The 251,832-nt window shown below is 41.5% G+C and overlaps 4 protein-coding genes and 1 pseudogene across 10 annotated transcripts; 2 read left to right on the plus strand and 3 right to left on the minus strand.

Moving 5' to 3' along the window:
• Positions 1–20,636: 20,636 nt before the first annotated feature.
• Positions 20,637–27,601, minus strand: AHSG (alpha 2-HS glycoprotein; the record flags this gene model as incomplete). The annotated part of the gene is made up of 7 exons (XM_081302230.1): positions 20,637–20,939; positions 21,603–21,686; positions 22,789–22,890; positions 24,095–24,258; positions 24,615–24,699; positions 25,078–25,188; positions 27,392–27,601. The coding sequence occupies 7 exons, from the start codon at positions 27,599–27,601 to the stop codon at positions 20,637–20,639; spliced, it is 1,059 nt and encodes a 352-aa protein (XP_081158356.1).
• Positions 27,602–56,000: 28,399 nt separating this feature from the next.
• Positions 56,001–70,654, minus strand: DNAJB11 (DnaJ heat shock protein family (Hsp40) member B11). The gene is made up of 10 exons (XM_081301653.1): positions 70,375–70,654; positions 67,918–68,074; positions 64,517–64,614; positions 62,781–62,913; positions 60,179–60,321; positions 59,606–59,688; positions 58,882–58,939; positions 57,720–57,831; positions 57,132–57,288; positions 56,001–56,521 (listed from the first exon to the last, which is right to left on the minus strand). Exons 1-10 carry the CDS (start codon positions 70,440–70,442, stop codon positions 56,457–56,459), a joined length of 1,074 nt encoding a protein of 357 aa, XP_081157779.1. The 5' UTR covers positions 70,443–70,654; the 3' UTR covers positions 56,001–56,456.
• A 2,714-nt stretch (positions 70,655–73,368) lies between these two features.
• Positions 73,369–99,571, plus strand: TBCCD1 (TBCC domain containing 1). 6 transcript variants are annotated; one of them, XM_081300625.1, is made up of 10 exons: positions 73,401–73,525; positions 73,692–74,260; positions 75,846–76,224; positions 84,514–84,669; positions 89,042–89,408; positions 91,687–91,873; positions 92,011–92,144; positions 92,244–92,508; positions 94,608–94,757; positions 98,788–99,571. In XM_081300625.1, exons 3-9 carry the CDS (start codon positions 75,889–75,891, stop codon positions 94,735–94,737), a joined length of 1,575 nt encoding a protein of 524 aa, XP_081156751.1. In that variant the 5' UTR covers positions 73,401–73,525; positions 73,692–74,260; positions 75,846–75,888; the 3' UTR covers positions 94,738–94,757; positions 98,788–99,571. The 6 variants fall into 6 exon arrangements, with proteins under 6 accessions (XP_081156750.1, XP_081156751.1, XP_081156752.1 ...); XM_081300626.1 differs by having other exon boundaries at positions 92,394–92,508; positions 98,788–99,563; XM_081300624.1 differs by having other exon boundaries at positions 73,369–73,508; positions 73,676–74,260; positions 92,011–92,508; positions 98,788–99,552.
• Positions 99,572–99,959: 388 nt separating this feature from the next.
• Positions 99,960–107,038, plus strand: CRYGS (crystallin gamma S). Its single transcript, XM_081300627.1, is given in 4 exon segments — positions 99,960–101,053; positions 101,055–101,126; positions 105,957–106,199; positions 106,550–107,038. Coding segments are annotated over 4 exon segments (654 nt in total). The 5' UTR covers positions 99,960–100,987; the 3' UTR covers positions 106,823–107,038.
• A 15,827-nt stretch (positions 107,039–122,865) lies between these two features.
• Positions 122,866–233,391, minus strand: LOC308653393 (splicing factor 3B subunit 4-like; annotated as a pseudogene). Its single transcript has 6 exons — positions 233,211–233,391; positions 219,988–220,046; positions 194,875–196,087; positions 136,896–137,060; positions 132,771–133,098; positions 122,866–123,012 (listed from the first exon to the last, which is right to left on the minus strand). The product of its transcript is annotated as a splicing factor 3B subunit 4-like (transcript).
• Between the last annotated feature and the right edge of the window lie 18,441 nt (positions 233,392–251,832).

Below are 251,832 nucleotides of genomic sequence, written 5' to 3' on the forward strand. Positions count from 1 at the left end.
TGGTTATTTTAAGCTAAAGACTGTATTTAAATGGAAAAAGGCTAATGAGATTTCAAAAGTTCTCACATAATACTCAGACTATTCTTCCTTCTATGGAGCTAATGGAAGCAAATTCGTAAGGGGCTAAAATCTACTACTGAGAGAAAGATAATGATGGGCAGGTAGGCTGGAACACTGGCCAGATACTGGTTGGGACTCTTGCCTTCCTCCTTCAGCTTGTTTGGGGTCAAGGAAGGTTCTACTTATTGAGGCTGTATGAAAGACAATTTTTTTAAAAACATTTACTTTCAAACACACACACACACACACACACACACACACACACACCAGCTGTAATTTATCACGAAAAAAATAAAAGATCCATGACAAAAGAGAGCTTCTAGATTAGGTTATCTCCAAAAGCTTTCCTGGAAACCAAGTCATGAAAGGAATAGCACCCACACCCTACCTGCCTTCTCCACCTCCCTGTCTTGCCCAAGGGTTCTGTTCAAATTGGTTTAGGAACCGTTGCCTCCATCTGTGTGCAGTCTTGGAGAGTATCCACACATAGAAAATATTAAAGGCTCTCAAAATCTTTGGGGAGATGAAAACCATTTAAGCCACATTTTCCTACACTTACTGGACTATGAGAAAGCTGTTAATAACACCTGTAACTAACCCACAAGTATATTCTGGGAATTTACATACTAGTAGGTTAGGATAGCTGTCTGTGAGGGTTTTTTGATGAAATGAAAATTTTGACTGGAAGTGGAGATCTTCTAAATAGATTGAAAGAAATGTCCCTCTGGTCTGAACCGAAACACACGTGTAGTAAGCCATGGCTGACAGAGTAAACGAAATATAAGCAAAACATTTAATAGTTCTAAAGCAGCTATGTTTACTTAAATCTTTGCTTGCACATTAAACAAATATAAATACTTGTGTTGCTGGCTGTATCAATGTGGTTGGTTATTGTAATAAAATTTAAATTTCATTAAAAATGTGAACGAAGGGTCTGGGATTGTGGCTTAGTGGTAGAGCACTTGCCTAGCATGTATGAGGCACTGGGTTTGATTCTCAGCACCACATATAACTAAATAAATAAAAATGAAAGTCCTCAATAACTCAGAAAAAAAAATTTTTAATGTGAATGGAAACAAGTTTTTTTTTTTCCTCATTAGATAGCTGTGCTCATAGACAGGGAAATCATAATATCTGGGTCACTAACTGGGTGGTAGCACATAAGTTCACTGAAAACTACTCTTAAAGATAATTTAATAAATCCAACCGGCATATTTTCCAGATGAGAAAACTGAGGTTTAGGAAGATAGAGTGCCTAAAAAAAAAAAAAGTCGTAAGTAAATTAATGGCAGTACAGAACCTTCTAGTTTAGAATTCTTTTCATTGGGCCAAAATGATAGCAATGGCCTAATTGTAGTTCAATTACGTATTGAATGAACTTGGGAAGCCACTTACTTGCTGTAAGCCTCCATAGCTAAATCTGTCAAATGAGTGAATCTTAACACCTGCCTCAGAAATCATCCACATGGAAGACCAGACCAGAGCTTGGCTTGCAGTGCCAGCTCTTGACAATCACGATAGCTCTCTATAATTCAGCAAGCACTTACTGAGTATCCCGAAAATGCTTTCAGGAATTGAAGGTAAGACCAATCTGATTTGAAAATGGCTCCCAAAGTTCATTTCTGATGCAACAGTGTTGAGAGGTGGGACCCTCAAAAGGAGGGTCTGCCCTCACGAATGGCCTCGTGGCAGGATCACAGGAGTGGGTTTATTATGAAAGCGAGGTCGGCCTCTTCTTGCCCCCTTTCTCCTTGGCCCTCCTGCCTTACCCCATGGGACAACATGGCAAGAAGGAAGGCCCTCTCCAGCCCTGGGCACCTTGACCTTGGATTCCCAGCCTCCAGAGCTGCAAGAAACAAATCTGTTCTTTATATGTTCCCAGGAATGCTGTTATACCAACACAAAATGGACAAAGACTAATAAAAATTGATAAGGTACAGTCCTAACTAATTTCTGGAAATAAACAAGAACTTTTTTTTTTTATTGGTTGTTCAAAACATTACAAAACTCATGACCTATCATCTTCCATACATTTGATTCAAGTGGGTTATAAACTCCCCTTTTTTACCCCAAATACAAATGCCAAATGTCTTCTTTGATATAAAGAGAGCAACTAAGATCAGAACAGGGAAGAAGAGCATGAGGAAAAGATTAACATTAAACAGGGACGAGTGGGGTGGGAGAAAGGGAGAAACAAGAACTTTTTGAGGATTGATTTACAGAATGCAGATCTAAGGATCTCTATTCTTTACAGGTGGACTATCGGCATGGCTTTTCAAATGAGAACAATATGAGGAGAATGTACACAGAAACCAGAAATGGGTATTGTTAAAAAATTCGAATTGAGAGTCCATTAGACTGGAGAGGCTCTGGCACTTTAAATTCCTACAGGAACAAATCAAAGCCCAAAGTAAACAGAAACCTGAAACTTGAAACCGAACCAACCAGAAACTACCAACTAACCTTTAGCTAGGAACTTTCCACGTACTCCTCCAGGCAAAATTGTTTTCCTTGTCTTGCTTCTGCAGAAACTTTATGAAAAGTTTCCCCATCCTGTTATTCCTGGCAAAGTGTCAGCTGTTGTGGTCCAGCGCTACCCTGAATGCTCAAATAAACTCTAAAAATTTAAAGATGCTCAGGTTTTTCTGTTTGTCAGGATAGAAAAAGACGTTGCAATTCTGGGATAAAACAGAGTTAATTTTGCAATCAGTACACAAACGTTCTTTGAGCTGTTTCAGCAGGTAGGTCTGAGGCAGGAGGAAATGAACCAGCCCCATAGGTGAAGGCCACTAGTGCAACTACAGTGAAAGGCAAGATGAAAACAAACAGATTAAAAGGGACCCAATGCTGACCCCATGGTCAGGTGGACTTCAACACAGATCCTGGATCAATCTGATTTGTGTGAGGTGAGCTTTAGTGGCAAAACCTTTTGGAAGCCCAGTTCCTCCTCTGTGAAGTCAGGTTAAAGCAGTTTCTTAGAGCCCCTTCAGTGCCAATGTGAAGATGGCACATAACTTCATCCTGTCCCGAGAAGATGCCACTCCTCAGGTCCATCAAGATGGACCTGTTCACCACATCCCAGAGATCTGGGTTTCAAAGTAGTACCAACAACCTGAGCCCAGTCCCTTCTAGTGTGCAGAGTATGGGAGTCATGGGACACAACAGGATAAAGAGCATAGTCTTTGGAGACAGCAAGTCCTGGGTTTAAGTTCTACCACCACCACTGTGTGGTAAAGGGTCTGAGACACCACGGGCATGCCATCTGATTTAGTTTCCTTTTCTGAAAAACAATGATGCTCTCAGAGTATGCACAAATGTGTAGAAAGAGGACAACATATTTCCTCTTTCCCTAGAAGCCCTGGCCAGGTACACATATATTTGGTTCCTACCACATGTGGGGACACTTTAGTATCAGCATAGAATTGTAGTTTCAGCAGAGGAGTGAGGAGTGAGGCTTTGAAGACAGATCAGCCTGGGTTTGAAGTTTGATTATGGTTCAGGGTAACTGTTGAATCCAGCACCATCTAGTAGAAATACAACATAAATCACATTAATTCTATCATTTCTAGTAGCTGCATTAAAAAGTGGAAAGAGGGGCTGGGGTTGTGGCTCAGTGGTAGAGAGAGTACTTGCCTAGCATGTGTGAGGCACTGGGTTCAATCCTCCGCACCACATAAAAATAAATAAATAAAGGTATTGTGTCCATCTACAACTTAAAAAAAATTTAAAGTTGAAAGAAATAAAGCTAATTTTAATAATATTTTGTTTAACCCAATCTGTCCAAAATACTATTTCATATGTGTGATTAATATACAAAAATTGTGAGACAGTTTACATTCTTTGTTTCGCACCACAACATGCTTCTGTGTAGACTAGCCATATTGAAGGTGTTCAAGAATCAGATGTAGCCACTTTCTTAGACAGCCCAGGACTAGCCCATGGAGCCTCAGATTCCTCTGGTGTAAAAGGGAAGGCAGCAGGGGTATCCATCTCCAAGGTGTGATAAGAACTGATCACAGGAGTTGTAATGTGTTTAGCAAGAGCCTGGAGCATATGACACCCAGGAACAATGATCACTGTCAGTACCTCTGAAACCTCACCTTATCCCACCCAGCACGGATTCCCATGTGACTGTGCCAGTGGCCTTTTCCCAATCCAGCAAAAGGGAAGTGGTCACACCTGAATGGATTTATCACCAGGTGAGAGTCAGGTTAGAAGAAACAGGCAATTGTCCTTGAGTGAAGAGGAGGCTCTAGAGGGCATCCTGACCACCTGCCTTCTGACACTGGAGTGATTCAGGGCAGCAATTTAGGATTGTTGACTTTAGAAAAGGGAGAAGTCAGATAGTTGAGGTTTTGCTTGGGGCAGAGCGGGGAGATGTACAGTACAAGCTGATCTCTAATCTAGGAGATTAGATCTTGGGGGAAGTTACAGGCACCTAAGAGGGTAGGATGTATACTCAAGCAAATTATTCAGCAACCACGGCACTAAAATATTAGGCTAGTGTTTTCCTGGCTAAAAATATCCCTGTAATGAGTCTGTTTATCTTTCTCTGTGTCCTTTCCCCTCTTTATCTTTTCTCCTTCCACAAACACAGAATGAACAACAGCTGAGGCCCAGCATGATACATAACACTGAGAAGTCCTCAGTATATGCCCAGCCCTGAACTAAATATTTTGTGTCCCTTCTCTCATTTAAGCCCACGATCAACCAGGGCTATAGAGACCACTCTTATTCTCACTGAACAAATGAGAAAATGGAGGAACCTCTGTTACATAACTTGCCCAAGGTCTCAGAGCCAAGGTTTTCATTTGAGGTCTATGTCTTCAGAGAGGCAGGCACAGTTCTTGCCCTTAAGAAATGGATAAAAATGGAATGGAAAGCAACAGAGGAAAAACTCGTTCCTCTGGGGCAGTCAAGACAGGTTTCCTGGATGAGGTCACATTCAATCTGGGGCTTGAAGAATAAATAGGAATATGCTAGGATGGGCAAGGAGAGGAGGAGGATGGTAAGAGAAAGAAATGTCCTCAGCACCTAAGAGGACATTTGCTTCCTGTGTCTTCCTGTGTTCCCCAACCCTCCCAGCTGACCCTTCTATAAACTGGATGTTTATTGTTCCCAACCCACCCAGTAGCCTCAGGTCAACTTCGAATAGTCTGTCGCCTACTACTTCCCTAAGTACCCTATATTTAGAACTTCCCTCTCTCCTACTTTGATCAATTACGTTTAGGCAATGAAAAATTTCAGAATATCTAGAGCACATTTTTCAGTATCAGATATACTCTTTAGGCAAATCTGCCTGATAGCATCAAAAGTGTGATTTCCTGCAAGAATCTCTATTTCCTGCACAGATTCCGGGTGCGACCAACTTGGGTTCAATTCCAGCTCAGCACTCAACAGCCATACCAAGGATGAGTTTCCCACCTTATCTGAGGCCACAGTTCTTCCACAGGATGGGAGGATCAGGTAATGCCCATCTGGCACACCCTTTATCAAAGAGACTCTAAAAGATAAGAAAGGGAGGATCTCCAATCCACATCCCATACTCACAGTTTTGTTGGTCGATGACAAGACATGTTAAGAATTCTTAGTCAAAGTCCTCTCTGGGTAGTGGTACCTGAGAGGCAGGGCCTCAGCCTTGAAGGTCTTGCAGTTGGTCCTTCCTAAGGACCTAGAGTTACTCAGGCCTGCAGTCTGACTCTCTGCACAAGTAACTGAAGTAAAAACCTGAAGGTTGTTTGTTAATTTCCACTGGAGAGGGATGCCCATCCTAGCATTTCCTCAGCAGGCTGGACAACACTGACAAGTTCTTTTTCTCTGATCATCCTTTAATACTCTGCAAACTGCACCGTCATTTCTGAACTCCTGGGAACAAAACAGTGCTTACTGGATTCCAGATCCAGGTGCACATCCTGAATCCTGAATTGGAGGCGGGGTCCCAGGTACAAAGACTAAACTTCAATTAGGTTCAGTGTCTTCCTGAGGAGCCACCCAGCACTTTGTTCAGACCTGGAATTTCCCAATTTACTTCACCAGCACCTTTACAAGCCAACTCAGAGGGTGCAGCGCATTTCCAGAAATGCTGATGCAGGTTCCGGTCAATCAGCTGTCCACACACTAATCAAAGATGGCACTGACTGCCTATGACAGCATGCCAGGCACTGTGCTACCTGCCAGGTGCTTACACCTCCTCCCCCACCCCCAGGTGAGGCTTTGTTGGAGGTATCTTGACTCCATTTGACAGTTGTCACCCCAAAGCATGTGTCCTTTCTAATACCCCACATATGTCAATATCTGCCAAGTGAACAGAACCAGGATCTGACCACAACATATGTTCTCATGGAGGGCCTCAGGTCTGACACACTTTCTCTCAGTGGAAGCTCAGCTTTGATTCAGCTGAGCTGGAATATTGGGAGCTAAGAAGATTCAGATGACGAAATGAAAGCATATGGTTGCAGGTAAAATTGAAGGGATCAAGGGAAAGGTATGTGCAATGGAGATCCCACCAAATTCCGTTGCAGGGAGGGATATCTAGCAATATTGAAAATAAAATTCTGAATATAAATAAAAGACAAAATAAATTACTCCAAATTACCAGTACTATTCCAATACCATTTTATGCATAGTTTTGACTTTTGAAATCATGATATTGTTTTACATTTTTGGAACAATAAAATTCACTCAACAAAGCTGAGAGGAGAGGATACTAAAATTAAATACAAACAGAAACAAATGAGCCTCTTCCAAATGAATACTAAACACAGTGAAAGGGGAAAACAACCCCTTTGCACATAGTTCTATGACTTATATCATCAGTTAAAAGGGGGTGATGCAAAAAACTCTTGTTTTTCCATAGCAGATTGGATATAGCAATTCTTACAACTACAATATTGAGACAATTATATCACTGCTCAAGAACCGGATACTCATTGTGAGAGAGTGAGAATGAGGGAAGACAGAGAAACTCTGGGTTCTTGGATTGGTACTAAAGATGGAAGAATGAATTCATAATTTGTCATAAAGCCATATGAAATTAGTATTCTTTTCAACTGTATCTATTGAGAAAGTTTATAATCAATGAGCCCACCTGTTGCCCAGAACTTGGTTTCTAAATCCTACCCTTGAGGATTTCTTGAAGAAATGGTTGATTTCAGAGAAACAGAGAGTACAAGTGGACCGTGTACAGAAAGTAAGGAAATATTCAACGAATAAAGTCATATAAAAATAAACCACTTGAAGGAAATCCATTTCTAAATTGTGGACAATCTAAGCATCCAAATACAATGATAGTAGTGAATTATAATCCACTCAACAAAATAATGACCAATGGGTCTGTACTGATACTGCGTAAGGATGAAGGAAACTTTTTGCTTACAATGAAATGCCATTTGCTAAATACAGAAGAAATGATGGATTAGAAAGTCACCATTTTGCAACCATCATTGTAATAAGTAATCCAGACAGGAATCTTCAATGTATGTTAAAACTATTGAGTGAAATTTGATATGGAATAGGTTATCTGCATAGTTTCCAACTATTTCCTCACAGACTACTTATTGATTATAAAGAGAGAAATTATATGTATATATAATTATATGCAATTATAGTTATATATCAAAGAAACCTGGAAAACACACCTTGACTAAATGATCAAAACTAATATCATTGTTATTGGGACAAACAGATATCAAGTGCTTGCTGATGTGATGTCCTGAGAAGGACATGTCCTCATTTCTGTGGTATGTGGAGGGGGAAGTGGTGGTGTTTGAAGGACATTCTACAAAACAACCAGTATTGACTTAGGGGTTACAAGTAACTTTTAGTGAAATAACAAATGCAGACTCTGCAAATAATAAATCTGGCTTAGAATGAATGCACACACACAAACTCATGTACACAAACATGAACAAGGATGTGTGTGTGTGTGTGTGTGTGTGTGTGTGTGTTTATACTCTGCTATGGGAGTGCACAAGAGAGGTAGCTAACCCTCTCATCCTGCTGGAATTGCACTGGAGACAGGGGGAAAGATTATCTAACTCCAGGATGAAACTCCTGAAGTATGCCTATTGTTGGTAATTACCAGCTGAACTTGGCAATTCCTTTTGGTGCTGTTAGTTATGAATAGAAAGAGTGAAGGCAAGGAGAGAGGGGAAGGGGGACAAGAAGACAAAGTGAGTTAGTGGAGAAGTGAGAGAGTGGAGACTTGTATCCTGAACCTGAAGGAAGTGGGTGAACTTTACATTCTCTGCCTTTCCCCACCACTGATTAGTAGTTTCCAGTTCATAGGAACTGAAAAACGATATTTTTGAAGTTGGTTTTATTTTTTTAGAGGTGAGCTTTTTTTTTTAATTGTTAATAAGCCTTAAAAACTATTCTTTCCAGATTATAAAAAGTTAGTTAAAACTGTTTAATAGGAACAATCTTGGGCAAGCAGAAATAGCTTTGATTTGGGAGATGACAGCAACATATGACTGAGAGAATCCACAGGGACTGGGCAGTCTGGGCCTCCTTCAGCCTCTGCCCTAAAACGCTGCTGCCTGATGTCCTGCTGTCCATGATATAAGACACCTTAGATCTCCACCAGGCTACAACTGTACTTTAAAAATAGTTTTTCTTCTTCAGTGTAGTGGAAATACCATGCAAGCAGTCACTGCAGAACCTGCTCAGCACAGGTGCAGAATAGCTTTGGTGCTCTCTGGGTTTGTCCAGACATTCTGAATGTCATCCATGTAGTTATTGAAATCTATCTGAGCATTTTGTAGGACCAGCTGTCCAGGGGTGAGGCCAAGATCCTCTGCGCCTCGGGCCAGTCCTCACAGTAGCCATGGTTTGGGTCTCTGCATCGCCACCTGTTCTGCTTTTCATAAATGTGGATCATGGACGCCACATAGTCCATCGAAAACCCGGTATTTCATTAAACTCCTAGAACTTGGAGATTATAATCATCACAAATTCTTTCTTTTTTTTTAGTTGTATATGGACACACTATCTTTATTTATTTTTATGTGGTGAAGATTGAACCCAGTGCCTCACACGTGCTAGGCAAGCACTCTTCCACTGAGTCACAATCCCAGCCCAACGGATTCTTTAAAAGAACAAGGGTGCAGGGGCTGGAGTTGTAGCTCAGTGGTAGAGCACTTTCCTAGCACGTGTGAGGCATTGGATTGGATCCTCAGCACATATAAAATAAATAAATAAAATAAAGGCATTGTGTCCATCTACAACTAAGAAAGATATTTAAAAAAAAAAAGAACAGGATGGAGGTGAGAAGAGAGAGATGGTGAAATTCTATGCAGGAAGATGCTCAAAGGTTGAGAAATTGTCCCCCAAACTTTTCTGAGAACTAGTTTGCTCATCCTGAAAATAAGAATAAGAAAATCTCCCTCCAGAGGTTGGTGATACTGGAAAATTTGAGGCACTAGGCATTTTCTCCCTGTCCCCCTTCCTGCCTATATGTAGTATGACATATATCATAGAATTGTAGGGTTAGAGGTTGAAGGGGCCTTAAAGAGTTTGTGGGCCAAACACCACTTCCTTGAAATTATGTAGTCAAAGTCTTGAAAAATTATATAAACTGCCTGAGACCACACATCCACCCAGGAATTGAACCCAAGACTCCTCAACTACTGTGTTCTTAGTGAGAGTGTAGTGTTTGTTCTTTTCACTGTGGATCATGGAACTAATGGATAAATACATAATTATCCATTAATTGCAGGGTGAATCAATATCCTCCCAAGCAGCTTTGATCTGCAGCCAGTTCACACTGAGTTCCTGGCCTCGAGTGGGTTTACATCAGAGGACAATGACCTCAGGAACTGGTTTGTTTTCTGCCTTCTTAGGACTGACACTGGCCTAAGAGGGGGGCAGTCCTGGGGGGAGGCCTCTGCTGTGTGCTGTCATGGACAAGGTAGAGCTTAGAGTTGGGCACACCTGTTGGATGGCATCTGTCCCCCTGCTGTGTGACTTCAGGTATAGGTATAATTTATTTTCTCTGGCACTCAGTTTCCTCATCAATAAAAACATAGACAAAATTCATATTTACAGGATTAAATGAGATCATGCATGTGATACATGCCTAGCCAATAGTAAATCTTAATGATTGGTGATTTTTCTTTTGGCCCAGAGATATTTATTCCTGTGAATAAAAAGTTTGGATTACTTACAGTGGGTTCTGCAAGCCCTCCTGTGAGTGGAGGGCTTGCAGAACCACTGTAAGTAATTCAAACTTTTTTTTCTCATTAAAAGAAGGCTACTAAAGTGATTTAAGTGTATTATAGAAAAATAAAAAAGAAAGCAAATAAGAAGATAAAATTATCCTATTATACTGTTAATAGTTGATAGATATCCTTTATGAATATATCACACACATTTCTATATATAAAAGTAATAAAGAACTATACATACTATATTGTATCTTGCTTTTGAAATCCAACAACATTATGGACATCTAACGTATAAATAAACCCATTTCTACAACTTAATTTTAAATTACTACACAGTAGTCCACTGACAGCCAAATGTTCAAACCAATTGTCTTTGTGACTTGTTTAGATTGCTTCCAATTTTCTGCTTTTAAAAACAATGCTGCAATTAACATCCTTGTAGGTAAATCTTTGTTTGATTATCATTGTTTGATTAGTATAAATGCCTCAAAATGGAATTATTGGCCAAAGGAAATTTCTAATGTTAAAACTTCTGATATGATTTGCCACACTTTTCTCCAGAAATATTATAACAATAGAATTCACACTAGCAGGATGTGAACCACCAGGACATGTCCTGCATCTGAATGTCCCAAACACAGTAAACAGAAACCTTTCTCTTAAAGGGGCAGGGAAGGGCTGTGAAGTTTGAGTTAGTGGGATCCTCCGTAGGTCTGGATTTTGGTAGGTAAAAGGAAGTTCCTCCACTCTAGTGAAGTCCTAAGTTCTTCTCCAGTGAATGAGGTTTCTCATCCATGTCAGGCACTATGCTAGATGCGAGAATAGAGAAATAAGAAGCATATCCTATGCCCTTGGAAGCAGAAGATTGCATTAAAATTTCGAGTCAACCACAAATGTAAACCTAAGGGTTAGGTCTGCCCTAAACCAGACCTGGGAAAATAAAGGGGCCAAAGGAATGAGCAAGGATTTCGTGGAGGCCGTGGCCTCTAAGACAGGCTTCCAAGAGCAATTAGGAGTTACTCTCATGAAGAACCAGAGAAGAGGAGAGCGATCACACATTCAATGCCTGGAAGTGGGAGCAAGCAGATTCAGGATAACTATACCCAGGAGCCTAGGAGTCTATAACCCAGAATCCAAACCCAGAACTGTGCTTAAAAGGAAGGAAGGAAGGAAGGAAGGAAGGAAGGAAGGAAGGAAGGAAGGAAGGAAGGAAGGAAGGAAGGTTGGTTTGATAATGAGTGCCTATATTTCCATTGTATCAACTGAAGAATCATTTGCTCCAGTGGCTTAGAGAGGATCACAGACACCACAGAGATGCAAATGACCAGTCAGTGACAACAGAGAGGACAGGCTACCTTATGAGAACAGGGCAGTGCTTTTAGTTTAAATGAAACTTCTCCGTGTGTTGGGTATACCTGGTTTGTAATGAATAATTCGTGATAATTATCAGCCCTTTCTATGTTTTAACAGGTAACAATATAATTTTTCAAGTGTTCTTTTTAAGTTAGGATATCAAAATTTTGAGCTGAGTGTGGTGTAATACTTGTAATCCCAGTGACTTGAGAGGCTGAGACAGGAAGATTGCAAATCTGAGGCTAGCCTCAGCCATTCAGCAATATCCTCAGCAACTTGGGGAGACCCTGTCTCAAAATAAAAAATTAAACAAATTAGGGGTTTGTGGGTATGTGGCTCAATAGTAAAGGATCCCTGGGGTTCAACCTCAGTATCCTCCACCCTGCAAAACCAAAACTTTAGAAATATTCATTTTGAATGAACCAGGCCCCAAATTTCATGAGTAAATGTTTTTCTACACTAGTTTTATGACTTGAGATTGTGTGTGTATTTGGTGTGTGTGCGGGGGGTGGTGGAGAGAAAGAGATGAGAAGAGGGAGGGTGAAGGAATGACAAGATACAGAGCCAGGGTGGTAGGCAGCAGGAATCTGAGGGTCTTCTGTGATAGAATGAATTGCATTGCCTCCTAAATGTCTTGGTGAGTCACTAAGGTTTTTGAGGACTTGGTCTCCAGAAAGATAATTCCACTCAGCAGAGATAAAAGGCCCCAGCTTCTCATCACCAAGATCAGAAGTAACCAGAACAGACATGGTGTCATCCATCCCGTGGGTTTCCAGCTCATGCTGTGGCTTCCCACCTGCTGTCAATTCCCCTACTTCATATCCATCTTCTCTTCCTGAAAGTCTGCCCCATGGAGTTTGGGCTGCATCATTGGATATGGAAACAGCTTTACAGGAACTGTTTATCTAGCACCCACAATTGCATAAGCCAATTCCTTTTAATATCTCCCACTGGTTCTGCTAAATCTGACTGAATCTTGACTGATACAGTTGTGAATGGAGGAGACCTGCTGAAGTGATGGCGGAAATAAAGAGGAAGGAATGGATCTGAGACACATTGAGGATGCAGGAAATCAAGAGCTGGTGAACAATCCAAATGACGGCAGGGTGGAGGTTGTGGCTTAGTGGTGGAGCTCTTGCCTAGCGTGCATGGGCTACTAGGTTTGATCCCTAGCACTATATAGGAATAAACAAATAAAATAAAGGCACTTTGTCCATCTACAACTAAATATATATATGTGTGTATTTTTAAAAAAAAATGGCGGCAAAGAGGAGGGCAGGGTGGGAAATGACCCTGAAGGTGGAGGCTCTACAGCTGGGTTGGGGAGTTATGCTACCATTGCAGGAGTGGAGCAGGCTTAGGAAGGAGGGGGATGGGGGCTTTCATTTGAGACTTCAGTTTGAAGGGCCTAAGGTATCTCTCAGTGAAGATTTACAATTGGTGTTGGCTAGATGGACCGGAAGCTTAAAGAGAATGAGTATCAGCAGCAGCAGGCAAAGGCAGAGGCTGGAGCATGGGAGAAGCTGAGCTTCCTGTGGGAGAGCTGGTAAGGTGATGAGAATGAGGCAGAACTCTAGGCAAAGTAGTATTTAGAGAGGAAGCAGAGGGAGGTGAGCCTAAAGAGTCTGAAACTGAAAGACTGTGGAGCAGAAAGCCACGCTCCTTAGACCAGGAAGGATTGGATTGAAGAAGGAAGGGGTGGTCACAGAGAGAGAAGCCATGGGGAGCTTGATCTGCAAAAGAGAAAGGCTAAAATCTACCTATTACCATTAGCATCTGCGAGATCCGTAGTGATCTTTGTCAGCAGCAGTTTCAGAGGACTGTTGGGACCAGAAGCCAGAGAGCAGTGAAAAAAAATGAATGTGAGTTCATGATCTTGATAAGCGTGTAGATCATGGTTTTTAAAAGCTTGGCTGTAAACAGAAGGAAAGCAACACATGAAAGAGGAATATAGAGTCAAGGAAGGACCTTTGAAAATATAGATAAAAGAGATAAAAGCATGTTTATACACTGAGGTTGTAGGGCCATCACAGGGAAGATTAGAGATCCAGCAGGAAAAAAAGGGAAAATGTAGGGAATATTATCACTGAGTTGAAGTTACAGGAGTGGGAAAGATTGCCATTGGGAGCCTATAAAATGAGAAGAACAAGGTGAAATTGCAGTGCCTCTAACTCTAAATGTCAGGAAGCTCTAAAGAAAGAGTTCCAAATTGGAGATTGACAATGACATTAAACATTGCAGAGAGCTTACCTAATATGAGAAGGAAAACAAGTCAATGGATCAATGGTTTTGGCAATAAGGTCAATAGTTACCTTTCCAGAGCCATCTAATTATATTGCTATAAATATGAACCAAAGCATAACAGAGTGAGATGTGATAACTAGAATAACTCAGGAAATTGTAAGTTTGGGGAGGAAATGATAATGCCAAGCAACGTTTGTAAAGGTTCCCTGAGATGGGCATGCTTGTATTTCAGCAGAAAAAAGAAAAAAAGATTGGCAGAAACTCTTCTTAGAAAGTAATTTGGTGATATATATCAAGAGTTATAAAGTAGTATTATTCTGGAGTCTTGGTTCTATTTCTGAGGCTCTACCTTTTACACATAATAATATTTATCTATTTTTTCAATATTTATTTTTTAGTTATAGTTGGACACAATACCTTTATTTTATTCATTTATTTTTATGTGGTGCTGAGGATTGAACCCAGGGTCTTGCACATGCAAGGCAAGCGCTCTACCGCTGAGCCACAACCCCAGCCCACATAATATTTATTGTTGTGCCACTTAAAACTGTGAAAAAGAGATAACCAGCTAAACAATAAGAGAACGGCTCAATAAACTATGGTATGTCTACTTGCTAGAATACATACTAGCTACCACAAATGATGTTTATGATAGTAATACAGAAAATGTTCATGTTATAAGGTCACATTGCAAAACAGGACAGACTTTGGAAACTACAGTAAAATTATACTGGGTGTTGTTTTTGTTTTTGGTACTAGGGATCAAACCCAGAGGTGCTTTACCACTGAGCTACATCCTAGCACTTTTAATTTTATTTATTTATTTTTTAAAGTTTTGACTTTTAATTTCTTAATCTTTACAGAAAAACACCAGAACATATTTTTCACTTCTGGTGATATAGCTGTATGATCCTGTTTTCTATAGAGTCAATCTGTTTCAAAAAGGCTCTACAGCAGAGCTCCTTACATGGTACATTTCAAGAAAGTGGCATTGACATTACTAGAGGTTTCCAATAAGCAAATTTGTCACGATCTATATGATTCTAAGTATAAATATAAATGTTTCATTTTTCTAAACAGTCTGGGCCCTAGTTTACTGTTTTTGTTAATGACATCAAGAGGCCACTTGGAGTGATTGACCTGTGCCATCTAAGACAGTGTGAGCTCACTCTGTGATGTTCACACAACTAGGAAATTCCATAACTATGCATTTCTCAGAACATATCACCCTTTTTATGGGAGGAGAAAGACTATCTGTGAGCTGCAGACAAGGAGGTAAGGATGGATGACTTTGGAAATACACTGGAGGGAATTCTTAGATGAGAGTATTTATTTCACTTGGCACCGGAGATGTTTGACTTGTTGAGGGTTGAGAAATGGGAGTATGATCTGAGATTTGAGAGGGGCAAGCATGGATTAGCCATTGTGGAGACTAGGAGATGAAATGATGGTGGGCAGCTCTGTGGTCTCATCTAAGGATGGAGAGCAACTTTTGTGAGGGCATCATGAGCCAAGCATGGGACTACAAATTTGTTGCAACCACTCTGGGAAAGCAGTTTTGAGGTTCCTCAGAAAACAAAATTCAAATGAAATCACCATTTGACCCAGTTATCCCACTCCATAGTATATACCCCAAAAACTTAAAATCAGCAAACTACAGTGATGCAGTCACATCAATGTTTATAGATGCTCAGTTTACAATAGCTAAACTATGGAACCAACTTAGGTGCCCTTCAACAGATGAATGGATAAAGAATTGTGGTATATATACACATGGAATATTACTCAGCCCATAAAGAAGAATGAAATTATGGCATTTGCTGGTAAATGAATGGAACTGGAGACTCTCATGCTAAGTGAAATAAACCAATCCCAAAAAACTAAAGGCTTAATGTTCTCTCTAATATGTGGATGCTAACCACAATAAGTGGGGGGAGGGAAAAATAGAAGTTCATTGGATTAGACAAAAGGGAATTAAGGGAAGGAAGTAGGTGTGAGGGGTATGAGAATAGGAGAGATAGTAGAATGAATTGGACATAACCTTCCTGTGTTAATATGTGAATACACGACCAATGTAACTCCACATCATGTACATCCACAATGGGAAGTTATACTCCATGTATGTATGATATGTCAAAATACATTGTACAGATAGATATACATTAAGTATACCGAAAAGGAAGAATAAGAAGAAAGAGCCAATGAGAAGCCCCTCAGTCAGAACTACAGCCTGGAAACAGAAATAGAAAGTGCAATTGGAGATGGGCCCTGAAAAGGCAGGCAGTCCCGAAGACAGAAGTCAGAGGGTTGGGGTGTATCACTGAAACAACGGAGGCAGGGTTGGGGTCTGAGAACAAGGAAGTGAAACCAGGAGGTGTCCCATAACTTGAATGACAGAGACAGATTGATGTTCTCAGTGAGGCTGAAAAACAGGCTGAGCTGATGAAGTGAATCAGGGCTGCACAATAAGATGGCTGAGGGCAGAGAGAGGGTGAGGCAAGGTCTGCCACCCAGGAAGAGGATAATGGCACCAGGAGGGTGTGACTGTGGGAACCAAAGGGTGGTGGAGATGAAGCAGGGGCAATACGGCAAGCTAGGGAGAGATTCGGATGTTGGATGGGTGGGCCACTGGCAGGGTGTTGAAGGTGACTGGGGCAGGCGAGGAGAAACACCAAAGCCACTGGTGAATGTGGGAGGGTCCCTGGGGAGTCAGATCAACTGGGACAAGGATGGATAGGGGCAGCCCAATGGTGGGGAAGAGCAAACACCTCCCAGATAGAGGTAAAAGAAACCCCTGAACGCCAGTGCGGAGACAGGAGACTCTCAACACCAGTGCCTGGTCCTCAGAGACAAGGTGCAGAGGAAACCACACCGTCCACTGCAGAGGGTGGTGATGGAGGTGGGGGTGTCATTCCAAAAAACGTGTGTGTGTGTGTGTGTGCAGTGCTAGAAATCAAACCCAGGGCTTGCACATGCTAGACAAATGCTCCATCACCGAGCTACATCCCCAGCCCTTTTAAAAATGTTTTATTTTGAGATAGGATCTTGCCAAATTGCTGAGTCTGGCCTCAAACTTGCCATCCTCCTGCTTCAGGCTCCTAAGTAGCTGAGATTACAGGTGTACCATACCCAGCAATAACAAAAAAAAATTTTTTAAATATTTTTTTAGTTGTCAATGGATCTTTATCTTTTTACTTATTTATATGTGGTGCTGAGGATCGAACCCAGTCCCTCACAAAAGCAAGGCAAGCACTCTGCCACTGAGCTACAGACCCAGCCCCAGCAAAAGAAAAAAAAATTGAGACTTTCTAAATACAAGACAATATCTTAGTTGGGTAGAAGAAGAAGAGAATGAGTTATAATGGTAGAAGCATACCACTTTAACCTGCTTTTTCATCTCAAAATATAAATGTTTTTCTATATGAATTGTTACTTTTTTTATAACATGGTTTTAAATTTCTACAAATAATCCATGGAATGGATGTAGCATAATTTAGTTAGCCAGACATGTATAAAGAAAATTTATGTTTATAATTTTTGCTCTTTTAAATAATGCCATGCTGAACACTATAAACACCCTTATCTTTGGCAAGCACACACACACACACACACACACACACACACACACACACATGCTAATAAAACAGCATTGCATTTCATATATTCCTAGTGGTCCTTGGAGCCTTGTGGCTTTGGGGTCCAAGTGCAGGGTGGGGGACGGGATGCAGGTGGAAAGAATTTCATCTGCTTATATCAACAATGTTTTATAAAAATGAGTATTTGGGAAATTGATGTTAAGAGTGCTATATAGGTTACATATATAATCTCATTTATTATTAAGGATTAAAAATATAACTTACCTGCTGCCCTGTCCAGCACAGGCAACTGAACCAAAGTTACTCGTGTGAATTTGGGGTGACATGAAAAGACCACACAGACATGGAATACCTTTTTATAAGCTTCAGGACGGCTTCCCTGGTTCCGGCCCTCAGGCTCCCACAAGGGAGGCAAGAGAAAGTCATAAGAGGCTGATAGAGACGGGGGCACACGTTCTGGAGCTGGCTTTTAATGGGGACTCTGTTTCTTGGAACATTCTATCTGAAAAGGGCAAGCAGTAGGATTACATAGGAACAGGTGAGTATAACTCAACCCCACCAGGTAATGCCTACTCCTGGAGGCACGCCTCATTATCCAAGCGGAGGTAAGGCCCAAGTTATTGTGGGAGCGATAATTATTCAGTATCTCTTGCTCAGGACTTGAGGGCGTGTATTTCCAGAGCAGCTCCCGACATTTACCTGTGTTTACTGCAATTCTAATTCCTAGGTGACTGTTATGAAGGAAAAGGAGAGCGATGCAGGGATGGAGGGCAATTTGGATGAGTCGTGGACCAGCTGAGATGTGGACATACATATTGAAACGAACAAGACATATATTGTGTGGGTTATATTGTATGAAATTCTGAACCATACAAATTTAAAATAGTAAGAAACTAAAATAGCCACAGAATCTCATATGATATGCAAAATTTGAAACAAGTTGATGATATTATGAAAATACAGGGCAGCCTTAAAGAAAAAAAAAAGTGCTGTAAGGGCCATAGATTTAAGAACTTCATCACTTATCTTCTAAACCTTATGCTTATGACTGGGAAGAAATTATCCTAAAATAATACACATTTTTGATAATGCTCAGTCGTTAGCTGTGCATCATTTAGAGAAAATAAAGCACATAGGAAGCTGTTCTTGGTGAATTCAGATGAGGAAATTCTGGAGATATTTGGAAATGCAATGCTGGAATTCAAGAGAGCCGTCCAGCCTTGAGTCATGAAGCCGGAAGTTGTCTGTGCATGGCTGTCAGTTTAAATCATGAGAAGGGATAAACTTGTGAAATGGAGAGTACAGATTTAAGAGGTGGAAATCATAATCTTCTGAAGCTACTAAATTTGATCACAGGAAGAGATAGTAGTGAGGCAGGGCCCTTCCTGAGAACCCAGAACGTGTCAGGACATTTCCATGCATATATTTTGTAGCATCTCATGTAATCCTCCCAATATCTCTATGCCAGACTGTTGAATACACCTGGTTGTGCAATGAGGGCAGAAAGAGGAGGTAGGCATAGCAGCTCAGCCCAGGTTTTGCAGGTCTCTCCAACTTCACTGCTTCCTTGAGAGGCATGGGATAATTGCATGGGTGAGACAGGCAGAAAAATCAACAGGCACAAATATTAAGATAGAGTGGAGAGAAGTTGAGGTAAGTCAAATGAAATGAACCAGTGTTCCCTGCCCAGCTAACTGGTTCCATCCTCCCAGTTAGCAAAGCCACAAATGCTGGAGTTGTCATTTTTCATCTCTTTCTCATATCTATATCAAATCCATTCGTAGGCCCTGGAGTGCCACCTCCAAATTACATCCTCTCTTTATCACATCTGCGGCCCACTGCCTAAGACCAAACTTTCACCAAAATTTGCTCAATTAGTTACTTCTTGCCCTCTGGCTACTCCTGCTCAGCTACAAACACTTTCCATACAGCTACACAGGTGCCAATGGAACTTGATAAATCACTAAACACTGATTGTTGGGAGTTTATTGTTAGAAATGTCTTGTTCGTTTCAGAATGCTTTCCATCCCTGTCCTCTGTCCTCTAAATGTCAGTAGTGTCCCAAGTGAATGCCTCTACTCACTTCCAAATGTCTCCCCAGGGGATGATGCGGTTCTGTTCCACCCCACCTCATCCCATCCCCAGATTGAGAACCATGGAACCTCTGGTTCAGTGTGGCCACTCAACTGGCTGCTGGCCTCACCCTTTAAAATTCTATCTGGAAGGGCCCATCACAGAGGAGGTTCAGAACAACCTAAAATTGATGGACAAAAATTGAAATTGTGTAGGCATTACTCTTTAATGGGGACTGTTTATTCTCTCATGCCATTGAGCACTTAGATAATGTCTACAGATTCACTTGCCCAGGGACCCCTTCTCTAAATATACTATACACCAGAGCTTTAACTTGGATTCTTAAAACAGACTGGCTAGAAAGCTGCATTATAGACTGAGTGTGTACTAAGAAGATATTTAAAACATAAATAGTGAACAAATCTAATTAAAATGGGATTCCTGTGCTATTCCTGTACTAGTTACAATACCTCCTTACCTGAGTATTGGAGAAAACCAGTGGTTGATTTATCTGTACAAAGTTCAGGCACTTGGCTTCCTTTAGCAAGATTTCTCTTCTGAATAAAAGGAATTGTTTTTTCCTAAGAAAATGGTCATATCCTAGGGTTGGGAGCAGATCCTAGTCTCACTTTTCCCTGTATTTGGCACCAAGATATGTTGTTTTCTTTTTCTATTCTTAAGTAGATTTTGGTGAGGGACACTTGTGTGGTTCTTGGGATAACAGACCCCATACATAAGCAGACCTAGGATGAAGTAGGCAATAATCATGACCATATTTCAGTTTAGAACCTTCTATATTAAGAAAGGTCCTTCAGGCATTTTTATTAATAGTCAGATACAAGTTTGACAAGAGCACCTTTCAAAGTCACAGTTCCTACTGTTTTTATGAGGTCAACCAGAAGGCAGAGAACTTAATGGTAGTGGTTTATCATGAAGACAAAGACAATCAAGTTGTCAGCCTATGCCTCTCACCCTCTCTGCTTCTATCCCCTGAGGCACGAAGAGAGGCTGGAATTCAAGATTTGATGTTGATCTAAACACATGTGGCACTTGCTTTGACAACAGAAAAGGCCCACCCATGCCAGACCTGGACAAAATGGTGGCTAAGTTCTCTGTGTCAAACCTTCCCATTTCTACTGTGTCTAGCCTAAATCTTGAAGTGTCTGATCCTGCCTGGGCATGGGCGGACCAATGGACCAGCAGCACCAGCAACACCAGGCTGTGTTTTCCCTGGGTGAAACACTTCCCCTGAGGCTGACTCCACTGAGGCCACACCTGAGAAGGCATAGCGAAGGTCGTAATGTACCCGGTGTGACGGGGGTCCTCTGGGGGGTGACACCACCATAGGTCCAACCACCTGGGATGCTGCAGGCTGACCAGCCGGAAGGGATGCAGGTGTAGCTTGTTCCACGACAGCGTCAGGGGTTGCTACATTGGCGTCTGGTTGGGGCTGTATGACCACAGGGTGGAGAGAGGACCATTTCCTGAGGTTAGCTTGCTTCTTCCTCCCAGATAAAGCCACCCACAGGTCTGGGTGGCACCCCCAACCCAATTTATTCACAGTAAGAATTTTCATTTGTAAGGAATTTCACAAACAAAACAAAACAACCCCCCCCCTGCCGCCACAAACGTGCATATGTGCAAAGGATTCTCATCAGGTTTACAGGGGAGAGACAACTAGCCTATGGGGGCCCCAGTTTCACCAGGATTGTTTTGGTGGACAGTGGACTTCTGCACACATGTCCCATAAGTAAAATCACTCCACCTACAGCTAATTCGAAGTCTTTTCACCTACGCCTTCAGCTACTGGGAGCTGTCAGACAGACCTATCACCTGTTGTCCACAATTAAGAAACCCAACTCCACCTCCCATACATGAACAAATGGCCTTGTCAACTACACACTAGTGTGGTTCTGCCCTGCAGCCACGGGTGCATGGGAGGGAAAGACATGGATGAATTATCTTTCCAAGTGTTGATGATTCCATGTACCATATTACATTGTGAAGTTTAGGAAGACAGGACAACAAATGCCTTGTCATTACTAACACGCTGCATGCAGGTTAAGGGGGTCTCTGTATTCTGAAGATGTAAGAATATTCATGAAGTTGTTACCTGCGTCTGGAACAGAGTGCAGGTCACTGCAACCTCTTCTCCACCAACCTTCTCGTTGAGCGTTGCCTTACAAAAGCCATATTGCTGCCCATAGAGAGAGGGGAGTCATTTTAATGGATATTTTAAAAATGGACTACTTTTTAATTTTTGTATATGTTCTTTTTATATATACATGACAGTAGAGTATATTTTGATAAAGTGATCATATTACGGATTGTCTCAAAAATGTATAATTGTCACTAATATTCATAATTATTACAATATATAGAAAAATGTTTATACTGAAAAAAAATGGATTTCTTCCCTGGTTTCACTGGCTCTGAACTACACTGAGGCAAAGAAACTTAAAATTTTAATTTCGTTAAAAAATCTTCCTAAAGTTTAAAGATTCTGTATATGACACATATATTCCTATATATATATATATATATATATATATATATATATATATATACATATACTCTTATATATATAATGCAGAAAATAAAGAAATGTTATGAGAGAGAGAAATCACCCAAAATCCCACACATAAATAGTCTGACCCAGCAAGAACTACTGTTAATATTGATGTATTTCTTTCTAATTTTAGATTCTATTAAACACAACTTAAAAGCTGAGATCATTTTGATTCTACCATTTATGACCTAAAATAATAGCATTTTTTCATATCATTAATTATCCTGAATAATTTCTATTTATTAATGTGCCATGTATTATTCAGTGGCACCCTTCTATTGGACACGGAGATTTTTCCTCCTTTTCAGTCATTTTTATCTATGATAAACCATTATTTATATGTATACATTTATATACAACCTCTGATGATTTCTTTAGATTAAATTCGTACAAGTGGACATTACTAACTCAAAGACTTGAAAGTTTTCACACAAATGGTACAACTAGGAAATCTACACATCACACTTCCAACAGCTGGGTGTAACTTGTCTTCATTAGGAGACGGCTTCTGTCTTTCTCCTAACTTCATGTGCCTCCAGTGAATGAGATGATTTTGTGACAGCTCTTAAGGGCAGAGGTGAGACCCCAGAGAAAGATCAGGCATGATCCAGGCCCACATTTTGCATAGCCATTTTCTTTTTGCAGCCCCAAGATATAAGTTACATAAGATGTTCTGTCCTATAATCAGCTTTGCCTGGGTAGCAGCAACCTCAAGTTCTGGCCCACTCACCTTTTCTGCCAGCAGGTTGCATTTGGCTGGATCTGTGACTTCTTTAGCAACACAGTCAGTGGCAGCCACTGCAAACTCCACATAGGTAGAAACTGGGAGAGGCTGATAAGAATAAATCAAAATGCACTTGAGGCAATATGACTTGAAATGAAAAGGGCAGGGAGAGAGAGGCTGGAGAGAAATAATAAGAGTCATGGCAACAGGACAACTTCAGGGAACACCATTCACATAGACCGTATTTTGTGGCCCTGGAAATAAGCCCATGCATAGTTGATGGGACAATTGTTGCAGACGGTGCTCTAAAGTGTTTGTACTACAGAGGTAGGGGTTGGGTCTTCCCTGAAAGAGGAGCAGGTGTTTGTTGCCCATCATTTAGGACAAAGGTGAGTTTTCAGACAGGAACAGGAAGTCAGAAGGCCTCACTCAGACCGCTTGAGTGGAAACCCTGCCTCCCCCTGGCCCTCACTCTTGGGGCTGCACTAAGGTTTGAGTTATTCCAAGATGGGTTGGGAAGGTGAAGAGATAACAGCCTCTCCCACTTATAAAGTGGGATCAAGTGAAAAATTTTAGATGAAAGCATGGAAGATACTGCTTGTGTTTTTCCTTTTTATAGTACTTGAAGTCTATGGACACTTACAATAATAACATGTCTGTTATTTGGTGTAGTCTGGGATGAAAATGTTCCAAGAATCACATATTATGGTTAACAGAATCACCACATAAAGTATTTTTAAGTATGCCATAGCTGGTATACAAATTACCAGATTTCTTAAATATTAGAATCCGGTTCCTTCAAATATGCTAAACCATCTGTAGTACAATTGTGTTGTTTTTTTTTTGGGGGGGGGGTATTTTTTGTGGCGATTCTAAAAGATTTTTAGAATCTTACCATTATATGCCTATAAGTATAAGTAGGCTCCTGCCTTTGTAAATATTAATTGCTAGACTGTTGCTAATGGTGGTGATGCGTGGTAAACCTGTGGATTTACAGTGAGTGTGTCTGGATAATATGGGAACCTTCATCTCTTGAACATGGAAGCTGGTTTTAGCTAGAACGAGAGAAGATGCATTGTGCCTACCTGCAGCGTCTGGCTGCTTCATGCTAGAGGGTCTCAGGCTGGTGGAGGCGAGGTTTGGGGGTCCTCATGACATTCCCAGTCCTCATACCTCAAGGACACCTTTTTTGCCTCTTTCCAGCCAACACACTCCTTCCCTTCTGGCTGCTGTCCTTGCACCTGTCCTTTCCTCACTCCTACTTCACCACAAGTGCCACCAAACTGCCCAATCTGTCGAACAGTCTGTTTACCACAAGTTGAGCGCGGGAAATTTCCAATATTTGGTAATAGGAGCCGTTATGCTGCGCGTTGAAGGCGGCCAGAGCGGCTTCTGCAGCGTGCACCACCCTGGTGTCGTTAAGCTGGGCCAGCAGAGGGCAGTTCGGACACACCTTGCGCACGTCTTCCGCGGAGTCTGCGCAGAGAAGGGAAGGTCTCCTAATTTTCCAGGGCATTTGCTCCAGCTCCACAAACTTAGAAAGGGGTAATATATGCTGCAATGGCTTTTAGGCTTTATCTCTGCTTCTAGGGATAAACCTCCCAGTGGCTTGTGTCATGCTGAAATTTCCGCAGGAATCCCTGTCACTAAGGGACAATTTTCACCTCCAATGAGAACAGATCCTTAAACCGTCTTTAAATCTCAGGACCCAGGAAGTTTGGCTTCTCCTTTTCTTAACCAACCAAGTCACCGAAACTACTTAGGATCAAAACTATTCAGATTCCTTCCCCTCTCTACAAGGTAAAAATAATAAGAAAAAGAAGCATTCGTACCTGGGGTGGAATCACATTTTGCAAATATTACGGAGAACTTGCCATCCAGTTTCAGCACATGGACCTTACAGTCTCCTTCCACAGCCTGGTGAAATAAACCCAGAGTGAGGGCCCAGGAGCACTGCTGGCCTTCACTGTCACCGAGGAGGAAGGGATTCCTCTGCCCCTACCCCCCCCCCCGCCCCCAACGCCTTGGTTGTCTATGGTAATCCTCAAAAAGTCATCTTCACGGGGGTGATTTTGAAACACTGTACTCTCAGCTTTCAGGGAGGGCTACATCAAGGAGGCTAAATTGTAAAAATCAATGACATGGAAGGTGACGTTCAATGCCAGTTTTAGAAACTGCATACTGGCTGGATGAGAAGGTAGGCTGGGAAGCCGCATAGAATGGGACCTGCTCTTTTCTGAACTGTGGTGGAACTGAATGAGGTATCACAACAGTCACCATAAGAAGGGTACTCACATGCTGGGCCACCTGCCTCACGGAGCAGTTTGCCAAAGGGGTCGGGTCCAGAGCATGGCAGGTGGTCTCCAACGTGTCTATTTCAAGTTCATACACCTCTCCGACGGGCCGCTGTGGAGACAGAATGACGCCTTGGTTGTCTATGGCCCATAGACCATATTGCGCCAGCCAAAATGAGAGCCCCCCCGCCATTGGCTTTGGGCCCTCCCCCACTTTTGGAGAGGGGAAGGAGAAGTTATTCTTACTGCCAGTCTCAACTCCAGTTAGCCCTCAATTGGCCTGGGGACAGGACCATACTGTTTTTCTGTTCTTCCTCCATTAACTGGGCAAGAGGAATGGGCTTGGACAAGGGATGGAGTCACGGTTCTCACTTTGAGCTCTGTTTGGAAACTAAAACTGAGTTATGGTACTTATTTTTTAAATTAAAAAAGTTCACCTTTCCAGCAGTGCTTTGAAAGTTTTGGATTTCCTTAGTCAAGATGCAAAGTAAGGTGGCATAGATGATAGCTTACTGTTTTCTCTTTATTATCTTTCTCCCTCCCTATGCTTCGTTTTCCCTTCCCTTTCATCATCTACTTTCCCTCCTTTCCCCATTTTCTTTTCCTTCTTCAAGATTTTCGTTGCTGTAGTCCTTGGATTTTCCTTGGTCTCTTGGCTAGTAGATGTCTGGGTGCACAGATGCTGCTCTCTGGTTCCCCTGCTGGTGATGAGAGGGAAGAGCCAATCTGAGAGGAGGAAGCTGTCCTATCACCAGCCTATACACCTAAATCTTTGGAGTTGTTCTTGTCATTTCACCTGATTATGTATTTTTTCTTTAAAGCCTGGAAAAATCTAAAAGACCTGGAAAATCTCTTCCCTGCTCTATTTGCCTCTTATTTCAGCTCTGCCTGACTTGCTAATCACTGGAACCTCAGAATCTTCTCCCCTAAAGGATGCTCTGCATTTTATGATATGAAGGTGTGTCCAAAGTAACTTCCTGAAATGATTCAGAACTACAGTGACTAGGACCCAGGTAGACTTAGAACCCTCAAGCTCTGTCATTAGTGAAAATCATAATGTCCATCCATTGCTTTTTCCCTCAAATGTGCATGCTGTGTTCTTGTTTCCCCTGTATTGGTCAGAGTCTCCTCTGAGTCTTCATTATACTTTAATATGGATGCAGAACTTTTAAAATCTCCCTGGGGAAATCATGATTTCAAATATTTTCTCCTTTTTTGAAATCGGGTATCCGTTATCAGTGCAGACATCTTGATGTTTACCTTGTTTTTTTTCCTAGATTGTAAATCTTCTACGGCCACAGACTGTTTTTCTGACTTTTATGTCAGGTTAAACCATATCAAATTGCCATTTTTATATATAACAAGCAGCTAAGTACTGGCAATTTTAAAGGTTCAACTGAATATCTCCCATAGCACCTGACACTGGTTCTTGCTCAAGGAAGGTTTGAAATAATGTTTGCTGGAAGAATTACCTTAATCAGATGTGAAATCTGGTTTCAAAACAGACAGTACACAGATACCCTTTTCCCACCTCTCCAAATCATTCAACTGATCTCCAAGGTGTATTTTCTGGCCTGCTCTTTATTGTCACTGGCTCCAGGCTGTGTTGGTTTCTTGCCGGACATAGGGAGCAGTGAATCCTGTTTATGCCAAGACTTCTCTCTTTGGGATGTGAATAACTCTTTCTGGGAGGCAGCTTGTAAAGAGGAAGGAACCTAGATATGAACCAAATCCCGGTCTGAATGCATATTAATTATATGACCTTGACCAAAAATTGACAACACGTCACTCAGAACCTTCATTTCCTCTTATATAAGACAAGGTCAGTGCATCTACCATAAAGCACTGGAGGGGGAAAGGAGGCAGTTAAGGAGGTGAGCTATGTGAAAGGGCTGGCATATCGTAATAACATCTGTCAAATGCTAGTGTCATTCATTCAGAGACAAACAGAAACCAAGAAAGGTAAATTGACTTTTAGTCAATGATAACTTGGAAAATTGGAGCCAATCTCTTGGGCCCTAGTTTTTGTAGCAGGTCCCACTTTTCAACTGTCATCTGCAAAATATCCTTCAAAGCTTTTTCTTATCCTCCATCCCACTTCAACCCCCCACCCAGCAGCTTCCTTGAGATCCATGACTGTGGAACTGAACGTCTCCTCTCTTGTCTTCCATCTGCCTCTTCCTTTTTACTGCTGGGAAGAAACAAGAGTTTCCCCACTGCAGCTGCATTTGTGCTGGGAGATGCTGGTCTTTTGAGGTACCAGGTTGGGCTGCACACATAGGTTCTTTCAACTTGTTCACAGCAGGTTCACTTACCCTAAACCACACCTTCACTTTGTCGATCTGGTTCAAGATCTGCTTGTATCCCTGAAGAAGGAATTGATTGATGTGATCCACAGCTGCCAGGGCTGCTTGCTCTGTTTCTGGGTCATCGCAATTTGGTTCCCTATAGCCCAGTGGACCATGTGGAGCTGAGTGGCAGCCCCAGAGCTGAGCAAGGCAAAGGAGCAGGATGAAGGACTTCATGGTTGCCCCAGAGAGGCCCTGGCCAGTGGGCAGATGGCTGGAGGCTTCAGGACAACCCAGGTACTCTGCTTAGAAAGCCAGACCCACAGAGGGGCGGAGGGCTTTATTTATCTGTTGGAGCCTACTGAAGGAGTTGCATAAGGACGTGGGACGATTTCAGTTCTGGTTCCAAATAACCCCTGCAAACACCAGCCTTGGAAAAGCAAACAAGTTAGGACATCACTGGTCCCCAAGAGATCTGCCAAAGTCAATGCTTTTGTGGGGGAGATGCTCCAAAGTCTGCTTGGAACTCGGTGACAGCAGCAGAGAAAGTAGGCAGCTGAGGGAATGAGGTGGACACAACCAGCCCCAGAGGGCAGTGGGGTTGGCACTAGAGGAAGTGTCCTCTACAGGATCTGAGCATGCCATGGGGACCTCAAGCAAGGAGAAGGGATATTCAGTAATTTGATAAAATCCTCTAATGTTGGAGGATTATCTCCCTTAAGAGGGATCCTAGAGAGAGAACAAGACCCACAGATTCAGCAAAGGGACAGATGAGCTTTTGGGAGAAAAGACGGAAGAAAGAAAAGAAGGAAGAAAGCATGAGATTTTTGTTTCAAGTAGAAGACAGAGATGACAGGAGGGGGCCCCTAAGGCAGGGAGGGATATGGCCAATGGAGCAATGTAGAGTTCCCTATTCCCTTCATCCTCCTTTCTCCAGACCTCACTGGCAGGACCCTGCCAGTAACAGAAAGGACAGGCACTGACTTGCCTCTCCTGGGTGGCTGAATATGATTGGCACCCACAGCTGCATGATCCCAGCAGTACACGAGTGCAGCAGAGCACGGTTGTGACCTAACAACCACTCATTTGATAAAGTTCTGGATGTGAGTCCACATGCTGAGACACCCAGAGCTAGGAACACAAATGCCCATTTGGCACCCTTTGCAGCCTTAGCAGAATAATAGTATGTCTTTGTGGCCAGAACCCAGGGCCACAGTGTTGATTCCAAGTACTGCTTTTTAAGTGGCCCCTGACAATCCTAGGTGTGACCCCCAGGGAGGATGGACATGATGGCAAGAGGGAATTATCATATAGGGACTTGGTATAACCTGGAGCCAAGAAAACCAAACATAGAAACCAACATGTTCTTCAAATATTTTGAGGTCATCATTATGTATGGGTGGATTTGTTCTGTGATTTGATATTGCTTTGAGGGGAGAAAATGGTTAACAAGAAGAAGAAAAGAAAGGACCAAATAAAGGGAAATTTAATAATATTGATTTGCAAGGGTAAGGATTTGGGGTAAAGGAAGTAGAGGGTGGTGACAGGGCAGAGAAGACAGCTGTGAAGCACCATTTTGCATTCACTTCTAGCCACACACACTCATTCAGAATCATAATGCAGAGGCTGGAAATGAGGTACTGGCTCTTAGAGGCAAGGGGAACAGGTTCCTGTCATCCAGTGAGGCCAACTTCCCATCAGCCTATACCTGTGTTATTGGGCTATGTTTTTCTTTAAAAGATACCAACTATGGTCATTACTGAATATTTGAAAACCATGAAAACACTCAGTGAGTTCACATTCAATAAGTCATACAGACATGTATGTATGTGTAACTATTTTTCACAACTCAATTGAATTTCTGACTCTGAGCCCTTTTTTGTGTGAAAATTTAAACTAGTCACTTCCAGGTAACCTGATTTCCCAGACACTTGGATTGAAACTCGGTCCCATTTAGGATTGCTTGCCCTCCTCCTCTGTCCCACATTGGGGGTTAAAAAAAAAGTATGCCTGAGTAGGAAGGGATGCATTAAGCACAAGCCCCTAAGAGCAGAAGGGCTATCCACCTTTGCCTCTGCTGTAAGAGCCTGTGTTGGCTTCTGCGAAGTGACCTGACTCAGGTCAGACATGTCTACCTGACAGGTCCACCTATGGAGCTAGTGTCCTGCTTGTCCCCTTCTAATCCATAGCAAGACAGTCTTCCCTGAAGCCAATGATTGGGGATTCCCATTTCAGTTGTGAGAACCTTTCAAGACCAGGCCTTCTCTCCGCTAGGTGCCACCCACTTCTAGAAGCCTGGGAATATTTGGCCGCTGTGCCCACACAGGTGTAGGGGGCTTCATTCAGCTCATCCTGCTGGGACAAACCATGCAGTCATGGTCTCTCCAGCACCCTGAAGTCAGCCTGCCCCTGGGAGGGGAGGGGGCTTCTTCCTACAATGTAATATCTCCCTACTCAAACTCCCCGCTGCTCCAAACACAAGGAAGCTTGGGTCTCCTCTGCCCTGGGATTCCCACAGTTGTCTGGGGTGGTTCTATTGCCATCCCAACCTGAGGGTTCCAGGGGAAAAGGAAAAGTTCTCTATGATCCTACATCCTGTCTGATTCTTTCTGTCTCATGCACGGAACATTTCCAATCCATTTGTTCTTGAATCTTCCTTTGGTGACAATTTCTAAAGCATTAAGTATTCTAGTTGATACTAGAAAAATAAGGCAATTAAGAGCCATTAATATCTCATTTGTTATTCTAAATATCTAAATATCTAAACACACATAAAAAGGAATACAAAAATCATTCTCTGTCTCATCATCCGGAGATGAACAGTGTTCATGCTTTGGTGTACTTCCATCTTGTGTTCTTTTATGCGAAATATTATTTTAATATGATTTAGATCATAGTGCATGTACACATTTTTAGTTTTACTTTATTATTTTTAATTTGATCATAACTTGAATATTTCCCCATATTATTAAATAGAGTTAAAACATGCTTATAATGACTATTATTCTGTTGTATATCTATATCATCATTTATTTAACCATTCTCTTATTGGTGATATTTAGTGTATCTTAATTGATCACTATCATATAGAAAGCCTTAGGAATTGCTGGCATTCTAGTGGGTTCTTTTTTTCTTTTCTTTTTTTTCAGGCTAGATTCTAGAAGCAAAATTATTGATTCAAATGATTTGGGCATTGTTAAAGTTCTTGATTTCTATGATTACATTGCATATCAGAAAGGTCATTATATCCCTGCCACTTAAATAGTGTATCTTCTCTCTTTTTGTTCTCTCTTTCCTCTGCTGTCTTTGACTATCCTATTGCAGGAACTGTGCCTGTGCTGGGAACTTCCTATGTAAAGGTTCAGGTAAAGACTGCCCAGTTGCTACGGCAATGCCCTGCTTAAAGGAGGTTCTGTGTTAGGCACAGGACTATCAGTCTTGATCCTGAGTTCAGACACCAGCTGCCAGGGGCAGAGAATTATGAGCACAAGTTTATCATGATAATTGGCTGTTAGTCTTTGACCTTCCATCCTTTCAGTTTCCTTAGAAATGTTGCCATTTACTTACTGGAAATAAAGAAGAAAACAGATGATATTTTGATATGTCTTCCAAGATAACTGCAGCATTGGTGCCCAAGGGAGGCTACCAGTATTTTGCTGTGCCCGATGACACCAGATTCAAACTGTAAGATTTTCACATGCTGAATGCACATTCCCATGAGTGATCCTGGGTCAATTTCATTCAATTGGCTGCCACTTCTTTTAATGCCAATGGCTGATGGGCATTTACTTCATTTTCTGGTCATTTGCTTCATTCACTATGTTAATTACTCACCTGTGTCTTTTTTCAATGAGGCTCATATCACTGCAGTATAATAGTATCTTTGGCATTCACATTATGGCACAACGTGCTAAAGGTGGTTCAGGGAAGCAGGCCCAAAGGTCTAGGGAACAGAAGAAGACCAACCATCTCCAGGAGATGGCAGCAAGGTGCTAGGCAGTGCCACGGATGGCAGGAATCTTGCTGAGGATGCCACAAGGGGCTTCTGAATTTGTCAAAGGAGCTCTTCACCAGATGTCACCAGGATAGGTGATGCATTTGAACTACTCCAAGGCACAGCTCAGTGTTTATAATTGTCAATCAGGAGCTAGGTCAAGAAGGATCACCATAAACTCAGGGGCAGAATTTTCAGAGGTAGTTCCATTGGTGGCCCTACCAGTGGACACAGATCCAGGAGGAGAAAGAGCTAGAAAAGAGTGAAACATCAAGTCAGGCAAGATGAGAGATGAGAGCTAAATACACATCTCTCACAAAACAGAACACAAAAATGAACATGTCAGCAAAAGCCAGAAGAATGCTTGGCGTCTACAGGGAGGGAATAGCAGAGGTTGGCATAGATCACTGGGCGGGATTCCTGGATCTGCCTTCCTGGTACTTAAAGGACCTCGGCCCTGAGAAGCCTGATTTAATTTCTGATAAGCCTGATGTTTCTTCATTCGCATGATTTATTGAGCATCTACTATGTGAAGTTGGGTGCCTGGATACAGAGTGATGAGAAGACATCTTTTGTTCCAGCAATTTCTGATCAGAACTATCAGTTATTATACAAAATTATCATAGAGTTATTAAATGAATTATAATAGAATTATAATTATAATCTGGAGACAGATTGGGATTTATTTTTCCAATAAAACATCCATCAATGGAATACAAATGACCCTTGTCCAAGAATCCATCGAGTTTCTGGAGTGATAACTTAGCACTGATTGCCCTGGAAGTCATTACCCATTAATCTGGAAGAACCCTTTGTATTCAGTGCCAAATGTCCACAGTTGGAAGACATGGGCCTGACCACTGCAAAGCAAAAACATCAAGTGACTGACCAGGAGGTGACTGCTCCCTGGGGGGTGGAAAGCCTCTGCAAGGCTTCCCTGAACTTTGTCCCCAGAGCCATGATCTGACTCTGCCAGCCTAAACCCTGAAAGGAAGCTGCATTTGAGGCCATAAAGAGAACAGTACAGCCAGACTAGACAGGGGCCAGAGAGGGCAGAGCTGCAAGGTTGGAGGAGGCCTCCCCCTTGGGGTCGCTTCCCGTTGGGTTCTGTGCCTTCAGTTCTAGGCCTCTCCTTTGCTGCACCCTAGTCCTGGCCCTGGGGAGGAGGCATGATATGAACTCAGAATATTTTTTTAAAAGTTTACACTTGAGGGGCTGGGGATGTGGCTCAAGCGGTAACGCACTCGCCTGGCATGCACAGGGCACTGGGTTCAATTCTCAGCACCACATAAAAATAAAATAAAGATGTTGTGTCCACCAAAAAACTGAAAAATAAATATTAAAAAATTTTCTCTCTCTCTTCTCTCTCCTCTCTCTCTTAAAAAAAAAAAAAGTTTACACTTGATGGAGACTTCCTCCTTTTTCAAGGGACGTTGTTGATGTTGCTACTGTTGTTTTATCATTTGGGCTGTGAAGTGGGCCCCCAAGAACACAGTGAGCTTTGGGAATGGATTTACATTAGCCCATATGACATAACAGGAGGTCTTCTATTCTCCTTTGTCTGGAAGATGACTTTCCACTGCATACTGTTCAGCGTGGCCTTGACATCTGTTCAGAAGTTCTGTCCCAAAAAATAAAGAATCACTTTGGGAACAAAGACGTGGGGAGAGTTGGACTTTCTGGTGCTCAGGAAACCAGCAGCAGCCCTGCTCATGTTATCAACTCCTACCCAGTAAAAGCACATGAGTTACAGTTTCTCACCCTCCCTCCTCTACCAAGGAGAAAACAGGGGCTCAGATAGTTTCTGGAACTGACCACAATGTGTACCAAGCAAGTGGTGGAGCCCAGTCCCTTTGTTTCTCTGTTAAACAAAAAAGAAACAGAACCTGTGGGGACAAGTGCATGGAGTACTGCATACATGGCATATGTTAAGGGCATCTGAGTGGCAAACCACTCCCTCGTGCTAGGTGTGTGAGTGGCAAACCGCTTACCCCATAGGCACAGTCCTGGGCTTGAGGCCATGTGTTGCAGTCCCTGCGCTTGCTCCATGGCCCACTCCTCGATTGGTGGCTGCAATGACAGCAGAAATTGCATTGGTGGCTGCCTGTAATCTGCTTAGCTACTGCCTGAGTATATATACATGGTAACTGCGCCATAAAATCAGACCTGCTTCTTGCTTGGTCTCCAGAGGTCTTTTTATTTAAAAAAAATTTATTATTTAGTTTTCGGTGGACACAACATCTTTATTTTATTTTTATGTGGTGCTGAGGATCGAACCCAGTGCTCCGCGCATGCCAGGTGAGCGCGCTACCACTTAAGCCACATCCCCAGCCTCTCCAGAGGTCTTGATTAGCAACTCCACAGCCACATTCTCCTCTACCCTGTTCCGTGGACCTCCTCGCTGGACGAGAGACAGAGAGAGCCCATGTAAGAACCCAAAGAAAGTTGGAGAGGTTGATTTCTGGACGCGGCCTAAAAGCCAACATATTATTATTCTTAACAATTGAAAACGTGACAGTTTGGAGGGGGGAAAAAAGAACTAAAGGAGTCACAAAATAGATTGATAACAATGAAAAGAATTAAAAAGTTGAGTTTTCCCACATAACTTCAGTTGGTAGAAAATATTTGTATTTGGAAATCAATTTTTCAGAAAATTCTTGTTGACTTTAGGGATGACTCGGATAGTACTGAAGTTATATCAACTAAGGTTTAGAAGGTAAATAAAGATAAATTATTACACAACTCCCAGTTAGATGTTTTTCAGGGAAATGCTAACCAATGCAGAAACTCACATCTAACTCACCCGCTGGTCTCGGTCTTCACTTTTTGATATCTTTAAAGCCAGATGAGCAAGTGGCACTCTTCAGACAGAGGGAAGATGAGAGGTGAAACCATCTTCTAATGAGCTGCATGATGTGTGTGCTGGGGCCTTGGACACAAAAATTTTCAGAAAATCCACAGCCTTACCCTCAAAGGCTTTCCGGAGGCCACAAGGGTCAAGTGACTCAGGACACCTCATTAAGTTTGGGCACTTCCATCTCCATCATGTGGCTTATTGGGGTTGAAATGGGCCCTATGGACATTTAAGATTCTGAGGATCCACTTATTGACATGCAGTGAGTATTCTCTGGACATACACTCATTAACTTCAAACCCGTCTCTTGGACCCTTATGCTACTCTAAGCGCAAAGAGAAACAGATGAAAGGAATGATTCTTGTCTTCCAGGTGCTCTGTCGGATCTGACTCCATAGCACTATGATAGTTATCATGAGCAAACAAGAGAAGTATAGCCTGCATCATTTCCAGAGGAGCACAACCTGGGAGTGGGAAGGATTCCCAGAGGACAGCAGTGTTAATGTCACATTGAATCTCGTATCCCCTGTACCTACCTCTTGCCCAGTAAAGTCAGTCTCATACATGATTGCCCACTGAGGGGCTCCACACCAGCCTCCTGCACAAAGCAGAGACTCCCTCAATGTTTCCTGGCAGTTTGAGAACATTCCGATACAGAAACCTCTCTTCCCACTGCGGCAGCCCATCCCATTGCTTGATCACTCTAGTGACAAGGCAGCTTTTCCTTCTACACCTACCTGCCTTGTAACCTAACCAACAAGCCCATATTTGGCCCTCAGAAATGACACAGATGAAATCAACTCCACAGGACTGGGGTATAGCTCAGTGGTACAGCACTTTTCTAGCATGCACAAGACTATTTAATATTTGTTTATTTATTTATTTTTGCAGCACTGTCTGCAAAAATAAATAAATAAATAAATAAATAAATAAATAAATAAATAAATGTCAGCTACACAGTCTAAATCCTGAGTCTCTACATTGGGATCTAGAGACATCCATTTTATATATTGCTCCCCTTCTCTGTTCTCCATTGTCCCCATTTCTTCAGTTACTGCTAAAGTGAGTTTGTTTCGAGAGGACTCTATCATCCTATTGAATAGGCAAGACTGGCACCAATGGTTAAACCATAGGATAAACATTTTGTGATTAGGAGTCAATTAGTTCTCCACCTACCTGAGTGGGTGCATGTAGACGATTGAACAATTATGGATGGAAGAGGAATTTTCCTGGTTTCCAGAGGCTTCTCTGAATCCTCAAAAGGATTAACAATGAGACCAACGCAAAGGCCACTTTTCTCCATAGAGTCTCTTAATCAGTCTTCTTGAATGTGGAGACAGAAAAATACTGTCACTAATGGAAGACCTGTAAGAGAGGTCTTCCTGAACTCACCCTGAACCTGGGAAGGCTCTCGGCTGGTAGCATTTCTTCACTATTTATTACCTGATATCTTTTTGTCTGTTTGCTTGTTTTAGTATTGGGGATTGAACCCAGGGATGCTTAACCACTGAGTCACATCACCGGCCCTTTTTATTTTGAGACAAGGTCTCACTAAGTTGCTTAGGGCTTCACTGAGTAGCTGAGACTGGCCTCAAACTTGCAATCCTCCTGCCGCAGCCTCCTGAGTGAGCGTCTAAGGTTACAGGTGTGCGCCACCACATTCAGAGCCTGGTATCTTGAATACACTTAGGGAAGTCATTGTGTCTGGCATTCTTGTTAGGATATTGGAAGGCAACAGAACATTAGAGAGCAACAATTTGAAATCCAGAGGGTGCAGATCACAGGGCAGGCCAGGTAACATGGGCAATTTTCTCTGTCTGCTCTGGGATTGTGCAACAGGCAGCCAAATCATTTGGTGGGTTAAGCAGTTAAGCAACACATTGAGTCTCCCAGACTCAAATTCTGATGGAGACTGAGGCAGTGGGAGGACAGATATGGGCAGGAAGGTAAGGGTGAGTAAGACAGAGGTGGGGGTGTGGCAACAGTTTAGTTCTCCTAAGAGCCCTCCACCTGGAGTCAAGACAGACTCAAGTCCATACCCTGGTGACGCTATTTACCAATTAAGTGACATAGCTAGAGATTGAACTCAGCATTAAGTTTCTTTATCTTTTAAATATGGGCAATTAAATCTGACTAATAGAGATATGGTGAGCATTCAAAGAGCTAACATTTGCAAAATGCTCAGGATAGGGCCTGGCATAGGGTAATCCATCAATAAATGGAAATTCTTAATATCCCTAATAATACACTAGTACTCAGAGCACAAAGAGGTAGTGGGGGTAATACTAAAGACTAAAACATGGCCTTTTCTTTGAAGCCATACACACACACACACACACACACACACACACACACACACACATTCACACACGCAATATAGCCTAATGGCCAAGGGTAAGGGCTCCTTGGCTTATCCCTGCACAAGTTACTTAGTGTCTCTGAATCTCATTTTACTCATCTATAAAAGGAATAATCCTAGCAGTCCATACTTCTAAGTATTATTAAGGGAATAAAATAAAATAGTACACTTAACATTGCTGGCATCAGGCAAGCACCTATATTACCAGAAGGAATACAACGGGTGAGAGAGTGCTAGGTACCACATTTTTTTTTTTGGCATTAATATGCTGTCTAAGAGAGGGCCATATGTATGCAACTTCTGGTAAAGGAACCAGAGAGAGAAAGTGGTATTATAGGAAAACAACTAATAGAGCTTTCTTTCCTTGTGCTACAAGAAAGAGTGGGCAATCCACAGGAGTCCACAAGGCAGGACTTAAAGATGAGGGCAGTAAGCATAGGTCAGAGTGACTGATAGGGGCTCAGGATGCACAGCATATAGCTAAGTTCCCAGTGAGGTGGAGAACCAGGCATGTAGGTGATGGAGCCCTGGAACAAGACTCAGGAAGGGAGGAGAGCAGCTCAGGGATTCCCCCAGGAGGGATTCAAATGGGCATTTGAACAATTGAGCTCGCTTGATGGGACTTACAGTTTTCCCTTAGAAGCCACAGATGTAATCATCAGGGCTGCTTTACCAGCAGTGTGTCCTGCACAAGAAGTATGGAGCCCTGTACTTAGTGGAATGCTTGGATGTGACTGTTTTGAAATTCCTAATAATCCTTTTTAGCAAGGAACTCTGGGTTTTTATTTTGCATTGTGCCATGAAAATTGTATAGCTGGTCCTATTAACCATAAGTAGTAGTAGCAAGTTTTGTGGGCATTCACAGAAGTGTGAGAATAATTTCTAGCTGTGAGAATCATTTCTGAGCAGGAGGAAAGGAAAGAAAGATGAAGGGACATTATGAGTTTGACCTTGTAGGACAGACAGTATTCAGGCAGGTGGAAATGAGAGCATGGCTATCTGGTTGGAAGGACTATGTTGGCAAAGTCAAGAGATAGAGAAGTCTGGGCTGTGCTTAGAGAATGGTAAGAGATGATGTGAACTTGGAGTTGCTGTTCTGAACTGCTCACATCTGGCTCTTCCAAGGAAGCACCATTCTCAGCTGGCCTTTCTAGGGGGAGAGTTTTTCTCAAGATCTTTCTTAGTCCTTTCCTCCAGGAGTCATCTGCAAAGGTACCTGTCCAAAGAACAAGTTAAATCTAGCCATGGCATCCAAAGACATCTCAAAGCACATGTTGGGGACAGGGGCAAATCTGAAAAACAATCATATAGAAGTTTTTAGAAGATGGTTATTGAAAATAAAAATATTTAAATATGTCAAATACAGTTTAAGGAAAATGCAAAGAATCCCTATTGTTGAATAAAAGGAAAGGAGGGGGGATAGGAGTGGGAAAGACAGAAGAATGAATCAGACATAACTCTCCTGTGTTCATACATGAATACATGACCAGTGAAATTCCACATCATGTACAACCACAAGAATGGGAAGTTATATTCTATGTATGTATAATATGTCAAAATACACACTACTGTCATATATAACAAAAAAGAACACTTTTTAAATAAGGCAATGTGACTTACTTTTTATCATTTTATTTATTTATATGTGATGCTGAGAATCAAACCTAGTGCTTCACACATGCTAAGAAAGTGCTCTACCACTGAGTCACAATCCTGGCCTCAAAAATAACAAATTTTAAAAATTAAACTTAAAAAAAAAGAATCCTGGAATGGGATTGTGGCTCGGTAGTCAAGCGCTTGCCCAGCATGTGTGAGGCATTGGGTTCAAATCTCAGCACTATATATAAATAAATGAATAAAAAAAAGCTCATCAACAACTAAAAATACATATAAAATTTTTAAAAAAGAAAGAATCCCCATCTTCTAACTCGCTATCTCTGTGTCTTTTATATCATGGCTTCTGTGTAGGGATTTGCATAGCAGGCAAGTGGTGAAAGTGGAATTTTGACCAAGGTCCAAATCCTCTATTCCTTTTTGACATGACCTCACTTCATTCCAGAGTGATGGATTTCCTGAAAAATGGCCCAGAAAATAGTGCAAGTATTAAGACTCATAAAAGTATCCAAAAGTCATTCCATGGTGACAAAGATGAGAAATAACATAAAACGAAAAAGGTAGTTTTTCTTTTCAAAATCTCACAATTTCTATCCTAAACTTTACTATCGTGAATTTTTCATTTAGACTTTCATTTCTATTAACCTGATATGAATGTCACTGTCTCTGGTAATACAGCATGTTATAAATGACATGTTGTTATATACTTCGTTGTGTTTTCCTTTGGTTTGCACCAATATTGAACTTCGCCACCAGATCATGAGCTTTTGACTTGTACCATGCCTTCTGAAGGTTGAGCACCCTTTCCTAATTAAGTGGGACAGAGCTGCACAGATAACTGGTATGTTTTGTGTAGTCTCCTCCTAAGCTGTGCAGTTATTGGTCTGGGGACTGGTGATAGAGACAGAAGGAGTGGGGAAACCTTCTGGGGGCAGAATCCATCTCCTTGGAATACAGTCAGGACTAACAGGCCTGACCTGGTACCAGAGCCTCCATGGCCAACTTGGAAGAACAGAATAGTGTCTGTCACTTGGATATTTCTCCTGGCACAAATATCTGAGTTCCATTACTAGTAAGAACAGAAGAGGCGCTGTCCTAGAGTAGCTCAGGAAGTTTCAGCATCTCTGTGTTGCTTCTTTATACAATTTGTAACAAAGAGGTATTCTCCTACAGTCTGCACAGAACACAATATGACCCTGGGTGCTCCATGGCCTCAGCTAACACAAGAGAGGGCAAGGTTCACTACTCAGGGTGGTGTCCAGGACAAGGGCTAGAAGTGCCCAAGGGTAGTCCAGCCTGGGCAACTTAGCAAGACCCTGTTTCAAAATAAAAATTTAAAATGGATGGGGGTGTAATTTAGTGTTTCAGCATTTGCCTATCTAGCATGCACAAGGTCCTTGGGTTCAATCTCCGGTATGAAAAAGAAAGAGGAGGATGAAGTGGAGGAGGAAGAGGGGGGGGAGGAGGAGGAGGAGGAGGAAGAGGAGGAGGAAGAGGAGGAAAGTGGTACTCAGGAACAGGCAGAGGTGCCCAGAGGCAGGCGGCCACATTCAGGGGAAGGCATTATGTCTAGTTGCAGGAAGGATTGCCCTAAAGAAGAAAGTGGTGCTCAAGGGCAGGCTGAAGTGTCCTGGGGTAAGAAGCAGTATCCAGGGCTAGCAGAATTATCCAGGATTGGGATACCTTGAAGGAAGCAGTGCCTGGGACAGGCTGCAGGCTGTAAGGACAGGCAGCTGTGTCCAAGAACTTGAAAGGATGTCTAGAGGCAGAAGGCAGTGCCCTGGGACAAGGAGAATGGTGCTCTTCTAGGGACTACAGCACTTGGTCATTCTTGGAAAACAAAGTTCACTCATTATAAATAGCTATATACAGCTTGTTTTGAGAAGTGAGCAGAGAATATGACATTTAATTAAAGAAATTTGGAGACATTCTGGTGAGGAAAGAATAGGAAATGGTCACAGAGGAAAATCTGAACAGAGACTGCCTGACATGAGGAATTGTAGAGGGTGGCAGTATTATCTCTTCATAGAAAATCCAAAATCAACAGTTCAAGGTTGATTTACTTTATGATGCAATAAAATGTAAGTCCAAAGTCAGTTTGCTATTCATGTGTCCTCTGTCCTCAAGCTCAAACATAAATCAGGGAAAAGCTATTAACCAGAAAATCTCAACAGGAAATGGGAGGGTACCTGGTGACGTGGAGTGGATGGAGGCTTAGGTTGCCCAGTTTCAGTCAGTACTTGTCTCCTTTATTTTGAAAGATTGATGTGTTCTCAGTCTAACAAGGAAAGCCATGTGGTTGCCACTTCACGACTTCAATAGCCCTCCCCTCTCCACCCCCAGTCAGGTTACCCTGAGCCCCAACTATGAGCAGAAATTTAGATCCAGCGGCTTCTATAAACCTCACTTCTACCTCTGCTCTGCCACTCTGGTGATGTCTCTGATGTTCCAAGACAAGTCTCCCTCCATGAGGGTAGCAGTCATGATCCCAAGGAGGAGACCACTTCCACTCCCTCCACCCCTGTTCCATGCACACTTGTGCGCTCCACTATAGGGTGGCCTGTTTTGTGAAAGGGTAGATCCAGTAGTTAGCCTGCTACTCTGGAAATGGGGCCATAACCATGGCAACTATCAGACCTAGATTTTTTTGCAAATTGCAAAAACTGTCTCCTTTGCTTTTGTTTTTTCCTCAGTAAAGGCATTTTGTTAATTATTTATGTATGTGTGGTTTAAAGTTTATGCCATCTTTCCACTAAGATAAATTTAAACCTTGGGGAAAGTCATCTTTCAGAGCTCTTGTGTCAAGTTTACAGCAGCCATAACTTACCTGATTCCCCAAGTGGTACAGGGAGTACTTTTGGTGGTATGAGTGGCAGTAGTCAAGGTGGCAATGACATTGTCAAAGAGGACGTGTATGAAGGATGAGGGAGAAGGTGCTGGAGGCCATGATCCAAGAGTAGAGAAAAGTGGCTGAACACAGGACCCAGCGTGCCATTAAAAACCATCTTCCCATTGCCCTGTACTGGCTGGGCTGGGCATCCTGGGTTCCCCAGTGCCTCCTAAAGTTCATGTACATAACAGTTGCTTAGTAAGTGTTTCAGGCAACAATAAAGTATATTGTTTTCATCTTATATTTTCCATTACAAAAAACCTTCAACTGCCTCTATTTTTTTTAAAGACCAGCTTAAAACTTCAAAGTCTGTACACAATGGACATCACTCTTTCCCCTGAAGAGAATTTTGGCCACTTCCTCTCTATTCCTGAGACTATGGGTTTTTCACCTGCTAATAAGAGTACAAAGAACAAATGCCAAATGTCTTCTTTGATATAAGGAGAGTAACTAAGAACAGAGTAGGGACGAAGAGCATGAGAAGAAGATTAACATTAAACAGGGATGAGAGGTGGGAGGGAAAGGGAGAGAGAAGGGAAATTGCATGGAAATGGAAGGAGACCCTCAGGGTTATACAAAATTACATACAAGAGGAAGTGAGGGGTAAGGGAAAAATAATACAAGGGGGAGAAATGAATTACAGTAGAGGGGGTAGAGAGAGAAGAGGGGAGGGGAGGGGAGGGGAGGGGGGATAGCAGAGGATAGGAAAGGCAGCAGAATACAACAGACACTAGTATGGCAATATGTAAATCAATGGAAGTGTAACTGATGTGATTCTGCAATCTGTATACGGGGTAAAAATGGGAGTTCATAACCCACTTGAATCAAAGTGTGAAATATGATATATCAAGAACTATGTAATGTTTTGAACAACCAACAATAAAAATTAAAAAAAAAATTAAAAAAAGAGTACAAAGAGACCCTACCTGGATCAGAAGGAGGGACAGGCATGCACAGCCATGGGTACCAATTAGAAAAGGGAACTCTGATCACACTAGAATAATCTGAAAACCAGTCTAGCAGTCAGTGGAAGTTTCCATACTTCACTCTATTTGGTAGAATGTACAGCAGCCATGCCCCACCCCTACTATGGTAGATAGCGCCCTCTTGTGGAAGTTGGTGTTCATGGATTTGTAGAAACTAGTTCCCTGCTCTCTTTCACACTCAGCACAATGTGACTCCTCTGTTGCTGTTCTGATGTCCCCCAATCTCAGCTGCGGTTTGTATGGTTGGAGTAAATTGCATTTTCCAAAATGGCCACAGCAATATTTGCAGATATACATACTCTTTCAGGACCTTAAAGATTCTTCTGTGAAAATGGCAAGTCTGGTTAATCCTAGTGACTCATGAGGCTGGGGCAGGACGATCGAAAGTTCCAGGGCAGTTTGGGCAGCTTAGCAAAACTCTGTCTTAAAATTTAAAAAGTATAAAGTGGTGGGGGTGTCATACAGTGGTAAAGCACCCCTGGGTTCAATCTCCAGCACCATTATCACAGGGTCAAGTCTAATTCCCCTCCCTTGGAATATGGGTGAAACTTACCACTATCTCTATGCACAGAAATGCAGTGGAGAGGACGCTGCAGGACTTCTAAGGTTAGGTCATAAAAAGAATTAAAGCTTCTACCTTGCTCTCTCTTCCATTTAGGACATGTGTCTTGGGAGCCCTGAGCCAATATGTGAGAAGCTATTATGAAGCCTCCATTTTGCACAGAGACCAGGATCCCAGGAGCCACACCAGTTCCAGTTCCAGTTGCTTGAGTTCTCTCAGAATCAGCTGCCAGACATGTGAGAAAAGAGCCTTTAAAGGATTCCAGTCCCCAGTGCTTGAGCTGTCCCAGCTGCCACCAAGTGGAGAAAAGGTGCTGTCTCCAAGCCCAGTCCATATTGTGGATTTGAGGGGAGAAAATGTTGCTGTATTAAGCCACTAAGTGTTAGAGTAATTTGTTACACGGCAATAGTAATGGCAACGTCACCCATACAGTATTATCAGGCTCTTGCTTCTTTTAAGATTTTGGCTTCTCTTCTGTAGCTGTTGCTGAGCCGAATTAGAAGAAGGTCCCTGTTTCCATCAATGTCAAAATACCTTTATCAAACCATTAAACCCACAAAACATGGAGGCATTTTAAACTGACAATATGAAGCCTTCCTGCTTCTTATAAAAGCCTGATGGTTAGATTTTTTTTATTCATCTGACTCTAGTTATGGTTACTCTGCCTACAAAATTTAGTACAAGTTCCCCTGTGACTGTGTTGGGGGCATCAATTCAAGTGACAACTTGACAGTGTTGCTGTCAAGTTTCCCCATGAATGCTGCAGCTAAAGGTGCACCCCAACTCTGTCCCTCCAGATTAAGTTCCTTTGCCAGCCTGAAACATTGTACAAGAGTCAAAAGCTTGTCTGATGGACTTCACCATGCCTCTGTCCTAAGGCTCTTTGGAGGACTAAGCATGAAAGAGTTGTAAACACTCTGTGACTTACACTGTGGTAGGAACCTGGCATTCCAGCTCTTCCTGAGATACCACCAATCAAAGAATTAAGCAGATCAGGACTGAGCCCAGCTCTGTTCTGTGCCAGCCGAGGTTGTTTCTCTTCCAGGTTGACATTGATCCATTCATTAATAAACAGCATGTTCAACCACAATTAGATAGGTATGAATGCACACATATCCTCTATTTTGTCTCCAGGGATATCACAAGATGGATCTTCAAAGACCTTACTGAAAACCTTGTCTATTTCATTTCCTATTCTCCCAGTTAAATGGCCTAGCTTGCCCAAGAGGCAGAAGATTTAATTATGTGACTTTTTTCTAATTACCTATTCTAGAACCCCACACTGTTTTTCACAACTGTTAATAGTTCCCAGGAGCCATTATTTGTTTTAAATTTAGTTTTATTGTGTTTACTTTTGGCAAACTCTAGCTCCAAATCAAAATTCAGCCCATTGGAATCTGTCTTCTCTACATTAGGATTAAGGGAAGCTAAGAGAGGAGAGCAGAAAGACTAAACGTGCATTTTTGACTTGAGTTTGCGCTGAAATTGTTTTTGTTTTAATTAATAGCTTGACTTTTAGTGGCAATAATCAGAAAATAACTAAGAAATTTGAAATCCTGGGGCCTATTTTACAACTTTCATACTAACAATTTAGCGCCATCTAGAGACAAACATTATTTATTGCCAGGTGAGGAAATAAAATCATAAATCTTCAAGGGTCAGCAACATAGAGGTACTAATTGCTCCTTTTAGCCTGTCTTTCCCAAGAAAGAGCTATTCCACTTGCAAGTTAATCATTCCACAAACTATTAAATTTTTCAAGATGGAGTAATTGAGGCACAGTTAGTGGTAGAACTGGAATTTGAATGTAGTGCACCTGATTCTTGAGCATATACAAGGTTTTAACCACTAAGATAATATAGAAACAAAATGGGAAGTTTCATATATATCAAAAGGAATGACACTTGAAATATCACTGGTAGAATGGCATCAGTATGAGGAAAAGGAAGACTAAGAGGGAAGAGGTGATTGATTATAAGAAACAAATAACACAATCCAGAATACTGACAGAATATAGAGAGGATTACTAAACATGTATGCAATTTTAAGGTGTTGTGGAGAAGAGAGATTGAAAGACTGGAGATGGGCAGTTTCTCCAGAAGGTAAGATACTGACAGCCAGCCAATGTAGGCATCATTTTTAATGATGTGAAAATGCTGATCCTTAGTACCAGTATGGGTTCACTACAAAAAGTAGGGTCAGCCCTCCCCCATTTCTTGACAGACCTGTCAGCATATCCCTGGGGACATGATAAATAAATACAGCTAGATGCAAAATTAGTTGTTTTCATGGAGGTCCATATGTCCTCACCAGAATGTTCTGATGATTGTCAACTTGGAGAGAATCTGAGTGGCAAAATCCATGACTTGGCTTCAATTTTTTTTGGTGGGGGCAGACATAACCCCCAGTGAGACTCTAGGGCAGCCATATCAAGATTGAATCTGGGATTGAACTCAGCCCTATTTTGTATTTAATTTAGAGAAAAGGTCTCACTGAGTTGCTTAGCTTCACTATTGCTGAGGCTGGCTTTGAACTCAATGAGATCCTCCTGCCTCAGCCTCCCAAGTCACTGGGATTGGCTTCAATTCTTTGGCAGCACTTTTATTCACTGTTTGGGCAAAAAAAATCTCATGTCTCAGTCAATACGGTGTACAGATTTCAAGTGGAGAGGTACAGACAAAATTTTGGATGACTAAACTGCAGGATCCCCAAACAGTGTAACAGTCTGGGTCACTGGGCTGACTTGAATGAAAGATGACTGAATAGGAATGAATATGAGGCTCTTCATCCCAAAGAATCTGTCATCTTCTCCCAGGCTGAGGAGTGACTGGGCAGCCTGGGCAAGACTTTCCCCCATTCCCCTACCCCAGAAACACAGATTTATTCAGAGAAGCAGTTACATATCCAAGGGAAAATATGGGCTATCTCAGGGGAAAGACATCTTTTGGGGTAAAGTAAAAAGTACCCATTCAAGGGAGAATGACCAGTTATCTTGAGAATGAGAAACTTTTGGGGTAAAGCAAAGAATATTCATTCAGGGGAGAATGTAGGCCACCTCCAGAAGCAGACACAGCCCCCAGTGAGACTCTAGGGCAGCCATATCAGGAAAAATTTAATGTGAACATATATGTAACTTAACATTTTTTAGTAGCCACTTTTTAAAAAGTAAAAAACAAAATCTTAGGTGAATTTTCATAATGTATTTTATTTTTAATAATTTGTTTTGTCAAATATACCCCCAATACAACTATTTTACCAAGTAATCAATTAAAAAAGTTGAGATAGTGTAAAACAGAATGTAAGCTAAGTCTTCAAAATCCAGTTTGTATTTTAAAGCACCTCTTGTAAGTGCTTATGGCCACCTATGGCTACTGTATGGGATAGAGTAACTTCACTGATGCTCAGTCTGCAGGAAGATTACCCTCAAGTCGTGTTGTTCTTACACTGCTGATTAATAGAGGGGCTGTACTTATACCATTAGGAATTTTTTTTTTTTAATAATGAGAAAGGGTCCAGGTTCTTTGACGTATGAAATCACTATGGAAGCTGGGCTGGTGGTGGTGTTCACTGCCTATGATCTGTATCCAAGCCTGGCTCATGAATACTGGGACAATTTCAGTGATTGAAATATTAAAATTTTTAGAGTGACCACTTAGCAAATGAATTGTTCTACTCTTATCTCTGACTCCTTGGATGTTCAGTTGCCACTAGAGCAAGTAGCAGCTTATCTTTTTTCTTTTTTTTTTATTATGTATTCTGCAATTGTATTGTTTATGTGTAAATTTATTTATCTTGTGGGGATCCAGTGGGGTTTCCTATTCCAACGATTGATATTATCCCTCAACTTCAAAAGTTTCTTAGCCATAAACTCTTCAAATAAAAACTTCTCTAGGGTTCTCTACTTCTAGAACCCAGACTAGATAAATGATCAATGATCATCCTCAGGCACAGCCCTTCATATCACTTAACCTCTCAATATATTTTACAGTTTGATCCTCTTGGTGCCATATATATATATATATGTATGTATATATATATATATATATATATATATATATATATATATATTAGCTCTTTTGATTTCTAGTTAATAAACTCTCTCTTCCGTTATGTCTAATCTGTTAATTTCTTATAAACTGAACTTCTAATTTCAATGGCTATAATTTTTATTCCTCATTGGTACTTTTCCAAATCAACAGGGCCCTTTTTGTTCACACTGAGGCATAATTTATACACAGCACATTCTGGGCAAGTGCTCTATAACTGAGCTACATCCCAGTCTTTTATTTTGTTTTATTTTATTTTTTGAGATAGGGTCTTGCTAAGTTCAGGATAGCCTTAATCCTCTGGCTCTCCTATTTCATCTTCCCGAGTAGATGAGATTACAGGTGCACATCATCACATCTGGATAAAATGTACATATCTTAAGTGTATTTCCTGGTGAATTTTCACTTATGTGTAACATGCATGTGAACAGCACCTAGATTAAAATATAGAACATTTCCAGAAGTTTAAAAAGTGTCACTGTGTCACTTTCCAGTCAATAAATCAGTAATCCCTCAGAAATAACTATTCTTCTGACTTATATCACACAGATTAATTTTGCCTGTTCTACAGTACCATATGAATGGAAATTTTGCAGCATGTACTTTTTTTATGTCTCTTTTTTGCTTGTTTGTTTGTTTTTTCTTTTCTTTTTTTTATTGGTTGTTCACAACATTACAAAGCTCTTGACATATCATATTTCATACATTAGATTGAAGTGGGTTATGAACCCCCAATTTTACCCCAAATGCAGATTGCAGAATCACGTCGGTTACACATCCACAATTTTACATAATGCCCTATTAGTAATTGTTGTATTCTGCTACCTTTCCTATCCCCTACTATCCCCCCTCCCCTCCCCTCCCATCTTCTCTCTCTACCCCATCTACTGTAATTCATTTCTCTCCTTGTTAATTTTCCCATTCCCCTCACAACCTCTTATATGTAATTTTGTATAGCAATGAGGGTCTCCCTTCATTTCCATTGCAATTTCCCTTTTCTCTCCCTTTCCCTCCCATCTCATGTCTCTGTTTAATGTTAATCTTTTCTTCCTGCTCTTCCACCCTGCTCTGTTCATACTTGCTCTCATTATATCAAAGAAGACATTTGGTATTTGTTTTTTAGGGATTGGCTAGCTTCACTAAGCATAATCTGCTCTAGTGCCATCCATTTCCCTGCAAATTCTATGATTTTGTCATTTTTTATTGCTGCGTAGTACTCCATTGTGTATAGATGCCACATTTTTTTTATCCATTCATCTATTGAAGGGCATCTGGGTTGGTTCCACAGTCTAGCTATTGTGAATTGTGCTGCTATGAACATCGATGTGGCAGTATCCCTGTAGCATGCTCTTTTAAGGTCTTCAGGGAATAGTCCAAGAAGGGCAAAAGCAATTCCCAGCTTTCCCAGGAATCTCCAAACTGCTTTCCAAATTGGCCGCACCAATTTGCAGTCCCACCAGCAATGTACAAGTGTACCCTTTTCTCCACATCCTCGCCAGCACTTGTTGTTGTTTGACTTCATAGTGGCTGCCAATCTTACTGGAGTGAGATGGTATCTTAGGGTGGTTTTGATTTGCATTTCTCTGACTGCTAGAGATGGTGAGCATTTTTTCATGTACTTGTTGACTGATTGTATATCCTCCTCTGAGAAGTGTCTGTTCAGGTCCTTGGCCCATTTGTTGATTGGGTTATTTGTTATCTTATTGTCTAATTTTTTGAGTTCTTTGTATACTCTGGATATTAGGGCTCTATCTGAAGTGTGAGGAGTAAAAATTTATTCCCAGGATGTAGGCTCCCTATTTACCTCTCTTATTGTTTCTCTTGCTGAGAAAAAAACTTTTTCGTTTAAGTAAGTCCCATTTGTTGATTCTTGTTATTAACTCTTGTGCTATGGGTGTCCTATTAAGGAATTTGGAGCCCGACCCCACAATATGTAGATCTGAGCCAACTTTTTCTTCTATCAGACGCAGAGTCTCTGATTTGATATCAAGCTCCTTGATCCATTTTGAGTTAACTTTTGTGCATGGCGAGAGAAAGGGATTCAGTTTCATTTTGTTGCATATGGATTTCCAGTTTTCCCAACACCATTTGTTGAAGATGCTATCCTTCCTCCATTGCATGCTTTTAGCCCCTTTATCAAATATAAGATAGTTGTAACTTTGTGGATTAGTCTCTGTGTCCTCTATTCTATACCATTGGTCCACCCGCCTGTTTTGGTACCAGTACCATGCTGTTTTTGTCACTATTGCTCTGTAATATAGTTTGAAATCTGGTATCGCTATACCGCCTGATTCACACTTCCTGCTTAGAATTCCTTTTGATATTCTGGGTCTTTTATTTTTCCATATGAATTTCATGATTGCTTTATCTATTTCTACAGGAAATGCCGTTGGGATTTTGATTGGCATTGCATTAAACCTATAGAGAACTTTTGGTAATATCGCCATTTTGATAATGTTAGTTCTGCCTATCCATGAACAGGGTATATTTTTCCATCTTCTAAGATCTTCTTCTACTTCTCTCTTTAGGGTTCTGTAGTTTTCATTGTATAAATCATTCACCTCTTTTGTTAGGTTGATTCCCAAGTATTTTATTTTTTTTGAGGATATTGTGAATGGAGTGTTTTTCCTCATTTCCGTTTCAGAAGTTTTATCGCTGATATACAGAAATGCCTTTGATTTATGCGTGTTGATTTTATATCCTGCCACTTTGCTGAATTCATTTATTAGTTCTAGTAGTTTCTTTGTAGACCCTTTTGGGTCTTCTAGGTATAGAATCATGTCATCTGCAAATAGTGATAATTTAAGTTCTTCTTTTCCTATTTTTATGCCTTTAATTTCTTTCGTCTGTCTAATTGCTCTGGCCAGTGTTTCGAGGACTATATTGAATAGAAGTGGTGATAGAGGGCATCCCTGTCTTGTTCCAGATTTTAGAGGGAATGCCTTTAACTTTTGTCCATTCAGAATGATGCTAGCCTGAGGCTTAGCATAGATAGCTTTTACAATGTCAAGGTAAGTTCCTGTTATCCCTAGTTTTTCTAATGTTTTGAACATAAAGGGATGCTGTACTTTGTCGAATGCTTTCTCTGCATCTATCAAGATGATCATATGGTTCTTATCTTTAAGTCTATTGATGTGGTGAATAACATTTATTGATTTCCGTATATTGAACCAGCCTTGCATCCCAGGGATGAATCCTACTTGATCATGGTGCACAATTTTTTTGATGTGTTTTTGTATTCGATTCGCCAGAATTTTATTGAGGATTTTTGCATCTAGGTTCATTAGAGATATTGGTCTGTAGTTTTCTTTCTTTGAGGTGTCTTTGTCTGGTTTCGGAATCAGGGTGATGTTGGCCTCATAGAATGAATTTGGAAGAGCTCCCTCTTTTTCTATTTCCTGAAATAACTTGAAAAGTATTGGTATTAATTCTTCTTTAAAGGTTTTGTAAAACTCCGCTGTATACCCATCCAGTCCTGGGCTTTTCTTGGTTGGTAGTCTTTTGATGGCTTCTTCAATTTCATCCATTGATATTGGTCTGTTCAAATTGTGTGTATCCTCCTGACTCAGTCTGGGCAAATCATATGACTTAAGAAATTTATCGATGTCTTCACTACCTTCTATTTTATTGGAATATAGGTTTTCAAAATAATTTCTAATTGTCTTCTGTATTTCTGTAGCATCTATTGTGATATTGCCTTTTTCATCCCGTATGTTAGTAATTTGAGTTCTCTCTCTTCTTCTCTTCGTTAGCATGGCTAAAGGTCTGTCGATCTTATTTATTTTTTCGAAGAACCAACTTTTAGTTTTGTTAATTTTTTCAATAGTTTCTTTTGTTTCAATTTCATTGATTTCCGCTCTGATTTTAATTATTTCTTGCCTTCTGCTACATTTGCTGTTGTTTTGCTCTTCCTTTTCTAGGGCTTTGAGATGAAGTGTGAGCTCATTTATTTGTTGGTTTTTTCTTTTTTTGAGGAATGACCACCAGGCGATGAATTTTCCTCTTAAAACTGCTTCCATTGTGTCCCATAGATTCCAATATGTTGTGTCTGTATTTTCATTTATCTCTAAGAATTTTTTGATTTCCTCCTTTATGTCTTCTGTAACCCATTGATCATTCAGTAACATATTGTTCATTTTCCATGTGATGTAAGATTTTTCCTTCCTTCTTTTATCATTGATTTCCAGTTTCATTCCATTATGATCAGATAAAATGCATGGTATTATCTCCACCCCTTTATATTTACTGAGGGTTGCCCTATGGCATAATATATGGTCTATTTTTGAGAAGGATCCATGTGCTGCTGAGAAAAAAGTATATCCATTTGATGATGGTTGATATATTCTATATATGTCAGTTAAGTCTAGGTTATTGATTGTGATATTGAGTTCTATAGTTTCTTTATTCAACTTTTGTTTGGAGGATCTGTCCAATGGTGAGAGAGGTGTGTTGAAGTCACCCATAATTATTGTGTTGTGGTCTATTTGATTCTTGAACTTGAGGAGAATTTGTTTTATGAATGTCGCAGCACCATTATTTGGTGCATAAATATTGATAATTGTTATGTCTTGTTGGTGAATGGTTCCTTTTAACAGTATATAATGTCCTTCTTTATCCCTTTTGATTAACTTAGTCTTGAAGTCGATTTTATTCGATATGAGGATGGCCACCCCTGCTTGCTTACGAGGACTGTGTGCGTGGTATATTTTTTCCCATCCTTTCACCTTCAGCCTGTGTATGTCTTTTCCAATCAGATGTGTCTCCTGGAGGCAGCATATTGTTGGATTTGTTTTTTTAATCCATGATACCAGCCTATGTCGCTTTATTGGAGAGTTTAAGCCATTAACATTCAGAGTTACTATTGATATATGGTTTGTACTTCCATCCATGTTTGATTATTCATCCTTTTTAAAAAAAAATTTAGTTTGTTTCTCCATGATTATCTTTCCCCTCGCCCTCTGTCTTTACTGAGGCACTTCCCACTGATGGTTTTGGTTATTGTTTTTCATTTCTTCCTCGTGTAGTGTTTTGCTCAAAATGCTTTGCAATGCTGGCTTTCTGGCTGCAAATTCTTTTAACTTTTGTTTATCATGAAAGATTTTTATTTAGTTGTCATACCTGAAGCTTAATTTTGCTGGATACAGAATTCTTGGTTGGCATCCATTGTCTTTCAGTGTTTGAAATACATTGTTCCATGACCTTCTTGCTTTCAGTGTCTGTGATGAAAAATCCGTTGTTAACCTTATTGGTTTACCCCTGAATGTAATCTGTCTCCTTTCTCTTATAGCTTTTAATATTTTCTCTTTGTTCTGTATATTGGATATCTTCATAACAATGTGTCTTGGCGTTGGTCTACTGTGATTTTGTGTGCTCGGTGTCCTGTATGTATCTTCAATTTGTATATCTGTTTCCTCTTTTATTTCTGGAAAGTTTTCTGTAATTATTTCATTCAGCTGGTTACTCATTCCCTTGGTATGAATCTATGTGCCTTCCTCTATCCCGATGACTCGTAAGTTTGGTTTTTTTATGTTATCCCATAACTCTTGGATGTTTTTCTCGTGATTTTTTACCAGCCTTTCTGAGTTGGCTAGACTCTTTTCAAGATGATATATTTTGTCTTCATTATCTGACGTTCTGGCTTCTACTTGCTCCACTCTGTTAGTGGTACTCTCAATTGAGTTTTTAATTTGGTTTATCGTTTCCTTCATTTCTAGAATTATTGTTTGATTATTTTTTATAATCTCTATCTCCTGATAAAGATGCTTAACTTCTTCTTTTATCTGTTTATGTAATTCATTCTCAATGTGTTCTTTCGCTGCTTGAATTTGCTGTCTTGTATCCTCTTTAAGGTTCCATTCCATCTGTCTAAGGTGTTCCTTGAGTTCTTTATATGACCATTTTTCTGATGACTCTAGGTCCTCCTGAATATTTAGGCTGTCCTGCATTGTTTGTACTCCTTTTCTTCCTTGCTTTTTGAAGCTGCTCATGTTACTTCTTGTTCTGTTTGACTGCTGAGTTACTGTTTACTCCTATAAATTTATTTGATGCTTGGGAGGAAAGGTATTAGAAGGGAAGGGAAGAAGTCACTAAAGAGAATGAGAGTAAGCAGGTAGAATTCAAGGAAGGGGGGATAAGATAATTGAAAAGAAATGAAAAGACAAAAGAAGAAAAAAATAGGAAATAAAAAAAGAAAATTTTTTTTTAAAAAAATTAAAATTAGAAGAAAAAATTTTAAAAAATTGTAAAAAAAATTAAAAAAACAACAAGAAAGAAAAATGAAAATGAAAGAAAAACCCAAATCAAAAAAAAGAGAAAAGAAAAAAGAAAAAAAAACTAATAAATGCAGTCTTAGAGTTTGATTAACTTCTCTTCCAGTAGGTGGCGCTGTGCCCACCAGGCCAAGTTTCTCCTGTCAATACACAGGAACCAATCACTGTGCAGCAGCTCCTCCTCCCAGAGTGGGCGAGTCTCCAATCCTGAGTGCCTAGGGCCTCCTCTTGTGTCTAATCACTTCCCACTTTTCCTCTAGCCAGGCCCCTCTCACGGGTGCTGCTCACCACAATACTGGCTACACGCCAGGTCTGCTGCTCCCGGGAGCCCTGTTTTCATGAACGACTGGGCACACTCTTCCAGTTTGCCATTCCCTCAGACCCTAAGTTTGTAGAGCTTGGGGCTGAGAATCCTCAGCAAATTTTACTTGCCCTCCAGTAGCCACGCCCCCGGTAGCTGGTGCAAGAGACCTCAGCTGTCAGCCCTGGTGGGAGCGGTAGTTCCGCGCTGCGGGTCCCGCGCCACCTCTGATTCCCTCGGGCTGGCTATCGCGCTCACAGGAGAGCTGGGAGGGGCCCTTAAGGTTTCCCCAATGTGTGGAGAGGGAAGGCTAGGGAATTACACACCTGTAGCTGCAGGTTTCAATGAAGTTATCTCCTCCGCCGCAGTCTGATGACGTCAGTTCTCTGCCATGGTGTTGTCTCTTGCAAATGGCGACAGTTCGTTTCCCTTTGCCGGGCGACCAATGCAACGGGTGGGTCCTTACTGTCTCTCCCAAGCCCCGTTTCAAACCTGTGGCCACTACCTATGAAGGCTCAGTAGGCATTTACCTCCGTAGGATCAGAAGGGCCGACCAGTTGTTTCAGCCGGATGGATTAGTGCTGAGTCACAGCTGTTTGTCTGCGGGAAGCAGGCGAACGGGAGCTTGAATTCAGCCGATCCGGGCTCAGTGTGTGTTCTGAGAGGCCCAGACTGTTCGCCCCAGATCCACGTCAGCTCAGCATTGCCTAGTGATCCTGAGCAAACAGATTTAGGTTATTTACGACTCCCTATGCCTGCACAGCTGAAGAGGTCAGGGACTTGATCTCTCTGTGCCCGCCGCCATGTTGGAATCTCCAGCTTATCTTTTTTCAAGGAATAAAATAAAATTATGTTTCCATTTCCATTTTTAAGATCCAATTGAACTTTCAAATGCCATGTCCTGTTCTTTTCCCAAAACTGATTTCTGAGATTCACTTCCACTCAGGTCAGAAATCTGGCAATTTAGACAGCAGCAAATGAAGCTGAAGAGTAGCTAAAAAAACATAGTGGGTCAATAAAATGTCTGAATTGTCAAAATGGATGCTGAAAACACACAAAAGTTTGAACTGAAAAAAAAAGTCATTCTTCATTATCTTCCTTTTGCAGATGAGAAAACAGAGGTCCAGAGAGGTTAATTGGCTTCCCTATGTCACAGAGATTAAGTCTGATTCCATGTTAACTATCTCTTTTCTCTTTTTGCATAGCCCATTGGAATGACATTTTTCCTTGCAGGTCTGAAGACACTATTTTATTTTCCCACCATCATTATCTAGATCCTTCTACAGTGTTTTCCTCTTATGAATCCATCACAGTTACATACATTCTCTGGAGCAGGTTGCCTGGGTTCAAATTCAGGTTCCAAAACTTCTAAATTGTGGGATGTAACTCAGGTTCCTCATCCATAAGTTGGGGATAAAAAACAAAAACAAAACAAAACCTCATCCATGTTTAAAGATAAGGCACTTGGAATAGAACCTTGCTATTATCTATTCTCAATAAGTAATTTTTACTCAAAGAATAAAAGAACAAGTTTTCAGTCCAATTGCATTCTGTAATTCACCAGAGCTTCTGGATTGAACAGAATTTACATATTGACTACCTACCTCCTAGGCTTAGAGGCCCCCTCTGACCTCGAGACAGGTATCTTTGGTCTACTTGGTGGGATCATGTTGTCTTAGGGACCACTGCTCCATCTTTGGCAAGCACTAACTTCTTTAAGACAATTACACAGACAATATGGAGCCTGGTTTCATGATCCTCCCATAATTCCCACCACCTGTCACTATGATTGACTACAAGAAAGTCTATGGAACTTGACATAAATCTTTCCAAATTACAGTGGGCCTGAGATATGACACTTAAAGTGAACTGAAGCTAAATCCAATGAGTTCTTCTTAAATACAGCAGTCTAGACCATGGATAAAGAGAAAAAGTCCTTTTAACATTCTTTTTTGTAAGATGGAACATTATCTCTATGGGATCTTTCTAGCCCTGACTAGTAACTCCAACTCTCAGAATCTTGACTGACTTCATCTTGGAAAAAAACAGGGATTAGCAATTGCAAATAAAGACCAAGAGTTTTTCTAGGCTATTAGAAGTGTTGATGAATATTTCTGAGAAATGTTCAACTACAGGAAGTTCAATATGTAATCTTAAATGTACAAAAATTCACTCAACTTACATAGTATTTATGTGGTTTCATTTGATTTCTAAGTTTCTTTCAAACAGTGGTATTGACTGCTGTGGAACCAAATGCAGGGATGCTGTGCAACTCCAGTGACAGCTGGACCCCTCCCCCATATAACAGCAATTGTCCAACAGCAATGAAACATTTACCAGCAGAGGCAAAAGGTCCAGAGTACATGAAAAGTAGAGCGTTATGTGACTGTACAAAGTAAAAAAGCAAATGAGGGTCAAAAGCCAAAGGTACTCAAGTCACATGCCATTTGAATCGGGTGCTATGGAAGAAACAAATGTAATTTGCAACTCTACTTTCTAAATTCATTTTCTAGAGCCAGTATAATCATGGGTTTAACTGAGATTACATACATGAAAAGTGCTTTCTAACAGTAAAATATCTATATCAGATTTTATTGTTCCCAAATAAAATGAGAGGAAATATATTTTTCCAGACAATTAGATCTTCATATAATCTTGATTCATATATCCTAGTCCCTAAGCTTGTTTTTTTAAGCTCTTTGCTACAAGATTCCATGTGTGTTTCATGGGGTATGGGAATTGGATTACACCAGTCTTTTGCATGCTTGTGTGTTCTTCTTGCCTAATGGGAGAACAACCCGACTAGCTCACAGGAGAAAAGAAACAGGAGTCAAGAAAAAAATAACAACAAGATGTATTTAAAAACAGACTTCTCCAGTTGGCATTTTGAATGAAATAACTAACAATTATCTCCAACCCTTTTTATTTGCTTGCTCCTGGAGTCCTCTTGAAGCTTTAATTCTTGAAACTCAGGTGGCAGCACCAGACATTGTATTCCCAAAGGGAGAGGTATTAGTTAACCTTTTGCTGGTCATTCTTGTCTGAATGCAAATGGACAAACTCAAGCCCTCTTATTCATATCATGACGGTTATTAGGAAAAAAAATTAAGTCAAACTTGCATATTGAAAATAAAAATAAAAACACACAAAAAACCCCCTGCAGATAATAAATATCGCCGATTCACTTATATTCAACAAAGTCCAATTTTATTCACTCTTAATATCCTTGCAGTCCATTGTATACCTTCTGCACTGATCCTTGTTTCAGTAGCTGTTTGATACCTAAAAAAAAGAAAAGAAAAAGAACACATGACAACCTTAACAAAAATGTGACTTCACCAGAGTTTAAACAGCATGTATCATGGGGAGGCCCACAAACCCCAGAAAATCAAAAAGGAGGTAATCAAAAGGGAAAGAAAACTCTCCAGCTAAGTTTTTCATTTCTTCTCTGTTCTCAATTTTTACCTTTTTTTTTTTTTTTAACCACTTTTATTATTTAACAACACCAAACTGGGCCCTTTTCAGCCATTTATCACAGTCATTTCTAAGCTTCTCACCTTCTTATAGTACATGGCTTCCCTTTTACAGTTTGGTCTAGCTCATTCGTTTTAAGTAGGTCTGCTTCACTCCTGAACATACTGGGTTTCAAAGCATGCTCATACAACCTTTAACACACTTACCACAGGACTTTTATTATTGCATTGACAGAGAAACACAAGTTTGTTCATTCCTATACTTGTATTCCACTATTATTAATGGCTGATACATTATGCCACTGGAGGGTTTTTATGGTCACTATACTCTCATATACATAACACACAGACACAGATGTGCAAAGGCATACACACACACACACACACACACACACACACACACTTATTATACTCCATACCTTCTCTTGCTTCCTCTGTTAATTGTTTTGGAAAATCCACATCAAATGTGATTATTAAAGAGCCCTTGATATTGTTGTTGTCAAAGTTAGGGAGCCCTTCCCCCTTTTTCCATAGCTTGGCTCCTGGCCTGGTGATCTTATCCCGGGAAATATGTACCTAAAAAGTAAAAGGGAACGTAGTGAAGCAGGACTGACACACCCAAAGTACATCACACAGCTCTAGTGAGCAGTGGTACACAAAGCTAATGCCACAGCTCAAAGAAAGGATGAGGGGCAACATCATTAAGATAAAAGTACAAAAAAAAAACAAAAAGGTTTTAAAAAACACAAAGTAAAATCAAACACATAAGCCAGTTTAAAGAAATAATAATAAGATTTTGCCAATGGAAACTTGGAAACTCTAAGAACAAGGCTGTGTAATCAATTCTGAGCAGCAAAAGGCCTGTGGCACTGTTATTGCTGAACATTCAGCAGCAGAATAAGGAGAGAAGGCAGAAGTCCCTGTGGTTCTCTATAAGTGAAGTGACTGAAATAATCTAAAATCACCCACATAAAGGCTTTAAAAAGAAGCAAAATTGCTTTGTTTACCTTGTGACCATCCAAGTGAGTAATATCCATCTCAAAGCCGACTAGAGACTCAACTAGTGAGATTGTCACATTTGTGTACAAATCATCTCCTCTCCTTTCAAATATCCGGTGCCTAAAAACAGAGTAAGATAAAGAATAATTAATTTCCATATGTATTTAGGAAGAGTTCAAAAGTTGCTAGAAAGATCTTGATGAACACCATTCTTTCAAACAATGAACACTTATTAGACATACTTTTGTGTAAAGCATTAACTGAGATAACAAAACTACATAAGTCTTATTAAATCTTATTCTTAAAGAGTTTACAATCAGCAGAAGCAAATATATATATGGAAAACTATCAGTCATTAGGTTATGGAAAAGAGAGAAAGATGTTTGGTAGCAGGGGCTAGGAGATGGGCTTCAGAAACATGTTTGTGGAGGTTTCCTGAGCTGGGTTCACAAGACCAAGGGGGCTCCAGATGCAGATGAGGCCAGTGCAGTAAAAGGGGGAACAGGCTAGAGGGAATTCTGGCAAAGACAAGGACTTGAGAAGGTACCAGGTTTATTCAGGGAATAGCCCATGTTCCAATTTCTTAGGAAGTGATGAAAAAGACAAGGTAGGTAAGAAAAGCTGGGGAAAAATAATCACTGAACATAAAGAGTGCACAGACAGACTGTTTCCCCATGTTCAAGTGGGAATCCTGTTTCAAATAATTCTTACATGAAGAAGTATCCAACTGGTAACAAGAGAGAAATAATCAACAAGAAAGCACAAGTCCTGGACAAAATGACTGTCTCCACAGCCTTTCTAAACAGAGAAGCTGAATATTATATAATAGAAGTTCCTTCCTATGGAGAAACCTCCCATTCTTGAATGGTACAGCTAAAATCACAGCTTACCTTGGTTCCCTATTCCTGTATGCCTCTCTTTTATAGCTCCTTTTCTCTATTCCTCCTTTCCAGTGTCTTTTGGATTTTTAATGTCCTAAGTGAATATATAACTGAAGCTCAAATCCCAGGGCCCAATCCCAAATTTTCAGGATTATTGAAGAATTACAAATAATCACTTGTGGTATTATGGGCATGAAACAGAGGAAAAAATCTTGAGGCATTATCTCTATCATCTGTTGTACCTGAGAAGCATAGGTTGAAAGATGGCCTCTAAAATTCGATCACTTACTTGACAACTTTGATTCGGAAGCGTAAGTCTCCAGGCTCACCATCCACATGAGGCTCACCTGGTCAGGGCAGATTACAGAAGGTTATAGAATACAGGAAGTCACACAAGTATAAGACTACAAATCTACTGGACAGTTGAGAGGAATTTTTAAAACCACTACCCAAGGCACTGGGTCTATCAAGTCTGTTTGGGCACAGTCTCAGCCTGGTTATATCAAGTTTCAGGTCATTAGTGAAGATCACCTGTGCTTCAGGCACAGCAATAAATAACTTGACCTAATTCCTAAACAAAGAATGATTCACCAATTTTCTGAACCTGGAGTCAGTCTTAAAGCTTTATTTCCTTTTAGAATTTTAAGTTTAAGTCCAAAAGTGAGCTTGGAGAACATATAATTAATGTCCTATTAGACATATATATCCTCTTTCATTGTTGAGTTAAAATTAATCTATTTATTGAGGCCTGGCCACCCTAAATTTTGATAAAACTTAGACTATCTGACAGTAACTTTTGGCTTTAATAGTAAAAGGATAATCAGTAATGCTAATGCTTCTATGACTAAGCATGCTGGTAATAAAAGGCTTTCTATATCCTAAAACTGGCTGAAGAGTATTAGAAATTATACATTCATTTACCATGCATTCACTAAGAGATGAGCTGAAGTAGAAGTGAGAGGTATTCATAAGAAGAGAATAGAGTTAGGATAATAAAAACATTAATATTTCACCTTCTCCAATAAAGGGGTACTCCATGCCATCTCTCACTCCAGGTTCTATTTCTACTTCCAGCGTTCGTTCTTCATTCACTAATCTGGGACAAAGGAATTAAAAAAGGAAAAGAAAATAAAAATACAAATGTAACCCCCAACATAAAGTTTTATCCGTTTTATCAGAGCTTTTTCTGACTATTAGTGTATTTTTCTGATTATTAGTATACCTCTACTTCACAAAGCTCTCTCAGATCTGTTTATATCTTCTTCATGACAAAATTCAGGGCAAAGCCACTGTGTATTACATAAACATATAAGATTGCTCTACTAGTCCAAGTAGAAAGGAAACATTAACATTTATTAAGTATCTTTGGAAATAAAGGGCATTGCTTATTAGTTTAGAAACAAAAAAGGATATATATAGAAAAAATATTTCAGGAAAAATTTTAAAATGTACATTTATTTGCTCTATCCTTTGGTGAAACATTGATGGAAGAGGAAGGGAGTTAAATATGGACAATGAAATTTTTATTAGACAAATGAGATTATCCAAGTGTTTCTTGGTGGAACCATAGAGGTGATTTCACTTACTTAACATTAGGGCACTCATCGCAGACTACCTCTTGGGTCATCTGGAAGCGACCTGGGCCCAGCTGGGTGGTCCGCATTTCTTGCCGACAGTTGCATTTCCGTTTGCCAGGAGCCTGCCTTGCCACAGGTTTATTTCTAACTACCTAAGAAATGCATGAAACAGCCTTTAGTTTCCTTAATGAATTAGGACTCTACTCACATCTGTACTGGAATTTCCCCTTCTCTGGCAAGATCAGGGAAACCTAAAGCTGACAGAAACCTTTGAAGAGTACAAATCAGCCCTCAAACAGGAATGAAGTAAACATATACTTAAATGACTAAAATTCTTTAGTTGGAGAAGAGAGGGAAGTAAAAAAGAAGAGAACTGAAATATAAGGTATATGACATCAGCATTAGAATTGTAAGCCACAACTAAGTGATACTGAGCTAAAGTGTTCATAGATTTTACTATCTCTTAAGAAATCTGAGTTGTGTAAAGCATAACCCTGAAGAACAACCACAGCATTCAGAAGCTGCTGTGTTTACCATCTAAACCTATGATTAAACTGATGAAAATGCCTCCTTGTTTTAGGCAATTCAATCCAGGACTACTTTCCATTGCTACCTTTGTTCAGACACATTACCATGCCAGGAAGAAACACAATGATCATCTCTTTGTAGTTGACTGCAATCAAATATCTGACCCCACCAAGTATGTGAAATTAATATGTATTAAGAAAAGTAATCTTGTTTTTGCCTAATCACAAGGTAACAACTCATGCAGCAGATTGACAAAAATGCCTGGAGTAAAACCCTTAACAGTCTATGTATATAAAAACCCAAGTCAACAGGATAAATTACAGCCAACAACAATATAATAATCAAAGCAAACACTTTATAGCAAACCTGTCCAGGAATACTCTAAACACTTTTGCACATTCACATATTCATTTAATCCTCACAACCTTACAAGGCAGGTCATATCATTATCTTCATATTACAGGTGAGGTAAAGGTAGCACATAAAAGTGAAGTAAGGGGATGTGGCTCAAGCGGTAGCGCGCTCGCCTGGCACGTGTGCGGCCCGGGTTCGATCCTCAGCACCACATACCAACAAAGATGTTGTGTCCGCCGAGAACTAAAAAATAAATATTAAAAATTCTCTCTCTCTCCTCTCTCACTCTCTCTTTAAAAAAAAAAAAAAAAGTGAAGTAAAAGGACCCAGGCCACATAACTAATATATGGCAGAACTAAAGTGGGAAGGTAGGCAGTCAAGCTGTAAAGTCCATTCCAGAGTTTTGAAAAAGATGAATAACCTCAAATAAAAGATCTCAAAGTTCACTAGGAAATACAGAACAGTATTTTTTTCATTTTAGAGCAGAATTTCTTATGTAAAATGCAAAGACTAACCATAAAAGACTGATAAGATTTGAATGCCTTAAAACTAATACTTTTGCTCATTGAAATAAATCTTAAATATAATGCAAAGATAAGTTACAAACTGATGGGATACATTTATATCATATGTAGCTGATAAAGAATTAGCAGAAAGAATAAAGTATTCTTAGAAATCAAAGAAAAGGGCCAAAGACATGAACACACATCTCATAAGAAACAAACATGGCCTATAAATATGAAGGGAGGGCTGGGGATGTGGCTCAGCGGTAGCGCGCTCGCCTAGTATGCGTGCGGCCCGGGTTCGATCCTCAGCACCACATACAAACAAGGATGTTGTGTCTGCCGATAACTTAAAAAAAATAAAATATTAAAAAAAAAATATGAAGGGACACTTGTCCTAACTGGTAATCAATAAAACACAAATCAAGACCATGATGAGATAACATTTTATTTCTATTTGAAGAACAAAATTAAGAAGTCTAATAATTCCATTTATTAGAGTTAGTAAATCTATAAATTCTCATAAATGGTACAAGTGTTGACACAATCAATATCAAAACCAATATGGCATTATTTCATAAAACATGAACACTGGTTCCTATTACCCAGCAATTCTATTTAAGTATTACCCACCAAGAGATATTCTGCTCACGTGTACCTAGAATATGTACAAGAGTGTTCATAAAAGCACTGTCTGAAACTGAAAAGAACCTGGGAAAAAACTAACACCTGTAGATAAATTGTGGTCATAATAAAATTTTATTCAGTGGGATTATATTCTAAGCAACAACAAGGGTGAGTCCTAGTAACATAATAGCAGAAAAGCCAGCCCCCAAAGATAATAACTGCTATATCATTTTTACAAACTCAAAAACAATAAATAATACATCATTCATTTGTTTAACAAAACAAATGAGAAAGGCAAAACGACCAAAAAAGACAAAATTCAGGTAACAAATTACCTATAAAGGGAGGCAAGAGGATGGAATAGGAAGTAGCATGTGGGCAGATTAAGTCCTGGTATGGTTTTATTTAGTTCCAAATCTAAGCAATCTTGAGTTTATTAAAAAAATGACAACTGCATCATGAACCAAAGATTCTGATTAATTCAATTTCAGTCACTCCCCCTCATTCTCTAAAAGAGCAGGTACTCTGAAACCTCTAATTTTTAGTCAAAAATTCAAGTTCTAGAAATAAATATGAATAGCCATATTGTTTAAACTTACTTCCACAAAATTTCCAGCATATACTTCTTCCAAAGTGACTTCTAGATCTACGATAATATCACTTCCTCTTGGAATATTTCTGTCTTGCTGGCGAGGGGTTCCTCCAAACATGAAACCAAAATCTCCAAAAAAGCTGTGAAATCATCAGAAAAGAAATATGAGTTTGTTATAATTATTTAGTTTTCTTTCAAATTTATAAAACAATGCTTCCTATCAATACAACGTACAAAAGTCAAAGACATTTTCCACATATTGAAGTCATATCATACACAATTAAAATTTATATAATATCAACTACATTGTAACTATATTGATGCCCACAAGAAAAAAAAATACTTTTAAAAGTAATATGGTTCATACAAATAGTATAGCATATACACATATTATATGCCAATGAAGTCACTGTTGGACTCAATGAAATAATATTATTTTGATACTAAGGAAAATCCAGCCATAGTGAACTTATTGAGAAAGGGTATAGTATACATAACGCTGTATAAAGCTGGGCTTAATGGTAAACTTATTTTTAAGGGTAACTTTGAACATACATAATGTTCACTTTATGTGCTTTTTAGCAGTTAACCTTGATGAAAGAAGCTACTACTGTGTACCAAAATCCTGGGCACATATTTAAATAAACTAAAAAAGCATCAGCTTAGCATCAGCTTAATAAAATTCTAATCCTTAAGGAAAAGTAATTTCTGGCCTCTATAAGATCAAAATTAACTATTGTAAATAAAAAAAGAATCATCTGCAATTAAAAAAAAAAACAGTGACCTTCATTTGTGCAGGTATTCTAATATTAATGTTGATCTCTGGTGTAATTAAGAGGCTTCAGATATTGGTATGACAACTATATAATACCGTCTCCCACCAAACAATCTTGGTGAATGTATTTCTCAATGTTAAAAGCAAGGAGGTAAGATGGGGTGGAAGTAGGGGAAGTCTTTTCTCTTCCTGACATCCCTAGGGAGTACTTTATTGTTTTGTTTTTGTTTTTTGGAATTGGGGGTTGAGCCCATGGGAGCTTTACCATAGAGCTACATTTCCAGACTTTTTTATTTTTTATTTTGAGACAATCTCTTGCTAAGTTGCTGAGGCTGGACTTGATCTTGCCATCTTCCTGCCTGAGCCTTCCAAATTGCTAGGATTACAGGTATGCCCTAGATAGCACTTTGAAAAGCCAAGGAGAATAGACACTTTTCTGATAGGCCAAAACAGCTAAATTAATCCTAGAGAAGAGGAAGATTTCCCAATCATTAACTCACACATTTTCAGAAGTCCTAAAAATCTACCATCACCCTTAAATACTAAATGGGGAAAACTACTGTATGCAATACCGATTCTTACTTTAAGAATCTGAAGAAAGAAACTCTCTCCCCATAAAAATGCAGATTTAAATATCTTTTTATTTATAAAAGCTTCAGACCTGAACTCCAGGTGAGATCTACTACACAGAATTATGATATATGGAGATTCAAATATCAATAATGTGGGCTCCAAAAGGAAGAGGGGTTTATCATTCTAGCCACCCAGCACTCCTAGATAGCCATGTGCAGCAGGAAATTAAGAACTTCTAACTTAATTCCTTCCCCAATGGTGGTTATCAAAACTACCTATTCTTGTTGATAGGATGAAAGAGAGGTAGCTCTGGATATAAGAACAGAATTTTTTTTTTCTCTTCTGTGCTTAAAAGAATAATTTAGCTCATTAAATCACTAAGTGACTTTACTTACTGCGAAAAAATGTCTCCATGGGAGCTCTGATGACCATCTTTCAATCCTTCTTCACCATATGTATCATATTGTTTCCGTTTTTCACTATCTGACAGAACCTAGGATAAAAGTAGAGGAAAAAGCCATACTTGGTAATATTCAGCTAAGGTACATTCATATTTATGTTTGTTTTTTTTCACTCTGATACTATGCTTAAGATTTCAGGGGAATGTAATTTTCATTGTGTATGGTATTAAAAATTTTTATAAAGTTATTTTTTTCTAACAGACTAAATTCTTTGGTGAATTTTCCATTTCACATTGCTTACTTCATGTTTTTAATTTAGCATTATCAAACCTCACCTAATTACTTAAAATTTATACTTGAATGATATGGCTGTGAAGGTTGGGGAAGTACCAGGAAAGAGGTGAGATGGACTGCTCAGGTTTACTTTCTGTGTTGTTTAAAGCCAATGCTTATGCTGTTAACTACTATGCTATATTTTCTCTCCAAACCATAAACTAGAATATAACTATGACAAACTATCATCAGTGATAGAAGCACTAAATTAGGACAGTCTTAATAGTTGGGCCTCACATGTCTATTCCTCCCAATATACACACATTAGGAGATTGGCAAGTCAAGGGAATAGAATAATAGGCCCTTCAGTAAGATTTATACTGCTTTATTTTTCAAGTTTGGTATATGTAGAAATCCATTTGTGAAAGAGCTCTATCTGCCACATAGTCAATTTCACTGCTTAAAAAGAAATTTGTAAGTTTTAGTTTAGAGAGGTTTATGCTTTCTCATTGAACCCACTCTGTGTGATAACAAAGAATATAAAGAAAAATAACTCTTATACTTTCAAATTTGCATGTTAAGCAAAAAGAAAAATAAAGCTTCCATTTTAGTCACAGCAACACATATACCTTTGGAAATTAAACAGCTTTAAGTTATTCCTTTGTTATGTATAAACTCCCACTTAGACAAGAGACTAAAGGAGAAACAAAGGAGAAAATTATTTCAAACCCTGATTGACATATTCAAATAACACACACTTTTGGCTCAGTGTCCGAAAGATGTGGAAGGAGCCACAGCAAACATTTACTAACATTGAAGACATATTTAGAAGGATATATATATTAAATGTAAAAGAGAATGAGCATTCTTAAAAGCAAAGAGAAATGGGTTAGTCCAGAAGTAACCACAGCAGCACTATGATAAAGCCACTATAACAGATCAGGTAAGAGAAAGAAATGTTTTGGCAAAAATCCTTAGACAGGTGTGGTGGTAGTTCTAGCTACTTAGGTGGCTGAGGCAGAATGATACCAAATTCAAGGCCAGCCTGGGTATTTGAACAAGACCCTGCCTCTAAATAAATAAATAGCTCTGGGATATAGGTCAGTGGTAGAGCACTTTCCTAGCATGTGCAAGGCGCTGGGTTTAATCCCTAGTATTGTGAGCGCAGGGGGGGTGGGGGGAATAGATACTCTGAAGAAGAAGAAATGGACAGAGTTAACCTGAAACAAACTTATTATTCCACAATCTGGATTCCCAATATTTTCATCTTTAAGTCTACATTGCTAATCTTATCTAAATAAAGAAACAAACCCTGCACAATGATTGGCTTTAAGTAAGTTTCTTTTTGGATACCAGAGGCTTCTATAACTGCACCCCCCCAAAAAAAATTACCTATAAAGTTGTCATTCACTTCTTCCTCACTTTTCTTCTAAGGAATGCAATTTATTTAATAGTCTTAGAAATTATTTTACTTATTTTAATCTTTTATTATTTTCTTTTTGAGTCAAGGTCTCACTCAGGCTGACCTGACCACTGGGCTTAAAGAATCCTTAGCCTCCCTCGTAGCTGGGTCTATAGGAAGATGCTACCATATCCAGCCTCTTGTATTTTTAAAGTATTGGGGGGGGGGGGGCAGTCCAGAGATTGGCCAACCAACATGCAGATTCTCAACTAATTAAAAAGCCAGAAATATTCCCAGCTCAGTAGGGAAAGCAAATTGGTATTCATAGAACTCTTTGTAGTGTACTGAGATTTTGATTAATGAACACTCAATCAAGCTTGAATGGTACAAAGGGAAAAAAAAATCTAAACTAATAACTAGAGAGATTGGAGAATTATATAAACTGCAATTTCATGAATGATACATGCATAGCCTGCCTAGGTCATGAATAAAGACCATGATAGATTGTTTATAAAGAAATGCAAGTTCAACTTCCTTCGAAAATATTTTTTAACTATTGGGTTCTTAGCAAACAATGAAACTAGAAAATATAGTATAAAATATGGACTCATAAATAATAAAATGTTACATACAATTTAAGAGGGGACATAAGCCCTCTCAAATTTATCTATAGACCTCAGGTTAAGAATTTCTGTTGTGTAGGATCACTGAAGTTATGGGGAGAAGAAAGGGAGACCCCAGTAGCTCTAGGGTTCATATGGTATAAGACGATTTCAGTTCAGTAGATTTTTTTAATCTAGGAGGATTAAAAAAAAATTTATTTTGAGATCCTCATTAAAAAAAAATCATATTACTTTCCAGCCTTTTCAATATGCAGGGTTTTAAACTTGAATTCAGAAAATTTCACTCTACAACTTTTAGAATTTAATTAATTTTTTCTGTGCCTTTTAGGAAATGGGAATAAAAATTTGTCTAGCTCTACTATATTTCACAGTATCCTTGGGAAGATTGACATTATCCTTGCAAGTGTTTTGACCTCTAGATTTGCCTGTAAATTCAAACTATACCTATGTTTTGTTTAATCTGCAAAATAAAGAAATTTAATTAGTTACCAAAAGTTTTAAAATAAGAAGAATTTATATAAAAATGTAGATTTCTAACTTCTCTTGAAAAATCAGTAGATCTGGCAAGATAATATTTGCATTTGTTTATGGCAAAAACTGACTGGGGTTCAGTCACATCTGCTCCACTGAAAGAGAGCCAGAGGCTTCAGTTAATAACAATCTTCATCAGTCTGTATTACTTCCCAAGGAATGAAGGCAGAATATCCATTGTTATGTTTTATCTTACACCTCTGCCTGTTATTTGTCTTGTCCCTATGAGCATGTTAGGTTGCAATCCTTATTTAGGTTTTCTTTGTATTTCTGGCTCAATTTCCCTAACTGATAGATTGATAGATCAATCAGTTAATCTATTATTAATCTCTCATTCATTCATCTTTTTCAACATTAATCCCCTCATTAAAATAATATTAAAAAGATAGGAAATGACATCTACTAATAAGAATGTAATATCTAGTACAGCATAGCACCAAGTATTATTTTTACTTTTATCTATATGTTTCTAAATAGAAGTAACCTAAATGAAGCGTTTCTCTGTGTTATATGGCCTTTTCTATATCCATAGCTTTTGTTTATACTTATCTTTTTTCTTGACTCACCTCATAAGCAGCACCCAGATCCTGGAATTTCTCCTGGGCTTGGGGATCATCAGGGTTCCGGTCAGGATGAAGCTGCAGGGCTAGTTTCCTGTAGGCCTTCTTAATATCCTTTATAGAGGCACTTCGAGGTACCCCCAGGATCTTATAGAAATCTCGCCTGGGAAGGAACAGAGAAAATACATCATTAAAAAGATTTATATATTACATTTTTAAAAGTGAAAGGTTTTTTACCCCTTTTCATTTAGGTCTGTGTCTAATCAAAGACATACAAAATGAAATAAAAAAATACAAAAAAATAAAGGTGTGCGTGCATGTTTCACATATACCTTCATTTTTTATTAGAAAATGGGAATAAAACACACATATACACACACAGACTTATGCTGGTTATTGAACTCAGGAGCGCTAAAACACTGATTCACATTCTTAGCTCTTAGCATTTTCTGAGACAGGGTCTTGATAAGTTGACTAGGGCTTTAGCAAGTTGCTGAGGCTGGCCTGGAACTTGTGATCCTCCTGCTTCAGCCTCCCAAGTCACTGGAATTGTAGGCATGTGCCACCACACCTGGCTGTAACCTTCTTTACAACTATCTTCCTTCAGGAAACTATTTTCTTATTTTATGGTCACATGTCATTTCTGGGCAATAACACCATAAAATGCAATTTAACTCTCCCCCTTTTCCCTTTCTGGTTCCAGATGACTACTGACTGTTTCCAAAGGTCAAATATCAATCTCAAAGGATGGTTTTCTTTATTTAAAAAGATAATGTGACATAAATGTCCTAATAGAAACACTTACAAATGTTAAAGAGAAAGTGACTGAAGTGAAATTTAGAGGTTAAAATAAAGGTTAAGTCAAAGCCCAAATTGCAACTCTAAAGACAAAATAAAACCCATCTGGATATAGTATTTTTTGCTGAAAGAGAAAAATATGAAACTTATACTCATTTTCAGTAGTTTTCATGTAAAAATGGGAACAGCTCAGAAAAATGTAGGGAGAAAATGGCTAGCTTAGCTCAGCATCAACATTACACTAAGAGACTATTTTATGACTTATTTAAGTTTATACCTACAAGATTTAAAATATTTAATATTAGCATTTTATTAAACACTCTAGAGTACTTGTAGCTTTATGTGTAAATATTACAAAGAAAAGTATAGTTAAAAAACCAATAAAGCATTATCTAGGAGAAGTTAAATTTTTAGAAATTTAAGATGTTTCACAAGAAAAAATGACAACAAAGCTTAAACTTACATGCAAAGGGTAAAAAAACTTGTGTAAGAAATTCTTAAATTTTAAAACTATGCTAGGTAGTACCTTCCCCATTCAGAAAAACCTATAAATTGTTGGAAAATGAGACCTACTATTTTTTGCATTGTAAAATATGGGCTGGGGTTGTGGCTCAAGTGGTAGAGTGCTCGCCTAGCACGGGTGAGGCACTGGGTTCAATCCTCAGCATCACATAAAATATATTGTATCCACCTAAAACTAAAAAATAAATACAAAAAAATAAATTAAATAAAATAAGAGCCTGGTGTACTATATCTTGGGTTACCAGGAGTATAGGATCATGAATGTTAAAGGGCTGACTGGATCCTTAAGAGTCTATCTGCATAAGGATGGCACAATACTACTTTCATGTTACAGATGAGAATATCTAAATTTCTTTCAAGGTTACATAATTCATAAATAGAGTGGCTAAAACCCCAGCTTACTATCTGTTGGCGAACTGTTCTTCTCACTCACACCATTTGAATTCTCAAGATGGTACCATGGAGAGAGACAGTGAGGCACGACAGCCTTGTCTCAGTAAAGAAGCTGGGAAGTTCAAGAGCTCTCTAAAAGGTCTGGCTGCTTCCCAATTCAATTTTCTTCAGTCCCAGGTTTGCTTCCCTACCTCAGATCCTCACTCTGACTGGTGTCACAGCACACCCACTTTAATGTCAGCTCTTCAATGGCTTGCCCGGACTCAGCATTGCACCATGTTCTGCTTCAACTCAGGTACAATAACACACCTCTTTGACCGAAGGCGTGTCCATCGCCTCAATCTCAACATCGCGCTGTCACTATCTTCAATTAATCAGGAGTCCTATTCCTCCCCAGCTCTGCGTGACACTGCTTCCGCTCGCAACCACTTTCCTCCCCTGAAACTCCCCTCAAACCTCAGCTGCTGTATTTGGCACTGTATTCAATTCCCACTCTTCTAGGCAAAGCCCTACAGGGCCTCTGGATCTAAGGTCCTCTCACTGGTGACACGCTAGGCTCCCCTCGTATCCCAAAAGCCTGGCCCACACTATCCTACCCATTCTTCCGCCTCATTGCCGTACCACAAGGATATCCCTCTCCGTTCCCTCAGTGTGGCCATGCCGCTTCTCCCTCCCCAATGCCCACCCGGCCTCCTCCCCAGCAAAGCTGACTCTCGGGCCCCATGCCCGCCGTGCCCGCCTCTTCCTCACCCGGCGATCACGGCCCCGATGAGGTACAGCAGCAACAGGCAAAAGGTGCCCAGGTTCTGCGGGGCCATGGTTCCTCAGTGCCGGCCCCGGTCCCACACACTCCTCACAGCCTCCGCAGCCGCCGCGTCGTCTCACCAGCGCTCCCGGCCTTGTGAGGCCGCCTCACGCCGGGAGTCTCCTACTTGGTCCGCAAGCAACTAGCTTGCCCCCCGCCTCTGCCAGTCCACTTCCCGGGAGTCCCAAGTCCCGGTGAGAGAAGCCCCCAGCAAGCGAGGGCCAATCGCTGCCCGGGACATCACACGCGGCCGGCACCTCGGAGCCAATCAGCAGAGTACACTTCACCTCCGAGGCGGTGCGGGTAGCCAGTTAGGCTTCAGAACTGCAGCCGCAGTTCCTGGCCAATTGGAAGAGGAAACGTCAAAGGATCGCGACGCCACGAGAAGCCGCTCAGGCCCGGCTCCCGCGAGTCGAAGAAAACTACGTAAAAGGCAGGGATTGGCGCCAAGTGAAGGCACCGAGATACCCTAAATCTTTCTTATCGACTCCCTGGATTTTTCACCAATCGCGAGACTTTTCTACCAGAACCGACCAATTGGGAGAAGGAGGTTTTAGCTTGGAAGTCTTGAAATTTCCCATTGAAATACATTGAAATTTCACTAGATGCCGGCACTGAGGGACCGTGGCTGAAGGGGGCGGGGCTGTTACTTCGCGCCAACGCAACTTGGGACGCCTCTCTTGGGAGGTCTCCCTTTACGGTATCCTGGCAACCCGGTAAGCAGTATCTCGGTTTCGTAGAAAAAGAGGTCCGCTTGCTTACAGAAAAGCGACCGTGGAGACTGACCGACTGAAGCCGAGTTCAGACTTGGTTTCCAGCACTTCAAAGCGGTGAGACCTTCCCCACCCTCCAAGTCCGAGCCTGTTTCTTAAAAAAAAAAAATTAAAGCACTAACTGGCAGTGTTGTGAATTTTTAGTGGGGAAACAATCTAAGTTATGCACAGTAGCGCATATTAAGCACGCAATGAATAAAAACTATTACAGTTACGAGTAGAACTCATTGATTCTCTGTCTTCCCTAGTTTTGTTCATCGCAGTAAATGCACCACCTTGTTGTTTAGGACAAAACTCTTAAGTCTTACTTGATTCCTTTCCTGTATAACCCAGCCAAATCTTTGCCTCTCAACTATATCTTTAATCTGTTTACTACATAGTCATTACCACCTTTCGGCCACGACATATCCTCTTATCTGGGAAAGGCCTCCTAACTAACTGATCTGTCTCCACAGTTAACGTCTTAATACAGTATTTTAATATACTCCAAGATTTTTTTTTAATGTTCAGTCATGTTACTTTCTTTTTAAAAAATCTCTAATGGTCTTTAATTTGCACTGAAACTAAAAAGCCAACTCTATGCTAATTCAAAAAGCCTTCAGAAAAAAAAAAAGGCTTATTATATGGGCCATACCCTCACCTACCATACACCTTACCTTGATCCAGAAAAACGCCCCCTTCCCTCAATACATCAAGATCTTTCCTGAGGCCTTTGCCCTAGCTATTATTAACCTTTGCCTGAAATACTTCCCTCCCCCAGGGCCTAACATAGGTACTCTTTTTTTTTTTTTAAACCTGGATATCCTAACTGTCATCAACTCAATCAATCAAAATTAGCCCTACTGAGTCCCTTTTTTACACCACCATGTTTTATTTTTTCCATCCCTGCTTTTGCACTCATGCAAACAGAAATGCCAGTCTCATGAGAGCATGAATCTGGACTTCTGTTCACAGCCTGTACAGAACTGCACAAACTGTGCCTGGGAAGTAGTAATCAAATATATTTGAGTAAAACTTGCTTTGCGATCTTCATGTAGCTAGTTTCTTATTCTCCAGGCCTCAGCTCAAATTCAGCACTGACTGCAAAGAAGCCTTCCCTGGTCCTCTCCATTCCGTTTTCAGTATTTATTGTTATCTGAAATCACTATTTTAAGTATTTGTTGTCGATTTTCCCTATTAAATGATACACCCCAAGAAAGCAAGGGACTTGCCCGTTTTGTTCATTCCTAACACTGTGCCAGACACACAGTGGTGCTCAACAAACACTAATTGCTGGTGCAGAAAATTGAGGCATAGGTTGGGGAAGGGATATAGCTCACTGGCAGAGTGCTTTGTGCATATGGGAGCCCCTGAGTTTGATCCTCAGAACCACAGGGGAGGAAGGAAGAAAAAGAAAGAAAACTCAGCACCAATTAGTACCAAATCGCTGAACCTAGTAGATGATGCTACCTGGAGTCCCTTTCAGGAAGATATCTAGTAAGGGAGAGAGGTCACCTAAAAGAGGAACTATTGTATTTTGTGATCTACTTTGACTTTCTTACACCTACATAGGCGATAAATGAAAAGCAAAAATGTTCAGAATTCATGAAATGGTAGCATAAATTGAGTGGTATCTTCTTGGTGGAATCCAAAAACGTTTCCTGAAGACTATAACATGGCAGGGAAGCTGACATGAGAGTTAAGGTGCTAACGCTGAGGAGCCCGAGGTGGTAGAAGGGGATGGCTCCCAATTCAGAGGACCTGGATTTGAATCTTGTCCCATTTCTTGCTGTGTGACCTTGGGGGTGTGTTGCTTTCACCTTTTTATGCCCTAGTCAGTGAAACAAATGTGCTTAGCTTACAAATGCTCTTGAGAAGACTGGGATAATACAATTAATGTGTTTTACCTAGTGCCCAACCAGTAGTAAGCGACCCACAAATGTAAACTTGCATTATCCTCCCCCCCGCCCCCCCCCCCCCATCAAACCGGGCTACCTTAAGAACAGCTATTTGCTGATCAGAATTCTATGGAGCAATGGAAAACTTTATTACTTCTCTGGGTAGAAATGCGCGAAACCAGAAAGCAAGGGGTCTAGCTTGGGTTCTTGGATCGTGGATTCCTGGGATTCTGAGTACCCTCATAAGAAATTAAGTTTGTCTTAGACGCGGGAGAAGCAGTTGCCACTCTAGCAACAAGGTCCGCGGGTTCTCAGTGGTGCGAGGTCTTGCGCTTGCGCGATGCGCACGGCGGATATAACGCGCCGCGGAGGGTGAAGGGCGGGCAGGGCGCGCGGAGAGGTGCGGTGGACCGGTTCCTGCTTTGGCAGGTAACTGCTGACGGACTGTCACTGGGGAGGGCGGGCTGGCGCTAGGGAGGTTGAACTGGAGGCTGGGCCGCTTGGGCCACGGGCTTAGACTGGGAAGGCTGCCTTAGAGCTCGCTGGGTCTCAGGTCCACTCCTGAGCCGTCAGCTGAATATCTTGTTACCAAATAGGGTGGTTGCGCCCGAGCGGCCCACGCCACATCCTACTCCGGACCTCTGCGGAGATGGTGGCGAAGCCTCTGTACGAGCGCCTTGGGCCCACGGCTGTTTCTCGACCGGAAAACCTTTATCCCAGCGCGTCTCAAGGGAAAGAGCTCCAATTTTGATGGTTGCGAATATAGCCCTGTCGAATCTCGGGGTTAGAATAAAGGGTTCGTCTTCAGGATCTGGCTTTGATTGCACACTTCTGAAACAGCTCAGTACCTCACGAGAAGCCTGTTTTCACTTTGGAGAGAACTAAGATCTGCCTAATGTACTTTTCATCCTTTAGCTGTGCTTAGAACAACGCCAATCCATTCCCATATCGAACCCAGCCGCCATTTACCCTCCCACACCCTTTTCAGTTCACACCCCTATGTTCCTTCACCTGTTGCTTAAATGGCTTAATGTCTTAAGACTTTTCCTACTGTTCTGGACCCACTCCTTTCCCAGAGATTCTCCCATTCTGGGTTCCCAAAGTATGTTTGTAGCTGCACAGTTCTTTAGTCAGACCTGATTTCTAATCCAGGACTGTGAGAACTAAGTGTATGACCCTTGGTAAGTCCCTTCTCCAAACTTCAGGTTTCTCAACTGAAAATGAAGGAACTCGTGTATCACTAGGTGGTTGTGAAGGTGAAAGGAGGTGAAATAGGCAAAATACTTAGCATGCTATCTGGCACATAGTAAGCACTCCATATCAATTTTTTTTAATGGTTTCCAAAAGCAGCACAACTTTCTAGAATAAAACGCAAAATAACAGTGAAACATTTTGTATCAGTCATATAAGGAAAGTTTTTTTCTAAATGATGTTAATGCTGAGGAATGCTCAGTGAAGTGGGTTCCATTGGTCAAATGATGGTACAGTTTTAATAGTTAATTTTGAAAACAATAGGAGTGTTATGTCAGGAGGCATAGCAATATGTTACTTCATTTCACAATTATACATCTGAAAATCTCTGGGAAATAATTCATAATGCAGAAAATATGCAGAAATATGATAATCAGGGTATTATAATAATGAAAACATTTTAACTTTTTATAACATTTTTAATATACACAAAGGCAAAAATGTACATGAGCCCCCATCAGTTCATCGCCCAGCATCAACAATGAGTTACATCCCCAACATTTTTTAGTTTTTATTTTGAGACAGGATCTTACTAAGTTGCTTAGAGCTTTACTAAGTTGCTGAAGCTGGCCTCTAACTTGTGATCTTCCTGCATTAGCCTCCCAAATTACTAGAATTACAGGCGTGTGCCCCTAGACCCGGCTTCATGAAAACTCTTAAGCCTAGTAAGTTTCTAAAAGTAAATGGGAATATATTTGTGGTATTTTAATACAGAATTATATATATTATCACAACTATGAAAAACAACATCTAGTCTATAGAAAAAAGATAAGGAGGAAGTATAATAAAATATTGACTAGTTGCCGTTGAGTGGTGGTAATGTGGATGATTCCCTCCTTGTGTTTTAAATGTTTTATACATATTCCATAAAATTATCCATCATAGTTATGTAAATAAACAACAAAGTCTAAAAATACTACAACTCAACTGAGCACAATAGAATACGCCAGAGCAGGTTCATTGTAGAGAATAAAGGTGCTTTACTATCTCTTGATCTATCTTATAGCCTATGTTTACATGAGCATTCTTGTTAGCTCCTCATATTAGTGTTTCAAATTGAGTTTGTGTGTTCAGCTAACATGTCTAAATGTTAACCAACTGTCCTCTATGTGTAAGTGATTTAACTCTGTGAAATTTTATTCTTGTTTCTAACAATGTTCCCCGCCGGAGTAGAGCATAGCTTTCCATGATAGGATGATTTTTCTCTCTTTTTCCTTCTTTTCTTCCTGCCCAGAGCGGGATCCAACCCAGATTTTATCCCTTTACACACTCTTCTGAAACAAATTTCTGATAATTCAAATAAGATAATTTTGTTTTATTGAATTTTATTCCTCAAAAAGATTATAATGGGATCTAATAAAAAATCTCTTCTGCTTTTGGTTGATGAACTGTATGTAGCTGCTTTTAAAACTGATGATGTGGTACTTTGAAAAACAGGGGAGGGGTTACCTTCCAGGGAAAATGTATAAATGAGATATGTTTCAAGTCAGTTCGTGAAGAAACTTTGTTTCCTAGGTATGCAAAGAAGCCTTTTCATCCAGATGTTCTTAGCGGTAATATGGATCAGTCAGGAGTTCTCCTCTGGGTAAAAGCAGAACCCTTTATAGTGGGTGCCTTGCAGGTCCCTCCTCCATCCAAGTTCAGTCTTCATTATCTCAGGAAGATAGCCACCTATGTGCGAATCCGGGCCACAGAGGGAGCTTACCCACGGCTCTACTGGTCTACATGGAGGCACATTGCATGTGGAAAACTGCAGTTGGCTAAGGATCTGGCATGGCTTTACTTTGAAGTATTTGATAGTCTTTCGGTGAGGACACCTGAGAAACGCCTGGAATGGTCTGAGATTCTCTCCAACTGCATGACTGAAGATGAAGTTGAAAAGCAGAGAAATCAGGTATGGATCAATGTGTATAAGTGTTTAATAACTTTGGAAAATAAACCATTGTAACTTTTTTGTACTAGCAGTATAGTTTGAGTTTTTAAGTTAATCACTGTTGTGATTCTACCATTTGAGTTTTAGCAGTTCCAGTTTGGCAATGATTAGTCTGTCTTTACAAATCCTTTGCCTGCTCCCAAAGTTTAATTTTAATTTAATCTTGAAATTAAAACTAGGAAATATTTTCATTGACTTTATTATGAAACACTGATATGTTGTAGTCAGAGGTGCCTGACTTTAAATGAACATCTACTATGTGTTGTGATTCAAAGATGGTTTGGACAGCGTGTTCACTCCTTCCCTGTTGTTAATAAGGTGAAAATCTTATTTATACTTATAGTTTTGGAGGTTCAGAGTCAAGGTGCCATATAATGTGATGGTCTTCTTGTGGACATAGTCTGAGGCAGTGCCAGGCATCACAAGTATGTGTGTATGCTAGTCTTTCTCCCTTTTATAAAGCCATCAGTACAATCATGGGAGCTCCACCCTGATGACCTTATCTGTTTTTAATCACTTTCCAAAGATCCTATTTCTAAACACCATAAGTTATGTTTCTACCTTTTTAATTCCTCATAATGGGGATTAAATTTGGAGATATTTAATTTTCCAATTAAATTTGAGTTTTCAGAGAGGACAAACCATAGCATTCTGCCCCTCATGCCCTATAACTCATGTTGTCCTCACATACAAAACATAATTGTTCCATCCAAATAGTCCCAAAGTCTTAACTAGATCCAACATCAATTCAAAAGTCCAAAGTCTCATTTGAGACTCAAGGCAATCTTTTTTCAGCTTTGAACCTGAAAAATTAAAATAAGTTATCTACTTCCAATATACAGTGGTGGAAAGCCCAGGGTACGTACACATTCTCATTTCTAAATAAATAGACAAATAGAGCGTAGTAACTGTCCCAAAGCCTTCCAGAACCTGGCAGAACAGACATTAAATCTTAAAACTTCAGGTCCTGCATCCTTTGCAAGCTGAGTTTAGGCTTCCAAGGCAGCCCTGGTCCTCTGGCTTTGCTGGACTCAATCCACCCTCAGCTCTCAGTTTGAAATTTCATGATTGCAGCTCTATCGGACTGGCATTGCATGCTGGTTACTTCATAGTTTTGGGCAGAACTCTCTGCCTGGCCTTCCAGGCTTAGCTTTGAAATTTTGGCAAAAACTGCAATAACTTCATAGCTCTCAAGTTATGCACATCTTCAGAATTGGCACCATTTGCACACCAAGGTCTGCCATTCCTTTGGAATGGTGTCATGAGCTGCACCTCAACCTGCTAGAACCATAACTGGATCACTTCTCTGAAAAGCAGGGAGCAGAATCCTGAGTGGGCCCTGGGCAGTAAGCCTAGGTAGAGCACCTGGAGCTCTCCTTGAAACAGTTCTTCCCTTTTAGGCCTCTGGGTCTGAGAGGGAAGAGGCAACCACACAGATTTCTGAGATACCTTTCAGGACTCTTCCTTATTGTCCTGATGCACAGCATTTGGCCTTGTTTTATCCACTCATGCTCATGTCTTTAACAAGAGATTGCTAGGACGTACTCCTTTACTGGCCAAGCTGTGATTTTTTTCAAAGTTGGTTTACCTCCCTTTATTGTTTTTTAAATTTTTTTAATTTAAAAAAATTTTTTAATTGTAGATGGACATAACTTTATTTATTTTTTTTATGTGGTGCTAAGAATCGAACCCAGTGCCTCACACGTGGTAGGCAAACATTCTACCCCTGAGCTACAGCCCCTGCCTTCTACTTCTCTTTAAATTATACATTCCATTGCTCCTAAATCCTACTATATGTAGTTAAAAATAACCAAGCACCGGCTCAAATGCTTGGTTATTTAGAGATTTCCTCTGCCAGACATTCCAGTTCATCTTTTTTAAACTCAGACTTCTATAAAGCTCTAGTATGGACACAGTTCAGGCAAGTTCTTTGTAATGGTGTGACAAAGGTAATGTTTACTTCAATTTCTATTGGAATATTCCTCATTTGAATCTGGTTACAACTACTTATCCAGTTGCTAAGATGTTCTAGCTCTTCCCTAGTCCTGAGTCATCTGAGCTCTCACCAGAACTACCTGTAATACTCCATTTATACCATTATAGGCATTTTATAACCTCTTTCTCCAAACTCTTCCAGTTTCTGCCCATTACCCACTTTAAAAGTCATTTCCACATTTTCAGATAATCATTACACACAACCGTACTCTTGGTACCAATTTGTGTTAGTACATTTCCTGTTACAATAACCAAATATTTAAGGCTGGGTAAATTAAAAAAGATTTCTTTAGCGCTCTCTCTTTTTTTTTTTTTTTTTTTTTTTTTTTTTTTTTTTTTTTTGGTACCAGGGATTGAGCCCAGAAGCAATTAACCCTGAGCCATATCCCCATTTTTTAAAAAATATTTTATTTAGAGACAGCATCTTGCTAAGTTGCTTTGGGCCTTGCCAAGTTACTGAAGCTGGGTTTGAACTTGCAGTCCTCCTGCCTCACTCTCCTAAACTGCTGGGATTACAGGTGTGCGCACTATCATACCTAGCTAGCTCACACTGAGAATATAGACACTATAGTGCTGGCTCTGGCAGGGATCTCCTGTGTCACATGGCAGATGGCATCATGGTGGAAGCAGTGCAAGAGGGAAAGATCACAGGGGGACACTGGAAGCCTAAAGGGAGGATGGAAGCCAATCTTGCTTTTTTATAACAACTAGTTAGAACAGCAAGGACCTTAATCTTTTCTGAGGGCAATGCCCCTAGCAAGACCTAATATCATCCCACTAGGCCCCACTCTTAACATCACCGGACCATGCTTCCAGCACACCAACCCTTGGGAGACAAACCACATACAAATCATAACAGACAGCATCTCTGCCCTCATGGAACTCATAAATTAGTAGGGGTAGCTGATGTTTAAAATAATTATTCATAAAGCAATATGGAGATTCCTCAGAAAATTTGGAATGCAACCACTATTTGACCCAGCTATCCCCCTGCTTGATTTATATCCAGAGGATTTAAAATCAACGTACTATAGTGACACAGCCACATCAATATTTATAGCAGCTCAACTCACAATAGCTAAACTGTGGAAACATCCTAGGTGTCTTCAGCAGATGAACAGATAAGGAAAATGTGGTATATATACACAATGGAATATATATACACATTGTAATATATATATACACACACAATGGAATATATATATATATATATATATGCACATATATATGTGTGTGTAGACACACACACACACATGCACAATAATGGAAGAATGACTTTGCCAACAAATGGATGGAGCTGGAGAATATCATACTAAATGGAATAAACCAATCCCCCCAAACCAAAGGCTGAATGTTCTCTCCGATATGTGGATGCTAATTCATAATGGGGAGGGGTGCTAGGGAAGTAGTAGATAGTGGGAAATAATGGGAGGAGAGGGAGGTATGGGAGTAGTAAGAAGGATAGTAGAATGATTCAGACGTTATAACCCTGTGTATATATATATGACTACCCGGTGTGATTGTACATCATGTACAACCAGAAGAATGAGAAATTATACCCCATTTATGTATGATGTGTCAATGTGCATTCTACTGTCATGTATAACTAATTAAAATAAATAAAAACTTAAAATAATTATTCATAAAGTACAAAAATGGAATACAGAAAAATTCATCCTGGTGATAAGAAAAGATTTCATAAAGTATGTTAATCATAGTAGATTAATTATAGTAACAGCCACAGCATTTCAGTGGCTTAGAACAATATCAGTTTGTTTTTCATTCATCCCAAAGTCCAGTACAGGTGCATCTGGTTGGATGAATCTCAGGACTGTCGTTGTCCAAGCAGGGATTTAGGGACCCATGTTTCTGTACTTTTGAGTCACTATTCATATTAATCAGCTTTTCTGCAGGAAAAGAAAAAACAATGAAATTTTAGTAACAAAGGTTTACTTTTTTCCTATTTAAGATGTAGGCTGCACTTTAGCTATATCTTTCTTCCAGGATGTGATTGACTTTATGTGTCCTCTCATTTGGGAATCCAAGCTGAAGAAACAGCTTCTTATAGGTCATGCCTATTCTTGTAACAGAAGGGAGGAGTGATAAAGCAGAAGGAAATCATGGTGCTTTTTTCCCCCTTGTTTTGAAGACAATTTTATGAGTTTGGGGATAAGTATATATATTATGAAACCATTACCATTGTCAAGGGGTAAAGCTATAGACTAACATCTGTCACCTCCCCAAATTTCCCCTACCTCTGTTTATTATTATTATCATCATTACGATTTGTGTGTTTTAAGAATATTTATGTTTATATACCCTTTTAGAAAAAATTTTACCTGTACAATACAGTATTGTTAGCTATAAGCACTATGCCTTGTCTCTTAAGACTAAATATCTTGCATAACTGAAACTTTGTAGCCTTTGATCATTACTCTCCATTTCTCATTCTGTCCAGCATTTTACAGTTAGCATTCTACTCTACTTCTTTGAGCTTGACTAGTTTAGATTCCATGTATGCTGCAATTTGGATGAGTTGAGTGTCCCATAAGGCTTCCTTTGTTCACATTTATTCCCCATTATGAGGAATAGAGAGGGTAGAACTTTAACCTGTTGGCTGTGGTGTAGGAGATGGGGCCTTTGGAAAGTGATTAGGACTAGATAAGGTCATTAGGTAGCCCACCCATGATTGAATACTGATGGCTATCTAAGAAGACAGGGAGAGAGCACACAGATACAGACACACATAAACACACTCACTGTTTCTCTTGCCATGTGATGCCCTGGACCTCCTTGGGTTGTAGTAAGAAAACCATCACCCATTGCAGCCCTTCTAACCTTGTACCACTAGAATTATGTACCTTTAGAACTAAAGAAACCTCTTTTTGCTATAAAGTAATCTGCTTTATAGAATTTGTTATAGAAACAGAAAGTAGACTAATACAACATACAAGGAGGTTATATAGTTTTGTTTTTCAGCATCTGGCTTATTTCACTTTGCATAATGTCCTTCTGGTTTATCCATGTTGTTGAAAATGGCAGAAATTTCCTTTTTTTTTTCCTTTTTTATCTATGGATATACTTACACACACATTTTCTTTATCCATTTATCTGTCGATTGGCATTTAAATTGTTTCTGTATCTTGGCCATTGTCAGTAATGATACAGTGAACATGAGAGTTTTGATTTGATTTCAGTTTCTTTGGTTAAGTAGCCAAAAGTGAGATTGATCATATAGTAGTTCTGTTTTTAATTTTCAAGGAACTTCCATCCTGTATTCCATAATTGCTGTATCAATCTACATTCCTGCCAACAGTACCAGAGTGGTTACCTTTTCTTTACATCCCTGCCAATGATTGTTAATCTTTCACTTTTGTGAGGTGATATCTCCTTATGGTTTTGATTTGCATTTCCCTAATGATCAGTGATGTTGAACACCTTTCAAATACCTGTGAGCTTTTTGATGTCTTTGGAGAAATTACTTTTCTGGTCCTTTGCTTAATTTTCACTGGGCTATTTGATTTTTTTTTTTTTTTTTTTTGCCTTGGAGTTGTATGAGTCTGTTATATATATTTGAAACTAACTTTTATCAGATATATAGGATTTGCACAGGTTTTCCTTTTCATTTTGTCGATGTCTTTCTTTTCTGTGCAGATTTTTAGTTTGATTTAATCCCACTTGTTTATTTTTGCTTTTGTTGCCTGGTGATAAGGAAAGACTTTACAAAGTAAGTATGTCAATTACAGTAACAAATAATCACAGCATTTTAGTGGCTTAGAACAGTAACCATTGGTTTGGTATCGTATCAAAAAAATCATACCAAGACCAATATCAAGGAAATTTTCCTGTTTTTCTTCTAGAAGTTTTTACTAATTTAGTTGTTGCATTTAATTCCTTAATCCATTTTGAGTTGATTGTGTGTGGTCTAAGCTGTGGACCCAGTTCTTTCTTTCTTTTTCTTTTTTTGCAAATGGATATCTAGTTTTCCTAATATCTTTTGTAGGAGAGACTATCTTTTCCCTGTTTTGCATTCTTGTCACATTTGTCAAAAGTTAGTTTACCATATGTGTATGGATTTATTTCTGGGCTCTCATGATGCCTCTTACTTATATTCAGGGCTTGGGTTGTAGCTCAGTGGTAGAGCGCTTGCCTAGCACGGCAAGACCTGAGGTTCGGTCCTCAGCACCATGTAGACATACATACATACATACATACATACATACATACATACATACATACATAAATAAATAAATAAATGAAAGATATTGTGTCTATTACAACTAAAAAAAAAGACTTATATTCAGATGTAATATAAAACAACCTAATATTATTCCATTGGCTAAAGCTCTGTCACATGCATAAAGTCAATGAGGTAGGAAGGTAAACTATCTCACAGGAAATATGGGAAATCTCATGGCAATGAGTATGGCTGTATTAGCTTCTTGAAAGATGGGGAGGTGAACAATTGCAAATAGTGATACAGTTTGCCACAACTGTGTCTATTAGGCCCTCAGAGTCATCTTTTGCTTCAATTTCTTTGGAGAATTTTATGGGTCAGGCTTGAAAATAGCAGATATAACTGTAAATTCACCCACGTTTATTGACTGTAATTCAGTTATACCATATCTAACTGCAAGGGACGCAGTGTGCCCTTCAAAGAGGAGAAAAAGGAGTTAACATTTAGCCAGTCTCTGCCACATAGAAAAGCTAAAGCTTTTGGAAATTGAAAAGTTTATCATGCAACCAGGAGGGATGAGGCATTGCAGTTATTCATCAATGAAATATTGAGGGCCTACTATGTGCTAGGTACAGAAGTAGATGCTACAGATATAGAGATGAAGTAAGACCTTCAAGAAGTTACAAATTTTTTGAGTGTTTATTATGTAGCATATTCTATGCTAGTTACTAGTGCTTTAAAAATGGATAAAGCAAGAATTTTATAGTTTAATGGGTAGACCATATAAAGAATATAATAAAATAACAAAAAGTATTAAATGGAAGTATTATAAAATCAAGGAATTACCTTGAGTGAAAAAGCCAGTATCAAAAGGTTATATACTCTGTAATTCCATTTATGTAATGGTTTGGTTTTTTTGTGTGTGTGTGTGGGGGGGTAACATTCTTGAAATAACAGAATTTATAGAGATGGAGGTTAGATGAGAGGTTACCAGGGATTAAGGAAGGGATGAGGGTGGCAGGGAAGTGGGTATTGCTATAAAAGGGCAATAAGAGAGCTCCCTTTGTTGATGGAAATATTCTCTCTCCTGACTACTTTAATGTTAACGTTAACGTCATAGTTGTGGCATTGTATTGTAGTTTTGCAAGGTTATAAACTGGGTTAAATTTACATGGGATCTCTCTATATTAGATCTTACAATTGCATGTGAAACTTCAGTTATCTTAAAGAGTTTATAGAGTAAAAAATTACTAAATACATGCTTTCATGGGATCCCACATTGACCATTGGTTGAATAGATCTGGGTGATCCTGAGGATCTGTATTTTTAAGTGTCTGTATTTTTTAATTCCTCAGATAGCAATTTTTAGCCACCTTGGAAATGAGGGTGAATATAACTGTAGACTCAGATGTATCACTTCACTTTTTTGCCTTTCTTATGTGGGAGATGGGGATGGGTACTTAAGGGTAATTGTGAACTTCAAATTGTGAGCTTCAAACTACACCCTTTCTCAAATAAGAAATGACATTGTATAGCTATCAGACCAGTAACATTATTTTTTCTTTATATTTCTTAAGTACTTTATGAAAACCTGAGGCCTACTCCCCTCACAAAATGCACATACACCAAGAAATTACATACAGTTTCAGTTATTACACAGATATCCTAAACTTTTTTGGTAAGTCTGTGAACCTTATGTTGAACCTTTGTATTTTGACCAAATTTTCTTTTTTTTCCCCCTTTTTTTTCATTTACTTATTCAAATTAAGGTGTTTTTTTTAACTATAAGATTAAACTTCTGTAATAATGTACTTAAGTATATTCTTCATCCTTTACTTTTCATTTTGGGAAAAAATTTCTATGATTTTTTACAAAGTGACTTGAGATCCATTGTAGACACTCCTGCAACTGGTTATCAGAGAATGCATATGAAATCCTAGCAGTGTTTCTGAAGTATTTTTTAGGATCAGCAAACTGTTTTTTGAACTTAAGTTTATTGTATCTACTTAGTTGTAGATTAATGATTGATTTAATGTTGATTTAAGTCATGTGTTCATCCTTATTTTCCTCTTGAATAGCTTTCAGTGGACACTCTACAGTTTCTGCTGTTTTTATACATACAACAGTTAAATAAGGTTTCCCTGAGGACATCTTTGATTGGAGAAGAGTGGCCTAGTCCCAGAAGCAGATCTCAGTCTCCCGACCTGACAGAAAAATCCAATTGTCATAATAAGGTACTGTTGTTTTTCTTGGTCTCTTTCATTGAATTGGACAATTTCTGAAAAAAGATGGTTCACCATTAAAAATTATGTTGGGCTGTATAGGCTAGTGATTTGATGGTTTGTTTTATTTTTTTGCTTTCTACTTTTTATAATCCTAGTTATAAAATCAATATGTGTAGTCTTAATCAAAATGGTTTTAGTTCCTTCACTGGTATAAAAATCTCATGATTTAGGGGCAAATTTTTCACTATATTACATTAGAATTCCCATTTTTACAATTGTTAATGAGATTGAATCCATTTATTTGACTAAGGATAAATAAGAAGATGTAGTATTTATAAAGTTTATTGAAATATACTGAAAAAAATCTCTAAAACTATCTTATTGTTTAGTCATGCCTAAGTAATTTTATAACCAAAACAATCTAAATAGTAACTGCCTCACATTGTGAGTTTTAGAAAATATCTTTTTTCTTCATTTTTGTAAAAAAAAAAAAAAAAAACAGAAAGGATTTTACTTGTTTTATTGTGGCAGTATTTTAAAACACTTAAGTAAAATGTAAATAGTAAGTATTAATATCATGTGTAGATTCTTTAAAAATGTTCTGAAACTTAAAAAAAACCTTTAATATCTGGCACTTTATAATCTTCTTTTTAATAAGTCTGCCTTTTCTTATATTCCATGATACTATACTTTATTGGTTCTACTTTTTTTTTTTTAATGGTTGCTCAAGACAATACAATGATCTTGACATATCATACTCTTCCTTCTCTCTTGTCTTCATAGGTTTCTCTCCCGTTGGCCCTTACTTGTCAGTATTCTGCCTGAGGCAATTTTCTCTTCCTACTTCATTCAGTATAATTGTTCCCTCTACTCTATATAACTCAGTGATGTCCAAGTTCGTCTCCATGCTAGAGCTCTTGCCTGATATTCACATAAACGGCCAAGCTATACCTTAAATTTAGACTGTCCATGCTGGGCACAGTGGCACACACCCATAATAATCCTAACTACCTAGGAGGCTGAGACAGGAAGATCACAAGTTCAAAGCCGGCCTCAGCAATGGTGAGGCACTAAGCAACTCAGTGAGATCCTGTCTCTAAATAAAATACACAATAGGGATGAGGATGTGGCTCAGTGGTGAGTGACCCTGAGTTAAATCCTTGGTACCAAAAAAAAAAAAAAAAAAATTATACTGCCCAAATCCAGATGCATTAGCGATACCAGTCACTATGCTCTCTGTCCATGTAGTTCCTACAAAATGGGTACTCTTAGGAGATGGTGTTTTGAGCCAAGGTAGCCTGCATTCAGATCTGGCTCTACCAATAAATAATAGTATGGTTTTAGGCAGATCAGTTAACTTGTCTTGGCTTTTCCTTTTTAAATGGGAGTAGTAGTGCCTATTTCTGATTGGCCAAGAATCAGTGATATATTACCATGAGACTTGTTGCATAGTAAGCACTAGGCAGTGGCAACTCTGGTTTGTGCTATTATAACCTGATCTCTCCAACAACTGATTAGACCGGGGACACTTGAGTAGAGTAGCTCATTTGAAATGGTCTGATTTAAAATGATGACTTGGGCTATCAGTTGCCTTAGGGACTGAAGAAGTTACCAGTTAGTGATATATGTTTGAGCTAAAAACTCATGAGGCATTGAAATCCATTAGAATAGCCACCATACTCATGAACTTTTGAGAAGTTATGAGAATTAGAAATTAAAATAATCAGTGAAGTACAGGATGCTTCTCATGAGAGAAATAGGAGAGAATGGAACAGATAAGCAGAGGCTCATTGGCCTCTGAAAGAGAAGTGGATTTCCAGTTCCTGTTCTGATGCAGCCTGTGTCTATTGGGGAGACAACCATATGTCCCTTCAATACAACCTATCTTTACTGGAGTTAACTTTTTCTCACTATTCTATATAACTATAGAGCTAAATAGTTAACTACATAGTTACAGTTCCCTATAACTTCTAGTAGAAGTTACCACTGGTCTACCCATACTGGCTCTTTCCCCTAACCCTTGTCTAATTAGTTGTCAGGTCTTAACTAATTCTGCCTCAAAATAGGTTCCTTTTCTTCCCTTTATCTGACTTTTTTCTTTCTTTCTTTCTTTTGGTACCAGGGATTAAACTCTGGGGCCCTTAATCACTGAGCCACATCTCTAGCCCTTTTTATTTTTTATTTCAAGAAGGTCTAAGTTGCTGAGGCTTTGAACTTGCAATCCTCCTGCCTCTGCTTCCTGAGTCACTGGGTTTACATGCATGCACCACCCCACCCAGCTCTGACTTTTTTCCTTTTTGCCTATTTTATGTCATTAGGTTCTATCTGGTCACCCTACTTTTAGTCTGCCATACTAGACTTTGTAAAAATGCAGGTGCATTATGTTCATCTCCTGTCTGCACTCCCATCAGTGAATTCTCTTTATCATTGTTTTCTTGTACTCCTTAGAACCACCTCAGGGCATACTTTGGGGGAGAGGAATGCAGCAAAAAGAAGGAATCAGGTTGAAACTGAGGATAGCTGTGCTTTGATTTTTTTTTCTTTGTGATCCATATGAGAATTTACTTAAAAGAAAAACAAGTATAGTTATTTAGAAAATAATTGGAAAGTCCCTGGCACATAAAATAAAATCCTGATGTTTTAATAATTTGTATAAGGCCTTTCACGATTGCTCTCTATGATTCCAGCTGCTACTTTTCCCCGTGCTTTCTATATTTCACCCAGAACTTCCAGTTTTCTGAACAAAGTGGTATTTTCACTTTTCACATACTGTTACCTATGCCTAGAATGCCTTTTTTTTTCTTATCTGTTTGCCTGACCACCAGCATCATTCAAGAATCTTTGAAGCAATGCTCCACCTTGATTTTTTTAAAAATTTTAGTTGTAGATGAATACAATACCTTTATTTTGTTTATTTAGTTTTTGTTTTTTTTTTAATATGGTGCTGGGGATCAAACCCAATGCCTCAGGTGTGCTAGGCCAACACTCTACCACTGAGCCACAACCCCAGTCCTCCACCTTGATTTTTTTCCCCAGGTAGAGTTATTTGTTTCTCTCAAGCTCACAGGATATTTTTAGAGATCACTAATATAGGTCTTATCTCACTGTGCAGTTATTATTTATTTAAATTGTCTTCTTACCACACAGACTCTTGAGATTATTCAGTTTACATATTTATCATTTAATATTGCTCAAGCCAATTAAGAGATGCTCAAAAAATACCCGTCAAATGAATAAGCCAAATCACTGGGATATCTGCTAATTCAAAGCTTATTCCCAAAGTTGCAATTTCTCTTAGATCTAGTATGATCATTTCACCCAGTATAAAATTTGAAATTTCATACACTATTAGAGAAAGTCAGTTAAGAAACCCAGTGCTTCATTGACTGGATGTCCTTGGTGACTATTTATATATTTAACCTGAAACTTTAAAAGTACTTACTAGCTCTGTGACTTTGGGAGAATATCTTAACCTTTCTGTAGCTCCGTTTCTTCATCTGTGAAATAGCTGTGATAATAGTGTCTATTTTAGTATTATTATTAGAATTTAATATGTTAAAGTATATATAAAACTTAATGCTTACTACATACTAAGAGCTATTTATTATTATAGGTTGAGCATCCCTTACTGAAAATTAGAAATTCAAAATACTCCAAAATTTGAAACTTTTTGAGCAACAATTTTATACCACAAATAGAATATTTCATGCCTGATTTCAAGAGACAGATGACAGTCAGAATGCAGGCATACTAAAACTATTATATAAAATTACCTTCAGGCTATGTGTATAAATTAATTTTTTGGTACCATCCCCAAGATGTCTCATTTTATATATAAACACATTTTCCAAAATTAAAAAGAAATCCCAGGTCTGAATTAAATACATCTCATCTCAGCATTTGATATAAGGGATATTCAACTTGTATTGCTTTTGTTTTTTGTTTGTTTTGCAGTGATGGGGATTGAACCCAGGTGCTTGAGCATGCTAGGCATTCTATCACTAAGCTACATCCCCAGCCCTTTTTATTTTATTTTGAGATAGGGTCTTGCTAAGTTGTCAGATTGGCCTCAAAGTCATAATCTTCCTGCCTCAGCCTCCCGAGTAGCTGAGGATTACAAGAAGGTACCATCATGCCCAGCATCTTGTATTGCTTTTGAATTAGTTAATGTAAAGGGAGAATCTATTTATATTTGACATATACAGGCAAAAAAGTTGCTATGTATAGCCATTTTAGGGGTGGGAGGAATAAGGCAAACTATGAATATGAATGTAAAATAACTAAAATATAAAAACTTTAGATCTTAATAGAATCTCATAGTTCTATTAAAAATGCTTCTTTTAAGTTTTTGGTTTTAATTTTTTTTTTTTTTTTTTTTTAGAACTGGAATGATTATAGTCACCAAGCTTTTGTCTCTGATCATCTGTCAGATCTCCTTGAGCTGCTTTTAGATCCAGAACAACTTACTGCATCATTTCATTCAACTCATAGTAGTCTCGTCTCTCGAGAAGCTGTTGTGGCACTCAGCTTTCTTATTGAAGGCACAGTGAGTACAGCCAGGAAGATCTATCCACTTCATGAACTTGCACTGTGGCAACCACTGCATGCAGAGAGTGGCTTTTCAAAGATCTCCAAGACTTTCTCTTTCTACAAGCTGGAAGCCTGGTTGAAAGCTTGCTTAACTGGGAATCCATTTGGTACATCTGCTTGCCTCAAGTCAGGAAAAAAATTGGCTTGGGCTCACCAAGGTACTTTTGAAATATTTCAGTTGATTTTGAATTACAAGTTAAGGAACCTAGTTTTCTAATGTATTAATGATCAGCATCTTTTTTGCAGAGGATCTAAAAATAAAAAATACTGCTACTATAAAAGAGAAAGGGGGAATATCTATCTTTTGTACACGGCTTTCTCCCTCAAGAGAGTAGAAATCTCAGCTGGTTTATTAGTCAAGGCTCGTTTGGTTAGTTAACAGAAACTCCAAATGTAGTTAGTCCTCTTTTTGTTATGCTTTTCTCCAATTCTGTCTTCCTGTCACTCTTGTATGCTCATTTGCTTCAGACTTTTTTTATTTTCTAACAACAGCAGATTTTGGTCATCCTAAAATAACCAAATAGTAACAGTAATCACCTCAGAGTTGGTGTAGAAATGAGATGTGTTTGAACTACATAGAACCAAGCACAGTCAATGTTTCTAAATTGGAAATTTAAGTTTTAGTAGAGAGAATCTGGCGTTGTTTGCATCAGGTGTCTATTCCTGATAGTGCAGCAATGGTAAATGAATAGGTTCAGGTGTTGAATGACTCCTGGGACCATGTATAAGTTTTAAGAGAAGAGACACCGAACATACATCTCTATAGGCAAGTGCAGGCAAAATAAATGAAAAAAAAAATGCTCTAGAATATATTTCCTCAATCTCTAATTTCAAAGTAACAACAAATATAGCTTCTAACCAATGTGTGGTAGCATACGCCTGTAATCCCAGAGACTTGGTAGGCTGAGGCAGAAGGATCAACTACTTAGCAAGACCCTGCCTCAAAATTAGAAATAAAAAGGGCTGAGGGGCTGGGGTTATAGCTCAATGATAGAGTGCTTGCCTAGCATCTATGAAGCACTGGGTTCGATTCTCTGCACCACATATAAATAAATTAATAAAATAAAGGTCCATGAACAACTTTAAAAAAAAAAAGGACTGGGAATGTAGCTCAAGGTAAAGAGCCCCTGGGTTTAGTCCTCAGTAACCCCCCCCCCAAAAAAAAAGCTTCCATGCCAATGTTAAAAAATATATATATAACAGTTTTGCATCAGATTTTTATAACTTTTTAAAAAAATATCTTTTAGTTGTAAATATACACAGTACCTTTGTTTTTTTATAATTTATTTTTATGTGGTACTGAGAATCGAACCCAAGTGCCTCACAAAGGTTAGGCAAGCATTCTGCCACTGAGCTGCAACTCCAACCCAGATTTTTATAACTCTTAATAGAAAATGGCTGAACACCATCTACAGAATCTGGAGCAAAATGATTGTAATCCAAGAATACTACTATATTCAACCAAGCTACTGCTCTAGTATGAGGTCAGAAACTTTCAAATGTGAATAGCTCCCATAAATATATAGAAGATAATACATAATTCTTGATGTTCCAGACAAGTTTAAGCAACTTTTTGAACCTTCTTAGATTAGGCACTAGTAGGAAAAAAAAGAAAAAATATCCAACTCGTAAGATTTTACTAAAATGTTAACAGTGATAATTGGATTACCAATTATTCTTATTTTCCTTTACTTTTATTTTTCTGCACTAACCATCTATTATGTATATGTCAGATATATAACTGAAAATTATTAATTGATTTTTTAAAAGAAGAATGATGTATTTATCTAACTTTTTCACATTTGGCCAGTGTTATTTACAGGGTGTCCTGATGACTCACAGAAAAATACAGTCTGAGAACCCAGTCACATAGTGTTGGAATTATGTTAGGAGGGCAACCTGCACAGATGTTTTGTGTCAGTTTGTGCAAGACACTGTGTATAAGGGAACATGTGCTCTCAGGTAGTAATGGTCTTGGGAGACATGAACTCATTTAGAATTCATGGAATGTTACTGTTTAGTAAATTAAAATTAATATTAGGAATAAATTAGAATTAATATTAGGACAACTTAGAGAGATTATGGTTGGGATGATAAAGACATATTGCAGGAGATATTTGAGTGGGGTCAACTCTGCCACTTTCTAACTATGTGACTTTAGGGGCATAACTTGAAAGGTAGACATGAAAAAAGTTTTAAATCTTTTGGCATTTTTTGAGTGGTTTATAGGTTTTAAATTTTTGGTAACAAATTATGAAAGATTACAAATACACAGAAAAGAATAGAGATTAATATAGCAAATACCTCTTTAGCCAATGCCCAGCTCTTATATTTTTTCTCCCACATGTATCTTAGGATATAGCCTAGTCTAACCTCATATAGTTGTTTTTTTCCCCTTGGTTTGAAACTGTCTCATTTATTTGTTTTCTTAAATAGTTGAAGGTACGACCAAAAGAGCTAAGATTGCTTGTAATACTCACATGGCCCCTAGAATGCATCGCATGGTAGTGATGAGCCAGGTTTACAAGCAGACATTGGCCAAGAGCTCAGATACTCTGGTGGGGGCGCATGTCAAGATTCATCGCTGCAATGAATCTTTTATATATCTTCTCTCTCCTTTACGGTAAGCACAATCTTAGTGTTCTGACATTTGCCATGTTCTTTGGACTAGGATAGATTTTTTTTTCTTCAGATACTATTATTTTAGGCAACTTTTATATCTTATTCAGAGGAATTTACCTCATTTCTTTATTTTTTCAGATCTGTAACAATTGAGAAGTGCAGGAATAGCACCTTTGTCTTGGGCCCCATAGAGACTGCTCTTCATCTCCACAGTTGTGACAACGTAAAAGTCATTGCTGTTTGCCATCGTTTGTCCATCTCCTCAACAACAGGTTGCATCTTTCACATTTTGACCCCTACGCGCCCACTTATTCTCTCTGGGAACCAGAGAGTAACTTTTGCCCCTTTTCATACCCACTATCCAATGCTAGAGGACCATATGGCCAGGACAGGCCTTGCTACGGTGCCTAATTATTGGAATAATCCAATGGTTGTATGTAGAGAGAACAGCGACACAAGTGTGTTCCAGCTCTTACCACCTTCTGAATTCTATATATTTATTATTCCCTTCGAAATGGAAGGGGACACAACAGAGATACCTGGGGGTCTTCCATCTGCTTATCAGAAAGCACTGAGTCAAAGAGAACAGAAAATACAGATCTGGCAAAAAACTGTGAAGGAGGCTCGTTTAACAAAGTAAGTGTTTTCTAGGAGTAATTGTATTTTCTTTGAAACCTCATGTGGGAAAAATTAATCTGCACCTACTTATAGCTGAACTAAAGTAATTAGTAAATATAATGTGCCTTTTGCTAAGACTTGCATTTCAGGTCAGTATTTTAAACATTGTTGGGATGGGAAGGAACAGATGTTCAAGTGTTAGACTCCTTTTTTTTTTAAGGTAAGTTTAGTTGACAGATATTTATATGAATTAAAGAAATGTAAAATATGCCACATAATTGAATACTTAAATGGATTAGTTTTAGTTGTTATGCTAATGGTTCTCAAATTTGGATATATATCAAAATTCTCTAAGGAGTGTTAAAAATACAGATTTCTCTGGCTCCACCACACCACAGACTTATTTAGTCTGTGGTGTGTCTACCTAATGCTGATCCACAGACTAATGCCTGTTTTTATCAAAGTTTTTCCTAATGGTAAAATGTAAAAAATAAGTACAATGTTTTTAATTTACTCAATGTAAAATACTATCTTTTTTAATATACTATTTTGGGATTATTTCCTTCCCACTAGTAGGGTAGAAATTACCCTAAATATTTTATTTTTTATTATATGCTTATTGTATTAGACAGCTGTAATTATTGTATATATTATGTATAACCCACTCTACTTGGAATACAGTCTGAAGTCTGTACCCTCTGTGCCTCATTTTCTGCCATTCTTTGCCTCCTTCACTCCCTCTCACCTTATGAAAGTCTTCTTGCTATTATTTAGTTATTGCTCTCTTGCCAAAGACCAGCAGAAACAAATGTGTATGTAGATCTAGGATGGCTTGTAGAAACAGTCCAAGGAGGAAGAAAACTGTCATCTCAGTAAGAAGGTATTAAAAAGAACTTATGATTGGATTTTGGTTTGTGTTAGGCGATTTGGGGGAAGAGAGTTCTAGGAAATAGGAATTAGATGCCATCTGAAAGTGAAAGTATTTCTGTGATCGATAGCTTAATAATTTTTATCTCTAGGTGGGGGAACAATTAAGTAGAACTGAGTTTAATTATAAAGAAGCAGCAGTCAAAACTACCCAAGGAAAGGGTGGTGTTTGGTATTTTTTGTGGTTTGGATCACAACGTTTATATTTTCCTCTGAACTGAGATATGATTATGGAGTATTCTTGTACTTGTTTGGTCTTTCATCATCCCAGGTGGCCTTGTCTTCTGTTGGTGTTCTGTGGAATTGTTTTGAGATCAACAGAAAAACATCACAGCTAGGCCAGATCTTAGCCGATGGCCTAACTGATAGTGTTAAGCTGCCTCCCGGCTTCTCTTATCTTGAACATGTTAAATTTGGTCTTACTTTAGAGCCTTTGTCATTTCTGTTTCTTCTGCCTGGCAATCCTTTCCAGGTAATCATTGTGCTTCTTCCATAACTTCATTCAGACCTCTGTTCCAGTATCATCTTCAAGAGGCCTCTTCTGTCCTTTTTGAAAAATAGTATTCCCAGTACTCTCTGTTCTCTTTCTTTGCTCTATTTGTCTCTGAGGCACTCAATGCCTGTTTTTATCAAAGTTTTTCCTAATGGTAAAATGTAAAAAAAAAAAGTACAGTGTTTTTTTAAAGAGCTCAATTTACTCAATGTAAAATACTGTCTTTCATTTTGAGATTATTTCCTTCCTACTATTAGGGTAGAAATTACCAGTACTTCAGTTATGTTAACATTTATTTTGCTTCTTATCTGTCTTCTCTACTAGAATATACAGTCTGTAAGACATAGATCATACAGATCACAATGTGCATGGTGCCCTCTGGAGTCATTCACCATCAGCCTGCCCAAACAGGACTTACCTCTTCCCTTTTATTTATAGGTTTGTTCGCATCAGTTGAAACACTGCCCAGCATTAACTTGGCCCTTAATGAATATCTGATAGGGAATAAGTCATGACAAAGATGAAATTGTATCTGACCAATCCCCTCAACTAGTGATGGTGATCTGATGTACTGTGAACAGAGTGAGATAGCTTGAGATATTCATTTAACATGCTCCCATTAAAATTGCTATCACTTGGAGTAAAATTATGTGAATTAGTGTTCTAACATTATTTTTGCTCTCAATTACAATTTTAGGGATCAAAGGAAGCAGTTCCAGGTACTTGTGGAGAATAAGTTTTATGAGTGGTTGATTAATACAGGACATCGCCAACAGCTGGACAGCCTTGTACCCCCTGCAGCAGGCTCCAAACAAGCAGCAGGATAAGGTCCTACATCCAGTTACTGGTAGGCATTTATAATGCAGGCTGCTTAAAACAAATTCATTTGCGGGAAATCTTTCAAGTATACAAAAAATACACAAAATATTATGTTACTAACCCTTGCCAAATTTTTCCCCAGCACTCCCAACAGCAACATAGACCTTTACATATTTGCAATATTTTATATTGAGAAAAACCAAAATATTAAGGTGGAACCTTTAGAATTTTAGGCAAATAAACAATTTTGTCTTTTTTGCTTGGCACAATTACTTGGCACAATTTACACTGTCCAAAGATTCTACTTTCATTCATATATAGTTTTAAGTTTGATTCTCTCCTTTCTTCTCTCTGCTTTCTCACCTCTCTCCCACAAATCAATTAATAAATTAGTCAGTCTTTGTTAATGACACCTGAGAGGTAATAATCCATATGAAAGTTTGATTACTGAACACTAGAATATTATAGATGACAGAAGAGAACATGGTTACAGACAAATTTGCTGGAAGTTATTAGTTTACTTCGTTACTCTAAAGTATTTTTAAAGGCTAACAATAAGGAAAACAGACAAAGGGCATGAACAGGTGGCTCATAGAAAAATACAGTGACAAGGATACTCATTTAAAAATAAATGTAGTATATAGGTTAAATATCCCTTATTCTGAAATGTTTAGGACCAGACACATTTCAGATTTTGGAATATTTACATAGACTTTACCATGTGTAAATCTTGAAAATTGGACTAATTAGAACCAATTTTTTTTTTTAATGCCAAAAAAAGAAAACCAGAAACCCACTGCCAAAGTTTGAAACTTTTTGAGTCTTGGGTCTTTGCTTGACCGTTTGACAAAAATCAAAATAAAAATTACAAATATTCTTTGATTTGGTGATTTCACTTCTTGGAATACTAATATATATGTGTTGTGTGTGTGTAAAGCTCTGCTAAATTTTTATTTTATGTATTTTTTTAAATCGAGAAAATTGTATTTACCTTGTAAAATACGATGTTTTGGAATAAATACACATTGGAATTGCTAAATAAATCTAATTAACATATATATTGCCTCACATAAGTTGTTACTTTTATAGTGAGAAAACTTAGAGAATCTACCCTTTAGCATTCTCAACAATACAGTAGTTACAGTGTTGTACAGTAGATGTCTTGAATTTATTCCTCCCATAACTGAATATTGTTAGGCTATAAAGGTCTTTTTTAGAAATATATTCATTGCAGCATTGTTTGAAATAGCTGTAACCTGGAAATAGCCCAAATGTTTCTCAGAAGAGAGCTGATGCCCATTGACTGATTCATCTGTAGTATGAATGCATCTTGAAAAAGAATGAAATATATTTATGTGGATACTGAATGATCTCTAAACTCAGGGAGAAAATTAAAATGTCTCCTGTGTTTGAAAATAGAGTGGGATTATCATACATATGCTTTTTATGTGCCTAGAATTTTTCTGAAAGGAAGAAGTCATAAACAGTATTTGTTTTTTTCAGGAATAAGACTGGGTGTCTGGGATAGGAAAAACTTTTCTTATTGAGATGTAATTTACATAAAAAATTCACTGTTTTAAAATAATGAATTTAGTGGCTTTTGGTATATTCACAATTTTGTGCTGAATTCACCATTTAGAAATTCAAAATATTTTCATAACCTCTAAAATAAGCCCAGACACATTTGCAGTCACTCCCCATTCCTCCAACCCTGTATATCTATTGTTATTCCCCTGGCAATTAGTCATCTACTTTGTCTATTCTGGACATTTCATAAAAGTGGAATCTCATAATATGTCTGTCTTCTTTTACTTAGCATAATGTTTTCAAGGCCCATCCATGTTGTAGCATGTATTAAAACTTTGTTCCTTTTTATGGATGGATGTTATTTCATTGTGTGGATCTACCACTTTGTTTATCCATTCATCAGTTGATGAACATTTGGGTTATTGGTATTTTTGTGAATAATGCTGTCATGTACATCCGTATGTAAGTATTTGTAGAGACATGTTTATTTCTATATATCTTTATTTGTGCACTACAGTTGTAAGTAATGGAGGGATTTGTTGTTACATATTCATGCATGCACACAATATAACAATATAATTTTGTCAATATCATTCTCCAGTATTTCTCTTTTCCTCCCCACCTCCTATCCCTTGGTCCTTTTCCTCTACTGATCTCCCTTTGATTTTCATGAGATTCCATCCTCAACTATCTTTTCTCTTTTCTTTTCTAAGCTTCCACATGAGATAAAACATGTGGCCTTCTATATTTGGCTTATTTCACTTAACATAATGTTCTGAAGTTCTATTCATTTTCCTGCAAATGACGATCTCATTCTTCTTTATGGCCAAATAAAACTTCATTGTGTGTATTTTTCCTTATCCATCCATTGATGGACATGTAAGTTCCATAGTTTGGCTATTGTGAATTGTGCTGCTATAAACAATTGTGCTGCTATATATGGTATGCATATATCACTAGAGCATGATGACTTTAATTCTTCAGGAGTAGTATAGCTGGATTATGTGGTGGTTCCATTGTTTGTCTTTCTTTGGTCTTTGTTTTTTGGTTTTATTTTGTTTTTTAGTACTGGGTTTTGTTTTTTAGCCACCTGAGCCACATTCCAGCCTTTTTTTTTTTTTTTTTTTTTTTTTTAATTTTGAAACAGGGTGTCCTGCTAAGTTGCTTAGGGTCTTGCAAATTTGAAGAGGCTGGCTTTGAACTTGCCTGAGCCTCCTAAGCACTAGAATTACAGGTGTGCACTACCATGCCTGGCCCATTCCTAGTCTTTTGAGGAAGGAACCTCCATTGTACTAATTTACAATCCCACCAACAGTGTAAGAATGTTCCTTTTACTCTATATCCTCTCCAGCATTTTTTATTGTTTGTATTCTTGATGGTTGCCATTCTGACTGAAGTGAAATGAAATCTCAGGGTAGTGTTGATATGCATTTCCCTAATTGCTAATGATGTTGAACATTATTTCATATATTTGTTGGCCATTTGTATTTAAAAAAAAATTCTTTTTAGTTGAATATGGACTCAATGCCTTTTGTTTGTTTTTATGTGGTGCTAGGATTGGACCCAGTGCCTCACACTTGCAAGGCAAGTGCTCTACCACTAAGGAAAGGTCTTAAAGTAAAGTCCTTTCCTTGACTTCCATTCATACTCAATTATTACTATTTAGGCTGAATCTTAGCTAGTACTCCAGCCCTGAATTTTCTCTTTTGAGAAGTGTCTGTTATGCTGCTTATTCATTTGTCCATTTATTAATTGGGTTATTGTTTTTTAGTGGGTTTTTTTTAGCTTTTCAGTATTAAATATGAGTTTTTGTATATATTCTGGATATTAATCCTCTTATTAGAAGAAGAGCTAGCAAAGGTTTTCTCTCATTCTATAAGTTGTCTACATTCTTAATTGTTCCCTTTGCTGTTCAGAAGCTTTGATGCCATCCCATTTATTATCTCTGGTCATTATTTCCTGACCTTTAGAGGTCCTATTGAGAAAGTTGATGCCTATACCTATATGTTGGAGTATTGACCCTATGTTTTCTAGGAGTTACCTAGTTTCTGGTCTGATATCACATGGGCATATACCTAGGAAAGGAATTGCAAGGATATATTATACTTAATTTTTTAAGGAATGGCAATTTTTCAAAGCTATGAAAGATATACTTTGTTATTTACTTTATGTGGTATTTACATTTTTAAGTTGCATATTACATTTTTAAAGAAAAAGTCTTCATATTTTTAGTTAATAATGCTGAGATTAAGAATTAGGAGATTTTGCAAAAGAAATTGAAACTATAACAGGGTAAAAATTTTAGCTTAAACCTATCTCATGATCTGCCAGGTTTTTGTAGAATTACACATAGGAGATATTATGAATTAATGTGACACAAAAAAGGAATATGGTTAACCTTATAAACTCTGTTTTATCACTCTAAATTATCTGATCTCCATAATTTATGTGATTTTGTAAATAAGGGTTTTCTTATTTGCATGAAGGCAATAAAAAATAATTAATATGAATTTTTCTTTTGTTATCTTCAGGGCCCTGGAAACATAAGGATGAATGAAGAATGGTTCCCATCTTAATACAAAATTGGGATAGCTTCATTGCTGCTTAAGAGACTTTGAGGATTTTTTTTTTTTTTGGCCCTTTATTTAAGACCTTTCCTTGACTTCCATTATTACTATTTAGGCTGAATCTTAGCTAAACTTCTGACTTTCATGTAAGCATATTGTTTATAGAGCATTAGAAGACTCATGTTTGTGATGCCAACATGTTAATGAAGGCAGTCCCATTTTGTGTGTGTGTGTATGTGTGTGAATATTTAAGTGATCATAGATTCGCAAGTGATTTCATTTTTTAATTTGTATGATGAAAGGGTTTGATCCTTTCTAGAGTTAAGAGATTTTTTATAGTTCTTTGTAACTATTTAAAAGATGGTTGCTATTGCTTTTAAAAAATAATTGGAATAAAAGTATGATTGGTTGGTGTATAAATAAAACAGAAATAGTTTTGTACAAAGATATTTTAGTCCTTAAAGTATGAAACTTAATGAACTTGTGTAAAAATCTTTATTTTTTATTTTCTGCTTCAAATTTTCAATAAACAAGCTAAAAAGTAATTTTCTCCTTTTGTTAAAAAGATAAAGCTTTATTTTTGTGTGTGTGGTGCTGGGGATTGAACCCATGGCTTTGTGCTAGGCAAGCACTCTTCTGAGTTATATCCCCAGCTCCAAGGCTTTACTTTTGATTTTAGAAAAGGTTTTCATTATCATTCTGTGACATATGGAAGTACAATTTACAGTTGATTGGATAAGCTTTGTTTCTCAAGAAAAAAGAAAACAATTTTCAGTTGATAAAATGAATTATTCATATTTCATATGCTCACTGGCAATTCAATTAGTAATTGTATTTAAAAAGGGCTACTTTTATTTGTGATGTGAAAATTAACCTTTACAATGTTGTTAATTCTAATTGAAGTTTTCAGAGTTTTTGTTTTAAGATGAAATTCAAGCAAGCAGAGCATTATCAAATAAATAAATATTGGAATAATAAAGGGTGTTTGGGAAATTGTTTGTTAATGACATTAATGATATTAATCAGATATTTCCTTATAATTTATAAAATTCAGAAAACTAAGCATATAACTTAATTTTGTTTCTCAGTAGTTTTTATATTAAGCATTTTTTATTTTTTTTAATTTGATCATAATATATCTTATGGGTATCCCATTACAAAAATATTCATTGTACAACTTTGTTAGTAGAAAGATGGGGAAGTTGGACTTTTGAGAAGATATATTCTAGATCAGAAAAATTTAAATGGAGAAGGGATGATACATTATTTATTTGAGTTTACATAAGATGTACTCTCAGCCTAAAGTCAGAGATGTGTTCAGGGCCAAAAGAATGTTCTCTGAACAGGTTCAAAAATGATCTCGTAGGCAAAGACTAACTAGCAGGTGGCAAGTTCCAGCATTCCACAGTAGCTTCCTGTCTTTCTGTATAGTGTATCATGCTTCTTATGAATTAGAACTCTTTCCAATTTGTGTTTCAAAGTTAAAGAACAATTGCAAGAACAGGTCCATGATCTCCCATATATGCTGTGTAGGTTCACAAATTGTTAACATTTTGCCACATTCACTTGACCACCCTCTACACAGTATTGTTTTACTGGCTTCATTTGTGAGTAGGTTATAGACATCTTAGACCTTCACTCCCAAATATATCAGCATGAATTTTTTACCTAATCATACCAACAATTTAAAAAGTTAAATATTGGTACGATAGAATTTCTAATATCAGATCATATTAAAATTTTTATAAATGCCCCAAGAATGTTCTTTGTAGTGACTGATTTCCAAACACAAGGCCATGCATTGCTTTTAGTTGTCATGTAAGTTTCATTGCCTTCAAAAATGTGTCATTTTTATCCAAAAATAGAGAGTGGTGTTTAGACTCAGCCTTCTACAAGCTTTGTTGAGGAAAAAAAGAAAAGAATTTCAAAGAGGTTGCTTGCTGAAAAAAGTAAATTGTCCAGGGAAGAGAGACTTTTTTGTTTTTAATATTTAAAACTTTGGCTTGGTTTTGGTGTCTTGACTCAGCAAAGTCTATAATGCAGCAGGGCTGGGTAAGCATTAAAGGGGGTACTGAAGCTTTCCTTTATTTTATAATCCCAGTTGTTTTTCTAGAAACCATCAATAGACTCTAAATGACTGACTCAATTTTTGGAACCTATTCTCATGACTAAGCAGATGTTTGATTTGAAACCAGCCCAGTATAAATGTCTCTGGGCTTCTAACTCTCTGTAGCTTTCCTGGGTTTCTTTCAGCACTGGGGAAATCAACCTATGCACTAAAAATGTCTAAAACTGGAACCAAGGTAAGTAAAAAAGTCATACTGATTTTTAGCCTACCCACTTTAAACGTAATGAGACATTGAAAGGAACGTGGAGAAGAGCTTTTGCTTTTTTGCCTAGAGGTGAGTATAAGAATGGTTAAAGGACTAGTACTGGGAGAGAAAATTAAGAAAAGCTTATTATATTTTTCTACTCTAACAGAATTACCAAATACTTTCTTAAGGGTTTATCTATGTGTGTGTGTGTGTGTGTATATATTGCTGTGTGAATACTGTACAGATAAATAACATGTAAATATCATGATTTCTGCCTTCCAGCAACTAAATTCTGTGAGGCGCCACAGAAACAGAACATGCTAATGAGAATTATGTGGCGTAGGAAACAGTCAATTAAAATTTGTTTTATTAAATTTAGCCTCAACTCTTAATGTTCCAAAAGCCCAAGGTGGGTGGGCCAGTCAGGTGAAATAATCTTTGGTATTTCCTTCATTCAAGCAGTTATTCTCACCCTTTCACCAAATAAAATGTTCACTTACATTAGGAAAACTGCTTTTAAAATATTTGGTTCACAGTTGCTGGGCTAGGAAGTGATCTCTTAGGCAACATTTTGGGAATGACATTCTCTTTAGTTCTTCTACTCACTAATGAGTCTAAGGCAAAGCCATTGTCTCATACCTGATTTTTTCCTTCAACATTTTGCTTGAAAATTTTTCAAATTTATTGAATTTGAAAGAACAAGAAATGTTCAGTGAATACTTGTGTGTCCTTCCCTTGAATTCTCCAATTAACATTTTATCACATTTTATCGTTCTTGTTTAATTAAGCCATTTGAAAATAAGGAGCAAACTTCTTTATCCTTTCGCCTTAAAGTATCTTTTGCCTTCTATATCTCCTAAAACCAAAGGCTATCCCTGTGTAAACATCATCATGTCCCCAAGATTCATCATAAATATACCTTGTATTATATTTATACATATATTTCTGCATATAATGCTATATGTGTGTGTATATGTGTGTGTGTGTGTGTGTGTATAATATTCAGACCTTGTTCAAATTCCCCCCATTGCCACCAGAAATGTGTGACATTGGATACAGAGGTCATATATTGCGTTTGAGGTCATATTTGGTTTGTCGTGTCTCCTCTTTTCTTTCTTTAACCTATTCAATCTATAACAGTCCCTCTACGTTTGTTGTTGGTTTTGAGACATTAACACTTCAAATCTAAGCCATGTGTCTTATAGAAAAAGTCCTGCATCTTGATTTGTCTGATTATTTCCTCATGTGTGGATTCAGACAACATTTTTGGCAAGAGAACTACAGAGGCAATATTGTATACTTCCCAGTGTATCATCAGGAAGTACTTGATCCATAACTGGTTAGTGTCCTTTTTTTTTTCTTTTTTTGCCATTTGGCAAATAGAGCTAAAAATCAATGCTTATCGTCCGAAGGTTTGGGGAAAAACAGAAGTCTTTAGTGCTCTGAGGTTCTTGAAAATGTGCCATGCACATCCTACTAACAAAGAATTTGAAGTCCTTAGAGAGATTTCCACGGACCATGGCTGTTACATAACCATCCTAAACAGATGAAAACACCCCCCACTTTCTGGAATTTCAAAAATTTCCAGAGTAGTAATAATATGATCTCTTATTTCTTATAGCTGGGTTGTTCATTTATTAAAATAACTTTTGCTTGCTAGTCCAAGGGAGATAGTAAATAATTTCTTACTATTTTTCATTGCTTCTCTCTTTCCCACTCTCTTGCCAGCAGTTTATTCAAGGAATTATGGCCTCAGCAAAAAGAACAGATTATATTAAGCATGTTTTCTCTCTCAGATACTAAAGACATTTTTCCTTTTGTGTTGGATTGGTAAGCTGCTTTTCAACAGAAATTTTGAAAATGATAGAAACTTTGTGGTACTTTTTTTTTTTTTTTGAGAGAGAGAGAGAGAGAGAATTTTTATTTTTATTTTATTTTTTTAGTTTTCGGTGGACACAACATTTTTGTTTGTATGTGGTGCTGAGAATTGAACCCGGGCCGCATGCATGCCAGGCAAGCACGCTACAGCTTGAGCCACATCCCCAGTGCAACTTTGTAGTACTTTTTAGGAAATTTTTCTGCACATCTCTTAGTTTTCTATAAAACTTTTTGCCCAACAGTCAAAACCTCAGCTAACAGTAGAACAAGTAAATTTCATGTTTCTTTTACAACTAGAAATTGAATATAGCCAGGTATTAACATGCTCTGGCTCTGAAGACCTTGGTCCTGGACCACAGTATTGATTCTGTGACAATATGATGAGTACTTTTGGCCTTGGGACAGTTGACTGGTCAGTTAGGATGATGAACAGCATGGTGACCTTATAGAACATCATGTATATTTCTACTTCTCAGGTATTAGTATCAGACAAATGTGCACAGGACAGTAAGTATGAGAAAAAAGGTAAAATAGATGATAATTTTATTCCCATTACCATATCCCTTACAAAGCATCTGTTTGGGTAAATAGTTAGTCCAAAACAAAGTGAATTGAGTTTATGGATTAGGGAGTTTAGAACCTATCCATTCCTTGAGAAGTTATTTGATTTCCTAAAGATCTCTCCACAGGTAGTAGGAAAAGCCTCACAGGCTCAGGATCAGTTCTGTTCAGCATCAAAGGGTAGCATTGCCTTGTTGAACAGAGCTGGCTGTGCAAGCAGGGAGACAGTAGAGGAAAATAAAATGAACCGTGCATTACTGAACTTGTTGCAGCTGTCTTGTAACTGGCTAGTGACCTTAGGCAAGTCCCTTCTTTGTAACAACTGTAGCAAAAGCTTATTGGCAATTAGGAATCAAGTATTAAACCAAGTGCTTTGGGCCCTCAGACATCCTTTTGGGCCCTCAGAACACCCCTCTGCAGTATAAATTGTTACCTCGTTTTGCAAATGAAGATGTTTAGGAAAAGGTTCAATGCCCTGTCCCAGGTTCCTGAACTGGTAAGTAGTGGTGCTGGAATTTTTTTCTTTTCATCCATGAACTCAGGTACCATCGATCTCTAGTCTGCTATGCTAAAATGAAGAAAGGAGCAGAAAAACAAAAATTGGGTGAGAAGAGAAAGGAGATGATTCTTCTAGTAGGTGAGAAGGGGAAAAGGAAGTTTTTAGAGAACAGGATTTACAGGAGTTGAGAAAAATGGGAAAGGTAGGGAAAGATTAAAGTAGAAGGTGGGTATGTTGGTATGTTTCTATCTAGAAAGAAACACCCCAGGTAAAAAAGGATATTTTATGCCCTTTGCAAGTCATTTTTTTTTCCCTCTCATTCATTCTCTGCACCTAATAGCTCACCAAATCCTAAATTTCTTTTGATTGTTTTCCCATTGTAGTTGCATTGCACTTGGTCCTCATCATCTCTGCACCTCCACCCCTGGCCCCTAGCAACCATCTATTTCCAGGCACAAACCACTAATGTTCAGCTTCCACATGAGTTTCAAGGGTATTGATTCTAGCTTGGCTCTTGTATCATTTCTCTGGCATTTCCCCCTGATTCTTAACCATGTATTCACTATGCACTAGAGTTAACTACTTATTGTCCCTACAATAAGCCATGTTATTCCCCTCCTTTATTCTGCTGAACAGGCATATCTCTCTTCCTTTGCTTCTGGAAAACATCTAGTTTCAATCCTCTGCTCAAGAACTCAAGACTACCTGGCCCTGTTTATCTGAAAGTACTCCTTTGGGTTCATTAAAGAAAATTAGCCACAAGGTGGCAGCATAATTCCAAGAAATTAGCCACTCAAATCATGACACTTGTGCGTTCAATCCAAATTCTAACCTAATATTGATCTTAGATTTGGAATTAATTATTAAGCAAAAAGGAAAAAAAACAACAGTCCATTTTTGTTTTTTATAGAGTTTTTCAGAAATTACTTGATAAATTCCTAAGTGTTCTTGGGAGCTGTCTTCTATTTCAGCCAGAACTATGCTGAGTTGTTTTATAGCCAGGACTTCCAGTCTCTCTAGTCATATTATTTGACAAATGGAAAGCTGAAGCCCAGAGAGATGTTTGCACTAATGTATGTTGGTGGTGGAAAAGCTGCCCTAGAACTGAGCCTTCCTATTTCTGGTTTCCAAGGGTTGCATGTTTTTTAGTGCTATGAGAGACTTACCCCAGACGCTGTGGAAGAAATTTGGTAAGACTTTGAAGCGAAGAATACTCTTGCCTTGTCATTTCGTTACTTTACAGCTACCACATTGGCAAGAAACTAATGTAGAACATATAATGTAGTATATTTTATAATGTTTGCTCTATAGTCTTTTAAAAGAAGCTCTTGAAAGTTAATCTATGTTTTTATTAATCTATGTTTCTGTGTACATCTTCCATATCACCTACCATGAATCTCTGTATGTGGAACTTAGTCATATTTATCAAACATTTTTTGAATGCTTGGCAAGTGCTAGGTTCAGGGAGCCCATAGCTTAAGTAAGCCTTGGTTCTTGCCCTTGGATGAAATCTAGAAGGAGTCGGGTGGGAGGATAGACATAGAAACGGACAGTTTACAATATAATGTTATAGGTACAGAAAGCTGTGGGAACATGAAGAAGCAATGAACTTGAGTGTGAAACTGCTGGTTTATGTTAGAGCTCTTTTGTCTTTTGCTTCATTTTTAAGTGTTCAGAAAGTACTTCTTCCTATTGTTGACAACTAAGATTCTTTGCCAGAAACCAAATGTTGTGAGGTAAAGTAGAACTACATATACTGTCTCTTCTGAGTTGAGAAGAAAGGAATTTTTAAAGTGGGCAAGATTTTTTAATTTTTATTTTATCTATGAATAAAGCCACCCAACTCCTCAGTTCTTCTATTTATTTGTCCTGTACTTCAGATTACTTTTTATGAAGACAAAAATTTTCAAGGCCGCCACTATGACTGTGATTGCGACTGTGCAGATTTCCACGCATACCTAAGTCGCTGCAACTCAATCAGAGTGGAAGGAGGCACCTGGGCTGTGTATGAAAGACCTAACTTTGCTGGGCACATGTACATCTTACCTCAGGGAGAGTACCCTGAATACCAGCGTTGGATGGGCCTCAATGACCGCCTGGGCTCCTGCAGAGCTATTCATCTGGTGAGTGGCTTTTGCTCACTTTCTCCCTCTCCTCCATTTTCTTCTTCCTTAAAGTCTTCCTACCTTTCCATGGGCAGCTGGCTTCTCTTGGCTGCTGAATCTTAAATAAATCTTAGATATCAGTTCATCATAAAACTGAATTACACTTATGACTTCCATTACTTACTACCTCTTGAGTATTTGGAGAAATGTTTTCTTATTAAAAGTCAACTGTTTCAGTCATTTCTTCAGGGAGGGTGGGAGTTCTGAGGATTTAGGTTCTGAAACAGGCTGTTCTCTGAGTTCCTAACGTGCTGATGATTTCCATAACAATGGCTATTCATTTCTTTCTTTTTTTTTTTTTATTTCAGTCTAGTGGAGGCCAGTATAAGATTCAGATCTTTGAGAAAGGGGATTTTAATGGTCAGATGTATGAAACCACTGAAGACTGCCCTTCCATCATGGAGCAGTTTCACATGAGAGAGATCCACTCCTGTAAAGTGCTGGAAGGTGTCTGGGTTTTCTATGAGCTACCCAACTACCGTGGCAGACAGTACCTCCTGGACAAGAAGGAGTACCGGAAGCCCATCGATTGGGGTGCAGCTTCTCCTGCTGTCCAGTCATTCCGCCGCATTATGGAGTAATGACGTGGATGGGGCCATAGGTTTCTTCCTGAGGGCCAAATACTGGCTGGCCCTCGTGGTCATAATAGGCATCATAAATAAAAACAATTGGCATGCATCCCACTGCTGACTATAATGCCTCTTAAATGCTTTTAGGAACTAGCATTGTAGTGCCCTGCCACAGTGGGCGGTCAACCAAAGCAACTCATCCATCAGATCACCAGTTTAGATCTTTGTGTCAAACAAAATGAGACTGCATTAAAAGTTAGAAAATCATACTGCTATGTAGTGGCTCTTTTTGCTTGTGTTTTGCATTAATTCAACAAGTGCAATAATAATAGCTGGGATTATTATCCCATTCCTCACAACCCATCCAGTAAAAGAAGTGGTTTATCTGCATTCTATTAATAAAGAAACCGAGACTTGAAGAAATTAAAAAACATATTAAAAACTTGTCCAAGTTCACCAGCTGGTAAAACGCAAGAGCTAGGATTTTGTCCAGGATATTTGTTTCTAATGCCATTGTTTTGTTTTTCTCTTTATTTCCTATTCATTCATTCAGCACTTAATGGCTAAAGATCAGAGTGCATACAGTAAGTATGAGACCCTTAAAATTTTAAAAAGTGAAAAGAACAGAGTCCCTCAGAAGGTCCAGTTGAGGAGACAGGATACCTAATAGAGCAATCCATAAAAGCAGGGTGATTACTGGCAAATAGTGGAGCCATAAATCACCCGAAGCCCCTTGTTTAAGATTCAGAGATTCTCAACATCAGTAACTTCTCAGCCCTAACTTTGGTTTTCCGTGAGAAGAAAGAACATGTTGAACAATTTGTTCCTCTGCTACAATAGTTGAAATGGAGTTTCATGGAGTTTTGCCTACTTTGAGTAACCCCTGAGGTTCTATCTATTTAATCTTGATGAAGAGGAGAATGATGAAGGAAACAGGATCACTAGGAGTATTAGGGTCTATTCTAGTGAACCTGGGGATATGCTAAATGTAGCTATCTTTAAAAGAGAGGGTGAAGCCCATGTCTTCTAGATCTTTGCACCAAAAGGATAAATGAGAGTTGTCAAACTCCTTTTGTATATACTTTAGTGTATACTGCATAGCTCTCCTACCTCAGATAGTTTTATTCATTTTATTATCTTCCCCTGCTTTTTATTGTTTCGTGTGTTTTAAGTGGAGGACTTTCAAGAGAAGTGGGTAGAAAGTAAGGGAGACACGATGAATTGAGGCAAAAAAAAAGAAAAGCTATTAGCTGAGCTACAAAGAGCTCTGGCTGGTGAGCTGACTGCAACCATCAGCTCTAGACCTTATCATCCTACCACAAAGTTAACCTGCCTCCAAAATAACAGAGGCAAACCAAATGCTGTTTTGAGTCCCACTAAATAACTTAAATTCTCTGGAGGCCAGATAGGATACTGAAAACCTAGCTGATGACCTAAGACTACTGACACATTTTTAGAGGCACAATTTCTGGAAGTGACCTCCGAGATCCTGCCACTCCTTTTCCATCAAAGAAACTGAGGCTCTGGTATAGGGAGCTAGTGTCAGTCTTCTCTCATATCAACTCTTGCCATGTTCCCAGGGAGTTGGTCACAGTCTGTTCAAAACAGCCAGAAAAGCAATTCTGGCAGCAGGACAGGAAAACAAGTGTCAGGATGACTAACCACAGTCTCAGAGAAGTAAAAGATGGCTTTTGACAGATGAAAACAGAATTATCATTCTGGGGTGTTATGTGCCACTTGGTTCATGCCCTGATTCAAAAAGAGATTGCCATCATTCTCCCAGCTGCAGACATGCCAGGGGACTTTTACTTCATAAGAATTTTACTAGCAGTTGATATTAGAGGTAAAAAATACTGTATGTTCTTCTCTGTTAATCAATCCCAGCTCTTTTGGTAGAACATAATGCTGTTAGAGTAAGAAGCTGTCATCCCACCTGTCAACCACACCCAGAACAGCACCTAGGTTACTATTCTGAGTTAACTCCTACCTTGTATTGTTTTATTATTCTGAAATGGCAGATGTCAAGAAAATAGGGCCAGGATACTTAAACAAGTTCAGCCTTGTATCATTGCAAGCATTCCTCTGAAGCCCTGAACGGTTCCTAAATATGGAGACTGCTTACTCAAAATACAACATCAAGGGCTCCCATTTAAAGTCTCCAGGATAGAGCTTTCAGATAAATACAGGGCAGTATTAATAAATACCAAATATTGGAATATAAATGTTTATCCCAGGATTTGCATAGGACGTATTCATACTAAGAAATTGTCACTTGCCTGAAATTCAATAGTAACTGTATCCTATATTTGTATTCACTAAATCTGGCAACAATGCTTCAAGAGCAAGACAAGTTAACATTGGACACCACATGGGTCAGAAGCACAGGGTGCAGCAGGCTATGGACAAGAAAGCCCATTCCCCACAAATGGCATTTAAATAATTTTTAAAAACAAAACACTGCAAGCCAATGTCTGCAGCTGAATATGGCCTATGGACCACTGATTTCTAATTTTGACTTGTAAGAAAGTTCTGAATATCACAAAATGTTCTTACATTGAGCCAACATCTGCCCCTGTAATTACTGGCCTGCTATCTAGTTCTGCTTTCCATTTAGTTCTTCATCCACAAGATAGCTCTTTAGATATTGAAAGATCTCTCCTGCTTTCCTCCATGCTGTCCTTTCTAGGCTGACTGTCCTTTCCATTGTTTCTTTCCTGATATGGTGGCTCCAATATTCCTCCCACTCGGGTGAATCACTTCTTTGCCAACTGAAGTCTTTCCACTGTCTTAGCTATCATCTGACCAGTGCCCACTACACCTGGAGGGTCATGTTCAGTTATTTCCTCCTCCTTTATCAGGTATATACTGCTCTTGGCTAAGATCAGCTCTCCTTGGGCCTTCTACCAATCCTAATGAGGATCCATTATCTTTTCCTAAAAATTGGCATTCCCATTCAAAAGCTGGAGAGCTCCCTTCCTCCTCTGGGAGTTAAAAATGGATCTAACTCCTGTCGTTTCCACGTGCTAGCTCTAAGTGACACATGGATAACCCTACTTTCCTCATCAGTAAAACAAGATGACACCCTCCTGTGGGCATTAAAATGAGATAATGTATGAAAATTACATAGCATGTACAGTCAATTCCTGTTATTCTCAGTAATTATAAAGACACCACAAACACTGAATAGCAAATACCAAATTGTTGCTTCTAGAAGAAATGTAAGGCTTCTGCAAGCCTCTGGTCACATTTTTGCCAACTGCGCAACATGAACTTTTCAGGTATGCTATTTAAAGACATTCAATGATACCTATTGCTGATTCATTAACATGGAACTCATGGCCAAAGCCCTATAATATATAGCTGAAGGAACATAATCTGACACATATACAGTCTCTGTTAAGGGGCACCTAATTTCTTATGCTTAGAAACACTAGACAGCAGATCAGCAGTACACTTGGGGGCCATTTAAACAGAAATCAACAAAAAGCAAAACAGTGTAGAGGACATGGCACTAAACAGACACACTTGTTTAGGCACACTTGTCACACAGTTTGAGCTAAAACAGGAAGGCAGAACTCGTTCCAACCTAGTGAATTTGCAAATTTGCAATGTATGACATGATCAACTGGACTTCACCATCGTGGTTACTATTTCCTAGTACGAAAGTACCACCATTATCAAGTTAAGATTTGTTTGTTGCTTTATTTTATTTATTTTTTACTTGTTTAGCCTTTTTCTACCTTTTTACCATCCCCCAGTTGTTTTCAGAGAAGCATTGCTGCATTTTTGGCAGATACTTCATAGTCGGGGAAAAAATACATCAGGATGATCTAAGCCCATCCCACTCCCTTGAAAAGGAGCCACATTTTACTTGTAGCAGAAGCCAGGCTCACAGCTCTCCCATAAGCCTGGTTCTAGATTCTAACAGTTTGTGGTCAGCAGGTTGTTTGAGTTCAGACAAATCCCCCTTGTTTTCTACCTTCCATCTGTCCCTCTTATCTGGGGACCCACAGCTAATCTCTAACTCTCCTTCCAGTCTTTGGCTGACCAGCTTCTGACCCAAGCAGGAGAGAAGGGTCACTCGTGGAGATAACTCTAATGCAAGGGAACTCTGTCACCCTTTTACTTCTTTACTCAAGCCTCAAACTTCAAAATTGCCAGTTTCAGAACTGGAGGGGCCAGGGACCTTCCTAAACATCATAAAAACTTGATGATAGGGCTCTCTCACTACAGTTTATAGACAAGGGACTAGGACTCCAAAAGCCTAAACAATTTGACCAAGGTTCCAAAGCTCTTGTTCTTTCCACTGAACCATGCAACTTCTGTCTCCCAACATTCAGGAGACAGAACCTAGAGTCTCTTATCAGTCATAGCTATTTTAAAATGACTTTATTAAGATATAATTCATATGCCATACAATCTACCTGTTTAAAGTGCACAACTCAGTGGCTTTTAGTATATTCACTGTTATGCACAACCTCACTACAGAAGACTTTAGAACATTTTCATCACTACAATAAGCAACTACATATCTTTTAGGGATCACTGCCTTATCTCCCAGGTTCTGAGCAACTACTGATGTAGTTTCTGTGTCTATGTATTTGCTTCTTCTAGACATTTTATGTAAATGAAATCATACAGTATATGCTCTTTGTGACTGGCTTCTTTCACTTAGCAAAATGTTTTCAAGTTTCTTCTATGTTGTGGCATGTGGCATGTATCATTGCTTTTTGCCTTTTTATGGCCAAGTAATATTCCACTGGAAGAAAAAATTCCAGTTTATCTGTTCATCAGTGATTGGCATTAGGGCTGTTTTTACCCTTTGGCTAGTATGAATAATGCTGTCATAAACATTTGTGCATAAGTTTTTATGTGAACATATATTTTCTTTTCTCTTGGGTATCACCTATGAGTGCAATTGCTGGGAGCATGAGCCATTTCTTGTTATATAGCAGCATGTGGGGCCTCAAAATCACACGGAATTAGGTTGAATTCTAGCTGATCACCCACTTTTTGTGGTAGGTTTGGGGCCAAACACACTTCTCTTATTCTTAGTTTTATTTAAATATGTAAAATGGAGATAATGATGGATGCTTCCCAGAAGTTTTGTTGGCATTAGATGAAATAATAAGGGGAAAATTCTTAGCCCAGTGAATGAGCAAGTGCTGAAAAAGGAAGCTTCCAAATATGAAATCCCTGAAGGAAGAGGTGATGAGGACTGGGAATCAGTGTGCTGGCAGTATCTCCAGTGCCTCCCAGCTTTAATGAGCAATGATTTAGGTGTCTATGACTGACTTTCTGAGAGCCCTCCTAGAGAGCAGAAGAAGGGATGGAGGCTGGGAGTGGAGGGGAGGCCAAAACACACTGGGCAGGTAAGGGGATTAGCTGCTTGCACAGAAAGGGGAGGTCAATTTTCCTCATTCAATTTCTGCCAGGGCCTGTGCTGCCCCTTTGGTCTTCTCTTATCTCAGCAAATCAATCTCACTTCCCTTCCATGTTGGTTCCATTTTTCAACACCAGTGTGTCCCTTTGTGAGTCAGCAACCATGGGGACTCAGCACTCTGGTTGAGTGGTTCTGGAATTGATTAGCTTTCAGGGGAAATCCTGCCAGCGCTTCCCCTCTTGCAAGCAGAGCACAGCGGGCAGGGATTTGTTCCTATTGTCCACACCCTCCCACCCCGAACAGGCCGCATTAGCCTGTGTGCTGAACCATTCAACCAGAACAATGGTGTGTCCTGGCAGTGGTGCTGACCTCCGCGGTTCTCAGTGCACACGGGATGGTTCGCCTGAGCTCATAGTGAACTGGTGACCCTGCTCAGGCCAGTGCTCCAGGGCTCAGAATGCTAGACAGAAAGATAGAGCTTCTGACCCTGTTCCTGCGAGCAGGAGGCGGGTGAAGGAAGAAGAGTGGCCAGGAGAGCTGCCTGCAGGTTGACTGTAAACCACCCCACTGATAGCTTCCGGGGACTTCTGTAAAGGCCAGGAATCCTTGCAGTTGTGAGGGAGTCTCATCTTCCTGCCCCATTCACTGTGTCTTACAGCCATCCAGCAGCGGCTATGGGTGCACATGTGATGCCTCATTCGAGTCTCACCATGGTTATGTGAAAAAAGAAGATAGTTATTATTATTCCCATTTTGCACAGGAATAGACTGAGATACAGAAAGGCTATGTGGCTTTAGGGGAAATTATAGACTTTCTAGGTCTCTCATAGTCAAGAGCAACCCTTTGACATAAAAGCTATGCATGCCAAAAGTTTCCCTGAAATATGACAATTTTAAGAAAATCATTCCCCTCATTTTTACCATACATATAAAACACACTTGCAATTGGCCACTATGATTAAAAAAAAAATGTTAGTGATATACAAGTGGGAACTAAAGCCCTGAACTTGGAGGCAGAAGAATGTGTGTCTGAGCATGCACTGGGAAGACAAATGGAAATGCACTTGTCCAGTGTTTGTATGATCTCCTACCCTTCTGTCCTACATTTTTCTGGTTTCCAGTTGGGTCCTGACATAATAAAAGACACATGGCAGATCTCTTGGAGGCTCAACAGCTTATCTTTCAGATTCATTCCCCTTTTTGGCAAATCTAATTCGTGAAAAATTTCCAAATTTGCTAAACAAATAATCTAGGGGAAAAAATATTCATGTTATGAAACCCAAGTCTGTCTGTTTGCACCTCAAAATCCAGTGCTCAGAAGAAGAAAGTTGGTGGGAAGAATCTCAGGTATACACAAGGGCCCACACCTTTGAAAATGGGGTTGCTATTGTGCCCCCCAAAAGAAAGTCTTAAAGGACTCAAGTATGAAAGGGATTGTATATGGGGAAAGGAGGTACAGGGGACAATGGGCTGGAAGAATATGTGCTCGGTGGGGTCTTGCTCATCAGGGGCATATCTCCTCCGCACCCCAACCTCACCCCTTCCCTGGCTAGAATACTGCAATTGACCCTGACCTCCTGGCACTAATTCCTATAATTTCATGGACAAAAATATTACTTTTCTGAAAGTTGAACCTCACAGTAATTTATGTACTTTTGTTAGTTAATATACAGGCTTAAAGAATTAGGAAGGGGTGTTCTGTGTTTTGTAAGTCTAAAGAAAGAACAATTATTTAGCAGTTAACATCCTGATCATTTAGGTGCATCTTTGCTTTAGAAGTCAGAATGCCAGGCAAAGGGAGGGAAGTAACTCAGCAAGGGACAACTCCCAAGGAGTAGCCACTATTACATTCACTTTAAAATGACTACCTATGGGACTTTTTTTTAAAAAAAAATGCACAATTATCTGGACTAGGTGGCACATGCCTCTAATCTCAGCTACTAGGGAGGCTGAGGAAGGAAGACTACAAATTTGACCAGTCTGGACAACACAGTGAGACACTGTCTCAAAATAAATTTTTTTCAAAAGGGCTGGGGATGTAATTCAATGGTAGAAAAATTGCCTAACATGATGTAAAAAGAAAAAAAAAATTACACACAATTTCAAATAAAAACTCAAAGTTCAGAGTCTGTTTTCAAAGAATTATGTAAGCAAGAGCAAAATCTATAGAGTGTTAGAAGTTGACATCCCACCCAGACTTATTAAGGCAGATTCTCCCACTCTGTGACTTTTTCATATTGTCCTTAGGCCCCGGAAAGAGGAGCTGTTCCTTGATTGAGGCCCACACTTGCAAGGAATCTATGTATCCCCAAATCATAATATAAAACATTTTGTCTTTCCTGTCTAAATATCTGTCTCTTCCTCTATCTCTGTTTTTCTGTCTGTCTCTTTCTCTTGTTGGTTTGATAAATAATTGAGTGTAGAGGAGTTATAGGAGACAGTATATGGAAGTTCAAATTTACTCTTTTCCCTTTGAAGATTTGATGATTTTAGTCTGGGAAATAAACTCCCAATAGACAGATAACAAGAAAAAGAACATTGAAATTCTAGTACATGTCTAAGATCTTGGAAGACTAGACTCAAAGAAGGATATATATCTGTCTTAAAGGCATGGGGGGCTTGGGCTTCTGGGGCCATGCTAGGTGGTGCAGTGTATGGAAGATTTGTGGAAGGTGTGCAGAGTGAGCAAGGGTTTTCTTACACAGATGAAGTCTCTCAGGTAAGAGCCTCCTGCAGAAATCTCTATCTGGCTCAGGTGTCGGACCGCCTCACACCCATCTCTCTTCCTGTGGAAAGCTTTATCCCTAGGCAGAAAGGGGGAGATACCAGAAGAGGAAAGCCTCCATCTGCATTTGCTATTTCCTCTGCTAATGTAGAGAGATGTATATTTCTTTACAAAAAAAAAAAACAAAACACTACATTTCAGAGCCATTCTCAGGTCTACAGAGGTCTGTAATTTCTCTGAATAACCAATTTAAAATATGCCAAGGAAACTATTTAGGGTAGGATATTCCACTCTCCCACAGGGGGACCTTGGGCTGAAATGGCCCCTAGACTAGGGATGTGGATTTACATGTTCAAATTGGGGTTGTAGGAAGGGAGAATGTCACTACCTCTGCTTAGGCAACCTTACTAAGAGAATCTGATAAACTGATTGCTTTTCTTATTTGGGAAGTTAGCTTTATGATGGTATCATTGGCAAACTATAAAATTTGTTATTTTTTAACTGTTTGATGACTTTTGACAAATGTGTGTAGTTGGGTAAACACCAACATAATCAAGTTATAGAACACTGTTATCACTAAATCAAATTCCTTTCTCTCCCTCACCCAACCCTGTATACACACACACACACACACACACACACACACACACACACACGTCCTGCTCTGGATCCACAGATCTATCTCCTCTCTCTATGATTTGCCTATTCCCGACTGTCATGTCAGTGGAATCAGGCAGTCTATAGCTTTCTGTGCCTGGCTTCTTTTATTTAACATAATGCTTTTGAGATACATCTATATTGTATTTATCAATATTTTTTGTTACTGAATAATTAAGTATTTACACTGTGGACATAATCCATTTGGTTTCACTGCTCACTGAAGAACATGGGGTTGTTTCCAGAAGGCCTGGTTTTGTTTATAGTTCCTTCAAGTCATCCAAAGTAGGTGTGCAGCCAGGTCACTTTCCCCAATATAACTCACTATGCTCTTTCTCTTCTCTCATTAGCTGATGTCATTTTGAGAAGTGCTTAGAACTGCCTGAAAATCCTGAATCAGTGAAATAATGCATGGAGCGAGATGCCTGCCTGCCTTGACTTCCTAAGTATCTCAATTCCTGGGTTCAGAGGTCAATTGAAGTCCTTGGTCCCAGGCCAGCTTCTGTCCCATCCTGGCCCAGCATGGCTGAGCACCCGCAGGTGGCAGGGCTGGCCCTGGGAGAGCTCAGCTCCTCCAGTCTCTGGGTTACAAAGTGATCCTGGGATTGGGTTAATTTATAGTTTCTAAATATTTAGACTTCGGGTATATGATCCTCCATTTGTATTCTGCCTTCAGGTCTGCAAATGGAAGGGAGGCCACACCCTGGTTGTAAAGGTACAGGACCTCGAGTTTCTTCTCACATTCCTGTGAGCAAATTACTCCATCAGGCACCAGTGACCCTCTGCTAGATGGGAGGAATAAAATCTGTATCTAGAAGTACCTGCCTGGCTTCTATGCTGGAAGAATTCCCTCATTTTTCCATCTGGTTCCCTGAATGATGGCAGCTGCCAGGGCAGGAGGAAACAACCCGTGCTTGGCAGTGCCTGCGGTGTCCCCAGGCAACGCCTGTGCCCACTCCCCACAGCAGCTGTTTCCTCCCCCTTTCCCTCAAGCCCCACCCCCTGCCATCACATGGCCGGGCCTCTATTTCCCCCACTTCCTACACAATGAGGAAAAGACGGACCAGGGGCCAGCGTTTGCTCAGTTTCCTCTTGTTCTAACTCTAAGATCCCAGGATTTTCTGACGTTGGTTCTTGGTCCTCATCACAGTCAATCTACCCTCAGAGACTTCCCAAAGCCAGCCTCTGTCCTTCACCTCCCTGCCTGTGCCTCTGCTTCAGGCCTCCAAGCCTATTCCATGACTCCTCACCACTCCATCCACCTCACTGCTGTCAGAGCAGTCTTTCTGAAACTCGGCTAGCATTGTTACCTCCTTCACTTAAACCCTTCTAATCCTCTAGGTTATGAATCAAATCCCAACTCCCTGGGCGGTGGCACACCATGACAGTACCACAGTACACAGCGGTGCCTGTGTGCACACAGGCATCGAGCTGAGGGGGAGTGCTGCAGCATAGCTCCAGGAAAGGGCCTGGGCAAGCCCCAGCCCAGTGCAAGGCACCTGCAGTTCTAACTGGCACAGAAGCTCATCACCCCCAAACCCCTCACCCACCCCCAATCCACTGAGGATTCTTCAAGGGGGTCATGCTGTTGCCTGCTGGGAATAACCCTCTCTACCTTTTTGCCTGTGAGTCTTCTCCTTATCCACTGTAACAACTCAGCTGTGTTCTCAGGGACTTCCCTGATCACATGCCTGTCTTCCATGCTCCTCCACTCAGTCCTTGCTGAGTGCAGAGTCTAATTATCTACACACATCTCTCTTCTTCTGTAGACTCTGAATTCCTGGAGATCAAGGACTGTCTATATATCACAGGGTAGATATTCATTGCTAAATGAGCAGTTATCACGCACCTCATATGGGTCAGTATTGTATAGTGTTAGTACAGATGGGCTAAGAAGAGAAAGAAGAGTTGTCTTGAACTTAAGATCCTTATCAAGCACCAGAGATTCCCCAAGGCATCTTAGGGAGACAGGCTCCCCATCCTCCCAATTTTACTGTATCCTCACTGAAAGCAAAAAGTTGCTTATATGAAGAAACATTGGTCAGCTATGGAATCCAAGGAAAGATGAGTCTTGGGGACAAATGTGGGTGAGTGGGTGAATGTGTCTAAATTCTGTCCCTGGAGGAGGAAGCCTTGGTCACTACCTTCTAATTTCACTGTCCTGTGGCAGGAACAAGCAGGAGTCACACCACTGTGGCTGGATCCCATGTCCTGCTGTCAGTGTGGGAGTCTTCTAGTCCCTCATTCTGAGCACACGCTGCTCCACCACCCCGCTGATTCTGATTACACTTCAAAGTAACATGACTGCTGTTGCTCAAGGTCTCTGTTCTTATGTTAGTGGGAACAAAAGTTGTACCACTCAGCCTCAGCTCCACTAAAATTCAGGAAACAAAGGTTGGTGAATAAAATAGGTTTATTCAAAGCTGGCCTTGAGGAAGCAGAGATCTTTTTGTGAGACAAAAGGCAGGAATATACATATAATAAATTTAGCTAGGTTGTGCTAGTCAGAAACACAGGACAGTCTCAGTTTCCCTGGTGCCTGCCTGGGTCAGGGGGCAGCACCCCTCCCCATCCTGCCTCTATCTAGTTAGTGGGAGGAAAGTCCAGAGGCAGAACAGAAGATATCAGGAATTTGATTCTAATTTTAAAGGGGCTCTGATTCCCTAGCATAATTATTATTCGTAAATTACTGACTTGAATGGGCTCATCTTCCTTGTGCTGACAATGGACATTTTCTGGGCTCACAGGATGAAGGTCAGGTTTGGACTGGAACAATTTCACCAGAGCAATGGAAGACAGTCTGTGAGAAGTCATGGGACACAAACAGCATCCCCAGGAGGTGACATGTCAGTGAACCTGTGTCATGGATGAGAGTCGTTGTATCTTGTTTTATTTATTTATTTATTTTGACAGGCAGCCTGTTATGATTATCCATGCTGAACCACCCAGATTCAAATTCTGGTTTTACCACTTACTAGCTGTGTTACTTAATCTTTCTGGCCCTCAACTTCCTCATCTTAAATTAGAATAGTCAAGCACTCACCTATTGAGCATCATTTTCTCTACACCCTTAAACCCATTCAGTCCTTGTAGCAATTTTCAGCTGGCACATGCAGGAGGATGAACGTGTTGGGATGCTAATGTCCCTGGGATATCCCCAAACCACAGTGGTGAGAGCTAGAGGATACATCATCTTCACCCCTCAGTGGGACAACACTGAGGCATGCTCTACACCGTCTCCATGAGATTCCCCCCAGGACTGAGGCCCTGCTGCACATACTGGTAATCATCTTAATGACAGACTCACTGGTTTCCTTCCTTGCCCCAGCTCATCCCAGAGTCACCTCCCAAATGCCGTCCTCACAATCAAATCCTTCTTTGGAAGAGCTTTTAGGGGAATGCAATCCAGGACATCCACCTTAAAGGTGAGGAAATTAAAGCTCAGAAAGATGAAGCACTTGCCCCAAGGTCACAGGAATCTCAGTGACAGAGCCCACATTCAAGCCTGGCCAGCTCATTCTCCACCAGCGGCCTTATGTTCAGGATTCCATTGCCTCTCCCTCCAGTTTTGTATCACAGATGGGGATCATGCGCCCCCACCCACATCTGGCCCCAGCTGCTGCTTTAATTCAGCACTAGCCTGCCATTGCTGCTAGCACCTCCCACCAGCAAAGCTCCCATCAGCACGGGGCAGATCTGGTCCTTCAGATGTTCCCAGCCACTCGGTGGAGTCAGTACTCACGTGGGCCAGCTTATTTCTGGTACAATTTCATTTTCTGCCTTTGTGTAGACACTGGCCTAGAGCTCCCTGTTTTTAAGCAAAAAAGGTTGATATTTTAATGAGCTTAAATATGAGTTTTTCAAAAACTCAGGAAGGCAGATGATACCATGAGGAGCAAAACCCCCAGGGTGCTATTAGCAATTTGGCATTTCCATTTCCAATGGGAATGTTAATGGCACAGGGAAAGGGAGTGAGAAGGGAAATCGCATGGAAATGGAAGGTGATCCTCAGGGTTATACAAAATTACATATAAGAGGAAAGGAGGGGTAAGAGAAGAATAATACAAGTGGAAGAAATGATTTACAGTAGAGGGGGTAGAGAGAGAAAAGGGGAGGGGAGGTGAGGGGAGGGGAAGGGGGATAATAGAGAATAGGATAGACAGCAGAATACATCAGACACTAGAATGGCAATATGTAAATCAATGGAAGTGTAACTGATGTGATACAGCAATCTGTATACGGGGTAAAAATGGGAGTTCATAACCCACTTGAATCAAACTGTGAAATATGATATATTAAGAACTATGTAATGTTTTGAACGACCAACAATAAAAAAAAAGGAACGAATATGTAAAAAAAAAAAAAGAAATTGTAACTGTAGAAACTGAGAGGTGTGAACTTCAACACAGGAACAAATGCAAATACCCCACCAGAGCCTGTTGTGTGCACAAGTCACTGTTGGCTTCTCCTTGCCACTACAGTTCTAATCTGATTACAGGGAACACCAAGAGGCTGGATAAGATCATACATTATTTGAACTGCTGGGCATTGAGACTATCTAGCCCCTCGTCCTACTTTACAGATGATGGAACTGCTGGCTGGAGAGCATGCAAACTGATCACAAAGCCCATCCAGGAGAAACCCAGTAGTGAGACCCAGGTCCCTCTGCTCCCAGACAAGTCCTCTCCCTCCTAACCCCCTCCCAGCCTCTCTCTTCTGTCACACTGACTCTGTATTCCTATCTCCGAGCCTCAGTTTCCCCTCTGTAAAATGGGAATTTGAAATAATTCCTAGATTTCGAAGTTGTAGGAATTAAACGAGCCAGTTTACACCAGTTCCTTGCTTCCTACACGGCAAGTGTTACCCAAATGTGGGGAAGTAGAAAGGTAAGACGGAGCTTGTCTAAGAGACAAAGCTGGTGGGAATCCTTGCTTCCCACCTGCATAGCTGAGTCCCAGTTTCTATAAGATGGAGTAATTCTGTCTTCTACATTAAGTTGATATAAAATTTAAATGAGATGTTTCACTGTAAAATTCCTTGCCATTAAAATATAGATATTAATTCTGTCTCATATACTCCCTACTTTTTCAGGCAAGCACTGAAATCGGACACTTGGGAATACTGCTGGAAATAGAAGAATGTTTTTGTAACAGGAATTGGCTCAAATTAAATGAAAGGGCCTTTCCTTTTCTAAAAGTGTCTGTCATTTCCAAAGGTGTTAGAAAAAGCAATCAACATTGTGAATAGGCAGAAATGACTTCCCATGAGGTTGACAGGATGTCAAGGGGCTGTCAGGATGAAAGCCTGTTGCTCCAGTGTTCAAAGCAAGCAGGCTGGGCTATTTATGGGATCCTTATTTATTTATGTAAAGGAAACACTCCAGGTTTGCCATCTTTATATCCAAGAGCAGAGCAGATTAGCTTGGCAGGGGTGCTCTGTAAAGGGAATGATTGATCTCACTCCTCAAAGCGAGGCAGTGGATTCTGCTAAGGCTCTATTCAGGCCCGGTTGTACCAGAAAGAGACTCCTGCCCTCGAGCTGGTTTCCTCAGAGCTGCACATGTGGAGGTGAGCTTACCATTCCATTGCCCAGGTGGCCACAAACTGTGGGAGCAGCAGTGCTGAATGACAAAGACAGAAATTTACCTTTTCTCTGGATTCTCCAAGTGGTGGCCTGGTGAAGGATACAATGGGAGAGCATATCTCTGGGGTCCCTTCCATGGGGATGTCATCCTCCTCAATTTGTGTACTTGTACGCTGGATTCTAAAGTCACTAACATCACACACACACATGTACACCCCCACACACACACTTCAGCACTTACTAGGTGATTCTCTATATTTGGGCCGAGCAAGTCTGCATATTGCTCACAAAGTTTGGAATGCTCTAAGTGGCCACTGTTGCCACCTATTCCAACCTGAATGTCGGGGCAGGGATAAAGCTTATTCAGCCTCTAAATTATCCCCATCTCAAAGGCAGAATGGACAACTGGGTAGTCAGGTTTTATTTTATTTATGTACTAAGTGTCTTTGTATTTGCTATGCAAAAAAAAAATCCTCCATCTTTGACTGGAGCAAGGAACTGATTATATGGGGCAGAAGGAGCTGGGATGTAAGCCTCCTTGTTTTAAGGGATCTTGAAACTATTCCACTCCCCTTTGGAGTGTGCCCCTAGATGGGTGATCTTATATGGTTTCCCCTTATATTTCATTCATTTCCACCATCTCACTTTGTCACTTGGTTAGGGGGAGCCAAGTTTCTAGTAATATAAAAGGGGATAATGCAGTTGAACACTGTGGAGTTGGTGAACTTTAAAATAATCTGCATTCAGTGCCTGTGTTAGAGTCTTCCTTTTCTTCAAGCCTGGGCTCCTGTGAATACACATGGTGGCATTTGGAGCCTAGCACTCAAGAGCCCCATGTGAGGGATGCACCCAGATGAATTCACTTATAGAAAGTCACTTCTGAGCAGCTGGAAGAAGGATCTGGATTCACATCCAGGACAGTTTGTATTTGCTGAGCACACATTCTCTACTAAATACTTCGGTAGGCATTTTATGTAGATTATGTCATTTATTTCGTATGCACCCATCCCGATAAATAGGAATCATTCTCTCCAATTAATAGAAGAGCAAGCCGATGCTCAGAGAGATTAATTCACCCAAAGTTACAAATGTGTAAAAGTGGCAGAGCCAGAATCCTTATCCAAGCCTTCTGAATTCAGAATACGACTCTTCTGCTCCATGGATATACAGCTTAGTATATTTTAAGGAAACTATTTTGTCTAGACTTCAATTACCTTATCCAAAAACATGGTTATAATAAAAGCACCTACCATTCAGGGTTGCTGAGAACAAAGAATGAGATTATTACTCCTAACACATAGGATCAATGGGTGGGAGCCAAAAGCAAGGAGCCCAAATTCACACTGAACAAGTTTTTCTACAACCTGGTGCTGATATCCAGGGTTGTTTGGCTGTCAGCACTCAGATCTCTCCAGGAGAGGGGGACTCAGAATAGACCCTGACCCAGGAGAGCACCAATATTGAGAAAGAGGTCCTATTAGGCACAGCATGGAGCCCTTAGTTCAGCCAGGTGACCGCTATTTCTGCCTCTTGTTCCCCCAAGCTAAGCCCTGCCCAGCCTTGCTGCCCAGCATAGGGGAGGACCCTGTTTGTACGGCCTGTGTGTGTGCTGCCAGCGGAGTGGGTGGTGGGGGGTCGCTCTAGCGAGAATGCTACTGAGAACAGATGGGGCTTTCCGAGCTGTTTGAAGGTGGCAGCTTGATGTATATTAACTGGCAAACTGCTCATCGTGCAGGGGCGGTCCGGAAGAAGGACTGCAGTTCTGAGTGGGCGACTGGGGACCACGGAGGGAAGTTGGCAAGCTGTAAGGCACGATGTGGGCGGAGGCGAGGGCAGAGCTGTAGGCCGGGTGTGCCTGGGAGGTGAGAAGGTGAGACAGCTCCTCCAGAGCAGGCCTGGCCCTGACTTTTCGCTAAACGAAGCATATTGAACAACATTTGCTTAACTTGTCACCTAGAAACAACACCCTGGGAGCCTAGAATCGGTATGGTGCTGCAGGAGACATTACGACTCTTCTGCTCCAAGCTGCAGACCAGGAAACTGAGGCCTGGAAACCCGTCTAGCTCCTGGTCAGGGTGAAAGTCAGTCTTCCTACAAATTCAAGTATTTGGACTTTTTCCCCCCCCAATTTTAAAAGTATGATGATAGACACAAATGGAGTTTTGAAAGAAAATTAAACAATCATCCAATACCCTAATTGTGATCATTTTTTGCTTTCATTTTTAGGCTTTTAAAAAATGTATATATTTACACAGCTTTAACCATAGATGAGAGAAAATCCTGTTTTCACATTTAATAGCATGATATTTTTTCAAGCTTCAGTCTTCAGAGCTGTCACAAAACACCATGTTCCATTGTTGAACAGTAATTCAATGTTGAATGACAAAATTGAAACATGAAATGTGACCAGGTCTGAATTTAGTCAAGACTCCCTCCGCGACAGTTTCCTGTCTGTCTGATGTCCCTCTTGTCCTGTCAGGACAGACTATATTTTGCAAAAAGATAATTTGCAGCCAGAATAAGAAACAGGACAGGACAGGAAATTGGGTTTGCCTGAACCCCCCACATTACTGGATGTTTGTGTTCTGCAGAACACAAACATCTCATCTCTGGTGCACATTGAAATCACCTCAAGAGCTTTTTAAAAAATGTTGATATTCAGACCTAGCACACTGAGATTCTGACTTAGTTGTACTCGGAGGGAACGCAGGAGTAGATTTTTTTTTTTCAAAGCTTTATAGGATCCTGATATGTATCTTGATCTAAAGGGCCAGTTTCTTAGAAAGATGCTCACATAGAAGATAGAGGCAGATGACTTAGAATCATGTCCTACAACAGAGTAGAGATTTTTTTTTATCATCTGCCTAGTATGACAGCTGCAATTTGCATAGAACATACTTTAAATTACTTGGAAGAATATTAAAAATAATGGGAGGGTTGTTAGTAGGAAGGGAATGGAGGGGAGCTGAGGGGGATTGGGGGGTACGTTATAAATGGGCACACAGTGAATAGAAGATTTATTCCTGGCCCACCAGAAGAACTTGTGGTGGCTTTCTGATTAAAATTTTATAATAATGAAGAGAACTGTTTTGGCATTGTCTGGTACAGCAAGTATTTGCAGCATGGGTCTCGGCCAAGCCTGTAGTGGACAAGCCTGGATTCTTCCCATGGGCTGGAGACTTTCTTCCCACAGCCTGTAGGAGAATCCAGGGAATCAGAAAGGTATGCTCTCAGCACCAAAGGCACCAGGTTCACAAATGTCTGTCTGTTGTTAGTGAACAGGGAGTGATGCTCATTTCTACCCTCTTTTATCTCTCTTCACCAAATGAGCTTTTAACACTGCCTCTAGTTCTCCTCCCTCCAGGTTTGGTAGGCTTTGCCAAGGTTGATTTGGCACATTCAACTTCACTGGCCAGGCTGGGGATGTGGCTCAAGTGGTAGTGAGCTCACCTGGCATGCGCAGGGTGCTGGGTTCGATCCTCAGCACCACATAAAAATAAAGGTATTGTGAACTTCACTGGCCAATACCATGTGTTGTGGGGTACCTTTCATTCTCTGTGTCTGGATCTTCTTGAGCCTACCTATCTGCCTTAAGGGACTGAAGAAGAAAAGGAAATCAATTCAATTCAGCAGACATTATCTGAGCATGTGTTCTGTACCATGAACAGTGACTGATACCAGAGCCACATAGACACAATTTAAAAAAAAAAAAAATCCTTGTCCTTCCTAAGCGTGTTGTGAGGTAGACTGTGCTGGGGCCCCTTGATAGGCAACAGGGACTGTGAAGCACACGGGAGAGAACAATTCATTTTACCCCAGCACTTGGGAATCTCCTTACTGTGGAAGGAGAATTTGTCCTGTACTTAGAAGTTGTTCCAGAAATCAATTACTGGGTAACAGATGACTCAAAACTTAGTGGCTTAAACAATTTATTATACTATCTCAGAGTCCTTTGGGTCAGTTGGTAGTTCTTACTTGGAATCTTCCAAGGAGCTGCAGTCAGGTTGCAGCTGTGGCTGGAGTCATCTGAAAGTCAGATGGGCTGGACCTCCAAATGGTTTTGTTACTCACGTGTCTGGCACCTCATCTAGGGTGGTTTGAACAGTTTCGGCTCGTAAGGTATCTCTCTCTAGGTGGCCTCTTCACTTGTTTAGTTGGGCTTCCTCACAGCATGGAAAACTCAGGATAGTCAAATGGCTCCTTGCATGATAAGTGTCTTCTCTAGAATATGCATTCTGAGAGGCCAAGAGGAAAACTGCAAGGTTTTTTATGATCTACCCTGGGGAGGTATGCAATGTCTCTTCTGCTGCATTCTATTGGTCTTCCCAGATTTGACTGGAAGGAGATTACATGAAGGCATAAAGATCAGGAAACGTGGTTTTGTGGGCAGGTTCTTTGGAACCATGCTTCCCCAGATGGACGGGATTTCCACATCCAAGATGGGGGTAGGGGGGAAGATGTTATGAGCAAAGCATGGATGTATATCCAAAATAAAGAGCAGCTTTAGTTTTGATCTTTTAGATCGAAATGGAAAATAAGACCAGAAAGGTAGGTGGTGATCAGGCCTTGGAGAAATGGGGATTTTCTTTTATAGGCCTTAGGGAATCACTGCTTGTTGCAAGGCTGAAAAAATCCACACAATTAGATCAGTACTTTGTTCTGAGCACATATGCAGGAGTGTAGAGGATGACTTGGTGGATGGGAGTCGAGATACCTCTCAGAAAACATATACATCAGGGCTGGGGACATAGCTCAGAAAACATATACAACAATAGGGCTGGGGACATAGCTCAGAGTGCTTGGCTTGCATGCATACGGCCCTGGGTTCAATCCCCAGTGCCAAAAAAAAAAAAAAAAAATTGAATGAGAAAACATATACAACAGGCAAGGTGAGAGAGCTGAGGATTCCATGGAGGGCAGGGCGATGGGACTGGGTGGGACAAGGAGAGAGGATAGACACAATAATGGCTCAGAAACAAAATTAACAGGAGGCAGCAGAGAGGGCAGCATGAGTAGAACATGAGACTGGCAATGAGGCCAGAGGTGGGGTACTCAGGGGAGAAGCCTGAGGCTGCAATAAAGCAGCCACGTTCAGATTCATGAGCTCATGGATGGCAGGAAGAGGCCTTAGAAGGGATGGGCCATCAAAAAAGCATGGTTTCTCTCTGGACATAAGAATTTCCTAGAGTGTTCATTAAAAACAAAGTTATCTGACATTGAGAGTCTGATTCTGCTGGCCTGAGGCTGTGATGCTGGTCCTTGGGCCACACTTTGAGGACAATTTATATAGATAATGAAGATTATTGTAGTTAGTACATTGGGAAAAGGCTACATTAAGTCTGGAGGAGTGAGCGGACGAGTCAGGGTAGGATCCGGAGAATCCCATGGTTGACAGGTCAATGAGACAGAAGTCCCTAAGAAGGAAAGAGCAGGCATGTGCTGTGCAGTGCAAGGAGGTTAAGTGAGACTGAGAACATCCTCCAGGTTTTTTTTCATGAAGTCTTCTGTGAACTTGAGGTAGAAGAAATCATAGTGCAAGAGACCAAGAAGTGACTGCATGACAGTCTCTGAAAGTGCTGGGCATAGAAGAAGGAAATGACCATGCCACCGAAGGGTTGAAGGGGGCCTGAAGAGGGAAGAGAAGGTGGAGAATGAGAGAGATGAGCAAGGGAAAGAGGGAAGACAGCAGTAGAACACTGTGATTAAACCAGGGACTTTTCTGTCCATATTTCTTCTATTTCTGATTGCTCCTACTGGCTGTGCACCTTTGAACTAGTGACTTAATCTTGCTGAACTTCAGTTCTTCCATCTGTGCAGTGCAGATAACAACACCCACCCTTCTGGACTATAGTGGGAATCATGGCACTCAGCTTTAGTTCCTGCCACTACTGCTGATTACCATGATGCTGGATGCAGCAACAGAGGAAATGAAACAAATAGTAATAATTAATAACTGATACTAGGAAAACAAAGGGTTTTTCAAAAATATATTATAAAAATTTAAAAGATAAAGTAGAGAGACTCATATAATGAATGTTCATCCACCCACCCATCACTCAGATTTAATAAATCATAATATTTTGTTAACACTTACTTCATCCATTTTTTATTATTGTTATTGCTAAAGTATTTAAAAACAAATCCCAGCTCTCCTATCATTTGCCCTTTTTTGGGAGGCAGGTACTTGGGATTGAACTCAGGGGCACTCCACCACTGAACCACATCCCCAGCCCTGTTTTGTATTTTATTTAGAGACAGGGTCTCACTGAGTTGCTTAGCACCTTGCTTTTGCTGAGGCTGGCTTTGAACTCACCATCCTCCTGCCTCAGCCCCGAGCCGCTGGGATTACAGGTGTGCGCCACCACCTCCAGCTTCATTTCACCCTTTTACATCTAAAAAATATGATTTTGAAATCATTGCTTACATAACCACAGTGGCATTACACACCTGATAAATAATAATGACCCCTTTGGTAGCAATTAATTTCTAGTTCATAATCAAGTTTCTCTAGTTGTGTAAAAATGATTTAATCCGAGACCCAAAATACTGCATTGGGTTCTTACCTGTTGAAATCCCTTAATCTGGAACTGTCCCTATTCTCTTTTTCCATTGGATTATTGGAAAAACGAAATGGATTAGTGGCTAGGCAGAAAAACAATCACATTCTGGATTTGCCTGGTTTCTTCCCCACAGTGTCACTTAACTTGTTTGTCTATGCTTTGAAATTCCTTTAGCTAGAGATCAACTTGAAAGTCCTGATCAGGACCAGCTTTGGGATGGTCAAGTACAAATCACAGCGGTGCTTTGTGTCCCATGTGGCAATGATTGCAACCTTGGCCACTCATGACCATCAGCTGGGGACACCTTTAAACTATCTCTACACCCAGGTTACACTCCAGGCCTTTTAAAGTATGATCAGTAGGGGCGGATCCCAGACATCAACGATGTGAATCCTCCCTTAGGTGATTCCGATGCTGATGGCATGCCATGCGGTGTATATTTCACCTCATCAGGAGGTCCCTAATGTCGGTTGTCCCATTTTCAGTGACTTTGATAACAGCATCAAGTTTAGGTACTAAAGTTATCTAGATAAGGTACTGGCCACGTCATCTATCCGCATAAAGTTCCCTACCAACATTCAATATGATTGTATCTTCTACTGAGGATTTTCATCTAACCCAAATGGAACTGAAAAAAAAAAAATGAGTTTCTAACTCTTCATCCCATTCTCGTTTTTTAGCAAGAATTCTTCCATAAAAAAGAATTTTCCCTTATCTTCTATTTGGTTACTGTGTGATACAATCCAGGCAAAGCAAGATAAATGCTTAATTTCTTCCGAGGGGCTTATCTTCCCCCAGTAGAAGGATCACATCCTTTTCTGAGAGCAGTGAAGGAAGGAAGCAGTTGAAGAGGCAGGCCTTCTAGGAGGTATGGGAGGAGGTGGAGCTTTGTACTGCCAGATGAGGTCAGCACCCTCAGTGAGTGAGGTCAGCAGGAAGGAAGTAGAAGTGTGGAGAGAGTGCTTTTGGGGATGAGGCAGGCAGTTAATTATCAAAGAAAGGAGGAGTGCTGAGTGGCCCAAGGTCCAGCTGGGACTAGAGTGTGAATTCATGTTGGAACTGGAAGTGACAAATTTCTGTAGCCATGTTTAGCAGCAGAAGAGGATTTTCCCAGCCTGGCTAGTGTTGGAGCTAGTGAGGTGGGTACTGAAGGACAAATGGGTGAGGGAATCAAGGACACAGGTTGCAGGGGCACTGCGATTTCTCTGTCCGTTTGGGTGGTTCCCCTGCCCAGAACACTCTCCTTTCCAGGCCAACTCCTGCTCATCCTTCAGGTGTCATGTCCTGACTCTCATGTCTGGCCGAGCAGCCCCATTTCTGCACTCACAAGGTCCCCTCCTCTGGCCCTAGAAAAGCTTATATCATCAAGAGTACAATTGTTTGGTTGTGTCTCTTATTAGCCTGTAAGTTCTGGTTGAAGCCAGTTAAAGTCCATGAGAGAAACAATGTGAGCTTTGAAGACAGGAGAGTAGAGAAGGCAGTGGTCACAGAAAGGAGTATTTATAGAACATCACCAAAACATTGCTATTGATCTTGGAAACTGAGAGACATCGTCATCATAAACCCACAGGCTCAAGTTTTCCAAACACAGGTTAGATGGCACCAGCCCCACGCACCAGCCTCATTAGGCGTTCTCAACACATTCGGAATAGAACTTCAAATCCTCACTCTGCCTCACGAGGAGCTCCATGACGTGCCACCATTAATGCTCTCATTCTCTGCTCGTGAGTCAGTGGCTCCTTGTTCTTTCTGTCCGTCTGCACATGGGCTCACCACAGAGCCTTGCTGTTGTGCTTCCTCTTCCTGGAGCACCCCTTCCCCAGGTAGTAGCCCATGTCTCCCCTTGTCTTCCTCAGGTCTCTGCTATTGCATGTTCTCAGACTCCCTCCCTGACCTCCCCCTGCTTGTTACCCTTCCCGCTCTCTTCTTCATGGGCTCACAGTCACTTGGCACCCAAGCTGTTATTTGTCAACTGTCTGATCCCCACCTGATGTCATTGCCATCACAGTGGGAACTTCTTCTTGTCCACCACTGTGTTTTCAGCACCTAGAACAGTGCCTGATTTGTGGCATCCACCATACATGTGTGTTATTGTGCAGAACTAGTGCCTTTGAAGGACAAAGGAATAGAAGCATGAGTAGATGAATGCTTGCCTATACTTGCTGTACTCCTTGTGCACCACAGGATGAAGCACTGAACCCCAGACAGGGCAGTGCTGGGAGCAGCACCAGCGAGGTTCCATCCTCGGCACTGAGAACAGGGCTAGTGATTTGTCACAGGTGAACTGCAAACACAGGAGTCATGGCAATGTGTGGGAGCCATGTGAAGTGGCTGTGGCACTCACGGTGGTCAGACCTAGTGGCATGTATTCAGCTAGCACATGCTGAGCCCCTCCTGTGGTCTGGGCACTAAGGCAAACACAGAGACGCCTGGAGGAATAGGACATAAGCCCTCTCCTCAAGCAGAGGACAGAACAGAGGTGCAGCCTGAGAGATAGACAGGTCAAATGAGGTGTGCTGGAGCTGGAGGGTCGTGAGGTTTAGGATGACAGACTGAAGAAACCCAGATCCTGGCTCTGCCACCACCTGGTTGAGTGATCTCAAGCAAATAACTTACCCCATGTCTTATTTTTCCTCTCTGTAAACAGAAATAATTATAATACCTGTCTCCTAGGATTGTGAAACCTAAATGAATGTGTGTATGCATACATATGTACACATACCTTAGAATACTACTTGGTACCTAGCCTACCATATAAATGTTGGCTGGTAGCCGGCCATGGTGGCACAGGCCTGTAATCCTAGCAACTCAGGAGGCTATGGCAGGAGGATTGCATGTTTGAGGCCTGCCTGGGAAACTTAGCAAGATACTGTCTCAACATAATAAAAAGGACTGGGGGTGTTGCTCAAGGGTAGAGCGCTCCTGGGTTCAACCCCCAGGATTGAAATAAACAAAGTAAATGTTAGCTAGTTTTTATTATTGTGAGTAGTGTATACTTGGAGAGTGTGGGGGCTCAAAGCCAGGAGGGGGCAGTGCTCCTGGAGTGCAGGAGGGGGCACAGAGGGCCCACAGAGCAGAGTCCCTAGAGTGGAAGACTGAGAGATGAGTGACTTTCTTGCAGGGAAGAGGGACGGCATGAGGAAAGTGAGGGAAGCTTCCAGAGTACTTGATCACATAGGGAACATGAGTTCAGAGGAGATAAGGGTGTGACAAAATGTCCCTGGTAGGAGCAGAGGGTCTGGTCAGAGCCGAGCATAAGACTGAGAAACTGCTCTGGGAGACCTGGGTCCTGATGTGGCAGGTTTCAGCCTGTCCAGTGAAGTGGCCACAGGATGGCTCCATGACCACAGAATAACACCAGAGCCTTCTGCAGGCTGATTGTTTATTTTTCTTTCTTTCTGTTTTTTTTTTTTTTTAAGGAAGAAATACAATTTGCTGGTGCTGAAGAAGACATCAGTTTTGTTCCGTGGGCTGCGTGAGTCATCCAGGAACAAGGTTGGAGATGTAAGGACATTCTCCCCAGCCTTCTGTGTGTCACTTCAAGCCTGCGCAGGCTGGTCATTCATGCCTTCAGGCAGCTCAGACTTCCCTGTGTGGAAAGATCCAGTGCTGGGCCCCTCTGAGCTGAAGGTCCTAGACCTCCAGGATCCATACCAAACCCAACCCCATTTTTGCAAGCCTCAAAAAAGGCAGAGGGAACCTGCCTGCCTCCTCCCATTCTATTATAGGATTTTGGAGACAGGCGGGTGTGTGTTTCCTCCTTGGCTATGCTTCTTCTTGTGTGACTCAGTCACCTCCCTGACTCATCCGATCATCAAGTTTCTCATCTGAACTTGAGGTGCAGGACTCCAAGGAGATAGCGCGACATCTGGGGCAGATATTTGCAGAAGATCTGCTCAGCAAATCTTTCTTCTGCCTTTCCCTATAGGAGTGGAACTTGGAAAATACAAAGTCTCTTTGATGTCCTTTCTTGAAGTCCCCAGACCTGCCCCTTCCCTTCTCTGAACCCAGTATGGAAACTTTAAAAAGAGATGTTTAAACTGAATTCTCTCAAAGTACTTGATCCTCTTCCAGGACCGATAGTCTAAAATTCTTTGACTGAGAACAAACTTGCCTTGAGCCATCATTCCTCCTTAGAGGCCTTGAGGTGACATGAGGGATGTGTTTGTGCTCAGCTAGTTAGAGAGTTGAGTGGATTATTAATGGTGCATAACTGAGTAATGGCTTCCATCAGGTGCTAAATTAATCTGAGTTGCTGATTTCAGTGGATGGAAGTGCTATTTGGATTGACAGCCAGGTTACTGTTTAGGGTTGAACTCAGGAGTAGGCTGAGGGAGGGACTAGAATGGGTGGCCCCTCTCCAGCCTGCTATCAGGCTTCATCAGCCCCCTGTGGGAAGAAGAGGGGAGGATATTTGCTCTGTCTTGGAGCAGGCAGTTTGTACCTGTCTGGAAGTAGAAGCAGAGAAAAATCCCTCCATGCCTGAGCTGCTTGATAAAATATCAGTGTTCTGTCAGGACCAGGAAAACTTCATCTGTAAGAAGCAGGCAGCCTGGCTTCATGGAAAAGGCACATATTTTTGGACTGGGAATCTTGTCCCACTTCTGCCTCCTTCTGGCCGTGGGTGGGTGAGTTATTTAACCTTTCAGAACCACTGTTCCTTCATCTGTCAAGTAGGGGCCATAGTAATCTTACACCTCACAGAGGTCTCTGGATTATGTGAGTTAAGGGGAACATCCTGCACATAGTAGGTGCTCATCAAACGACCAGTGTACTAAGCCTTTCTCGAGCCCTCTTTGGTTGGAAAAAATCTCCTCTCGGTATTTCCATAGCAGTCACTCCTTGGCATGGTGGAGGCTCAGAACTACTCATGGATCTGCCTTCATTTCCTTTCAAACTGGAAGCTTCTAAGGATTAATGATGGCTTTGAATCCACATTTATCCCCTAGTGTGCCTGGCACAGAGTAGGTGTTCAATTAAAGAATCCTGAATTAAATGGAGGGCTGACTCCAAGAGAAGAAACAGAGCATCGGTCCTTGCCAGCCTCCCTCACCAGCCTAGCTTCCTGGCTCCTGCCGTCCAGACAGGTGCCAGTGAGAGGGTGTGAATGTGCAGGCTTGGCCCTCAGGACTGAATCTGCTGTGAGGACCCAAAACTGGGCAGGGGGACTGAGGCAGGTCTGCCATGAACTGCCTGGAGGCTTATCTTCTGTCTCTTTGAGAGTAAACCTTGAGGTCAGATATCCAGCTTGCAGACCCCATTTAGGCCAAAGTGGCTCTCCCCGTTCGTCATCCATAATGGAAGCCTCCAGCAGAACATCACAGTTAATTGCAAATAAGGGTGAGTCACACAAAGCAGCCTGAAAGGAGCTGGCACTCACTCTGAAAGGACAAAGAGACCAGCCAGAAGTCTGCAGAGGACTAGCTCTGGTATCCGGGGAGCCGCGGGGGCACACGGGGAGGAGGGCAGAGAGCGGTCGTCACATCCTCCCTGATCCCTGATGTGCCATGAGGCCACACAGAGGTGATCAGTCTGGAAATGTCTTATATGATTATCTTTTCCAATTTCAAAAGCACGAAACGAGTACAAATAACATAATAGCCATCTGTACACATGATTAATTCTTATGATAGTTCTGTGGAGGGACAGAGAGCAGCCTCATTGTAGATGTGAACATGGAGAACTGGGAAGTTTGTGGCTCACTAAAAATCACTGTGGCAGCTCTGTGATGGGAAGCCAGAACCTTCTGCCACAGAGCCTGTGTTCTCTCCCTGATCCACGGCAGGAATGGTCTCTTCACGTGTGACACCCTTCAGCAAAGAGGTGCTCACTGCCTCCCAAGCGTAAGCTCAGCTGATGTCCAGCTCCTACATACATCAGGCACTGTTCAAGGCCTTTACTAATATTAACTCATGAGCCCTTCCAAATACCCCGGGAAGATGGTACTGTTATTTCTTTCCCTGTCAAGTGAGAACAGAGGGGACCACTGACTTGTCGAGGTCACACAACTAACTGTTAGGTGAGAGAGCTGGACTATTAGCCTGGTGGCTGCCTCCTGAGGCTGGGCTCCTATCAGCTCCCACAGGGAGCCCTTCACTGCTACACTGCTGTGTAAGGACTTTTCCTACTCGGATGCAAATCTATTGCCCTGGACTGTTGCACACTGGTTTCAGTTGTGTCCTCAGGTGCAAAAACAATTCCAGTCCTTCTTGGATGTAACAGAGCTTCAGATCACTGTCTACTCCCCTCTTTCCCTTCACCTGGATCTTCTCTTCCTTCAGTTCTGATTTCCCTCTGCCTTCTGGTGTCAAGGGACCTCAGTGAGGGGCAGAACTGATCTTGAAATTAATCTCTAGATCCAATGAGCTTATTGGGAGTCTCATCTCCCCTTTGACTCTTGAGTCATTGAAAATCTCAGGTCATGTTTGGCTGGTCATGGTGAGGCCCATGGCCCCCACCGCCTGCTTGTGCTCTCAGCTGTTAGCAGTTAGCAGTGCCCTGCTCCCACTGTCTCTGCTCCAGAGAGGTTAGCTGAGCCTGAGCACAAGGCTCAGCTGGGGGCCAGGCTCTTCCTACTCCTCCTATTGTCTGGGTGCCCTCTAGGAGCTCTCTCCTAGATGAGGCTGAATGAGAGCAGAGCAATGAGCCACAGCGCGGCCCAGCATGTGGTTTGTTGGCAATTGGAGCGAAACTCCCCCTCATCTCAGAGCTGCCCAGGGGAAAGGCGGAGGCCACCAGGTGCTATAAAGGTACCACTCATGGGAATGATGGGAGTGAGTGGTGAGCTGTCTGAGCTGGTGTCTCAGCACTGGCTTGAATGTGGTGCATCAAGCTGTCTTCTCTCAGCCCACCACCAAGTAGCAATGTTTTGAGGGAGAATAGAGGAAGCAACAGAAAAGTTCTTTGGCTTCTTGGTCCCCTGATGGTTTTCTTTCTTATTGTTTATTTATAAAAAAAAAAATCAAAATAAGCCAGGGAAGGGGGTCATCCTTGGTTTTGGCCAAGTCCTAAAATGGGATCTAAGGAAAAAAGGAAATGTATTAGAAGTTATCAGAGAGCTCATGGAAGAGCTTCAAGGTCTGTGAGAGCTTGGAAACAGTTGGGAGCCAGGGTAGGAGGGAACAGACAGTCAGGTCTTGCTCCTTCCAATTTGGCATCCTGCGTTATTGGGCTCAACCTTTAATATCCCAGGGCAGAGTGTGATTGGTTAGGCTTATATCACATGCCCACTTCCCTGGCAGTACCATAGTGACAAAGGAGGATTCAGGGAAGGGAGTCTCCAGGAACCACCCAGTTTCTATATTTGAGGAAAAGATATACCCATCTGCCACACATGGGTCTACACACAACAGGGGGGTGGGAGAGAGAGAGATCTCTAAAAGGAAACTGGGCTGTTTTTAAGCAGGAAAAGAATGCTGGATAGCCAAAGAAAATGTTCCTCCCACAAAACCCTGGAGCTCAAATAATTCATAATTTAAAAAGAAAAATAAAAGAAAAACTAGGAACCTCCTTCTTTGAAGACAAGGAAAGTTGGTATTCAGAGAATATAGTCATCTCTCCTCCCTGGAGGGGATCGGAAGATTTATTTTTTTTTCATCCCATCCTGGGGAAAACTAGACGATAATTTCCAGTGCAACAAAGAAAAGGTCCAAACAGATAGAGGTGCCTTAAAGGTTCAAATTCAAAGTTGACATCCTGCTTCAGTTGTTTGATCCAAAGTGACATAGCAAGATACCCTGGAAAAGTACTCTAGTGAGAATAAATAAGATGAGGGTATAGAGCCCTAAGTGCAAGAGATATTTAGGTCTCCCTGTTAGTTATTGTGTTTCCAAGATGTCTAGTCTACAGTACATCCTGATAAGAGATGTTCTTGTTTGGGATTTATGGAAATACATGACAGTTCTGGAGAGTTAAGTTCAGAGATAATTTCTAGGGTATAAGAAAGAGGGCAAGCTCCAGCCAAGAGTCAAAGAAAAGCAATGTTGGTCCATAGGGAGTGGCTAGCATTGGTCATCTGGAGCCATCACTTTTGTGGATTCTTTCTATTTATATATTATTAGGTTTCCCTGAAGGGACACTGTGAATAACACACATCCACAAGGGAGGGGGGTCAGTTGGATAAGCAACTGGACCCACTGGACCAGAGCCTGACACAAAAAGGGAAGTCCTATCGGGGAAGTATACCACGGGGTAAGGATCCACCATCCCTTCCTTCTGGTGGAGTCAGCCCATGCCTCCACCACGGGGCACCATGCACTCCTTGTGGTCCGTTAGCATGCTGGATGGCACGCCGGATCTTATTTGGGGAGAGCCAGGCAGAGCATTGATAATCAGTCCTTGACCATAAACAGATATATAGAAGCGGAGACCCAGAGCCATCAGGAAGGGCTGTAAAAGTTGAGAACTGGTGATTTTCATTTTGACTGGGAAGTATACACACACATGTTCAGACTACTCGTGCACCATGGGCCTGCTCCCGTGAATGCCCACCAACATATCCTACTTGCATCACCTTCTCACACACCAATCAGATGATCATCTCTCTGAAGACCTTAGCACAGTGCTTGCTCCTTGGCTAGCCATTCTGAGTGATGGAAATGCCTGCTGTAAGTTCTGCTCTCTGACTCTAGTTCTACCCTATAACATCCCCTAATTATGACCTATTCTGCTTCCACAGATAGACATATGTAAACCAGGTGCCCCCAGAGCTTCTTTCTCCCTGATAAAAACAGTTGGAAAGTTTTCCAAATCCCTGAGCTGATCCTGGCCTCCCTTTCCAGGCCTCAGACTGTGCCAGCAAAGGCAGCCTGCATTATGACATTACTCCTGCTTATCCAGCCTAGAAGTTTTTGGAAACTGAGTATCTCATTCTTCCTTCAGTCCTGGTGACCTGTGGGTCAGGGCTCACTTTTGGTTATCCCAAGCTCAGGTCAAGTCTATGTTTTGACCAGCTCTGCCCTTGAGGTGGCAGCAATGCAAGGGCCTGCCCTCAAAGGTCCCACCTCACCCAGGACTGGGCGTGATTATGAGCTGTGAGCTGTGGGATGCCAGGGTTGGTTCCTGCTGCTCTTGATCTCTGTCCTTCAGTAGCCCCAACAGCCCATACCACAAGACCCAGCCCAGAGGCAGAAAAGCAGAGGTGCTAGCTGTTTACTCCTGATGTTTGTCTAACACCCACCTGAGTGGGAGGGAGTCTCCCCTGAGCCTGGAGTCGTGACAGGCTTTGTGCAGCCTTGCGTAGCTCTGCACGGAAAGGGCTGTCATTTCATCCTTTGTCAGGGCCACCAGCAGGGTGGGGATGTGGGCAGGAGTGACTGTGCCTTGGGCAGGAGCCACAAAGGAGCTGCAAGGCCCACCCGAACAAGTTGGATGCTCTTTGTGCCTCCCACCCTCCTCAGGCTGAGAAAAGAGTCCAGAGGCAGAGGAGGCCCCACAGGAGGGACAGGGCTTCAATCTTCAGCTGGGGACAGGCCCCCAGCTCCAATCGGTCCCATTGTCCCAGGAAACTGTGGGAGGCATAGAGGCTCTTGTGGGAGCTATAATCTGCATTTCATTTTATGGATTTATACTGGCTTTGTTCATTTCCTTTTGTTTCCCCAGAGTTACTTTTGGTGGAAATGGTTCTTTTGAATATTTTTCAATAACACTAAAGACAGAAAATGAGTCCATCCCCCACCCCTGTTCTATCTAGATGATTCCTAAGACTGGAAAGTTTGGGCAAAGACACTTCCCCCAAGCAGAGGTGGGGGCTAGAGGAGAGCCGAAGGCAGAAAACGGAAGGGTGAGGGTTACAGAGCCCCTTCTAAGGGCCAGGCTCTCTCCTGTACATAATCAGATTTAATTCTCACTGCAGATCTACAGGTGAGCTGGGTCCTTCCCACTTTGTTTTTTCAGACAAGGAAACAAAAGGCTGAGAGAAATTAAGCCACTTGGCATAAGACTGGAATTCAAGCCTGACTCTAAAGACTCTCTCCCTTCCATGGAATGTGGAGACTCAAAGGGAGAAGTCTCCCACCTGCCAGCCCACACTGGACTCCCTCAGGATCCTTTCTTTGATCACCCCTTAAGGGTTTGTATGTTTGGAATCTATGAGCCAATCCACTCCCAGGTGTGTAAATGAGCATCCTCCAAGGTAAGGCATGTCAAAGAGAGAGGGGAGAATTAAAACAGAATTTGAAGGCCCAACCCACCCAGCCATAGACCCTTTGGTTGGGCTCTGTTCTCAGCATTTCCACATGTTGGAAAGGCTTCAGTTAGCATGTTCTGACTCAGCTAGAGATTTATTTCCAGGTTCATCTGCTGGAAGGAAGAAGAGGCCCAAGAACCCTTTGCAGGTGGAAAATAAAAAAGCCAATGGCCCAGGCATTCTGTGTCTGTCTGCTCAGCCAAGCAGCAGCCAAGTGGTCTGAGTATGTGGGACTCAAAAAATGACACAGTCCTGAGAGGTCAGAACTGAAAGGCCTCTAGGGTTACCCCATCTAACCTCCTTATGTAAACACCTGGGGGAAATTAAGGGATTTGCCCAAGTCACACAGCTTGGTTCCCTTAGCCAGCTCCTGATTCAAAGCCGAGTACTCTGTCCTTTCCTCAATGACTTTCCCTGAGCTGTGGGGGAGTCACAGCAGGTTTCAGCTCAGAATCTTCAAAGAGGGTTGAGGAATCCACATTTTACCTCCCAGGCAATTCTTAGGCCCATTAAAATTGGGCCCCCTTGCTAAGCCAGGCAAACGAAGTTGAACAACATTCAATTGAATCGAGTGTTTAACTAGGCAGAGCAAAGGACACCACTGCTTGACTTTGTCCACCTGCCCCTGGTCCCACTTTGAGTAGGCGGGGTGAGGTACACAAAATTGAAGCACAAGGGAGACCTTTGGAGGGGTCTGTACTGTGGGCAACACTGTCTCTGCTCAGCCCACTTCACTTCCTAAGTCACCTGTCTGAAAACCTGAAGGTTGTCCCTCTGCGCTCTAAGTGTTTTCATGATGGAAGGGCAGAGGTTGGGGGTAAACTACCCAAGCACTGGGTTGCAGGTCTGGCTCTGATAATATCTGGAACTCTGTAGAAATAAGACCTGTCCCCACCCTGGGCTCATTTTTTCCCAGTATAATGAAAAGATGGCAGGAAGGCCCTCTCATTTGACAGCTCTAAGACTAATTGACGATAGATGTGTGTTAGTTAGTTGGTGTCTTCTACCCACTTGTACAGGATGGGGTACACATATGTGCTTCCTAGGGATTTACTATCAGAGACATTGATTTGGAGGCTTGAGCAGGACTTGGGGTAGTTTATTTTGGTTAGGGACTGACTCAGGCAGGGGCCATAGGCAGAAAGGGAAGAAAAGGTATTCACCTGGGAGATCCCATACTTGTTTTGACCAGCTGACTTCAAGCAGTGTCTCCTAACTTTACCTTCTCACTTGACACAGCCCCGTAGACCAGCAGAAATATCCACCCAGCAGAAATGAAATGTGCTGTTGGAGCTGGCAAGAGGGAGGGGGTGTGGGGGACGTCAGTGAGAGGTGTGGACGGGGAGGGAGGAAACCAGCCTTCCTCAGAACTGGGTTGGCTTCAGAGACACACACAGGGGCCATTCTGATTTTAAAATAGTCACTACATTTGGGGGTATATTGTGTGAAAGAACATGGAAGAAAGTAATTAGTTAGAGGTGATTGTGGGAAAGATAGGGGTGGCTTCCTGAAAGCATTAGCTCAACGTGAGGCAATGTGAGAAGGGAATTGAAGGATTTATCTGGCTCTGAGTTCAGTCTGCCAGTGGGGCTGGCTTGGAGTCCTTCTAGTAGATGCCTAGAGCCTGCATCTACAGGATCTTGTCTGGCACTTGGTGGGCCTCAAGGCTCAGTCTGTGAGCACTGACTTGGATTCTAGGACTGGGGGAGCTTTCCCAGTGCTGGGCTTTATGTGGGGGCAGCTAGTTGTTGGAATCAGGGCAATATCAGATGCTCATTGACCTCTCCTGCAGCCACACAGATGCTATCTCTCTGTTCTGTGTCTCCTAGGTTTAAGGGAGGGCCAGGTAATGCAAAACTATTCTAATTCCCCTCTTCAATGCATCGTCTCTTATTTCTGTGCTATACCCAGGTGCTGTAATCTCTTTTCTGGTTTCCTTAGCTCTTGTGAAGGTCTTTTTCATGCTTGGATAGTTGCTCAAATTGATGTTTCTGCAGGGGGGACAAGTGCTGGAAAGTCCTATTCTACCATTTTGCTGATGCCCTGATCCACATAATACCACCAGCCTGTGTCTAGAATGTAAGATAAAGACCTCACTGTTCACTGAGATGGGTAGCTCATGTCCAGGTACCTGGGAGTCAGTGATAACAAACTGTAATCCCCTGGAGCTCACACACATCTCTGAACCAAAGTCCTCACCAAAGAAGGACTCCTAGAGATCCCTGTGTATACCAAAGAAACATCCTGTGCCACCATTAACCCAGTAAGGTACCAATGCTGCACTCATAGCCAATGGGTGTTGAGTCCCCAATATCCTTAATGACTACCTCATTAATTATTATTCTACCTTAAAGCCCTGCAGTCACAGGTTCCATGGTACCAATGGTTAATACATTACATGCTTCCATCCATGGTTGATAAATAGTGTTTATGCAGAGATACTTAAGTCCCAAAACCTACATCTAGTAATCTTGGATCCCTTCCCAGCTGGAGGGGTCTCCAAAGACATTGCTAAAGCCCTTTCTGATTGCTTGATTGAATTAGCTTCCCCCAAATCCTCCTAGACACTGTCTTTGAATTCCCCAGGTATCTAAAGGACCAATCTATACCTTGCATACACCTAGCAAGGGAATCCTCAGGCAGGTACCTATGGGAGTTATTTTGGTATTGGTCATTCTGTTGGCTCATAAACCAGCCTGCTGCAGTTCTCATCCCTATATGTCCTCTGGCAAAAATGGACTGGACCCTGGTTCCTGGTGCTCAGCCAGTCCCTGAGAGTGACCCTCCCAAACATCAGTCATTGTTCCCTGGAGTCCTCGAATGGCAGACCATTGTACAAACCGCAACCTCAGAAAGATTTGGAAAAGAAGGAGGGTGTCCTGATCCTTATATCCACAGGGTTTTTCTATTGGACAGAATAAAAACCCATTCACCCTAGCTCAGCAAAGAGGATTTTTTGTTTTTATAAAGCTCCATGCAGAAGATTAAGGGAAACCTCAAGGAAATCTAGAAGTAGGAACCATGTTAAGGTTGGCTTTCATAATTCTGGCTTGGATGCAAGGCAACTCTAGTTTCTGAGAAGCCAGTCAAGGAATCTTCCCTCTGATTTAGGATTGCAACATCAACACTCATAGAGGCTGCAACAGTGCCGACATGCATTGGGCAGGTAATGAGAGTGTGAAGCTGAACAGGTGGAGCGTAACAAGAGCATGTGGTGGAGGCTGGTGGATGGAAAACACATGGTCCCTGCAACAGCACCCAGCATCAGCTGATTCCAGCCACATAGACACCAAGTTACAGCACGCAGAGCTTTTTAAAAGATGCCAAAGAGCTAGGGTTGTATGCAAAATCTCCAGAGTTTTAAAGATTTTTAACAGATTTCCAAGTCACAGAATGCTACGTGGGCTGGATACGACAAGTCTTATTCCAAGACTGCTGTGATGTGCCTTTTCAGTTGTTCCACTATTGACCTTACCTGTCCTCTACCAACTGGTGAATTCTTTCTTTAGTTCCTAATCTGTTTCCTAAGAAAAGTAAACTAATTGGTCTGGCTCATCCTTTTGGATCGGACCAGGCCAGGCCATGACTGGTTGCTTTTAGGTTGGGGGTCTTACTCTGCCTAGTCCAATCAGCCCTGGCCAACAGGCAAGAGGGAATGTTGGGGCAAATTGTGGTCTCTCAATCAGCAGGCCCAGGATCAGATCAGTTCCCCTTCACACAGGCTGTAGTCGAGCTGGCCCAGCAAACATGTCTAATACTGTATGTTATCCCAATGCCCAAATGTTCCAAAGAAACAGGATGGATGGATGGATGGATGGATGGATGGATGGATGGATGGATGGAGTGTTTATAATACAAAATACGTATTATAATGTTGAGAGAGAGAAAGAGAGATGTTAAGGAATTGCCGTATGGGATTATGAGGGCTAGAGGTCCAAAATTGACAGGGCAGGCTGGCAGTAAAGGCAGGAATTAATGTTACGGTCTTCAAGCAGAATTTCTTCTCTGGTAAACCTCAGTTTTTGCTTTAAGGCCTTCTTATTGAAAAAGCCTCCCACACACTTTTAAGGATCACCTCCTTGACTCAAAGTTATATGATTATAGATATTAACCTTTTCAATCAAATACCTTCATAGCAACATCTAGATTAGTGTTTGGTTTAACACATGAGTACTATAACTGAGCCGCTGCGTTGATCCATGAAACTAGCCATCAAATAGCCCTATTGTGTAGATATTGCTTCTCCTGTTTTCCAGATAAAGAGATTGAGGCTAAAAGAGGTCAAGTAAGCTTTCACAGCACAAGGATGTTGTGTGTCAGACCCAGGCGCTGAACTTAGCTCTGTCTCACTCTAAAGCCCAACTCTGAACTGCTTTTCAGTTAGATCAAAAGTCTGAGTACGTCTGATGTGACATTTGTAGACATTATACAAGAAGGGATTTGGTGAGGTATTTTGGCTTCCCTCTGAACTTTGCTTTTGCTTTTCCTCTTTTTCTTTCCTTTTCTCCCATTATCCACTGCATTTCTCCTGGACTCCATACCAAACTGGTAAAGTGACTCTTTAACCTCCTAATAACGTGATAAAAATGATTTAAAGGACTCTCTTCCTCTCTTAATAAAGCTTCCTCCCTGTCCATTAGAAAGGAGAGGAAGAGTGAAAGAAAGCAGGTCAGCATTTCGAGCTTTTCAAGCTGCTTTTCTTTTTTATTTATTTATTTATTTATTTTTATGGGGTGCTAAGGATCGAACCCAGGGCCTTGCACATGCTAGGTGAGCGCTCTACCGCTGAGCTACAACCCCAGCCCCCCAAGCTGCTTTTCAATAAAGGAAAGAGGCAGGGAAAACTCCAGAGATGGGCATGAATTGTACTAAAGAAATTTCCTTTGGGAGAAAAGTTGATGTTTCCCAGAAAGGGTTCGTTTATTTATTTAACCAGCCTGCTAGAGCATCTTCAACAAGAGAAGATTTTGAGTTAGAGTGGCCCTGAAGTCTAGTGTTTACAGTACTAATAATGACATTGATGATGTGAGACTTTCCACACGGGTACACACTGCATGTCAGGGCTGAAAAGGCTCATGCTCAGGCAGCCATGGCAGGCTCTCTTCACTCCAGGACTTTGTCCCAATGTCCCGTGCGAGTTCGGGGCAGGCATGCTAAGAGAACTCTCTGTTGCCTTTGGAAAAGGATCATGATAATTTCTTTTCTTTTCTGTTCTTTTTTTTGGGGGGGGGGGCTGGGGATTAAACCCAGGGTTGCTGTACCACTGACCTACATCCCCAGTCCTTTTTCTTTCTTATCTTGAGACAGGTCCTCACTAAGTTGCTGTGGCTGGCCTCAAACTTGCAAGCCTTTTGCCTCAGCCTTCTGAGTTGCTGTGATTACAGGAGTGCAACACCATGCCTAACTTGATACATTCTTGAGTCATAAAAATTCCTAGAGTGTTAAGAGTCAGAAGGATCCTCCACCCAACCCCTTTATTTTATGTTAGGAAACTGAGGCTGGAGAGAGGTGATTTGCCACCATGCCACAACTAGGAACTATATCTCAGGGCAGCCTGGTCTCTCCTGTAAAATTCTCCCCTCAGAGCTGCTTTTGAGCTGAGAGAGAGAGAGAGAGAGAGAGAGAGAGAGAGAGAAAGTGCACCCAGTCTCCAGGGGTGAGCAGCAGGGTTCTATAAAAAGGATAATGTGTGTATTTATTCTGCCTCCTGTTATCTTTGGCATGGCTTTGCATGCCAATCCTTAACCCTTTGCAGAGCTCAGGGCAGCATCTCCACAGAGGATTCCAGTCTGAGCAATAGGCAAAGGGCAAGGGCAAGCACTTGGAAGAGTAGGAGGCATAGAAAGTTCCTGAGTGAGCGTACAGAAGGGGATACCTCAGAGGGGAGAGGAGAGGGAGCTGGAGGGAGAACTGGGGGGTGAGGAAACGTCTTTCAGGGCTTCCCTACCAGTGGAATCACACTTTTGACAAATTTTCCTTTTATGTCTGTGAAGGGGATTTCAAGATGGACTCAAGTGGTTGCTAAGGCAACAGTGTTAACAGTCGTCATTGCCATGGAAACCCTTTCGGTGGCATAATATAAATATTTTCCTTAAGAATGAAATGGGGAGTTGAGTGGGCGATGTTATTTGCTAATGCGCACAGGGTGTGGCCAGAGTCTGCAATGGATGGGTGGAAGGAGAGGACCAACAGGCTGTTTTTATTTATTTGTTTTAGATATAAAAGCCAAAAAATGTGAGGGGGCACAGATACCAACTAAAATAGTCCATAGCTCTGTAGCAGAGACAAATAATTGTCCATTTTTCTCTAATTTCTCTTAGGGATGGTCTGAAGACCTCCTTGGGAGTAGTGGTGAAGGCATTTGGAAGAGTTTCCAGAGCCTTCTCTTCCTCCTCCAACCTTCTCAGATGGAGGACGAAGTGTCAAGACAGTCCACAAATACTAGAGGCTCCCAGGGAGCAGCAGGGAAGGGAATGGCCAGGAGCGGGTGTTTCCATGCCTCATGCCTCGTGGGCTCTTTCAGAAGTTAGAAGCCACTAAAAGGCCTCTCACGTTGGCTACGTTGGCCAGGACACATTCATAGGTGTCCTGGCCACCCCATCGATGCTCTCAGCTTCCTCAGAAGACAAACAGGCAAACAGGACCAGATGACCTCTGAGATAACTTCCAATGCCAAGATCCCAGGATTCCATGGTCCCTGCCCTCAGAGCACAATGGCGGTTAGCAGAGGCTGGAGGGAGAGGCTGGTTAAGGGAAACGCTGTTCCAGCCCATAGGAGAAAGCAGGCCTAATGTCCCATAATCACTAGTGGAAAGGATTTTGAAATCTTCGACACAAGAAATGGTAACTGTTTGAGAGACAGAAATTCTGGTTATTGATTTTTAAAAAAGAAAATCAAAGCTAATGATTCTAAGAGCCAGTGGCTCTATGTTTAATGACTCAGTTTTATTATTATGAACACCCGTTGTTGTTGTTTTTTAAGTGGGTGTCAGGATGAGCCCCGAGGGCAGCAGCTGTGGAGATCGTCATGCTCTGCTGTTGTGCTGGCCTCTGGAGCATCCCTCCCTGGGCTGAGAACACCAGTGTCAAGGCCTCTGCCTGGCTCTTCTCCAGATGGCTTTCTACTGTGGAGGTTTTGGTGGCAGGGAGCTTTGGATAAAACGGCTCACAGAGAGCATAGCCAAGCTGCAGCGATGACTGCGATGACTGCAGCCCCAAAGTAGCCCGCATCATCACTCTTGAAAGTTGCTGACTGGCCTGTGTTTATTCTCCATGGTCCAGTGGGAAGGGAACAATAGTGGTTCTCGAATCAAGGGGCATTCTCTGGAGGGGCCTGGCCCTGCAGCCTGAGCCTGCAGCCTGCTCCACTCTAGAGGAAGGTGGAGGGTGGCTGTGCATGGAAGTAAGATGAAAAAATTGGCCTGGGAGACTAAGAAGGTCCCAGTAGTTTTTCTGGTAGAGCTGTCAATCATGTTTGCCGGGTAGGATTTAACTTCTCTCAGTCCTTGTTTTCTGGTCTGTAATGGAGAAATAGCAGATTTACTATCTGATGTAGCAGACAGTAACCACACCTGGGAAAGGATTTCAGGGTCAGAAATGGAGCATATGTACTTATTTAACAACTTCTAACACCAAGAAAATCTCAGAGCAAGACAGAGGGGGCATTAGAATACATAAAGTAAACACACTACCTCCTTTATCACATTGTAAAATAAAAGACTGTCCTGGGACATGCTGGTTCTAGTTTTGTGTGAAAGAAATCATCAGGTAGCTTTAAGGATGATAGATGGATCTTTGACAAGTTCCCCACCTCTTTACTGTGAAAAGAGTTTTATTGCTTTTTCAGTTTATGTCATTAACATATACTTTTTTGGATAATTTGAACACTGTATAAAAGTATAAGAAAGAACTTTTAAAACCCACTTAAAATCCAACCACCCTGAGATGGTCCCATTAATCACTTGAAAAAATTTTTCATATAGGTAAATTTTGTACAAACATATATGTTTGACATAAATATTTTTTTTTAGTTGTAGATGGACACAATACCTTGATTTTATTTTTTTATGGTGCTGAGGATCGAACCCAGTGCTTTCCACCTGTGAGGCAAGCACTCTATCACTGAGCTACAACCCCAGCCCTGACATAAATATTTTTAATGTATCTTTTGCTATCACACCTTCTGCATACCTGTTCATCTATAGTGACCTCCCTTCCTATTCCAGGTAACCCCTGGTAACTACCTTATATCAACCCCTGTCTAGAAGTCAGGAAGGCAGGAAAAGTATAAAGAAGTTTATACTTGAAATTTCTCCAAGTTTTTTTTTTTTTTTTTTGCTACAGATCTAACTCCTTTTGTTAACTTAGTTCCTGGTGATTTTTTTTTTCCTTTTGTTTGGATTTAAATCGTGGGTTTGGTTGACTACTTGCCATGAATGCCATTAAATGCCCATGGCTCTTGCTTTCATCAGTGGGGCTCATGAGTGGAACAGGATGTAGATTTTTCATTTTAAAAGCTAGGACAAGGTTGATTTTTAAAAGGGTTACCATCACATTTCTACTCAGTGAAAGACAGTGTCTGGGGGGTGCTTCACTCCAATATTCCTAGGACCAGTAACTGTCTTCATTCTCTTCTACCTTTTGCCATTTTGGTAGAGCTAAAGTGATACATTTGAGTGTTACATTTTCTTGATTATTAGGGTTCTCGGAATACTTTCATCTTTTTTTTTTTTTTTTTTTGCTTTCTGAGACAGGGTCTTGATAAATTGCCCAGGCTGGCCTCCAACTTGCAATCCTCCTGCCTCAACCTCCTAAGTAGGTAGGATTATAGATATGCATCACTGTGCCTAGATTGTCACTTTGTATTTTGCAAATAGTCTATTCAAAGATTTTCCCTTTTTTCTCCTCTAATCATGTATCTGCTCCCTCACCTTCTAATTTGAAGTCAATTAAAGCCTAGCCACATGTTATCACCTGGGGACATTAGCCTTAATCACTTAGCTAAGGTGAAGTCTGACAAGTTTCTTTAGTGCAAAGTTACTTTTTTCCCCCTCAAAGTTAAGGGTTCTTCTTGACTTCAGCTGAGCCATAATGCCCAACTTTCAACCCAAATATAAATATTGCAGCTGACACATGAGAAACCCTGCCAGTTGGAGACAAAGGCCCGTCATAGACAGGCAATAATCTTGCAAAGTTTTCTGGCTTCTTTGCTCACTGTTATAATAATAGTACTTGCTGACACTTTTTGAATGCTTGCTTGGAAGCTTAGGAAGCTTACATTATCTTTTGTCCATGGATTTCAAGCAAGTCTGTCTCAATTCTTAACAGTTTTTTTTTTTTTTGTATCAATAATAAATTTTTTTCATCAAAGTAACCAAATAATCCTACAAATAATCCTACAAAGCCCATAATGAAAACACTAGTCCCCTGCCTACTCTTTCTACCTTCTTTTTCTCCAGTCCTGTTTCCTATAGGCAACCAACTACCCCACGTCTTTAAACTAATTCTTTCAGTATTTATCTCTAATTCTTCTTTAATTCTTAACCTATCATCTTTAACTATTTTTTCATTAACTTCCTCTCATGATAGATGAGGATATAACTTCCATATACCAACTCTCCTTCTCATTTTCCTCCTGCAGCTCCCAAACATAGCTATATCATATGATGTCTGGTTAAATTGACACTCCATATTTCACTTTGTCTATACAAATGTTTTTCACTGTTGAATCAAGCAACAATTATTCGTTTCATTTCTTGTGAAGGGACCCTTGGTTTTTCCAAGAGTTTGTGATTTCTCTGTTTTACATTTGCCTGCTTTTCTGCAATCTATTATGATTTTATCCCCAACTGCTCCATCGTCCCTGACTTATTCTAATCAATTAGATTTTCCAACATCAATACTATTTAGTTTTTTCAGGAGATTTTTCTTATTCTGTGAATGGTTCTCTTTCATAATTCTGTGTTCTTGTTTTATGAGACAATATAATTTCTTATGTTCTATGTATTATCCCTTTCCTCTGATTTTTTTGATAGCTTATCTCTCCTATGTTAGAAACTTTCCTTATATGTCATATTATTGGCTATTTATTCATTTTAAGAGTGAAGTGCTAAAAGACCACTGGGAAGCTCTGGAGTTTGTGCATAGAACTGTCAACAGATTGACTTTTCTTTAGGATTTTCAACTCCTGCACCAGCATTTTCACAGGGATAGACCCAAATATCAGTTTCCTGATTATGTAGGATGGGGAGGGGACCTGAATCCCAAAACACTACATGCAGACTTTTAACCAGTGGTTCTCATTTTTAGAGCAGAGCTTAATCCCTTCTCAGCAGAGCCTCTGAATCCCAAGCCTCTCAGGAATTCTGTGTATTTAGTTCATGCCAGAATTTTCTATGACAGACCTTTATCTCAGTATTTGCTCCTCTCTGTTAAGTCAGTGAGCACTCTGAGTGTTCATCTTCCAAAAATTAATTTAAATGTCGTGTCTGCTGTTGCTCTCCTGTTCTCTTGTCCTTATGTCCATATTTATTCCATTACTATCATTTGGGCAAATTTTTACAGGTCAAAGAAATGAACACTTGTGGTCCGTCATCTTTTTAAAACTAAAACCATCATATAATTTCCTTTCTCCCAGAAAGTTCCTTGTCACCCATGTTAATTCGTCTACTTACTTTTCAGGGAAACCTCCAGTTTCTCTAGACCATGGGGTAGGGCAACCTTGCCCTCAAAAGCTTTGAAAATGCAGATTTCAGATGCAAAATGGGGACAATTTAGGAATCAGTTCAGCACGGTGGTTAGTAGTGTTCTCTTGTGTGACTTAGGAAAATCTGGATAAATAATCCAGTTTCTAAATGTTTCCCAATTAAAAGTACACTACAACCTCAGGAAGCTTTCAATTCAAAATCTCTTCTTTGGTTGACAGAAGTGAAGGATTAGAGGGAAGAGAGAAGGAGCTGCTTAAAGGTAGGAGGCAAGAGAGAGGTTAATAACTTGCCTTATTGTTTTATGCCTAGGGATAAAAAAAAAAAAATGCTGCCTCAGAGTGTACATTGGAATCACCTGCAAAACTTTTTAAAAATATCAATTCCTGGGTCTCAACTCAGATCAATTAAATCAGAATTTTTAGGCATAAAGCCCAGGCCTCAACATTTAAAAATATCCCCAAGTAATTCTAATATGCAATCTAGGTGGAGAACCATTGGCCTTGACCTTCGCTTGCCATTCATTCATTTGGCAAATGCTTATTGTCTACTACATGATGGGCATTTCTCTAGGTGCTCAGCACTGAGCAGTGAACTAGGCAAAGATTCCAGCTTTCATGGAATTTGCCTCCTAGTGCTTCGCCCATAGGTGTTCAAGCATCCCAGGCTTCAGGACATAGACTTTAGAAACAACCCAACCCTGTCCAACCCCATACCCGACCACAAACCAGAATCAGGGAACTCTGGGCATGTGCCAGTCATACTGAGTCTTCTTCCATGTTTCCACATATAAAATAGTGCTCATCTACTTGCTTCGCAAAGTAGGCACAAGAGCTAAAGGAGGTTATGAATGCACATGACCACCTGGGGGGAGGAGGTCCTGGAGGGAGAGGGAGGGAAAGAGGACCAGGCACATCAGAGATGATGCCTAAGGGGTGGCTCCTATTCCCGGAAAGTGGAAAATAATCCAGGCTTGTAGAACCATTCCAGTTGGAAGCTAATCCATCAAATTGCAAATAGAATCTCTGAAATATTGTCAGGAAGGGGGAAAAAAGGAAAAGAGGATTTTTGAACAAAGTGCAGAGAGAAAAAGAAAACAAATCTAATAACTACTTCCCTGTTTTGGAAACTTCGCACCTTAAAAGAGGTGGGTTCACACCCTTTGAGGTCCCAGTTGGAGAGCACCGGGGACCAGGTCTGCAGAACAACAAATGGTGCAAAGTTTGATGAGGCTGGAGAGGAAGAGGCATGACAATGCCCCGGGGACAGCCACCTAGCCATTTAAAAGTCATCTTTTATCTTGAAGACCAAAACATCACTGGAGTTTAAAGAGACTGAAGTCACTTATCCCAATCCTCTGGCCCAAGGGCCTGCCTGCAGGTCCCATAGCCAGTTACCTCAAAGTCTGGGAACAAGGAGTCCCAGGGCTCTCCACTGTTCCTCTTCCTCACCTAGCAAATAGGGAACCACAGAACTGGAGGAAATTTAATTCCAAGAAGAAGGCACAGCATTTTGACCTGTATTAACCTGATTTCATTCACCCCATCCTTGCTCCTGGCAGGTGAGAGAGCTTCAAGAGAGGAACAGGCTCCAGGGGGCGGGGCTAAGTCTCATTCAATGACCTGATGCTCTGGGGTATCCAGAGGCTTGGGGTAGGTACTGACCCTTCAGCTCAACCTGTTGGGCCTGTCACCAGAAATCTGAGGAGTCAGTTTCCAAAGTTCCCAGTTTTCCTCAGGGAAAGCAGGGTTCTTGACTTAGGTGATAGGAAAGAATGTCAGCATGCACCAAAGATACAGATAAAGATTTATTTAAGAAAGCAAAGGTACATTCAAGGGAGAATGTGGGCCATCTCCAGAGGGACAAACAGCAACCCTTTGGTGTGGAGTGTTAATATTTATAGAGGCAAAGTTACTAGGGGCTGGACTGAGGCTGGACCTAGGGCGGAGTTATACAATTTCGCACCAGTTTTCTTTGTGCTTGCACATTGCCTAATTTTACTTTTGCACTGGCCAAGGGTGCAGGGTGCACTGCTTAGGACTTGTAGCAGTTCACGGGTTTTGCGCAGGTCAGTGGTTCATGGGTGTTTCCTGCATTCCAGTTGTTCATGAGTACTTCTCTTAAGTCTTGGTCATCTTTCCTTTTATATATCCCCAAATTTCTATCTCAGGTCCAGAAACAGAGTGGGGATTATTTCTAAACTGATCTGATAAGACTTGCAAAATCTGAACTCAGCAAGAATGACAATGAAGCCCCAGTTTGAGAATGCTCAGGGAGCCTCACTGAGTTTTGCTCAAGGAGAGAGTTTTTGTCAATCTTGTTCAAGGAAAGAAGGGTCATCCATCTTTCCTCTGAACAATATGATTTGTTAATGTTCAACTGCCTTTTGTCCCCTAAGGACCAGCTGAATCATCTGTCAAGTCTTAGTAGGAGAGAATATTTGCTAGATTGTACAATTAGCCAGGCCTTAATGAGAGGAATTTATATGAAAATAAAAAGAAAGGCAGAGATTAATTGTTGGAGTAGACAGTTTCTGAGCCTGGGGGCAGCCAGTGAAGAAGATTTCTAGATGTTGAGCTTCAGGGTGGCAGTGGCAATTCAATGGATTTCTTGGTTTGCAGTGTTGATGTCGTTAGTGACGGCAGTGTCACAGTCGTGGTTATATCCTGGAGCAGAGCATGAAACATGAATGAAGGATTGACACAATGTGTATGGTGGCAGGATCCAGTCCAGTTACAGATAGATAACAAGCTCTGAGACAATGATCAGGACCAGAATCTAATAACCCACAAGCGCATGCTATCATTTTCCATTGAAACACAAAATTCTCTCTATAGTTGACCCTCTTTTTGATTAAAAATAATCAAAATAAGATTATTCTTGTTCATAAAATAAATATGGTCTCATTAGATTTGTTCTGATTATTTAGGAAACTGTGGCAAGAATAGTAATTGACCACATAGACCTTATAAATTCAGTTTGCTTTCTTTGTCTTCCTAAATAATCTCAGATTAGACTTTCAAAAGTCTTCTTGAAACTAGGGAGGAAACCCAAGAACTTGCCATCAGACCTCACCCGTTGTACCTAGACATTTTTATGAATTCCTCTCCTCTTGAGATCTCCCGAATATTTCATTCCCTGGTCCTAACAGGAAGTGACCTCCATCTTTAAGGAACCTTATAAGGCAAGGAACCTTATAAGCCAGGTGCCAAGCCAATTTTTCCAAAATGGCTTTGTGAGTTACATAAAGCCAACTTTAGCTCCTTAATATCTCTGGTCATATCAGATGCTATGCATCACTCCAATATGGCATTGTGGTGAAAGCCCTGGTTGTATAACTAATGTTTCCAATTATGTCCTGTTACAGGGAAAACAGATTCTTATGAAATTATGCAAATAATCATATTGCCATGAAAATATGCATACTCAAAATGAGTTTACAAACTCTGGAGGGATTGTAACCTAGCATGCAGCCTATATTATCTACCTAAATTTCTACCCAGCCCTAATCTTGTTTATTTTTGAGGATGGGATACCTAAAGACCAAAAGTCCCTTTTCAGGTGAGCTACACAAAACTGGTTGGATCTAAGATGGCTGCCAGAGTGCCCTCCAGACAACCTCTAACTCCATTATAATCCCATGTGCACACAAAAAGGACACCCCCCCCCCCGCTCCGTGCCATGAGGGTTGACAAACACCATGACAACAAACAGAAAGAACCATAAAAGGAGCAAAGAGGTGACATTGTCACAGGGTTGGGCCTTTTGGGAAACTGAGGCATCACAAAGACTCCCCCCCTTCAAATCCCAATTCTTGCGATCATGTCAGAAAGATTTCGAACAGGTCACTCAGAGTAAGGGGCATGAGTTTATTGGAAGGGATAGGAAAGGGTATAGGGGATGCTCTCAAGGGGAAGATTGGGTCCTTTCAGAGAGAAGAGGACAGTATGCCTCTCCTGCTCTCCAGTTTTATTGGGGATCCTAGAGAAGTTTCCAGAAAGTCCCATCCAGGTCTACCTCTTGACTTTTGACTGATAGCAAGATGACATCAGACTTTCAAGTCCCCACTGCCATGACAACTCTAGGTCACTTTGGCTCATGCTGACTAGTTCTAATTGAATTCTTTACTATAAATTCTTACAGATTTTATGGTTAGGAGAAATTATCCTTATGTCCCTGAGTTTTGAGATCTGCTCTCTAAAAAGGGTCACAAAAATCTCCCTGTCAGGGTAACTTGGGAGTCTCTTGTTGACATTGTTTCAGGCCTGCATTTCTCCTGTAGTTAACAGGTAGTTTGCTGAGGAATGTGACAATACCCCCAAACCTAGAAAATGTCTACCCACAGAATACATGAATATTCCTGCTCTTTATTAACCTATCCCTGCCCCTCATTTCTTTTATCCTCTATCTATTACTCCACAGATTAAGAAGCTGATTTGTGAGCCTGTCTCCCTACTTCTCATTTTCTTCGGTCAAGAATACACCTTCCTCCACTGCCCATTTGGTGCTGTATCATTAGTTCCATGATTCCAAGAGGATAAAAGGACCCAGTTGAGGGCCAGAACTTGGTAACAGGATCTGGCAGGGAGAATAGATAAATGCTTCACTTTTGCTTACAAAAGTATGATCTATTAGTTATTGTGAACTATAGATAGCTTAAGAGAAAAAGGAAAGGGTTCTAAAACCCAGCAGCAATATTTCAAACAAAAGTCATAATCCATTCTTCATTAGTTCGTGCAGTTTCACATAATTCACTTTGTTTTTCTTGATCTCAGTTGTATTCGTCTACCTAATACCACAGGCCGGTGGCTAGGGTAACAAAAATTTATTTTCTTACATTTTCCTGAGGTTGGAAATCCAAAATCAAGGTGCTAGCAGAACTGGAATCTGGTAAGGGCCATCCTCTTGGGTTGCAGATGACTGCCTTCTCATCGCATGCTCACATGACCTCTTGATGCAAATTCTGGGAGAGAGAAAGAATGAGCATGATCTCTTTGGTGTTTCTTTCTTTCTTTCTTTCTTTTTTTAATAAGAACATTAATCCGATTGCATCAGTTCCTCACCCTTATGACCCTTTCAACTTACTTTTTCTAGAGGCCCCATCTCTAATACAGCCACACTGGGGATTAGGTTTCAACACACACGAATTGGGTGGATAGAAGTAGTCAGTCCACAACACTTAGGTTAGAGTTTTATGAATCCATCAGATTCTCCACCAGAGTTCTAGAAATCCTTGCTTAGTCCAGTGCTGTAAACTGAAAGTTATTAAGCTATCTTAGCAAAAGCCCACACCCCAGAGTACTCGACACGGGGTCCATTCCATGGATCCCTGAGACAATCCTTTTTGTTGAAGATGAAACACTCTGAGACCAGCTGGCTGCAAACACTTTCAGAGAAGAATCAGAGTAAAACAAAAGCAATCTGTGAATGACGTGGCTGAAGATCTGATATAATCGCAGGAGATTTGGTTGTTTCTGTGATATCTGGAGGAAGGAATATATCACACGTACCCAACTTCTGTACATGTATAACATTAAAATCATGCAAATATTAAAGTGATAAAACTATTATTGATATGGCAGTATAATACATGGACAGCAAGAGCAATAGCAAATTTCTATGAACTTCATGTAATTTCTGAAATATTTACATTAATGACATCCATATAAACACGACATAAAGAAAGTAAAGCATCTTTTTTTGTGACAATGTTTTTCATGCAATTCAACATACCAAATCAATCTATTTTTTTTAACATTCCTTTTTCTATAAGGTGAAAGAACAAATCCTTTGAGATTTTACAGAAATCCTGTGGGAAATCTTAAAAGTTTATCTCAAGATTAAGATTTCATTTAGGATGTGATTTTTGAGGAAGGCAACTTTGTCAAAAATATCAAAAGGTTTGAACACTTAACTAAATAGGATTCTAGGTCCCAACTATCAATTTAACCATAGTGACAATAAAAGAATTTGAAAGTAACATATGAGGTATTGTTGTTTAGATATGAGATGTCCCTCCAAAACTCAAAAATTCATGTGTGAGTCAATGCAAGAATTTTCAGATGTGAAATGATTATATTACAAGCTGTGACCTAATCAGTGGGTTAGTCCTCTGATGTGCACTAACTGGAAAGTATCTGTAGGCAGGCAGGGTGTGACAGGAGGAGGTAGGTAACTAGGAGATGTGCATTTGAGGTTTGCATTTTGTTCTTGTTGAACATAGCTCTCTTTCTGCTTCATGGTTGCCATATCATGGGCTGCTTCCCTCCATCTGCCACGATATTCTGCCTCATCTTGGGCCCAGAGTTATGCAGTCATAACTGCATAACCGAACCTCTGAAACTGTGAGCCAACATAAACTTTTTCTCCTCTAAGTTATTCTCTTTCAGGTCTTTTGATCACAGTGACATAAAGGTGACTAAAGCCAAAGGTAACACAATTGGAAAACAGACACAAAACAAAAACAAAACAAAAAACCTTAACTCTTTCAATAAAGTTCAGTTTTTAAAATCTTATAATGAATCCATCCAATCTTAGCCAGCTTAGACCACACAAGATAAGGGCCCTCTTTTAAGATTCCTTTTAAAGTTTTTTATATTCATTATGTTTTGTTCTATATTTCCTCTTTCTCATTTCTGGGACAACCAGTCATTAATTTTATCTTAAAACAAAACGATTCTCCTTTTTCCTTAACCAAAACATATCCTTTATGCTTTTCTACTTTGCAAAGTCATATCCCTTCACCCTTATTTCTAGCAAATTTATTTACATATGTTGATAATAATTCTTAAGCATTGGAAACTTTTTTAACAGAGAAACCTAGTAAGCAGAGGATTATGAATTGTCTGTCACATATCAGCATTTCATAGCAGACTAACAAATTTTATAAATAGGCCATCTCACAGTTTTTATAGCTATATGCTTCCTCATAGGAGGAAATGTGACAAAAAGCATATGTTTATTAATAGGCCCAAATATTTAACCTCTATAAATCATATAAAAATAAGAAGTCAGCGGGTGCAGTGGCACAGTCCTGTAATCCTAGAGAGGCTGAGACAGGAGGATGACCCAGCAAAAAGCTAGGTGCTAAAAATTCAGGTAGATTCTGTCTCTAAATAAAATTCAAAAAAATAGGGCTGGGGATGTGGCTCAGTGGTTGAGAGCTCCTGAGTTCAATCCCCAGTACCCCCTCACCTCAAAAAAGAAATCAAAAGTATTTAAATTCTTAAACTTATGCTTAGCAATGAATTTTCAGTAATTTATCTTACTTAGAGATGTTCTAGATATTTAATAAATACTTACTAGTTAGTAGCATAATTCTAAGGTTTCGAGTTAACATAAATTTTTACAAAATGTTTTTAGGCAGATATGATAAAAACAAAATTATTGTTAAAAATCCCATTCTTAATACTTCTGTTCCATCTCATATCCAGTAAGTAACTCAGAAGACATGACTGTTTAATAAACTAACAATATTAAACCAGTCTTATTTGCCAAGGATTTCCTGAAGTCACATGAACTTGGGAAAAAAAATATTTGAGTTACGTCTTATACATACAAGAGTTCTAGAACTATGTGATTGATATAAGCACTTTATTTCTAAGCCAATCAAAATACAGCTCCTTCACAAGATCTTATAAATCAATTTGTGTATACCATCCAGAAGTAGGAAAATACAACACACATCTTACATATGTACATATATAAGCATACAGACAAATGCAAATCAAGACTTTCTAGCTTCTATTCTAAATTTTTAGTCATGAGGTAAACAGTTATATATAAAACTCACTGGCTTATATAAAATAGTTGACTCTAACCTTTGTTCCACTGTGTATGTGTATTTTTTTTTCAAATCCAAATTGTGTTTTGGCAGATGAAACAAGTCAAGATTACCTATACAACACAATCACTAATATTCTTTAACATTTATGGAGAAGACCTTTAGTATTTTTTTAAGTTAGTTGCTTTGGGGGGCCCTGAGTCCCTTGAGAGCTCCCAATGGTGGGGGGCAGGGGCATAGAGTTTGAGTGGAGGGAGTAGAGGGGCCACAGTGGGAAGGGAAAATTCTGACAAGTGCAAACAATAAGATAATGACCAGAAGAGGTGGGGGCTTGCAGGGGGGGTATGGCAAAAGGAGAGAGGAGGAACGGAAGCGAGGGGAAAGGAAAGGTCTTAGAGATGTCACTTTGTGGAAGCCACTGAATTCCCAATTATGTTTGGTAAAATCATATGAACAAGAAAGAAATTAGAAATAATGCTGAAGCAGCATAGCAGATAGCGGGTTGGTTTTCTTGTGGGTTTTTGTTTGTTTGTTTGTTTGTTTGTTTGTCTGTTTTGACAAGGGGACCCTGAGAAACTCCTAGTTCTTAGGTGATGCTGCCTTGTGAACAAGGAGTCCGGGACTCTAGCACAGACTCTGTTCCATAGACAGAAACGCTGGACTTTATTCTAGTTTCTTACAAACGAAGAAGCTCAGGGTTCTAACCCAGTTTCTAGAATATACTCAGAATCTTACAAATGAAAACTGTTCTTACCATTCCTCATCCATCTGGGTCAGGAGTCAGACTCACCACTGCACCCCCGAGAAAGCCTTTAAACTTTGCACCCAGGATCCCAGGTGAGAGGTGCAGGGGTCCTGTGATGAGTCTGACCCTGTTTGAATAATGACACTATAATTTTAAAAGTGAATTGTTATGACTGCTATAGTTTGGATCTTAAATGTGCCTCAAAGGCCCAAGTGTTAAGTAAAGGCTTTGTTCCTAGCTTGTCACTTTTAAGAGGCGATGGAGCATATAGGAAGTGGGTCCTAGTGGGAAGGCTTAGATCATTGGGGATGTGCCCTCAAGGGAGATTGTAGACTCCAGTCCCTTCTTCTCTTTCTCTTCATTTCCTGGCCTCCATAAGGTGAGCATATTTGAAGGTTACTATCACATGCTTCCCACCACGATGTGCTATCTTATCACAGGCCCAAAAACAATGGAGACAACCAATCAATTTTGTCTCTGAAACTCTGAGACAAAATAAGCCTTTTCTCTTTTTAAGTTGAATGTCTCAGGTATTTTATTACAATAACAGAAAGCTAACTAACACAATGACATTAGTTAAAACAGTAAGAAAAACTTCATTGAAGACTATCGCCATAGGTATATGAAGGGTAGGATGCTTAGCAAGGACAAACATGGAAACCCAACATTGAGCCTAGCAGAGATGGGCTCAGAGGAGCCTCATAAAGTTCTGATCAAGCAGAGATTCTTTGTGCCTGTGCCTTTTAGTGCTTGGAGTAGTTTAGATTGCAAAGCTTGGTTCTAAAAAATCTTTATAGTATTTTCAGGGAAAATAAAATTTAATAATGCTAAAACATTTAGTAGAAGACTTACTCCATCTCCTACCCATTTTCATAATACTCAATGTTCAAGCAGAGGGGACCTGAATTCTCTCTGGAATTGGAATTGGAATTCTTTCAAGGGTGGAGAGAACAATGTTGGGATGTAGAGTCATCAAGACATAGAGCAGCAAGGACCTTGGTACAGTGGTTTTCAAACTTCAGTGCACATAAACAATGTCAGGGCATGTATTAAGGATGCAAATTTCCAACACATAGTTAGACCTACAGAATTAGAATTCCCATCTGTGAAGATAACAAGTTTGCCTTTCAATACCCTCTTCACAAAATGCGGATACAGGTGGTCCTGTAGCAGCACTTGGAAAATACTCCCTTCTCCTCTCCTCATCCAACACCTTCCTGCATTTTCTACCCCAGGTTCTTGGCCCAAAGCCACACAATCTCTGTTGAAACAGATTCAAGGCAGCCTGTGCCTGCCCTGGACAGCTTTAACAGAATGTTTCTTTTTCACATATGGTTGACAAGATGTCTCCTGCACATTGCTGATCTTCATAGAGCAGGTTCATGGACCTTTAAATACTCAAGACCATCTCTAACATGCTGAGGCCTCTTATGTATAATCAGAGTACCATTAATGATTCCAAACCATATTTACCAACTCTTACCTCTTTGAACATGCCCCCTACCAGCTCACAAATAGTTCTTTATCTACTACCTTGAGCTCCATCAGGTCTTGCTTCTCTCTTATGTGGCCCCTTCACTGCAAGGCAGGAAGCCCCTCAGGTCAGGAAGCTGCCATACCTACTGCTGCTGGTATCTTCAGCCAAGAGCTATACTGGAGCCCACAGAGCTGTAGCCCTGAGGGACCAAAGCAGCTGGGTCTTTTCCAGAGTGCCTGGGAGTCCAGAGCCATGGGGAGCTCAACCATGTAATCACCTGAGCCCCCAAACATCTTTGTGGAGTTCTCCACATCTCACAGGGTCCCGAGAAAACAGTTCCTTCAGCTTCTGCCTGCAACCTCACTCTGCAAAGGACTCAGTCAACTGCCTGTCCCTGGGGCTGAGCCAGGGTCTAGGAACTGACTCATCTTGCTCTCCAAACCCTCTCCCTTCTGTGGCACAAGTTTGCTTGTGCTTTTTAATAGGAACAACAGGAGCAAATAAATGCAGAGGCCCATTCCACTACTGTACTCAGACACATGTGCTCAGACATGTTTACCTCCAACATGGGACTCCTGACTCATGCCTGACCCTGTCACAGAAGCAGGGCTGTTTTCATGGGTGTTTTACCCGAGCAGTCACATAGGCCCACTCTTGGGGGTCGGGGTGTGTATGGGGGGGCTCTGTGCTTGGTTTAATGCCCTGCTGTGCCTGTCAAAATTCTTACAGACTTTTTAAGTTTAATTAATTTATTCATTTTCGATGTGGTGCTCAGGATGGAACCCAGTGCCTCACACATGCTAGGCAAACTCTCTACCCCTGAGCCACAGCCACAGACCTTGTGCTTTGTGAAAGAAATCTGATGGGACAATGGAGGAGAGGTTTGTGATACACACGGGTCCACAATGGCAGTGGGAAACCTGTGTACTAAGCAGTTGGCCTGGCAGCCCGGGGCAAGACCCAGGCCAAGAGAGAAGACAATGACAGTACCGATAGTAGCAGAAGCAGAAGTGTTGGCCACAGCAGTTATGGCCCCTGCCCCAGAAAACCAATCCTTCTTATTCCATTTGTGTCTCTACAACAAAAAAGCTGAAACTAGGTAATTTGTAATATTTCTTATCATTCTAGAGGCTAGCAAGTCCAAGATCAAGGGGCTGGCATTTGATGTCTGGTGAAGGCCTCCCCACTGCATCCTCACAAGGTAGAAAGGATACAAAGGACGTCTTTGTTCTTACAGGACAGAAGAGCAGAACAGCAAATGGGCTGAACGGCTCCTTTTTACCTATTTTATAAGGCCACACCCCCATCCCTGTCTGAGATTTTCACCCTCCTGTCTTGCGTTCAAGCCTCGTGTCTCTCATTCTACAGGTATTACAGTACTTTGGGATCCTAGGGAAGACTTTTACTTTTATCAGGAGATTAAGATCCAGTTTTACCCATCTCATTATTCAAAACCCAAATTCTGCTCTCCAGTGCATTAGCTTTCGTTTACAGCTAGCTCTTTGTCATCTCAGAGTTGGTCAGTATGCTTCCTCTGTCTTCATCCTGATCCCTGATAAAAATGGTCTTGCAGGAGGTGCTACAGAAGAACAAAATATTTGCACTGATTTGACTTGTCTGTGGTCCTTTGCCTCTGCTAATTTCCTCTTCCTCTCTCTCCCGTTCCTTAACCCATAGATGCACAATGCCTCCTCCCTCCATTAAGCAAGCATTCTGTCCAGGATGCCTGTCCTCAGGCACAGTTCTGGGGGAAGCGGTGAAGAGAGCAGAGTTTGCTGTGGGCCACTCTCTTCATGCTTCCCTGCTTGCTTTCAGCATCCCAAAATCAAAGGGCAGGAAGAAGAGACTGCTGCTATCTCCTGTTCCTCGTTGGAAGCCACCCAGGTCCTCTCCAAGTTGGGGCAGCATTGAGCAAACTTGTAGCTTTTCAGCAGTAGGAAGAAAAAAAGCCAGTCAATGCTGAGGTCCTTGGGATTTCATTCCCCTTGGCTGAAAACTCCCTTTAGTGCAATAACACACAGAAGATGCAGCTCTGGGTACAGTGTCTTCTCTCTTTTACTGGATCCCTGACAAGTTAGCTATGTCCCTCACTCCAATGACAAGAGTTACAGAAAGGTTACCTCCTGGAACTATATGTAGACAGGGAGGGAGATTTAATTTCTTGTGATTTTAGATGTTATGTGATGCCTCTTCCAAATATAAACCATCATGGATGAGTTGTGTTTTCAGCCTGATCTATGGGTCCACCTTCCAGACAGGTGATCTCATACCTCTGAGGTGGGATCTCATACTGTCCTGAGGTGCTTTGGCTGGAGCTGATGTCCCTTCCAGTGTTCACATCACCTGCCACAATGGTTTCTGCTTGCCTGATTTCTCAGGACTCCTGAGCCCCCTTTTTGGTTGCTGACCTCAGAGCCACATCTTTATCCTTTGACTTCCATGGATTCTGTGGTTTTTAACTGCCTATCTGGTTCCCAGCCCCTGACCCCTCTCTAGGCTTTACCTCTGTTGTTACATAAGCCTGCCTAAGCTGTCCTAGCCCATCTCCAACATCCTCCATTACCTTTGACGCTGGGTGACAAAATATGTCTTGATCCTTTCTCACATTCTATTCATAAGCTGCACACCTCTTCTCGGCTATACTGGTTGCCATCGTGACTTAGTGGGACAATCTCTTAGGAAATAGACTCCTAAGATTTCCAGGAAACATGATTCCACAAGTCAACTGGACATCTCCCTTGCCTTTATAAACACTGTGTGTGTAAACAGATCGGCTTTTAATAAACCAGAATACATTGTAAGTCTTCATCAAAAGAAATCCTGAGAAAAACCTTACAAAATACACTTACTTTGTCACTTCCCAAAGCTGGATTTCCACATACAGGCTGTCCTTTAAGTGGCACATGGGTTCTCTGCCACCTGACTGCTCTATTTGTTACTCTGCAAGACTCTTTGTGACATACCCACAATAAATGGACCTTACCCAAACTGCAGGCCTTAAGCTACTTCACGTATGTATCGCATATTACACAAGAGAAACAGTGTTTTGAATACTGTGCTTAAAGACTGAAGACTGTTTCTGAAATAGAGTTTAAACATTTTTTTTTTTTTCAGATTAAGTGTGATTGCAGATGCAAGCTTTTGTTGGGTCATGGTTTGTTGTCACTATTGTTGCTTAGCACTAGAAAAACAGCCGTTACGGGTGTGACAGGTGAACTCTTTTTTTTTTTAATGTGCATGTGTGTGATTTTCTATTCCATTTTCTTTTCTTTCACTAAATTACAGTGAGTCCCATCACCCTCTACTCCCAGAACATCATTCGTTTTCATAAGCAGTTACAGGTGATATAACATTATAATTTTTTATCATGTATGCTCAGAGAAAGAATTACACACCTAAATATGTTTATTAATTTTACCATTTTACTCTATAACTATGTCACATATTTTATTTTTATTTTTTTTATTGGTTGTTCACAACATTACAAAGCTCTTGACATATCATATTTCATACATTAGATTGAAGTGGGTTATGAACCCCCAATTTTACCCCAAATGCAGATTGCAGAATCACGTCGGTTACACATCCACAATTTTACATAATGCCCTATTAGTAATTGTTGTATTCTGCTACCTTTCCTATCCCCTACTATCCCCCCTCCCCTCCCCTCCCATCTTCTCTCTCTACCCCATCTACTGTAATTCATTTCTCTCCTTGTTTATTTTCCCATTCCCCTCACAACCTCTTATATGTAATTTTGTATAGCAATGAGGGTCTCCCTTCATTTCCATTGCAATTTCCCTTTTCTCTCCCTTTCCCTCCCATCTCATGTCTCTGTTTGATGTTAATCTTTTCTTCCTGCTCTTCCTCCCTGCTCTGTTCACAGTTGCTCTCATTATATCAAAGAAGACATTTGGTATTTGTTTTTTAGGGATTGGCTAGCTTCACTAAGCGTAATCTGCTCTAGTGCCATCCATTTCCCTCCAAATTCTATGATTTTGTCATTTTTATTGCTGCGTAGTACTCCATTGTGTATAGATGCCACATTTTTTTATCCATTCATCTATTGAAGGGCATCTGGGTTGGTTCCACAGTCTAGCTATTGTGAATTGTGCTGCTATGAACATCGATGTGGCAGTATCCCTGTAGCATGCTCTTTTAAGGTCTTCAGGGAATAGTCCGAGAAGGGCAATAGCAGGGTCAAATGGTGGTTCCATTCCCAGCTTTCCCAGGAATCTCCAAACTGCTTTCCAAATTGGCCGCACCAATTTGCAGTCCCACCAGCAGTGTACAAGTGTACCCTTTTCTCCACATCCTCGCCAGCACTTGTTGTTGTTTGACTTCATAGTGGCTGCCAATCTTACTGGAGTGAGATGATATTTTAGGGTGGTTTTGATTTGCATTTCTCTGACTGCTAGAGATGGTGAGCATTTTTTCATGTACTTGTTGATTGATTGTATATCCTCCTCTGAGAAGTGTCTGTTCAGGTCCTTGGCCCATTTGTTGATTGGGTTATTTGTTATCTTATTGTCTAATTTTTTGAGTTCTTTGTATACTCTGGATATTAGGGCTCTATCTGAAGTGTGAGGAGTAAAAATTTGTTCCCAGGATGTAGGCTCCCTATTTACCTCTCTTATTGTTTCTCTTGCTGAGAAAAAACTTTTTAGTTTGAGTAAGTCCCATTTGTTGATTCTTGTTATTAACTCTTGTGCTATGGGTGTCCTATTAAGGAATTTGGAGCCTGACCCCACAATATGTAGATTGGAGCCAACTTTTTCTTCTATCAGACGCAGAGTCTCTGATTTGATATCAAGCTCCTTGATCCATTTTGAGTTAACTTTTGAGCATGGCAAGAGAAAGGGATTCAGTTTCATTTTGTTGCATATGGATTTCCAGTTTTCCCAACACCATTTGTTGAAGATGCTATCCTTCCTCCATAGAGGACACAGACACTAATCCACAAAGTTACAACTATCTTATATTTGATAAAGGGGCTAAAAGCAGGTGAACTCTTACAGAGAAAATGCAGTGGCTATTCTGCTTTCCACAACAGCCCTCTAGGGGGTGGTACCATGTACTTTTAAAAGAAGAAATCTGAGCCTTGACCATGCACGGAGGCTGCCTATTTGACAGGTCACCTTTTTGCCCAGGTTGACCTTTTACTATTTGTGATCAGCATCGGGTTGCCCACAGGGAGGAGGGGGAAGTGGTTCTCATCAAGCTGTTTCCATCTGTACAGCCACTGAGCAGCACTCTGTTCTCAGGCTCTGTTCTCTTTCAGGGTCTCAGACTGTGAAGGCCGCTGGAGGCCGTCTTAAGGTAAGGCGGAGAAATAATGGAGGAGTTACAGACTGTGCCTCTGCCGAAAAGACTGATTTTCTCAGCACCTTTTCACCCAAATCCCATAACCCTACCTCTCAGAGACCAACCATTTCCTTTCCTTCTTCTTCAGCTCAGAGGCTCAGAAGGGAGGATTCACTTGCCCAAAAGACTCAGCTAGTGCCTGGCAGAGCCAGATTCTAATACGGTCCATTTCTTTTTGTACCATTCTTGACATTCAAGACAACCTTTGGAGCCAGGAGAGAGGTGGAGGGAGACAAGGAGAGCCCTCCATTTGCACAGAATTGCTGTTTATTTAAAGAATCTGGGAGAAAGGAGCAGAGGGAGATTGTCAGCCTCCTCCTCTGTACCCACCTGGTTTTTCATTCTTCTCCTGTCTGGGGACCATTAGGGAGGGCCAAGTGCTTGTGTTTCTAAAATGGATACTGAGAGCTTCTGTTCTAATAAGACTTTTCAGTACATTACCCCTGAGTGCTCTTACATATCATGGTTTTCCAGATGGCACAGCTGACCCTTTTTATACATTTTCTTCAATGCATGCACGCGCGTTGAAGAAAACAACACACACACACACACCTTTTCCTTCCATTCCAGTGTAACCAACTTGAGGAAATGGGAAGACTGGTCTACACTGATGTGAGGAAGTCTCAGTGATGCTGCTCTTTCTCTAAGCAGGAAGAGTGAGGTTCTGGAGAATTCCAAGCCAGAAGCTATTTTCCAATGGGGAAAGACAGATCCAGGTTTTGCTACTTTTTAGCTGCAGTAACCTTAAGCAAGTTACTAATGTAAAATGTAGAAAAGAGTAACAATATCTGCCATGTACTGATTATTTCCTCTGGGTCAATGCACTGGCCAAATAGCTTTCCCCAAATTACCTCATGTAATCCTCCTGACATGCCTATGAAGAAGATACTAATATTACCTCCTACCCTTTAAGGGTGAAAAAGGCAAGAAATGAAAATATATTATCAGGGATAAAAAAAAATCAATGACTGTTTCAAGGTATGATCTCAGTGTATACATGACAGAAACAAATTCTATTCATGATCAGTGTGACAGGCCCCCATCCTTTCATCTGTTTCCCAGCCAGCCAGTATGCATGCATCCATCCATTCATCCACCAAGACTTCACAAGCTGCTAAACTCTAGCATTTCAGAGTATGGGACAGAACTGAATGATGTGGAGATAAGCAACAATTGCCTAATGGCCAGGCCAATTTATGGTTCAATAGTTCTAGGAGAGGACCAAGGAGAGGGCTAGCACGGTCCACTCTCCTAGAAATTATACCTGTGGCCTGGGGCAGTGGGAATTCAGCATGGGGGAAGGGTGTCTTTTTTCCTGCCCTCACATAGAAGAACCTCCTAATTCCCAGCCGCTGTGTGTGGGGGGAACTGATTTAGAAATTATTCTTTTTTTTTTTTCATCTCTCTCTTTCCCTGAAACTCTGTTGGGAATAGGATTGTGGTTGGTTTAGATAACAGCCTCACAGCCTTAATTTTTATTTATCTGACAAGTTTGACTCTGGGGATACCAGCTGTAAGCTTATGCAAAATGACAAAGAAAATGTTAACTTTTCAGCCACGGGTTCTGAATCCTTATAACAGGACTGCAAGGCTGATGGCAATAATCCTCAAGACTTCTGGAAAAAAAACAAACTTGCATGAACCCCAAACACAAGAGACGGAGGGAAAAGTGTGAGCTTGATTGAAATCACATTTTCTAGAGTTTCCTCTGCTGGCTTTCTAGCCCTATTGTGTGTCCCTGAAACGACAGGCTTGAGTCAGCCCAGGAGCAAACACTTCTTGTGGTTGGTGGGGGACATGCTTGCTCCACTACTTTTGGGGCTTTCTGTTCTGTTCTTGGGGATGGCAGGCCTTGAGTAGGAAAAGCAACTGGACACAAGACTAAATAAAGGAATTCAAATAAAAGGTAAATTTAAAAGGGGAAGAATAAAAATAGAAACAATCAGAGATTCATGTTTCCTGGGCAGGCGAAAGTGCCTAGATATAAAGATGAGTCCACTTGAGAGGATGCAGAAGAAGCTTGTGTTCTTGTGGACTGGGTAGGGGAGGGCTAATCAGAAGGGGAGAGAAGGTGGACCAGGTGCTGGGGAAATGTGGGAGGGAAATGTAGAAGACAGAGGCCCAGCAAGGAGGGTTAAGAGGGGAAGTGAGTTTGCATCATCGGGAGGACTTGTTGGTAAGAGGTGGTAGGTGTCCCAAAAGATGAAAGAGAGGGTGGGGTCCCACAATAGGTGTTCTCAGAGGAGGCAAAAGGATAGGGCAGCAGGGGATAGGAAAGACAACTAATAAAAACAATGAAGGTCCAAGACTGGAGACACTGCACAGTTTTCCAGAAGAGAAGCAATAGAGCCATACACCCAGGGCACAATCCAACAGTGAGAGCAGAACCCAAAGATTTGTCAAGAGTCAGGACCACAAGTTCAAGGTGAGATCAACAGCCCAGGTGTGGATGCAGGGCCATGATGATGGCTGCCCTTGAACTCAATCAGCTTCCCAGACTGAGGTCAGTCACTGGCCCAGCCCCTGGGTCCAGAGCTGAACTTGCAGGGAGGGGCTTGACAGGTCATCAAATGGGTTGGGCTGCAGAAGCTTCAGGCTTGCCACCTTGCAGATTTTGAAGACTTTGGGTGCAAAACCGCCACTGCTTAGAGCAATGGTTCTCAGTCCTCATTGTACGTTAGAATCACCCGGGAAGCTGTAACATATACCGATCCCTAGGCCATCCCCCTTTCCACACCTCCTCCCCTCCATTAAATGAGACTCTGTGATGGGGTGAATAAGCTCATGTTTATAAACTACAACTTGCAGGCAAGAGCTGTGCGGTTTTCACTCAAGGCGCGCTGAGCAGGACACCAGCCATTGCCAACGTGTGGCTACTGAGCATATGAAAGGAAACTAGTTTAAGCTGAGATGTGCTGTAAGCTTAAAGTATACACTGGATTTTGAAGACAGTGTGAAAAAAAAAGGATGTAAAATATCACATAGAGAGTGAGGTGCATATTGAAATTATATTTTGGATATGTTTGGTTGAATAAATTTTATTATTAACTTCATCTGGTTTTACTTCTTCTAATGTGGCTACTAGAAAATTGGTACTTGTGGTTTGTATTATATATTCTTCTTCAGTGCTGGGGATTGAACTAAGGGCCTCATGCATGCTAGGCAAGTGCTCTAACCCCTAAGCTGCACCTTAGCCCCTGCATTCTGTTTCTTTCCAACAGTGCTGCACAGAGCTTCTTTCAGTTCCTATTCACAAACCACGCAAGCAAAACTACTTTTCCAATACTGCTACTAGAGATGGTAATACACTTGCAGGGAAAAAAAAATCACCTATCACAGTTTGTAATTATTTATTTATTTGTGCGTTTACTTGCCTAGTGTCTCAGTTCCTTAGGGTACCATCTGTTTTGTTTACTTCTTTATTTTAACACCTAACTCTGTATGGATCATGGTATCAGCTCCTTAAATGTTTGTTAATGGAATGATGTGAAGAATAAATGAACAAAAACGGATGAATAAAATCTCTCTCTTTTTTGTAGCAGTAATCCCTAGACGCATGGGTTGCTCAGCAAGAGTCTCTTGCTTGGGCTAGTACTGCAAAATAGGGACATTTTGCATTCAAGGGAGGGGCTACAGCAGTGAGATTGTAATGCAAGGGCTTTTGAAGGCAGATGAACTTGGCAAATCCAGTGTTGGTCATGATTAAAAAAAAAAAAAAAAAAAAAACATTTAGCCTCTTGGACTCCGTGACTTCTTATTTCTATAAAATGGAGATAAAACGAATATGGTGGCACATACCAGTTACTTGGGAGGATGAGGCAGGAGAAATGCAAGTTCAAGGCCAGCCTGTGTAACTTGGCAATTCTTCGTCTCAAAAATTAAAATTTATAAAAAGAGCTGGGATTGTAGCTCAGTGGTAGACCATCCCTGGATTCAATCTCCAGCTCTAAATAAAAATAATGAAAACATCAATATAATACTTCCTTAGCAGGTTATTATTTTGTGAAGGGTTTTAGCTAGGCAGTCACTGGTTTAAGAGTGGGAAAAAAAAAAAAAAAAACAAAACAGGAATAATCTCCCCACAGGAAGTTGCAGGGAACTTTGCCTCCCAGGGACAGAACACCTGGGCTGGGTACACTTCCCTTTTCAAAGCCTGACTCTCATTGTGTCTTTGAGCAGTTTCTGACAATGGAGGAATTTCTGGAGGAATTAGTATTTCTAGTGACTCAGTACCACATAAAAAGCTATTTGCTTTGGCTAATAGCATAGCTAAGGTCACTGACCCTTCTCAGACTTTGTCTTTTTTTTTTTTTTTTATACTGACTGAACAATCTCATTAGACAGCAATTTTGGACTAGTGCTCAAGACTCTTTGGAAGCAGAATATCTTTTGCATCCATATCTTGTTTGACATGAAAAAAAAATTGACTCCTTACCTCACTCATGTAGCCCATGACAAGATCCATGCCAACAAAGCCGGGGTTTTAGGAATCATGAGATCTGACTGGTCTGCTCCAAAATGTTCTAGTCAGACAAACAGTATAAAAAGAGCCGACCTATTTATCAGCCCCTCAGCTGGGAGGAAGCATAGAGAGAACTGTCAAGAAAAAGCATGCAGTTTATTCTGTTCCTTGGGGGCCACTTGTAATTAATATCCAAGCTAAATATATCCAGGTAAAGAAAATGCTATTCCTTTCAACATGTTTTAGTAATTTATGAGGCTCTTCAGGATGAGAAGAAATATATCGGTGTGCTAAAGCAGGCATACTAGTAATGAGCAAAAGACTTCTAAAAACCCTCATTTCTGGATTTGGAACACTCTATGACCACCGGGACATGCATTTGACAGACCAGGTCTTAAAGTTGTAAAATCTACACAATCATTAATGCCCATATTGTCTGCAATCAGCAGAAATGGTGAAATATCAAAGCGCAGTTGAAAAATAATAAACAGGCAACATTTGTGCAGAAAATGGTGTGAAGAATCCAGATGCACTGCCCTTGGCTATTAGGTTGATTAGGTCTACAACTAAAAAAATTCCCAAGACTTTACTCTCATGAAATATTGATGGGTGAGACTCTGGTATCTCCCTCAGCAATAACCACCAGAACATCCCTGAGTTAGATCATATTGTGCGATATTGCAGGACACTAATAAGGGTATCCATAAACCCATTCACAGGCTTACCAAACTGTATCCACCCACCTGTTCAGACAGGTCTATGATGTAAAGCCTCCTGTCTAGTCAAATTTCTTTAGCAAAAATCATGGCCCCTTGGAAGGGGCTTTAAAAGTGCTGTCGTCTAAGAATGCAGTGTCTAATGCCAAGGACTTCATCTTGGATCCATGCCTCCCACTGAAGCAGACAAGGAATACAACACTGAATTATTAATCTTTATTTTTCTCATAGATACAGGCATCAATGACTCATTTCCCTCTTGAGTCCAGACCCATCTGGATTGCCTACAAGAAGCTCTTGGCTGTGGTCTGAAACCATGTGGATGTTGGCCAACCAATTCTAACCATGACCTGCTAACTGGTAATTCATCCCCAAGTTCCAGATTTGTCCTATAGCCATGCCAAGCAACTCTAAGTTCCATCCTACAACTGGTCAGGCTCAGGGAAAGCTTCAAAGAAATGGCACGAAGCCTCTTCGACTCCATTTGACTCTTTCTAGTTTTATTCTAATTTATCATCCATGAGTGCAGACCTTCATTTGCTTCATATATTAAGATTTGGCCTTGGCCACCTTTAAACTTGGACTAGAATGCACAAAATCTTGAAGGCAGAATCATTGGATCCATTTGGTATCAGCCAGGATGGGTTAGATTATACTATGGTAACAAACAACCATAAAACCTCAGTGACTTCAAGCTACCAAGGTTTATTTCTTGCTCCTCCCATGTGTCCATGTGGAAACTCTGCTCATCTGCCTTCATCTGCAGGAGTTGAACCACTGGGTACAGGGGAAAACTCTTCTCATGTCAAGAGCATGTAGGAAATTCCAGAGTCTTGGGGTCAGTTTCCTTGGGCGTGTGTGTGGAACATTTATTGAGAACAACACCTGGAAGGGATGAGGAAGCAGGAATGAACAGAGGGAGGAGCTGAACTGCAAGGCAGATACAACAGAGGCCGATTCTATAAGGAGCCCTGGAACTGGAATTGTTTCAAATCGAGGCAAGGGAGTCAAACAACTCTCTTCAGTGGAGGTCAATTTGTAGACAGGCTCAGGTATGAGTAGTCAGCTGTCAGTCGATACTCATGGTAGCTAAGGGAATGGGGGCCTTGGTCCTAACAGGAGAGATCCAGGTGACACACCAGAGCGCCCATCCACAGCTTGCACCAATCCAATATACTAACTTTTTATGGTAAATTTAATGCATCTGGGAACAGCTCTTCTGGGATTCTGGTTGGTCTTTTCATCACTTACCAGAGGAAGATTACACTATAATCCAAGTGGCTTCACCTGGCCTCAAGGCCACAATTATTTATTTTATATTCCTCTATGGGGCGGGGGTGGTGGCAGGGATTGAACTCAGGAGCACTTGGCTACTGAGCCACATCCCTAGCCCTATTTTTAATTTTATTTAGAGACAGGGTCTCACTGAGTTGCTTAGCGTCACGCTTTTGCTGAGGCTGGCTTTAAACATGCTATCCTCCTGTCTCAGCCTCCTGAGCCACTGGGATTACAGGCATGTGCCACTACACCCAGCTTATATTCCTCTATTGACTTTGCTGTCCAAGTGTCTAACCTAGTGGGATAATCCAAATTACCATCACAAAAACTTCTGGTCACTATGTGCATTTGTGTGTGCTAGTCAGCTGTGCATTGCTGGGACCAAAATACTTGAAAGGAACAATTTAGAGGAGGAAAAGTTTATTCTGTGCTCACAGTTTCCAAGGTTCAGTCCATGGTCATCCAGCTCCAATGCTCTGGGACTGAGATGAACTAGAACATGATGGTGGAAGGGCCTGGCAGAGGATAAGTACTCAACTGATGGTAGCCAGGAAGAAGAGAGAGAGGCAGACAGAGACATGAGCACATGTGAGTAACCAGGGACAAGATACAGTCCCCAAGGGTAAGCCCCACATGCCTAAAGTTACCTTCTAGTAGTTTTTTTAAACCATTATCTAGAAAATGGATCAATCCACTGATGAGGTTACAGCTCTTCTAATCTGATCGTCTCACCTCTGAACATTCCAGCATCGCCTAACACATGAGCTTTTAGGGGGACATTAAAGACCCAAACCATAACACTATGCTGTCAGGCCCTGGATGCCAAACTTGACAATTTGTCATCACCAACAGGAAGGAGAATACCAACAAAACTCTCAGAAGACCACCTGAGCATCTGTCTTATTCTTCTCTGCGTTCCTTGTGAATCAGCAGCCCTACTTCCTCCTGACAACCAGGGTCCGTCACTTCCAAGCAAGAACTGCCTCACTCCTGAGAAACAGTATTGATCTATTCATGAAGGTGGAGCCTCCCCAACCTAATTACCTACCACTAGTCCCCCCTTGCCTCTTAAAGGTTCTGTCACCTCCATTCTGCCACCCTGGGAACCAAGCCTCTGGCCTGTGGATGAACCATATCCAAACAAGAATAGGTGTCAACTGCATCCTGAAGGATGGCACCCCAACTTCACAGAGTAAGTGCCTCTTCCCCAGTAGATGTTCTGCAATGGGCACTGACCTGCAGGACAAAGGCCTCTTCTATGCTCTTCCCTGGTTTTCAGTCTTACCATCTTTTCTCTTTCCATCCCCGGAAGCCCAAAGTCATTCCCACCACCCTGAGTGGTATATTCCTCCCTGAGGTCACTCTTCCACACAAAGTAAGTGACTCTGTGCTCTGCCTGACAAGAGGATTTCCCCTTGCCCATTGTTTTCCAGGACCACTGAGTGGAGCCGTAGTGCCAAGAGGAGTCCACTTTTGGCCAGCAGCCTCAAACCTAAACAAGACCTTCCTTGAACCAATCCCAGCCTTCTCCTTCCTCTAGCAGTTTGGCCATAAGGCATCGCCCAAGTGGCCAGAGGTTTTATCTAAGGGAGAGACATGGGTACAACAGTGGTGGATACCACAGTTACCTTCTGGCCCTGCTCATGCCCACCCCCCACGCACTGATTCCATTCATCACAGGTTGCTGTTGTACCTGCCAACCTTATGATTTGGTAAGTTGGACACCATTCAGCTCAAAATGGGTAGCTTTGGCCACATGGTCACTTGTCAGATGCCCCATCTTTATGAGGAAGTGCATACAAGGAGCTGCTTTCAAAGGGTTTATAAGTTTCCTCTACAAATAGCATAGCTTTGCTCTGGAATGTGAGGGTCTAAGTTATGATTCTGTTATTGGGGCTTGCTCTGAGCCTCACATGTTTTCTTTTTCCAGGTAGATAGCTCTAATGTCAGTAGGTCTTCTCATCATTTGACCTGAGCTTCTTGTCTTGCATCTTAGACCTGCAATCCCTCATAGCTGATAGCCTTTTGTGTTACCTGGTGCTAACAGTTTGAATCTTAACTGTTCACTAGGCTCACTATTGAAGGCTTCGTCCTTGGGCCATGACACTATTAGGAGGGTAGTGAATGAAACCTTTGAGAAGTAGGAACTAATGGAAGTGAGTTGGGTCACTGGTGGAACATCCTGGCCCCTTTCTGTCTCTCTTTTTTGTTCTTAGTCACCATAAGTCTCGATGGTATACCATGTGCCATAGAAACAAAACAACAAGACCAATCATTATGGTCTGAAACTTTGAGCTAAAATAAACCTTAATCCTTTTAAATTTGTTTATCTCTGGTATTTTGTTACAGTAACTGAAAGCTGACTAACAATTGGTAAATGGATAGAGCAATATCACTAAGTACTGCTTACAGAAGCTAAAATCTTATGAGGCATTGGGCTTCTTTCAGAGTGGTAGAAGGTCGGAGATACGATAATTTGCCCATTATTTCTAGTGGATGTCCTGCATATTCCTAATCACTGGACTACTAAATGTTTCACTGATATGACAGTGATGTTATGTCCTTGTATTATATTGACATATGGCATATTACTAGAGTTATTAACTTTAAGCACTTTGTTAAGATGTTGTTTGCCAGGTTTCTATTCTGTAAGTTTGATTTTCCCCCCAAGTAATTAACAAGTATCTAATGGAGCTGTTACTTTGATACTGTACAAATATACTGTTTATCCTTATATTTACTGATTGATTTTAGCATCCATTAAGGATTCTTGCCCTGAATAATTATTACTGTGGTATTTGCCAAATTGTGACTACTTTTTTATATTCATCTTTCCTTCTACATTTATTAATTGAAAAATAATTTATTAATTCTAAAAGAAAGCCTGTCCCTTCTTATTCATTTCTTTATTTAATTGATTATTTTATTTACATCACTGTGAACTCATGGATATTTCTATAGGTTATAATTGTAACTTTCATTGCACAAATTATCCCATATTGGTCATTGGGAGTTCTTTAGTTACCTCCATCTCTTTTTGAATACTTCCCTAAAAATAACATTATTTGTTGCCTTTGACTAAGATCATTATCTCTTTCCATTATAACTTCTTCTCCATCACATTCTCTTCCGTGTCAGGAAAGGTTGTCATACCTATGGATATTTGGGTATTTGGTTAAGGGGAAGTTGAATGGGGGACATAATAATTTATATTTATTGAGATATAATTATATGCTTTGAAATCACAATCACTTCCTTGAATAGATGAATTATTGTTAGCTGTCTGATATAGGAACAAAATGAATTCGAGGAATATTTCTGTCCAGAATTTCCAGGACTAGAGGCTTCATTTCAATGTGACTATGTCCCATATAACCCAGCACTGTAATTAGGTAGCTAATGCTTGCTAAGTCTGCTCAAGCCTTGGCACATGGATATAATCATCTTTTAAATACTGTATACTTTTGAAGATTCAGAGGAGAAATTTAAATACAAATAAGTAGGGTATTTACTTGCAAGTTCATAAAACTCAATGTGTCATTTAATTCCTTTTGAAAGAAAGACACTTTGGGAACTTTGCAATAAAAAATTAGAGTGAAGAATCCTAATTTTGAAATATGAAGGGCACTTTTTTGGTCATCTTTAAGTACATTTACTAAAGAACTGAGAGAGGTTTTAGAAAAAAAATTTAATGAATCAAAAAATAAGAATAAAAAGAAGTTATTCTGACATCAAGAATAGAGTTATAACCATGAAATATTTAATTATATGAAAAGCAGTAATTCAGTAAGAGGAAGAGATCACTTTTCATGGAATAATAACAAATAGACTTTTGGATTGTTTAATTATTCAGTTATTGAAAAAGTGAATGATATGAACACATTGGAAAAAAGATGCACATTTTCTCCTCATTTAACGTGAAAACTGGCACCAATGAGAATAACCTACAACTCATGGTACATGATACAGTGAAGTTAATAAATCAATAAGTAATTCTCAATTCAGAAAAAAAAAATGTGATATGCTCTCAAGTCTTGCAATCATTCAGGAAAGAAGTTTGGGGGGGGGCAGTTTTCCCCAAATTTACAACAATCCTAAACATTTACATGGTATTTCCAACAAATATGAAGTTGAAAGAAACTTTGAAACTATCAATAGATAAGAAAATAATTTTGATCAAACATGCTAGAGAAAAGACTGACTCATCTTCTCTTTGAAGGTCTAGCACAAAATTACCACAATTCGAAGCAGTGATCTAAAAGGCATGAGCCTAAAAAAGTAGGAAAAAATATTTAATTCATATGTCAAGGAGCTAATAAAGATTCTATCAGTTTTTTGGATTTTGTAATAGTTATGGTATTTGTTAGCCATTTAAGATTTGAAACATGTTGTGATTTCGTCAGTCATTCTAAATAAAAAGTGACCTTCAAAGCTCACCTTGTATTCACAATTTACTATTATTCTTCTTTTAAAAAGTCCCCAAATTATACAAGCTTCAGGCCCCATAAATCTGAATTTTGCTTTTCCCTGAGATCTCAAAGAAAACAGGTATCAAAGCATGTTCCATCTCTAAGAAAGCGCTTTCCCCCATCCGGGGACCAAGAGTCATGACTTTGCCCTGAGTGTACGTAGCACATGATATAGGGGAGCAGATAGGGTCACAAATATATTCCCTGCTGCCAGAGAGGCTCAGGGGAGAGGGAATCCCATGGAAAGCTGCTCTTACATCTCCCACGGTGCAGTCAATGCAGTCGATGCCTTGGTGACCATTTATTGGGTGTGAAGTGATTGTCCTGAGCATCTGTGTGTTTATTCAACAGGTCAGTCAGAAGTGTCAAGTTCTGTTTGTGGCCAGTTTCATTCTCCAAATAGAAACTGATTGGGGGGTGGGGGGTGATGGCAAGAAATTGTATCAGGCAGGAGGGTTTATTAATATCGATATTTCTCTCCAGGATAAAGGAGAGTCCTGGGGACTCTGAGGGCCTGACCAATGAAGGCCTCACAGGCTCTACCTTTGATTCTCTGAAATCACAGACAGCAGCCTTAAGACTATGGCTCCTTATAAAACTACTTCTAGGCGTGGAAATAAGACTGAAAACATCCCAGTACGTTGTTCCCACCTTTCTATCCCTTTGCTCTGCCTCTGGTTAGCGTGAAGGCTCTCTGTTCTCATCTTAACTCTCAGGCTGCCTCTCTTCCTAAGATGCCCTCACCCTGCCTCTTCCTTCCAACCACCGCATCCTTGAGAACCAGCTCCACTGCTGCCTATTCAAGAAGCCTGCTCAGAGACTACCCATGCCCCAGCTCCTTGGGCATGTCACCATCTTGGTTCATCTGGGCTGCTACAACAGAACATCAGGAACTGGGTCATAGATTGTTAGAAATACCAGGGTACCACGAGGGATCAAACACATGCTCGGAAGTAGCTCAGCAAGGCAAACTTGACTTCTGCCCAAGGGCGTGCTACCAAAGAAAATCCTGCAAGCAAGCACACCTGGGCAGGCAGCCCACCTGTTTTTCTGTGTAATGCGGCACTGCCCTTACGCTGACAGGAGGAGCTCAGGGTTGCAATCTCTGTGCTTGGCTAATTTTAAACCTGGGGAGGGCAAAGGAAAGGGAAAGAAAATGGCAACAACTGAATTTTATATCCCAATTAAGGCTAACTACTATATTTTGAAAATGGAACTTTCTATTTCTCACACTTGGAAACAGCAGAAATTTATTTCTCACAGTTCTGGAGCCTGGAAAGTCCAAGATGAAGGCACCTGCAGGTTCAGAGTCGGTGAGGGCCCATTTTCTGGTTCATAGATGGAAAAGCTGCATTCTCACATGGTGGAAGGGGCAAACAAGCCCCGTGGTCATATTTTACAAGGACACTAATTCCATTCATGAGGGCTCTGTCCCCATGACCTAATCACCTCCCAACGGCCTCACCTCCTAATACCGTTTGGGAGCTAGGATTTCAATAGACGAATATTGGGAGGACACAGACATTCAGACCATACACTGCTCTCTTCCTCTCTGGGAAGTCAAGTCTTACTTACTGTCTACCTCAAAGTATAGTTATTTATGACTGAAAAATTCTTGAGGGCAAAAGCCAAGCCTGAGTCACTGAGTCACTGCTGTGTCCCCACAAAGATCAGAAAAAGTGTCTGTGCTGGGTAAATAAGTGTCAAATGAATAGTTCATTGACTGTGGGCATTAACTTGAGAGCATGGAAAGCACTCAGCCCAGGTCCTGACACAAAGCAACTGCTATGTTGTTTCTATAAAAGCTTTCAGTATAGTTTTAGAATAATCTAGAATCAGGAGAAAAGGCAATATGGAGTTATAATCACAAGGATGGATTCTGAAGCCACCCAGCTTTAAATCCTGCTCTGCAGCTTGCTGGCTGTATGACCTTGGGCAGATTGTAAACTTTTTGCACTACAGTTTTCTGTTCTGTCAAAAGAGAAAATAATTGTGAGCTACTTGGGAGAATTAAATGACTTGATGCACACGAAGCACATTGACCAGGACCTGGGGCACAGTTTAAGTATGATGGTAGGGCTCATTATCATCATTGCTGGAGCTATTATTATTATTATTATCTAGTAGTTCAGGACCATTTCTTAAGGTCTCAGAATCTAGCCTCCCTTGGGCTGATGCATAAAGAACTGTGCCCTAATTGTAGGCTATGATACTATGATATAACAAGAAATGTATATTTGATCTCAGTCTTCCCCATCCACGTCCTGGCACACAAACCCTTGGAGTCTGCCAGGTACAAGTGGCCTTCAGGATGTTAGTGAGATGACAGGTGGCCCGGGGCTTCTGGATAGCCTGAGGATGGGGGCAGCTGTCAGAAGAACAACCATGTGATTAGAGAATTGGAACTTCCAGCCCCACCCTCATAATTTCCTGGAAGCAGGGAGGGGGGGCTAAAGGTTGAGTCAATCACTAATGGCCAATGCTGTAATCAATCATGACTAAGAAATGAGGCCCCCATACAAACCCAGAAGGACAGGGTTCAGAGAGCTTCCAGGCTGCTGAACTTGTGTCTCTGTGGGGAGGGTGGCACACCTGGAGAGGGCGTGAAAGCTCTGCACCCCTTGCCCTGAATCTCGCTTTATGCATCTCTTCCACTTGACTTCCTGAGTTGCATCCTCCAACAGGTAATTGGAAGTAAAGTGTTTCTCTGAGTTCTGTGAACCACTCTAGCTAGTGATTGAACCCCAAAGAGCAGTTGTGAGAACCTCTGAAATGCAGTAAGTCAGACAAAGGTTGTGGGTAACATAACCTGGGGACATACTGCTTGCAACCAGCGTCTCAAATGGGTGCAGTCTTATGGGACTGAGCTCTTATCCTGGGGGGTCTGTGTTAACTCTGATTAGCTTCAGAATTGAATTCAACTGGTGTAGGACACTGTGTTGGTGTCTACAGAGAGTTACAGAAGTGCTTGGTATATGAGGGGAGGGAACAATGTACTTTTTGGTGACGCTGTGTTGTGAGAAGATAGAAAAGGAAATAAAACAGTTACTTTCAGTTCCATCCATTTATTGGCAAATGCCATAATTCCATTCTTCTTTATGGCTGAATAATATTCCACTGTGTCTATATACCACATTTTCTTTATCTATTCATCTGTTGAAGGGCACCTAGGTTGGTTCCATAGCTTGGCTACTGTGAATTGAGCTGCTATGAACATTGATGTGGCTATGTCACTGTAGTATGCTGATTTAAAATCCTTTGGGTATACACTGAGGAGTGGGAAGGCCAAATGTTCTCTATGATATGTGAAGGTTAACAAGAATAGAAGTTCAGTGGATTAGACAAAGGGGAATGAAGGGAAGGAGGGGGATGGGAATGGGAAAGACAGTGGAATGAATTGGACATAACTTTCCTACATTCATATAGAATATGCAACCAGTGAAACTCCACATCATGTTCAACCACAAGAATGGGAAGTTATACTCCAGTATGTATATGTCAAAATACAGTCTACTGTCATGTATATCTAAAAAGAACAAATTAAAAAAAGTACAGTTGCTTTTTCTATAAACAAACTATAGCTCTTTTCCAAAGTCATTCAAAATGTGCCACCTTCCCTCTCTACCCACTTAGCCAGCGGAAGAGAACAGGCCAGGGGTGGGGGGCGTGGAGAGGGGATGGTCACTTACTCCACACACTTTCAGGGCAGTCACATGAAGAGGGGAAGGTTCATCTCTGCTTCCCACGGCAGACCTTGACCCAGCCTGGAAGACACAGGGAAGCCCAGCCCAGGCCCAATGGAGCAGAACTTGGTAGCAGGTGTCAGGCAGCAGGTCAGCCCAGGGGCCTCTGAAGAAGCAGGCTGTCAGCGGGTGCTCACACTGATCCGCATTATCTTTTGTTGCTATTGCTATGGAAACAATTAGCATCCCTATGATAAATAAGATGCCACATAATTTAGTGGCTTAAACGATAAAATTTTATTGTCTCCCAATGTTCCTGGGTCAGGAATTTAGGGGCAATTGGGGCTCATGAAACTGCAGCCTTCCTCTGAGTTGACTAGGGCTGGAGGATCTGCTTCTAAGAGGGGTCACTGGGAAGGCTCTGGGGAAGAGACCTCGTTGTCTCCCCCACAGGGGCCTCTCCCTAGGGCTGCTTGAATATCCCCATAACATGGTAGCTGGCTTCCTGAAGAGTACATGATCCAAAAGAGAAAGCAAAACAGAAGCAGTGTCTTCTCTAACATCCTTGAAGGTCACGTTCCATCATTTCCACCACATTCACTGATTAGAAGTGAATTGCTCAGAGCTGGCATGGTGGTGTATGGCTGTAATCCCAGTGAATCAGGAGGCTGAGACCGGAGGAGCACAAGTTCTGAGCAACCTGGGCAACTTAGTGAGAACCGTTATCAAAATAAAAAATGAAAAGGGGCTGGGTATGTAGTTCAGTAGTACAGCACCTCTGGGTTCAATCTCCAGTAGCAAAAAAAAAAAAAAAAAAAAAAGAGAGAAAGAGAGAGAGAGAGAGAGAGAGAGAGAGAAGGAGGAGAAGAGAATCACTCTGAATAAGTCACTCTCTAGATTAGGCTGCATCAAAGGGAGACATTTCAAAGCATATGTGGACTTAACTTTGAAACCCTTGATAACGGTGGTCCACTTTATGCTTTGGATATAGCCCTTGCTGCTCTGCCACTGCGACTTAAAAGGACATGTCCCTTTCTCTTCCTCTCTCCCTCCTCCACTGTAGTCTCTCCCCCTTCCTAATTTCTTCCTCCTCCTAAGCAGAGTTCTCTGTCCTTGAGCACACACCCACACAGGAACCAAGTAATTCAGATTTGGAAATGGTACCAGAAGTTCTAACAAATGATTATCTCCCAAATTACCAAGTGAATTACAGCTCCTGGACAGAGGACACTTGGAATGTAGCCTTTGGATCACCTCTTTAAAAAAAAAAAAAAAAAAAAAAAACCCTATTCCCACTGATGGGCAGAAGCACAGTCTCTGGGACAGGAGTGGCCTGTGTTTTTCCTTTGCTAGAAAAGCAATAAAACTTCTTATTCCTTTTTCTCAAACCATGTCCCCATTATTGTATTGTTGGGGACAAGGTCTGAGCTTTTGGTAACACCTTCAGCGCTGTTAGGGTCTAAAGCATTCCTAGACTGAAGGTAGATGTGTTTTTAATCCACACTGATGCTAAATTCCTTTGCTAAAGTTATGCAAAAGACTCCCTCCCCAGGTGGTAGCCTGATGCTGGGAGACTGGGCCTCCTGATGTGCCTTTCCCTGAAGATTCCCTTATGGGGGAGGAATGAATGGAAGGTGTTAGGAAGAAGCTGAATCTCAATAATGAAACACCTACAAAGGAAATGAGCCAGGGTCTACTTGAGAGCTCTCCACAATCCTAAGGTCTTTGAAAATGTTCTCTCTCCTTTGCTCTCATGCCACAAGTCTTTAAAATTTGGGGTGATGTCTAGGTTTACAAGGCAATGTGGATTCATTTTGGGGTGAGAATTCTGGATTTTTCCAGTTTGCACGCTTAAAGGTCAGTTCTGTTTAATAGTCAAATTCCTATGGCCTGGGGATTAGGTGGGGAACCATAACTTAGAATAGTCCCCGAGGACATGTATGTAGAGTGCAAAGGCATCCATTTATCTTACAGCTGTCTTTCTCTATTTGGTGAATGGACACACAGCTGATATTCTGAATGACAGGTCTACAGAAGGAGACAGAAGGAATAATAGAAAGTGCTTTCTTAAGTGGCCTTAGGGGAGGTGTGTGCATGTTTTAAGGCAAGAGGAGTGGCAAGTGCATATTTTGCTAGAGAAAGTGCCAGGCCTTCCCTATGGTGGCTCTAAAATTAATGCTCACAACAACTTGTAAAGTGGGTGCCTTTTTTTTTTTTTTCAGTTTAGAAGGATGAAACTCTGGTGATCGATCAGCTTCAATGACTTTGCAAGTAATCAGGTAAATAAGCAAAGATAGACCTCAGTTTTCAAATAGGTAACTTAAATTTTGTCTACCCTGTGGGTAAATTCCTCATTCTTACTACTGTGAGAACAGGTGTGAGGGGCCAAAACCTTCAGAGCTTTCAAAGAACTGGAGTAGAGCTGGGGTTGTGGCTCAATGGTAGTGCACTTGCTTGCCATGTGTGAGGCACTGGGTTAGATTCTCAGCATCACATATAAATAAATAAAATAAAGGTCTATCAACAAATTAAAAAATTACAAAAAAAAAAAAAAAAACCCCACAAGTTATTCTTTAAAAAGAGAAAGAAAGAAAGAGGGTCAGGGTTATGGCTCAGTGATAGAGCACTTGCCTTGCCTGTGTGAGGCACTGGATTCAATTCTCAGCACCACATATAAATAAATGAATAAAATAAAGCTCCATCAACAACTAAATATATATATATATATATATAAAGAAAGAAAGAAAAAAGAACTGGAGTAGCACTGTGTAGGAAAATTCAGGTGCTGACCAGCCAAGATGCCACCTGCTTCTGGCATTGATGGTATGATCTAGAACACATGCCTTTCTCTCTCTGGTTGCTGGTTTCTCACCTGAAAAAGGAAGTAGTGTATGTGGGGGGGGGGGGTGGCTGTGTGTGTGTGGGTTACACAAAGTTTAAGGAGAAAAGGAAAGGGCTTGCTTGCCTTCAAATGTGCAAAAGAGGACATTCAAACATTAACAGTATTCTAAACCAATAACTACAGTAAGCTTTTCCTTCTCAGTTCATCCAGTCGAGTGCAGCTAACACTGGATACACCGCATCTGGAAGTTCAGACTTAAAACACTGGTAAGGCCGAAAAGCTGCCCAAGTCATGCCTCGGAGACCTATATTTAAATGTCGATTCTTTTTTTCTTTCCTTTTTGAAAAAAAATTTTTTTCATTGATTTATTTTTAAATTGGCTTTATTGTAGTTATATATAAAAGTGGAGTTAACTGTAATATATTCACGCATGCACGTGACATAGTTTGGCTCATTTCATTCCACTGTTCCTCCATTTCCCATCTCTCCTCCCTCCTCCCTCCCCCTTATTCCCTTTCCTCTACTCCACTGTTCTCCCTTCTATTTTCATAAGAAAATTCCTTATTTCCCTCTGGCTTTCACACATAAGAGAAAACATTCAATCCTTGATTCCCTGCATCTGGTTTATGTCACCCAGCGTGATATTCTCCAGTTCCATCCATTTACCAGCAAATGCAAAAGTCTATTCTTTGAAGAGTCAATAGTTCCAAGTACCTGGGGTAGTCCTTCTCTGTGAGGGCAGTGAGATGGTGCTTTTTTGTTGTTGTTGTTGAAGGCCTGTAGCTGATAGCAGACAAGCATCAGAGCAAAATAAAACTATGTTGGATGATAAGTAACTGGTTAATTTATTATTGATTATTTTTAAATATAAAGGTCTGATGAGAGTTCCTAATAAGAACAATGTAACTTGACAATTAGAGTTTGATTGTTCCTGTGGCATGCATAACAAGATGATAAAGCCATTCCAAGATAGGATTTTAGACAACATGTCTCTAAGAGTAGTGATTAAGCCTATTTCCAGAGAAGTCAGTGAATGTTCTGATTTATAAAAATGGATGAACATAATTTTAAGAGAGGAAAAACTTTGAGATGTAACATAATAATTCTGAGACATAATGCAGTAATATACCAAGATTACAGCAAGCATGTATCAGGAATACACCCAGAGTATAAAGAGATTCAAGAAATATGGCATAGAGGTCTGTTTTTATGTGACTCCATAGGATAAGTCTGATGTATATCCCCGGTGTAGAACATACTAGATTCAAGTGAAAGAATTAAGAGTCTGACCAGGTTAACATTTTAAATAACCGAAATTAAGACTAATATCACTGTTGTCTAATATCATCATGCAAAATGTCATCAGGATTCTGACATATGGAAAACTCGGCCGAGTGTAGCTAGTGAAGTTTCCTCTGAAGTTCAAATGTGTGGAAAGCAAGGACACTGACAAATATCCAGGGACTGCCCACGAATTATGTAACACCTGAAATCTATATTAAAATATTTTACCTATCCAAATTTAACTGTCTCTTCTGATTTGACAACTTCTCCCATGAAACTTCACAATAGTAATGTATCAAACAACCCTAATTATTTCTAGCGCCTCTCTTTTTATAAGGTGAAAGAACAAATCTTTGCAATTTCACAGGAGCCCTCTGGGAAATCTCAGAATGGATTTTTATATAAAAGATATCCTGAATCATGCTCCCTCCTCCCCTTACAGTTCTATAATTGGATCTGATTTTGAGGAGGCAAAATTCAAACAGATGTCAGAAGAGATTTAGACATCTTATTAAGATGGGATTATGAGTGCCTGAAAAATGATATTTGGCTATTTAATCAAAACAGCAATCACAATTTTAAAAACCATATAAAGTGAGATGGTAGTAAAAACTTGTAAGTTCTTTCGTAGTTGTGATACTTTTTTTCTTGAATAATAAAGATTATAACAAAGTTAACATTAAAGAATCTTTGCTATGTAGGCAGATTACACAGAAAGTGAAGAAAACCTGCATCTTATAGGTGAAGAATTAATCAGTAAATCAAGGCAGCAATCTCATCAAAATAGACACGATTTTTCCAAAACATTAGCACATTTCATACCTTCTCTTAGAAATCGGGTATTATAAACCAAGGCAAGTAAACTTCACTTAACAAGCCTGGTCCTTTATTATGCTCCTTCATATTCTGGAACAATCTGAAATGTTCCAACATTATCTTCAGGTTTCATAAACCTTAAATTGAAACTAATTTCATAATAATTGTGCTAAGATGTTCTGTTAATGTGCAATGTGTTCCTCACGGCCAACTTCAAATTAAAAGAAGTGTTTTTTTTAATATTTCTCAGTTTTAATTTTTAATGCAGTATCAAGAGTTATTACCCACACAAAGAAAGTTTCTTGGGAGGGAGGGGCTGTGATAAATTTTTAGAGTGTAAAGGGGCCCCGAGTCCCATTTTGAAAGCTACTGCTCTATACAAACTGACACTCGTGGTACTGGGCCTGTAATAGATAACACACATGAATTCAGAAGCCAAGGGAGAGGGTGAGGAGTTGCCCCACTTACCATCACTCCTAAGACCCACGGGGAGAACTTATGTTTTCCAACCCTGTAAATCTGCCCTTTGTGAGTTTAGAGGTTCTGATTTTCAGAGAGAAAATGCTTCCTCTAGGAGACCCAGAAAGATTCCCATGAAGCTTTTAATAATGGCTGTCGATGGGCCATTTTGCCTGCTGGTGCCAACAGCAGAGCAGGAAAGCAGTCACCATCTGGTTTGATTATAAAGAGAGGGTAGGGTATGGTTACCCCTTGGGGGCCAGGGAGAAAATGCTCAACATCCAAGTTTGATGATAAACAGAAGCACAGCTGCCATGGCTCCAAGGCTCAGTCTCTCAGGGTAAAAAGCTAGAAAGCTCTGAGGCCAGCCACCTAGACCAACAGAGTGGCCAGCTGTGATGAAGGGCTCTGGAATGGTACTCAGGGAAGGAGACAAGCGGGCTCAGTTGCAGCCTCTATATGATCTACAGCCATGGGGCTGTAGTTCCTCCCATTTCGTTTCTCTTGTAAATTTCCCCAAGAAAAATGACTCACCAGAATTCTGGAGAAGCTGGTCCCAGTATTTAACCTACAAAGCAAGCACAAATGTGGCACAGAATATGGGCTATCAAGGATGCTGTGGTGTTCCTCCATTGCCCTTTTGAAGGTTGATGCACTCATTCAGGATTGTTGATGGACACTCTAAGAAACTGGGGACAAGCCTAACATTTTGTGCCAGTCACAGACTGTTCCTCTTTTGAGAAAGCCCAGGTACCTTCAGCTGACTGCAGCGTATCTTTGTCTATGTTAGCACATTAACCCTTCCTCCTGCCTTAGTGTGCAGGTCTCTTCTTGTCTGGCTGTCACCCAGGATGTGTGTCTGTCTGTAAACTCCTAATAAACTGCATTCTGGGCAATCCTGGATTTGTACACCTCTTTTTCTGGCCTCTGTGCACCTTCTGCCCAGGGTACCAGTTCTTGTACCCTGAATTTTTCTGAAACATTATTATTTATATTAATATTATTATTAATATTTCTTAGAAGTAGTTTCCTATAGGGCCCAGCTTGGGAAATACTAGTCCACATTTTTAAACACTTAATTAGCAAGCAATCATTTTGTTTGGCATCTTTAAAAGATAAAAGGGCTTTGGGGGATGCTTTAATAAGTCACTTATAAAAGCCATTTGGGGAAGTTAGAGCTGATGCCTCTGTTTGCTCTCCATAAATTGCTCAGTAAGAGTCAGAGATATTGAAAATCGATTCACTGAACTCCACACTGCCTCAAAGTTGGAGTCAATATTTTGAATAATTAGCTCCATCAGGACTTTAGCTGTAACAGCTCATAAAAATGTCTCTGGAGAATAACTCTACTGAAAGAGTTGAAGGAGTTCATTCATAAATTAAGATGTCTCCTTGCATAGCTGGCTCACAGATGCCCTTTAGCAAAAGGGACTCAAGAGCCCTTCCTGCATCAGCTGCTGTGGCTCTTGCCAAGTGAACTGAGTAGCACAATTCTGATGACCTCACCCCAAATGATGAGCCTGTGGGTTGACTAAATGTAAGAAAAGCCAAACCTGTGGGAAGAGTTGACACAAATCACTTCCCAAAGAAGGAGCACTCTATTTGGATGGTAACCACCTGACTCAGTCAAATTCCCTGTTGTTGTGTTTGTACTGGGAATTGAACCTCGGGGCTCTTAACCACTGAGCCACATCCCCAGCCATTTTTCATATTTTATTTAGAGACAGTCTCACTAAGTTGCTGAGGCTAGCTTTGAACTTGGGATCCTCCTGCTTCAGCTTCCTGAGCTGTTGGGATTACAGGCACATGCCACCGCACCCAGCTCAAATTCCCTATTGTAGGAAGTATATTATGTCAGCTCTATCCAGAGAAGTTTGTAACCCATGCAGCCCTGAGCGCTTGTTCTCAGGTATTCTAGTTCTGCATTCACAGTTTTAGCAAAATGTGGAACCAGAGTAAGTGGGCTGCTAGGAGTAAGTGGGCTACCCTGTGCATCTTAGTGTACATTCCCCTTACCAAAAGGAATCTTCCCACTCACATAAAAACCCCACCAACACAGAAATTAACCTTAAGAGTGGAGTTGCAAGAGGGCCTCCGTGGAGGGGAGAACTGGATTCACATGGCGCTGACTGGAGGAATGTGCGGTAGTCCACATCTTGAGTGGAAGGCTGGCAAGTCTGTATGTACTGTTGCAGTGAAGCCATGTTTAAGCTCTCTATTTTGGTCTTGAACTCCAGAAGAGGTGCCCACCAAGACTGAGGCAATGACAGATGCCGTTTCATGGGGGTAGGGCGGAGTCTCCAGGTAAGGACAGGTAAGTTGCTGCTAATGGCTAAGTAACCTCATGTGGAAAAAGGATCGAACTCTGGCCGCAGACGGTACTGCTCCAGGTAGATAAGGAAACAGTGACTCTATTCAGGACATGTCATTTGCTTTGATTTGTCTTCTGCAGAATGAAATCAGAAATTGATTAGATTTAGAACTTAGGTGGAAGCTGAATACTTTTTTTGGTACCAGGGATTGAACCCAGGGGCATTTAACCACTGAGCCACATCCCCAGCCCTTTTTAGTTTTATTTTGAGGCATGGTCTCACTAAGTTCCGTAGAGCCTTACGGAAGTGCTGAGGCTGGCCTTGAACTTGTGATCCTTCTGTCTCGGACTCCTGAGCCACTGGGATTATAGGTGTGGACCGCCATGCCCAGCAGCAGCTGAATTCTTAGGTAGGAAGTGTTTACAGTCAATGTTATGGTCCCAGCTGGCAAAAACAGGAATTGTAAAAACTAAAGGGATAGCTGGGAATTCTCAGATGAGCTGTGATTAGCTTATTCCCATTGCAATAGTCTGTACTTCAAAAGTCTCCCAAAGGTTCATGTGTGGAAACCTTGGTCCTCAGCCTATGGTACTATTGGGAGGTAATAGAACCTTTAGGAGGTGGGCTATAGTGAAAGAAAGTTAAATCAATGCAGGTGTGTCCTTGAAGGGGCTATTAGGACCCTGGCCCCTTCCTCTCATTCTGCTTTCTGGCTGTCCTGAGGTGAATTGGCCTCCTCTGTCACACACTCCACCCATCATGATGAACTGTGCCACCACAGGCCCAAAGCATTGGGTCCAAGTGCCCATGGACTGAAACCTCTGAAAATGTGAGTCAAAATAAACCTTTCTCCCTTTTAAGTTGATTACTTCAGGCATTTGATTATAGTAACAGAAAGCTAACTGACACAGCTTATAACCTCTTTCTCCCCTCTGGAATAGTTTTGCTATAAATGGCTCAAGATTTTTTTTTCCATGAAGCACCCAACCCTACCATGAATGAAAATCATTATTATGAGCTTTTAAAAAATAATGACATCTGACTTTTAAAATTTTCCTGGGACAGTTCCAATTGATGCCTGTAATCCTGCCCAATTAGCACCTCCTCCCACTTTCCAAAGAGCCTGGTGTGGAAGGTAAGTTTTATGCCTATCCTATTTCTAAATAAAAGGCATATTATTTTTCTCAACTTCTTTACCCTAAGCTAATTGGCTATTCTTGACTTACTCTTTGAAGTACCTGTCTTACAGTACAACATGTTTTCACTTTAACCAAAACTAGAATCACTGGGGGAGTGGGGATAGTAAAGCAGTAACTTGACAAATAGACAGTGCTCAGAGCAGAGGTGAGGAGATAGGAATGCTGACTTCCTCCTCCCCAACACATCTCCAGAAGCTGCTATCTCTGTATTTATTGGCAGCTCATCCAAACCCAGAGTGTCGATAAACAGGATGAAGATTCTGTCTTCAGATGGCTGGCACATGAGAAATCAGCTCTTGTGTTTTCAACTGAATGTCAAAAGTGATATATGAGGGGATTCTGGAATCCCTTTGCATGGAAGTATCTGCCAAGTCCTCCTCTAAGTGAGAAGTTGGACTAAGCTAAACCTCCTTACACACAGTCCGAGGAAATACAAGCCAGGAATCAGGCTGCATGAGTCAAGAGCCTGTGCTAACCAGGGGCTTACTCTTTAGAGAAAATCCTTCTGCTTTGTGGAAAGGAGGGAGATTCACCTAGGAATACAGGGAAACCCCAGACACAAAGGTTGTCGACTTTCTACCCTACATTTTAGGTAGCTAGAAGCAAACATTCATTGGGATTTCCACGTGTTCTTACTAAGAAAAGCCTTGTGGAGGATCCAAAGACAATCTTTGCCCCCAAGGAATCAGAAATTGCAAACTCAGCTGCTTGCAAGGGATAAACAGGAGCATGAGTGACTAAAGACTTGGCATAAAAAAAATGATAACAGCAACTATACCATTCAGTCTCCAAGTCCAAGAGACAGTAGGGAATGAGGGGGACTGGGGGAGACTTGGAAAGTCCACACCTCCATACCAGAAGAAGTGTCCACCTCTCAGATCCATCAGGTTAAGTCTACAAAGATCCACTGCCAGATTTTTATGATTTTCTAATAAAATCTAGAAACATAGGTTTTATTCAATATGTACCTATTCTTTAGCTATTTGTAAATGCATTACTTTTTCTTTTTAAATTCTGTGCCCTTATAATACTATGAACCAAACAAAACATTTCTGTGGAGTAGATTCAGTCCTTGGGCCCCAGCACGTGCCTGGGTATAAGTTGGCTTCCTGTTACTATAGTGAAATACCTAAGACAATTAACTTATAAAGATAAAAGGTTTTTGGCTCATGGGTTTGAAGATTCCAGCCCAAGATCAAGTGGCCCCATTGCTTTGGTCCTCTGACAAGGATAGCACATCATGGCAGCACTGCGCAGCAGAGCGAACCACTTACATGATGAACCAGAAGCAAAAAGAGAGAGGAAAAAACCGGAATCCCACAGTCTCCTATGAATGCATGCCCTAAGGCCCTTTCATAAGGCCCCACCTCTTAAAATTTACATCACCTCCCCAAATTGCCAACCTGGGATCAATTCTTTAACAACTGGGTCTTTGTGGGACATCCAGCATCAAAACTCTGGCAGCCTCAATCCTAGATTTGCAGCTCATGACTTTGCACATTTCAGGGGGCAAATGGGGTTTGGCACATCCAATACTTGAGATGCAACTGTTCAAACAACTGCTGTCAATCACAGAGCCAGAAGGAAACTTAGAGCTCATCAAGTCGAAGTTCCTCATTTAGCCAAAGAGGAAATGGAAGTTCAGATGCAGAAAGAAGGGAGCTAGCCCTGCCCAACGTGAGATTCTGCCAGCCTGGTGTGAGTCACCGTGGAGACTTGGAGAACAGTTCAGGCAGTGAGGGAGGCACTCAAATGGCCATCCTCCTGTCACACACCAGCTGGCCACGTGCCAGGCCCCTGGAAGGCTGTGCGTGTGCTTAGATGGTTCTAGGTGGCTCCCTGGTCCTGGGGCCTCATCCTTTCCTGAGCCCACAAGGATCAGTTACAGCCTAGAGCGGAGGAGGAAAGAGAGGAAGAGCATTTTGGTTGATGACATGACTAGACAGTTAGGAAGGTTCTAAATAGTTCCTTCTGGAAGGTTTTTGGGCAAGTTAAATTTAAAGCAGTGATTTGACCTTAGGACCTAAGGAGGTCGTCTCGACCATCCCTCTGCCACCAAGGAACATTGCTTTGATTTTACACTCTCTGAGAGTTTCTAAAGGCAGGATAAGACCAATCCTGTCACTAGACCACTATTCTGCCTTCATTTGGACATGCCTGAGGGAGAACACCTTGGTAATATGGATTTTTTTAAAAAATAATCCCATTCAGATGTTATTAGGTAAACAAAACACACCTTGTAGAAATTTGAAGTATAAATAAAAGCATACAGAAGACAAAATTGTGTACATATACATATATGTATACACACATTCGTACATATATCCATAAAATACAAACAGAATTTCAGATTGTTTATATATGCATATATCTATAAAATACAAAATATATATATGTATGTATAATGGTATATATATATAATTACATATCTGATATTGAATAAGATATAATATTTATATACATATGTTTTACAATTGTAAAAATTGAGATTACATACATATTCTTTGGAGACCTGTTGTTCAATTTACTATAAATATTTTTGCATGTTTTAATGATCCTTTGATGATTTTTCTATGGTCTATAATATTCCATGACATGAATTATCAATTTCATTTGATCGTTTCTTTGAGGGAATCAGAAACTGCTTAGCAAAGAAGTTTCTGGCACAGTTTAATTCAAGAATCTTGAATCTTTTCTTGGGGAAAAAAAAAAAAAAAAGAGCTACTTGATTTCTCCCAAAGCCAGGTTATGGTGACATACAGTCTCCTAAAGTGGAGTAGGAAGAGATGAAGAGGGAAATGTACCTTGGTCACTTCCTGGGACACCTACCAAGTAATATTCAAAATCAGCTGGTTAGCTTTTTTGTGACACTTGGCTTCAAACATTCACAGTGAACTGGGAAATTGTCCTAAATTTAGAGAGACATCTGCCTGGGACTCTGGCTGGTATTGCCCTATGCAAAGCACCAGCCGATTGACAGGGACACCAAAAATGGCCATTCCCTAGGCACAAAGCTGAAGAGGGTGTCGCTGGTGAGCCCAGCAGGGTCCCCGACTCTTCCCCTGCCCGCAGCCTCTCCTGGGGCCACTGCGGTGCTGGTGCTGGCAAAGCTGACCTGCAAAGCCCCCTCCTCTGTCCCAGCTGAGCAGGCTGAGTGGTGTTTCCTCTTCCTACCCAGGGCCTGCCCGCGTCCTGCTGACCCAACAAGTGACAGGCCTTCTCCAGAGGCAGCTGGGTCCTTCCCAGAAAGAGCCCACAGCAGACCCAGGACATAAAGCTTTTCCTCCAGGCAAAAAAAAAAATAGAGTAGACACAAGATCCCCTCATGGCACCAAGGCAGGATTCATTGCCTGTAGTTTTTCTGTAAAAAGTCACTCATCTTCTCTTCTTTCCCTGCCCCCCTCCTCCCTGGCCACAGAAGCTATTTTTAAATCGCCCTAGCAACAAGAGGACATAGGCTGGGCCTCCTGTGATGCCACAGCCACCAGGAACAGTGAGTGTGACTGTCCTGCAGAAGGTGCAGCCTGTTCCTGTCCTGTCCTGCCGAAGGGTGTCCTCACAGAACGTGAAGACCCATGTTCCGGGCCCCACCTCTGCCTCAGTTCCTAAGTTGGATATTATTAGATTTTTTTTTTCCCTGAAAAAACTTCTCAGACTTCAGCTCCCAGGAAAACTCTGAGGGGGCTCAGAAATACCCTCTGGTATGGGGTGAGCAGGTATTGGGTCGAGTGGCTCCCTGCTGGTACACTGAATAAAGACCTATGTCATCCGTAGAGACTTTAAAAATCAATAATAATAATTTAGGAGCCAACATAAAACTGGTCTGCTTTTTATTACCATCATGGGGCAGCAATTCTTTTGTCAGTGATAAATAGTCCTTGATGGTCCCCTTCCCTGCTGGTGTACCTGCTGCTTTGGTGGCTCCCCTTCTGCGGGGGGGGGGGGGGCCTCTTTGCTTAACTCACTTACTGTGATGGCAGGGCACCCAGTGGACTGAAGGAAAGGCACTCCTCAGCTCAAACTCTATCAAGTCCCCTGTGCTGGTGCTTAGCTATGAGAATCAAATCTCCTGGTTACTTGGACAACTGCAATCAAAAAGATGAAAGATGGCATGTCTGTTGTCTGAGGAACCCCACCACGTCCGACTCCCCACCTCCATAGGGCCCTCTCTCCCCCCTCAGAATGTGCCCAAAGCCAGTGGGAGAGATTTACTCCTCCAGGTCCTGAATGGAACATGAACTTCATACCCTTGGCCAAAATGCACTCGGGAGGGGGATAGACGGAGGGGGATAGACGGAGGGGGATAGAGAGCTATGATAAATGGAAAAGGGGGATGGAAGAAATGGCCACAAAAAGTCATTTGCTTTTAAGTTTTGGCCTAGGACCTCCCACTGTATATTTTGGTTCTGAGACCAAGTTTGTAAACACTACGAACACAGGCTAGATGAATGAAATCCTGCTGCATGGCCAAGTTTCATGCCATCCCCTGAAGGCACATTTTGTAAGTGCAGCAAGCTCAGAGCTCGCCCATGCCTGGGCTGAACTGGGACCTTTGGTGGTATTTACTCTTTAAAGGAATGAAATGTTCCTTCTGCGTTTTTATACTGCCCCATCTGGAACTGTTCCCTCAACTTCCCTTATATGTTCCTCAGCTGAGCTAAATTCCCTCTCATTTTGGTAAGAGCGCCATTCACACGGAGGTGCGTAAGACCCAGGAGTTCAGGACCTTGGCAATCTGAAAATACATTTGTGGTTTGGATGACTTTTCTCTTTCTCTATTTTTAATCCTCTTGCATATTTACATGGGACCTTTCTTCTCTGGGGTTCCTATTGCTTCTCAGCTATGATCTGTTCTTCTCAGCTTCTCCTAAAGGAGGTGATTAGGTATTGCTATGCCACTCACTCAAGACCAAGAAAAATTCGTCTTCCGATAGCAGGCCCCAGATCTGCAGAATTAAGAACCCCTCACTCCCTACCCCTGGCAACCTTGGGCTAGTCCTGGCAACCTTGGGAAGGGACTAGCCCAAGATTGCTGGGGGTAGGGAATAGTATAAAAACTACTAGGGGTAGTAGTATAAAAAAACTAGGGGTCGTGTAAAAACGCATGGCTGTGCATTTCCCTTTTCATCTTGTACTGTTTTTATTATTATTATTTTTTAAAATAACTCTTTGGTTTAGTCACCAAAGAGTCACTTATGAGCATTGCTTAAGAACAGATAGGATAATTGAAATATTTAATAATCACTGCAGCTCTCCAGGCACCTGTCAGTCAGAATGGACCTGCAGGCGGCAGCAAGGTCCTTGGGGATCGGGCATTCACCCTGTACTAGCTGGAGCACGTGGAGGTCTGGGGGGGTCCCAGTGGAGGACCTTGGGAAAATAAAGGAGCTGGCAACTCTCCAGGTGGTTCAGGCAGCAGTTCTTTTTCAAGAGTTACAGAAATATTTTAATATTTTTAACAATTGGGGCAACTTTGCCTGTGTGCATTGCCCTGCTGAAGAATAAAGCTCAACATTTTCATTAGCTATCTCTTGAGTAGGATCAAAGCAATTTACTCTGTGTGCTCGCTGGGTTTATGCAGATTAGGATGGAATAAGAGTCTTATATGAGTTTTCCTTTCATAGAGTTTCAGAGCAGCCATTCTGGTCTCTGTGCAGTTGGCCTAAAGGTTATAATAACTCTCCTTGAGTCTCCTTTAGTTGAGTTCAGATTGTATCAGGTTGCACCATATCCCTGACTTTTCCTTCTCTTTCCTGAGGGCTAGAATCACTTAGAAATTACTTAGAACAGAATAATAAGACCAGATCTGTTTTTTATGTGTACTCTGTGCACTGTTCCATGATGAAAAAACCTAATTTTTTATTTTTGTTTATTTATTTATTTTTTTAAAGTAAGCCTCCTTCTTTTTGCTAATATTTATTTTTTAGTTTTCGGCGGACACAACATCTTTATTTATTTATTTTTTTGTATGTGGTGCTGAGGATCGAACTCAGGCCGCACACATGCCAGGCGAGCGCGCTACCACATGAGCCACATCCCCAGCCCCAGAAACCTCATTTTTTAGAAAAAGAAATTATATAGAGATAGCTCTCAGGACAGGTGTGTGTTCAACTATAGCCAAACAGAGCCACAGACTATGACTTGGGTTTGAGTTCACCTTCTTTTGGAGTCATTTCCACCATTAACTATTCCTTATGCCCATTTGGGACCATCAGAGTATTCCTCAAAAGATTGTAAAAAGAACTTATTTTAACATTTAATATTTGACTACTCATTGTGAGTGTAACTATACTAACCACAATTACTTCACAAGAGTCTAAGTATGCCTTGAGTTACTTTTGATGCAAGTTTCAAGTCCACCAAACTGTTTTCTGTTGTTCATGTAGCCTCATCATTCAATTTTTCCTGTATTGCTAATTGCCTGAAATAATGTTATTTTGGATTCAGAGTGTGATTGTGAGAATTCACTTGGGTGCTTGCTATAACAATCTAAATATTTCACTGGGGTCCAGAGGACAATTACCACAGGGATGGTCTGCTAATGAACAAGACATCTAAGATGCCAAGGATAGGGCACCATCTTGGAGCAGATTGTTCATTTCCTTAGGAAGTTGGCATAGAAAAGTAAATCTGCAGAAAGCTGTTTCCTCCAAATGTAAATTTTAGACTTGATGAACTGTAGCTGCTCCAACAGGATGAACTTTCTCAGAACTCAACATAAAAGCTACTACTTTTTATGATCTGATAGAATGTGAAAGAAAATTTGTTTGGCTCTTGGTTTCCTGAGACCAAGATGGCAAACAGCCCTTCCATGAAGTCATTCTGAAAACATTCAATCCCTTGAAATCAATGGATGATGGAGCCCAATAGCTCACTAGTTAATTCTTATAGAAAATTGTTCAAATTATAATTCTTTTTTTTTTTTTTTTTTTACTGGAGAATGAATTCAGGGGCACTCAACCACTGAGTCACATCCCCAGCCTTATTTTGTATTTTATTTAGAGACAGGGTCTCACTGAATTGCTTAGTGCCTCACCATTGCTGAGGCTGGCTTTGAACTTGTGATCCTTCTGCCTGAGCCTCCTCCTGAGCTGCTGAGATTACAGGCATGCACCTGGCTCAAATTATAATTATTTTTTTTTAAACAAGCAACATAGTTTTATTTTCTCTGGGCATCTGCAAAGGACCAATGTAAAAAATAAAAAAATAATAAATAATTAAAAAAGAAAAGAAAAACCTCCTTTAAAAACAATTGCATTGGCGGGGAACTGAGAGGGATTAGTGCCCTAGCCCCAAGGAGCTATAGCAACTCTGATTGGTCCAAGGAATGGAAAGGATATCAGAAGGATATAACAGGAGGAAGAAGAATGAGAATTTACCAAGGGAAAGGGCCCCAAAGTGGGCCACAACAGGGAACTGGAGGTGGGGGCATCTGGATGGCAAGGGGGCCCCCATTGATAGCCATAGTGAGGGCCAGTGTATCCATGAGGTGGCATCAGTGGAGGAGGCCCACACAAACCAAGAGGAGGCATAGGACCTGGGTGACCCATGGGAGATCCAAGTGGAGGTCCTGGCAATGGGGGCATGCCCACTGGAGGAGGTCCAGGATGAGGCATTCCAGGTGGTGGTCGGGGTGGTGGTTGCCCCCCAGAGCGTGGAGGTCTAGCATGTGAGTATCCTAAGCCATGAGGGCCATGTAGGCCAGATGCATATGGGACATTCCTGGATGGGGCATCCCACCTGGTGGGAACAGGTGAGGGTGAGAATGTCCATGACCAGGATGTCCAGCCCCTGTGGTTCCTGATGATGGAGGGCTATGTCCTCCAGCCCCAGGAGGCATAGGTGGTGGGGGCGTGGCCGGAGGTGAGAGGGCTCCAGGAGGCGGCACTGGAGGTAGCAAGGAGACAGGAGGAGGCATGCCTGGTGGAGGAAGCCCAGACCCCAATGATGGCACCCCAGGATTGGGGGTGGAAGTGAAAGGGGTGCATCTGTGAATAGCTAATAAGGACGGTCAGCCTGGGAGAGTGGGTTCTGGGCTACTAGAAGTCATTCAGCTGCTGAGACATGGCGGTCCCCCTTAGAGTTCTTCTTGAACAAGTAAGATATAGTGATAAGGCGGTTACAGAGGTACTGCTCATTCATGGCCTCAATGGCTGCATCCGAAGCATCAAACGAAGCAAAATTAATAAAGGCTTAACCTTTGGAGTTGCCTGTATCAGGGTCCCACATAATTTTAGGTATTTGTAAGATGACCCCAAAGGCGCTGAAAGTATTATAAAGCAGCTTCTCATCAATCTCTGGGTCCAGGTTCCCAGTGAAAATGTTGGCCCCTACATCCAGGTTTTTGTTGTGAGCAGATGCCCTGTTTACACATATTGGCTGTCCATAGAGTTTGATCAGGTTCATGATCTTAATGGCACAGTCAGCATCTTCCTCACTCAAGAATTCAACAAAGCCATAACCTTGGTGCTGACCAGTGGCTCTATATTTTGGCATGTGGGTGTTGACCACGGGCCCTGCCTGGAGAAAGAGTTCCCACAGAAGTGGTTCATGAACCTTCTCACCTAGGGCCCCCACGTACACAGTGGCATCCTGGTTGGGTTCGACCCGACAGCCATGGCGAAAGAGCTCCTGCCGTCTCTAAGCACCAGCTCTGCCCTCTCAAATTATAATTCTTAATCTTTCCTTGGAGTAATGAGATTCATTATTCTCTTCAGAATGTTAATACTTTTATTGCTAATCATATCTGTTGAACTTTTTTTATTTATAGATGAAGTCATTAAAAAAATATGGTATCACATGATTACACTTCTAGAATGACATAAATCCTTCTGCCCAATTGGGTTTTCTTTAACATTTGGCAATCAGGATTCTGTTGGTGGTTTTCTAGTCTGGAGGCCCCCCGTGGTTTTTATAAAAGAATAATGTTTCTGATCCATGCTGAATTCCACTCAGAATTAACCCACATCCTAATAGGGGTAATTGATGGCCAAGACATGTTTTACTCTTTTTGGCTCCACAGGCTTTTTGGAATGTGGAGGCTACTATCCCTGTTGAATACTGTACCACTGCTCTTTGTCTTAAGTGGAACTTTGGATGCCTGTCACCTTATTAATATAATTTGGCTTACCTTAATCACCCCCTCGCTTCATAAAATTTTGCAAGATTGTTCCCATTAGACTGACATTCCCAAATCAAGATGTTTGATATCAGTTTCATTCTTTTCCACATGACACGAAATGTTAACGAAGGCCAATTCTTTAATTGGCTCCCCTCTTTCTAGTTCATCATCCAGAAAAAATGTTTCTTTTTAAAATACCTTTTACTTCCTGTCTTTTAGCAGGTCCCTGGACATAATGGGGGAAATGAGTAATCATTGATGAATGTGAAATACTGCAATAAACTTTACACAGATCTTCTTACAAGGTTTTGAAAATATCAATAATGTCCACTGATTCATTTTCTCATGAATGTTCCTTCTCAAACAATGTGGTATATAATATGGCATAATCTTAACTTATGAGAAATGTTCTTTAATTCCATCACCACACACAGATATATTTGCCTATTGGTTCAGTAGTTAGATCTTTCAGTTTAGCATCAATCCAGCCACCTAATGTGATTGTAACTGTTTCAGTGCTATAGCATCAAAATTTCGGTTTTGTGTTATTTTTCCTGAAAGGAACACATAGAGTACCTGGTCCAAGCTCTCCTTTTGATAGATGTGGAAATGGAGTCCCAGAATACTGATACGACTTTGTTAAAGCTGCCAAATGAGTTTTTTCAGGTCAATGTTCTCCCTAACCTTCCAGCATTTCAACATGTCCATTTAAATTTTCCTGAGTTGGCATTTCCCCAATGTGTTCACCATGTAGTTGTCCAAAGGGATGGGTTTTTACTCAGTTATCTCCATTCTCAGCTCGTTACATTGCTTCTTCCTGATACTTTTGGTAGGCTCTTGACCTGAATGACAAAATGATTCATATTTTATGCTTGGGCAGATGACTTGCAGATTGTTTTTCTCTGAATCATTTTATGGTTATATATTATTGACAAGTGTTGTTTTTGTTTCTGTTTTTGGTACTAGGGTTTGAATCCAGGGGCACTTAACCACTGAGCCATATCCCCAGTCCTTTTTATTTTGTATTTCAAGACAGAGTTTCATTAAGTTTCTTAGGACCTCACTAAATTGCTGAAACTGGCTTTGAACTTGCAATTCTCCTGCCTGTTTCAGCGCTGATCTGCTGGGATTATAGGCGTGCACACTGCACCCAGCTACTGTTGACATTTTATGTCTCCTACACAACATGGTAAACACCTTAAGACAGTGGTCATTCTCAATTAGTCTATCAGTCAGCTTTGCATTCCTACAATCATATACTTGAGTCAGCTAACTTATGAAGAAAAGTTTTATTTAGCTTACAGCTTTGGAAGTTCAAAGTCCAGAATCAGAGGCTCCATTGGTGAGAGTATGGAGGGTGACGCATCAGGGTGGAAGTGCATGTAGGAACAGTCACATTTTGAACAAGAGCAGAGAGAAAGAGGATGGGCATGGTCAGACTTTCACCAAGAACTCAAGTGGTTACATGACCTAAGGACTTCCCACTGGACTCCACTTCCCAAAGTTCCACCACTTCCCAAATATACCACCACGGGTACCAAGACTTTAATCACAATGGATCCTTGCTGGATACTTAGCCAGACCTAAACCATAGCATTTGGTATCAATAGCATTTTCAAGTATTTCAGATACTTGCGTAAATGAATGATTGAAAGAATTATCAAAAACACACAGGTGAGCATATTGAAATCCACTGTATGTTTACTTAACTGCCCAGTAAACATATGTGCAGGTTATTCAAAGTGTTCTGACAATCAGATCTCCAAATGAAAAAAAAAAAAAAAAGAAACTTGATCAATGCCTGGCATCATAATTAAAAATTAAGTAAAAATGGATCATAGATCTAAATGTAAAACACCAAAAAATACAACTTCTAGGGAAAAACTTTTGTGGCCTTAAGTTAGAAGATTTGTAGATATAAAATCAAAAATTATAATTCATAAAAAAGATAAATTGAATGTTTTCAAAATGAAAACATCTGTTCTTCAAAAGATGCTTTTAAGAGAACAAAAAGACAAGCACAAAATGGGAGAAAATATTTGCAAAACACATATCTGATAAAGTCATTAGTTCCAGAACATATAAGGAACTCTCTGGATAATAATAATAAGGCCAAAAACATGATTTTAAAAATTGGCAGATTTTAGCAGATCCTTCAGCAAGGAAGATATGCTTACGGGAAATAAGTATATGAAAACATGTCAACATCATTAGTTATGAGGGAAATGCAAATGAAGTATATTTGAATAGCCATGAGCCTGGTGTACAAGTCTATTAGAATAGTGAAAAATAACAACAAAAGCTGGCAAAGATGTTCAGCATCTGCAACTCTCAAACATTCTGGGTGGAAATGCAAAATGGCACAGTTACTTTTGAAAGCCTTTTCACTGTTTTTTATAGAGTTAAATGTGTATTAACCATTAATCCAGAAATCCACCACCTAAGCATAAAAAAACTATGATAATACATGAATAAGGCGTTTATAATAGCTTCATTCATAATTGCCAGAAACTAGGGGCTGGGGGCATTACTCAGTGATAGAGCATATAACTATAATTGCCAAAAACTGAAAACAATATTCTTCAAATGTACTTCAACCAGTAGATGAATAAATTGTTGTGGTATGTCTTGATTGTGGTCTTAGTTATATAACTATATGAATTCATGAAAAATCATAGAACTGTATAGTAGAAAGGTGAATTTTACTCTACATGAAATTATAGTCAATAAACTTGGCTTTAAAAATAGGCTTGTTGAATTTTTCCCTTTTTTTAGTTTCCCATATTTTGAAACTAATTTAGGTATCATTAAAATAAGAACATCAGATCAGATAGAGGGGATACCCCTACATGCCCCCACTGATCATCTCTCTTCAGACTCAGGTGAGAACCTTCACTGTATTTCAGGATTACAGTTATTAAAATGACAGTTAAAATATTAATACCCAGGAGTTATTTATGGTTAAGGCCCAGTAACCTATTCTTTACCAAGTAAAATAATTTGTTAAAAACATATATACTTTGATCCAGGTACAGTGGCACATGCCTGTAATCTAAGTGGCTCAGGAGACTGAGGCAGGATGATTGAGTTCAAAGTCAGCCTCAGCAATTTAGTAAGGCCCTAAGCAACTCAGTGTGACCCTGTCTCTAACTAAAATACAAAAAGGACTGGGGATGTGGCTCAGTGATTAAACACCCTTGGGTTCAATGCCTGGTACCAACAAAACAAAAAACCATCAAAAAATATATACACTTTGGGGATACCAGACCCTAAAACAATTTCACACCACATACCTTGCTTCCTTTACCAAGAGAGCCCTGCTAAGCTACTGGTGGTGAATGGCATAGTAAACACACAGCTATCCCACACCTGTCTAGTAAGCTGTGTGAATACACGAAGAATTTATGTTAATATAGGGGTGAGGAAAGAATACACGTGACATTAAAAAATGTTTTATGTCAAAGTGCCAGAATTATAGTTTTTAAATGATAAAAACTTTAAACAAACATGAAAGAAAATTACACAGTGAACCCACCAAAGACAGAAGATCACAGTTTCTGTTTTGGCGCTTTTTATTACTTTTTTTTATTAGTTCATTCTAGTTATATATAATATTAGGATTCATTGACATAATTATACAAACATGGAATATAATTTTCTCTAATTCGGTCCCCAGTGCTTCCCCTTTCCCTCTCCTCCCCCTCCATCCCCTATTTCCTTTCCTCTACTCTACTGATCTTTCTGCTGTTTATTTATGGTATTTTTTAAAAATTTGTGCCTTGTGGATACACATAACAGTGAGATTCACTGTATTATATTCATATATGTATGTAGAAAAGTCAGGTCAGATCCATTCCACCGTCTTCCTTTTTCCTGTTTCTCCTCCCTGCCCCTCCATCCCTTCCTCTGCTTCACTGAGCTTTCTCCTATTTCCCTGAGATTCCTCCACCCATTTACGATCCATCCCCTGCCAGCTAATTTTAAAAAGCATAATTGTCCTTACATATTTATAAAATAATACACACTGGTTATAGCAAATATTTGAAAATACTAAAAAGTATATGTGAATATCCACAAGTACAAACAACTAAATATCGCCACGTGAAGCACTTGTGGCACCGAGTTCCACTCTTATGTATACAAATGTTTTCCACATTCTTTGACAAAGTGGACCCAGCCTACTTTGTAACAGTCTCTTTTCCACTTAATGACATTTCATCATTCCAGACTCCCCTCCGTCTGCACCCTCTGAAATGGGCCCGACTGCTGAAGACTAATGTGACTGCTACAGCCTGATTTGATAAGCAGCTTGCACGCCAAGCAGACTGTCTTTTTCCAGTGAAAGTTTTTCAGGCTAATGGAAGAAAAATGTATAAGTGAGATAAATGCCCCTCCGTGTTTTCCTGAGTGTCATCCAGCCTCCCCGAGGCTGGCTCATCTGCAAGGGGTGGGGGAGGGAAGAGGTTCTTTTCCCTAGGCAGCCCCTGGCTTACCTTGGCTATCATTAAAGAAACCCAGGAGCGGAAGGTGATTGGGGCATGTGGAACCACCCAAGGAAATTCACTGTCACTAAATGTTCCAGGGCTGTTCTCCTCTAGATCCACAACTCACTTCTGGGGGCCCCACACCTGCCCTTTGGAAATCCTTACTTCCCATCTAGACAGTGTGGCTAGGCTTATGGCCCAGGAGAGTAACTGCTAAGGAGCTGGCTTGGGCAGGTGCATGGCCAGAGACTGAAGCTGTGTGCAGGACACATTGGAGCTAAGAGGGCTTTGAAGACAGGGACCCTTTGGTAGCCACCAGAACAGTCCAGTTACAGAATTTCTGCAATGGGGAGGTAAGTGATAGGTAGGAAGGTCCTGGGAAATATCTCCTTTCCAGTGATCAAGGATCAAAGCTTAGACACTATTAAAAATGTAATAGTTTCTATGAATGTAATAGTTCACAAAAGGAAATCCAGAAAATACATAAAAGTAAAAATAGAAAATTCACTCTTAATGCCACTACTCACATTTATGCATTGTAAACAGGTGTGGAGATTTCTGATCTTGCTATGTATATAGAAAATTAGAAAATGCCATACATACCCCATTATAGCCTACCTTTTTTTTAGGGAGGGGTGTACTAGGGATTGAACTCAGGGGCACTCGACCACTGAGCCACATCTCCAGTCCTATTTTGTATTTTATTTAGAGACAAGGTTTCACCAAATTTCTCATCCCTTTATCTTTGCTGAGGTTGGCTTTGAACTTGAGACCCTCCTGCCTCAGCCTTCCTAGCCACTGGGTTACAGGTATGTGCCATGGCACCTGGCTATAAACCTACTTTTATTTGCTTAATTTTAGGGAAAACATCCTTTTCCATCTCTAACTGTAGTACCTTGCTGAGAATGGACAGAGTGGATACAGTTTGCCACCAGGTCTCCAACATCTCTCTTTTTCACCTCTCTGTCAGGGTCCTCTCCCCAGCACCACACTCAGACAGCTGTCAGTTTATCTATGATAAAGTGCTATCCTTTCCAAGGTCACGTGCCTTTTGTAAGAAATTCTGAAAAGTAGATCATCTCCACCAACCCCCATTTAGTCACTAATATCAAGGTGGGGAGAGATTTTGCACTTCTCATAAGGCTCTGCTCTGTCAACTCTGTGACTGGGATGGAATCTGAAGAGAATGGGGACACCCGGGCCTTTGGTGGATGTTGTAGAAATAGCTGAATTTCCCCTGGAGACTGACAGGATGTTTCCAACTAATCCATCCACACATTAAGATTTGTTGACTATTGGTAAACAGTTTTGAAGAGACTCACAACTTGGGGTAACAGTAACAACATGCGATTGGAGACACATAGCTATATATTAAAATTCTGGCTCTGGAAGTTTTTAGCTGTGTAACCCAGGGCAAGTGCCCTAGTTTCCTTACCTCTAAAGGGCAACACCTCCCTCATGGCTGCTGTAAGAATTAAAATAGGATAAGACTTGTAAGTATTTAGTCTGAGCAGAGACCTCAACAATAGGTAGATACTAATTATGAAACAACAAAAGCAACAGCACATGGATTTTGAAAAGATTTGGCCAGCAGTGGAAATGTATAGATACAAACCACATCAAGAAAATTTGATAGATGAACACCTCAACTATCATAGCGCAGTAAGATAGGATTGGTTATACTATATAGAATAATTTGCTTTGCAAAGTTTTGATCAGGCAACAAATATTTGCTGCCTTCTACATGCCAAGCCTAGGACTATATCTTAGATACACAAAGGTGAATAGCTCAGTCTCTGTTCTGAGGGGTCTTACATTTTAGTGAGGAAGATAAATAATTAGTTCATTATTTCAGACTTATGATCATAGATGTTGTTATGGTTTAGATGTGGTGTCCCCCAAAAGCTCACGTTGGACAGTGCAAGAAAGTTTGGAAGAGAAATGATTGGGTGATAGCCTTAGCCTAATCAGTGAGTTAATCCGTGAAGAAATGGGATTAACTAAAGTGGTAGAGTGTGGCTGGAGGAGGTGGGAATTGGGGTGCAGCTTTGGGTATATATTTGTATCTGGCAACAGGAGTGTCTCTATCTGCCTTCATCGTGATGTGAGCTGCTTTCCTCTGCCACCCTTTCCTGCCATAATGTTCAGCCTCACCTCAAGCCCCAAGGAATGGAGCTGGCCTTCTATGGACTGAGACCTCTGAAACTGTGAGCCCTCAAATAAACTTTTCCTCCTCTATAATTATGCTGGTCAGGTCCTTTAGTCACAGCAGCAAAAGACACAGTCACGTATATAACCCCACCCCTTGATGGCAGGTAGCTAAAGACACAGTCACGTATATAACCCCACCCCTTGATGGCAGGTCCATACCATGAAGAAGGAAAAACAAGATATTCTGGTAGAAGATAACTGGCATGGGGATGCTTTACCTACCACGGGACCCTCTGAGGAGATGACATTTGAGCTGTGACCTCAGTGATGAGGAAGCAGCCATGTGTAGGTGTGGGGACAGGACAAAACAAGCAAGAACTACAAGGACAAAGATGACAGGTGGAGGACTGAACTTGGCAGGGAGGGGAGAGGAAGCCGACAGTGACTAGAACACAGGGGGTTTTGGACAGAGAGTCAGGCAGGAGCCAGATGGTGAGAATAGGGCTGGCAAATGGTTTCCACCAAGGGCCAGAAAGTTACTAGCTCAGGCTCAGTGTCTGCTGCAGCTATGCAATGCTGACCTACTGAGCCACCGAAGGAGCCACAGACAATCTGTACCTAAATGGATGTGGGGTGTTCAAGTGAGATTTTATTTACAAAAACAAGCAAGGGAGGAAACATATTGGCTAGAGTTTGTCCATCTTTGATTTAGAGTTTTTGAAGACCTAGATGAAGAAACTGGCCTTTATTCTCCATAAGGGCTTGAAGCAGAGGAGCGATAGGGTCTGACACCTCCAAAGGATTGCTCTCTTCTGTGGAGGATGGACTGGAGAGGCAAGTGGAAGCAGGGACCTGGGAAGAGGCGGCTGAGATGGTTCAGTAGAGGTGACAGTAGTGTATGATGGGTGCAGCAGAAGGGCTGAGAGGTGAACCGATCCTCATTTTATATTGGATCAGAATCAACAAGATTAGGAATGAATTAGATGTGAAGATCAAAGATGAAAGAGAAATAGAATGATTTGAGGATTTTGGCTTTGACCACCCGTAGCCAAAGCCACATGCAGTGAGGGGGACACTAGGGCAGAGATGTATCAGGAAGGAGAAACAGCAATAGTTCAGTTTTGCCCCTGTTGAGTTTGAGATGCTCATCAGACGTGCAGCTGGAGATGTGCATCAGGCAGTGATGTGTGTCCAACTAGAACTCAGGGAGAGCTCCAGCTGGAGATGGAAATGTGGGAGTCATCGGTGTGTGGGATCAGACAGCCCCCAGATCTATCTAGGAAGAAGGAAATGAGTCAGGAGGACCAAGGTAAAATTGTAGGTCCCTCCAGAGGATGGAAGTCTGGTAGAGGCAGCGAGGACAGCAGAGGAAGCTGGGGACCTGGGGGGGCAAGACGGGTGAATGTGAGGGTCAAGGAATCATACCTGTCTCAAGAAGGATGCCCTGGGCCACTGCGCTGGACTCTGCCGAGTGATCCAGGTAAGAGGAGGTTTCTAAGATTCACACCTGGAGTCCCATAACTCCTATTGTGCTGTCCGGGATATTGAAAATATGATCCAATTTACAAATATACAAAAATTCAATTTACCCATGACTTCTCGGTGACATAAATCAGCTCAACCAGTGTTGAGTTACTACCATGACTCACCTTTCTGCTTAGAAATCATTGGAACAAAGGCAATATTACAAAATGTCTTAAATAAAGCAGCCTACACTTTGTGGGGGCAGATCATAATTTCCTGTACTTCTAGGGTTATAAAGGTAATAAGCAAAAAAAGAGCCTGTTTTCCATCACCTCTGCCAATCAGAAACATAGAAGGGAAGGAGAATCGAATCCATCAGTAATTCCCAAGGGCCACAGGTGATCTTTTTCAAGCAGTGGTTTTCATCTCTTCCACCACTGACATTCATCTTTAAATTACAGGCATTGAGAAGAAAGCCTAATTTGAGTTTCTCCACCCTTCTCCCTCTTCACTTTTAGGAACAGTTGATGATCATAAGAAATGAACTGGCCAGTGTGCATATACAAATATGAATCAACAAATCCCGTCACCATGTTCAACTATAATGCACCAATAATAACTGTGGAAAGAGAAAAACTAAATAAATCATATGTATTGAATTAAATATATACTTATACATATTGAATTGGATTAATATTATATATTATATTAATAATTATATATTAATTGAATTGAATTAAATATATATATATATATATATATGTGTGTATATATATATATATATATATATATATATTATAGCCTGGCATGGTGTTACACACCTGAATCCCAGCAGCTTGGGAGGCTGAGACAGGAGGATTGCAAGTTCAAAGCCAGCCTCAGGAAATGCAAGGCATTAAGCAACTCAGTGAGACCCTGTTTCTAAATAAAATACAAAATAGGGCTGGGGATGTGGCTCAGTGGTTGAGTGCCCCTGAGTTCAATCCCCAGTACCCACCCACCCCCCACCCCCCCCCAAAAAAAACAAATAAATGAACTGGCCAAAGAACCAGGGAAAGGAAGAATGATCAGAAGGCTTCTAGATGGCCATCCGTCTTTGTTGTCCACCTTGTTCTCTGTTTTCTGAAGCAGCAGTGGGCACCTCAGCTACTATTGCTGGTGGAGATAGCCCCCCCAGGCATGTCAGTGGCCCTATCCACATTTTCCAACTTGCATTCAGAGGATGGTTCTCTTGGACCTGTTGGGTCACTCAACTGCCTCTTTAATGGTTCCCTTTCTCATTTCAATCCCCTCCTTCCCCTGACTGCATTTCTTATTCCAGCTCCAAGAAAAGTGATAAGGCCTCTGGAGGCTGAAGGGGAGCAGGGTACCTGCTCTGTGAAAAGAATTCTTTAGCCTTCCCCAGCTTTGGCCTGAAAGCCTGAGCCCAGCAAGGCCCCCCAGGGATCAATGAACTAAAAATAGCCAGAGGCTTGTAAATGAACTGGAAAGGTTTCTGCTGCCTTCTTAGTCCTTCACAGGAGGGGGGGGGGGGGGGACAGGGGAAGTGCACAACTCCAGCGCCTTTTATTTTTCTAGCCAGGCCTGTTGGAGCCAAGAGCCCTACCCCTGCTGCTTGGTGGATTAACGATGGCATTTCCACCCTCTCGATTCCCAGTCTCCCTCCCATGAAGGTACAACTTGTCCTGTTCTGGGACACCACTTGGCAGTCCTCCTGGAGGAAGTGGATTTTCTGTTGCATTTCAAAAGAAATATAATATCACACCAATGTGCTCTAAATGGAGCGCTCTCTCACTGCCAGAAGTCCCCGGTCCCCCAGCTCTGGTTCTTCTCCCTGAGGACACTCCCTGCTGAGCATGGTGACAGTATCCACCCACCTATCTGCTGATATTTTCTGAAAGCCTGTTAGGTGCTATATAGTATGCAAAATATTTCTGAGTACTATGCTAGATGCTCAGAATTCATACATGAATAAATGTGGTTTATTTATAATTTACCGTTTTCTCTGAGAGGCAAGGAGAAGGGGAAGGGTGTTCACAGGGTCTGTCAATATGGCCCCAGAATTGGCAAGTTCAAGAGCACAGTGAGGAGGAGGCGGCCAAGATCATCTCCAGGGTCTGGGGATGAGGAAGGGGTTTTCCTCAAGGTCCAAAGCCCCTAGCTATGGACTTGGTTGCCTTTGTCTTATGCCATATTTTGGCACCTAGTAGGCCCTCCACACATGGTTATAGAGTATAATGATTAAAGTTGTGGGGTTTTGGAATCTGACAGGACTTACACGCTTGCAGGGGACCTAACTTCTCTAGGCCTAAGTTTCCTCATCTGTAAAAAAGGGGTATGATTAAATCTTCCTCAAAGGGTGGTTATGAGGATTGAGTGAGACCATGTGTCTAAATCAGTCATTCTCCTGCATGGCATAGAATAAACAACAAATGGTATTATTTTAAAATGTAGTGCATTAATAGAAATTTTGAGTTATAGTAATGTAAACAGATCTGAAGATGACTGTCATTAAGAGGAGACTTTGCTACTCACAGTTCTCAAGAAGAGAGAGAGGCATGTTGCGCCATGAGTGCAGGACATGAGGAAGCTTAAGGTCAATCAGGATACAGGAGGAGAAGGAGACAAGAACCTTTATTGTGGTTTCCACAAGAAGCAACAAGTGAGGCAAGGAAGGAAATCTTGTTAGCTAGTGTAAATAATTTCAGCGGGCTCTGGGATAAAGGGACTATCTCTAATCATCTAATACCTCGCCTCAGATGATCAGGACAGGTGGATAGTGCCTGAGTGTGAGAATGCTATGAAGGAGGAGTTTGGACGTGGAGAATCTGAGTTGGTTGGCTTGCATTTGCAAGGGATAATCTCAGACAAATCATTTTCTGTCTCTAGGAATTGACTAAACTTCAGAGGGCAGACAGACCCTCAGAATATACTAATGTGTTAATCCTCTTTTCTTTGCTATGACCAAAATACATGACAAGAACAATTTAGAGAAGGGAAAGTTTACTTGGGATCATAATTTCAAAAGGCTGAGTCCACGGTTGGCCAACTCCACTGCTCTGGGTCTGAGATGAGATAGGAATCATGGCTGAAGGGCACAGTGAAGGAAAGGTTCAGCTCATGGCATTTGGGAAGAGGAGTGGGCAACAGAGGGGGGTCAGTGATAAAATATAGTCCAAGGACGTGCCCCCAGTTACTCACATCCTCTGGCCTCACCCCACCATCTGATTAGATCAGCTCATTCATTATCAATGGATTAAACACCAAATGGATTAATTCACCTATGAGATTGTATCAGTCATAATCTAATCATCCCTGCATTATCTAACATGTGAGTACATCCAGAAAGCCTCTTCAAATTTCTCCCCAAAATTTGAAGTAATAGTCTATGGGGAAAGGCCAAATAGGTGCCCCACAGACTGTTCCCTCTTTTACCTGTACATTCACCTAAACAGTATTTCTCAGCCTCGCTTGGTGTTAGGTTGGTAATGTAACTAGATAATGGAATATTAGGTTAGTGGAAGTGGTAGGGGCCACCCTCAGACTTGGCTTGTGAAAACCTCCCTTCTGTACTCTTTTCACACTCACAGGCTGGATGCCTCATTTCCAGAGCAACCTCAGGGGCACATGTTGGAGATGGCAGAGGGTCTGGCTCACAGATGATCACATAGAACAGATTCCTCCCAATCCCACTGCCTCCGGCCCCATATTGAACTGTTATGTGAGAGAAATAAACTTCTATTATGCCAAACTGTTGCATTGATCTATTTGTTTCTTACTGGAGCCGATGTTACCTTAACAGATATGCCTTCCTTTGAGGATTTCCTTCATCCAAATACTTCATAATGGTTGATTTACACATTCTTCAACTCCATAAGATATTCTCAGATCCCCAACACACACATGAGAGTGAACTGAATTAAGTTCCATTGAATCCCAAAGGCAATTTTGAAGGGAAAAAAAATTACAAAAGGCAGCATGCAGGATACATACCCAAAGAGGGAAAGACAGTAGAGTTTATAGGAGAATCAACTTTGCACTTTATTAACACTTAAACTACAGTGGCTTTGTGGCTTTTGTCAAACATAATCTAGAAGCTTACTTCCATACCCACCACTCAGCTGCTCTGGGGGCTTCAAAATCTAGGATGCATAAAAATTACCTGAGGACCTTATTCTATGACATATGTCTGAGGTCCGCTTCCCCTAGGTTCTAACTGAGCAAGTTGGTGCAGGGTCCAGACAAGCACATCTCTAATAAACCTTCCCCAGGTTCTCAAGGAAAGTTACTCATACTCAGACGAGACATTTGGACAAATGCTTCTCTAATGCCACCTCTGAGCCCCAGTTCTCCATAGGCTACCAACAAGCTTGGAGTGGCCATCAGAGCCCACAGGTAGAATTCATGGGGCCCAGTAACTTTACCAGTTTGATTCTTGGCAACTATTTTATAAAAGATATGGTGTTTTATGCACTGATCTAAAATTTAATTGCCAAGTATTTAGTAAATGTTTGGGAAAATGAATTCCAGTTTAATTAATTACAAGCTATCTTTGGAAATAAAAACCATTCTTAAGCAGAATCTGTCTTCATAGGTGAAGAAGGTACATCCAATGTTAGACAAATAAAAGTATTCTCTGAGTAAACACTAAAATTAGCTCATGGTAGATCTGGTGGGCGCTAGGAATATCCACCTTCAACAGACAACCCAGGGCTCTGGTCTGGCTGATTTGGTTGATACGCAACTTCCTCATCTTGTCCCATCTTCTCAATTCTTAACAAATCTGCCTTCCTTTTTAATCATTATTTACTTAATATTTCTCTTTAAACTGACACCTGCACACTTATAGGGGTTTTTTTTTTGGTTTTTGTTTGTTTGTTTGTTTGTTTATATTGAAAAAGAAACTCTTGTGTAAGGAGAAAATATGTATTTGAAAATTAGGAAGGATCCTGGACCCAGAAACAAAGTGATGCTCCAGAGAGGTCGGGATCATGCAGACCAGGAGCTGCAAGCACCTACAGCAGGCGGAGGAGGCAGAGAACAGGCCATGGGGGTGGGCAGCCCAGACAGGAAGAGAGAACTCCTGCAGGGGAGAGAAAGTTGGCTGGGGACACATGGAGGAAGACAGAGGGAGGTCAGCGAGGCCACATGTGGGAAAGGAACTCTGGAGACTGGGAGAGGGAGGTGCTACAGGAGTAGGGAAGGGAACTGGGGGAGAGCTGCCAGGCATCCAAGGCCAGAGTCGACTCAGTCTGGGAGCTGAGGTTCCTGCAGGCTCAGGATATAGGGAGGAGCCATGGATGGAGTTCCAGGGGAAGCTGAGGCCCAGTATGAGATGTTGGGGGAAGGTGTTAATGATATAGAGGTTGGGGTGGAGGAGTTCAGAGAAAAAAGAGCTAAGAGACCACAGCAGGGCATGTGGGCATGAGGAAGTGCTGGGGGCAGGTACAGAGTGTGCACCCCATGGTGCTAGGCTGCAGGGGTTGTCATGGGCCCAAACTGGAGCGAGGTGATTTGGCCAGCAGCCAGAGATGGTGGGTTTTCATCTGCATTTCCTCCTCAGGAAGAGACTATGTTAATTTGTTCTCTAAACAACTTTCAGGTCACCAGAAGGAGGGCTGCTTGGTGTGAGAGGGCAAATGGGCAAATGCCAGCCCTGCCCCATTCCGAGCTCCATTGATGGGGTGGACTTGCTCTGTCTGGTGCTGGAAAGGAGATCCACTAGGGCAAGAATGGGTAATTTCCTATTGCCCCCGTGTGCCAGAGCAGTTCCTAGCCTACAGGAGCTCAAAAACATTTGTTGAATGAGTGAGTGCCTGTGTAGGTGGCAGGTGGCATTTACATATGTGGTGAAGGTGGCTGAGTCAGACTCAGCCCTGTGTTGTTCATATGTGGTGAAGGTGGCTGAGTCAGACTCAGCCCCGTGTTGTTCACCTTTGGATTCTGACAAGGAGCAGCTGCTAGGCCATCGAGCTCACAAGAAACCTTGATCCACCTGCCTGAGGGAGGGAAAATTTCCTTTTGCCAGACCCAGCCCGCACTCTGCTCAGACAGTCCATGGTTCCTTGACCAATGCACAGCTCTCTTCTAACCCAAAGTATCAATTTTGGACACAAATTCATTCTCAATATTTTGGAAAAAAACAACCTTCTGAGTCTGCCAGATGGATACCAGGCTCTGGATCCTGAACTTTATAAAAGTATCAGCAATAAAAAAGATAAAATTGCTGACCCTTATACCAGGCATCATACCTTAACATACATTATCTGAGTGGGTCCTGACCACACCATGAGGAACATCCAGCAATGACCCTGTCGGAGGAGTGAGATTTTTGCCTAAGTATGAACGTACTAACAAGTGGTAACAACAATTAATTGCAGGCAGGGAGACACAGCATTCAGGAGTCAACCATGCTTCTTTTCACTGTCTGTTTTGAATTCCACCAGGGTCACCCCCTTTGCAGTGCCCCCGCCTCCACCTTAAAACTTTTGCAAGGTAGTCTAAGAGCACTGGACCAGGAGACAGGGACTTGGATTTGACTTTTCTAAAATTTGCTGTCTATATAGCTTTGAGAAACTAGACACTCAAGTTTCTTTGAGTGGAGGAGGCAGAGAACATGCCATGGGGGTGGGCAGACCAGACAGGAAGAGAGATGAGATCTGCTTAATGCATGTAATCCCTTTCCAGTTAAATCAAGTAGGTAGCATAGATGGTCACTCAGCAAAATACACAATGCTGTGTTGAAGGGATGGTAATCATACAGATGATTAGAGCAGGTGGATGGGGACCCAGATCCAAGCTGTTACTGTGATTGTTTTGGTTCTAAGGGAACAGCATTGGCTTTTTACCCTTGCTCTGAGCCCTGACTTGGGATTCACCTTTCAAAGGAGTCTCCAGGGTAGTGGTTCTATCTCAGTGTGAAATCCAGGACCAGAGATGGAGGAAAGGAGGGAGGAGATGTCCATTCTCCTTCAGATAAGGATAGAGAAATTGTTTCCAGGGACCTCTCCCTCACCTGATCCTATCTTCAGGTAAAAGCCAATCGAGTGTGTAAGTGCTGTCTGTTAGTGGTGATGGGACATCCTGACTCTGACCTGCTAAGGTTGCTGGCTGAGTAGGACAGTCTGGAATCTGCTTCCCAAAGTCTTCAAACTGTCCTTCAGTTTCCTGAAATGCTGGGCTCAGGGCCGAGTCTCGGAGCCTGATAGCTTCTCCCAAGTTGGAGACCAGTCTACCCTCTTAATACCCTGGATGCCGTTCCAGCCTCTAGTCTCCTCCCACACACATGCCCACAGGCCCAAGGGAGTCTAAAACACCCAGGCCTGAGGGAGGCAGCCTTCATCTGAAAGTGGGCACGGCCATTCCCCAGATGGACACCTCATCTGTTTGGACAGAAACTTCAGGCTTCTTAGAAGCTTAACTTCAGCTCTTGACCTCTCTGTTTTCTTTTTCCACTTAAAGGGAAAAAAAAAATCTATTGGTCAGGCTATTTTAGGTGAACTCACTGAAAAGACAAAAAAAAATTAAAATTAAAAAATAAAAAGAAGATCAATGTGAGGACGTCACAGCTATTTTTAGCTGGATCTCCTCTCCCTCCAGGACTCAGGCTCTATTTGGGAACCTTGTGTCTTGGTGGGCAGCCAAGCTTGTGCTTTTTCACAGAGTAATCCCCTGGCAGAGGGCAAAGGCTTCTGGTCCTTCTCACTGTTTTATGGAGAGCCTTAGTCCGTGACAGTTGTGGCTTCAAGCTCCCAGTCTCCCACAGCTCAGCGACTTTTCTAGGATGCAGACCACTGAGCAATTAGGACCCCAGCTCTGCCCCTCCAGGCTGCAGACACTTGCCAGCAGAGCAACTTTCAACAAATGAATGAATTTGCATTCCGGGTCACGTATTGTTATGGAAAATCACCCATTATAGGTTGGCCCGAGGATCCTGGTTAACTGGAGGCTTTGTGCCTAAATCCAGACCCAGAAATTCATGTGCACTTTTAACTCACATAAAAGAAGTTACCTCGATTTTGAGATGGATCACCCTGAAAATTGGGGGAAAGAACAGACAGAAATAAATGGAACTGAAATCTACCTGGGACCAAACCTCAGGGAGCTGAGAGGCTGGTCAGCATGGGCAGGGATGAGATTCCATGTGACAGGTGATCGGTCATAGCACAAGATCTCAACAAAATGGACACAGGGTGCGGGACACAGATCTGGTAATCTCACTCAGAGAAAGGGCCACTAAGAATGGCAAAGTCTTGGATCCCAATTTCTAGTTAGAAGCTGAAGGAGTGAGAGATTGCTGGGAATCCGATCTCTCTCAGCAGGTCGAAGGGCAACAGATGGATTTCATCATCAGTAAGGCTGAATGGTCATCCACAGAGGGTAGTATTCTGGGGGGACACATGGATGATGTATTTATTTCTTCCAAAGTGGAAGTGGCTTTTTTCTCTGAGCATAAATATAATTTATGTGCATTATGAATAATAATAAAAAAAAATCATCCCAACACCACCACCCAGAGATCACCATAGTGACCATTTCCAGGAATAACTTTCAGGCATGGGCTCAGATACACATGTACACAAACACACTGAAGCTTACAGAATTCTTGAGGCATGGTACAATCTTGACTGTGGGAGTCCTGGTTATTTGCTTTTTTGTTTGTTTGTTTTTGCTTTGAGCGTTTTTAATTAATTAATTTATTTTTGGTACCAGGGTTTGAAACTCATGGGCACTTCACCCACTGAGCCATGTCCCCAGCCCTGTTTTGGATTTTATTTAGAAACCGGGTCTCACTGAATTATCTAGCACATCATAGTTATTGAGGCTGGCTTTGAACTCGAGATCTCCTGCCTCAGCCTTCCGAGCTGCTGGGATTATTTGTTTTTGACTCAATGAGAGAAGAAGAGCGGCCTAGGTTTCCAGGGAGTGGCAGGAGAATGAGTTACTTCCTCCCATCCTTCCTTTCTTTCCGTTTTCTTCTTCCTCCTCCTCCTCCTCCTCCTCCTCCTCCTCCTTCTTCTCTCTCCCCCTTCACCCTCTTTCTAGTACTTGCAATTGATCTCCCACTGAGTTGCATCCACGGCCCTTTTTATTTTTTATTTTGACATGGAGTCTCACTAAGTGGCGAGGCTGGCCTTGAACTTGCAATCTTCCCATCTCAGCCTCCTAAGTCTCTGGAATTCCAAGTGTGTGCCACTGTGTCCAGCACTAGTTTCTTTTTCTTGACATCATCTACCATACTGCCAGTCTAGGCTCACTTGTCTGTCTGGAGGGAGCTGCCTTCCTTTGGAGATGCACTGACCCAGCTGGGCCTCTCCCCATCCTGTCTCTGGTGAACCCTGCTCTAGAGCTGGGCATGGAGGACTTTTGTTAACTTTTCCCAGAGCAGCTAGGAGACCCCTTCTCACTCAGAGACTGCAACCCCAGGTGGATGCCACCCTGGAGGGGGTCAAGGGCTTCAGAAATGAAAGATCTGGATCCAAGGAATGGCCATGATTTAAAGGGGCCTGTTGACTGCTGACTCTAGTAGTCCTAGTAAGATTAGGGCTGGGGTTGTAGCTCGGTGGTAGAGCGCTTGCCTCGCTAGTGTAAGGCCCTGGGTTAAATCCTCAGCACCACATAAAAAAAAATAAATAAAAATAAAGATATTGGTCCATCTACAACTAAAAAAAAAAAATGAAAAAAAGAGAGGAAGATTCTCTGAACATGAACTCTGCTTTCTCAAGACCTGCTGCTTGCTTCTCTGAGTCATCCTCTGACCCTGGGGTCATCCAGTAATGGTGACAGTTAACACTTGTTGACTACCAACTTCACCTAAAGTATGTCATTTAGTGTTATCCTCATTTCACAGCTAAGAAACAGGCCCAGAGAGGTTAAGTGGCTTGCCCAAGGTCACACAGAAGGGGAAGATGTGACCCCATGGCCATGTCTACTTGACTCCAGAGACCAAGTGCTTCATCACTATGTTATGGTAGCTGCCTCAGCAGTGTCAGGTAGTACAGTTTGTGATGGTTAATTTATGCCAACTTGAGTAGGCCATGGGATGCCCAGATTAATCATTCTGAGTGTGTCTATGGGGGTGTTTCTGGATGAGATTAGCATTCAAATCAATGGCCTCAATGAATTGTCCTTCTCAGTGTGGCCCAGCCTCACCCCAGCTATTGAGGCCTGGGTGGAACAGAAAGGCAGAGGAAGGCAGAGTCCGCCCCTTTTTGCTTTCTGTCTCCAACTGGGACATTGGTCTCCTGTCCTCGGGCTGGATTTGCGCCAGTCCTCTGGCCTACAGTTGGGCTGGAGCTATGCCACTGGCTCTCCCGGGTCTTCCGCTCGCTGACTACAAATCTGAAGCTCAAACTGGTTTAACTTTGTCAGGGGGAGTTTCTTCGGTTTGGCTCCGAGTCCTTTTGACACCACCTTGGCCTGATAAGACGTCCCAGGCTGCTTTGGCATATCTCCTTCTGCAGACCTGTAACCTGTCATTTCTCAGAGGGACCTTGGTTCCTTTGCATGATAAGTACTTTAGGGACCACAATCTGGGCATTAGAGATGCGACCCACGTGACTTCTGACTTCACCTACAGAATCTCATTTGGTGCTCACGGCTCATCTGTTATTTCAGGCAGCTTTTCCACCGCTTTGACCCGAAGGAAATGTTTATTTGGGGCTCACAGTTTCAGAGGTCTCAGTCCACAGAGAGTTGACTCCATTCCTCTAGGCCTGAAGTGAGGCAGCACGTCAGGGTGGAAGTGGGTAGCAGAAGAAAGCACCTGGGACGGGGGGGGGGGGGGGGGCCCGCGGGGGGGGCGCTGGGGGGGCTTCCTCAACAAGGGCACGCCCCCAATGACCCACCTCCTCCATCCATACCCTGCCTGCCTACAGTTACCACCCACTTAATCCCTATTAGAAGATTAATGTCCTGATTAGGTTGAGGTTTTCATATTTCAATCACTTTACCTGGAAATTTCTTGGATTGTTTCACACATGAACTTTTGGGGCACACCTCATATCTAAACCATAACACCATGAACTTGTGTTATTCTCATTTGACAGCCAAGAAACTTAGGCCCAGAGAGAAGGAGCATCTTGCCCAAAGCCACACAGCAGGGAGAAAGGTGACCTCAAGTACATGTCTCCTTGACAGGCTGCTAGATGGTGGTTGTTTCTAGTTCTTTTGAATGGACTAAGGAAATGTGGACTTTTACTGTGACTAAATGCAGAATGAATTCATATTGATAATTTAGTTTAATTTTAAGACTACCACTATATTGTGGGACCATCTGATATTGTCATTTCTTTAAGTCACAAATACTTAAATACGGGGAGTTTTGATTGGTTCACTCTGATATATTCATACCCCCCTTTTTTAAAAAAATAAATGGCAATATGTGACACCTACTTTCCTCCCCCCCTTTTTTTAATGTAAAATAATAACTTTTGTTTACTTTCTAGGCATCCTAGACAAAGTTCTAGTATTCCTAGAAATCAGTTAAAAAAATCAATAGAAAATACTCAAAATACTCAAAATACTCATCTTAGCCAATTTGGACAACTATAACAAAGTATCACAGGCTGGGAAGCTCATCAACAACAGAATTTACTTAAATTTATTCCTCACAGTTCTAGAAGCTTCAAAGTCAAGATTCAGAAAGATTTATCTGGTAAAGGCCTCTGGTTTGTAGATGGTGCCCCCCCTCTGGCGTCCTCACACTGCAGAAGGGAGGCAGGAAATCCCTGAGGTCCCTTCCACAATCCCATTCATAAGGGGTCTCCACTCCTTCCAAAGGCCCCACCTCCTAATACCATCACTGGTGATCAGGCTGCAGTATGTGAAAGGCAGGAAGGGACACCAACATTCAGACTCTAGGGGCTGGGATGCAGCTCAGTGGTGGAGCAATTGCCTGACATGCTCAAGGCCCTGGGTTTGATGTCCAGACCCACATAAAAATAAATAAATGAAAGATTGCAGACTTATTCCCTTAAAAAAACATTCAGACTATAGCATTTATCGACATATACTTTACATAAAGGAACCGATAAAAATATGCTCAGCTTTACTCCAACTAAAAGAAATGTCAATGAAAACTACCAAAATATACTATCTTTTCACAGTTGATAACTGATACTCTTTGGGTAAGTCTTTGAAGAAAGAATAACTCTCATCCATTGATGGTAGAAAATGGAAGTTGGTATAACCACTGTGGAGTACAATTTGGCAATATTTACCAAAATAAAATAATAAAAGTCAGCAATTCAACATCTAAGAATGTACCTTATTAATTATACAAGCATAAAATGACACATGAATAAGGTTATTTACAGGTTATAACAGCATTGCTGTTTGTAAATAGCAAATAAATGGAAGTGACCCAAATGTCCATCCGTAGAGGACTAGCTAAATAAAATGTAGTTTAAAGAGAATGATGAATCTATGTTCTTTTTTTAAATTTTTTATTTATTTTTTTATTGGTTGTTCAAAACATTACAAAGCTCATGACATTTCATCTTCCATACATTTGATTCAAGTGGGTTATGAACTCCCATTTTTTTTACCCCAAATACAAGTTGAATCTACGTTCTGAAATGGAAAAATCCCCAAGAAAATCAGAATTGTAAAACTATACTCTAAAACTTTTGTGTAAAAATGTGGAGGGAAAAAATGGAATGTGCATTTGCATTTTTTTCATGTATACTAGGAAAACTTTAGAAGAGACCCCCCGCCCCCAAGCATTGATGACTGTGGTTACTTGAAGCAGAGATGGGAATTGTGTGGATGTGGGCCAAGGATGGCAGACAGACTTTTTGATACATATATTTACATATTTAAACTTTATAAACTGTGTGAACCATTACAGATTCAGAACTTTTTTCTTTCTTTCTTTCTTTTTTTTTTTTTTTAAGAGGCAAGTAAAAAAAGCTAAAAAAAAACTGATGCCCGGGCTCAGCTTCATTCCTGCAACCCGGTTAGCATTCACCATTGGCGACCTGGAGAACGAGACCTCTACAAACCACAGGCACTGAACCATGCCACACATGACTAACAGAAATAAATTAGATTTGTGAAAAAAAAATAATAACATAATTAAGAAGGGAGAGAACTCGAGGCTGATTTTTTTGCAAAGGGAAATCATAAGCTCATTAATTTTTACAAGTTATTTGAGTGTTAATTAAGTATCCTGTCATTGAAGTAGAGTTTATCTTTTGAAAGAAAATTGCCAAGAGGAGAATAGGAAATAGTGTTTGCCCACTGCTATGGCTGAAATTCAGGTGGTGTCCCCTGAAGGGCCATATAAGAAGGCTTGGTCCCAGGGTGATAGTGTTGAGAGGTCCTGTGGACCTTCAAGAAATGGGGCCTATCTGGGTGCAGTGCAGTGATACACACCTGTAATCCCAGTTACTCAGGAGGCTGAGGTAGGAGGATTGCAAGTTCAAGGCCAGCCTCAGCAACTTAGTGAGACCCTGTCTCAAAACAAAACAAATAAAAAGGTCTGGAGATTTTTAATACTGACTCACAGACTCAGTAGTAGAACACCCCTATTTAATCCCCAGTACCATAAAAAGGAAGGAAAGAGAAAGGAAAAGGAAGAAGGACAGGAGGGAAAGAAAGAGACGGCAAAAGAAAAGAAAAAGTGGGGACTAGTGGGTGGTCCTTAGGTCATTGGAGGCATACCCCCAAAGTGGATGGTGGTACCCAAGTGTCTCTCTGTCCTTCCTTTCTAGCTCAAGATGTGAGTATTCCCTCCAACAGATACTTTTACCGCAATGTTCTGCCCTTGCCAGAAACATAAACCAACAGGGCTGCCTAATCTTGGACTTGAACCTCCAGAACATGATCCAAAATAAACTTCTCTCTCTTTTTTTTCATAAGTAGCTTGTGTCAGGTATTTCATTATAGTAATGAAAGGTCTACTACTACACCCACCATTCTTCTCAGTGAACATACTTCCTGCAAGATTTTTTTTTAACCTTTTTTGTATCCTGTATATTCTGATGAGCTTCAGGTAGTTCTCCACCCCTTTCTCTATGTTTTGGACTCAAAACAATCTACTGGGAATCCCCCACATATCTCACAGACTTCCCAAACTCGGCCTGCCCAGAGCTCAACTCAATACAATAGTTTCCCCAATTTGTGGTTTTGCTTTTCATGGTTTTAGTTACCTGTGGTCAACAGTGGTCCAAAAATATTAAGTGGAAAATTTCAGAAAGAAATAATTCATAAATCTCCAAGTGTGCCCCATTCTGAGCAATGGGATGAAATCTCACAGTGTTTGGCCCCTTTTCACCCTGAGTGAAAATCATCCTTTGTCCACGATACCCATATTGTACGTACTACTCACCCATTAGTCACTTAGTAGTCTTCTCAGTTGCCAAATTGACTTCCTTGGTTTTGCAGTACTTGTGTTCAGATAATTCTTATTTTACTCGACAATGGTTCCAAAGTACAAAAGTAGCAATAGTAGCAATTTGGATGTGCCAAAGAGAAGTCATGTTCTCTTTAAGTGCAAAGACAAGTTCTGTACTTAGTAGGAAAAACATGGTAGACATAGGATTTAATACTGTCTGTGGTTTCAGGTATTCTCTAGGATTCTTGGAATAGATTCCCACAGATAAGGGAGAACTATGGTATATGTCTACAAAGTCTGGTCTAGATGACTGTGGATGGTGCCTCTCCAGTATCATCTACCCAGTTCACTAATTAGGAAAGTGAGGCTGTTTATTCTTCCTCTCTTCCAATTATAAAATCTCAAAGATCTTGCCTCCTCCATATATTTTTCACATTTTGATAAATCCTTTTCTTCTCTTTTTACCCATTACCACCACCACCTCCATTCCAGTCCCACTCTATCTTGTGCTATCATAACAGCCTCCTAAGTGGTCTTCTAGCCGCTGGCCTGTCCAATCCATTCCTCCAATGTGTCTTCCATATTGGTGTCCAGATGACTTCCAAAAAAAGTAAGTCTAGTTTTGCCACCTCCCTATTGAGACTTTGTCATGTCTCCCCATTGCACATAGGATGAGGTTCAGTTTCCTTAGTGTGGCCTTTAGGTGAAATTGACTATGCTTCCCCGTGAACCAGGACTATTCCAGGTTAATACGACCATCTTGAGATACTAGCTGGCTAATGGTCTCTCTTGCCCTCAAATTATCCTGACTTAGATAATACATTATTTGGTCGCCTCAAGCCTAAATTCTTCTATAATATGATTTTTGTTTGCCTCTCCAGTATCATCTCCTACTACTTTGCGTTCCAGTAATGTGAAACTAGAGGTTTCCCACCTCATATTTCTCATCATTGGGCTTTTCTCCTTGTCTTTGTGTTGATTCGTTTTCTGTTTCTGTAACAAAATACCCAAGACAAATCAATTTAAAAGTGGGAAAGGCTTGTTTTACTCAGGGTTTCAGAGGTTTTAGTTGGTGATCACTTGGCTTCATTGCCTTTGGCCTGTGGTGATGCCATCCATCATGGTAAGAGCACATGGTGGAGGAAACTGTTCACTTCATGGTAACCAGGAAATGAAGAAAGAAGAAGGGGAGAGGCCAGGGCCCCAATATCTCCCTTCAAGATTATACCCCCAATGAGCTAACTTTTATCCACTAAGAGGTAGAGACCTAAAGGTTCCACCACCTCTCAAAAGCACCATAGTCTGGGAACCAAGCCTTAAACACGTGAACCCCTGGGGGAGGAATTAGCCAATCAGAGCAGTCTTCTCTGCCTGGAATGTTGGGACCCTCCTTCTTCCATACACTCATCTTTTCCTTTGAGACTAGCTCAGCTTTGCTCTGCACAAAGTTTTTCCTGAGTGTCTTCCTGGATCCGTGTGCTTACACGCCTACACACACCAAACAAACCTCATACACACAAATACACCACACCCACATACCCACATGTGGCTAGTTCATTTCTCTGTATCCGTTGTGTCTTTAGCAATCTCTGTTCCTGAATTTAGTAGACTGCATTGTAATTGTCAATACGCTCATCAACGTCAATGCCAATTGTCATGGCCTCCCCTCACCAGATGGAAGATTCTTAAAGGAAAGGACTTTCTACCTCTAGAACTTGAAAAGTTCCTGGATTCCAGGCAGAGCAGGCCACAAGAGTGAAAGCACAGTGGTCGAAACCAGGAGAGGATGTTTGGGGAACAGAAAGAAAGTAGATCTGTGTGGCTGGGGCAGAGTGAGGAGGAGAGTCTAGCACAGGATGGGGCCACTGGACAGGGCAGCCAGACCAGGAAAAGGCCTCTGGGCTTGGTTGGCACCCTGGCCACCAGACTACCCCGCACTGTGCTTGAGAGAGAGCAGTGAAGGTGGGATTTGAAGTCCAACCGACTTGACTTTGGCAGCTGTGTCTCTTCCATATCAACTAGGGTTAACGTTAATGTCTCCAAGTCTCAGTTTCCTTGTCTATAAGATGGACATAATGAAATTGTGGTGAGGAGGAAATGAGGCAAAACCTATTAACCATCTGGCACAGAGTCTAGCATATCAGTTTACTTCATTAAATTAGAGATATTATGATTATTTCTCAGGAGAGGTTGCGGAAGTTCTGAATGTGGAGTCGATATTCTCAGGGATGAGAGAACTTTCTGTGTTCTGAGAAGGGCTGAGAGGTGACAGCAGTGAGAAGACCCCTCAAGGTCAGAAAAGTGGTGCAAGTTCAGATTCTGCAAAAAAAAAAAAAAAAAAAAAATCCATTTTGCAAAAGCCAGCATGCTTTGTGCACAGCCCATCCCAAGCTCTGCCTGACCAGAAGCAGGCCCTTGGTCCATCAATAACGAACTGACTGAGTATAATTTTTTATCATGAGAATCAATAAGACAATCTGGTTCATTTGAAGACTCTCACCATATGGCCGCTTTTCCAGGAAGACATCCTTTCCATATCATGAGAGATCCTTGAGCAAACCTTCACGGGTACTCAGTCCCCCTCCCTCTAGAAAGACTGCATCATCTGCAAGTTACCTCTGATGCAAGAGTATTCTTATTCCAACTCAGCATTTCAGACATTGCTTAGCTTCCAGGGCCCCATTCCACAGTTTTAATGAGCTCAAGCAGGAATGAAGCAAAACTACCTCAAGCAGAGACCCGGGAAGGCTCTGATGCCCAGCGATTGTCCTGCGGGGCTGTCCTGTGGGGCTGCCCAGGGTGGCTGGGGTGCTAAGAAAGCACCCAGGTGGCATTGGGTACAAATCAGACCACATTTTTACAGTCACCTCAGCTTTTCAGTGTGTATCTCCTGCATGACAGATGGGGACAGGAGTTCATATGTAGGAAATCTATTCAGTGGTGATCATTGCTTTATTCCCCAAGCATTTTCCACCCAGCAATATGGTGTGGTTGAAAGGTATTCAGATGGGAAGTTCAGCTCTCGGGTCCTCATCTAGGCCTTGCTCGTTATTATCTGTGTGATAGTTGGCAAGTAAAGTTCTTCGTGTGTAAAACGGGCTGACAGGCTGGCTTAGTAGGGATAGTGTGAGAATCAAATAGGATAATGCCAAGTCTAGCCTAACACTTAGTAGGTACTCAATGCATGGAAGATTTTTTTCATTATTCTCTCCAATAACCAAGAGGAAATTGGTTTAATCAAAGCCAGATTTGAGAGCAACTATTTTCAAGGTGACACCGGACAAAGGAGACATCCATGCTGGTGTCAGAGTACCTTCAGTTGATTGTTGGGTGAGCAACTGAAGCAGATTCCTGCAGCCCACCCTCCCAGCCCCCAAGGGAAGCACATGCAGAGTATCCAACTTTTGCCAGCCCTATTGTCTTGGTTTTTGTTTTGCAGTGCTGAGGATCAAACTCACGGCTTTGTGTATGCTGAGCAAGCACTCTATCACCATGCCATGTCCCTGGCCCTGAAGTCCCTTTTGAAGAAGGACTGCAGGGCACTGAGCAGGGGTGTCAATAGGGAGAGTGTAAGATGACCGTCTACCTAGGACCATGAGGTGGGAGAGGGGTGGAGGGGTTGGTGCCTGCCTTTCCCCATCCTGATTTTCTTCACCTCCTGCTCACCACTGTGTTTTGGCAGTTTAATAAGGTTGCCATGGGAACAACCTGCATGGTGGAAAGAACAGAAACAAGCAGTCTGAAGATTTGGGTCTAAATCCTGGCTCTGCTGTATTCTGGCCATATGACCTTGGCCATGCTATTGAATGCCCAACACTCTTCTTCCATGACCTTCACTTCTTGAAAAACAGAGATTCTGTGCATTACCTGCCCATCTGGTACAGTTGTTGTGAGCTTTGAAAGACATGTATAGGTAATGAATTTTGTTAATGTACTCTCCAAACTCAGTGTAAACGGAGTTTTCCTAGATCTACCAGCAAATAAGACATCATTAACAGCTGCTAGTTTTATCTCACAGGCTGCTAGCCTTGCAACTCAAGATGGGCATTGACACCTATAAAGGGGCCCCTTAGGATTTCTCACATCCTGGGGATACCCCACAGTCAACCACACAATCTGAGTCTGAACAGGTGCACAACTTCTGCACCTGTTCTCCTCAGTGGTTAAGCACCCCTGTGTTCAATCTCTGGTACCAAAAATAAATAAAATAAAATGCTGGTGACAACCCACTAAGCCAATTTCACAACACACTAATGAGGTCTGACTTATGGTTTAAGAAGTCATGACCTACATAAAAACCATCTGGTAATAAGCTCTCTGGACTTCCTAGCCCCTCCCTTTAATTTTAATTCAAATCCACTTGTAGTGAATATTGGGACCTTGATGTCCTCCATCAGCATTTCAGCTAGAGCCCGTCTGTTGCAGGCCCTGAGGACTGTGTTCTCCTCAGAGGTGTCTAGGACTGCCTCCTGGGTCATATCTGGGGTATGGGAGTGCAGTGAGACCATCACCAGGGTCACTCCAATTAAATTGAAGACCACAGATGGGGTGTTGTTATTTACAATAGTAAAAGTAGTGATTCATAGCACATAATATTGTAGTAAGCATACCACCTTTAGCCCAAAGACATCCAAATGTTCCCAAGCACAACTGGATCACTCATAGACAGCTCATGAAAGTGTTTTGTTTTTCCCCCAAAATTCAATGCCTGAGGACTTTTGACTTTGGCTGTTTTGGATGAAGGCCTTGATGTGGAGAGAGACAGAGATGATGAACAGCAGAGATGGATACCTGTCTCCTGCTTGGCCTGGGGATTCGAATTCAAGCTCTAGGGAAAGAGGGGCTACAGAAGTTGTTCCTCTGCAAGTCTCTGTTGGCACCCCAAGGAACCCAGGGAATTGTGTGTGATGTGAGGTGGGGGCAGGAGAGAGGGTGCAGCACTGCCCTGGCTCTGAGGAGCATGCCCCCAGGGCACCACCAGAGCAAGTGAGGACCCAGGTATACTCAGGAGAACAGGGTCTCACTGAGTTGCTTTAGGACCTCACTAAGTGGCTAAGGCTGGCTTTGAACTCGTGATCCTCTCGTAATAATAAAAGTAGCCTCCTGAGCTTCTAGGATTACAGGAATGCACCACTGCACGTGGCTTGTCACCAGCACTTTAAAAGATGAAATAGGATAGGATTAAAATATTGGAGTGAATTACACATAATAAGACTAAGTATTGTTGCATGACATCTTTGTCTCTGTTGTAGAGATTGAACTATATGGAATTGCCATTTTTAGGTCAAAAAATCAAATATCTACAATTTCATATAGTTCATCTTAATAATATGTGTTTATTTGGCCATAATATGAATTTTTTTTTCTGTGAATTACAACTTGAAAAAAACTTTTGAAAAAGACTATTGTTTTTGGAGTCCAAAGATGTGCATTTTGATTCCAGCAGAACTAGTTGCTCCCTGTGCACTCTCAGCCTCAATACTTTTTTTCTTTTTGTGCACAATAAGGATGTTCAGACTAGTGTTGAGAATTGTGGGAGAGAACACATGTGGCAGCACATAGTAAGTACTCGCTAAGCATGAACAGTGGATACAAATGTGTGGGAGTCAGGATTCTCAACCTGCAAATAATAAACTTGATGCTGAGCAGCTGCCTTGGTCTGTTTTCCACTACTATAACAGAATACCACAATTGGGTAATTTATAATGAAAAGAGGTTTGTTTCCTCATAGTTCTAGAGGCTGGAGAAGTCCAAGGTCTATGGATCTACATCTGGCAAGGGCCTTCTTGCTGTGTCATCCCGTGGGGGAAGGCAGAAGGGCAAGCGATCAAACTTATAATGGACATTAATCCATTTCTGTGAATGGAGCTCTCATGACTTAAACACTTCACACCGGACTCCTCTTTTCAACACTGTTATATTGTGGATTAAGTTTCCAAAACATGTTTTGCTGGGGGGCACACTCAAACCACAGCAGCAGATACAGAAAAAAAAAATGTACCCCAGGAGCTGGGTGGCCTCAGAAATAACTAGATGGGGAGACTCAAGTCTCTGTCACTCCTACTCCTTAGCTCTACTTTCCTTTAAGAATGGAGCTCTTATTCAGCAAGAGGAGAGGGGAGCATTGCTGCCCACAGATCAGGTCTGTATCATCCCTCTAGTGGCTAACAGATGCTCCCAGAGAGGCACTGGGACCCAGATTGCTACACATGTTCATCTATAAGTGTGTCTCTATGACAGAGAGACAGGATGAAATCGCCTGTGTGGCTCAGCCTCCCCTGTGGTCAGAGGATAGGATTTTGCAATTGACCATCCCAGGAAAGACCTGGCAGGGCAGTTCCCAGAAAAAGAGGAAGTTGTTACCACCAGAAGCAGAGAAAGGAAAGAACACTGGTCAGACCAAGATGAGTAAGAGGATTTGAGGTGCCAGCATAGGGAACATGGAACACTATAACTGATTATGGGTGTCTAAGATGTGTATCCACAGAATATATACAGCTTACCCATGGGGCAGCCCATCTACTCTTATAACCTCTTTGAGCATGGCACTTGCCTGTAATCCCAATGGTTTGGGAGGCTGAGGCAGGAGGATTGCAAGTTCAAGGCTATCCTCAGCAACTTAGCAAGGTTGTAAGCAACTTGGTGAGAACCTGTCTCTAATAAAATAAAATATAAAAAAGGGCTGGGGATGTGGCTCAGTGGTTAATCACCTCTGGGTTCAATCCCTGGTTACCCCCCGGCTCAAAAAAAAGAAAAAAAAAAAGAAAAATGCTTCTTTCTGGTCACGGCAATATGGACCTCAGTGCTGAATTAGGCCAAGTGAAGGATGAGGGCTTTCATAAAGAACATACCCATTACCGAAAAGTGAGAGAAGAGATGGGAGCTGAGAAGATTTAAGGCTACCTGCAAGTTTATAATGCTCGTGACCGTGGTACCATGCAGACAAGTAAGTGAGTAACTCAAGAGGAGAGCAGACCTGGCAGAATCTGGGCAGAGGGAAGAAATGCAGGAGTGTCTGGTGCAGACCATAAACCTGGCGCAGGGAGGATACAGTCACACGGGGACTGGTGCCATTCAGATCTGCTGGAACGTCATTTGTCTAATGGTTTCCCTTCCAGACTATTTTAGCTGCTAGGGAATAAAGGAAGTAGATAAATTTTCTAGACCAAATTCTAAACGATAAGGAAGCTGAGATGATGACGTGGTGGGAGGCCTGGAATGGGGTGGAAATGAACTTGGGGAAAATGCTTCTGAGTAGCTCCCGATGACAGGGGAACGGACAGACACCTGTACGAGCCAAAGATCCACCTGGGACTGGGACAAGCAGATATCAGAGTGTTTGCAAATAAAGGCCTGATTTCATGACTGGGGAGGGGAGGCTGGGGAGGCTGGAGAGGGTCGGGAGGCTCCCGGAGGCTCCCAGAAATACAGTCCTGATGGCGTAAGTACAAAAAATGAAGAGGTGGTGGTGTCTGAAGAAACAGAAATGGGGATAATTCACATAAATGACAGATGAGTTTTCTGTTTACAGTGGAACAAAGTTCTCTAAAAAATCATTTTTAACTTCTTGTTAGCTTCCCAAATATCCATCTACAACCAGTGACCGTGCTGACAGTTTAATCTCTTTCTCTATCTCATACATATACAAGCACACACAATTACTGGTTCTCCAACAACTAGATTCCCTATTTCTTTAACTTCCTCTTTCTCTACTATTGACAGGAAACTTGGGCGGTCACTACTTTTTCCATCATCTTTGAGGTGTCATGCTATATTTGGTACATACACTAAGAAAGTCTATGTTATCTAAAATTCAAATTTAACTGGACATCTTGGGTTTTGTTGTTGTTGTTGTTGTGTTTTGTTTTTTTGTGTTTCATTGTTTGTTGTGTTTTCTGTTTTGCATGTGTGTGTGCACACGCAAAATCTGAAACTCTACTTCCCACCCCAGCCCCTCATTTTAGGAGGCTAAGATAATGGCAAGGAGTCTTGGCAGGGGGTGCATCTTGGGGTAGGGTGCTATGGTCAGATCTCACATCTGTGGGTTCTGGATCTGTGGATTCCACCAAAGCAGATCAACACTATTAGGAAAAAAATACACCTGTACCCACCATGTACACACTGGTTTTTTTTGTGCTTTTTTTTCTTTTCTTTTTATTTTTGGTCATTATTCCCTAAATTAACTACTGTTAGACTGTGAGTTGTGACTCACATTTTAAGAGATGAAATAGGATAGAATAGAAATATTAGGATGCATTACATGCAATAAGGTTAAGTATTGTTCTGTGATATTTTACATACCATGTGATTGTATTAGTTACTGTAAGTAATCCAAAGATGGCTTAAAGTATACAGGAGGTATACTGTACGTAGGTTACATGTACAGGACGTACAAAGGTTATATGCAATACTACACCATCTTATATAAAGGACTTAAGCACCCTTGGATTTGGATCCGTGGCGTAGTGGGCGGGTCTTGGACCCGTCTCCATGGATACCAGGGACAAATGTAACTCCAGGCTCCAGGGATTCCCCCGACTCTAAGAAGGGGAGGCTGCTGCTCCCACCCTCCCAGCCTCCTCATTCCATTTGGCAGTTCCTCTCCCACACTCTGAGCCCAGCCACCCACGAGGGAGGGGGACTTCTCAGTGCTGCTCTTTCAACTGTGCCACTCCTAGTAGGCTGGTTCCTTTTCTGTTTCAGAAAGAGCTGTGAGGAGCCAGTGCTTTCTCTCAGCACCCAAAGCAGGGGCATTGCTTCTGTGAGGAGGAGCATTCTTCTGTGGAAACCCTGCCTCTCCCGTCATTGGAGCCCCTCAGGATTCTCCAGGCCGGACCCTTCTTCTCTGCTTGTTAGCGTTAACACTGCACCTCTGCCTCCTTCCTCCTCTGGATGCTTGGTGGGGCCCCTCTCCCCTTCTTTCAGGCTTTTCTCCGTAGTCCATTAGATGGTTGTGGCAGGACACATTCCAATTTGCTGTGGTCTTCCAGAAACAAGCTGTGCACAACTAATCCCAGCATTGCAGGCTTGACTCTTGAGGAGGGGCCTCCAGGCCCATAGGGACAGGGTGTAGGGGGCAGCCTAGAAAGTCAAACACAGCCTCTGACCCTTGGTGTTAGGCTGCCTCACCTGTCCAACTCCCTTTTACCAAGTATCTATGAATTAGAATTATTTTATTTAGACATCTCTGTTCTCCCTCCCCCTAATCAAATACCCCTTAATTAGGATTAATGAACGCAATCATTTGGGTAACTGTGGAGTTCACATATACAGGATCCATAGTTGCATGAACAGCATTCCATTTCCTTCTTGTATAAGTTTTTCCAATTCAGAGCTAATAAAAAAGAATTGATCCCATGAAAAGCAAATCAAGGAGATCTTATTATATACTAGCTTAATGAAATTGAGAAGTCATTTGCTCTTAGGAAAGCATCTTATGTGTCTGGAAGAAATACTTTGAAGATGATAAATAAGTTCAGTGGGGTGGATGGATGGACATTTTTCCCCAGAGGGCTATTCAAGGATCAACAGATTGTCATTAAATTACCTTCGAAGGAGAGTGGGTGGTCTCAGTGATTAGAGACCCTTCATTTTCCTTAATCCCAGGAGGAGTGTAAGTCTGTGAAGGTGGAACTCTTATAAGAGGAGGAAAAAAAAAAACATGATGGGGTGAGGCTACCTAGGAAGAAGGAAAGAACTAAGAAAAGCAAACCAAAAAACTTCTGCCAGCACTCTAGCTACATGGGGGCTTCTGACTTAATGTAAATCAGAGGTGGTTAAGAGATGGGTTTTTGAAAGTAGCTTGGTGTAGGATATACAAGGTAAATCTGGCTTGTGTCTTCTTATGAAACCTTCAGGAAGAGCCCACATTGCTCATTGTGCTTTGGGTTGGACTAAGTCCTCTTAGAGAACCCAAAGAGATGCTGGGTTCTGCAAGTGGGTTGTACAGGGAACAAAGAAAACAAGACTGAGCTGGAAGACAAAGGGCAAGCCAAAGCGAGGACTGTATTTGTGAATTATTAGCCCTACTAGGTTAAGGAATTTATGTATCCATTAAAAGTGATGCCCAAAAATCAGCTGGGGGGCTGGTGGTTCAGAGGTACATGTTTGCCTAGTATGCTGAGGCCCTGGGTTCAATCCCCAGTACTGGGGGTGGCAGGGAACTATATTGAAGAAACTTGCAGAAAAGTGATGTCTATGAAGAATTAAAAAAAATTTTTTTTAGTTGTAGATGGACACAATACCTTCATTATTTATTTATTTTTATGTGGCGCAGAGGATGAAATCCAGGGCCTCACATGTGCTCCTCAAATGTTCCACCACTGAGCCACAACCTCAGCCCTATGGGGAATTTTTGATACTATGAGAAATGGTTTATGCTAAATGTTAAAATGAGAGTGCAAGGTTTCAATCATACATACTCTTTGATCTCAATTATGTGAAAATTATAGAAAAATGACCAGAAATGTACCAGAAGGTTAACAGCTGAGAGGGTAGAATTACAATGACATTTTTCCAATACTTTATACTTGTATGTACTTTCCAAATTGTATGAAATGAAAATATACTACTCTAACAACAAAAACAGAAGAAAAAAAAGCTTCTCAAAAACTCCATGTGATCAATAGAAACTTTGTATTTGACTCCCTCCCCCAGGAGTCTCTAATGGAACCCAGAAGAACCATGCTGGGACCCCCAGCAACCTGGGTGAAAGAAGAGGTGTGACTTAGTAGACAGAAATTGGAAAACCCTAATTCTGTTGCGATTGCTGCTCCTGAGATACAGATGGGCTGTCTTAGAGAATCCAGGACAGAGAGGACTGGCTGTTGTACCTGGAAGGCCAGGTGCGAAAAGTGTCTGTAATCCACATGATTTTCCATACACGTAACCAATGGCTTCAAGGAGAACCACCAACAGCACCTATCAGTATTAGACATGGCTCTTTGATGGCGAGCTTCTAAGAATTTTTCCCTGTTAAGCTCAGAATAGACATCCAGGGAGAGACTGTGAGACAGAGAAATTGAAGCTAAAACTCAATCATATTAACAAGGATAATATTGGGGACTATGAGAAAGTTGTAATTTGGAGGTCATTTTTTATGCTCAGGGCTCATTCCTTTTAATTAATTAGATCATTTATTCATAGATCCATCCATTCCTCCATTCACTCACTAAACATTTGCAAAAAGCAGTGTTCATGAGCCATCAGACTCATGCCAAATCTTCTCTCCTTGGTGGTGCTAAGGTCATGAGCACATTGAGGATAGTCATGATCTTCTCTAAGTCTGTGGATGATGCATATTGGTGACTTTAGGAGCTGGGAAGGAATTACCTCATAAACCCTCCTTTAAGTCATTCACACCTTGTCCCACTGCTTCCTGTTTCACAAAATTAGAGTTTAACATTGGAGAAGGTTGGGGTCACCAAGATCCATAGAAGTTTCTCCCGACCTGATTTTATTTGTATCTCCTAAGGACTGTATGTTGATATCAGTAGGAATCTGCTCAGGACTGAGCCCAGGAATTTAATAAAAATAACAACTGATTCCTGACATGGGCACAAAGCTTTAAAGGTGTCAATCGGCCTGTAAGTCCATTTTAAAATGTAGTCCCAACATGACGGCCGTGAGCTAGTCAGGAACTACACTTTCCATTTTTTCGAATGAGAAAACCAGCTTGGAGAGGTGAAGTCCTCTGCTCACAAATAGTAACAGATGGGACCTTCAGTTCAAGTCCTCGTCCTTCTTCCAGGTTCATGGCTTTTGGTTATTGCTCATCCAAAGAGTTGAGGCTAACTCCAAGGGAACAGCAGGCCTGTGGCATACGCAGGTATGGGTGCAGATGTGTAGGTATCGGGGGCAGGATGAGGCTGGGTGTATCAGCTTCCTATGACAGCTCGAATAGATTACCACAAACTCAGTGTCTTAAAAAGAACAGGAGTTCTTTGTATACTGGAAATTAATGGTCTATCTGAGGTGCAGGTGGCAAAGATTTTCTCCCATTCTGGAGTCTCTCTTTTTACATTCTTGATTGTTTCTTTTGCTGTGAAGAAGCTTTTCAGTTTGAATCCATCCCTTGTGGTGATTCTTGATTTTACTTCTTGTGCTTTAGGAGTCTTGTTAAGGAAGTCAGATTCTAAGCCAACATGATGTAGATTTGGGCCTATTTTTTTTTCTTCTATTAGGTGCAGGGTCTCTGGTCTAATGCCTAGGTCCCTGATCCACTTTGAGTTTTGTGCAGGGTGAGATGTAGGGGCTTAATTTCATTTTTCTACAGATGGATTTCCAGTTTTCCCAATACCATTTGTTGAAGAGGCTATCTTTTCTCCAATGTATGTTTTTGGCACCTTTGTCTAGTATGAAATAACTGTATTTATGTGGTTTTGTCTCTGTGTCTTCTATTCTGTACCATTGGTCTATGTGTCTGTTTTAGTTCCCATATCATACCATTTTTGTTACTATATCTGTAGTATCTCTAGCATTTAGAGAGAAATGCAAATTAAAACTACACTGAGATTTTATCTCATTCCAGTCAGAATGGAAATTATCAAGAATACAAGTAACAACAAATGTTGGTGAGGATGTAGGGGAAAGGCACACTCATACATTGCTGGTGGGACTGCAAACTGATATAACCACTCTGGAAAGCAGTATGGAGATTCCTCAAAAAACTAGGAATGGAACCGAATCTTGACCCAGTTATCCAACTGCTCAGTTTATACCCAAAGGACTTAAAATCACATACTACCATGAGACAGCCAAAAATGAATGGATAAAGAAAATGTGGTCTATATACAGAATGGAATATTATTCAGCCATAAAGAAGAATGAAATTATGGCATTTGCCAATAAACAGATGGAACTGGAGATTATCATGCTAAGCGAAATATGCCAATCCCAAAGGCCGAATGCTTTCTCTGATATGGAGATGCAAACTTACAATAAGGGGGAAGAGTATAGGGAAGAATAGAAGTACTTTGTATTAGCCAAAGGGACATGAAGGAAAGGGAAGGAGATGGGAAGAGGAAAGATAGTAGAATGAATTGGACATTACTATCCTCTGTGCCTATTTTGACTACATGACCAATGTGATTCTATATCATGTACAGTCAGAAGAATGAGAAATTATATTCCATATATGATTAATATGTCAAAATATATTCTACTGTCATATATAACTAATAAGAACAAATAGAAAATGCAAGCACTTTCCCTCACAAATGTAAAGGCAAGAAGTCCAAAATCAGCACTGTGGTGCAGAAATCAAGGTGTCCACAGGACCACACTGTCTCTGGAGGCTCCAGGGAAGAAGTTCTTCCATGCCTCTTCCAGCTTCCAGTGGCTGTTGGCATTCCTTGACTTGTGGCTACATCACTCGCTCCAATGTCCAAGGCCAGCATATTCAAATGGCTTCCCTCTGTGTGTCAAACCTGCTGTCTCTCCTAATTATTTGTGATTGCATTTAGGGTCCTCCTGCATAATCTCCTCATTTCAGAATCCTTCATTTAATCACATTCACAAAGACCCTTTTTTTTTCAAATAAGGTAACTAACTTTTCCAGGTTCCAGAGATAGGAACCTGATATCTTTTGGGGGTGGGTGGGGGACTTTATTTAGCCTACTACACTGGACTGAGGGCTTGCAGGCTACAGTGACCTCTTCTGTCTCTGGGTAATTGCACAGTGAAAGCTGAATATACTTGTGAAAAAGGAAATGTGATATGGTGACAAAAGAATTCTGGGAAAACTATGTGGAAGAGGGCAAGACTCAGATAGCCTTCCTTAAATAGCATGTTTGGTCACTGCAGCCTCAAGGCGTCTATTGATTCTGTCTTAGATATGCCCCTCCTGCCCATGCGCCTGCAGAGTTGGCCCAAGTTCCCAGGCTCTTAGCCTCTGTTCTCTCCAATCAAATCCAGGGAAGCTGAGCTGGCTCTGCAATCCTGGAATGTCAGAGTCAGTCAGGTCCCTAGGGATCACACTGACCAGTCCCCATTCCGTCCTTCACTGGTGAAGAGTCGGATGCTTAGTGAATAACCTGGTTTACTGACCCCCCTTCCCCATAGACTGTACTAGCATTGAGTTTGCATTTTTAAAGGGCCAGCAGAGTAGACCCAAAAAGGCCTCAGCTCTAGGAACACCAGCATCAAGGCAGTAGTTACCAGGATCCACTGAATAGGTGGAAATCATCTTGGGAGAAAGACAGCTGTCTGTCCGCTCCTTCTTTGTCCTTTCTGAGCCTGGCTGTGGTGCTTCTCGCTCATCCTTCCTGGGGCTCTGGGCGATCTGTCTTTCACTCTCCCATATCTGGTCCTCCTCATTTGCTGAAGTCTCTGCCTCCATCTTAGCCTCTTCTCCCTGGCCTTAGCTCTCAGTCTGGAGGTTGAGGCAGGACTCCCTCTTACCCTCCCTCCCCTTCTCTCCTGGTGTTCTCAGCCTGCACTAGTATGGCCTCCTTGGCAGTGGCTCTTTGGCTAGTAAGATGAAACAGAGAAGCACAGTGGCTTCCCAGGACAAAGAAAAACAATTTTGGGGGGCGGGGGAGGAGGGTGGTAAGTTTAAGGCCTACAAAACTCTGAGAAAAATAATAAGGAAGGAAGTGGGGATTTGAGGGCGGAGGGTTTACCTTAGCTTCTCTGTTGTGGGTTTCACTTGCATGCATTTTTCTGTCACCAGAATGATGAGCAGTGGTGTGAGCATCCACTTGTGTAACAGACGCATGAGCACAGGAGCAAGAGAGACCTCCATTCCTTGGGTGGCCAGACTGAGCTGTACTTCTACCAAGTTCCAACCTCATTTACTAGCCATGTGACCTTTGGAATTACCTGTCCTCGTCTTTGAAAATCATGAGGATAAGGATATCTACTTCACAGAGTTTTTATGAAGCATAAATGAAATAATGCCTGTGAAATCCTCTGGCACAGAATTTTTTTTTTTTTAAGAGAGAGTGAGAGACAGAGAGAGAGAGAGAGAGAGAGAGAGAGAGAGAGAGAGAATTTTTTTAATCTTTATTTTTTAGTTTTCGGCGGGCACAACATCTTTGTTGGTATGTGGTGCTGAGAATCGAACCCGGGCCGCACGCATGCCAGGCGAGCGCGCTACCGCTTGAGCCACATCCCCAGCCCTCTGGCACAGAATTTAGTACCAGTTGACAGTCAGTAAATATTCATGGAATTGATATCCAGGTCATTTCCCCTCTGAAAAATTTTCTGATCTCCTACTTCAGGAGAACTGACCTGTCCTTAGTGACCCATTGGTACCTTATTTATGCCCCTGTCTTGGAACTATCACACTTAATTACGCTGCTCTGCCAGCAGCTGCCTGCACCCTTACGTCTCTCCCCCAGCTCTGAGCCTGGGCATTGAAAGTGCATTTAACTCATCTCTGTAATCCCAGTGCCTAGTACAGCAACTGGCTCATGGGAGATGCCCTGTAAATATTGGTTGAACTATCTTGAAAGGTTGAGGCTTTCTGAACATAAGCCTTTCAGTCCAGGATTTTTTTAAAAATTGATCATGCCCATTTTTACCTCTTATTTATTAAGATCAATGGCAAAAGCCCATTGAAAGGCATCTGGCTGTAGTAGCCCCAGGAGATTCTGCCAGCTCTGGTCCATCCTGGGCAGAAAGGCCTTATTAAGGGAGATCAAACTGTTTACTATGCTGGCAGTGCCTGGACTTGTTTCCCTCCCCCAAGCTGGTACAGTTTCCCATTTGATGCAGTCACATTCTTGAGATGGCAAAGGCTCAAATGAGAGCCACATACCTCTCCAACATTTCCCAAGGGACTGCCTCGTGGGCTCATGTTCCCTGAGAAGTCTCCTCTGGCTACAACCAGAGTCCTGTGTAGATGTGATGATGTATACTCAGGGAATCACATCTCAACTTGAAGCATCCTGAGGCCTGTAAGTGCCACAAGAGCCAGTCTCTCTCTCCCTCTCTCTTTCTCTCTCTCTCTCTTTCTCTTTTTAAATATTTTTTATTTGTTCTTATTAGTTATACATGACAGTAGAAGGTATTTTGATATATTATACATATATGGAGTAGAACTTCTCATCCTTCTGATTGTACATGACACAGAATTACACTGGTCATGTAATCATATATGGACTAAAAATTGGTGCAGCCAATCTGGAAAGCAGTATGGAGATTCCTTGGAAAACTTGGAATAGAACCACCATTTGACCCAGCTATGCCACTCCTTGGTTTATACCCAAAGGACTTAAAAACAGCATTCTACAGGGACACAGCCATATCAATGTTTATAGCAGCACAGTTCACAATAGCTAAACTTTGGAAACAACCCAGATGCCCTTCAGTAGATGAATGGATAGGGAAACTTTGGTATATATACACAATGGAACACTAGTCAGCATTAGAAGAGAATAAAATCATGACATTTGCCAGTAAATCGATGAAGTTGGAGAATATAATGCTAAGTAAAGCAAGCCAATCCCAAAGAACCAAAGGCCAAATGTTTTCTTTGATATGAGGATCTTGACTCATAATGGAGATAGGCGGAGGGAGCATGGGAGGAATGGAGGAACTTTAGATAGGGCAAAGGGGAGGGAGGGAATAAGTAGGGGGCAAGAGGGTAGGACTGATGGTGGAATGAGTTAGACATATTACCCTAAGTACATGTATAAAAACACGAATGGTGTGAAAATACTTTGTGTGCAATCAGTGACTTGAAAAATTGAGTTCTATATGTATAATGTGAAATGAATTGCCTTCTGCCATTGTGCATAACAAATTAGAATAAATAAATAATTTAATAAAAATAACTAAACGACCATTTTCAGAAACAGAAAAAGGTGATGAAAATAAACCAAAAACCAGCACAAGGAAAAAAATAAACACAAAGACTAACTTCAATGACACTGTACAGACCCGTACAATGTAGACGAAGTAGAAGTTTTCTGGAGAAGCAGGAGCTAACACAGGAACATTTAGAGTGGTTGGGTGACCATCAGGGAAATGAAGTTCCTAATAGGAAAAGCTCCAAAAAGGTCTTCAGGTGTAGACCACATCACTGAGAATTCTACTACACCTTTGAAGAAGGGTTAATACAAGCTGTATATGAACATTTCCAGGAAACAGAAGCAGCAGAGGGGACAATTCACAATGTATTTCATGAAGCTGGTATTACCTGGCCATGAAACCAGAAATGACGGTGCCAGAATAAAACTATGAAAGAAACCAAAATTTACAGACCCAATTCCATCGTGAATGTAGATACACATGTCCCTACACAAGGCACTTTATGGACAAGTTGAGGAAGACATATGATGGTATAGATTGATGTAGAATAATGATACAGCAAAATTCAACCCCCATTGATAAGAACTCTCAGACAGGTAGGACCAGGGTATGTTATGGAATAAATCATATCCCCCATAGAGATGCATAGGTTCAAAACTCCACACCTAAGGATAAGGTCTTTTTTTCTGAAGTGGCATTATTATGATGTAATTACTTATGATGGGGTCATAAGGGGCTAGGGTACGCTCTTGCTTTAGCCTGGCTTGTGTCCTTACAAGGAGAGCAGGGTGGACTCTTGATTCAGTGTGGCCTGCTTCCTGTGACCATCTTCTCTCCTGTTTAGTTGATGTTTGTGGCGAAACACTTTAGTATTTGCACCACTCACTGGAGTCTGTCCTCTAGATATTTCTCTGTAGCTCCCTTTCTTTGTGGTTCCATTTAACATGAGAAAGGGACATGACCCTGGTGTGAATCTGCAGCAGGGCAAATTCAGTAGTGTAGAGACTGCTGCTGCTGTGCCTCTCCATCCCACACCCTCAGCTGCTGATGTCACAGTGGTTACCTGTGTAGACACTGTGTGTTCAGTACCATAGAACACAGTTGGCGTTTTCTGCTACACGAATCTGTTGCATCTTGTAGAAAACAAAAGTGGCACTAGTTTTAATTGTCATGAATTTGCTTTACCAGAGATGTTTCTGCCTTCATAGAGATCTGAGTTTTAAATCTGGTGTCTTTCGGGTCAACCTGAAAGACCCCCTCTGACAGGGGACATCTGGTGGGGACCAATTCCCTGGGCTCTTGTCTGTCTGGTGCTGTGGTTGGAATGTGTGTGTCTATCCAAAATTCCTGTTGACCCTTCAACCTCAACATGATGGCATTGAGAGGTGGGCCTGGAGGAGGCGGTTAGGCCACGGGCTCCACCCATGGGATGGGATGTGTCCCTTAAGAGTGCTTCTCCAGCATGCACAAGAACCTGGTTCACTTCCAAGCACATCCCCAACACACACACACACACACACACACACACGTACTTTTGTCAAGCTGGGTGCAGTGGCATAGGGCGGTGTTTTAATGAGCTTCTCCATTGCTGTGGCCAAGACATCCAACAAGAACAACATAGAGGAGAAAAAGTGTACCTGGGGATCACGGGTCAGAGGTCTGAGAGCACACATGGCCAGCTCCATTGTTCTGAGCCCAAGGTGAGGCAGCCCATCAGGGAAGATGGGCCCAGCCGAGGAGAGCTGCTCACCTGAGGGCACCAAAGAGGCAGAGACAGAAAGAGGGTGGGGTAGGAGTACAGGGCGTCACAGGCCCAGAGCATGGCCCCAGTGACCTACCTCCTGCGGCCATGCCTCACCTGCCTACAGTGATCAGCCAGTCCTTTCTATGTAGGAGGGACTGATAAAGTTACAGCTCTCCCAATCCCACTTTTTCAGCTCTGAATATTCCTGCACTAGCACAGGAGCCTGTGCAGGGACACCTCACAACTGAACCATAATAGGCTGTAATGCTCTCATCTCAGGACACCGAGGCAGGAGGAACACACGTTGAAGCCCAACCTGAGGAATGTAGATACAAATTAGTGAGACACCGTCTTCCAAAAAATCAATAAATAAAATAAAATCAATAACATAAAAAAAAACCAGGAAAGTTGGGGGACTAGGGAAGTACTTCATCTGTAGAGCACTTTCCTGACATGCCTGAGGCCCTGGGTTAAATGGCCAGTATGTCCAAAGAACACAAAACACAAAACAAAACAAACAGAAAGCAGGACTTGAGAGAATTGGTCAGCATGTCTGCCCCTCCCATCATGTGAGGATACAGCAACAAGGCACCCGATCTTGGACTTGCCAGTCTCCAGAGTGGTGGGAAGTGGATTTCTATTGCTAATAATCTAGTCTAAGGGGTTTTGTTAACAGCAGCCAAAAGGGACCCAGGAGTATGGGAATGCCTCCATTTCTTCGCCCAATGGGAAGGACACTTGCTGGTTCTAGGATGTCGGCTTCTGTATTTGATTTCTCATCACTTTGAACATACCAACCCACAACCTGCTGTGTTCCAGGAGATTCTAGTGAGAAATGTGATGAGAACCTTGTGGGGAAATGATGATGGACGCTCCCTCCCTCTCAACCCCATAGATGTTAATGCCTAGTTCTAGAGCATCTTAGGGAGCAGAGTGTTTTATTATAGCATCACCATGTGACTGAAGCGCTCCCATCCCTTGGATCCTAATCACTGTGGGTTGGAAGAAAGGGGAATTGAATACTTTTGAGTGTAGATATGATGAGGTCTTTAAAAGCTAAAAGTTATTATGAGTTCTCTGATCCAGATGAATAGACCGTTGAGGCATCATACTGGTTTTCATGTCTAAACAGGTAAATATCAGTCTTCATAACCCACGGAAACAAAAAATTTCTGGGGTTCTTTCTTCTTCTCCTCATGAAAGTCAAAAAGGTCCTAGAGGCCCCAAGTAAGAAGACCCCTGGGGGATATGCCCAGGTGTGACTGGGTCATTTCTTGCTCTGACCTCACAAGGAGCCACTGTCAGGGAATGTCCCACACCGGGTATATAAGAAAATGGCCGGGAGTGGGTTTTTGTCCATAAGTACAGGAAGTTCTTGGTGGTGACCTGTCGGACTACCAGCTAGTTAGCACATTTGGTGGTTGGTGGTTGTGGTTGGTGTTTGTGGTGGTTTGCTGTTGGTTTTTTTAATTTGGGTTTTTTGTTTGTTTTGTGTTTTGCTTTTTGGTTGTTGTTTTTGGTGTTTTGTTGGGGTTTGTTATTTTTTTTTTTAGTTAGCAACCTTTGTTGGTGTTCCAGCTTAGGGATGCACAGAGAGCGTAGAGAGAGTAGTGTAGTGGCGCAGTGGTGCAGCTTCTGCTACGAGAAGGTCCTCACAGACCATTATCAGGTCTTGAGGGCCATTGGGGAGGGGTTCTTCGAGAAGGTGGTACTAGCCCACCATCTTCTCACCGGGGTCAAGGTGGCTGTGAAAGTTCTGCGGAAGAAGGAGGAAGACGAGTCCCTGCTATGCGAAAGGGATTCATTGAAGGTCCTGGAACACCAAGCGTGATCCAGCTCTTCCAGGTCATGGAGACCATGGACAACATGTACCTCGTCATGGAGTGTGCACATGGAGGAGAGCTCCTGAGTCACATCCCCCTGACTTGTGGCATAAGGGAGGTGAAGGTCCGCAGGCTGTTCAGAGAGATGATGCATGTTGTGCAATATTGCCACCAGAAGGGCATGGTGCACCTCGACTTGAAACCTGAGAACTTCGTGTGGATTCCAGGGCCCGCCACCCCAAGCTCATCGACTTTGGCCTGAGCACCAGCTTCACACCTGGGCAGAAGCTGGATGGGTTTAGGGGCACTCTGCCATACTGTGCCCCTGAAATCATCCAGGGGAAGGAATGCAAGGGTCCCCCGGCGGATGTCTGGAGCCTGTGTTATGCCAGACCAAGGAGTGGGATAGCTGGTGAAATGGTGGTTCCAATCCAAATTTTCTAAGTAATCTCCATACTGCTTTCCATATTGGCTGCACTAATTTGCAGTCCCACCAGCAATGTATGAGTGTGCCTTTTTCCCCACATCCTCGCCAACACTTTTGTTGTTTGTAGTCTTGATAGCTGCCAATCTGACTGGAGTGAAATGAAGTCTTCGAATAGTTTTGATTTGCATTTCTCTAACTGCTACAGATTTTGAACATTTTTCATATATTTCATTCTTCTTTAAGGCTGAGTAACATTCCATTTTGTATATATGCCACAGTTTCTTTATCCATTCATCTATTGAAGAGCGTCTAGGTTGGTATTTTCATATATCTTCTTCTGAGAAGTGTCTGTTCAGCTCCGTAGCCCATTTATTGATTGGGTTATTTGGTTTTGTTTGTTTGTGTGTGTGTGTTTGTGTGTGTGTGTGTGTGTGTGTGTTAAGTTTTTTTGAGTTCTTTACATATCCTGGAGATTAGTGCTCTATCCCATTCTGTAGGCTTGATTGATACCACGTATCTCTATGCAGTTTTATATTTGATTCCTAATATTTTCTGGAATCTCAAATGAAATGAAAAAGGGGGAAAAAGGAAGACATGCCTCCTGTGCCTACTGTGTGCCAGACACTCTCTTATGGGTTTTGCCATTTCTTTTTCACAGTTGTCCTTTAATAAAAAGAAGTCCTTGAAGCCCAGGGGAGTTAGATGAGTTGCCCACCACTGCTCATCTGGGGTGGCAGTAGCAGAAGACACATTCTTTCAGATGTCATGGCCCAGATTCTTTCCACACAATCACCAGATGTTTCCAAAATCCAGAGAAATTGATGTCAAACTTCATTTTCTCCCCACAGACCAAGAAGGCTCCCCAGAGCTCCTTGGGTGGAAGAAATGTCCAGGAGATGCCCTGAAGTCAACATCCTTGTAGAGCTGCAGGCACTGAGCCAGGGAGCCTCCCACAGGGGCAGGATTGTTCCTGTGGTTGCACAGTAGGGAAAACTTCCCCAAAGGTAGCAAGAACAAGGAAAATTGGAGGCAGTAGGAGCATAAAGCATCAGTGAAATGAACTCCTCAGCTTTTCGGCATAGATCATCTTGAAGGGTGACCTGTGCAGAAAAGCTGAGGAGTTTTCTGATCCTGCAGAGAAGGAATTAATTTAAATATCTGACAGATGAAAAAACTGAGCCTCAGAGAGTGGAAATGACTTGGCCAAGGCAACATAGCCAAGCTTTGTCCCAGGATTCAAACCAAAGACTCAGGGCTCTAAAACCAAATGGGGTCACATTAGTTTCTCATTATGAAGCCAGAAATAGATAGGGTAGATAAGTAAATCGATTCAGGAGGCCAATTTTGAGTGAGTCTGGGAAGTTGAAGACTGTCCCCTGAAGGTTACTGTTTACTCTAGTGTCAACGTTAGTAGGACCACTTGTGAACAAGCTAGTGGCTTTCATCAAGGACAGAGTAAACACAGTTCAGATGATGGTTCTGCGTACCTACAATCAAGCCCTAGACCCAGAAGGAGACTCTTACCAAGACGTAAGGCCTGCCCATATAAACCCCCAACTGAGGGAACCATTATTGGTCCCCAAGTTTCCAGACAAAAGGGGGAATGAAAAACTAATGTGACTCCATTTATGAGAAACCAGCCTGTACCTCAGAGCAAAGCCTGTCCAAGGAAGGGGGTGTGACCCTTGTCCTTGGAAAAACCCACAGAGCACTCCTAAGCACATACCCACCCTGCTGGGTTGTTCGTCTGTAAATAACAGGAGAGATCTGCTGCTCCAGGTGTCCCTGACTCAGGCTAGGTGAGGACCCATAGCAACCCCCCTACCAACCTCCAATCAGCATGAGACAGGGAAAATACCTGGGATGATAGATGACCCCCAAGTAGTTTATGGTGGTTGATAACATGATGGGAAACCATGTAGTTTAGTACATACACCCCTTGTGGTTTAAACCAATCAGTTCAAAGGAATCCCCCTCTTGTACTACCAATCACTCCTACCCAACTTGTTCCCGCCAGTGAATGTGCTAATCAATGTTAAGAGTTGTTGTTTGATTTTCCTCAGTATGGAATGATTTGCTGTATGATGTTGTGACACATAGAGTATCCGCCAAAAACCTATAAAATCTCACTGAACAAAGGACCAGGACTCACTCCCTGGGACCGCTGTGTTGGGATTGGTTGTGAGTCCAGGCTTGATCTTGCAATAAAGACTCTGTGTGATTCAATCAGATTTGGCTCCTGGAGGTCTATTGGGGTCCCATGAATCTAGCATAACACCTGGGCATCACTCTTTATTTTATTTTGACAGGGAAAAGGCCATTCAGGGCGCTCACCAATAAGGGGTTGGAGCGTCAGATCTTGAAGGCAAGGTACAACATCCCCAGGTATGTGTCTGAGGGAGTGGCGCAGCCTCATCCAGAGAAGGAGAGGCCCACCCTAGAGCAGGTAATGGGGCACCTGTGGCTGAGCCAGGGCGAGGACGACTCCACCCAGCCTTCCCAGCCCTCCCAGCCAGCCACTCCCCAAGCGGGCTGGACCCCAGCATCATGACCTTGATGCTCGACATGAGTTACAACCTGTACAAAGCCTGGTCCTCCCTGGCAAATAGTCAATTCGATGGGGCCATGGCTACCTACCTCCTCCTCCAGCAAGAGAATCCAGGGGCCGGCCAGTGCGCTCTGGGCCAAGGCTGTGCATAATGGGATGGCTGGGCGTCACCAGGTCCCTGGGGCGGATCCTTCTAGCGTCCACCCCAACAAGTGCCCCAGTGAGCCTGCCCTTGCCTTGCCCTGTGAGCAGCAGCCGCCTGACAAAGCCACGCCCTCCGCGCAGAAGGACACCGCATGTGCCAGCTTGTCTGTCTGTACTCTCCACCTTCTCCACGTGAAGACACCCCCTTCCAAGCCAGCCTCCCAGCAGGACCCTCTGGCCTCCCAGGGTGGCTCCACAGGGCAGCCAGGTGAGAGAAGCAGGGGCTGGAGGGGGGTCACCAGGCGGATGGCCACCTGCCTGCAACAACTGTGTTACTGCCTGCTGTGCTTCCGTGGGCCCGCCTTCCGCAACAGAGTGGCTCCGAGGGGTGTGGGCCACAGACTCCATAGGTTCCACAACAGAGTGGCTCCAGGGAACATGCCCACGTGAGACAGACCCATGGACAGCCAGAAGACCCCGGGCTCGGAGATCCGGACCTCATGGTGCCAGCATCTGTCAGGAAGCGGACTCTAACAGCTTCAGAAGTGAGATCGCCCTCTGGCTCGGGCTTCTCTGTGCAGATTCCAGCAAGGAGCACCTCAGGATTCGCCAGGACTCTCCTCTGCCCCCACCTGCCAGAGACATCAGAGACTCTTCCTTCAGACACTTCCCCCTGCCCTGCTCTTCTTAATAAATTTCTCTCTCACAAATTGAATGATAAGATTGACGTTTCAATGTTTTACTTAAAAAGTAAACATGTTTAAAGTAGGAGGAGGAAGAGAAAAAAGAGGGGGGCCTCAGGGTAAGGGCAGGAGTCCAAGAGCCATCATGCTGCCCAAGGCCTGGACTGAGGTACCTCCCTCTTCTGTTCAGTGTAAATAGAGACCCCTGCCCCTTGAGCCAGGGCTCAATGGGACTCAAATACCTTGGGCCAGTGTAGATGGGGACTCTCTTGCCTTAAGTCTGTTTGAACTGATGGCTTTGGCCGCAAAGAATCCCTCTTGCAGGCATCAGGCCCCTCCCTGAGGTGTGTGGAGAGGGTGGGTGGCAGCTGTTGGAGAAGACACTGTGTCAAGGCACTGGAGACTCAAGAGTGTTTTGTGGCATTATCTCCATGTTCCCATTTGCACTCAAGGGAGAGGTGGGTCAGTGGGCAGAGGTGGGCCTGCCAGCAGCAGTGGCTGGATCCTTCACCACATGCCACGAAACCTCTGAAGCCCAAGTCTCCTGTTGGTCACTGCTAGAGGTCACAGGGTGTGAGCACATGGGATTTGGGGACTGGAGATGTTAAGCCATCTCAGGGTTGCTACTTACACCAAAACAAAACAAAACAAATAACCCAGTCAATAAATGGGCCAAGGAACTGAACAGACACTTCTCAGAAGAGGATATACAATCAATCAACAAACATATGAAAAAATCTTCAACATCTCTAGCAATTAAAGAAATGCAGATCAAAACTGCTTTAAGATTTCATCTCACTCCAGTCAGAATGGCAGCTATCATGAATACAAACAACAACAAGTGTTGGCGAGGATGTGGGGAAAAAAGCACTCTCATGCGTTGCTGGTGGGTCTGAAAATTGGTGCAGCCAATCTGGAAAGCAGTATGGAGATTCCTTGGAAAACTTGGAATAGAACCACCATTTGACCCAGCTATCCCACTCCTCAGTTTATACCCAAAGGACTTAAAAAACAGCATACTACAGGAACACAGCCACATCAATGTTTATAGCAGCACAATTCACAATAGCTAAATTGTGGAAATAACCCAGATGTCCTTCAGTTGATGAATGGATAGGGAAACTTTGGTATATATACACAATGGAACATTAGTCAGCATTAAAAGAGTATAAAATCATGGCATTTGCCAGTAAATCAATGAAGTTGAAGCAAGCCAATCCCAAATAACCAAAGGCTGAATGTTTTCTTTGATATAAGGATCTTGACTCATAATGACACTTGGAGAAGGGAGCATGGGGGGAATGGAGGAACTTTAGATAGGAAAAAGGGGAGGTAGGGGTAAGGAGGGGGCAAGGGGGTAAGAATGATGGTGGAATGAGTTGGACATATTGACCTAAGTACATGCATAAGACACGAATGGCGTGAAAATACTTTGTGTACAATCAGTGTCTTGAAAAATTGTGCTCTATATGTGTAATATGAAAGGAATTGATAAAAACAATAAAAAAGAAATTAAATGTATGACAAATTAGAATAACTTTTTTAAAATGGCAATTTCCTTAAAACTAGCCTTTGTTTCTGTAGTTGGCTAGAATTGGGGTTTGTCTCCTAATAAATAGGCTGGTCCAGTCAGGGTGGCAGGGACCTGGTAGGCAGCTGTAGATGCCTAAGCCTTGTGTCCACAGATGACTTGGTATTGTGCATGGCAAATCTCTGGTCACTGTCCAGAGTTTCAAGGGGCTGTAGGTACCATGGGAATATCCCGTCCTAGTGGAGACAACTAGGGTATAAAAGAAGCCCTTAAAATTGAGTCTGGAGAACTGCCAGGAACCAAATTATGCCACTGTCTGTGCACACTCATGCAGGTGAACACTTTCTGGTGACTGTCCTCATGGCCTGTGGCCTTTGGAAGTTCTGTGTGTGATCTGAAAATGCTGAGTTGGGCCCTGTATTCCATGAGGCTGTCTGAGCCTTAGGCTGGCTCTTTCTCTGCTCTGGCCCAGAAAAAAACTGAAGAGTTTCCACTCTGTATCACTCAGTCCTCGGGCCCTTCATTAAAGGCACGTTTTTTTTTTTTTTTTTTAACACCTCCCCAAACCAGACACCAAAGAAGGAATGACATCTGCATGCTCTTCCTCCTCCTTGCCCTAGAGATTATTACTCCCCACCCTGGTAGGAAATAAGGGACTCTGTTAAAGGCAGGTCCTTTAATAAGTCTATGGTTTGGGTGGTATTTCTTGGAGCATTTGGGGTGATGGCTGGAGGGATGCATGCAGTGGAGAAGGAATATTGTGGAGCCTAATAAACAACAGGTGTCATTATGGGTGCAGGCTACACAAAACCAGCCTTGCACATAGCTGCCTGCCAAGGAAGCGGGTGAGTCACACCAGTTAATATAGATAACACAGAATGGGAGTTTCCTTCATCAAGCACCCCAAATATCATTCCTGACATGTGAGAGGGCATTGGAACTAAAAAGAAGGTAAGCCTGGAGTCAACCGGGGGTCCAACCATGGCTGCATCAAGGCCACTCTTTGTGACTTCATCTGGCACACTCTCACTTCACAGAGGCAAACAACATATTGCCTGTCTTCTCTGGTGATGTCTCAGCAGCTGAGTCAGTGGCAGAGCTGCCAGCACTTGTAACCACCCTGGATCAGGATGGTGGAGGTGGACATGCGGCACACTAAGCCACTCTCCATCCTCTCTCTACTGACTTTTAAAGAAAAATACCATGAGCTTTTGCAGAAACTCTGTACAAGGGTGGTATGCATATATGTTTGTGTGTATGTGTGTGCACATGAGTGTATGTGTAAGTTTGTCCGAACGTATGAAGTGTGTGAGCACATATGTGCCTATTAGAGAAAATGTGTAAGCTTGTGTGGACCTGAATATGTTTCCATCATAAGCATCTCCACAGAGGCTTGGAAAACTCTGCCAGGCCTCAGGGCCCTATGATTTGGCCATTTGGGAATGGAAGATATTGGCTGTGTCTGGCAAGATTCCAAGAAGCACCCTGACCTGGATGGGCCAGGAGAGAACTATGGAGTTTTTCGTTCTCCTCTCAGGGATGAGCTACCCTGGAGCAGTTTGGGCAAGTGTTTGATGTTCTGAGAAGAACTTACCGCCCACCAATATGGATGCTGGGGCTTTCCCTGTGTGCATTGGCTCCTCCAGCGTTAGGGAGTCCAACTTGCACAAACCTTAGACAGTGAAACATTCCCTCCAAGACCATTACCACCACCAGTTCTAAATTTATCCCCACTTCCTTCCTTAGGATCACCTCCCCCTCCCTCTCTAACCACCACCACTATCCCCACCCTACCCACCACCTCCACTTTCATCTTCAACCACTGCCACCACTTCCACCACCCTCTCCTCCACCAATCTTGCCTCTACCACCCTCTCACTGCCTCTACTGCCATTGTCACCACCACCTTCTACTACCACCACCACCACTACTACCACCTCCACTGTTACCATTCTGGCCATCACCTTCCCCACTACTAAGGTCATTATAATCTCCATCTCCAACACCACCTCCATCACCACTGCCACTACTACTACCACTACTGTTACCAACACCTCACCCTCTCCACCACGACCACACCCACCACATATTCTGGATGCTTATGGTATAAACCTGTGCATCTTTGAGGTTAACCTCACTTTTCTACCTCTTATGACAATCTCTCCATTTGTAAAAATCTATATAGTCTCTACAGTTCCAAGCACAGGCTAGAAAAATATTTACTTTCTGGATTATAACTTTAATCTATATCAGGGATTCAGATTAAATGATTTAGGGATTCTCTTTCAGTTCCAAGATTCTTTGTAGGTGTGTGTGTGTGTGTGTGCATACATGAGGTGTGTGTGAATGCATAGAGGTGGCCAGTTCAGCTTGGTATTTGTCTGTCTTTCTATTAGAATTTCTGAACAAACCTTAGACTTCAGTCTGTAGGCTATGAAGTACAATGGCCCACCGTGCACACGTAATACCTTCCAAGCTCACACCATTTGGCATTACCTTATAATCCAGTAATGTGTCTCAGAAATTCTGGTTTGTAGCAAAGATTGGCCACATGAAATAAAGAGTCATCATAGGGAATTAGAAAAGACTGGTTTTAAAGATCTTTTAGGCCACTTACTCACTGAACGGCCCTTACTCACTTCATGTCCCTGAATCTCAGTTTTCTCTACCTGTAAATTGGGATAGTTTGGGCCACTTTCTAGCATTAGTGATAAGATTAAAGAAAAGACTACTTGTGAGACTATCTGATGCCAGGCCTGGAACACAAGGGGTGCTGGTTCCCTCCTCCCTCCCCCTCTGCTCTGAGACCCTGCAGTCTTCAGTTGCTGGGGGAGCACTGTTCTTGATGCAGTCCTCTGAGACAGTGGGCTTCCTGTTCCCAGTTCTATCTTGTGTGGCTCTGAAGAAAGAACACAGTGATCCTGTAAAATGTCACTGAATCAGAAGCTCAGCAGCTTTGCCAGCAATCTGGGGGAGAGGACTCCAGAGCAGCTTCAGGAAGAATGAGCGGACAGTCCTGGGGCTGAGTCCCTGGTGAGGGTAAGTCCTTCATCTCGTCGGCCTCTGAAGTATAGGGGCACCACACATACACACACACACACACACACACACACACACATGCCAATCCTACTTTGGGGGCAGAGGACAAGACAAGCAGAGAGCGAGATCAGAGACCCCAGAACCTCAGAACTGTGCTCATGAGGCCTGAATGCTTCCCAGCCTCCTCCCAGCAATGCTGCTGAACGGTGACTCCACAGCAGACTTCTGTACGCAGCTTGGGAGCGCAGAGATGAGCAAGCTCCACTCAGCAGGTTTCCTTGCCCTGCCTCTCTTCCTCCTGACTCTGTGGGAGAGTGTCTCCAGCCCTCTGCCCATGGCTCTCCCTCTCCATCCCACTGACCTCAGCCAGGTTGGCAGGATCTTCTTGTGGGAACTAGACAATGACTTTGTGACAATGACCTTCTCTCTGTTCCAGCTGCTAGCATTATCCTCAAAAGCAAGCCCAGGGTCAGCTCCTGAAATTATAGCCAAGGAGCCAACTGGCTCTGCCTACTCAGGGGCCATGCTGCATCCTGCAAGAGGCCTTTCTATTTCCTTTTTAGCTCACAGACCCTGCAGAGGGAATGAATGAGGACAAACCCTGGGGTTCATCCACCGGAGGTGGAAACTTCACTAATACCCTGAGCCCTGAACTTGATCCACTTGCTAGGCACAGTGTTCGGGGGAAGTTACTTATCCTCCTTCTTTTCGCCTTACTATCTTAATCTGTAAGATAAGAATAAATAAAGACATCTGTTTAAGAGAATTGTGAATTTAAATGAGATTTTTTAAATGAGTTGTTTCTGGGTTTTACAAACGTTAGCTAATGCTGTTCTTACTATGGCTGCCTCCACCCTCCACCACTACCACCGTCACTGTCATTATCAACAAAGTTTGTTATCCGAAGGAGCCCCAAGCCCCAATAATCAGCCTCAGTTGCCATTTAGTTAGCATCTACTGTGGGAACACATCAGTTTAACTCTTTTGACCTTCACAATTAGCCTGTGCAGCAATCATTTCCACTTTTACAGATGAAAAACCTCAATAATAACAGGGAAATCTCCTAAGGTCTCAGGGGAGTAGGGCAAAAATGTTGGGGCTCTGCACACTTTTGATCTGGACATTCCTCTGTTTGTTTATGCCTTGCTTCATTCCAAAAAGGAATTGAGGGCACCTCTAAGTCATCTGGGTGCTGGACAGTGGAGTGCCCTAGAAAGTAAAAAATGTCAAAAGTGGTGAGACCTGGGTGGGAGTCTCAGCTCCATCCCTCGGTAGCCAAGGGACTTGGGCATGTAACATTGAAGTTCAGTTCAAGTTCAGCTCCTTGAGCTCCAGTTTCTGCCACCCACAGATGAGCTGTGCAAACTGAAAGGTAGTCATTATTGGCCCCAGGTTTCTGATGAGTAAATCAAGATTCAGAGATTTTGAAAGTCTATGAAGTTTACAAAGCCATTATGTAAGTAAATAGTGGAGCTGTATATTGGCTTGTGGTTGATTTGATTGCAAATTCCAAAGTTCCTCCTCTTATTTCTGAGCTATCTGAATAGTATCCTTCCTAAGTGCAGAAATGGAATTAAAAACAGTACAGGGTTTTCTATTACAATGTGGTATTATTGGGTTGTTTTTTTTTTTTTTGTGGGGTGGGGAGGATCAGATTTAAGGGGAAAACTAAAACAGGTCAACAGCCATTCTGATTCTCTAGGTATCTGCTTTTCTCGGCTCTATAGTGACCTCTTCCAAAAGACTAAGTTTCTTTACCCTTTCTTTCAAGAAAAAATCAAAGTAATAAATATGGGTGACGAGAGAGAAGGTAAATCAAAGGAAACCAAAGTAGCCCAGATTGCAGTTTGAGTTACTGGTTGGTTTGTCCGCCCCCATCCCCCCCCCCCCAAACTCTAAACTATGTATCATTGCAACAGTCCATGAAAAACATATTCTCCCAAGATCACCACTGATCTCTCTGTGGCCAATATCACGGGTCTTTAAAATATTTTCATCATTCTGTACCAGAAGTATAGTAACACATGCTGTGTGAATGCACTGTGATAGGGATAGGTGATTACAAGGGTGCGAGACACAAGCAGATTGCAGCTGTGGTGGAGAATGACAAGAAGGAATGTGGCTAGGATGCGACATGGAGTAGAGACAGCTGGGAATGTCACCTCACCTATCATCTCTCCCACTCTCCTCCTTCTCACCCTACTCATCTTTTCTGTGTGATCCTTCCATCCCCATGAATGAAGCTACCTGCCTGGCAGCCACTCCCCACTCTGCATCTCCAGCCCAGAATTGTTTCCCTAATTAAGCCCTAATCATTTAGTTGCCACTTTGATGGCTGAAACGGTTAATTTGATGTGTCAACTTGACTGAAATAAGGAATGCCCAGATAGCTGGTAAAGTATTATTTCTGGGTGTGTCTAAGAGGGCGTTTCCAAAAGAGATTAGCATTTGAATCAGTAGAATGAGTAAAGAAGATCCACCCTCAGGAATGTGGGTGGGCATCATCCAATCCACAGACAACCTGAACTGGAAAAAATTTAAAAAAAAAAAATTGGAGGAAGGAAGAATTCTCTCTCTTCTGGTCTTGAGCTGGAGCACCCATTGTCTGTTCCTCTGGACACCAGAGATTCTGGTTCTTGGGCCTTTGATTTCAGTCTGAATTATACCACTGGCTTTCCTGGTTTTCCAGCTCACAGATGACAGATCATGAGACTTCTCAGCCTCCATAATGGCATGAGCCAATTCCTCTAATAAATCCCTCTATAAACCTACCTTATATCATATTTCTATCCTACTGGCTCTTTTTCTCTGGAGAACCCTGACTAATACAATGGCCTTCAAAACCAATATGTTCACAATGACACTCACCACCATCTTGCCACCAGCAACAACCTGTTGGTAGAAGGTGGCATTGTTTACTAACTGCCCAAACAAAAAGCTTGAGCTCTCCTTAACACCTTTTGCTTCCTCATCCCCCAGTTTAATCAGAAACACTTTCAAATCTTCCTCCTGGATATTCTTTGAACATATCTCTGCTTTTCTCATCGATATAGTCACCTGGTTTAATTTGGGCTGCCCTGTCTCTTATCTGGATTGTTCAATCAACCTCCCAGCTGATCTCCTTGCCTCAACTTCAGTCCATCCCTGACCTGCCACCTACACTTTATCAGAGTGACCTTTCTAAAAGCAAAAGATCTGATCTTTGCCTCTCATGCTTGAAATCCCCACTGCATTCAGTGTAAAGATCAAAACACTCAGCCTGATCCATCTTGCTCTTCAAGGCCTGGCTCCGGTCTTCTCTCTCTCCTCCTTTCCTTCTCTCACTCCACATCCCATTATGGTCTGTAATTAGGGTGATTGAATTTTTTTCATCCAAGTCAGGATACTTATGAGAATGAAATGAGGCCCTATTCACAATTATGCTGAGATAAATTGGGATTCTTCAGGGCAAACTAGGACATACAGTCATTCCATCCATAATGGCCATTCCAGCACCCAAATCTGTTTTTCTCTCTTCCCCAAAGCTTTCTGTGATTCCTGGATCAGGTCTTCAGGGCTAAAGAATCCTTTTTCCCAAACTCATCTTTTCAAGGCAAGCCCAGGTTAGAGCCCCTGGCCAACCTCTGGATTGGTTAACTGACCTATATCAGGTGGCAAGGATGGGCTAATTAGGAGTGTCAGTGTGGGGGCTGGTTTATGGTGTAATACATGGCCACTCACATGTTCATGGTCACTCACTGAGGCAAGGTGTCAGGTAGATGCACCCCTTGAAGTGGAGGTAGACAAACAGTTACTCTGAAATATTTCTAGAGTCTTAGCAAGTATTTGTGGAATGAGTAGAGGAATGAATTTTAGTCTTTTGTTCCTAGTCTATTCCCAGCTCCACCTCAACATCTCTTGTGCTCATTCATTCTCCCTCCAAAACTTTATCATGCTAAGACCAGAATTTCAAGTGTCAGTAAAATGTCAAACAGGCGGTAACTCTGGCCCAAAAACAAAAACCAGAAACAGGGTTGACCTTGGAGGCTGGATTTGAGAGGCAATATAAGACAGTGGTCAATAACAAGGCTTTATAGGTTCAAATC

Source organism: Spermophilus citellus, assembly GCF_964194105.1.
Source record: "Spermophilus citellus genome assembly, chromosome: 7".
Classification (NCBI taxonomy): Eukaryota; Metazoa; Chordata; class Mammalia; order Rodentia; family Sciuridae; genus Spermophilus; species Spermophilus citellus.

Bases quoted from the DNA above. Each gene is read 5' to 3' on its own strand.
- DNAJB11 (XM_081301653.1), bottom strand. From the start codon at position 70,442: ATGGCCCCGCAGAACCTGGGCACCTTTTGCCTGTTGCTGCTGTACCTC. The intron at 62,914-64,516 runs GTAAGTAAAGTC...ATGATTTCACAG, and splicing joins CATGGAGACATTTTTTCGCA to CTTTTTTGGAGATTTTGGTT. The intron at 57,832-58,881 runs GTAAGTGATCGA...CTCTGTTTTTAG, and splicing joins TTCCGAATCAAAGTTGTCAA to GCACCGGATATTTGAAAGGA.
- TBCCD1 (XM_081300624.1), top strand. From the start codon at position 75,889: ATGGATCAGTCAGGAGTTCTCCTCTGGGTAAAAGCAGAACCCTTTATA. The intron at 89,409-91,686 runs GTACTTTTGAAA...TTTCTTAAATAG, and splicing joins ATTGGCTTGGGCTCACCAAG to TTGAAGGTACGACCAAAAGA. The intron at 91,874-92,010 runs GTAAGCACAATC...TTATTTTTTCAG, and splicing joins TATCTTCTCTCTCCTTTACG to ATCTGTAACAATTGAGAAGT.